At 46.2% G+C, this 288,358-nt stretch overlaps 7 protein-coding genes, 1 long non-coding RNA gene and 1 pseudogene across 13 annotated transcripts; 5 read left to right on the plus strand and 4 right to left on the minus strand.

Annotated features, from left to right (window-relative positions):
- The first annotated feature begins 25,601 nt into the window (after positions 1-25,601).
- Positions 25,602-155,927, plus strand: LOC119458788 (potassium voltage-gated channel protein eag). The gene is made up of 12 exons (XM_037720650.2): positions 25,602-26,317; positions 128,139-128,501; positions 128,939-129,360; positions 130,146-130,265; positions 133,994-134,239; positions 135,030-135,216; positions 137,931-138,151; positions 139,437-139,634; positions 141,332-141,562; positions 151,134-151,379; positions 152,842-153,060; positions 154,049-155,927. The coding sequence occupies exons 1-12, from the start codon at positions 26,239-26,241 to the stop codon at positions 154,994-154,996; spliced, it is 3,480 nt and encodes a 1,159-aa protein (XP_037576578.1). The 5' UTR covers positions 25,602-26,238; the 3' UTR covers positions 154,997-155,927.
- On the plus strand, positions 80,217-80,395 carry LOC119459763 (U2 spliceosomal RNA; annotated as a pseudogene).
- A 17,278-nt stretch (positions 155,928-173,205) lies between the features above and the next one.
- Positions 173,206-175,656, minus strand: LOC119457900 (uncharacterized). 2 transcript variants are annotated; one of them, XR_005193383.2, is made up of 3 exons: positions 173,659-173,771; positions 173,423-173,599; positions 173,206-173,342 (listed from the first exon to the last, which is right to left on the minus strand). It is a non-coding gene; the product is annotated as an uncharacterized LOC119457900 (long non-coding RNA). The 2 variants fall into 2 exon arrangements; XR_007468153.1 differs by lacking the exon at positions 173,206-173,342 and adding an exon at positions 173,883-175,656 and having other exon boundaries at positions 173,482-173,599; positions 173,659-173,808.
- A 101-nt stretch (positions 175,657-175,757) lies between these two features.
- LOC125947092 (uncharacterized) lies at positions 175,758-177,268 on the minus strand. The gene is made up of 4 exons (XM_049671430.1): positions 177,243-177,268; positions 177,016-177,166; positions 176,791-176,904; positions 175,758-176,698 (listed from the first exon to the last, which is right to left on the minus strand). Exons 1-4 carry the CDS (start codon positions 177,266-177,268, stop codon positions 176,477-176,479), a joined length of 513 nt encoding a protein of 170 aa, XP_049527387.1. The 3' UTR covers positions 175,758-176,476.
- Positions 176,933-182,851, minus strand: LOC119457901 (uncharacterized). The gene is made up of 5 exons (XM_049670516.1): positions 182,400-182,851; positions 178,165-178,309; positions 177,769-177,966; positions 177,229-177,406; positions 176,933-177,166 (listed from the first exon to the last, which is right to left on the minus strand). The coding sequence occupies exons 1-4, from the start codon at positions 182,730-182,732 to the stop codon at positions 177,327-177,329; spliced, it is 756 nt and encodes a 251-aa protein (XP_049526473.1). The 5' UTR covers positions 182,733-182,851; the 3' UTR covers positions 176,933-177,166; positions 177,229-177,326.
- A 314-nt stretch (positions 182,852-183,165) lies between these two features.
- LOC119457902 (RNA-binding protein 25) lies at positions 183,166-230,625 on the plus strand. 4 transcript variants are annotated; one of them, XM_037719664.2, is made up of 20 exons: positions 183,166-183,318; positions 183,993-184,110; positions 189,962-190,005; positions 194,385-194,552; positions 195,570-195,662; positions 195,771-195,828; positions 195,926-196,017; positions 196,154-196,472; positions 197,510-197,583; positions 198,030-198,125; positions 199,736-199,769; positions 200,586-200,794; positions 213,070-213,446; positions 214,325-214,436; positions 214,930-215,019; positions 216,959-217,032; positions 218,919-219,436; positions 222,823-223,127; positions 224,728-224,874; positions 227,125-230,625. In XM_037719664.2, the coding sequence occupies exons 2-20, from the start codon at positions 184,020-184,022 to the stop codon at positions 227,215-227,217; spliced, it is 2,994 nt and encodes a 997-aa protein (XP_037575592.1). In that variant the 5' UTR covers positions 183,166-183,318; positions 183,993-184,019; the 3' UTR covers positions 227,218-230,625. The 4 variants fall into 4 exon arrangements, with proteins under 4 accessions (XP_037575592.1, XP_037575595.1, XP_037575593.1 ...); XM_037719667.2 differs by lacking the exon at positions 200,586-200,794 and adding an exon at positions 203,233-203,255; XM_037719665.2 differs by having other exon boundaries at positions 197,513-197,583.
- Positions 230,626-232,906: 2,281 nt separating this feature from the next.
- Positions 232,907-240,586, minus strand: LOC119457904 (39S ribosomal protein L22, mitochondrial). Its single transcript, XM_037719670.2, has 3 exons — positions 240,454-240,586; positions 237,902-238,475; positions 232,907-233,108 (listed from the first exon to the last, which is right to left on the minus strand). The coding sequence occupies exons 2-3, from the start codon at positions 238,426-238,428 to the stop codon at positions 232,973-232,975; spliced, it is 663 nt and encodes a 220-aa protein (XP_037575598.1). The 5' UTR covers positions 238,429-238,475; positions 240,454-240,586; the 3' UTR covers positions 232,907-232,972.
- A 248-nt stretch (positions 240,587-240,834) lies between these two features.
- Positions 240,835-261,024, plus strand: LOC119457903 (breast cancer metastasis-suppressor 1-like protein-A). Of its 2 annotated transcripts, XM_049670517.1 has the most exons (10): positions 240,835-241,288; positions 242,897-242,987; positions 244,911-245,038; positions 246,299-246,378; positions 248,638-248,734; positions 251,053-251,145; positions 253,264-253,328; positions 253,855-254,031; positions 257,908-257,938; positions 260,571-261,024. In XM_049670517.1, the coding sequence occupies exons 1-8, from the start codon at positions 241,159-241,161 to the stop codon at positions 254,020-254,022; spliced, it is 852 nt and encodes a 283-aa protein (XP_049526474.1). In that variant the 5' UTR covers positions 240,835-241,158; the 3' UTR covers positions 254,023-254,031; positions 257,908-257,938; positions 260,571-261,024. The 2 variants fall into 2 exon arrangements, with proteins under 2 accessions (XP_049526474.1, XP_037575597.1); XM_037719669.2 differs by lacking the exon at positions 253,855-254,031 and having other exon boundaries at positions 240,837-241,288.
- Positions 261,025-264,664: 3,640 nt separating this feature from the next.
- On the plus strand, positions 264,665-266,253 carry LOC119457905 (alpha-ketoglutarate-dependent dioxygenase alkB homolog 4). The gene has a single exon (XM_037719671.2). The coding sequence runs from the start codon at positions 264,905-264,907 to the stop codon at positions 265,880-265,882; it is 978 nt and encodes a 325-aa protein (XP_037575599.1). The 5' UTR covers positions 264,665-264,904; the 3' UTR covers positions 265,883-266,253.
- The last annotated feature ends 22,105 nt before the right edge of the window (positions 266,254-288,358 follow it).

Here is a 288,358-nt window from a genome sequence, read left to right on the forward strand (position 1 = left end):
CTGGTCATATCCCGGAGGTAGTGCACAGCCGCGCCAATAAAATTACATCATTTTCAGGTTTGAGCTATGTTATTGTATCGCACTTTTAATATTAAAGTCTGGTAAAAAAATTAAGATAATAGGCTTGCGCTGTCGGTTTTTTGTTTCAGTTTGTGGACTTCCATTCTCAAAATCCTGAGGAATAATTTTGTCAACAATGTAAGACCTGGTCTGAGCAACTTTAGTGATAGAATGGTGTGGCAATATAACCCGTACATAGCGCATGTCATATAGCATGTCATGGCGTATAGCATGCATGTACCTAAATGCATACGGAATCTCACGGCGACACCGACGGCGACGGCAAAAATTTGCTCGGAGTGTCCATATAATTGCTATCGCAATAAAAAAAAACCACATTTTACATGTGTATATGCACAGGCATGTATTCAGGATAGAAACTGTCTTTTTCTGCCCGCCTGGGCTTGAATATCGGGTTCACAACGTGCGAGCCGTTCTGCCATCGCCCTGCCGTCACATGGCGTTGTCATGACAACTTTCATGTCCAGGCTTTCATGAGGCGTCGTTTTCAGTGTCGTGGTAGATATTTAGCTGGGGGATCAGCTGGAATGTTTGGAAGCATCTTGTCGTGATTGTCGTTTCCATTGCGCTGCTGATGTCATCGCTGTCGTTGCCCTCTTCCGCCGCCGTGGTCGCTGCCATCGTGTCGTCATCGTCGTTTTCTGTCGTTCCGCTGACGTCATCGTTGTCGTTCTCATCGTGCCACTGACGTCTTCGTTGTCACTATATTGCTCTTTTGAGAGGCGCTTATGGGGCTTTGTTATGAATCGTGCTCTTCAGCTTTTCTGCTTGCTAATATGTTTTTTTTTTATTTTTTTATTTCGTTTTCATCTGAAGGAGTGACATCCGTGGAAGGGAATCGAACCCACGACTCAACACTCAACAACAGAATGAGGCACCTCGGTTAAATCACAGCACATATTGCACTGCACTGAACTAACCCGAAGGAGTACAGTATAAGTGACGCGATATCTTGATGGGCGATCTGGAAAGGCACGGGCCGATGGGCCGCTTCAATGAACTGCTGGTGCCGATGCCACGTAAGTAAACAAACAAACAAACAAACAAACAAACAAACAAACAAAAAGAAAAGGAAAAAAAAGAAATGAGAAACGAAAAAGCGAAGGAAACGCTAGGCCGAGAAGCGAGGCGAGTGGAAAAAGAGCGCGGCGTTTTCTTCCTTTCGGTGCACCGACGCCCGCATTTATCGATTGCACAAAGAAACAGGAGACGGCGCGTCCCCGACAGAGTGTCGATGACCCGGTGTCGTGGCGTGTGAATCGAGTGCACGGGCTAAATACCGCGAACCGAACACGCGAAACTTTTTTCGTTCGCATAAGTGTGGTTTGCCTTTGGCCTAGTGATGTGTCCAACGTCACGATCGGCCGGAATCCGCTGTTACCAACCGTTCTAGCTAATAACACTTCTTTTTTTCTTTAATACGGACGCTGATGTTTGAAGGGGCACTGTTAAGAGAGAGAAAAAAAAAGATAATTTGACTGTCTCCCTTCAGTCACGAGCCATGATCGTCTGTCGATAAATATACAAAATTTACATAATTTTATGCCAAGGTGCTACAGACTCCATTAAGAGCAAGTCAAGGTGGTAGAATGACTCTTTCTGCATTTTATGATGAGTCACCATAATTATGACGAGTGCACCATTATTGTGCACTCTTTAAGGATACGTTTCTTCATAAAAAAAAAGAATTGAATCACTAGCGCGAATTACTTGCACAGGTTAATTATCGGTTGCAAGCATTACTAGAACGAAAAAAGTTATTTCGCCAATTGCTACCGAAACGTCCCACGTCACACCTCCCGTCGAACACTGTAGTGCCTCCTCTGAAGTGAGCTTCGGAAGCGATAGATTATCCGTAGTATTAAAATGAAGGTACTTGAGGTAAGCAGAACGTTCAATTTACGATGAGCTTAAATTTTGTGGTCTAAATTCCTTGCCACAACTGCACAGATATGGCAAAAATAAGCACGTCCACTAATGTGTACACCGTTTCTGAAGGTGGGTATTAGAACGTTACGCCTCTACAATAACAAAAAAAAAACATTATGACCGTAAGAACAGGCTTGATAAGCCAGAAAACACGCAAGAAACCGACAGGCCGGTGGCGACACCAGCTTGAAGTTCCCGTACTAGCTCGCCATGACGTCACGAACTTTAACGGTATTTGCTAGAGCCTGGTTATTTTTTATCGGTAAAAATTGGCGACATTGCGTTCTAAAGGATTCAAAGAGTGAACCGTGGAACGCTTCGCGAAGTTTTTACTGCGACAGCGCGATAGGGGCCCATATACGAAAAATACACATTTGAAAACCGTGACGTCACAGTGACGTACCGGTGCTGGAGATCCGGCGCGAGGTTCAAGAAATGAAACTACCACCATCGTTATCTCTTCTAATTATGAACGTATATTATAGCGAAATTAACGAAAATGGAGTTTTCAAACATTACTTTGTCATTATAAACGGATTTAGTGTTTGTGTTTATCGTTTAAAGGAAGACTTAATTTAGGTGATTATTAAAAACAGTACCACAGGCGTGAAGACACGCTCCCTTTATGTTTTTTTTTTTTTATATTGACATGACTAAATAAGGAGACGTTCGCACAGAGAGACGGTGTCGACTGCTTCTTTCTGTATGAAAAACAAATTGACATCTGAAATGTAACACATCCCAAAAGTGAAATAAATGAATAGCAAAATCATATAAAGACAACACCACCTCACAGCCACAAAATGTCACAATTAGAGAAAGAAGAACACGTCAAAATGTCACAAACAATATATAATATCCAAAAAGCAAATGAACGAAAGCAAGAAACTGACGACACTACCAGGTCAAAACGAAAATTAACATAGAATGCCCTTTTCACTGGGGGAAAAGAGAAGTGTACATCACTTGGACGCCTTCTTCGGCCACACATCATACGCAGTGCGGACACGATGCCATAATCATTGATGCGTGAAATTATCAATATATACTGGTTGACAACTAAATTAACAGCATTAAAGCATGCCTTGTAGTTTCAATTTTGCAACCGGCCACTACGCAAACCACGCCACTGTCCTTGCCCTGGTTTCTGAAAATGCATGCTCTAAGTATGCGGCGAAATAGTCTTTTGTTTATTTCATCTTACGTTCTCTTGCAATGCAGAGAGATGCCGTCTCGTAATAGACGATGTTACATAGTAGTCACATAATTTTGCAACCAGGTATGCGTTCTAATGTTGTTAAGGTACAACATTAATTTAAAAAAAGGATTCGGTAATTAATTTATATGTTAGCAATTGTCACAGTATATCTTGGAGTCCACAGCCGCGAACGATGAGTTGCAAAGAAAAATTTGTCAATTTTATTAACAATTTTTTTTCCATCTTTCCGGCACTGTGATTGTCTTCTCCGAAACACCCGCTATACTTTATGTTATCGGCTTAGTTGATATGAAATAACTAAGACTTGGCGTGAAGACCACACACAAATAGAGCTTCATTTCTTCAGCCATGACCATGTTTTAAGCCAAAGACAGAGGTTTATTTTTCACCGATAGGATGAGGAGGTCGAGGGTAAAAGCCAAAGCCAGCTTGACCAAGCCTCAACCCGTACCCTTAAATGTACGAAGGCACTAGGGTAAACAAATATCTCACAAATACAATACCACTCCGTCAACGAGAAAATAAAGATACTGTCCGTACTGTAAGAGGGAGAAAGAAAAAGAGATAAAGGAATTTACTTAAAAAAGTTAGCATTCGATTTACAACCCTGCACCGGGAAAGGGGAAAGTAGGAATGGAATAAGAAGCGATGCGACGTGATGGGATAACAGTGTTCACCACGGAATCAAAGGTGATCCCAAAGCCCACTCGTCCTTAAAAAAATGGGCTCTGCTAGCGTTCTATTTTTTCATCTCTTCTCTCCGTCTATTACCATTTATTCCCTTCACTCCGTTCCCTAGCACAGGATAGATAGCCGGTATTTACGCTTGCTAACCTACCAGTCTTTCCCTCTTCTCCAGCTTCTCCTGCGCAGATAGGGATCGGGTCCATGGTCTCAATATATTTTCTTTCGTGCACATGCTGTCGTCCAGTGGGCTCAACGCAGCACGCAAAGACAGCCGCAAAAAAAAAAAAAAAAAAAAAAAAAAACGCGAAGGCATCATAGCTGATCGCGACCCTTCATGTGGCTCACATGTTGTTCCCATGAGAAGAAAACTGATTTCCACTGCGAACCTTTTCATGTTCACTCCAGGAAAACGATGAAGTTCGCCAGTGGCTTCTACGTTGGAGCTGTACAGAACACTCCTTTCGGTTTTAGGCCAGCCCACCTTCAAAACCAGCCGAACCTTCCATATTCCGGCATTCCCATGGTGTCACAGTGCCCTTTAACAGGCGGTGGCGAGAAATTTCTCTATAGGTAATATCACATGATTTGTAAGGAGACGTGCATGAGCTAAGTTCGTCTCACTCTGCGGTGAACGTTCAAATGAAACTAAACAGTTCATTTCCCTCCGAGCTAGTATAGCATTCATGAAGCCTCCTGTCTGAAGCCTCTTTTGCGTCAAATGTGCCTCCGAGCTTTGTGATAACGCAAATTCCTACCTGTGATAGCACGTTGCGCTTAGTGCTTGCATTGGTACATGTGTTTTTGGCTGATACTCTTTTATTTCATATGACTTATTATTTCGTTATATTGTATGTACTAATCGGTCGTTATATTGCATTTTAATTTTATTTTGTATTTTGTATTTCGTATTTTGGTAGTTGGCTGCAGTATGAAATAAATAAATAAACATTTGACAGCAGCGAATGACTTGACACCATGCGAACGTTTTCTAGTTTTCTTCACTGTCAGTGTCTACATTATAGTGCTTGCAGTTACAGTGCGGGGACTTGCACTGTCAGGTGAATATTAAGTGCAGACTTTCAAATTTGACAGTGTCACATATGTATATATATATATATATATATATATATATATATATATATATATATATATATATATATATATTATACATGCCGGTTTTGACTGCAGAAATTGCTTCGTACTCTACTGTCGAAAACTACATGTATCAAGAATTGCGCAACCTGTGAGTTCACCTTTTACACCATTTTTTTAAGCGAATACCCCGCTTTTACTTCTTCGAGTAAGACAAGTTTCTCTCAATTTTTAGGGTGTCGTTTTCTAAACCTCGCACTGTCGCGCACTTTCCACGCGGCACAAGATGATCCCCGCTCGAGAAAGAAACCGCCGGACACACACACCGAAAGAAAAGACCCGACAAACGAGACGCCATATGAGGCTTTGCACGATGCGCGTGAAAGAAACAACAACGCCTACCGCAACAACGACGACCAGACAACGGACGAGAGCTTAGGAGGGCGGCTTTGCAAGCGAAATTCTCTAGCCTCCGCGCCCCGTTCGTCAACTCAGTGTTTGCCGCTGAATACATCGGAGGCGGGAATATGTGTCTTTTGTGTATTGGAGAGTTGGGAGGGAGGGGAGGTAGGTAGGGGGGGGGGGGGGAGACAGAGAAAGACAGGCTCTAGCGCGCTCGAGAAAACGGGTCTTCTCAAGTCGGCATTTGATGCTCCAAATCCTCCGTCGACGCAGCAGTGACGCCTGGCGACGAGGACATGAATCGCTCTGGCGCGTTCCTCGCATTTCTGTGCGCGTCGCTCGTTGGCGCGTGCATACGCGTGAAATACGCTCTTCCATATGGTTCCTCGAATATGTCCGCTAGTCCTTCCATGAGATCTTTTGTGCGCCTTGCGGAGATGAGTTATGAGACGGCCCAGATATGGGATATGCGTCTCTTGTGTATGAGCAGCAGCAGGGTAGGATGCGTTGACGCGTCGCGTCGTGAAGAAACTGCGCGGCCAGCGGTCCCGCGTATATACGTCCCCAACATGACGCGTACAGGGAGCGTCTTCTCATTGGGGCGTGTTATTAGATGCCTATTTTTATTTTCCAGCGTCGAGTGTATCTACGCGCTGGTATTGTGTGCGTCGTCCCAATTTCAATTGCCGTGCTCATTGGAGGCGTGCCTGGTTGACTTGCATGCTCTGTTTAGCGTGTTGTTGTTGCCGTTGTCGTGGTTGTTGTTGATTTTGTTGTTGTTGTTGTTGTCGTCGTCGTCGTCGTCGTCGTCGTCGTCGTCGTCGTCGTCGTCGTTGTTGTTGTTGTTGTTGTTGTTGTTGTTGTTGTTGTTGTTGTTGTTGTTGTTGTTGTTGTTGTTCGGATACAAGTGGGAAAACGCCATTGCCTGCACGCATGCTCGCGAGCACATGAGTTAGGTGCGTACCACCGTGATTCGTTAATTAATCTTGCCATGTGGTGGTCGCTTCCGAGGGCGTTCCGTTCCTCGGCACCCTCTCGTTATACCTATTGTTGGTGTGGGCTTACCCTCCCCCAATTTTTTTTTTCTTTTACAGCGGAGCTGTTAAAGTCGAGCTTGATTCGTGCGCAGCGATGTTCGCAGCATAAATAAGTCGGGAGAGAGAGAGGAAAAGCTCTCGAACCCGTGCTCTCGAGAGGGAAGAAAGTATGGCGAGGGGGGGGGTGGATGTGAGTGCAGAGGAGGACCGGCGGCACAATGTGGCAGGCCGGGGTTGAGCGGGAGAGGAGCCAATGCACAGCCGCGCCGAGCGCACAAACAGAACTGGGCACACGCGGAGCACTGTGTAAGTGTCTTGTTGTACTTTCTCTATTTTTTATCTCTATTTTTTAGACATAGGAAAATGGTGAGGTCAGGTACGTTAGAGCCCGTTATCGGGATATCGCAAAGTAGGTACTCAAGCAACAATAAAAAAGGAACAACAAGATGAAAATGTCACCAAACACTATACACACACGAATACGCCACAAGCCGATGCAGAAAGAGGGCATCCTGAGTGAAAAGTGTCCACACAAAACTTTTCCTGTATACATATATAAGGACCACATGGCCACGGCATTTTCATGTGCACACGTGTACTTAAGTTGCTCTACACTAAACGCCTTCGTGACGACATATCAACAAGCCCAAATCACAACGCCGATCGGCTTCCGAGGGGCGAGGGATTTATGAAATCAGATCCTTGATTCAATGACGGTATTCAAGAATGTAGATTAGTTTGGTTTTTTTTTTCTAAGACGCGCTGATGTCAAAGTAAACGAATGGATTGACGGTTGCATGAGCGGGTGGGTGAAGGGCACTGATAGCGATGTTGGAGGGTGACTGGTTCCATGGTTAACTTTGTAACGCCGTAGATCAGACGCATGTACATTCGCGAGCACCAGCCTGGAGACCACGGTACCAGCGAATGAAATAAAAATTTACCTCTAACACAGCCGTGTAACTTGTAATATTCTCAATGCATCGCATTGGTTGAACGGATGCATGCAACTAAACCTTACCACTTTGATTTCAACCTGCCATGCCTAGGCTGCGAAGAAATATTAAGGCAAAGTGACCTGATATTCATGTCATGAATTCATGTCATGATATTCATGTCATGACCTATCATTTATGTTCCTCATACACTCTTGTCATACTATGCCAATTTTGGTACATACCAACTAAACGAAACGACCATGTGAGCACCAAGACGTAGGCGGTTGTTTCATGAGCTACATAATACGTATGTCATGACATTAATGTCATTACCTATCATTATGTTCTTCATACACTCTTGTCATACTATGCCAATTTTGGTACATAGCAAGGTAGCGAAATGACCATGATAGATAGATAGATAGATAGATAGATAGATAGATAGATAGATAGATAGATAGATAGATAGATAGATAGATAGATAGATAGATAGATAGATAGATAGATAGATACTCTCAAAATGGCAAATGTTCGCCAAGAAATGCTGCGCATTGAAAAATTACTGCGAGCAGCTCACGAAATGTTTTCACCAATAGTGTCCACATCTGTGGACACGTTTTTTTTTTCTCGAGATGTTTTCTATGTCTCCAATTTCTTTTCCCGTGAGCTACTTGAATAGCGGGAAATGAATTTTTAAAGACAGTTACTCATTTCCCTGCCTACATTGCCTTCGGTAGTGAAGAGGATATAAAAGCGGCTGGTCGTCAGAAGAAGGTCGTGGGAGGAGTAGCGTTCGCACGAATGTGATAAATGTGCCCATCGCATCGCATTTCTATAGCGCATCGCATTCACGTAAATGGTGGTAATGTACTAGGAAATGCAAATCACGTTGATGCGACTGGAGAGACGGGGTATAAGTCGGCGTATGACCACGCTGGCGTGTCATTTGTCCACAAACAAACGGATTGTGCATAATGGAACGGAAAATGTAACTTAAGGAATAAGCGGTTCAGCTAACTATCCCCCAATCACGTGTCTTCTACGTATAAAGTACTCCACGATGCACTACACTGGAGCCAGACGCGATGCGATTCCTATCTGACGTCATTTGTGGAGTTGGCCGACTCGGTAATAAGAGGGCACGTGACGTCACTAGCCTCGGCAAGGCAACCTCCTCTGACGTCGCTCCTCCTCTACTTCCGGATGTGTTGACTCCTGGGAAATAGGCCTATATATGCACCATGGTTGAGGGGTCGTGCAATCCGTTGTTTGGTTCGTGGTAGCTTTTAGGGATCCCCTCGTCATGATTGGCCCTCCCCAACTGCTCTCTGCTCTATACCCTCCCAGATATGCTCCACGCACTCTGCGGCTTCAAATTACCGCTTGCCTTGTTACCGCGTGGCGAGGGCCTATTTTCCATGAGCGTTTACGTTATATTTATCATGACTAAGCTTCGAGATTGTCCGGTGACACTCCGTGCTATTCATATAAACGTCGCACAGCCAATCTTGGAAAGCCAACTTTCCCTGAATACATTCCTATCGCTTTTTTTTCCCTCGAAAAGTCTTCGACCCCTTAGACTCCGCGTATATTGGCCAGGAGCGTTTGGTTCCCAGTAGTTTTAGAGCGAAAGCTCTGGTACGCCATGTCTCGCAAGGTCATGCATCGCGTCACAATGACCTTGAGCCGTCGGAGCGCGAGCCGTCGAAGCACAGGTGTGGCAGGTGTGACGTCACTCCACGTGATCCGCTGCGGAGAGGCGTTGCAGCTGCGCACGCTGGGAGCCTCGCCGCTGCGGTACCACGTGACTATAGGCGATGGTTTAACGGCTGCTTCGCTGGCGCTTGGTCGCTCAGTCGCGCCATGAATGGCGCGCCGGCTGGGACGTCTGTGCGTGCGCTTCAGCGCAAGCGACAGGCTGAATCCATTCATCCAGTAGATAGAGCTAGACGGCAGGCTGGGAAATCTCAAGCAAAAGCAAAGTTGGCTGCTAAAGCACCGGAGCAAAGGGAGGCCAGATTAGCACGTTACAGAGAAGCTTACCAAGCGCAGAAGCGTGCACTAATGAAACGCTGTGTGCATAGTCTTTGCAAAACCAAGCCAAACAGACCTTTCGCTCGTGATAACTAGGTTTACAAGAGCGGCTGGGAAACTTCAGCCAATTTTTAATCGATGCGCAGGTTTTTCTACTTGCTCTGCTGCTCTACCTACAGAGCGGGAGCACCAAAACCTACCGCACGCTATGACGTGAGGATCGCGTGTAGGACCGACACTCGTTTTGGCTTTAGTCGTGTTGGGCAATGCAATAGTCCTATAGTCTTTCTTCTTTTCCCCTTCCTCTACGCCCCGTAAGCGTTCGCATTCGTATTATGTACAGTGTTTACACACGCCAGTGTTGCCACTATCGCGAGGACTCCCGCCGTCACGCTCCGTTTCTGCGGTTAAACGGGACGTTTTTCTCGCTGAGCGCTGCGCGATAAGGCAGCCGTTTTACTCGTCGAAGCCTGCGTTTCCGCGCTCGTTCGTCGTTGTATGCGCTCTGCTTACTTTTCGCGTCTTCGCTTCTCTGAATACGCTTTCCTGTTTTTTTTTCTCGCTTTCTCATTTTAAATCACCGTCTTTCCCGCACATTTTTCTTGAGTTTAGTTTCGTTTCCTTACTTCATACACTGTGTGAGAATAAGAGGCTGATAGAAGCAGCAAAGGACAATGAATAGCTTGGCAACTTCTTTTCCATTTCTGCGGCACATTCACGTGAAAAATGGAGGAACGCGGAGACGCCCGGTGATTGTGGTTTCGCGTCGTGGAACTGAAGGGTGTCAAAACATTGAAGCTTGCGCATATTGAGAAACAGCGCTGGTTTATTTTTTCGCTGAAGGACAAACGTGATGGCAGCCGAACAGCATCAATAAACAGAATACCAGAAACGGTCCCAATGGTGGACTTCTTTCGCAGAATATAATAATAATTATGGGGTTTTACGTGCCAATTAAAACAACGATCTGATTATGAGGCACGCCGTAGTGGGTGACGCCGGAATAATTTGGACCACCTGGGGTTCTTTAACGTGCATCTAAATCTAAGTACACGGGTGTTTTTCGCATTTCGCCCGCATCGAAATGCGGTCGCCACGGCCGGGATTCGATCCCGCGACCTCGTGCTTAGCAGTCCAACACCATAGCCACTAAGCAACCACGGCGGCTCTTTCGCAGAATGGCGGGCTCGACATTCGGAATCCCAATAGTGAATGGTTTTCAGATTGGAATTGTGGGCATTTATGGCGGCCGGTGTGCACTCCCTGCTGTGAATATATGAGCGTGGCGATATTTTACCTGACCCCCTCGCAGGCCTTGAGGCCATCCCTTCAATTAGGGCGTCTTTTTTTACTACTCCTGACTTCCCGAAACTGTATAGTGGATTATGAGGGACGCCGTAGTGGGTATGGATTAATGGCAAAGGTATGCTGGTACTCTGGTATGCTGGGGTTACAAGCGCACCACAGTAGTAGGCGGTACTGGTTATAACGCTGTGGTTAGCAAGTACGATTCAAAGGTGAGTAAGTTAAATGATTGTAGTCCAACTTGCAGGCGCAAGTTGGAATACGCTAGCGCAAGACAGGGGTAATTGAAGATCGCAGGGAGAGGCCTTCGTCCTGCAGTGGACATAAAAATATAGGCTGATGATGATGGTGATGATGATGATGATGATGAAGTTAAATGAGCTCCGGGCGCAAGTACGGGACACAGCGCTGCACCAGACCTTTTTCCTTTCCCTGCCTGTTGTATTCGTGCTCATTGCAGTGATGTATTTTGTGCTCGGTGGACATATATGATAAGAGTTGATTTCATCACCATTGACACGTGTGTGTTTGTTTTTTATGCACGAGAAATACACACAGCGAACAATACAGTGCCCGGACATGGTGGCGCCCATAGGGCTTATTCAACTCAGTCAGGTTACACAACTCAACCTGATGGTAAGGGTGTAGGTGCGCGACTTTTGATTCAATTATAGTGCTGATTTATTCGCCGCAGTCTACGGGTCATCGATAGCAGACGTTGCGCCGTCGACCGCTCCGAACACCGGGAGTGATCGTTCGCTACGGTCACGAGGAACGCCCACAATCCGTCAACGGGAATCGCTAAAACGCGGTAGGGCGACGTAGGGTGGCGGGAGGGGAGCGGCAAGATCATGCGCCGAGTCCCGCATTACGCCTGATCGGAACGCTGGAACAACGGTGAAAGCTGAAGCCCTATAGCGTTTCCTTCATTTCGATCCCAGTTTCCCAAATGTTATCCCGAAATTCACATTCTTTATAGCTGTCCCGTTCGCCGCCTCCGTCATCCTTTTGCTCTTTCATACTCCCAATTTTAACCCATACCTTTAACTTGCACTCATATATTCCCCACTACCTCCCTATTTCAAGTTCCTTACGCCCGTAACCTCTTTGAGTTTCGCTTAAATTCCTGCTATTATCCTTACACACCGTATCTGCTTACTTTCGCTCAACTATCCGCAGCACCTTCCACAATTTCCCCGCTTCCCCGGCTTTTTGCTCTTCTTCCCGAAACCGCAGCGGTCACGTTTCCCCCTCTTTTCCCACTTCCCTTTCATCGCCTTCCCTCACAATTCCCCTCTCGGTGCCCCATCTACCTTGCTTAGTCCCCTTCTCTCTCGAGCCTGTACAAGAAACATTACTACCACTCACCGCAACTTCCAATTCCCTTCATTTTTTTTTCTCTTCTTTCCCTCATTCCATAACCTATCCTCACCCGCGGTCTCGCCTCTTTCCCTATTCGCCCGCTACTCGCTGTATCATCCCGCGGGCGCTGGTGGAACCTCACGCAAGTAACCGTCTCCTTCGGCGAGCGAATTGAGAATCGAGCTTGCGAAACATATGCTCCACGTCCCCACCTTTTGCCCATTCGGGAGCACAAACACACCCTACTCAGTCGATCACGTCCATTGCGTTTTTATTTATTTTTTTTCTTCTTTTTTGTGTTGCCGCGCTTCTGGTTTCCACCGAGGCGGGTCCATCGATCCTTCATCATCCCGATCGCGCTGCCGCCGGGCCTGATGCGAATTGACGGCTGAGTGCAGTGCCCAATCCGTTCCGTGGGATGGCAGTCGGCACTCTGACCTCCGCCAGGCCTCGCTTGCTAGGAGGTTCTTTCTGCCTCTCCAGGGGAGTACTACTGTCAGTACGGTGACCGCAATGCTTCCTCGACAGCGAGGGATAAGCGTTTTATGTTCCCGTATGTACAAAAACTGAAACGTATGGTCTCGTATCGAAAGCTGTGCGGACGGGTTTGATTGGCGGTGGAGTCTTAGCCTGCGTCCCAGCAATCGAGGTGGCGCAAAACTTCAGCGATTGGTCAGATGCAGCCGTTTGTTTGTCTGTTTCTTCTTTTCTTACTGTTCTCATTCTAATTCATCTCTTACTTCTTGCTTATTTATCTTTTTTATTAATTCTCTCTTTCTCTCTGCAGTCGATCCTTCCAAGACTCTGAGGAAACCCGGCGTGATTAAAATGCAGCGATGACTTGGGGTGCAGTACGACGACCTCGCGTAGCCAGTGACCTCTCGCGGACGTAATAAGAACGGTTTGATGCGGCATCTTCCATGCAACACGTGCCTTCGGGCTTGACCGTCAACTACGCACTTTTCTGTCTGTGTACTCAGACGTGGGTTGCGCAACCGTGTACATAATAGGTTGGAGTGAAGTGATTTGGAACGAGGTGGCCGCAGCAACTTGAAAGAACTCTGCGATGATGCAAGAGATAGGTAAACAAATTTTTATTGGTAAATAAAGCACTTTGAAATATGGTATTTTTTTAAAACCCAATAAAAGCAAAAAAAAAAAAAAAACGAAGGAGAAGACGAAAGAAAGCGTTACGAATACTGCGTTACAGCTTTCTGCAGCAAGTTCATTGCCATGAATATCTTTCAGACAAAAAGAAAAAGAATAAAAATGCCGCCGTGACGCTCAAGGTAATGACGTTCTACCGTTGAACTCGAGGTCATGGGCCTACGGTGTCTTCAAAGCCTGTGTGTTCCTTAATTTATATCTCTACTAAACATCACAATACTTTAAAGAAAAAAAAGTGGCTGTGACGATGTCACCCCCTGGGCAGCCTTTTTCACACTTTCGAACCACCGTGGCACGATGACGTCCCCACCTCCCTCCCACATTTTTAGTAATAAGAATGAAAAATACAAATTTTAAGTGACTGGGGTACTTTAAAATGCGCGATCATCCAGGAACGTGAGTGTTTCTGTCCCAGTCGTAATGGTGACTGCTGCGGCGGAAAATGGAACTTACGATCACGTGGTCAGCCAGCGCAGTGCTCCATTTTTCACACGCTGATCCCTCACTCTCGAGAAAGCATTGCGGTTCAGCGTACTAACAAAAGTATTCCTCTTGGGGATGGCTATATCTTTACCTTGAGTTCGCCAACCCAAAAACATAAACAGTGAACTTGAGAGAGAGAGAGAGAGAGAGAGAGAGAGAAAGTAGCAAAGCAAAGGCGGGGGTGTCAATCAGGAAACAGTCCGGTTTGCTACCCTGCACGAGGAAAAAAGTGGTTTGATTTAAAGAAATAGGAAGCAAGAAAGCAGAGTAGGGAAACGTAAATCGGCGCGCACAATTCTGAGGCGACATAGCGAACTTGAGAGCGAGAGGAATTTATTCAGAAAATGCAGAGAGGTTGGCCTGAGGTAGTATATAGCTTTCTAGCCAGCTATTCTGCTCAGAGCGAAAGGGGAAGCGGAATAAATGAGGGAGTATGGGGAGTGGTGATGAGGATATGCAGCAGTCGGCCCTCCACGGTACATGTAGAGGTTAATGTGTAGTCCCTAAATTGTTGCCTGCCTATGTGCAGTTGATCGAGCTATATAGAGGCAGTTGTTTAGTCCTCAAAGTACTTTCACATGCCGCACGAAGGACCTCACGAAATAAAAAAAAAGAAAGTGCATAGGCCGTAAAGTCCTACTTGTTGAGTGCTCAGGAATGCCTTTGAGAACCGCTCCCTGAGAAAAAAAAATCAAAATTGAATAGTGGAGATGCGCACAAGTCGTTTAGGACAGCTATGTCTCTTAAGGCGCACAGCAGTCAAAAAAGACACAAAAAAAGGTCGCGTGCCAAAAAAAAAAAAAACGAAAAAGAAAACAAAAGAAGTCGGGGCAAAGACGTCCCGAGAATTTAATTCATCTGTCCTTTTGAAATGAAGACGGCCTTCGTTGTTAGGCATGTCCGCCGGTATTGCGTCATTGTAACACAGTACATTCTCTTTTTTTTTTGTCCTGCTTTCCTTCTTTATTTGCATTGCTTTAGTTTATCCTAATTTCATTCTTTTTTTCATTCTTTCTTTCGTTCATTTATGAAATAATTCATTCTGTTTTTTTTTTTTTTATTGACATGAATACATAAGGAGATGTTGGCATCAACGCTTGGTGCCGTATACTTCTTTTCCGATCGGTGACATGGAAATGCATCACATATTCGATAATATCTAAGAGTAAAAAAAATAACACTTTAAAATGAGGCTTTATAATCTGACTCATTATAAGTGTCAGAAACGCTGCGGACACATTTATTTTTTTCACTCTTACCTTTCATACCTTCTTTCATTCATTCATTCTTTCTATCCTCGATTTATCCCCCTTTCATTTATTATTCTCTCTTTTATGACCTGCTTTCTCTTCTTTTTTTTTTTTTTCGACATAGTGCGAAGATATTAGCCCACTGGTTTTAGAAGCTGAGACTTCCTCCAGTTCGAGAATTTCCGTCCAGGACTGGCTCGCGATAATCGGTCGCCCTTCGCTTCGAGCTATCGATTAAATGGACCTAACCCTGCAATCTGCTATCCCCCTTGGTTAGTCTAAACGGTAGAGAGAGCGCCTCCGGAAAAGCATTGGTCGATCCCCTCAACAGGACGAACATATCTTTAACTGCGACATGTTCTTTCTCAGAAGACAGCGTGAATTTCTTTCTGTGCCTCGTGCTGCTCTCGCGTGGATAACAATTATTCGTTTCATCAATAAATAGACGTTATGCCGCAGTCCTACAAACGACCGCGAATTAGAGTGTCTCAAGCGGAGAGAGAGAGAGAATAAACTTTAATCAAAAGAGCACGCGAGCGCAGGTAGCTCCTCCGCTCTGCAGTGGGCGGTCCCCTCAGTCCAGGAGTCCAGCGGCCTTAGCTGCTCTTCTTGCTCGATTGACCAGCTTGAGCTAGCTGGTCCGTCGAGTCGGAGCTGGACAGCGCTGCCTCCCATTGCCGTGTGGTGGGGTGTGTGTTATGGGTGTGAGCTGCGGTGTGTTTGCGCAAGCCCATACCATGTGGTAAAGCGTTGCACATTGATCGCCGCAGTGTGGACATTTAAGCGGACACACGCATTTCTGTTACGAAATTCTCGCTCACTCAATAACCGTACCCGGTAAAAAAAAAAAAAAAAGAGGTGCATAATTTAATGGTTAGGTCCGCTTCGGACGTCCACATAGTGAATGCACTTTACTGTAACATGATATCTGATATCTGTTTGCTTGCTGGAGAACTTCACTATTTTCCTTTGATTTCCGATTTTCGACACCTATACTACTAAACAATTGAAGGCGTTTCATTCCGCCGTCGCGCCATTTACAATGACCGTGCGAAAAGGATTTCGGCGTTCCCATGCGCACATTAAGATTTAGGGACACCTGAGGTATAGGTTTGCTCTAAATAACTTGTACTCAAGGGCGTGACGTACACACCGTACTCTGTTGTTTACGCCCCCGACGTAGCGTAGCACTCGAGGTTCGGGCCCTCAGGTGCGGAGACTAATGCGAAAGCGGCAGCTATCCAGTCGGCAGGGTGTGTCTGCCTTTCGCGAAAATGTCGATGGTTGGCTCCCCCCATGCACCTACACCGGCGGGGCGTTGGTGGAGCGCAATCTAAAATTACCCATTAACGAGCGAAAACCGATTAATCGATTCGAGCCATTATTTCCAGATTAACCTTTTCCACTGGTAATACCATAACGTGGAACGGAATCGGTAACCACGGGCGTGTAAACGTTATAAAAGAGTGCCGACACACAATTTTTACAGCTGTATAGAAAGTCTAATGGAGGCCTCTCGCACGTAAAAATGATTAGACTTATGTCATATTCGGAGGAGTCCTTTGAGAGCCCTCGGGCCCTGGTACGAAAGTGGTGGAAAAAAGCTTTTAGGTTCCATTGCGAGAACAACCAGGTATGGAAGTGATGATCCTGCCTCCCTACCGTCACTGGATCCAGCTTAGAGCAGTAACGCTTATCAGCGAAGCCCGCTTAGGCTAACGGTGACGCTACGTATGGCGCGCTGTGTGATGCTGCATGTCTCAAAGGGACGTTGACACTGTGCATCACTAGTTGGCGCCTTCGCAATTCACGTGACAGCGCTGACTAAGAGAGTTTTTAAAAGCGGAGCTGTTTAAGCCGGCCGTAATGTGTGCCGCCTGCCACTGCGTTGTCTAGAAACCACCTCGGGGAGCGTCGCGCGCTATGCTCGGGGGAGAGGAAAGAGAAAATGAGAGCGAGAGAGAGATGCGAAACAAATTGTAGCAGCACCAACGAGGCAACGTGCAGAGGTGCTGCCGACGCCATTCCGCGCTTCTCCGTTTCCCCGCATTAGCGCCGAACGCTCGCGGTGGCCGTGACTGCAGCAGGCGCCTCTGACGGCGGCTCGGTCGAGCTCCCGCCAGCTGCGCGCTACTGCGCATGCGCCGTGACGTCATCCCGGCTTGTCGTCTGCTGCGCGCCGGCCGTACACTGTGCATAGCTTTCGCCCCACTTCCCCTACGTGTGCTCGGACTGCAGGTACTTCGTGAGGCGTTCCCCGATGTCACGGATCACGAAGAAATGTTTCAACACTTCGTATAACTTATCATCACTTGGCATTACTTCGTATAACTTAGCATCAATTCGTATAGCCAGGACCAGCTAGGAAACGATCAGCTCCGCTGTGTCTTTAGCCTTGCGCCACTAGTGCAAGCGACCCCGTTTTTTTTTTTTGTATTGGTAATGATTTTCTGCCTATTCCTTCACCGTTCATATTTACTTTCTCTTTGCCCAGTACAGGGTAGAAGACCGCAGATACCTTCTGGATAACCTCGTCGTCTTTACTTTGCTTTTATCTTTCTCTCTCCTAGTTGCTCTTTTACACGAACTTTTCGGAGAAAGAAACCAGATTTAGCATTCATTCCAAGATTTGTTTATGCCCAGGCAAACTGGGCCCGTATTCACAAAAAAACCTATTACGCTAGAATTGTTTGTAAGAGAAAATTCCAGTCAATCCTGAAGCTGGACAGTGTCATACCGTCATCACTGCAGGACTGCCATCCCATTGTCATCATGCAGTCGCTACCATGACGTCAATAGTCGTCAGATTGTCGTCATGCAGTCGTCGTCAAGCCACCCTCGTCATGCAGTCGTCGGCATCCCATTGTCGTCAGGCCGTCATGGTTGTTCAATCGTCGTCATTCTGCCGTAGTCATTCCGGTGACGTCATACAGTATTTGTCGTATAGCCGTCGTACCGCCGCTGTCCTTCTATCGTCGCCATTCCAGTGTCATATGCCGTCGCCATCATTCCTTGGCCATGTGTGGGATCCGCATGTTCGAGCGCCACAACTTTATGTTAAGCTATGGGCGTGCTCCGGTGAAAATGCGGCCAACTTGGCCATGCGCTCTATAGTTACAAATGGTCGTTAACCAAGAACAGGGTATTTCGCGAACACCAAAAAGAACTTCTCTCAAACGGATTTCCACAGCGAGTGGAATATCTGTAACGTTTTGTAAATATATGACCCACCCATAACCTACAAGTAAGCACCGGTTTCATGGTCATGGATACAAAACATCCGGAGCCATGAATAACGGGAGGAGGTGGGTTCAAACCCAGCGGAGATTGCGACGCCGTCTCCCCAACCTGGGGTGCCGTGTGCAGCATGTTCGCATGAGCATGCTGGACAGCTCTCGCTAGGTTCTGACGTCACCGGCCGGTAGGACTGCGGGCCCCTGTTGGGGCTGCGACCAGACACTGGATCAGCTGTCCGGGAGGAAGGTGCAACAACGTCCTACTCGATGCATAGCTGTTCAATGTCTTTTTTTGTTGTTTTTTATTGTTTTTAGCTGCACATGCCTTCCGGTCAGTCCAGTAATGAAAGAAAAAGGACAAATACTTTGATGAAACTTGGTTGAAACATAACTAATGGTGCATAGCTTAACAACAGTAAAAGAACAAAAAAAAAAAAAGAGCAAGGAAACACAACAACTGCCTTCGTCTGCTGCTCTGTTTTCTCCTTGTCCCAAGTCGCGCTGCTGCATTTTGGTTTTATATAGACCAACATTTTGTTGCATTGGGTGGGAGGCCGCAGCGGACGAACTGTTACAAGGCATGCAAGTCAGTGGTACTAATTAAGGCATCTTGTCAGTGAGTGACAGTCATCCTGTCACGGCAATAGCCGACGCAGCGAAAAACTTTCCGTGCTTGGGCGTAAGCTAACATTGGTTCACTGGAATTCAACCGACTTCCCAAGTGGACGCCTTCATACCCTGGACCCTAATTTTGAAGCTCCGTATTCCGTCCGGCCTTCCACGACGTGACTGCACCCTTCTATTCCGTCTATGGCTTGGAGTAGCATTTCCAAATGCGTACTCCTTTCTGATCGGAATGGCTAATAGCCCACTTTGTGACTTATGCGGTTGCAATGAAACGATCACGAACCTGCATTGCGGGTGCACTCGTTTCAACTTGCAAAGAGCAGCCCTCTCAGCCACGCTATAGACCAACTGGACAAGCGCCCACTCATGGAAAACAGCATTCTTGGAAACTGGCGTACGCGAATATCAGCGCGAGCCACAATGAAAGCCCTGACACGTTATTTAAAAGACACCGGACTGTGTGACAATTTGTGACAAGTTGAGACTGTGCATTGTGTGATGTAGAATGTAATTGTGGGACGTTGTAACACTATGTAACGCCTTCGTAGACTCTGTGACAGTGCCCACAGAAACAGTTCTGCATTGTGTGCGTGTGTGTGTGTTTAGTTTTCTTTTCGTATTCTTTTTTTTCTAATCTATCGCAATCTTTTCCCCCTTTCCCAGTATAGGGTAGCTAACCGGAGATAATCTCTGGTTAACCTCCCTGTCTTTCCTTCGCCTTTCTCTATCTCTCTCTCTCTCTCTCTACATACTACATAGTAATTTACAGATACCTGGGCGAAATTCTGAGGTGAATGCCCCATGAAAACGCTGAAAGGAATGAAGATTCTTCATCAAGCTTCTCCTCGGAAATCTGACCCTTCCGAGATGAGCGCTAATTAAGCTCCACGCTGCTTTTGTCCCGTTAATTACTCTGCCGCACTTTAAAAACAAACCGTCTTAAATTGCACGCCTGCTGCTTAACCATATACAAATACGTCCTGACAGCTTACTCTTTCTGCTGGCGCGTAGACACATCCACGAATTTACGCCATCGGCAAGAAAATAAATTAAGCCAGTTCCACTCTTGTGAAATCTGATGAAACAGCGGAGCTTTGCAAGCGTGGGTGTAAAGCGTAGTGGCTATGAAGCTCGCCCGCGGACCGTGAGTACCCGGGTTCAAATCCCGCCTCTCTCTCTCTCTCTCTCTCTATTTCTCTCTATCTGTGTTTCCCTTTCTTCCTTTTTTTCTTTCTTTCTTTCTTTCTTTCTTTCTTTCTTTCTTTCTTTCTTTCTTTCTTTCTGTGTTTCCCTTTCTGTCTCTCTCGCTCTCATTTTCTCTTTCTCTCGCCCATAGCAAGTTGTGTTACAATCGTCGGTACAACGCAATCATATGGTTCCCAAAAATGCATGTTCTGCAAGCGTTGGTATATAGCCTAGTGGTTATGACGCTCGCCTTCGGATGGTGGGTACCCGGGCTGAAATCACACACACAACACACAGAACAGCATCCGTTTCAATAAAGAACAAGCTCAAAACAAGCATCCGAACCATCAATAAAGCATTGCATATACCTAGCTTCCCTCAGCATTTGTAGTGGTGATTTTGCAACAGCTTCGCTTGACATGCAATTTCGCAGGTTGATAACGACCGATAAGGGTTGATAAGGGTCGGATCGATTTCGATAAGGGTGAAAACAACCGATAAGTGTTGATAAGGGTCGAATGTAGTCCGATAAGGTTGATAACGACCAATAAAGCTTGATAAGTGCTAATGCTGGTTGGATCAAGTTTTATAAGATTGATAATGACACCGCGCTGCATGGACACTTGCCCTGTAGCGAACGCCTTCCAAAAGCCCCAGCAACAATGAAGCACTGCTGCGCTTCATAGAGAATGTAGACCGGAGCATCTCGGCATTGAGCAACTATACAATCGCATCAGAAATGTGTTCGTAAGTTACTACACAACACTTCTCTCCGGCGCGTATGCATTGAGCGAGCTTTCAGTGTCGCCGCTGACGTGTTCGCGATAAAACGAGGGAAGATCACCGAAATAAAATTTTCAAAATGGATACTTAGTGAAGATATACCAGGTGGGAAAGGCTGCAGAGGACGCATTGAAAGAGTTAGGCCGGTTCGTTCTACTTACTGTATTTGGGAAGTATTACTAAAAGTAGTAAGGAAAGTAACGTTAAAATAATTAATTAGGTTTTAATAATTGTTCAGTTATTTTCGTGGGCAGTAATTAATAATCGTAATCAATTACATTTCTGGAAGAAGTTATTGTATCTTTTGATGTAACGTGTACAAAGCTGTTCGTGACGCTATTTAATGACTGCGCCAGGTCGGGGTTCCCAAAACTCTTAGTCTTTTTACGCAAAATATACGCAATTACTTGCGTTGGTTACTTTCTATGTAATTTGGCAACGCCCTTGCCACGCCGAAGTGAGCCGACAACCGCAAAGAGTGGCGTTCCCGGCCCTGCATAGTATAAGTAGAGTTGTGGAGGGTCCTACTTTGTACGCAAAATAGAAGTCAATGGTGCCGACGCCTTTCTAAGGCACTCGAACACATGATTCCTTGAAATTCATGACGGCAGCCTCCAGTTCCCGGCCGTGCCTAGCTAGGGCACACCGAGCCAATGATCTTATAAACAGATCGTGTTTTAATGTAACGATGCTGTTTCTTTTTATTTATTTTATTTTTTTCCCGCGTTAGTCGACAGTTGTGTACAACAGCATTGTGTTGATCCTTAGACAACGATGTATTCTGAGTGAATGTTTGTGATTGGTATAAAAAAAACTTCCCTTTTATGCGGTTGTTGTCCAGTTAGCGCTCGGGGTATGGTTGTATGAGTACATACAGTGGTATTTAAAATTTCTTGAATGTAGCCGTTGCTATAAAAAAATAGCCTCGTCTAATCAGATTGCATGCGCGATACGAATGCTGTTGTACATTCCCGAATGTATGCGAGTGCCAGCTACTGCTAATGTACTTTGGTTGACGCGAATACTGTTGTACATTCCCGAATGTATGTGAGTGCCAGCGACTACTAGTGTACTTTGATTGACGCGAATGCTGCGAGTACCAGCGACTACTAATGCACTTTTGATTGACGCGAATGCTGTTGTACATTCCCGAATGTATGCGAGTGCCAGCTACTACAAATGTACTGTGATTGACGCTAATACTGTTGTACATTCCCAAAGGTATGCGAGTGCCAGCGGCTACTAATGTAGTTTGAATGACACGAATACTGTTGTGCATTCCAGAATGTATGCAATTGCCAGTGACTACTAATGTAACTTGAATGACGCGAATACTGTTGTACATTCCTGAATGTATGCGAGTGCCAGCGACTACTAATGTACTTTGATTGACACGAATACTGTTGTGCATTCCAGAATGTATGCAATTGCCAGTGACTACTAATGTAACTTGAATGACGCGAATACTGTTGCACATTCCCGAATGTATGCGAGTGCCAGTGACTACTAATGTACTTTGATTGACGCGAATACTGTTGTACATTCCCGAATGTATGCGATTGCCAGCGACTACTAATGTACTTTGATTGACGCGAAAACTGTTGTACCTTCCCCAATGTATGCGAGTGCCAGCGACTACTAATGCAGTTTTATTGACGCGAATACTGTTATGCATTCCAGAATGTATGCAATTGCCAGTGACTACTAATGTAGTTTGATTGACGCGAAAACTGTTGTACCTTCCCCAATGTATGCGAGTGCCAGCGACTACTAATGCAGTTTTATTGACGCGAATACTGTTGTGCATTCCAGAATGTATGCGATTGCCAGTGACTACTAATGTAGTTTGAATGACGCGAATACTGTTGTACATTCCTGAATGTATGCGAGTGCCAGCGACTACTAATGTACTTTGATTGACGCGAATACTGTTGTACATTCCCGAATGTATGCGAGTGCCAGCGACTACTAATGTACTTTGATTGACGCGAATACTGTTGTACATTCCCGAATGTATGCGAGTGCCAGTGACTACTAATGTACTTTGATTGACGCGAATACTGTTGTACATTCCCGAATGTATGCGATTGCCAGCGACTACTAATGTACTTTGATTGACGCGAAAACTGTTGTACCTTCCCCAATGTATGCGAGTGCCAGCGGCTACTAATGTAGTTTGAATGACACGAATACTGTTGTGCATTCCAGAATGTATGCAATTGCCAGTGACTACTAATGTAGTTTGATTGACGCGAAAACTGTTGTACCTTCCCCAATGTATGCGAGTGCCAGCGGCTACTAATGTAGTTTGAATGACACGAATACTGTTGTGCATTCCAGAATGTATGCAATTGCCAGTGACTACTAATGTAACTTGAATGACGCGAATACTGTTGTACATTCCTGAATGTATGCGAGTGCCAGCGACTACTAATGTACTTTGATTGACGCGAATACTGTTGCACATTCCCGAATGTATGCGAGTGCCAGTGACTACAAATGTACTTTGATTGACGCGAATACTGTTGTACATTCCCGAATGTATGCGATTGCCAGCGACTACTAATGTACTTTGATTGACGCGAAAACTGTTGTACCTTCCCCAATGTATGCGAGTGCCAGCGACTACTAATGCAGTTTTATTGACGCGAATACTGTTATGCATTCCAGAATGTATGCAATTGCCAGTGACTACTAATGTAGTTTGATTGACGCGAAAACTGTTGTACCTTCCCCAATGTATGCGAGTGCCAGCGACTACTAATGCAGTTTTATTGACGCGAATACTGTTATGCATTCCAGAATGTATGCAATTGCCAGTGACTACTAATGTAGTTTGAATGACGCGAATACTGTTGTACATTCCTGAATGTATGCGAGTTCCAGCGACTACTAATGTACTTTGATTGACGCGAATACTGTTGTACATTCCCGAATGTATGCGAGTGGCAGCGACTACTAATGTACTTTGATTGACGCGAATACTGTTGTACATTCCCGAATGTATGCGAGTGCCAGTGACTACTAATGTACTTTGATTGACGGGAATACTGTTGCATATTCCTGAATGTATGCGAGTGCCAGCAACTACTAATGTACTTTGATTGACGCGGATACTGCTGTACATTCCAGAATGTATGCTAGTGCCAACAACTACTAATGTACCTTGATTGACGCGAATACTGTTGTAAATTCCAGAATGTATGCTAGTGCCAACAACTACTGATGTACCTTGATTGACGCGAATAGTGTTGTACATTCCCGAATGTATGTGAGTGCCAGCGACTCCTAATGTACTTTGATTGACCTATAAATAGCCGGCGGACTTCGTCCGTGAGCTCCAATTCGAGAGCCGACCACTTTTCTCAGCACTGTCATTTCGATTTAAATATTGCTTGTCTTTCTTGGCACAAGTTCACCAACAGAAGTGTTATATTCTCGAGTCACACTTTTGACAGCTTTTGATTCGTCACCGTCACCATCACGTGACAGCGTCTCAAATGCAAAATTCATTTTGTTTTAAGTGAAACTCATGGATTACTGTTTGGTGTTGTTATGAAGCTATAGTGCATCGGATGCGCAGCTTCCTGACAGTGATCATATAATGCTGGGTGCGTTGAACTGTTGCTATACAGTTACGGCGCTGTTGTGCTTAGTGATGTCACTCGACCGCGGAGTAATTTTTTTTTCTAAGCGCAGTATTGTTTTGGCCTTGTGGATTGTCCCATCGTTGTTCCTCGCAAAATTCGTATCGACATTTGTCGATATAATTTTTTAACATATATTTCTCTATGACGTTGACACAGAAGGATACTTCTCCATCAGGGAGAGCAACTTCTGCGAACGGCTACCATTCGGATTCGGAAGATGTTCGAGAAATTAGAAAGTAAAATTCGTGACTTTCAAATATAGCAAATCTTTAAATGCGCAAGGAATATCCATAACATGAGCAAGAAAGAATATGGGGTTTACTCCCAAATGTGTAAGAATCAATTCTGACCGTCAAACGTCGTTAACTTTCCCGTTCTTGAACATTTCTGAGCACGGTATTTACGAAGTAGTGAGCTGATTATTTATGCTTAATTTTTCGCTCTCGTACAAGCTCGTTACTATACTGATTAATGTGTTTTTATGACCACCCCATGCCAAAGATTTATAAAGGACACAAACCCTTACTCAAAGTTTTGCGCAGGCTGTCGGTACGCGACCCTAACATTGTGAGACAGCGAAATTAACTTGAAGATGTAGACGAAGGATGAATTTCACTGGACTCATTCTTAAATAATTTCTTTTAAACATTTTTCTGTTTCTTACTTTCCTTTGTTCCTGCAGTTTTCCTTAGTTAATTTTCCGTTTCCATCTTCCATTCCCTCCTCCATTCCCCCTTTCAATTCGGTTCTTTTTCTACTTTCCTTCATTCATGCGAAAAACCCGCTTTGAACCTGGCCGCCCCGGTCCGGTCACCAGGTTCTGAGTACCGGGAACTGCCGTGAGGTAGCGCTGGCGGGCTGTGACATCATCGACGCATCGACGCGCGCGAGGTCCGGACCAGCGTGCCGTCTCCATGGCGACGGGCTCGGCGGCAGCGGAAACCAATCCGCGTCGGGCGCTGGTGCAGCGCTCCGGCGCGGTAGCGGCCGAAAAGAAGAAACAAAAAAAGGAAAGTATCGCAGTCGCATAGCGCAAGAAAAAAAAAAAAAAAAATCACCGCGCATCGAGGGAAAGTGCGAGTGGCAAGAGTGTGGGTGTGCGTGCGGGAGGAGGCACCGGGGTTCGAGCGCGTCGTCGGTGCTGGCATCGGCGGGGTACGCGCGCGCGGTTCCCTCAGTTCCATGTCTGCCGGCGCGAGCCGAGCTCGTCGCCGTAGCAGTACCGCGGAGCAGACTCACGTCGATGCCGGAGGAGTGCTACGCAGCCCAGCGCAGTCTACGACTGCGGCGGCGGCGGCGACATGGGTTGCAGACGGCGACATGGCCGGCGCACCGTTGGTGCACATTCGCTGTCCTCTGCTAGCCTTGGGCAAGACAGACGACGAGTTCGGCCAGACGACGCCCGCACGTTGTCGTTCTCTCTCGCCCGGTGTGTGCATCGGAGGCATCGGCGGCGTTGACAGCCCACGGGAGTAGACATGGTTTCGTACTCTGCGTCGCCGTCGATGAATGCCACGAAAAGCACCACCACGACCGCGGCGGCGGTGCCCTACCGGGACGTGTGGTTTTGGTGTCGTCTGCGGTGATGAACCGTCGTCGTCTGGAAGTCCTCGTCGGAATCGTCTGCTCGAGGATCGTCACGTCTGCGTCGTCGTCGTCGTCGTCGTCGTCGTCTGGTCGCCGCTGCCGCGGCGTCTGCTCTTTCGGGTTGTGATTGTCCTTTGGCTGAACGGCGGCCCTCGGAGGGGCACCGTCTCGTCGGCCCGGCGGCATGCCGGGGGGCCGAAGGGGCCTTGTGGCCCCGCAAAACACCTTCCTCGAGAACATCGTCCGGCGTTACAACTCACTACGTGAGTATATACGAACTCGTCGCATGTCAACTCTATCAACTTCACCTTGATTTATGCGCAACACCGTCGTCTGCAAAGAGCCCTGAAGAACAGAATGCACTCGTGATCTATATGAAAGGATATAGCAACTTCGGTTTTTCAAGCAGCGATTAATTGTGATGCTAGTGATTCGATCCTGGCGAATAAGTATAAATCGAGTGCATTTCCTACTGAATATTTAATACCCTTGAACATTTCAGTTCGGAAGAGCTGTCTAACCGCTATGCTCTGTTGAATGCAAAGTTGGGCGTGTGTCACCTGTCGTATTGTTGACGAGTGTACTTGCGAAAGGTCAACCGGGACTTGCCCTTTCTTTCTTTTTGCTTTAGTTTCAGTTGCAGACAACCTACACCCGGTGCAATGAAATGCTCAGTAACTATAGGACGTAACATATACGACATAGCCGTTTAGTATTCATGGTTTTTATTTAAACCTTGGGCTGTTTTTCAGCGCTTCTCCTTCATCAAATATTTCCCTCTGTTGCGCGCGCTCTTAAAGGTCAACTACGGAGCTTCGGTGAAGTGAACTTAAAGGTCGAGTCTGTACTTTCTCATGGCCGTTCGTGGCAGAATTATAGTCTTGACGTAATGCTTTCGCGCTGGTGGTATTGAGCCGGGATATTTGTACCCTTTGTATATGCAGTGCGAGTAGATGCGAAATTGACCACAGGATCAATATTTCAACGACGATTATTGCAACGGTAGAAGTTATAATGTAAATCACTGGTGCGTTCTAGAATATGATCGTGTTCCCGAAGTTGGCACGCTGTTACTCATTTCTAAGCTTATCTCCAAGACGCTTGTTCAATAACAATTTGCAACGCAATGTAGTTGCTTTTTTTCATAGTGGCCCTCATAAATAGTGAACTCAGACTGCCTGTAGATCAGACTTAGACTTAGAGTAGGCTACCTGGCCGCCTTATAAACTTGTCACTTTGGCCATATATGGTGTACAGACTAACTTTATAGACATCGCATTCACAAGTTTAACTGTTTTGGACTTTGTTCAACACACTTCTAAATTGCTAGCCTTTAAAGGTGTGCAAGCGCGATAGCAAAAAAGAAAAATGGTAGGCAATAATGTCACAAGCCGTCTTTCCATATACATTTTGCAGACGTCGTATCGAAGCGCGTATAGATTTTCTTCAAGAAGTTTAAATGTATCGGACTTTGTTCGACACAATCCCAAATGGCTAGTTTTTAAAAAGTGCGCACGCATGATAGAAAAAAAAAATGTTAGGCAATACGTTCAGAAGTCATCCCTTCATAGACATTTTGTAGACGTTGTATCAAAGCGTCTATTGATTTTCTATAGACACTCTAAACGATATTTGGGAAGGGTCTGACGCGTGCCAAATCCAATCTCCGGTCTTCCGTAAGCGGGGAAGGTGACCCGGTCTCAATTTGTCCGACACATCGGTTTTCTTTTTCTTTTATTTTTTTTTTCGACGTCCACGCCCTCGGAACGCGTTCCTCATTGATTAACGCAAACCATCGGAGATTTGTTGCTTTCGTTTTCGACGCGCTAAGCGACACGCAAACGCTGCTACACCGGCGCCCGCGGTAACATGCTTCGTCTCAATTCACGACACGCGTCGATCGACGCGGGTATAGGCCCGCTTGCGCAGTGAACACCGCTACATTTGCGCTACTGTAGAGGTATAAAAGCGGTATTAGGAAAACCTCTTTGAGCAGTATACGCATCAGCACTGCATCCGAAGGTGGAGGAGATCGTTTACAATCAAAGATAACAATGAGAAGAAAATTGAAACGGGGCACTAGGTAACATTGTGTGTTAGAAATAAAGCAACGCTTCAAATCAATGCTTCGCATTTTGTACAGTTGATTCCGATTTATTACAGCGAAGCTGTCCATAGCTAGGGTTCTATGCATTTTTTGTGTCCGCCAACAGATCGGCGTGTGCAAAAGCTCATATGCCGAATTTGATGCAAAATCGCTTCATTCTTTGCAAGCATACACAATCATCACTTGGGTATGCATTTTGAGTAGATTATTTATTTATTTATTTATTTATTTATTTATTTATTTATTTACTTATTTATTTATTTATTTATTTATTTATTTATTTATTTATTTATTTATTTATTTATTTATTTATTTATTTATTTATTCTGCAGGCGATGCCTGACCCAAGCCGCAGAGCATTAGAAAAGTTGACAGAAAAGCGCAATTAAAAAATGTTGTGCAATCAACAACGCCTCCGAGATATTCATTCAATGCAATTACTACAATACAAATGGATTCTATATACTGACGAATTCTGCATTGCATACACTGAAGCCCCGACATAAAAAAAACAACAAGGAAATGTTAGATTCTTCAAATTTCCTTACGGGCATCACACAGAAATAAGGAACGTGCATGTCATGCAATAACAGCAAGGGAAACAACAAGCGAAGAAGAAGGAAATGCATCTAAAGTGCTGTAAAATTAGGTAATGGTACGTACGACCTGTTTTCGGCGCATGCTGATCAAACTGTGGCGTATAGTTCGAGTAGACGTGGCTTTTCAAGCTGACATGGAACTGACCCGGCTGTCAAACCCTGATTTCAATTGATTTCAATTGATTACATAACCTCCTTAAGCAGAACAATACATCGACAAGCGGTAAAAGCTTCTATGCGAATGCAAGATGACGCTGACTACAATGAAATACATTTTCTCACGATAAGATTGAAAATATCCTATAGGAATTTGCATAATTTATTAGCTTTCCTGCTCGGCGTGGCGCACTCTTCAGGAACTATTAGCATTACTGTTGCATGCAGGACTTAGTGAGATTCTGTAACTGGTTTGTGATTTTCTTTCACATTTTATCGATCATGCCTGGTCATCTATTACGTACCGAATAGCATGCCAAGTCTGTCCCATGCAGGCGCCAATCAAAGCAGTCCGGTATAAATTCATTTTCCCCACACTTCATGCATCTTCAGCACCATTGAAAGCGTAAAGCAGAAGAAACGACTGAGAAAGTTCAATTCTTCAGTGAGCTTTCCCAAGTTTTACAGAATGTGGACTCCGCGCGAAAACTCTAAACAGGAACGACGTTTACGAGAAGGTCAACTATTTCATGTCTAGATATAGTCGGAATGTGCGTATACATACACTTCAAAAATATACCTGATATAAACGTGATATAAATCATTGTGAAAGAAAAAAAAAACGCTATGAATGAAGTGAACTAGCCATCGTGACGATATACTGACGCTGAGAGCAAACACCCTGCCCGTCTACTTTGTAAACTCGTTTTATTAAAACACTTTACCCATATCATGCAAATTTGAAGCGAAGATCCAATCAGAAGTGTTTGATGACGTATGCGGCTCGTTTTGAGTAATGGTATTTTAAGCAGTAGTTTGCTTTTGATAGGATAGATAAACTTAGAATAATAATCAGAGTTCTGTGTTGCCCCCGAAGGGGCATCGCTAATGGTCAAGGCCCTTAGTCCAGGGCTCCGCTGGCTCTTGCCATCTTCTCTGCTCTCTGGATCAGCTTGAGCTGGTCGTCGAGGGCCGAGCTGGACAGCAGTGCCTCCCATTGCTCCCTCGTGGTGTTCGTGTCGTCGTGTTCTATGTTGTCTAGCGTGCACTCCCACGTAATGTGGTATAGGGTTGGTGGGGCCCCACGCCACGGGCAATCGTCCCTGTAGGCCTCGAGTGTATGCGATGTAATACGTGTAGGTCCGTGTAGGCCTGTCTTGAGCCTACACCAGGCAGCGGCATCCTCCCGTCTCTAGTTTTACATGGGTTGGTGCTTTTGAGGCGCTCTCTTGGCGTGTACGATTTTGCACACCGCACCCAAAATGGGCCATCTCTATTGGATAATCTCCCCACTTATCGTTAAACTTGCCTCTCTCTATCTCTCTCTTACAAGCATTCCTTACTAATCCGCGCGTTTTCTTTCATGTTGTCAGTGAGGCATCACATCGCGAAAAACTCGTTGTTTCTTCATTTTTTGTTTATTTCCTGTGCGAAGAAGCCTTGTTTTCGCAGAATATAGTATATATAGAACCCAAAATGGAGAGCACACGCTTTAAATACGGACGAAATCAATTAGGTTTATGCAGTGCTTTTGTGCAGCACCGCCACGTTTAGTATAGCTAGCTAAGCAGGTTAATTCCCGGGCCGACTCGTGATTTGCATATTCAAACAGATAAAAAACAGTAGAAATCAATCTCATTAGACAACCAATGAGCCGGTCCGAATAGAATTCGTAGCATATAAGAGAAGAGGGTGGAAGGAAAACAAATATTATAGTGACCTCGGGGAGCCGATTACGGATTTAAGGCCTGAATCACACTACACAAAGCGCTGAGAGTTATAGGGAGCATCAACGAATTGAAAAACGAAGTCCACAACTCCATAGCGCCACCTCAGAACTAGACATCGGAATTATGCATGCTGCAACCATCAGAAAATACACGGTGAAAATGTGTTGACAGGTAATTAGTTTAACAGGAACCTCGACGCCAACTCCGCTTTGTTACTCCCCAAGATATTATCACGCGTACTTTTGTTTTGCATTTCTACGGCTACTGTTTTTCACACCCGACCGTCACTGTTATCGATTTCGCGCCCGGCACAAAACGCGCCTTCTGTGTCCGAAGATTATCGAATGCTGTCTTGCGCCTTCTATAGCAAGGTATTTCATCCGATCAGATTGCGAGGGCGCCCGACACCAATGCTGCTGTTTCACTCTCGAAGCGCGAGCGGCTATTATAGAACGTAATGCGACACGGGGAGGACGGACTCGGTCCGTGAGATCAGGACCCTTATTCACAAAAAGATCTTACGCTAGAATTGTTCGTAAGAGGGATATCCATCCACTCCTGAGAAGTTACGAACAAAAGGCTTTGTGAATTCGGCCTCTCAGATTTCGGCGACCGACGACTGTGCTCGCCGCCAAAGTTGTACTTTCAGATTTACCCAGATTTCAGTTACCCAGCCCACCTGGGTAACTGTGCAGTCCATAGTACAATGGTTAGAACATCAGGCTGCTGTGCTGAGGGAGCAGGGTTCGAACCCAACCGTCCTGTCAACTTGGGTCCCTGAGTAAGCGCCAATGTGTGTACGTATGTGGCGCTCTTCAACGAAACCTCTTTCACGCCGACATGGATCCCTGTAGATGCGTAACTGGGTGGATACCGCTGTTCATTTAACTTCTTTTAAATTTAGCGCGCTGCTTCATAAATAGCAGGGGCGGTATTCTGTAAGAGTCTACTTAGTGGACTGTCCATTTCGGTTGTCGCTGATTGGCTGCTGTTTGACGTGCATGAAGGAGACTGGCTGGCCACCTTCCTGCACGTCAAGCAGCAGCCAATCAGCGACAGCCGAAATGGACAGTCCACTAAGTAGACTCTTACAGAATACCGCCCCAGGGCTCAGCAAGTGGCCCGTCAATATCAATTAAGTACTCCAGTCCATTAAATATAAGCAGCACACAGCGAGCCAGTGACGAAAATAGTAAACACGGAAGCACGTCCGTTCATTGCCATCGTCACCCCATTCCTCGGGCGGCTTCACTGTTCAAAATATTATTACTCCGTACAGCGATTGCATTTTGTGCGTGTGTGTGCGTGTGCGTGCGACGCTGCTTTGCCTTCCATTTTTTCGCGTTGGTTCGTAATCAAGCGAGACTCGCTCGACCACAACACCCCGAGTGGAAGCCGCGCGGCAGATCGCGTGCTGAACAGCGATGGACCAGCGAGCGGCCGTTACGAGGTCGATTATTCAAATGCGCGGCGGGGAGTTGTTCGCGGAATTGGCATTCTGCGATGCGGCGGCGCGGGCCGTACGTATAATTTCCGGGCTACCGGTTCACTTTGGACGCTGACCGAGGTGTAGACTCCAGGGTCCATCGTTCGTGGGGCTAAAGAAGAAGGAAGTCGCACGGCACCGTTGTAGTACTTCCAATTGTGGCGCCGGTCTTGAAAAGCTTTTATCGAGACGTGTCTTTATAGATAAATAGTGTGGAGGTATAGTATAAAAGTAATAGGGGATAGACAGATGAATGGATAGATAAACTGGTGAGTATCTACGTATAAGGATAGAAAGATAGCCACACTGACAGATAGATAGATAGATAGATAGATAGATAGATAGATAGATAGATAGATAGATAGATAGATAGATAGATAGATAGATAGATAGATAGATAGATAGATAGATAGATAGATAGATAGATAGATAGATAGATAGATAGATAGATAGATAGATAGATAGATAGATAGATAGATAGATAGATAGATAGATAGATAGACACCTCCATGTAGCGTGTTTTTGAGACCGGATAATTATTTTGTTAAACAGATAACTTCGGTAAAGCGAAAACACGAAATATTCATAAAAATAGCAACATATTTATTAAAGAGCAAGAAATATGTAACTTTTGCCTGGGCATGCACTAATTGTAGACAGCGAGCTCGTTGAGCGAGCCTTGTGTTCCCTTCACGGATGCCTCAAATCTTCTTAAGAGGCAAACGGCGTCTGATACTTGAACTGAGTCCCGACGCGTGCCCATACTTTACCCAGCATTTTCACCTCAACGCTTCCCTAAATCCTGCGAGACGCTCACTTTTATTCGTTGCTTCGAGGTTTCCGACAGGTTAGGCTCTATGAATATGTGTCAGAGAATAGAAGTCACGTCGTTTAATCCAGAATTACGTAACAATGGGCTTCGTTAAATCAAGCTGTGACCGTATTGGTTTAAACTGCATTAGCAACTTACATTTGCGAAGTGACAAAATCGGCACTGCAGCCCTGATAGCCAGAAAGGACGCATGAGCGAAAGGCTGCAGTCCAACGATAGAGACAGAGTGCAACTTTTTTAAGTGAATCTTTTAATCCGAAAGCATTATATGTCCCATGAAGTAGAAAAGCCGACGTTGTAGGCGACGAGTGGTACCAAAGATCATTATCAGTGACGCCATCAGCGTCTTCTGTGACGTCAGTAGTATACAGAGCTAAAGTTTAAATAAGTTAGAGTAAGGTGACTTAAGGTGGAGTAATGTGAATTCAGGGGAAGTGATTGAAGGTGGATCAAAGTGGATTAAGGTTGGTACTAATTACAGCAAGGTGAATTAAGGTGGAGTTGTGAAGGACACGTGGCAATGTACGACGTCACGTATTGTGGACGTAACCAATTAATTAGAGAAGTCGTAATGCTTTCGCATTCAAATCACGTAAGCATACTTAAGTGACTGTCAACTGTCAGTATCCGATATCTCTTTGTGCTGTATGATGTTGCACCATTCGATATGCTTTTACTGACAGACCTGCATAGCCTATGGAAAACTCGTATATAAGGTTAAAATGCAGAAAGGATAATTTCTTCTTCTTTCTTCTTTCTGGGGTTGTACGTGCCAAAACCAGTTCTGATCGTGAGGGACGCCGTAGTGGAGGGCTCCGGATTAATTTTGACCACCTGAGGTTCTTTTAACGTGCCCTACAACGCAAGCACACGTGCGTTTTTGCATTTCGCCTCCATCGAAACGCGGCCGCCGCGGCCGGGATTAAAGGATAATTTCACGAGGCCACAGTCACAGGTATACTTCAATCGTGCCATCGCTAAGTGGCTCTTTGAGATGATTGCTTTGTGTTGATGATGATTATGATTTCCCATACTATGGCACATACCCACATTGGGGGGGGGGGGGGGGGGATCGTCCAAGAAGCAACCTGGTACATATAAAATAAATAAAAACAATTTGGCAGAAACCCTTAAGACTGCTTACGTGTGGGCATGCGAAAGCATTATACCGTTTGTAGACCTCGCAACGTAATATAACCGCGCTCACGCCGACCTTTTGACAGCGGTTGTCTGCGGTCATCGAGTGGGATCTATTCATATTTGCTTGTGCGCGCTGACACCATGCTTGTTAATTCAGTTAGTAAGTGAACGTGTCCAAGTTGATACTAGCGATAAAAGTAATATTCTTACTTCCGCATAGCTCTCTACGAATTTGCTATCGCAATTGATGCTTCACCTTTCGGGCGAAACTGCGACTCTTTAATTCTTATATCGTCGTTAAACTAAGCACGACGTAACTACATTCACCAGTAGCTAGGTTTCAACCAAATCTCAGCAAAGTATTTGTCCTTGTTCTTTCATTACGGGACTGGCCGGAAGGCATGTGCAGCTAAAAAGAATAAAAAACAAAAAAAAGACATTGAACAGCTATGCATCGAGTAGGACGTTGTTGCAACTTCCTCCCGGACAGCTAATCCAGTGTCTGGTCGCAGCCCCAACAGGGGCCCGCAGTCCTACCGGCCGGTGACGTCAGAACCTAGCGAGAGCTGTCCAGCATGCTCATGCGAACATGCTACACACGGCACCCCAGGTTGGGGAGACGGCGTCGCAATCTCCGCTAGGTTTCAACCCACCTCCTCCCGTTATTCATGGTGATGCATGTTTTGTATCCATGACCATGAAACCGGTGCTTACTTGTAGGTTATGGGTGGGTCAAATATTTTCAATACGTTACAGATATTCCACTCGCTGTGGAAATCCGTTTAAGAGAAGTTCTTTTTGGTGTTCGCGAAATACGCTGTTCTCGGTTAACGACCATTTGTAACTATAGAGCGCACGGCCAAGTTGGCCACATTTTCACCGGAGGACGCCCATAGCTTCACATAAAGTTGTGGCGCTCGAACATGCGGATCCAACACATGGCGAAGGAATGGCGACGATAGAAGGACAGCGGCGGTATACGACGGCTATACGACAAATACTGTATGACGTCAGCGGAATGATTACGACAGAATGACGACGACTGAACAACCATGACGGCCTGACGACAATCGGATACCGACGACTGCATGATGAGGGTGGCTTGACGACGACTGCATGACGACAATCCCAGCAAACCACGAAGATGACGACAATCCCAGCAAACCACAAATATCCTTTGGACGTACCACAATTCGACGCTTTCGTCAGGAAATACAAGACAAGGCTCATTGAAAGCCAGTGCCGTGAGAATTCACATTTTCCTCCTTACAAGCAGCGTTTTCTTGTGGGTTGGCGACTTTCCGTCGACTTGACGTTAAGTCCCTACGCACCTTTGTGAAGGACATATCCAGTAATCCATCTCCGTGCGTTCTTGTACAACGGCAGCTCTTCATGGTTGAATATGTACGGCGTCTATAAACAAGGGGACGACAAAAAAAAAAAAAAAGACGGCTGTGATTCTCGTTATTCATCCGGAAATTGTTAAATACTGCTACGAAGTTACCACAACGGAGAAAGAGAGAGAGAGAGACAATCTGCCTGTGGAGCAGACGACAGAGAAGACGGGTCTGTCTTGTACTGGGGGGGGCTGTCCACCATCTTGGCTACTGTGTCTCTCAGTGTAAATACAGCGTAAACGGTCCCGCATTGTGTCGTTTTACGTAACATCTTTGTGGCGGAGGTGCGGGGTACGCCAATGTGACCATCAGTTCGTTGGTTCGTCGCGAAGCTCACGCAGCACCGTTGAACGCAGATGTTTAGGCACAACGAGTAGCAGAATGGGCCACAATCCGAAGGAATGCATGCGGAAGAACGAAGGAGAGGCGTAGGATCGTAACAATACGCGCTGTTCGTGCGCCCCAATGCACGGACGCGAGCGTTTTGGCGTTTCACCCACCATCGAAATGCGGCTGCCGCAGCCGGTGCCGAATCCGCGACCTTGAACTCAGCAGTGCAACGCCATTGCTACTCAACTACAGCGGCAGCAGCTGAGGGTGTTAGTTGCGTGCCACGTTGACTTCATTCAATTGATAAAACTAGTTCTTTTTTTGCGTGCGATAGCTGATACCAACTGCGTTTGTTTGTCATGCGTTCTCTTCGTTGTCTTGCAGGCGCACGCGTGGTGCGGTGTATACAGGGTGTTTTATTTTACCGTTAGCAAAATTTTTATTGCGATAGCAATTATATGGACCACTCAAAAGCAGATTCTGCCGTCCGGCGTCGCCGTCGCCGTCGGCGTCGCCGTCGCCGTCGCCGTCGCCGTCGCCGTGAGGTTCCGTATGACGTCATTTGGAGATGAAATCGTCGCCCCGGCGCGCCGAACGCTGTATGTGCGAGTGAAAGGCGCGAGGGGCGCGTATTTCACGGGGAGTGAACGCACGGCGAGAACAAACGCGCGTTCTGCGCCGTGCTCGCTAAGGGGCTGCAGAAGTAGGCGTCTCGTTTCCTCCTTTACAATCACCATAGATGTATAGCAAACGCGCCTTCCTTCCGGACGGCGAGGCTCCAGCAACAGTCACCAACGCCGCACGCATTTTGAGCTAACGCGGGCAAAACGCCGATGGCGTCGACAACAGTTCTGCGTGTTGTTGCTACCAAAGCCGCTCACCTTACTTCGTATGGCATTGCTGTGTTGCTATCGCATTCATTGCTTCGCCCTTAGGGCGAAACTGTGACATTTTTTTAATCACCCGTGGCATGCAGCCCAGTTCTACTCCTTCAGCTAGATTACTCTCAGAGGCAGACAATCTTTGCACGAGAAATGCTAACGGGTACTTAACTAATTAATAAGTTTTAGTTGGTTAACTCGTAAACTAATGTGTACTAAGCCCTTTTCCGGAATGAATCTCTACTTGATAACAAGCCCCTGCGTTGCGCCGCTCACCTTCATCCTTTCCTTCACGGCGGCCTGCTATTTTTACCGCGAGTTTCCTTTAGACCCTGCCGAAACAATCGAACCGCAATTTGCGCGTACTTCGTTCAAGCTAACCCATATAAGCGCGCGACGCACCTGAGCACTCACCTTTCGCGTTGGCGCTTTTCTGCGGCAATCTGGGCAAAAGCCATTCAACGCCGTTGGGATTAGCTCAACAGTCACGGTATACAGCGAAAGAGTGCTAATCCGGTGTCCATTACACGCCCCGCGAACCCGCGCGATCTGGCCAGATTGTCCGACTTTGGCCGAGGCTTCCGTGTTGGCTTTGGGCCGCGTCGCGAAGGCGGTAAATCGATTAGTCAGACAGATCTGCTTTCCGACTTGCACTTGGTTGTATACTCATGCTTATTCCACCTTTTAGTTGTCCTTGCTAAGTGAAATACCGTTGGCTATGGATATGACTATGGTTGGCTGTGGCTATGGCTAAGTGACTACGGCGTTGCGCTGCTGAGAACGAGGACGCGGCTTCGATCCCGGCCGAGTTTCTATGGGCGCGGAATGCAATTGCCCTCGTGTGTGTCCCGCGCGTTAAAGAACACTAGCGCGGTTTTTGCACCCAGAAGTGTGGAAAGAAAGGAACGAAGGGTTAGCGAACGAAGCACGAGCACGCTAGACCCTTCGTTCTTGTCTTTTCGTTTGGCACTTCGATGCTTCGCGATGCAATAATCATAAACTTGGATCAAATCGCTATTTTTAAATGAGCACTATAGGTGCGCATAATTAACCCTGTGTCTGCCACGGCGTGCCTCATAATCAGACCGCGGTTTTGGCACGTAACAACTCCGATTTGACCCACACACACACGAAAAGAAAGAACTTTCGTATCTACGTGGCCCAATGAACATTCGTGAGTTTTGTACTAAAGCGTTCATCAAACGAAGTGTTCATACAAGGTGGCGCCTGAAACATTCTTTCTCTAGTGTTTAGAAAAAGTTTATTTAAACAAAAGACGATACGAACGCTGAGTCACAGTGACGGCACAATTACACTAGGACGATAACACATACAAAGTACGAAGCACTGTATACACGGCACGTATTCGCAGAAATGTCCGAGTCCACACTCACTAACATGTAACCAACTGAAAGTCATATACCCGCCGCGGTGGCTCAGTTAGCTAAGGCGTTGCGCTGCTGAGCACGAGGTCGCGGGATCGAATCCCGGTCGCGGCGGCCGCATTTCGATGGAGCCGAAATACAAAAACGCCCGCGTCCTTGCGTTGTAGTGCACGTTAAAGAACACCAGGTGGTCAAAATTAATCCGGAGCCCTCCACTACGGCGTGCCCTCATAATCAGAACTAAAACCCAAGAAAGACATTCAAAACGATACTTAGAAACGAGCAAAACCTTTGCCTTGGTTAAACATGGATGGTCTCCTTAGACCTTCATAATAGCTCAAGGGAACACAATGATATTGTCATATCTTTTTTCAGTTGGCAGTTGTTCAAATCTGACAGGCAGCAGCGCTACCAACGTTGTTCTATGCCGCCGAATGTCTTTTAACCTATTTTGCTAATATAATGTTCAACAAGCCGCACGACAAGCATTTTTAAAACTCTATTGGAGCGACCTGACACACAGTTTCTCTCAACTCTTAGAAAGAGTGCTCGCGAATTGCGAACACGTATCCCGAAATTGGTTCCCATAACGAGATGTAAGCACGTCCGCTTTCAAATAAAACTTGTGCTCTGGCCAATCCAGAAGTTCCCCATTGAATTACGTCTGAAATGAAGAAAAATTATCACCTCTTCCCACTGCTATAGGAAGGTCTGGATTAAATTCGTACGAATAAAAAAACATGGGAGCAAAGTCCGACGGACAGAGATAGATAGATAGATAGATAGATAGATAGATAGATAGATAGATAGATAGATAGATAGATAGATAGATAGATAGATAGATAGATAGATAGATAGATAGATAGATAGATAGATAGATAGATAGATAGATAGATAGATAGATAGATAGATAGATAGATAGATAGATAGATAGATAGATAGATAGATAGTGACTATCCACGCGTGATATGTCGGGCAGGCCAGCTGCAGTTTCTTTTCTCGAACATTTTATTTCGTCGCCTCCGTGAAGGTATATCAGCGATAAACGGTGTTTTACTCCTTGTGTGCAGTTGGCTGCCGCCAGAGGCGCTGGCTGATAATGTCCACTAGAGAGCCTACATGCAACGCCGTTTTAAAACGGTGTTGCATGTAGGCTCCCTAATGTCCACTTTTTCTGTGTTAGTGTCAGACTATATGGACGACGTTCTTGCTGTGGTTATTTATCGTTTCTTATTCACGACGAGCCGTGAGTATGTATGCGATCGTGACATTTTATTTCCTTCTATTATTGTCGGCATCAGCTTTTATTTGTCGGTTTCTGGTTCCTTTGTTTTTCTCCTCAGCGGGTGTTTATAATTCATAATGCCGAGATAACTGGCTCTTCGTCTTCGGTAGCCCATGTTCCCAGGCTATGGCACATTTTATATAACAAGAAACAAACAGCAATGGTATACATTTTGTAACTTTCAAGAAACGGAAGAGCCGCGTAGGACAAGGCGCTGTGTCAGCATAATGCAGCAGCTTTACTGAAAACCACCGCTGCACACTTCGTCTTCTAGATGTAAGGACGCCACCTTCTTCTTTATTTTATTATTATTATTATTATCATCCTCGTTTTAACTCAGGTCGCGTTTCTAGGACGCGCCGAGGTCCTCTACACTGTTCGTCCCCAGAAACGAATGAGTGAGAGAGAGAGAAAAAAAAACACATAATGCAATAGGGGGACGTCGAGCACTGCCAAATGGCGAAATTTCCATCTTGGGCCGTTGCCAGCTAGTCAAGCGGCTGCATCGCCTTGTGTCTCGACACCCATCGTGGCGTCGTTGCGATGTGCAGGGACCGCGTACTGGTTCCGCTCACCGTTTGTGAAACGCCGTACCCGCCGTCATTCTTTCGTTACCTTCTTCTTTTTTTTTTTTTTCGTCGTCTACGAATTGCCCCAGAAGGACGTCTCGATCCCGTACTCTGTAAAAACGGGTCGACCACTTTCCGCGCCAGACATTTCTACTTTTACAACGATAAGTCTTACAAGAACTTCAGGCAATTTTGTGGCGTTTGTATTATGCATTGATTGATTGACTGATTGATTGATTAATTGGTTGCGTGCTTGTTTGATTGATAATTTAGTTGATTGATTGGCATCGCAGTGCTTAATTGAGAGAGAGAGAGAGAGAGAAAAATACAATCCTGAATGATATACTGGAGATTATAGCTTGGCTGATCGCCTGACGGGCTGCGCTAGGTGCTGGGACACACACACACTGACTGATTCACTCACTCACTCACTCACTCACTCACTCACTCACTCACTCACTCACTCACTCACTCACTCACTCACTCACTCACTCACTCACTCACTCACTCACTCACTCACTCACTCACTCACTCACTCACTCACTCACTCACTCACTCACTCACTCACTCACTCACTGACTCACTCACTCACTCGGGTCTCCGGTATGAGCGCAAGTTATCCCTGACAATGCATCTCGCGCTTCTAATAACTCTTTTGTTGCTATGGCGGAAATGAACCCTCCAGCATCGCAGAATAGAACACCACCTGCATCAGCCAAGATGAGCACATCTGGCCTTTGTTATCCCCGTCAACCCCGGCACGTGCACCAAATGGCGCGTCCCAGTTCATGCTTTTTCCTTCTTTCTTTTTTTTTCCTCTTTAGTTGAGGCCAGCGTGCACTTCGCGCAAGGTCATTTAAGCATGTGCGTTCTACACTTGCGAAGAAGGTCGAAATTCTGTTGTCGGCAGGCTGCTTTTACGGAAGAACAAGCGCACGGCTTTGATACATAATTTAATTTGGCGCACGCGTTATCCGCTGAAACGACTCAGTCGTTATGAAGGGCAACCGCTGTTTAATGTTCTTGGTACAACCATGAGGCACTACTAAACCACGGTGGAATGGATATGAATGGGGAGAAAGCGGAAATGTTCGTTCTCCTGTTTTTGTAACTTTTTTTTCTTCCTTTTTGAAACAAAAGCGACCTCTATATGGCCAGGGAAGTAGCGCTTCATACACTGAATAGACCTCACTATAGACTCCTAATCACGGTAATGCAGCGGCTTTAGTAATGGATACTATGTTTCGGTGTCAGTAGCTCAGCCCCGTTAGCTGACGTTACCACCTCTCTAGTTAATGCATGTTACTACTAAAGGTGCACGTTGGGTCAATGAGTGGGGGGCTCTGCCACAGAATAATAAGGTTCCAGGTTCGATTCCCGCGTTCGGCGGCCGTATTACGATTGAGGCGGAACGCAAGATCACTCGTGTTCTTAGATATAGGTTGGCATGTCGAACAGCCCCAGGAGCTCGACATAAATGCCACTACGGCATTTCGTAGAGATTTGTTCTAGTTAGATAACCGCACAGTTAAGAAAAAAGTGGCAGTTTTGCCCGAAAGGCGACGCATCAATTGCGATAGCAAATTAATAGAGAGCCATACGGAGTAGGGATAGCAGTTTTATCGGCAGCATAAACTTGGACACATTCGCTTACTAACTGAATTAACAAGCATGGTGTCAGCGCGCACAAGCAAACATGAAGTAGATCACACTCGACGACCGCAGCCAACCACTGTCAAAACGCTGGCGTGAGCAGCGCGGCAGCAGCATGCAGCGAGCGAAGGTTCGTGCGGTCTATCGCTTCAACGGAAACTGAGCGGCGAAAGCACAGCACATACAAAGTAAGAGCCGTGTGGAGACTCGCTTTCCAGACAGGGTGCGCGCGAAAGCCCGCACCCGCGCAAAAGTACAAGTAGGCAGTTGCTGGCAGAGTAGAAGCCGCACTCCCTACCTCCCGCGCTGCCTTCCCGCTTTCCTTCTTTGGCGTGGAAGATTGAGTCGCCAGTTCCCCTTGCGCCCGGTCGCAAGATAAGCGTTTGGCGCCGCAGCTAAACGTCACCTCCCCTCCCTCTCTCCCATCCCCCCACGGCCTTTCGCGCGACGAAAGACGTCGCGTTTGCTCTCCGCCGTGCGTTCGCTCTGCGTGAAAGCGCGCGTCCCTCGCGCGGTTTCACTTTCAGCATACGGAGTGGCGGCGACGGCGACGGCGACAACAGAAATCCGCTTGGAGTGTCGATATAATTGCTATCGCAATAAACAGACAGCAAATATGGAGCAGTTAATATGGGGACGAATGCTGCAACGATCACTTTCGGCCACAGTGTTGCCTCGGCGATAGTATCGCCGCCAGGCGCGCGCTGATTGGCTGGCCGAGGAAAATCGGATGACGTATTGCTCAACTAGCCAATCAGCTCATCCGATATTGTACAACCAGCCAATCAGCGTGCGCCTGGTGGCCAAGGGGATAGTATCGCCGTAGTGGACCGTCGCAGAATACGACCCCATGATTGCGTCTATCAGATTTAAATCATTTCTTTCGCCGCGCAAAGCAGCTACGGTTTCATTGTTTTTCCGACAATGTAACGACTTCCGGCGACAGAAGGTGGCCTTCGCAGGTACAGGGAGGACGATAAAGCCTTGGAATGCATTGTGTGTGTGTGTTTTTGTTGCGCGGATCGTACCTTCGTGCAGGTGGAGTAGGACAAGGCCGGAGGTTCAGCGCGATAACAAATGAATTAATTCCGGCATAAAAAAAAATTTCGTGGCGACTAATCGGTAAATGCGAGAGAAATGAGTGAGTCGTTGCATTGTTTCACTAAGGGAGTGACACATTCATTGACTGGTTTGGCATACTGATTATGTGACTGATTGCGTCGATTGATTAGTTGACCTCTTTGAGGTCCTGGATCTATGATTTAACTCTTTCGTTACCACTAAGGATCTGCTAATTTTTGGTGATATTATGTTTCATCATTTTATTTCAAGACGTAGTAGTCGCAACGTATACTGCGATACGTAAAATCATAGCCTGATCACCGGTGCTTCGAACACTCAAGGAACACGAATGAAAGTTATAATTTGCTGCAAGTAAATTACTACTTGCAGCAGTACTGGTACTGCAAGTAAAAAAGAAGTACAAGTAGTGCAAGTAAAAAAGAAAATCTGAAATATACGAAATGTGCACCTTGTTCCTAATTCCAAACTTTCGTGAGTCATATCACGCAAAAAATTATTATGAACATTTATTGGCCCCAATACTAGCCATAGTGACGTCCGTGCTATGCGGGAAAACGGTAGCTTTGCAAATGGGAAAACAGGGAAGTTCTTATTGTACAAGGAGAACTTGTGTTTACTCATTGCAGCAGGCACTTTGTTTTTTACTGCATTCTTTAAACTTATTTACATATATTATGCACATAGAAGTTAAACGCGTAAAAAGCACAGACAAGATAGTCAGCGTTGCGAGTTTCCAGTGATTGAATGGAATGTTGAAGTTTATTTTCGTAACGCTGTAAAGACGATTCTAAAACCTTTCTGTTTTTTTTTTTTGTTTTGTTTTTTTCGTATGCATGCAAATAGTTTTTCGAAAGAATGCTTCACCACTCCAAACTGATTTAGCGCTGCTTTCCTAGTGTTCCTATAACGGCGTTTTATCACCGCAGTTTCGCTATAGAGGAGCGGAGAGGGCGTTGCTTTCTCAGCGGAGAAGCAGTGCGCGGCTAATTACAGCCGAGGGTTTCGGTGTAGCGAAATGACCTTGAAGCTACGGTGCGGCGCTACTCGTGTACCGACCCGCATGGTCATCCGAAACAACCCCAAGAACACGAAGGAGGCTTTCTAATTTTCTTTTTCATTTCCCCCCAACCGTGTAGTAATTTCATTTACGACAACCGCCGCGATTTCGTTCTCGGAGAGAGTCCAGGGCCGCCGAAGGCCCCGGCCTCCCACACCGAGTGTTTTGGCACGCGCATGTGTGTACGGTCTCCTACGTATGTGCCGTAGGCAAGGGTGGGAGAGGAGGTTCTAAAGGCGAGGGAGAGGGCGGGGGGGGAGAGAAGTAGAAAGGGAGCGGCGTCCGCGTTGGCGCGAAGCCCGCGAAGCGTTCGCCTACAGTAGCTGCTGAGTGAGTGATACGGAGGAGTCGCGAGAAAGGGGAAATGAGAGAGAGAGAGAGGGAAGAGTGGAGAGAGAGTTACGGTTGAGCGCGACGCGACCACACCTGCGGCTGGTTGGAAAAGAGAAAGAGTTGGGGGGAAGGGGATAGGGAGGACGGGAGTCCGTAGAGGATCGATGTCCTCAGAGACCGTGACGCGGCCGAAACAGCCAGCGGGTGGCCTTGAAAACCGCCAACCAACACCCTTCCCCTTCCTTCCCTAGCTGTCCGCCGCACCGCTCAGGCGAGCCCAGTGTCAGAGTCGGTTCGTGGTGTGTGTGTTTTTGCCGTGCTTCCACCACCCTTCTTTCCCTGGAATTCCCGTTGTATAGCTTCCTTTTCTGACCCTTATGTGCGGCTCGCTCGATCCCTAGCTACCGCGTATGCACTTCTGTGTTTGCATTTCGCCTTCTTCCTTATTAAATGTTAAAATGGAAGCTTGGCGCGAGATGGCGGTGGCTATCCCAAAATAATAGGTAATAAAGACGGACAAAAACACAAATATGTAATGAAAATGCAAAGCATTGTCAAACGTTCATAACGAACTGGCAAAGAACTCACAGAGCAAGTCTGTGGATTACGGAAAAAAATAAGGAAAAAGAAATGCTATAAAAATGCAAGAACAATACAAGCATGCATAGGTAACGCGAACATTGAGAAAATTAAATATGCACATTAACTGCTGTTCACGATTAATCTATCAAATCTACTATCTACGAGAAAATCCCGTAATGTCTTGAGAGCTAATATTCATTTGAGGGGCACGACCAAGGTCCAAACACTCTTTGCTACAGCCATAACTCGTGTTGTATATTAAACCCACACTATGAACGTTTTCTCCACGTGAAAAAAATAAATATCGGCCTATCCCAGGAGCAATAAGCAGTGGCAGCTATCGTAACATCGTAAAGTTATAGTTGTTTAAATTTCTGTGTTGCTCGAGAGAGAAAAAAGAAAATGGTAAAGTATAGGGACTGTTAACCAGCAAAGGTGATTAGGTTTGCTAGCCTCGAACCAATTTGAGGGGTTTAACGACCAAACGCAAAGCAAGGTCCATGAGAGACGCCGTGGAAGCGGGTAATAGAAAAAACAAATGAAGACTTCAGACCCTCCTTATTTTTTTTCTTGATTTTATTCGGAAGCGCAGTGATGACGCCCCGGTTGAGATGTTCGATCATTCTTGAGTGAGGCATGTTACATCGATTTACCTCTGCCGATAGCCTCTTCCTTCGTAGCAATCCCTGAAGAGTGCTTAGAAAAGAGGTTTTGAAACTACTACACACAGAGTGCAACAAGCAAATATTAAGCGTAGTGAAGAAGAGGGGTGTGTCTTTCACCGACGCTTAAGGGTTTCCTCTGCGCATGCGCCGTGAATCACTTGCGCTGAGTGACGCGTATTGCACGTGAGCTGCAATACATACGTATCATCTAATAGCAAAAACGAAAAAATTCGCATGGCTCATAAACACCGATGGTTCGCAAGTAGGCTCACTGACAGGAACCTGTCTGTATTGAAAATGGTATAACGGAAGCTGACTATCACTCTGCACATATCAGGGCTAGTACAGAACACGTAGCACTTAACTACTCTCGTGAGGGAGAAAAAAAGTGATAATTGAACTTTGTGTATAATAACGATAGATTGTCATAGAGATTATCAAAAAACGACTGACAAGCCATCCATCCATCCATCCATCCATCCATCAATCAATCAGTCAATCAATCAAAACAATATTAGCACTTTATCGAATACGTTATTACGAAGCTATTTGGATCGATAGCTAGCATGCCTATATTGGCTCCAATAAAAAAAAACTGCGTATGCACGTCTGATGCACAGTAAGCAGCAATAACGTATCAAGTGCATACTAATGATTTGGTAAAACAACGTCAACCTAGGTGGTAGCAGCTAGTATATTCAACATGGCATTTCATATAACATCCCTTGCCTTGCAAATGCCACAGCAGTCAAACAAAATAAAAAAGCCCACCATGCTATTTTCTTCATCTAAAGAATATTCATTTTCACACTGGTTTGATATTCCTAGAATATTTTATGTACACGGTGACAGATACCAGCAAACTTAAACGGCACACGTAGTAGAAATAGCCAACACAAAGGCTCTACCATTTATATAAAAAATGCCGGCTGCAGCCTTTCCACGATGAGAGAGAGAGAAACATGCCTTAATGTGATGCTGGAGATGTTAGCCCGGCTATTCGCCTGACATGCTACTCCGGGTGCTGGGTGATGATTATGATTATATATATATATATATATATATATATATATATATATATATATATATATATATATATATATATAGTAAATACCGACGTTAATGCGATTGGCATTGAAGCAACGTATGGACACACCGTATTCCCACAGCAGAGACGCGTTATGTATGAAGCCGTGTATGTAGCGGGATTCTTTTCTCGCGCCTCCCACTGCGTCAATTAGCGGCGCTGTCGCGAAGTCCTCACATGGCGCTTGTGTAAATACACAGTCAGACAAATTTGCCTAAATATACAAGCTGTTTCTACGAAGACTTCAAGTAACATTTAAAAATACCCGTTTTGAAATATAAATACTGCTCCTTCGGTGACATGCGGTCAGTGGTGGCAACCACGGCGTGACGAATGATACGTGGTAATTATTCGCTAATCAACAGAAATTCGTTTACTATCTTTTTAATATTTTCGTTTCAACGCGCTCGTCGTAATGGGAGAAATCGGAGCGAGCTCTCCGTAAGAAGCCGTATCAACTTTCGGATCTGGAAAAAAAAAATGGCATCACCCGCAGGAACTGTAACACGACGAACTTCTGCCATCAGAGCGCGCGCGAAACCGAAACTATGAGGCTGTAGCGAGCGCGAAGCCACGCCCCCTCGAGTCGAAGCTCTGCTTACGTCACCAGGTAGCGTGCAGCAAGCGCGTTGCGGCTCCCTTCATGTGCTACCCATGATGCCCGTGTTGGCTAAATCACCATTCTTGCAGCTCGCGTAGACCGCTAAAGAAGTTGAATTCTAGAGCTTAAAGAGAAAAAAGAAAAGAAACACGCTATGATTATGAGGCACGGCGTAGTTAAGGACTCCGGATTAAGTTCGACCACCTAGATTTATTTAAACCTAAGCTCAGCTAAATCTAAGTACACGAACGTTACTGCATTTTGCCTTTATCGAAACGCGGCCTGGGTCGGACCCGTGACGTCGAGCCCAGCAGCGGAAAGCCATAGCCGCTAAGCTACCGCGCGGGGTGGGTTCGTAGACCATTAGCGTCAGAGCTCGGTGTAGTAATTTCTGTAGATACTCTACGCCCAGCCTCACAAGGTAAGAGTATAAAGACATTCTTTTTTTTTCTTTTACGTTAGTCTTCATAGACCTCCTCATTCACCTCCTTTCCACGCCTTTCCGTTGAAGTCGACCTCGGAGGGCGGAGTGAGTTGGCGAACGGCGACTCGCTCATGCGAAGCGATTCCAACTGCGTGACCTCCGCGGTCGCTTCTTTTGTTTTTACCTCCTCCCGCTGCCATGGGGAAAGGGTTATAAAGGGGAAGAGAGATGGAGTGAAAGGGGAGCAGGGGGCTTCTGTGGCTTACCTCGGGACCTTGCAAGTTACCTCGCCACCCTTTTTAGAGCATTACCTTTTCTTTCTAACTTATCGTTTCACCCGTAACTTGCTCCTTTGTGCGTGTGTGTGTTCTTTTTTCTTATGCAGTCGGTTTGTTGTGGACCTGGCTTCTGTTTTGCGAGACGACTCCACTGGGACGACGCAACGTTTGTGGGGTGGGTGAAAGGGGGAGGGGGAGAGGGACACGACGTTTGTGGCGGTTGTTATAGAAGCGAGCGACTCGCTCGGACGTGATCCTGGCGAAGTTGTTTTTCCATCGCTGAGTCGGCACGCGCATTGTGGCTCTTTTTAACGGCATAGTTTCTTTTTCCTTTTTTTTCCTTTTTCTTTTTTCATCTTCTAGCTTTGGTGGGTCTGAGTGATCGATGGACTCGCGTTAACGTGTATACAGGTTTCGGAGCTTTCAATTAGGGTGCGGTGCGTCGTTGTTGATTCCGAGCTGGGACGTGACCGAGAAGGATGACAGAGCGTACGAACTCGAGATGCACGCAGATAATTCAAAATTTGGGACGACCCTCATAACGCTGGTGCCAGCCGCGAGTTGAAATGATGAAACGCACCGCCTTTGAAGTTTGCGTTTCTTTATGCTGGGTGCGAGGTTCCGGTTTCGATTCCTAGCCACGGTGGCAGTGTTTCGATGCCGGGCAGAGTGCAGCAAAGAAAAAAGAAAGAAAGAAAGAAAGAAATGCCGGGCTCGCGTGACCGTTTTCATTCGCTTTCAGAACTCAAACACTGCGTACAGGGGTTACGAGACCCGGTGACCAGGAAATATCGAATGATTGCTGTCTAGGACGAACGGCAGCAAAGTGTCTTCATCATGCCGACGTCGTCTGCGCGGTCTTCATGTCATCGACACTTTCATCTCTTCCTTGCCATCAAGCGATGAACTGATTTCTTTAGAGTCTGTGCCTCTCTTTACGCTCCGTACCTGAACGAACTAACAAAATGGGCCCGTTTTCCAACACGTCACTGTTGCTCGCAGTAAAATGTTCGTATACAGTACAATGGGCTCACGTGGTCAAAATGGTTTTGGCACCTTCCTTTACCATGGTGTCTGTCATATCCTAATTGAGTTTATTTAGAGCATTGGGCCCCGCCGCGGCGAGCGATTGGTGAAACCGAATGCGCATTGGCCGCGAAGAACCAGAGCTGACGAGTTGTCGATTTCAGTCGAAGACAACCAAAGGATCCTGCGTTCGTGGTTCAGGGTAACGTTGTACATTTCTTTCTATTTTGTACAATATTGCGGACGTTTAGACTAAGGAAGTGACTGACATAACAACGAAAAATACACAATCACAAGCAGAATAATTGCGCTTTGCGACAAAGAAAATACAAAAAAATACAGAGATGGTATAAATCAACAAACGGTTTACCAGTCACCTCATTATATTCATTTATGGGTTGTGGGAGGAAGGAAAACTAGCAAGAGTGTGTTTGATCGAATACTGGTGTCAATGAATGTGAGTGGTGGTGCCACGTGAGTCTACGGTAGTAGGTATAAATAACGGTCCAGTGACTAGTTCTTATTCAAAAGCAAAGAAAGAAATCTGCCCAAATGTTTCTACTTTTATGTTGACGCAAGCCTATATCATTATTTCTCAATATTTCATTGGCTGAGTTCAGGATGAATTATTTCCTAAAAACAAACCTGAATACTTTAAGCTGGACCTTTCAGGAGCATTAAATACTAGATTTCGTGCGAGGGTCCCATACTGTGCACGCATGTTCAAATTTAGCTCTACATTTCTATGCACAAAATCTCTCTCTCATTCACGACTATCATGGTTAAGGGTTAAATTTAGGTAATGATTACAGTCATGATTAATGGTACATCACCCGTTACACTATATATGTGTGTGTGCTCGACTGCTCGTAAGAAGACCGGATAGTTTGACTTTAGAAGCAAAGTTAAAGCTGCGTTTCTTTGGCCACTTTCTTGTTTTACCTTAAGCGCGCCCGATGTATTCCAATTTGCTCAAGCGACTAATGAGCTATCTCAATACTTCTCTCACACGTATTTCCCCTTCAAATAATAGGTTGGGCTTCTCCCGCCATAGAGGCTTGCTGCGGCGAAGCAACCTCTGCAGAAGCAAAGCGGCGGAACTGCTGGATAGGGATTCGGATGGACTGGGGGTTTGTTGCTGGCTTTCCTGGCAGTTTTGAGAGCCCATCGACGTCGTCGCTGATTAATGGGCGAAAGCAAAAAGAAAATCAGTTGTTTAATTGTTGTAAGAAATCAGTTTTTACGTACAGGACATTTTCTCCTTTTTATTGGCGTTTTGCGTGAGTTGGTATCAGAAGCCTCTAATACTAAGTTTCTTTACATTGATGTGCAATTAAGCGGTTGTGCAAGACACCGTATCACGGTCGCTCGTAAAGCTCAATCGCACAGGGTCGAAAGCGGGAAATAAAGTGCTTCTCCCAAAAATGCGGCGAAGTAAGAGAGACGTCAAGATCTTTTGACAGGCTCAACGAAATAAAAATAAATATAACGTCATCGGCAGCATGCGGTTAATACCTTTACGCATAATATTCACGGCACTGAAAGTCCTCTTACCAGAGGGCTTTCATTGAACCACCCTAATAATGGATCGATTGCAAACACGAATGTAGGGAACAAAGAGCATTCCTGCGGAATCTCCTCGGCACACTAAAACTAGGTGTCGAACTGCAGTTACGAAGTAGCACAGCTGTTATTTTCCAATACAAGATGCTCTCAATTCGTAAACTCTTCGCGGAAGTTATAGGCCTCGTGCGCAACCGAAGGTGGCTCGCCGGTGACGTCAAAGGAGAATTTTCGCTTTTGTACAGTCTGCTTCACTCCAGCTATAATAAATGCGTTTTATTTCGTTTGCTCGTCGTCTGACACCGTGCTCGGCGTTCTCCAAATACAACCTGAATTGCTTTTTTTATTTCAAGTGCCAGTTTCGCACATGCCTAGCATTAGGAGGACAACAAATATTCTGTGTTTAATGTATCTTTCATTTAACCAGATGTGGTAGCTCAGTGGTTATAGTGTTGCTTTGCGGTGCTCGAGTTCGCGAGTTCAATCCTGGCCTTTCGCATTCCGATGGGACCGAAGTGCGAAAAACACTCGTACACTTGGATTTGGGGCCACTTTTAACGAACACCTTAAAGAACGCTGTTAGACTGGGAAGGTTTGGAAGTGAGGATCAACGGCGAATATCTCAGCAACCTCCGGTTTGCAGATGACATTGTCCTATTCAGCAACAGTGGGGACGAATTGCAGCGAATGATTGAGGACCTTAACCGAGAAAGTGTAAGAGTGGGGTTGAAGGTTAATATGCAGAAGACAAAGATAATGGTCAATAGCCTGGCAAGGAAACAAGAATTAAGGATCGCCAGTCAGAGGGGTACATTAATCTACGTCAATTACTCACAGGGCACCCTGATCATGAGAAGGAAATTTACAGATGAATAAAATTGGGTTGGAGTTCATATGGCAGGCATTGCCAAATCCTGACTGGGAGCTTACCACTGTCGTTGAAAAGAAAAGTGTACAATCATTGCAGTCTACCGGTGCTAAAATATGGGGCAGAAACTTGTAAATTAGAAAAGAATCTCGAGAACAAGTTAAGGACCACACAAAGAGCGATGGAAGGACAAATGTTAGGCGTAACATTAAGAGACAGAAAGAGAGTGGTATGGATCAGAGAGCAAACGGGGATAGCAGATATTCTAGTTGACATTAACAGGGGGAAAATGGAGCTGTGCAAGCCATGTAGTGTGTAGGATGGATGGCCGGTGGACCATTAGGGTTACGGAATGGATACCAAGAGAAGGGAAGTGCAGTCGAGGACGGCAGAAGACTAGGTGGGGTGACGAAGTTAGGAAATTTGCAGGCGCAAGCTGGAATCAGCTAGCGCAAGGCAGGGGTAATTGGAGATCGCAGGGAGAGGCCTTCCTCCAGCAGTGGACATAAGTATAGGCTGATGATGATTATGATGATGTCTTATGGCTCACGTGCAATACATGTCACTCAGTCAGCGGAAATGATTCACGGCCCATGCGCAGAGTAACCCTTAAGTGTCGATGACAGACGCACAACCCTTCTTCAGTATGCTTAATATTTGCGTGTTACACCCTGTGTGTAGTATTTTGAAAACCCATTTTCTAAGCACTCTTCAGGGATTGAGGTCTTCGTCATCATAAGCAGCTTATTTTTATGTCCACTGTTGAACGAAGAAACGTCACGGTAATCTAATCCTCTGTTTGGATAACGAAGAATGAAGATGGTTTTTTTCTTTAGTCTCATCGTGTGCAGCCTCGAGACGCGACATTCAGTGAGAACGTTGGCGATGCTCCGCATCATGCAAGCGTCCCAAGACGCCTTCAGCGCAATGATAAACCATGCTACTGCTTTCAATGCTTCATCTTCAGGCGAAACTGCCAATTTTCCGCGGGAAAATTGAATTAACTGCAGTGACTCGGCATCAGAGAAAGAGAGAGAGGGAGAAAGGGAAAGTCGGAGAGGTTAACAAGACTTGAGCTCAGTTTCCCACTTAGCACACGGGGAAGGGGATTAAAGCATTAGTAAATAGAAACCGTTAACAAGTTTAGACTAAGGAATTTTTAAAATATTTAAGACCTAATTGGTTTATACCAATAAAGTATACTTTCAAAACTATTCCTTCGTTATTTCGCGGTAATATGTTGTCTCAACAAAAAAAAAGAAAAGACCAAACTTCAATTTCTCGAATTTCGTACCAAAACTCCAGCGCGGGTGACCCAATGCGATGTCATGGTTTTCAAGTTAGTATCTCGTATTTTTTTCGCATTCGTAAATCTTCTCGAAACTTTAAGATCATTATTTGGCTCTCTTTGAATGCAATACAGCCTATCTTTACCGATAAAAAATCGACTAGGTCTGAACAGACGTTAACGAACCATCGCATATCGAAGAGAGCGACACCACAAGAGCCTTTTTTTTTTTTACTTGGAGGATAAATTAAGGGGCGAGGGGCTTTCTAAGGCTTTCTATGTACATACATCCATACATACATGCATGCATGGCATACATACATACATACATACATACATACATACATACATACATACATACATACATACATACATACATACATACATACATACATACATACATACATACATACATACATACATACATACATACATACACACACACACACACACACACACATACATACACACACACATACATACATACATACACACATACATGCACACACACACACACACACACACACATACATACATACATACATACATACATGCACACACACACACACACACACACACACACACACACACACACACATACATACATACATACATACATACATACATACATACATACATACATACATACATACATACATACATACATACATACATACATACATACACATACATACATACATACATACATACATACATACATACATACATACATACATACATACATACATACATACATACATACATACATACATACATACATACATACATACATACATACATACTCTTCTAAACTACCCCCTCCCCTCCACCATGTGACCGGCTTCCCGCCCTTCACACTCATACACTTCTTTCCCCTTTGACCCTCCTAACGCTAACGCATAAAAAACACTGTATGGAAAGAGCACCCTTCTCAGGTTTCCTATTTCGAAGTATCGTTTCGACATCAGGGAAACTGAAATAAATGTTTGGGCGCCGCGTTCGAAGTATGATCGATTTATGTAAGCTCGTTGCGTGTGCTGAAAACGCCAGGTCATCTTTCCATATACGTTGCCTGCCTTTGCGTGTTCTTGGTAACGTAGTGTGATCCGAGTGCACCTTCCGTTCGTCGTATCGATTGGCCCCGATCCGTCTCACTCTGGCAGTGCGCAGTGCGCTTTCGTTTTTGCTTCTTTGTCTTTACGTCTTGCGTTCGTGAACTTTCCGACGCACAAAGTGAAGGAGCGCATATAGTAAAGCTATAGTAATGATGTGCATACTAAAGATGACGCACATCGTTTGCGTATCGATGTCGTCATATGACGTAACGAAGGATCGATGGTTTCAATTTTCTTGTTGCGTGGTGTCCGCTTGCTTTCCTTTTTTTTCTTTCTTTTCCCCCGTATTTAGGCAGGGTTATGGAGGTGATGAAGTTAGGAAATTTGCAGGCGCAAGTTGGAATCAGATACCGTAAGACGGGGTAATTGGAGATCGCTGAGAGAGGCCTTCATCCTGCCGTGAACACAAAGATGATGATGATGATGATGATGATGATGATGATGATGATGATGATGATGATGATGATGATGATGATGATGATGATGATGAGTGGTGGTGGTGGTGGTGGTGGTGGTGGTGGTGGAGGAGGAGGAGGTCGGAAAGTGGTTGGAAAGTTGAGGCTTTTTGGGGTGGTTTAGGGAAACCAAGAGAACGACAATTGAGCCAGGTTCCAGCGGTGATGATTTATTAAAGCTGCGATTGAAAGGAATTGATTTAGGGCTTAGCGTGCTCATTGAGCGAGCGAAAGAAGTAGCCTGCGATAGCCTGCGTACCACTTCACTGTGAAGTGATTTTTTCTTTAAAGTTAATAAGGGTGTAAGTCTGTCTGTCACTCACGCCCGTACACCCTTTTCGGCTGTAATATTTCGACTTATAGACCTTTATACACCCTTATTCACTTTTAAAGGCGTAAATTATTTTACAGTATGGGCTACCGAGGTGGGCTTATTCACAAAGCGTTTTGTTTGTAAGTGTCCTTTGTCATTACCTGGCTGCCTTCGCTGATAACATTTCCAGCCTCAGGATTAGTTGAAATTTGCTCTTACGAACAACGTAAGAGCTTTTTTTAACTAATTAAGAGTGTAAGAGCTTTCTTTTTCTTTTTCTTTTTTTTTTGTGTGTGTGTGTGTGAACACGGGTTATGCATTTTTAGCCCTTTAAGAAAAAGACGGAACTTTGAGAAGAAATAGGGTTTTAACCCGACTTTGGCATACTTCTTCGGGGTGCAAAAATGGGAAATTATCAGGCTTTTTCCCGAAAACAAATGACCCTACCCATAAGTGTGACCAATAAATACAGCTTATGACCTAATATATCTCCGCTGTTGCTTCAGAGCTTTTCCACAGGCTCGTACGTAGCCTGAATTTTCGCAATAAATAATTCCATTCATGTTGTCTCGTGTACTGATCTAGCTACCTCATATTACTTCAATCAGTCAATCAATCAATCAATCAATCAATCATTCAATCAACTTTATTTCCTTTGGATAGGAGGAGTACGGGACAAAAAGCTACTTGCATTCTTTGTGCATTCAAATGCAACATTATACTTACGTATCTCTGAACTCCTCACCCCAATTAACGCCGAGTCACTCGCAACCGCCTTAATGACGTCTGGTTCACGTACCTGACATTAGATCTTGCAAAGGAGGAGCTGTATACATCATTAATTATTGTCATTAGTACTATCTTTTTTGTTCTTTTGTTTTTACGGTAACTCTCACGTGAGACTCGCTACCTCAGAATCATGACAGCTACTATAAATTATCACTAAAATACACGTTATTAACCTTGAGATCTGTCTGGGGTGCTTCTATTGCAACTGCGAGTCGTGTTGATGAATGAATAAAGGCCATCTTGCCCGTGTCATTTGAAACCATGGAAATTCAGACTTTCACGACTGCGTTCCAGTTTTATTTATTAGTTACATTATTATTACGTTCGTTTGCATCAGAGCACCAGAGCAGCCGACAGGTTCACTTTTCAATTCAAAGCGGTTTCATTGCTACATCTCCGGCGACTTCTTTTCTGTATTATTGTTTCAAAGTTACTGAAGTTTATCTATTCCTGCGTTCTTTGAGCCTGTTTCGGTCGCTTGGTTTAAAGCTCGAACAATTCAAATTTTTTTACCACATACTGGCATCACGTTGTCCCATATGCTCAATAAAATTAGCACCAATTTTCTTATTTTTCTCTCTGTTTCTCCAGAAGTGCCAATTAAAAGTATACATTGGTAATTATTTGTTTAATGTCCCAAAGCTATGCGACACTGTTTTATGGTGCATTACACACTTTAGACACACTCATCCGTACGGTAAAGCTTAGCCGTACGGTGACCAGCAGCGGTAGGGTACCCATTAGTAATACGCGGCATGGTGGTGGTATGCGGGGCACCTGTAGCCCGCTGCGCCGTACACGTCATTGGAAGACTACAGCGCTTATGGCGCACTACATCGTTGTGGTAAGCTACGTCTCAGAACTACAAACACTTCTTTGTTCGTTATTGCACGTTAACCGTACGATAACCAGCAAGCGGTACGCTACACATCCGTAATGGGCTGCACATTGGTCTAGGCGATGCTCCCAGCATGCTACACTGTGACACGCGCTACACATCAGTGGCATGCTACAACACTTATGGCACGCTACACGTGAGGCCTGCAGAACATTTATTCGTACGCTACAGCTTAGCCGTATGGTAACCAGGAGCAGTATGCTACGAATCAACAATACGCGGCCCACTGGTCGTAGGCGATGCTCAAATTAGTACGCTGCGGGACACACTGCAGCAGTGATGTGCTACTACATTTGTGGCACGCTACACGGGCGGGCTGCAGAACGACCATTCGTACACTACAGCTTAATCATGCGGTAACCAGCAGACGTAGGCTGCAACTTAGCCGTAAAGTAATAAGCAGAAGTACACTACAACTCAGCCGAACTGTAACCATCAGACGTACGCTATACAGCTTGGCGCACGGTAACCAACCCCACAGGGGGGCCCACACCTCTCTTTACACTCAATAAATGCTTTTTACCCCCACTACCACCACCAACCAGCAGATTTCCGTTACAGTCTAGACGTGCGGTAACCAGCGAACGAATGCTACAGATTAGCTGTACGGTAATCAGCAGACGTACGCTACGGCCTTAGCCGTACGATAACGATCAAGTGTGCGTTACAGCTTAGCGTATGGTAACTAGCAGATGTACGCTGCAGCTTAAACGTATGGTAACTTAACTACCCCTTAACCGTACGCTATAGCGTACGCCTGCTGGTTAACAGCACGGGTGCGTTAAATCTTAACCCTACGGCAACCAGGAGACTTGCACTACAGCTTAGCCCTGTGGATACCAGCAGATGTACGCTACAGCTTAGCCGTATGATGACCAGTCGATGTACGCTACCACTTAGCCGTACGGTATAGCAGCAGACGTAAGCTACAACTTACTCCATGCGGTAACTAGCAGACGTACGCTGCAGCTTAGCCGCGTGGTAACCAGTAGACGTACGCTAGAGCTTAGCCGTACAGCAACCACAGACGTACGCTACGCGTTAGCAATACATGGCATATAGGCCAGTCGTACGACTCCCACAAACAGCTCCAGCTCTCAATAAAAATGTCTGTCTCTCTTTTGACCACGCGATTCTCCAGTAGCGCCACGGTATATTACATCACTGTCGTCTGCTGTACCTTCAAAACTGAAATGTCTCGCAATTTAGACGTTCACGTCTACTCGCACGACCCACACCTCGTAAAATGGCTGCCAGCCTAATCTGACAAAGTTAACAGCGCAAAGGCAACACCGGAACGAAAATATCAATTCATCACCCTATTTATCGTCTTCAACATAAAGGCATACTCGCCACCATCATCCTGCTTCGCTGACACCGTATTTTGCACGAACACATTTATTCAAGTTTATTTTTTTTCTAGCACTGTAACCGATTGGAATGATTCTTTATTGCCTTTCGCCACAATTTGATGTTTTGAAACTTTATTAACTTTGTTTGTATTTGCTTTCTTTACTTTCCACCCACCGTGCTCGGACCTGTACAAGGTTTGCAGTATTGAATAAATAAAAAAAATAAAAAAAAAACGAGACGGGGCAAGCGATTTTCCCGTATCGTTTTCGTCCCCATGTTCCCTTTGCGCTGTTCGTGATCAGTATGGATTACCAACTATCCAACCCACTCAGGCACTACTAAGTTACGTATGCTGAAGCCCTACTCCCGTGCCTCTGATTGGCTCAGCAGCTATACGACTCTTCGTTCGCGTAGCTCATGTATTGATCAGGTGCGATTTCACGAAATTGGCCGCTTTTCGAACCAAAGTGACCATTTGCGACGGTTCGCTTTGCGACCTCTCTGAATTGCCGGTGTGAATACCGCTGCGCATAAATGAGTTCAAAGCAGTGGAAAACGCTGAAGTCCGTTAATCGCCTTTCTTTTTTTTTTCTTTTTTTTTTTTTACAGCGAAGCTGTCTATGGCTAGGACCCGGGATTTTATGGCGTCCGCGCAGAAAAACTCTCCCCTAAAACTCTCCCCTAAAAAGTGAGAGTGAAGGAGCCAACAACAAAAGCAAACGCATATCGCCGCTCGCGTCGGAGCTCGGTTTAACGGCCACCTGTGTCTAAAACGATGCGTCTCCGTGAATGTATGACGTAGTGCGTGACGTAGTGTGCGCCTGATAAGGCGACCAAGGGGAAAGGGTTGGCGCCCCTCGGCGCAACCGCGCGAACGCGCTCGTGCCACTGCTCCCGCGTTCGTCGTCGTCTTCTGCAGCTGGCTCCGTTGCCGCTCATCATTCCAGCGTAAAATTTTTCTCCTCTTCTGTCGTCGTAATGGGGAGGCCGCGTTTACGGGGGTACGAGCCATTGCTTAAGGGGGTATGAGTCATTCATTCTCTTACGTGACGGACAGATTTAATAACAGAGGTGATACGTGAATGCGTGTGCGTACCTATCGTCACGATGACCACCGATCGGGACAATAAATATGTTCGTACCTTTGTTCAAAATGCTGGGATGCCTCTGTGTCGTGCGCTAAACAGCTTAGCTGGTCATCCACCATCACAGAGTGGAATGGCTCGTGAATTTTGTTTTATTTTCGTGCCCCGTCGCTGCATCCGGTCCACCCCGCAGTCTCGTCATCGAATGGGAGACGGCGCGGCCGCGGCTTGTTTGCATTGCTTGCCCGCTCGGAAACGACGTCGGCGGGGCCGCGCCGGCCCGAACGGGACACCCGGAGGCTTCGATCTCTTGTCCCACATTTCGTGTCTCTCCGAATAGACTGCCGCCGATAGATGCCGACCCTTACGACATCGCACGCCTCCCCTTCCCTCCCTCCCTCCCTCCCTGCCCCTCCCCCTCCCCACCCCGCCTACACCGCCGTATGCCCCGCTCTGGTATTATCGGATATTACGCGTACACTGGACAGATCGGTGACGTCTCGCGGTTCGCCTCACCATTGGCAGATAAAAAAAAAACGTGCTCTCATTCCATTTCAACGGAAGATAAATTGAACCGAAATAAATTGAGTCGCGTTTTGAGGGCTATAGACCATCATCCTGTGTTTGGCGCACTATAGTCAAATTGGTTATTTGCTCTATCCTGAAGTCCACTATTCATCATCGTAATTGTACGCGAAGTTTAATGGCATTGGCGTTTCTTCTGATTGATTGATTGATTGATTGATTGATTGATCGGGCTTATGTGTCTAGACATAATGCGAAAGTAAATAATGTCATCTTATCTGCGATGAGCTCTCCGATCCCGATTCATTGATTTGTGGGGATTTAACATTCCACTCTTGGGCTATCAGAGACGCCCTAGTGGAAGGCTCCGGATTAATTTTGAACACCTGGGGTTCTTTATCGGGCACCTGAATCAAAGTACGCGGTCTTTTTCTCTCTTTCTCTCTCTTTCATTTCGCCCCAATCAAAATGCTGTCGTCGAGGCTGGGCATCGAATCCGCGGCCTCGTACTTTAACTGCGCAATACCATATAGCCGCTAGAGCGGCCATGCTGTTAAAATTGCTGTTAACATGCGCGTTGCAATGCCGAATCACGGGTCTGGCAGACTAGGCAGAGATTACTGATTTTAACGCCTTTAGACTTTATACAGAACATCACTGCGACGCCGACGGCGACGGCAGAGAAGCGCCTGGAGCTTACATATAATTGCTATCGCAATAAAAAAGGGAAGAAAAAAAAAGAAGCTTTTGTTCTCTTTCATGCAATTAAACGAAGCGGAAGTAAATACCACTATTGTCTCTGAAATCCTCGTAGTGAACGAAGCGCTGACCAATGTCATTTTCTGTTGAACATCACAAAGCTTTGAATAATCCAAATAGCTTCTCGTGTTGTGCGTTTTGGATAAAATGCACTGAACGGGAAACGCGAAACTTTACAAAATCAGGAAAGCATGCAATACGGTCCTGTGCTCGTATTCACAAAAGCCACTACGCACGCCAGTGCGCTTCGTAAGAGCAATCACCTATCAACCGTAATAGCGAACATATTGTTAGCGAGAGTGGACGGGGTCAATGAAAAGCAGTTACTATAGGAGCATAAATTTTAGCGAACGCCACTCTTGCTTCTCGTTGACAGAAGGAAACAAAAATGTTCAGATGGAACCCACATACTGGAATCCGAGAAACGAAATTTGCGTGAAGCGGTTGAATAAATGTCATGCAAGTAATTGTATCCTGCACAGAGTTCTGCACCATAACAATTAGCTGCCTGCTAGGGAAGACGGCTGCTGCTAATGATGATGATGGCGATGATGGCTTAATGGCATCCCCTTTGAAACGGAGTAGAGACAAATGGTCACCTTGACTGCTTGATTTAATCAGGTATGGTGTACATGTCGGCAAAACCTGGAGACACCCCCCACCACGTGACTCAAGGGACCGCGCATTATACATTCCTCGGTATCCTCCCTCTCTGCTTTGACACTGTATCCAGGGGCTAGAGCCGGACGATCCCGGAGATATTGGAACGGTAAACTGCACTTAACAAGGCGAAGCTTGACCAATCAATCAGATGCGCCAATCCCCAAACCTTAGAAAAGTATAGGCATGTAAAGGTTTGCTGCATTAAAGGGATTGTGCTCTCGATGACGTAGATTTGCCACAATGAGGAAATTTAGGTGTACTTTCTTTTGCCAATGATTAATTCCGCAGAAAGCAAGGTCAGCAGCCAGGGCAGCTGTAAGGGTAGTAAAGCTGGTAGTGCTGTCGTGTGTGTGTGTGTGTGTGTGTGTGCACGTACGTGTGAAAAAGACAGAGAGAGGGAGAGAGTTATTCCGCACGAAATAGGCAGCAGCATCCAGCAGCTACAGTCAGGAAACTCCAGGAGGGGTTCGCGAAAGAAAGCTTCAACTTCCCAAGATGCTTCATTCTCTCTCTCTTCATTCCGAAGAAACATGCTTAGTCTCCTCACTCATATATGAATGCCTCTTTCACACACGCTGTCTCTCATAAACTACACAAGTCGGTATCCGTAATTAGATCCCTCTCCCTAAAGTAATTTCAAAATTTCAGCCGCCTCCTGCAACAGTAAATTAATATTAGTCACGAATTTCTCTATAACCACAAGCTACAGTAGGCGCATTAATTCCTATCGGAGTTAATCAATCACGCTATATTCAACGCGGCATCCGTAATTACTTTTCCTTCTTGACAATTCCAAAATCAGGTCGGCTCCTGCATTACCGATTAAATAAATAAGTGGGGTTATCTCTGCAACGCGTGAGCAAACATCGAGCTCATTAATCGCTATCAAGGTCAATCCGTCATGCCCCCGCCCCCTTCCTCCATAACCCCCCAGCCCTCGCTCCGGAAATAAAACAATCCTCCTCATTACCGGTCGACACCAACCTGTGTTAGCCGCGTAGGAAAACTCGTTAAAACTAGCGCTCCACCCACTCAAACGCAATATTCGAGCTTCAACAACGGCGCCGTTCCGGCCTCGCTCGGCTCGCTATAAACGAGCTACTCTTCCCAGTCCTGCCATTATATTATTTCTTTTCTTTTTTTAATTTGCCAGCAACGGCCTCTGGTGTAAAATGCAGGAAACAAAAGCAACTGTAAGATAACGAACATAATGGTAAATAGCAACGGGAAGCAGAGTTTGAAAGATTGAATAACTACAAAAGCATAGAATAACGTCATAAGCTACGCGATAACGATCTACGAAACATCAGAAGCATGACGGCCCCACGGTTCGGGTACTTTGTTTCAACTGCAACCTCTCGCAGAAAGCTGCCGGCCTTTGCGTGACTACTTACTCTTCTGTTCTAGGTATTATTTAGCGTATTAATTCCTTCGTGTTTTTGCTTGTTTTAGCTGCAAATTAACGGATGACTCATTGTCGTCGTATGCTGGCAACAGCTTCTCGTTTTCCTCTGGTTCATAAATGACGCGTGATAAAAAAAATTCTAAGAAAAGAAGTTTCAGCTTTCGCAGCAGGTAATACTCAAGCAAGACAGAAGAGAAGACAGTGTGGCGACGCAATGGCGGTAATCTCACGAAAGAATGTTGCATCAGAAACAAATTTCGTGGACCCCTCCGTCATAGGCACACGAACACAATTCAAGCTCACGCGCGATTGAGACACTCGTTGTTAGAATACTTAATAAACAAGTGAAAGACAACCATTCGCTGTTGGACTACCTGCAAGAAACAAAAACATTCGTGTATCTACAATTACATATTGTTTTGCCTAAACGCAAGCGTCTGAAAAAAAGAACAGGAAAGGCGTAGCCATCGTCAGCAGGTGGGGACAAAAACCCATCTGCGCAATTTCACCTGAATAAAAACAACTAGTCAAGAAACAGGAACAGCGATAAAGAACAAAAGTGAAGGAACATTATACTCAAATAAATACAAAAAAAGATAAGGTAACGCACACCACGGACAAACAGATACGATTGAACAACAATTACCAGCCAAGAGGAGAGAAGAAAAACAACGCCAATAACACCAACGGGTAAGAAACACAATCGGCGTAAACAAAAACAAGAAACAAAAATCCGAAACCGGAACAAAAGCGCGAGAAAAAAATGAAAAACAGGACCAACGACATCGACCTACGTAAATGACAACACTTTCAGTCGAGGCTATATCTGCGACCTGTTTATCGTTAATAAGCCCCACGACGCTATGCCGCGCATGCTGAAAAGGCCGACCGAGCTCCAAACTGGAAAGCACGGAAGGTTGGTAGTGGTGGTCGGCATATGAGCGTGAAATAAAAAAAAAAATGTCTAAAGAATTAAGTTGCCAAGTGCGGGGTAGCAAGTATAGGAGAGTGAACAGTGTATGGACCGATGCTGTGTGGGCGCGGGGATTCGACCGTAATTACATTTTCGATCGGCGGCTTTTTTTTTTCTACATAGCTCTCGCGGCCTCGCGCGCGCACGCCAAAAGTTACGCGAGTGGCCGGCGAGGTGGCGCGGCGAGCTTTTTTCTTTTAGGGTGCCTCGATGCCCAGCGCCGCCGTCCAGGGTGGAGACAACCCCGCTGGCGCCGCCATATTGTGTCACACGAGCTGAGACTCAGCTACGCTTGCGTTCATAAAGTGTTACTCGCGGCGCGCTTCCAAGTGCTTTGCCTTGATGAGGATTTTTTTATCGGTGTCCCATCTGCATATCTTTATAACCAATAGCCGTTAACTCGTCGAAGGTCGAAGACGTAAATGTATGGCGCCGGGAACATGCCCCAAGTTGCCTAATTCAATCACAATTAATATGCCGTGTGTATGTTTAAAATACGCACTATTTTTTTTTGCGCTTCGATGCTTGGTATATAAGGTTTGCGACCCCCTGTGTGTGGAAGTTTTTCTTTTTCGCTGTTGTATTTTGGTTTACACGTCACGCCTCCTTTACCGTAGCCAGCCACTCGCGCACGGCGGTTAGTTTCCCTTGCGTTGCGCGTGCTCTTCGCGTTCGTTGCAATTATTTGACGATATCTACGCGCAATTTTTGCTTTTTTTGCCCACAAAACTGTGTGCTGACAGGATTAAGCTGGTGTGAAAATAACTGCGATGTGAAAATAAGGTTTAGTTAGTGCTGTAGAGAAAAATGTAACGTAACTTGTCTGGGTCAATCTTGCGTAGTACACACAAGAAATCAAACGATGCACAAAATACATTTACTTATAATGTCTAGTACAATCAATCATGAAAGAGATATGTACATGAAAAATTATATGTACTGTGTGGCGCCTGAAGGTTATGTTGAAAGACGAGATAAAAAAATGAATTCGCAAGGTAGGCTCGACACACAATTCGGGATAGAGAGAGTTTTTTTTTATTTATTCATTACATGGGGGGGGGGGGGGTTCAAGTGAGTACATCAACCTTATTACACACAATATAAATCGAAAACAAGAATGCAAACAAGGAAACGCAACCGCGGGTAATATTAATCAAGATATCCAGCCAGATATCCAGCCAGAATACATACATCAGCTACCATCGAATACGTCGCATCAGCCAAACACATCGATGGCGAGTACAGAACATTTCATAAATAACCATTAGAACACTGATAACTACATTGAAAAATAAACAACACTGCATACATATCACGTACAAAACCGTAAATGAAACTAAGACAGTCAAATACAGATTAGCAATGTTTTTCACTTCGAAAATATAGTCCATGATGATGTAGGGCTGTTGACTTTAACAGACGGCGCCCATCCTGTCGATTTCCCTCGTACTGGTCCTCTTCAAAGTGTTTCTAAGTACAGGTAAAACAACAAAAGTGATTATTGATATGAAAAGTTGTCTTGTAAATACAGAGAACCCATTACAGTGCTTAAAAATAAATTTTAGCAGAAGCAATTAATGCTGTATTACCTCGCTTCACACGTTTTCAAAGAAATGCACAGGCTACAACAGACACCATGCCAGAAAGCGCCGAAACATTTTGGTCCCATGATGCCCCTTAACTCAACTACACCTGGGCATACCGTGCACAGGAATTTAAAGACCGTCACAGTACCCACTACGATCGGGAATGAGAACGAATGACCATCGGCTTACGATCACCACGCTACAAATATGTACAAGTCTAAAAAATCAGCTATGTAACGTGACACCCTGAGGTCCGCAAGATATCTCCTGAGAAATCAGAGAAAATCACAATGTTTCACTTACCACGTACAAAACAGCCGCTCTCCCCAGACGCAGCACTGCGTTCTTTAGTCCCAAATAACCAGTACCGAAAAAAAAAAGAAACAAGACACACACACGATGTGTGCTTCCCGTGAAAAAGGAAAATAGGTGGCTTACGTGACGATTCGTAGCTAATGTAAGACTATTTCGCGGCTAAGCATCTTCGTCAATCCTTAAAATAAGGGTACAGACTGCGCCCATCAAAACGAAAAAAGCCTATGCGACGCGCGCTCGCAAACCATACGCTACTCAGACAGCATCGGTGCAGTGCTTACTTAGTTCGTGAGCGAACGTAGGTACGTGAGCGAGGATCAGAGAATACTTTCTTGTTTAAATGAAAAACACGGTGCGGTAGTCTAAACATTCTTGACACTTACCTCGCAAATGCAGTTATCCTTTGCCTTCCAGTGATCGCGCTTTACTTGGGCTTCCCATCTCTTCCGTCGCTCTGGGTCCCGGGGGAAGCGAAAACAACGCAGTCCTTTACGCGTCGATCCGGCGCACTTGGGAACACAACAGCCCGTCATGTGGACACGATGCACTTGATAGCTTGTCAGTCATGCGGCTGAACACTGTCTAGCAAGTAGAAGCGTCCGCGAAGCATCCGCGCGCACTGTGCCTCGAACTCAGCACCGGCACCAAGCAATTGCAACGGCTCGCTGTGACACAATATGGCGTCGCAGCGAGAAAGCGGCGGCGCGGGGGCGGTCAAAGGTTGGCACCACCCTGAACGGCGGCGCTGGCATCGAGGCACCCTATTTTCTTTCGCACGCTCGGCACGTCTCCGGCTTCGCTCAACGTTTGCTTCGCTCGCCGCTTGCCGAGACCGTTTCGTTTTCTCTATATCTATTTTTTATTTTATTTTTCTCCCTCTCCTAGATGGCGCCCGATTCGCCGACCGAACAATGAAGTATATACGGCTACGCAATTCCTACGCGTCAAAATCGTTTAAAAAGAAGAAGAAAATAAAATACGATAGCGTTGTACAAGAATGGCATTGAGAAAATGATGTTGTGATAAAAAGCACTAGGGCAGTGTAAAAGAAAAGGCTGTGAGGGAAGGGAAGAAGGCTTCTATCCCTGAAACCAAGGTCCTCGCTTTCCCCCCTTTCTTTCTCTCCAATTTGTTATTTTTTATTCAGGTTTTCCGATGCTTTCGCGTTCTTTTCTTTACCGATTCTTGTTATCGCTGACTTTCTGCACGGCTAATTGATCATATGCGCCGATACCGGTATACTCTCGTTAGAGATGGGTGTCGACAAGTTTTTCATCACCAAAGTGAAAAAAAAAAAAGAGAGAGCGAGAGAGAGAACGAAAGCGTAGGTGTTAAAGCGGTAAGTGGGAACGTTCGGACCTGAGGCGTAAAAATAGTGGCGTAAAAGAATAAAAGAAGAAGAAAATTGAGACTTGCACGCGATTGTGACAAATGCGTCATATAATTCCAGGTGCCTACGGGGCCTAAAAATAAGAGATATAGCACTGCCATTGGGCGTTGGATATACTATAGTGTCGATCGTCCAGCCTGTGACGTGAGGGGGCGTGCTGGTCGACAGTACGTGCTTTGAGAATGACTCGGTTTCTATTCTGACGCCACCGAAAAAAGATGTAGTAGTGGGCCAGGTCTGTGGGCTTTCGGGTAGATGTGATCCTATTTTAACATGTCATTTAACTTAAGATAGTAGGTATTTTTTAGTAAAATTAACTTTTTGTGATGAACGAAGGAAACTGAGATCCGTCTGTCACGCAGACAGAAGCAGACGACAGAACGCTGTGACGACCATTCAGCCGACGGCTAAAAATAGGCGGCCTACGTGTATGACGTCAATAGACGTCTCCCAGATCTGCGGGCTTTCGAGAAAGTGTGGGCTTCTTTTTTTTCATCTTTTAAACTTAAAAATTACGCAGTTCTCCGAGTAAAACTAACTTTTTGTCGTGGGCGATATGAAGTGGAAATTTGTCTACCTCGCAGACGGGAGCAGACGACTACATGCGGTGAGGACATATTAAGCAGACGGCAGACGCCTAAATTTCATGGCAGCGTCCACACATGACGTCACCTTGACGTCCGCGATGACTTCTTGAACGTTTCCGGTGACCGACTGCACATATCGAATTACCTTCGACTTGAAGTTTGAAGTTTATTTCATCAATTCAAGCATACATATCTTATCCAGTGGTTCAGTGAGAAGGGTTGGCAAAAAGGCAACTGAATGCCTGACAATGCGTCAATTGCCACCCAGACCACAATAGTGCACAACACTCAGCGTGTCACTTTATGTCATACATAAATGTAATGAAAAACAAAGCACCAAAAATATTGCAGAACACCCAGGCTGGTGCTCTATACATGAATGCAGTGAAAAAAAAAACTAAAAAAAAAGAGGAAAAGAAACTAAGCCGTGGTTTTAGCAAATGAACTAGAACATAATTGATATCAAGAGCGTATCGAAAAGAAATTTTCACGGCTGAATTTTAGGGCACGATACATTTCCGAAAAAAAATTATACAGGATAAGCAAGTCTTACACAGAAGAGAGAGAAAAAATTTAATGTTTGAAGGCTGAGGAGATAATCGTGAACCGTTTTTTTTTTTTTTTTTTTTGAATATTGCTTCTGACCGGCTTTCATTCACTACTCTCATGGCCATCCTGTTAGAGTTTAAAAACCAAGGAATAAGTTGTGTTAGTTTTTGCGTGCCGTAGTTGGTCCGAGTCCTTTCACTGTATTAGGTGGTTATCCTAAGATTATACGTGTAATCTCCCGGTAGTAAGTATCCTTAAATATGTCTATGTTCGACTTAATTTGATCGTAGATGACTGTCGCTAGCTTTTTATAAAATATATTTTCGAATTTTAAGATGCTCTGCTTGGTGCAAATGGAGAAAAACGACTTGGAACGGAAAGTAACTGTGCATTGGAAATGGTGGTCTTAAAAAAGACGGTGGAAGACCATGAGAATTGGAGGACGCTTAAGTATCGCCTTTAACAGTGGAACGTGATAGCATTAAAATATCCCTGGCTGCTGATCAGGCTTTTTTTCTCGCATTTTCAAATTACAATCCGACGCTAGCATGTCTGTAGGTTGTAGTTAAGTCGTACTTTACGATTGTTCTGACAGATTTTTCTTTGAAAAATTCAATTTTTGTTCACTAACCCCTTGAGCCATACGGAGGTCCTGTGTGTGTGTGTGTGTGTGTGGGGGGGGGGGGGGGGGGATGAATTTCTCCGCCACTGATGCCGTGGACGTCGACAATTACGCCGACACTGACGCCGACACCAAGGCCGGATTGTCTGCGACATGGGGCCCGCAATCGCGTTATAATTAGAATTTTTACTTACGGCAGCGCAGTGATCCGCACAGTAGTCGTTGCAAATGTCCACCACTTGCTTGAAGATGTGTCTGGACACGATGCTGCATGTTAAGCACTCCATGTGCGGTTGGTGGAGTTTAATGTGCTGAGTAATGGCTGTCTGCGCCTCCTGCGGTGTACACCGGTCCTCTTGAGTTCACCCCACATACGTCATCAGATGAACTACCGGTCCTGAGCAATCATATCGCACGTGAAGCTGTGCATTATTATGCCATTATTATGATACTTTGTTCATTTTCTCACTGGATAGTTACTGTTAGGACACCCAGTATATTACTACACGCGTTCTCGGACCAGATTTTATATTTATGCTCACCGCAGTCGGCGTAACAGAACGACCAAGAATGTGGCAGCCACCAATAGATGTTTGGCCCACTTTGGCCAGAACTGAGCCTTGCGCCATGAAAATCGATTAATCAGTCAATCACTAATAGATGTTAAAGGGAGAAACGAAGCAGAGCATCCGTATTGATACGCCCCTCTGTAATCGAGATGTGCACCTGAAACGGACGACTCTACGGCGAGTCGTTGCCGACAAGCAAACGACGACTTCGAAGATGTGCCTCATGCATGTTCCCCACGCTCGACTATATAGGTTGGCACGCACGAGAAGATGTTGGCATCTCAACAGCGGCGTTAGCAGCACGCGCTGATTGCCAATATCGTTCGAACTGCTTTTTTATTAAACATGTAGGACTCAGTTGGTCTCGCCTTACCACCAGTGGTGACACAGACGTGCAGACCCACTTGTACGAGTGCGCCGAGGTGGGTAAGCTTTCTAGATTACTTTTGAAAAGTAACAGCGCTAAACGAACAGGGACTTGGGCAAAGAAGGCAAATCCCTTTCTAGATTGCATTCTAGAACAACGCATTCTAGAATAACACATTCTAGAATAAAAGGCCGAGGTGGGCACTTTATTTCTGGATCCAGGCGTAAGCGTCTCGCACTAATCCGACTAAGGTGCATCGTATTCCTCGAACCATTCGGCTAAATTTACGCGTCTTGAATGCAAACATCCTTGTGTGCCGAGCTTTCAGTTCACGCTAAGAAAGATGATCCCGAGCCCCCCCTGTTCCTCCTAGCATGAGTTGCTTTAACGTGTTAAACTCCCTCAATCAATCGTTGATTATACGCGTATCTAAGATATAGGGGCGGATATGAGATAGCAATCAATATGAGATATAGTGGCGGATGCGACTCACCGGTATACAGAGGGGGAAAGGATCCGAGGATCAGGAGGATTTGTCGACGAGGACAGAGATCGAGCGATCCCTCCAACGAGCACTTGATCTACAGTTTCCAAGAAAACTACCGCAGTACCCCGCTTCGTAAAAGTGCGTCTTGAACCTCGGTCCCAAATTGTGCACGAGAACACAAACTTGACAAAAGCGAAATGGTTCTACGTTGGAGATCTGCAGCAAGAAAAAAACAAAGGTTTCTGGCAGAAACTGGTGTATACTTCGAGGTTTCCAGTGCCTACCGCGCTATATGAAGCCCAGCGAGAATACACTTGATGACTCGTCGTGATGGAATTTGCCCCGCATCCAATAATCGCATACGAACATAGGGGAGCCCATATGAAAAATCCGCATGTTTCTATACGTCATAACGGATCCCACGGGCTCTGTGCTTTCGACCGATTCCCACACAGTGTGGGATACGCCGATTCTTACGGAAGTCCCCATATGATTATGTGAACGTATTGGGTTCCCATATATCTCGAGGTCATCCTAATATGGTACATAGGAACATACGAATTTTTACATAGGATCGACATATGTTCCGACAATAGATTATTGGATATGGAGATTATAGGTTTCCTTTTTTTTTTCGAAAGTATGGAATGTCTACGACAGAATGACAACGATGGAACGACCATGACGTCAGGCCAACGCAATGATTACGATGGTGTAATGAAAACGCAGTGACAATGAGACAGCGAGAAGACGGCGGAACGATCGCGACGCAATGATCGTAACAGAACGAAAGCGATGAAGTGACGACTACTGCGTGTTTGTGCCGGAGCTTACGTCCAAGCTTACGTACTTACATCCCGTGCCACCTCCAACCGCCTCTGTTTGTCCTTTATCCGGCACAGTTTTGCAGCAGCCCCGCCAAACCCGGGAGAGTAAGCAAGAAAAGGTCTACTTGAAGAAAAAAAAAACGAAGCATAGGCCTCACAAACCCAATATACAATATAACACATGGGGACAACATATAAAAGCCCATATATGCCAACCTACCATATGACGCATGTGCTACTACGTAGGGCACCGACCTGATTCAACTATAGCAGTGACGTCATTGCCTTTTGCTTAAGCTCCCAGGTAGAGCCCATGTATATAAGCGTAGTGCACACAGTTCACGAAGGCAAAGGTAACAACCATGCTGTAGGAAAACAAAACTGGCCTGATAGCACGCAAATGTATATATCATTATCAGCCTGTATTTATGTCCACTGCAGGACGAAGGCCTCTCCCTGCGATCTCCAATTACCCCTGTCTTGCGCTAGCTGATTCCAACTTGCGCCTGCAAATTTCCTAACTTCATCGCCCCATCTGGTTTTCTGCCGACCACGACTGCGCTTCCCTTCACTTGGTATCCATTCTGTAACCCTAATGGTCCACCGGTTATCCATCCTACGCATTACATGACCTGCCCAGCTCCATTTCTTCCGCTTAATGTCAACTAGAATATCGGCTATCCCCGTTTGTTCTCTGATCCACACCGCTCTCTTCCGTTCTCTTAACGTTAGTGCTAAGATTTTTCGTTCCATCGCTCTTTGTGCGGTCCTTAACTTGAACTCGAGCTTCTTTGTTAACCTCCAAGTTTCTGCCCCATATGTTAGCACAGGTAGAATGCAACGATTGTACACTTTTCTTTTCAACGACAGTGGTAAGCTCCCAGCTTACCATACACATACATACATACATACATACATACATACATACATACATACATAATACATACATACATACTACATACATACATACATACTACATACATACATACATACATACATACATACATACATACATACATACATACATACATACATACATACATACTACATACATACATACATACATACATACATACATACATACATACATACATACATACATACATACATACATACATACATACATACATACATACATACATACATACATACATACATACATACATACATACATACATACATACATACATACATACATACATACATACATACATACATACATACATATGCGGAAATGACTACTGTAGAGTTTTATAAGGAAGACAGGCGCGTGCCGAGCCGAGCCATTATTTTGCGACGCGGGCCACTTACTCTCTTTAATATCTATGTGGAATATCCTATATGACTCGAGTTTGTGCGTTCGATAACAGGCAGTAGATAGCGCGGAGGAAAAAAAAACGAAAGCTGCCAACTAAATGCGCAAGAAATCGTCTGCAACGGGTACTACGAGCAGAAGACATACGAATTCAAGCAAAAAATATTAAACCACGCGAGCAGACGAAAAAGACTCCAATAATCTGCTGCGCAGAGCTACAAGTTGGAGGCGAACGAAGCCAAGTCAAAATAAAGCCACGCAAGCAGACGAAAAGGACTCAAATCGTCTGCTTCGCGCTCATTAGCCACCGTGCAACCACGTCTGCGTGCCGTACTCGCCTGAGGCGGCTCGCTATCCTGGAAACTAGGCTAAGGGGGTGAGCGCTGACTTCCACGCGATCCCCACTAAGGAAGCATTCGTGCACAAAAGGATAGCGACGAAAAGTGTAGGTTCAGCGTAAAACAAAAAAAGACCCCTTCTAAGGAAGCATTCAGGCATGAGGCAGAACAAAAAGACAAGAAAAGAAGACATGAAAAGGAGTTTCGGGTTGCGTCTCGGTTAACACAAACCGGAACTGCCGTATAGACGCCCAGGCACAGTCACCTCCCGTTCCGAGTTCCCTAAACTCCCAACAAGGAAGGGATCGAAATATCCGGGCCACGCTAAAAATAGCCTCCGCTGCGCGCTATATTTAGAAACCAGGCGGCCTCCCCAGCGGCCTCAACACCGGGGTTCGTTGGTGTTGCTCGACTGTGCTCTAGCATCGATCGCAACTGCACTCGCGTGCTGCTTTATAGGGGCGCGCATACACACAAACACACACGAACGCACAGGGCACACACTCAGACACGGAACAGGTCATTCACCCCGGGCCAGGCAGGTAGAAAAAGACGCTGCGATACGACCGACCCGAAGAGCGCTGTTGATGAAATAGACTATGGAGACGTTATCGAGCGAGCGAGTTGTGCACTGCGGTAGTATATATATATATATATATATATATATATATATATATATATATATATATATTTTATTTAGTTATACATACTGCAGCCCAATTGGGCTATCGTAGGAGTGGGAGTGTACATTGGATACAACATCACAACATTCGTCTGCACAACTCATCTTCAACACCTTGAAAATCAGCATTGTTACAAAATCCAACATACAACAAGTAACATAAACACAGCATGAATCAACCTAAGTGATATAAAAATTCCTCTAAAGGTAACGACCTAGTTTCACCTGGCACTAAGTTCCATTTTTCAATCGTACGAGGAAAGAAACTGTACTTAAATAAGTTAGTGCGCGGTTGAAATGGTGCAAGGTTGAGTTTGTGGCTATTCCTTGTAGGTTGCAATTTAGCAGAAGACAGATAGTTGTTCGTTAATGAGTAGCGTGGGGTGTTGATGAGAATATGCAACAATTTAAGACATTCACGATCGCGCCGCTCGGACAGAGGTTGTAGACCTAGTGCAACAAGGTGAGATGAGGGTGAGAAGTTCCAGTCATAACGGCGGTATATGAAACGGATTGCTTTCTTTTGAACTGATTCGAGAGTGTTAATGTCCGATACCTTATAAGGGTGCCAGATGGGGCAGCCATATTCGAGAATGGGTCGGATGAGCGATTTATATGTTAGCAGCTTTGTTTCACGTGGAGCTTTTCGCAATGTGCGATTTAAATAGCCTATTTTCTTAGATGCTTTATTGCATATGTATTCAATATGGCTTGACCACGACATGTTAGGTGTGAAGATGAGGCCAAGGTACTTATATTCGGACACCCGTGCAAGGCAACAGCCATTAAACGAATAATTAAACAAAGAAATAGAGGGGCGCTTACTGAAGGATAAAGTGACTGTTTTTAAAAAGTTTATATATATATATATATATATATATATATATATATATATATATATATATATATATATATATATATATATATATATATATATATATATTGTCGCAACGTCAGAAACAGAGGTCGCACAGCCCTGATCAAGAGGAATAGCAGGAGGTCGCCTTTTTAATACAGCGCGCTGCCGCGACTTCTTCTTCTTCACCGCGCCTTGATAGAAACGCGCGTGCCTGCTCGCATATTCCTCCTCTTCATCAGAGTACAGGCGCGGCATTTGCTTCCCTCCGAAGGAAGCATCGTCCCGATGCGTAACTTAAGCATATGAGGGCGGCGTACAAATGGCACAGAGTAAGACACGCAAAACACAACCACAAAAAAAAAAACAACAGAAAAGAACAAACGAAACTTAGTTCGACAGATACGGCTTCATCCGCACCACATGCACCACTTCGGGTAAGTGCTTGCGGCGACTGGAGTTACTCTCACTGTCAGGAACGACCTCGTAGGTCACGTCGCTCAGGCGTCGAATCACTCTGTATGGCCCAAAGTACCGTCTTAGCAGTTTTTCAGAAAGTCCACGACGGCGTATGGGTATCCAAACCCATACTTTATCGCCGGGAGTGTAGATAACGGACCTGTGTCGAAGATCGTACCGTTTTGCATCTTGGCCTTGCTGATAGCAGATACGTACGCGGGCAAGCTGTCTAGCTTCTTCGGCGCGCTGAGTAAATTCGACAACGTCGGTAGGTATGTCGTCACACTCGTGAGGCAGCATGGCATCCAACGTCGTCGTGGCTTCGCGACCGTGGACCAAGCTGAAGGGCGTCATTCGAGTAGTTTCTTGTCGAGCGGTATTGTATGCGAAAGTTACGTAAGGCAAAATCTGATCCCAGTTCTTGTGTTCCACGTCGACGTACATGCATAGCATGTCTGCGAGGGTCTTATTAAGCCGCTCGGTCAGTCCGTTGGTCTGGGGATGATATGCGGTTGTTTTCCGGTGGTTTGTACCACTTAGTGTGAGAACCGAGTCAAGAAGTTCTGCAGTGAAGGCAGTTCCCCTGTCTGTGATGACTACTTTTGGGGCACCGTGCCGAAGGACGACGTTCTCGATGAAAAAATGAGCCGCTTCGGCTGCTGTGCCCCGCTGCGTAGCTTTAGTCTCCGCGTAGCGCGTCAGGTAATCGGTTGCGACAATGATCCATTTGTTGCCGGCTGTAGAAGTTGAAATGGGCCCAGGAAATCCATTCCAACTTGGGTGAAAGGCTGTCCTGGTACCTCGACTGGATGTAAGAGACCTGCAGGCTTGCCGGGAGGTGCTTTGCGTCTTTGGCAGTCGGCGCATGTTTGTACATGATGTTTCACAGCAGCGGGTAGCTTTGGCCAATAGTACTTGCGTCGGAGTCGGGACAGTGTTCTCGTGTAGCCTAGATGACCTGAGGTGGCTTCATTGTGGCATGCTGTTAGTATTTCTTTGCGAAGTGATATCGGTACGACAAGCAGGTACGTGCTGCCGCTGGCAGAAAAGTTCTTTTTATAGAGAACATCATTTCGCAGACAAAACGACGGCAGTCCCCTGGCATAGAGTCGCGGGACGTCTGTACTTCGGCCTTCCAAGAAATTAATGAGTGGGAGCAGCTCTGGGTCGTGGCGCTGCTCCTGTGAAATGGTGACGGCGTCGACGACTCCCAAAAATGCAGCGTCAACGTCCGCGTCATCGGTACCTGCGGGCTCTACGGGTGACCGCGAAAGGCAGTCGGCGTCGGTGTGCCTTTTCCCTGATTTGTAAATTATGGTCATGTCGAACTCCTGAAGCCTAAGACTCCAGCGCGCCAAACGGCCAGATGGATCTTTCAAGTTAGTCAACCAACAAAGAGAATGATGATCGCTGACAACCTTGAATGAACGGCCGTACAAATATGGGCGAAATTTGGTAACCGCCCACACCACGGCGAGGCATTCCTTCTCGGTAGTCGAGTAGTTTTCCTCCGTACGAGAGAGTGTTCGACTGGCGTAAGCGATTACTTTTTCGAAGCCGTCTTGCCACTGCACCAGTACGGCCCCCAGACCAACATTGCTCGCATCGGTGTGAAGTTCTGTAGGGGCTTCCAGGTCAAAGTGCGCAAGAACTGGAGGCGTTTGCAGGCGCTGGCGTAGTTCGTCAAATGCTATTTGCTCATTTTCACCCCACAGAAAGGGAACATCGTCTCGTGTAAGGCGTGTTAACGGGGCAGCAATACGAGAGAAGTTCGCAATGAACCGCCGGTAATAGGCGCACAGCCCCAGGAAGCGCCTCACTGCCTTCTTGTCGGGTGGTGTGGGGAACTTTGCCACAGCGTCTATTTTTTCTGGGTCCGGTCGTACACCCTCGTGACTGACGACGTGGCCGAGGAAGCACAGTTCACTGAAGCCAAAATGACATTTCTCGGGCTTTAACGTCAGGCCAGCTGAGCGTATGGCTTGAAGAACAGTGAGTAACCGGCTTAGGTGCTCCTCGAATGTAGCCGAGAACACTATGACGTCGTCTAAATAGACCAAGCAAGTTTGCCACTTCAGGCCTGATAGTACGGTGTCCATTAAACGCTGAAAAGTGGCTGGCGCTGAGCACAGACCGAAAGGAAGTACCTTAAATTCGTAAAGACCGTCGGGGGTCACGAAGGCCGTTTTCTCACGATCTCTCTCATCGACCTCTATCTGCCAATACCCGCTTCGTAGGTCCATTGATGAAAAATAACGTGCATGCCGCAGCCTGTCCAGCGAATCGTCAATGCGTGGCAGCGGGTAGACGTCTTTCTTCGTGACTTGGTTTAATTTGCGGTAATCGATGCAGAAGCGCAAGCTGCCGTCTTTCTTTTTGACCAAGACCACGGGTGAAGCCCAGGGACTGTTCGAAGGCTGGATCACGTCATCCTCGAGCATCTTGGTCACTTGCTTTTGAATCTCTTCACGTTCCTTTGGAGCTACACGGTAGGGGTTTTGTCGAATCGGCCTCGTGGTATCATCCGTGATTATACGGTGCTTGGTCAGCGGTGTTTGTTTCACTTTTGACGTAGTCGAAAAGCAATCTTCGAACTGGTGTATCAGCTCCAAGAGGCGCTGTCTCTCAGAAGGCGACAGGGTGGAGCTGACGTCGAAAGACAAATGTGTCGAGGCCGGAACGGTCGTGTCTTGACGTTGTAAAGCCAAACAATCGTTTACTTGAATGACTTCGTCGCAGTAGGCAATTGCGGTGCCCTTTTGAATGTGACGGCGTTCGTCGCTGAAGTTCGTCAGAAGGACTTCCGCTTGCCCATGAGTCATGTCGAGTAGGCCTCTAGCAATCGAAATGCCGTGGGTTAGCAATAGTGCAACAATTTGCTCCGCGATCACATCCCCATGGTAGGGCTTCCGGCACGAGACAGATACAAGGCGGCAGGAGCGCGGTTGAATGGTCACATCGTCGGCGAGTCGCAGACGCTCATGTTGCCCGTCATGAGTGGTGTCGGCATAGGGGCTTGCAGAGAACGTCACCATACGGCCCGGAATGTTTATGACGGCGCCGTGATCTCGCAGAAAATCCATCCCTAAGATGAGGTCTCTGCAGCAGTCGGGGATAATGACGAAAGTGGCAACGAAGCTGGAATCACCGATGTGAATTCGAGCGGTACATGTTCCTGTTGGTGTTATTACCTGGCCACCGGCACTTCTTATGTGTGGCCCGGTCCACGGCGTCTTCACTTTCCGAATGCGGTCGGCCAGCTCCTGCCGCATGATTGAGAAGTCTGCGCCAGTATCAACAAGTGCTGTAACGTGATGTCCATCGATGAGAATGCTAATATCGGCACGGGCAACGTCGTCGGCGGTAGTATTCGTCGTCGTCGTATCGTCCTCTTGGGTAGCGTGGGGGGTATTTTTGGCGTCGCGACACTGGGCAACCTTCCCCCCGGAGGTCGCTGCCGTTAGTTTCCCCGGCGCGGACTAGGGGAACGACCACCCCTGACGACGTCAGCGAAACTCTGGCGGTTTGGGGAAGTGTAACGCACAGGGGATGGGGACTGCAAGCGACGACGCGGTGAAGCTGCTTGGCTGGTCGACAGGTGATCACGATTCGGGGCACAACGGTCGTCAAAGCGCAGAGAAGCGGCGGGCGAAAAACTTGCCACCCCAGCCTCTCGATGGGGACAGAAGCGGGCAATGTGGCCAGGTTCCCCACAATGGAAACAGAGTGGTCGACGGTCGGCCGTGCGCCACAAGTCAGTACGGCGAACAGGAGGTCGTCTCACAGACTCTCGTTGCCACCACGGCACGGGAACGGTCCGAGGCTGAAATGGCGGTACCTCCGGTGAAGGGGGAGGACGTCGGACCACGTCGGCATAGCTCAATGGACGTGCCTCAGGGCATGGAGGTGGTGAGGAGAAGGCTTGCCGCAACTCTTGGCGCACGACTTCGGCAACCGAAACGACTGGAGACTCCGTAGGAGTAATGCCGAGGGCTCGCAGCTCTTCACGTAGAATGACTCTAATCATTTCCCGTAAAGAAGGCTGGTCAACACCCTGAGCTGCGGCGCTTATTGGTGTGTTGTTGGGTAGGCGATCAAAGTGGCGGCAACGTTGCTGAAGTGCCCGCTCAATGATAGTCGCTTCTTTGATGAAGTCGTCGACCGTTGTGGGCGGGTTTCGGACAAGGCCTGCAAACAGCGGTTCCTTAATTCCCCGCATAAGGTGACGCACCTTCTTCGCCTCGGTCATATCGGGATCAGCTCGGCGAAACAGACGGGCCATATCCTCCGCATACATGACGACAGATTCGTTCGGCTGCTGTACGCGAGCCTCAATAAGTTGTTGCGCGTAATCGCGCCGGTCCGAACTTGCGAATGAATCGAGGAGCTGACGCCGAAAATTGCCCCACGTGTGGAAGCTCGCTTCCCTGTTCTCGTACCACGTGCGAGCACTCTTTTCGAGCGCGAAATAAGCATAGGGTGAGTTTCTGTCGCTCGGTCCAGTGATTGACATCAGCGACGCGCTCGTACTGATCGAGCCAGTCCTCGACATCTTCGAAAGCATCACCATGGAAGGTTGCGGGAACGTGAGGCTGTTCAAGAGTCACCTGGGAAATGCTCGGCGCCGTCTGAGAAGAAGGAAGAGTGGCCGATGGTGTTGGAACAGCCATGCTGGTGGGAGGCGCAACGGGAGGGAATTCCGGGCTCAGGCCGAGCAGGCGCCGACTGAATCGATGGACTGGAGTCGTGACGAGAAGTGGAGCTTCCGGACTGGGTGTACGAGTCCTTATAGGGGTTGAACGCATGAGGTTCAAGGCGCCAGCACCTCCACCAGTGTCGCAACGTCAGAAACAGAGGTCGCACAGCCCTGATCAAGAGGAATAGCAGGAGGTCGCCTTTTTTAATACAGCGCGCTGCCGCGACTTCTTCTTCTTCACCGCGCCTTGATAGAAACGCGCGTGCCTGCTCGCATATTCCTCCTCTTCATCAGAGTACAGGCGCGGCAATATATATATATGACTGGATGCCCCCCCCCCCCCCCCCAACCTCCCCCTGCTGAAGAAGTTAAGACAAAGAAAATGGCGGACGGGTCTTGTTCGAGTGTCTTTCGGTCTGTCGGTCACTGGATCCAATAGGGCGTTTGGGTACGCGAGTGGTTTTATGTGAAGAACCCCAACTGGCCTTTTATTCATATTTCTTGCTTTGTTTACTTTTTCCTATCGGAGGTCCCGGCCACTGCTGGAAAAAAGGGGGGAGTGCATGCGGATGCATGCATCTTTTTATTCTGAGTGTACTGTAAATAGATACCCAACAATTTATTCATTGTGACGCACGCAACACATTTGCAAACGGCGCGTGTAAACGTGTCTTACTATGTGCAAGAAAAAAGGGAGAAAAAGAAGACGTAGGCCCCCGTACAATGGCTCTTCGTTTGCAAAGCTTCAGCTACTATTATTTTATTTTTTACTAGCAATGTCTGCGTTAGACATCGGTGGGAGATTGAGGCCTCGCACACTTTTTCGCGTGTGACGAACGGCTCTGATATTTGGAAGGCCGCTGAGCGACCTGCGCCGAGAAAAGGAAAAGTGTTACAACGCCACTGTTTATGAGCGGCCCCCGCGGAACCAATTCCGAGAGCTTTTTTTTTTTTCGTCTATTTTGCGAGATACGAAACTAGGGCCACCCTAATCTCGTCGTATTCGGGGCAGACGATGCAGGTCAGCTGGAATATATAGGGAGCGCGCGGCCATGGTCTGTTTAACCCTTTCGGGGAGAGGTTATATCCCGTGGGGACGGACCTCGAAAGAAGCAGCGCGTTTAGACGAAAAAAAAAAAAAGGGGGGGGGGGGGGAGCGAGAGTTAATGACGTCAATCGTGACGACAGCCACGGCGATGACGGCGACAACCGTACGTGGCCGAAGCGCATTCCGCCGGCCTCTATATATAGTGTTTGGAGATAGTGTCGGTTGTCGGACGGTACATACGAGCGAAATGAACCCTCCTTTCCGGGGCACAAGAAACAAGAAAGGAAAAAAAAAAAAAAGACAGCGTCATTCCACGCTGTGAAGGTAGACGACCAGCGAAGCTGTGTGTGTGGTGATTGACCGTTGCTCCGGTGAAATCTTCCAAGTTTGCGGGATCGGGGCCACATGGACGGTTCGCATTTCTTTTCCCAACGCGGTCCTGGCGGGCAGCACGCTTATACGCTTGGCGTCCGCGGCTTGCTCGTCGTCGGTGGTCTCCTTCCGTCACCGCCGCGCCCATTCCCTTCTCTGTTCGCGCCATCGTTCTTGGTAGGCACGCTGTTCTTCTTGAGACCGTACAACACGCGGCCTACCCATTTCACAGGCAGAGCAGAACTGAGGAGAGGAGCCTAGGTAGAGCATGACGTCAGGAGACAGAAGACACTCAGATTGGTAGGCGCTATAGTTTGAATACGCGGGATGGCGTACACGTGCATGGTGCGAACGTAGACATAGCCGACGCGGGTCAAAGTGTAGTATCTGTTGTTATCAGCTCAATATCTGATACGTACCTGGACCCAATGTATTAAACTTAATTTTTGAAAGTTGGCGAAGTGCTTGAAGCCTGCTTCACCTCCGCCACGGGTCGGCCCGGTATTGCACTATCTTCGGGATTTTTGGTCTACGGACATCGATCCGCTGGAAGCTAGCCATAAACAGCTTCGTTGTAAAAAAAAAAAGAAAGAAACAAATTGGGCTGGCTTAATATAAGGATTCGCTTGGCTCGATTCTGTTCTTCTTATCGTATCCACCGTTCACGGCTATAGCCGATCGCTGACGTTGACGCCGATCGATGACGTTGGCGGGGCGCTTCTAGCGCCACTGATGAAGAGCGAGAAGCTTGAATGCTATTGGAATAGAACCCATGCATTGTCCTGGCTTCCGCGTCGTCCTTGTCTTTATTGTCCGCTTCGCTTAAGCACTGTCGTCTTTGTAAGTGATTTCAGGGGACTCGCAGGCGCGTCCCGTCAATCTGCCAGGCTTGTCAGCCTGTCTCCGCCGCCCTATCCGAAGGCCACTCAGCTTCGTCGCTTTTGGATAGCAGGACAGCACGACAACGCCGGCGCTATATCGGTAACCGCAACGGCGACGGTGCCAATGCGCCTCGAGCGTCCGTACAATCGCTATCGCAACAATTAAGCCGATTCGATCCGACTTTGGTTTGAGAGGACTTCGGGCCGCGGTGCGCATAAATTAGGCTTATACGATGCCGATGAATATTATTATCGTCTTCTCAAAAAATACCTTCTTCTTTGCAATAGACACAGCATTTTTTTTCTTCGTCCGCCATTAAGTACTGCTTCGCCGCCTGCGTCCTCCGAGATGCGTGTGCAGTACGCCACCACTCTCGGAGTCCTGGTGCAGCGCGCAAGGTCTCCAACGTTGGGCGATTTAACGCGTGTTGTATCGCGCCCGTCTCCCAAAGATTTCCCGTTCTCGCAATGGGGATGTGTTCGACCTTACCCGTGGCGCAAAAGCAATCGTGCGGGCACTCGTGGTGCATTCGCGCCGTCGCCGTGCTGTCCTGGTATCGGCGGCGCATGCGTAGCAAGCGCGTATAGAGGCTTAAAAAAGTTTCTAGAAACGCACAGCGCACTTGGCTGCGAAGGACGACTAAAACCAAGACAACGCAGCGTCACGCTTCGCTCAGTCGTCTCTGCCGGAACGCAGGATAGCGTCCTGCCTAGCGCTGCCTGCATGTGCATGCATGCACATGCTCATGCATGCATGTATGTACATGCACCTGCGTTCCTGCCTTGCGGCTGTGTGCGTACCGCACCGTGGCGCATACACTGGTCTACACACAGGTCTATACACTGGTCTATACGCAGCTAGGGGACCTTTGTTGGCACGGCTATACGGCACAGCGCTTGACCTATTCGCGGTTCGTTCGGCTATTCGCGCACAGTCGCAATAATCATCGATTGCTTTTGCACAATTTTTTTGTTTCATTGGCATGGGGTGTGGGTGAAGCTGAGGAGGTAGTCTGACGATGATGACACGATAAAACAGTGACGTCTTGAGTAAGACGACGTAACGCAACGGAACACACACGCACACACACACACGCGCGCGCGCGCACACATGCACACATGCACACAGACACGCACGCGTGCATACACACCACGCACACACACGCACACAGCATTGAAGGCTGTGTGTGTGTCATTGCTCGCGGCAAGGACCAAGAACAAACAGCAAAACGTCACTTGTATAATGACGAAAAAAAGAGAGAAGCAATCACCAACGTTACAAGGACGAAGTTACCTAGAATATAAACGCTTACGAAAAGCACCACTTCATTCCATACTTCGTTCGTTTCTTCATTCGTTTTCATTCATTCACTTGTGCGTCACGAACACTAGGTGCAATGCGAAGCTCTATTACGTGCTGCGAATTCGCTCTCCCTCGCCTCGGGGACATAGAACGACGTGCAACGTGCCGCCCGATACCGACGTCCCTGACCCGCTAACCAAGCCATGTCGCGCGCGCTCTCTCTACAAAATGCGGGTCATCGCTTTAACATCCTCGAGCCGTCGGGAAAAAGCTTTCTTGCTTCTCTTTATTTCCTTTATTATTATCACTATTTGCTAACGCGCAGCAACGAGCTGCCCCAATCCTCGGCAGGTGGCTCTGTACACGCAAAACCCATTCGCACGAGTTACAGACCCGCAGTTACGAAACTGTGTCACGCTTATCACCCCTTCGTTCTTCCAGAAACTATAGACCAGCATTCTTTTTTTTTCTCTCTCTCTTTTTTTCGCGTTTAGTGCATAGCGTCACGGCAGAAGGAAAAGATAAGAGAGAGCATCACGCAACACGACTGAAGCCAAAACGTATCGGCTCAGCACGTTATCGCCCCGTCATTGCTCGCGGTAGGTTTTAGTTCTCCCACTCTGCAAGCAGAGCTACGGCAGCACATTCGAACAAGTACCCAGCGAATAAACACTACCGGGAATCAACCGTTCTCGGTCAACGCGAGGTCCCTCAGAGGTCACGTGGTCGGCCGATACTGCGAGGGAAAAAAAAATCGAAGATAATGGCTTCACGGGAGTTAGCTCGCCAAGGCTGGCTACGTGACGCAATGCATTTTCCTAGTTCACTTCCGTCCTCCATGGCAAGCGTACTTATCTCGACGCCCTGAACGTCAGGTCTTTATCAGCCTAAGTTAGGTTCACGGCAGGACAAACACCTGTCCCAACGATTTCCAATTAACCCTGTCTTGCGCCAGCTGACACAACCTTATGTGTGAGCGAATGATTGATGCCGATGACATTGGAAATGTTGGCAGCTTACAGGTCACCGGCTTCTCCACAATCAGTAGATTGTCCAACGTGCAAAATGATGATAGCGTGAGGTGATACGAAGAATAAACCAACAAAACGGTCCGGCAATAAAGCACATTTCGCAAACATGCCTAAACAACGACAGTCAATGTAGAAAGGAAAAACAACAAACAAATCAATATATCTTATGCCTGCAAATTTGTCAGTTTCTTCTGTTCCAGCTGAAGTGGTAATTCCCGTGAAATCTGTCACCATCCAATTCAAGACGGCTCACATTACATCATCGACGGCTGCAGAACTCGCAGCTATCCGTGCTGCTCTGGAATTTATTGGTCCCAAATCATCGCAGTCATGGTCCATCTTTTGTGACTCGAAGGCAGCTCCCCAGTTCCTGCTGTCCCCTTTCAATCACGGACCTAACGCACAATTAGTCGCAGACATCCAACTACTTCACCATCACGCAACTGACAAGGGGCACAACATCATCTACCAGTGATTACCGGGTCACTGCGGAATTTCGGGAAATAACAGTGTGGATGACGCTGCCCGATCGGCCCACGATGGTGCCCCTATTGTATCAATACCACTGTCGAGAACAGATGCAGCCACAAAACTTCGTTCCCTCGCACGCGAGCTTACGCAGACTCTGTGGAACACCAGTTATTTACGCAACGCACGCCTTCACAGATTGGATCCACGTCTGCAACTCCGTCTTCCACCAGGGTTACCACGAGCGGAAGCAACACTTCTGTGCCGCCTGTGGCTCGGCGTGGCATCCACGAACGCCTATTCCTTCCGCGTTGGAATGGCTTGACAGCCCTGCTTGCCACAACTGTGGCTACGAGGAGACAATCAAGCACCTCCTCTGTGACGGTCCCCGCTACAATGTGGCAAGAAAAGTGCTCGCGACTGCGCTTGAAAAACTGGACAATCGCCCCCTCACAGAAGAAAAAGCTTTAGGACACTGGTCTAGACGGGCTTCGGCACTCAAGGCCTTAAGGGCTCTGCTGAAGTTCTTAAGGGCTTGTGAATTGTGCGACCGGCTTTGAACGTTGTAGCGCGTAGGGTCGCGTTATTGTGCGAATTTTCTTTCAATTTTTTTTATTTGTTTCTTCTATCACCTTTTATTCCCTTTATCCCTTTACCCAGTACAGGGTAGCAAGCCGGTATTTACACTGGCTAACCTCCTTGTCTTTCTTTCCCTTTCTTTTTCTCTCTCTTTCTCTTGTCAGTTTCTTGGAGGGTTAACGGTGGCGCGATTAAAAGACAGGACGAAAGAAGACACACAGGGACACACACGGCGCTGTCTGTCTTTTTTTGTCCTGTTTTTAATCGCGCTACCGTAAACCCTCCAAGATGCGTTACCAACAAGCCACATTGCAACCCTTGTCAGTGTCGTCATACCATCTAGTTCTCTGACGTTCCTGACTGTGTTTTACTACTCTTGGCACTCATTTTGTCGCTCTAACAGATCACCAGTTATATGCCCTACCCATTACGTGTCCTGCCCATTTCGTGAGCTATTAATCTCAACTATAGTATCGGCTACGCCCGTTTGCTCTCTAATCCAGTCAGTCTTCCTGTCTCTTGACGTTCCACCAATCAACTTTTCGTTTCATCGCTCGTAGCGCGGTCCTTCGTCTCAAGCTTCTTTGTTGACATCCGCGTTTGTGTCCCCTATGTTAGTATACCTGAAGAGCGCAGTCCTCTGTTAGTTTTTGGCTACCTGGAGTTCTTCCAGGTGCAACTGCTGAGCTCTGGACGCGAGCACTTTCCCAGCATTCCACCCCCATGGTAATTCAGACGCCACAGCAAGGGAATCGAACCCACAACCAGGTAATCGGGAGCAGAACTCCATAGCCACAGCGCTACCAGGATGAGTAAAGGGGAGTATACGATGACGACTAACTAGCAGAGGAGGAAGGAAGGGATTTATTCGAGGAAAGGTCAACTAACCAACTAACTAACTAACTAACCAACCAACTAACTAACTAACCGACCGACTCACTGACTGAAAGCACCACCTTAGCTACGAGAGGCGCCATCTGTGCGTTTCTTCTCTGCCCGAAACGTACGGCACATTATACTTCCGAGTTTCAGCAGGAAGCGTGGAGATGTTTGCCAGAGGTTGCCAAACTGCCATAGCATCTGAGCCACTCAATTAGGTACCCGGGATTCTAAACCGTGGGTCCGTGACCTGTGACTCGTAGTTCTGTCTTCGTGCCCGTCATCGTCGTTATCGTTGGGATCGTCGACGTCGACATGGAGCCGGCTATCGCGGTTTTGGTTGGCAGTTAATGGTTTATTTTCAGAAGCTCCGATTTTCTTTCTTTCTTTCGTTTAATCTTTGCCTTTTTTTTTCACTGCTACTTCCTGCTTCTTGGACGCTCCCCGTCAGAGGCTCTATGGCATCGATTCGTTTGGGCAACTGGGGGCTAATCGGTCAGTGCTCAGCGGTAGCACGAGTGCGGCTAAAATAGACGAATGGGAAATCGATGTCGCAAAGTGAATGAGGAAGTCTCTTGTCGCCACGCCGGCCACCAACCCAGTGACCTGCCGGTCGTATCCGGCCGGATATAGCATGGCTGCATAATTATGTTTGAGAGTTCGTGGAACAAAATAAAAAGGGAAAGTATGAACGCTATACATTTTTTTTTTTTTTGCCGCGCTGTCATTGTGTGCCTGCTTCGTGCTACGTATCATTCTTGTTTTGCCTCCGACTACGGTATACTTGCGAACACGCAACGTTTTTTTTTTTTTTGAAGAAAATAATGCGCACGTGCTTCATGTTTGTGTGCATGTTGCGAATTTACTAGTGGCTAGCGTGCAATATATATATTTTTTCACGGTCAGACTATACCTGCGAGCCGCGTTTAGTAATACGCATTACTTTATCATGTTGCGTTGGTAGTTTTGCTCACTGCGCTTTGTTTCTTCTTTCTGCGCTTTTCTTTTTTTTTCTGCTGCAGGGGACATGCGTCCGCAATTTACGCGTGAATATACCTGAAGAAAGCAAAGCGCTGCATGAGTGGCGGTCTGTCTGCAGCAGCTACTGTGAATAGCGCCCCCACGCGTCATCCCCGCGCTGCCTCTCGCGATCTCCAGATTAGATAGGCAGTCGCGCCACACTTCGCTCCCTTTGGAACGTTCCGCACGAGACCGATTGTCCGCGCCAGCCAATACAAAGCGACACGAAAACACGTATAGAGCTGCGCTCAAACTTCGCATTAGGGAGTATCGTAATCGTCGGCGAAATTTTTTTGAGCACATCTATGAGTTAAGAGGAGCAGCCGGCGCCGTCTGGCAAGCATCAGCGTATCCTTGAACACAGATTACTTTGAACACAGATTACAACAACAAAAAAAAAAGACAGTGGTTGCTATAACCGAAACATGTCTGCGTCTGACGTCATTTATTTGAATAGAGAAACCACAGAGTGGCTCTGGAGCTAAAGCTTTCTCTCGAAGAAGAAAGGAGAGAAGGGGGGGACGGGGCTTAAGCAGATCCCGTTTCCATTGTCTTCCGCATTTAGAGGAGAGCTTCGCGTTCAGCTTGATTAAAAGTCGTCGCAGTGGGCTCGGTGGAAAAGCATTAATCTTCGAGCTATCGATCGGGGTAATCCGTGTGCGAAACGACGAAACGAAACGTTGGCGTCTCGAAGAAGAAGCGCATAATGCACGGTAGCTTTTTCAATTACCGCGAAAGCCCCGTCAATGCGTATCTCACGGCATTTGCTGGACCGAGCGAAGGACTAAGTATATAAATAAATGTGGAAGACAGAGTACCGGCCGAGAAACATTGTCTGAACGTCGCGCGAACGCTGAAATGGAATACGTCGGACTCGGATTGGACGACGCCGACTTGAATGATTAACGAACGCAGATTTGTTTTCGTAATTTCTTGGAGACAGCGCGAAAAAAAAAAGAAAGTTGGGGGAGGGGGGAGAGACTAAGATAACGCGGGCGCACTAAATATTCATTTAGTGATATTGTTCAGCATTCGGTAACATTCGGTAAGTATTCACGTAAATATTCACCAACAAGCTTAGTCATAGCAACCCTTCCGTGGATTTTGTTGACGGTCTGGTGTTTTAATGTGTTTCAAATCATTGAACTGGATGTTTCTTATGTTAATTTGCGCCGGCTTGCTTATTACTTATTATCTTCTTCGCGCTCACAATTTGCCGCTTAATTGTAGCTGAGCGCTCGCGGTGCTCAAGAACCCCCAAGACGAGCCGTGAAATTTGTTGTTTGAGAAGTCTGGAAAACCTGGAATCCAATATATTTCAAATGAATTGTCAAAACATTCCAACTTCAAATATAAAATCAAAGACCGTATATTTTGCTTTCATTTCAAAACACAAAATATTCTAAATGCTTAAACTTGGAGCATAACCGTATATTTTGCTTTCATTTCAAAACACAAAATATTCTAAATGCTTAAACTTGGAGCATAACCGACAGGAACGAAACGATGTCGATTCGAATGTTTGATCAACGCTGATTTGTTTATTATCTAGGGTTTAAAGGCGTTTGAAATCATTGAACTGTGTTTGCTTATGTTGATATATATTTTGCAAACATAACCTGCTGATTTTCATGTATTCCAATCATGCATTTCACTTTATCAAGCTCAGCTGCCCAACCGGAATCCTGAAAAATCCTCTAGCGGAGTCATGAAATGCGATGTCGGTTGAAGAGTCAAAATCTGCGATCAAATTGAATCGAATATGAATATTCGAAAATATGCAAGCTTCGAATATTGAATCCAATGTCGTATGTATTTTTCTGATTCTAAACATTGAAATAACCTGCAAAGTTGAAACTTCAAGCACAACAGACAGCAATTGAACGAAATCATTTGAATCGTTTATTAAGAAGCACGGATTTCTTAACTGTTCGTTGCATTAAGACATTAGAAGTTATTGAACTAGATGTTTGCTTGTGCTGTCTGCGTGAACTTTTTTTTCTTTCCTATTATCTCTCTCATGTTTTCACGTGGTCGTTTTAATGTGGCTACACACACTGCGTCCTCAACAAACGCCTAGCAGATTCGTGCAAATTTATTGTTAATCGAGTAGTGAAAATCTGGAATCAAATTGGATTATGAATATCCGAAATATATGTGACCTTCAAATGTGCAATCGAGTACCGAATATTTCTTTTTGTTTTCCTATACATAAAATTAACATGTAGAGCTGATGATGAAACGCTATGATGATGATTATGATTAAACATGAAAATTACATACATATGCGAAACTTGTAGGAAAATGAAGGTAACTGAAGAAAAGTTATAAGGACCACGAAAATGAGCTATGACACGGGAAAAAATGATAGTACCATTATCGAAAGATAAAGATGCGTCAGTAACAATTTGAGATCAGGCGCCGGTAAGGGATAGTAGAGTTGAGATCACGAGGAAGGTGCTTGAGTGGGACCGGTCACGCATTGGCGCATACAACAAGCAACCGGTGGTCTATTACGGCAACTGAATTGCTTTCAAGGGAATGGAAACGCAAATGAAGGTGACAGATGGTTAAGTCGAGATGTGAGCTTGGGAAATCGGGAGACTAGGATTAGGCAGACCAGACGAATTCGGCTGGCGCGGGACAGGGAGTCCATATTATGTCGAGGTGAGGTAATAATTCGCTCGTTCATTTTATCATTCACCCTTTCGTTTATTCATTCATTTCTGCATTCATTCGTTCATCTATTCATTATGTTGTTTCGATTGCTCACTCACTCTTTCATTCGTTTGACCATTCGCTTTTCCGTTCGTTCCAGTTATACGTTAGTTTCATCAACTCCTTCATTTGTTCATTCAGTCATTCGTTCGTTCATTCATTCATTCATTCATTCATTCATTCATTCATTCATTCATTCATTCATTCATTCATTCATTCATATTATTATTTCTTCGTTTAATCATTCATCTATTAATTCAATATACCACTCCAGAAGCTTGTTGGTCGCAGACAAAGAAGTTCTATCCCCCCGGTGGTGCACCCGATTAGAAATGCCGACGCCACTGCGGCATAGCAAAATAGCCCCACTAAAGAAAGAAACAAAATTCCCGTTTGCAGTACGCGCAGCTCTTCGGAAGAACAAACAAAGAAGACGCGAGGGAAACGATTTTGGCAGATGCAGAATAGAACTCTCGCGCATACTATATTGTTTCAACAAAAAAAAAACATCTGGTTGTATATCGCGGCAAATTATATTACTTGTTTCTCGCCTAGATGCATGCTTCCTAAACGCGGGCCTTCAAACGTACTCACTGTGGTTACCATCCGGCGTTTTCGTTTCACTCTCTCAATTTTCTTTCTCTCCCAAGTAAAAAAAAAAAAAACTGGTGCACTTCTCTTTTTTCCACATTCCTCGCTTTAATAGACGGTGAAACCCCAAGCAACAGAACATAAGCAATAATAGAAAAAAATGGGACCAGACAACAGCAAGAGCAAACAGCGCCATCTCCATCGCAAACCGCATTCGTCGCTTCTTTCCTGCTCATCCTCTCGGCACTCGCCTTGCGCATGCGCAATATAACAGGGCGCCACAAAACGGAACGGATAGGGAGCTGTACGCATTCCACGTCACCATGGGCCAGACAGCGCTGAAGACCAGCAGCAAAAGAAGACAAAGATGGCGAATTCGAGTTGCAAAAGTAACTTATGGTTGTTTCTTTGTTTCTTTCGATTTTTGTGTGCTTTCTCCTGTGGGGAGCTTTTCAACTCTGTCGTGGGATTATGCGCCATGTTTTGATCGCCTCAACAGCTACTAAGATAAAAATGATATATTTAAATGACGGCTCGAGGCATGTTTTGTGGGCCAACAACAACAACCAGGACAATAACGACGACAACAACCAGCCTAAGTCGTCGCTTAAAGCCCCAGCATGCTATTCGCTGCGGAAGCAAGCGATGAAAAAGAGTGGTTTAACTCAACGCCGCGGCCTCACGGGACTCCGGCAGAAAATCGAAAAGAAAAGGGAAAGGAGGAAGAAGAGAAGGAGAGGTGGTTGCTTGCTTTTGCTCTAGTTACGTGCAGTGCATCTGGAAATTTGGAGTTCGCGTTAGCCAATCACACGACGAGTTGACATAGCTATAGCTGTGAGCGCGAGATTATTGTAGACTGTGTGCGTGTTTTTTTTTCTTTACATTTAGATTGATATTCATGTAAAGTGAACTAACTACAGGGTAGCAGGTTGGCGGTAGAATAATTATGTCACCATCTGATTGTCTAGCTATGCCAAGCGCTAATTTCTTTCGGTAACATGTATCGAACCGAAGCAGGAGGCAGCGACCTCAGTCAGCGACCTTTTGTTCCGGCGTCCTCTTGTTTTAATAGGAATGAATAATGTTTCGATTTCAAATAACTGTCTCACCGATTACAGGCTACTTTCACTAGTAACAAAAAAAGAAAAGAAACAGCTTAATGGTTTTTCTCAAAGTTCCCAATGTCTGTGGACAATTTCTAGAGGGGGGGTACAGAGAAAATCATCATCATCATAATTTCACTTCATTTCTTTTATTTCGAAAACCCAAAGGCATTAGATAAAGGGCGGGAGGGGGGGGGGGGGACGAAGAGGTTGCTTTAAATATCAGACACTTACAGAATAGAAAATTTGACAAAAATATGCGAATACGAATTAGGACAAGAATCCGACACAAAACAAAAAATATTTTTCGACAAATGAAAATTTAAATTCAAGGTGAATAAAGAGCGTAACATAGCAGTTGATGGCGAACATTGGAGGCGAACGATTCACGTAGCGTTACACAGAATAAATAATAATAATAATAAAGCGAAATAAACAAAATACTCGGGAATGTAGCATTAGGCATGCTTTCATCATTTAGGACACAATCACCCTATTCTGCGTTCACTGCAGTACGAACGCTACTGCCATACATCGCTAATCACCCCCGTCATGTGCCATCTGGCCCCATCTATACGCCTGCAAGGTTCCTCGTTTGATCGCACCACCCAATTCTCCACCTTGCTCGACTGCACTTCTTTTCCATTGGTGCACCCATTAGTTATAACCTCTTCACAGTGCATAACCTGCCCTGCTCCATATCTTACGCGTAACTGAACTAGTGCGGCCAACGTGTGCATCTGTTATATTAAACTTCTGAACAACCGTTGTCTAAAGAATGACTATAAGTTATTTATCGACAAAATACCACACATATCAAAGAACCATATATGAAGACAATAGGCAATCAAGCTATGGCAAGCGTGTTAAGAAAGGAACCCTCTTTATCGAACTCTAGGGATAATCATAAACCAGCAGCAAATTCTTGGCCTGTGGTCTTGGGGAGATATAGTGGGGATATATCTATCTATCTATCTATCTATATATATATATATATATATATATATATATAGTGTAGGGAAATGGAAAGAACGTAAATGATAAACGTGGATATAAGAAGCAGCGAATGCTGCACTCACGTCGCTCTATTAGGGAAGCTTCTTCACATTCCAAATCTTATGTCAGAAGCTTTCAGAAGTTTTCGGGAGACCGAGTATTAGGGAAGTAGGATGGTTAAAGCTGGACACAAAGAGGCGATAGAAGGATACGCTTACCCACTCTGATAAGAACGAAGTCAAGCCTAACGACAACCTGTAGACTGCCCTAACCCATAATTCTATAGAAGCAGCGTTCAAACGGCTGCACTGATTTAGGCAGACCAAGTACTATGAAAGTAGGTAAAACTGGACAGAAAGGAGGCAATAGGAAGATAAGCTTATCCTGTCTGATAAGGACAAGATCGAGTCTAACGAAATTAGAACAGACTGCCCTAATTCATAATTCCATAGTAGTAGCGTTCACAACGGCTGCATAGTTTCAGGGCGACCGCTAGGGGAAAATAACTGCAAGCGGTGATAAAACCTGGAACAAAAAAAAATAGAAACCTACACTTTTCCTCTGTAATGAGGATGAGCATGAGCATAGCAGGATTTCGATGTATGTTCTAACTCATATTCTTATATTGGCAGCGCTCACAAAGGCAGCACAGTTTTAAAGTGACCGAGAAAAAGGGAAACACGAACGCTAAATGGGGACAAAAAAAAGTAGAGATCAAAACCGGCGCACGAGGCAGTCAGCAAAGCAGGCCACTCGAGCACCGAAAAGCGGAAAGAATATGATTCGGCTCCAGCGAAGACCAAACATCCACATAGGGAGATAGGGAGCTGAGAGGAATAAGCTTGCCAAGCCGGGAAGAGGACTGCAGAGCCACCGCGAGAGGGAGCCCGGGGACGAAGACGATCCAAAAATAGCCGCAGCCAAAAGGAACGAAACGTTCGCATATTATATTTCTTTTTGTGTGTGTGTGTTTTTCTCCTCGTTTTATATTCTTTCTTCTATCACGCATTCCGGGGGAAAAAGGGAGTGTGGGGAAGCGGGAACACTGTTTCATCTCTGTCTGCATCGTCGGTTCGCTTTCTGGGGAAGATCGTGCGGGTTGACTTTGGGGAAATGAGGATACACTCGGAAAAGCTCTCGAGCGAGAGAAAAATAAATAAATAAGAAAGGAAAACAAACTTAGCGACCGGGGAGGCATGTTACACGTCGTCTGTCTTATTCTGTGCAGCGTTTTAAGAGGTACGCAAGACCCGCAGAGGGTGTCTCGGCGACAATAGCGTTCTGCGGCAGAGTACGAGGTCCTGGGTTCGATTCCCAGTTGCGCAGAATGCAGGAAACGCCAGTTCACCCTGACTTAGGTGCACGTTAAAGAACCACTGGTGGTCTAAGTTAATCCGCGCCCTCCTGCCGCTGTGTTCATGATGACCCCGCTGCGCAGTTCCTGAACGTCAAAGCCAACAATTTTATTTAAAAGCTGCGCGCAGCTGCCGTCAGCTATTCGGAAGCAAAATACTTTATAAATTTGTCTCCGCGCACGAGTCGTTAGGAGTTGGTACAAGTATTTGAAGTTGGTATGTCGTTAGCCATTCTTGATTGGTCGGAGACTTGCTCGAAAGTGTATGGTCAGTAGGTCCGTTGCCATGGTGATCAGCAGTGGTTGGGCGAGCAATGTCTCCGGCGGGAGCCAACGTTTCAACAAGTCCCCTCGTTGAAACGTCGCACTCCAGTTAGACATCTCTTGTTCAACCACTAAGATCCTGCAAGCCTCAGTTTTCCCGTGAACCCCCTCTTCTTGTTCAGAAATAGACGGTCTGCATGTCACGGCGTGCTCCTCATATTCAACACTGCTGTTGAAGTCGACAGTACGTTACGTGCAAACATAAGCAAATGTATTTAAAGTGGTAAAGAGTGTAAAGACGCTTACAGAGAGCGAGAGAGAGAGAGAGATAGAGAGAGAGAGAGAGAGAGAGTGTGTGTGTGTGTGTGTGTGTGTGTGTGTGTGTGTGTGTGTGTGTGTGTGTGTGTGTGTGTGTGTGTGTGTGTGTGTGTGTGTGTGTGTGTGTGTGTGCGTGCGTGCGTGCGTGCGTGCGTGCGTGCGTGCGTGCGTGCGTGCGTGCGTGCGTGCGTGCGTGTGTGTGTGCGTGCGTGCGTGCGTGCGTGCGTGCGTGCGTGCGTGCGTGCGTGCGTGCGTGCGTGCGTGCGTGCGTGCGTGCGTGCGTGCGTGCGTGCGTGCGCCATTCAAAGAGGTCCTTTGAACTTCTGGCATTATACAGATTACATTGCATATCCTGCCAGTAATAGCACCTGACGAAAGCATGGTTGCGCTAACAGGAAAAGAAAGACTTGTAAAGAAAAGTAGGAAACGATAGGTCGGGCGCTGAACTTCAACTGTTTTATTCTTACAGGAGAGCAAGAGGGATTCAATGAATGACCATGCGTGTGTCAGTGTCGTGTAAGGCGATTACAGGGAAGGTTTTAACAGCTGCATCTCCTTTTCAAACAGAAAATACAGACGTATCACTAATACAACTCGTGCCTCTCTCTTTTATATGATAGGCCTCCAAAAGTTCTCTTGCTAACGTATCACCACTCTTGCCAATTATCTTACTGTCACGCAGTAGTGGCTCACATGTGCCGGCCAATAATTGAGAAACGCTTCAATACAGCGTCGGGATTAACCCACTGCTAAACACCGGGGCCGCACGTTTCAGCTTCGCTGGTTAACCCTCTGTACGGAGTGCTTGGGTGGTGTTTTTTGTTGTTGTTTTTTTTTTTCGTTTCGCCTAGCCATACACAGCTTTCGTTGTAAAAAGATGGTCATACGATAACATATGACACTTTCTTTCATTGGATGTAGAGGTTACGAAACGCCCATGAACTATTACCTTTTCTTTAGGCAGTCTACTCAACATGGTTGTGCAAGCAAATATGTACGGGCAAAATTGAATTGACGGGGGAAACACAGAACGAGACGCCTTTTCACGGGGTGTGTTGAAAGGGTAGATACAACGCTGTCTCCGACTGGCCAACGTCAGCTCAAGCTTCGCGAACGCTGCATCGTAATATTGCGAAACTGCCGCAGTATGTCGCGCTGTCGGGAGGTAAGGAGAATAAAGAGGAAGTAGGCCGCGACGCACGACTTAAGAGCACAGCGGAGAAGTGAACGTGGCGGGGGCTAATCGCACGAAGAAACAACGTTTGGGCTGCCGGCGACGAAGTGCTCGCGAAGCAAAAGCAATACGCGGCGAACAGCGGTCCCTATTTCGAGTCAGTTTCCATAACAATATCTCGCTGTTTCTCGGGGCAGTACTTTCGCATGCAGTCTTGCACCACAGGCCTCATTCTTTTTTTCCTCTTTCCCGTTTACACGATTTGGTATGCATGAAGTATCATGTTGGGTGGGTAGGTTGACTTTGTGCTTTCTTTTTCATATTTCCTTCTTTCTTTCTTCCTTTTTCAACCCGCTCATTTTTTTTTCTTCTTTCTTCTTTTTCTTTTTTTTTTTAAGTGTTCAGACATGCAGTCCTTCCTTACTCGGCCCGCGTGGCTTTCACGGTAAGAAAACACATGATCACAAATGCGGAGATTATTAAATGTGATTACAGCGCTAAGGAAGACCAAGATAGGAACAAGATATGTATGAGGCGGATATTCTGTCTTTGGGAGTCTCCTCTCTAGAGACACTGTCATAGGGACGTCTGCGCAGCTGTTGAGAAACTTCCAACTGAATCAGGATGGTTTCCTTGTTGAATTCTTAAATCTTTGCGTAATTTTCTTTCTTCTTTTGATGTAATCAAAACTTATTAGTCGTTCTTTTTAGATCTGACTAGTTATTTTGCTAACTCATCCGATTCCCAGTCGATTCTAACTAACCAACAAATCAACCAAACCAAACCGGCCCAACCCAACTTAACCCGACCGACCAACCTACCAAGACTGACTTTCTCAGTTTATGTGTAACACGCGTCCTGCGCATTTCTTGCTTGTTTCTTGGTCTTCCTTAGCGCTGTCACCACGTTTCGCAATGACAGTAACCCTGCTAGCCCAACTTTCAGCAATAGTAACAAATATAAGGATACTTCCAATAATATTGCCCACTCCTGACGGAACGCCCAGTTAGCTCTGCACCGTCAACTGCAGCTGAGATGTGACATAAAGTCCCGCAAATTATCTTTTTGTGCACCTATAAAAGTCTGCGTAACGTGCCATACGGCAATCTCTTTTCCCGATGAAGATGAGGTCTTTCACTTAAACTAGCTTTCCTACAATATCGGCGTTCCCTTTAGGAGTAGACAATAACGTATAATTTTTCGTTTGCCTTTACGATGACGAGGCATTCGTATGGGCCTCGTCGTCGGCTCTCGACCCGCTAGGACTTGTCCGGACGTGTCATCGCCATGTGGCGCAAGTCGTAACACCGTTCGATACATTTAGGTTCGCCTACTTTCAAACCAGACTCGGCTGGTGAGCGCTGCACCTTTACGTACTCCTTGCGCCTCAAAATATATGAACAGAGAAGAAAAATTGATCAACCACACGTAGTCACTGAAGCGCATGTTTAAGAATTGCGAATTCCACGTGTGCTCTGTCATCGTCATCATCGATGTCATTATCGTCATCAACCTTTTCCATTATTACTGCGAGACAAAGGTCTCTCCCAGCGATATCCAGTTACCCCGACCTTACGTTGGCTGATACCACCCTCCGCCTGCCAAGCTTCTTGCTTCCATCCCCTGGGCACACATTTCGTAACTCAAATAGACCCTCGGTTATCCTGAACCTATCCGCATTACATCTCCTGTCCCACTCCATTTTTTTTTTCATTCTAATGTCTACTAGAATGTCTGCTACTCCCGCTTGTTCTCTAATCCACACCCCTGTCTTCTTGTATCTCAAAGTTATCATTTTTCGTTCCATCCCTCATTATTTAATCAGTGCACATTATTTACGACACGTGTGCATGATAATCGCTAGGGCGAAAAGGAGGGAGCAAGGATAAGAAATGTCGATTTCAGCAAGACCAGTTTCCGGTTTGCTACCCTGTATGACGTGAGGGAGGGGAGTTTAAGTTTAAGGAAAAGAGAATGCTTACTGCTAAACGTTGATAAAGACAGGGACCAAACTGTCAGTTCGCGTCACACGCGGTATTTGACTCACCCCAGAGTCGCTTGATGGCTGTCGTGTGCGTCTATAGGACTTGGTGTTTTAATAAAGTTTTCATGTTCTTGGCGCATAGCTTCACGGCCAGGTATACTCTCAGCGAATGACCATGAACACCATTTTGTAAGATTCTTTCATTATTATTATTATTATTATTATTATTATTATTATTATTATTATTATTATTATTATTATTATTATTATTATTATTATTATTATTATTATTATTATTATTATTATTATCGTCTTGTTTTTCGTCTGAAGGTTTTGGGGTGCGGCGATTAGGGGAGGCGGTGATTAAGGCCGCATCCCAACGGAGAGGCATTTTAGCCAAGAGGTTGCGGCGAGCCGGCGTCGCCCCAAGATGAGCTTTTGATGCCTGCCGGCGTCGCAGAACATTTCGTTCCGTCGGGCGTCGATATCCTCGCCCTTTCAGCTTGTCGTTGCACAAGGAATGCACGTACTTGCAGGGTAAACGCATAGCAGCTTCCTAGAAACCGTCCTCCGCTCGAAATCCCCTTGCCTATGTGCGCCAAGATAACAATAAAATGCTCAGGATGGCTTCGTAGAACTCGGGGGCTCTGTTTCAGCTAACTCACACTACCGAAGAAGGCAACATTCGCCACAGACGAAGAAGACGTAGACAACCTAACCTAACCTATAACCTATCGGTTGGCGGTTGGTAATGGCGCTCGTCCTCTCTCCCCGCGTATGTTTGTCTTTTTGCGGCTTTCAACTGACAGCTATGTTTCCCACAACTTGCCGTACGGAACATTCCTCTACGATAATCGAACGTAGCCTAACCTAGCCTAGCTAGGTTAGGCTACGTTCGATTATTGATTATGAAGTTTTGACAGAGTCTACTCAAGTTTCTAGAAAATGAGTTGGATTGAAATGGCTCGATGTGATTACGTAATTTATTTGTATTTTACTAACATTACCTAGAGCTCGAAACAGGTTCTGCAATGGCCGTTCAGTTACTACGCGGCGTGTGCCGTCACGCCACCGAGTTTAACTGGTAACTTTAATGTCGGGATATAACGTCTTCAAACTACACAGTGCAGACCAAGGAAAAATTGCACCTTTAAGGGTGTTTTTTTTTTGTGTGTGTGTGTCTATAACTCACCCCCTTACACCCATAGAAAAGGTCGTTTAGACAAATTAATGCGCCTATTTTAAAGGGGGATGTTTTGGGAACTGAACCTTTTCCCGAATGTGTGCGTTGCAGAAATGCACATTATGCTTTATTTTTAGAGCGATACCTTTGATTCTATCAGTACCCAAGTCGCTCGGACGTCCGCCGAACTAATCCCAAATTGTTTTTCGAGACGTTTATAATAAATAAGCATATGCTAACATATGGGCCAGAAACTTGGAGGTTAACAAAAAAGTTCGAAAGCAAGTTAAGCAATGTAACAAAAAATGTTAGGCATGACGTTAAGAGACAGGAAGAAAACGGTGTGGATCAAAGAGAAAACGGGGATAGCCGATATTTTTATTGACATTAAGAGAAAAAAAAAACGGAGCTACGCTGGCCATGTAATGCGTAGGGTAGATAACCGGTGGACCATTAGAGATACAGAATGGATGCCAAGAGAAGGGAAGCGCAGTCGAGGACGGCAGAAAACTAGGTTGGGAGATAAAGTAAGGAAATTTGCAGGCGCAAGTTAGAATCGGCTAGCGCAAGACAGGGGTAATCGGAGATCACAGGGAGAGGCCTTCGTCCTGCAGTGGACATAAATATAGGCTGAGGATGATAATAAATAAAAGTAAGAAATGACGCACAGCCTAGATTCGAACTGCGTACCTACAGATTTCCAAAAAAAAAAGAAGTTTCACTTCTCAACCACTCCGCCGACGCAACCAAGGAAGATTATTACATCCCTTTCAGAGTGCAGTAGCACTGCTCTGAAGGGTTGGTGCCGTGCTTTTCAGTGCTTCAGTTTATCTATAAATCAGTGAACCGATCTCAGATAAGCTAGCAGTAAGGTGTGAACGGCAGGAAGGAGATAAGCGAACAAAGCAGTTGCGTCTTTTCACTTTACGACCGCGGCGCTCCACCTCCAAGTGGAGCGCCCACTACGCCCCTTAATGAATGCCGTGATCTTATCGGTAGCAGATTGCCCCTCATGCACATGCGAATGTTTTTTTTTTCAACCGGTAATACATGAAATAGCGCAAGACTTTATGTGCTATATCGCGCCGGCCCCGATGTTATGCCAGATAGCGCATACGTCTGAAGAACTGTGATTGACTGAAACGTTATGATTCGCTGCCGATTGACAGCTGATCTCTAAGACAAGCTGAAACAACGTAAAAGAAGCCAGTGGCAAAGATCGAAAGGCCAGGGAAAGAAATGCTGTCTGTCCACTTCATCACCGGGGACGCCATGTCCATGAAGTAGCAGATTGACTTCCATAGCCTACTGTCACCATATGACGTGCTCAAACAATGACTTGGCGCAAACCGCTGGTAAATAGACACTTGTGGCTTTTTTTTTACTTGCTTGAAATGTTGGAGTGTCTGAGCACCCTTAAATTCTGCATGGTGTATGGTTTTTACACACTTCATGCACCCTGAAATTAACGAAATGGTGCACTAAGGATGTTCCGCTAACGAATACACCCATTCTCCAAATTCTCAGAGAAATTAAGGGTGCAAAAAGGGTGTTCCGACATTCAATCCACCCTCGAGGGTGTTATTTTCCTGGGAGTATAGGTTAGGAGAGACGCCATATTGAGAGGGCCAGGAATCGAACCCGCGTCCTCGTGCTGCCAAGCACAATGCCATAGCCCTGGCCCACCGCCGTGAGTGCAGCTTGATTATTATAACGGTACGGATAGTATGCAATATGCAACACTTTACTGCGACAGCTTTTCAGGAGCTCGAAAGAAGAACATTGTTCTGTTATGCAGCCCTTGTATTCTTTTCGTCACGCCATGTGCAAGCGTCATCGCACCATCATCGTTGTCGTGGCGTCCTCGTATATGCACGCGTTGTCGTTATTATAGGCACTGTTTCGATTAGCCGCCCAAACGCCCCGTCCCGTCACCGTCCAGTCACCGCCCCGACACCGTCGTGACACCGGAGTCTTTCATAAGACAGCCGTTTCTTCGCCAGTTTCTCGTAAAAAAAAAAAAAAGAAAGAAAAAGCACATTACGGTGACGTTCATCGATGCTCTTAACGTCACCTGCGTCCCATTTCTTCCTCGCTTTGAGGAGAAACCAAAGAGGAGACGCTGTCTTGTGACGGACGCTGGTGCCATGACGGGGACGGGACGGGGACGGTGACGACTGTGTGAATCAGGCCTTGCACAGTTCCATACAGTTGGGAAGGTTTGTACCGCATCGCAGCAGCTTCATATAAAGCTGGGGGAGGTTGGTGGAGTACAGGGAGTAACCTATGTGGCGGCAAATAATTCGTAGCTGAAGGAACCACAGAGGCCGTCCGAGTTCGTTTATTGCTGCATGGACCGCTAAACTCTTTCAGAGCATAAACACTTCTATATTTGTCTGGATTATTACCATACCCAGGGTTGGATCTAGTGCATATACACGAGTATACAAGGCAGTCGACGGGGCGACAGCCGTCGCATTAGTTCAGTTATTCAAATTTTAAGTAGTTCAATTCAAGTGGAGCATCGCACACGTAATGAGGGAGGAAAACGTGGCTTCGGCTTCCAGCGGTGGTTTTTGGGGGCCACTCTCATTTCACTTTGTTTAATTACTTCTGCAATTCAATTAAACTAACAGTTAATACATGCTATGCTTTTCTTAACTTTATTGTCTGTTGACTACTTATGCTTGGGACTTGCCCTTCGGTACGCCGTATTCTTCGTGCTCTTTCTATATTTAGTGTTTCTTACGTTCGAACTTCATAGAATCTACCACACGCTTCACGCAACTTATCACAAAATGGTATACGCTTTGCAAGTGTGAAGGTCTGAAAACAACTATTAAGGTGTTTTAATTTGATGCGCCAGTCGGGCGGGGGTTTCGAAATGCCGGTCCTGGCGTCATCGGCGTTATCGTCACGCCAGACATCGAGAAAAAAATGTTCTCACATCGCGTAGCCAAAAGGTTAGGTCAGACACGTGCACATGCTTTGAACAAGGTGAACTTCAAAAAAAGAGCTTACGGACGATACTCCAGGAAATTGCCACGAGCCTTCGCCAGGTAATACGTGTGGGTTGCCCGCGCATGCCTTCAATCCAACTCCGCAACAAGCTTGTCAACGTACACGAGCACTTAGAAGATCAAAGTTTTCCCAGTGGTTGTTTCCAAAATTTGCTACGCGGACTGCAACTTCAGCCACTACAGCTACATCGGTGAAATCGGCAAACTCTCCGAGACAGATAAGAAGAATCATCTGCCTAACGCACTGGCGGAGCATAAGCACAAATGCAGCCATGTCATCGGCTGGGAACGACACTTCAGTGATCGCCAACGAAATAAACGTGACGAAGATGTTACTTATCGGATCCTTGCTGATACAGCTGATTCCCGATGCCATGAACCGGACGAACGACATCTTGCCCCAAGTTTGTACCGGTCATTCGATCCCAGTCATTACGTCACCTACTGCGTACTTGAGATGACGCACGTGCTTTTATCCTTACTGCCGTATAGTGAACTCACTGAAGTTCTTTGTAAGCGCTCCAATAATTCTACGTTTCCCGTGGGATTTTCATGAAAAATAGAAGGAAATTACGTGGAATTCACATAGATCACGTAAGAATTACACGGAAAGCATACGTAGTTATAGCAGTGGTATGCGGAACACTTAAGTGGGGTGCACTAAGATCAAGAAAACCAAATGGATTTCGATGCGTCGATTGACTTTTGACGTGATCAGGGACCAGGAGCGTTCGCGTTTTTTCTGGTATGCTACCTGACCGGACGAGATTTCATCGAACCCTTGAAATTAAATCATAATAATAATTAAACTCGCGTTTACGTGCCAAAACCAAGATATGATTATGAGGCACGCCGTAGTGAGAGACTTCGGATTAATTTCGACCACCTGGGTTTCTTTAGCGTGCAACGAGCGCTTTTAGAGCGAAAGCTCTACTACGCTGTCTCGAAAGGTCATTCATTACGTCGCAATGGCCTTGAGCCACCGGAGCGCCAGCCGCCTGAGTGCGTGTGGCAGTTGTGACGTCACGCCACGTGATCCGATGCGGAGAGGCGTCACAGCTGCGCTCGCTCGGAGACTCGCCGCTGCGGTACCACGTGACTAGGCGAGGGTTTACCGGCTGCTTTGCCGGCGCTTGGTCGCTCAGTCTCGTCATTGTTGGTGCGCCCGATGGGCCGTCTGTGCGTGCGCTTCAGCGCCAAGCGACAGGCTGAATCCAATCCTCCAGTAGATATAGCTAGACGGCAGGCTGCGAAATCTTTCAGGAGCCAACTTTGCAAAGGCAAAGTTGGCTCCTGAAAGACCGGAGGAAAGGAAGGCCAGATTAGCATGTTATAGAGAAGCTTATCAGCACGCAAGCGTGCATTAATGAAACACTGTGGGCATAGTCCTTGCAAAACCAAGCCAAACCAACCTTTCGCTCGTGATAACCAGGTTTAGAAGACTTAAACCTCTGCCAATGTCTTCTTCTTTTTTTTTTTTTTTTTTTGTTTCGCCCGCATCGAAATGCGGCGGCCGCTGCCGGCATTCCATCCCACGCCCTTTAGCTGAGCAGCGCCAACGTCATAGACACTGCCCCACGACGGCGAGTACCGAACTCTCGACAATGTCTATTATGTATGCTCGGTGTGGTAAACTATACAGGGTGTTCAAAATTAAGCTTTACGGAATTGTTAAAAATCTCCTGTGGCAGGTAGCATAATTCTTGTTGTTGAGCTGAGTTATTCGAAGAGGTGGACATTAGTAGCAGGAGAAATCGCAACATATTCAACTAATTAATGAAAGTTCACTAATTAACTTCTTAGTTAATTGCTTTACGACACATATTGCAATTTACGAATTGTAGCCGGTGAGCTTGTCCGGCGTATCCAGTCGGAATGAATTTCCAGAAGGACACCAGTTTGGAGATATGCGCCATCAAACTTGCCGTAAAAATGCACTGTTGTTCCACTTACTTTTGTTACCAAAATGCTGTTTAATACGTTCAAGCAGAAAAGTAACTGGACCGCCCATGTATTTCGTCCCACACTTTGGGAAATAATGTTTCGAAATCGGTGTCATCCTGGAAATTCATTTCAACTGGGTGCGTCTTGCAAACTCACCGGCTACAATTCGTAAATTGCAATATGTGTCGTAAAGTAATTAACTAAGAAGTCCATTAGTCAATTTTTGTTAATTAGTTGAATACGTGTTTCGATTTCTAGTGCTACTAATGTTCGCCTCTACGAATAACCCAGCTCAACGATAAGAATTGTGCTACCTCCCAGAGGCGATTTTAAAAAATTCCGTAAAGCTTAATTTTGAACACCCGGTATAGCGGATGCGTGCTACAATTTTGATTGGACGGGTGATCAGGGACAGATTTTTCCCCAAAATAATTTACCAGTACTACGAACGGATTTACCATTTCTCTTCTCTCTCTCTCTCTCTTTCTCTCTGGCTACTCTTTTTCTTTTTTTAAGAAATCGATCGGTTGACACTCAGCTGGTAGCTTTCACCGCACTACACGCAAAGCTTGCAAGGAAGCGTCATGCACAAAAGCAGTGGGCGAGGGATGGCGGAGCCGCGCGCTGAACGCCTGGGGATTATGCGGCGCAGCGCGCTTTTCCTCGGCTTAATCAGCGCCGTTCAGGCACTGTCGCGGTCCGTTCCTTCCTCTGCAGGGGAGCGAGAGCCTCCCAAACCTGCGCGCCTAATGAGCTGAGCACACAGCTATGCAACTCTCCGTGACTCGCAGAGGGTTTCCGCCCGGGCTATATAATACACGCCCCCGGACTCGGCCACCGCTGTCTCCCGACTCTGCGACGCTCCATTAAAACTGACTGAGAACGGCCTCGAAGCAACCGTTGCCCCTTTCTCTTCTTCTTCTTTTTTTTATTTTCTTTCGGTCATTTCTTTATATTTTTTTTTCGTATTCCTCTCGGTGCTTGAGCGTGGAGTCTGGCGATATTAGGCGCGTCTCTCCGTTTGTGTTTAACGTCTTGCTTAAGTTCTTCCCCGGCTTGATGAAGACCGAGCTCACCGGGAAGAAGAACGATGAACCGCCATGGACTGCGACTTCTGACACAGTTCCAGTGGGGATGCAATAAAAGAGGCAACAAGAGAATTACAACCACGTATAACGTTTCTTCTTTTTCTTCTTTCGTGGGGCTGTTGATTGTTGAAGTCAACAGCTGAATCGCCTTATTCGTACAATTGTTTCTTTCTTTCCTTCTTTCCTTGTTGATTCGAGAGAGAGAGAGAGAGAGAGGGGGGGGGGAATTAGTTAAGGAAATGCCTATGTCAGCCTCACGTTAAATTCCTCAAGCTCAATCCTGCATTTATTCATTCATTCATTCCCTCCGTTCTTTCTGTTTCCATGCGTGTCTTCCTTCGTTCATTCCTTGATTCATCATTTCGTTCGTTCGTTCGTTCGTTCGTTCGTTCGTTCGTTCGTTCGTTCGTTCGTTCGTTCGTTCGTTCTTTCAGAAAAAGGAAAGCTTTACTTCCTAAGGCATTGTCCTCGCCTAATAATCCGAACAAGCTTCCGGCCATCAGTGTGGAACGGCCGGAAGCACAGCGATCACCAAACGTACTATAGTATAGCGTGTAATTACGAGGAAAATATTGAAACACGTACTCAAAGAGTGCAAAAAAACGACAAAAACATCAGAAGCAACGGACGCATTTCAGTGAAACACCGCCGGAAACATGTCACTTCCGCTAAAGAGCAAAACACGTCAGTCGACACGACGAACACGGAGTTTATACATAGCACTCGCGTGGGCCATATAAAGGGAGCGGACCTCCAATCAAGCTGCCTGGGTACGCATTAGAGCGCGAGCACTGCGATAAGCCCTTTTCCTGCTTCTTTTTTTCGGTGATGCACACGCGATAAACAAGATGTGGCTCCGGTCTTGACTTAAGTGACGGTACTCTCATTCAGCAGCGCCCGCCACTTTTGTGGAGCAAATACTCTTACCGTCTTCTCTCGGTTGCCGGAGATTGGGGTAGCGAGATTCGTATACAGTAAACTCCGGTTAAAAGGAAACTCCCATGAGAAGAAGCCCGGGATGTATTAGAATAGTGATACTAAAAGGTAAAGCTAACTCGCCAGTGAAACTTCGAATAAACAGAAAGCGCTTCCCTCCCCTAAAGCTTCCGCTTAATAAGCGAAGTCCACTGCAGTGTCGTTATCTCTTAAAATAAACTACGAACAAGCGGCACACTTTTTCCTACCCTCAGAGTTATGCTTATTAGGCGCTGTTAGTTGTATAGCAGAGTTAGCTCCTAAAGGAACATTCGGATGCACAGAACACTTTTCTAAATCTAGAGCTCCGTCTAATAAGCGTTGTGTATACTGTGGCATACCTTCTAAAAGAAACTTTAGATATAAGAGACATTTTTGCCCTACCCATCGAGTTCCGCATAAGCGCTGTCTACTGTGGCAAAGTGCACGATCCTTCAGACTGCCTGGGAGCCATTTCACCAAGAAAAAAAAAAAGACGAAAGGGAAGCGCATCGATCCCCACTCGCAAAGAGTCACGCCAGTTCTGAGCAGCCGCGTTCGTAATAGCTCGAGATTGTCGGTGATGCGTTCAAATGGGAATCTTAAAGGGAAATGGGAACCCTGAGCACACTTGACTCTGGTGCGATTCAAACCTTCCGAGATCGATGTCATGCGCGGCGCGGGAAAGGAAGGGGCGATGGTAGTCTGATATTGGTTTTGGCTAAAGTGCCGAATCAACAGTGCTCCTGGGTGAGGCGAATTCAATAAAGAAGATGTTTTTTTTTTGCGCTTAAAAAGCGCGACGAACTTGCTGCGCCGACGTCGGCAGCCTCGGTCGATAAGCAAGTATGCCTAGTTTCAAATGCTCCCTTGTCGGTGTTTCGTTTCCCAGCGACAGCTGTCGGGGTGCTTAGGCGAATGTTTCGCGGTGTCTGTCCCGTAGGTATTACTTTCATTTCCCTTTGGCAAGAGTCTTGAAAAAAAAACAATGATGAGATTCTATCGTGAGACTGCGACAGCCGTCATGCCGTCTTCGAAACTGACGTCTCCGCGTCAGCAACGCCGTGCCGTCCGGAGGTCGTTCTCTTCGTCTCGCCATCGTCGTCATTGTCATGACGTCATTGATGTTCGGCCGTCGTAGGCCACCATCGACGCTGTTTGTCATCGTGCCGCCATTGTGTCAATCTTCGCCCTCGCAACGTCGTGTCGTCGTCGAGCCACTGTTGTCGCTACTATAACGTCATTGTTGTCGTGCCATCACCGTAACAGCACTACGCCAATCAACGTCACCCTTGGGTCGTCCTCGTGCCATCTTCGCACTGTCATTGTCACTGTCATGACGTCATTGTAGTCGTGCCGTCGTTGGTCATCATCGTCGTGCAATCGTCTGGCCGATACTGCCATCGTGCCGCCATCGTGCCAGTTTATTGCTACAGTCTTGTCGCCGTCGTTTCGTCACCTTCGCCGTCCTGCCGCCGTCATCGCTGTCATGACGTCATTGCTGTTGTGCCTTCGTCAGACGCCATCCTCATGAATTACGTGTCGCCGCCTTCGTCATCGTGACGTTATCTTTGTCACCCTCGTGTCCTTATCTCGCCGCCGCCGTTGTTGTTGTCCTGCGGCGGTTGGGGATGTCATTTTAGTCATCCTCAGCACATCCGTCGTCATCGTTATCTTCGGCGTCGTGACCTTTGCTGTCGCCTTTTTATATTCTTTTTTTATTTGAACACACGACAGGCCCATCACGGCCCCTGTGAGAGTGGGTACGTGAACCCAAGTTATTCTACAAGGATAACGCAAGAGAGAGAGAGAGAGGGTCATAGATAATAACAATTTTATAAATTTAATGATGAAAACCGAATAAATTGGAGGTGATTTAGAAAGAAATTAACGGTATCACAAAGCACCGCTATTTGACAAGTTATTCCAGTGAAAGATGGCCGACGAAAAAACGAGGTATTGTGGCTGTTAATGGCGGGCTTGTTGTGGTGTCGTTGTTGTCATGGCAGTTATAGCGATCTCTTTAATGTCGCTTAAAGGGAAAGTAAAGCACGTAACTAAACACGTGTAAGGCTGCCAAGATTTTCCTTCCAGGCTATATTTGCATTCATTCTGTGGAAAGCAGTTGATCACTAGTGAAGCGAGTGACAATACGGGAGGACGTCACGATGATGCGTGACCGTCGCATATTTTATTTCTATTTCCACCAGCCTGGGCCGTTTTCCGAGCAGCAAAAAAAGTTAAGGTCACCAAAACATGTTAGACTGAGCTTTCGGTTGCTTTAGAGTGCACCGCAATCGGTGTTTATCGGTAGAAAAGGCGATGATATCGCTTAGACGTCTTCGGGTGTGAGGCGGCACGCCTCACTTCACTCGGTGTGCGTTTTTCGACCAGGAAGGCTGACGGAGCCTCACATCACTCGTCAAACCGTTCGTTCGAAAGAAAACCGGTGACAGTGTCCGTGCTTGCCTCAACTGCCCGCGCTTTCTAGCTCACGTGTAAATGTATTTTTCTTTCTCTCTCTCTTCACTTCCACTACATCTACAACTCTTCAAGAAAGAAAGAAAGAAAGAAAATGTGAAAGTGGAGCCATAGTGGCCCGAGCGACAGTGCTGGGCGCTAGAGCGCTCACTGATTTTTGCGCTGGCCGGCTCCGTGGCTCGAAGGGGGGTCTGGCGTCGTTTTCGCCGTCGTAAAGCGTAGGCGTGGCAGACGACGCAGGGAATTCGGCAACGACCTATAGAGCAGTAAAGACAGTAAAACGGTCGTGCGCGCACCTTCTTTCTACCACCTCATACCCTCCCCTCCCCCCCAACCTACTCCCCCCCCCCCCCCCTTCGACCGTTCTACCGGTCTGCCTGTGCGTTCGCTAGACCAGCGCCCCTGCAAACGATGTGTTCTCACGCATTCACCGATGACCTTTTTTATTACCCTTTCTCTTAGCCGCCTCCTCTTGCATCCTCTACCCTCCCTCTATCAACCTGCACTCGGTCACGAAGGGCAAACGGTTAGCCAAAGAGCAAGCTGTTGTCGTTGTATTATCCGTGTCGTCTTCTTCTTTCATCTCTCTCTCTCTCTCTGAATGCCTCTGTTGGTCACGAAGGTTGCGTGAACGGCACTGTCAAAGACGCGCGTAAGCGAAGGCACGCGATCTCCGTACATATAAATAAATACGAAGCTGCGAGTGCGTGCATCACATTGGAGGACACAGGAGTCGCCGTACAGGTCAATTCGTGAAAAAAAAAAGATTATAATAATAATGTAACTGGGTTGTAACTGTAACTACATTTACGGCCTCCGTTGCAAAACCTCTCTGAATCCCCGCAAGAGATTACGCTCGACATTCTGTTGCATCTCGACGAAATATCTATTGAGGGGCCAAAGAGGAGTTGAGAGAAAGACAAATATTCCGGAATGGCTCTTGCAAGGGGAACGAATGCCACAATTGAACACCATGTACGCACTAACCGGCAAAGTAGAATAAGTAAGGAGAAGCGCGAGGTGGCTCTATTTACTTTTTTTTTTTTTTGCGGAGGCACGCTCGGCGTCAAAAGTCAGTCAAAGAACGCCCGGCAATGCGAACCTACGTCGAATTCCTGAATCTACATTGCTCATTTTCTTTATTTGCTTCATTCCAGGCACTTTTGCGGCAAACAGACGTAAGCTAGGTTTCTATCTCGCCTCGTTCGGGGCCTTTTCAGCGAAGAGAAACCACGTGACGACGATGGGATCGAAGCTCTGTCTTCCAAGCCAGAAGATGCTCAATGTTCTAACCATTCGGCCGTGCACGATCGTACGCCTACTTCCTCTCGTACCGAAGGCCGACTGTTTCTCTTTCAAACGTATGGCGCGCACGTCACGGGACGGCTTCTCGCATCCTTTCTCTCGTGGCAACTAAAGCTTCGATACGCTGTGTTAGACTGCACCGCCATCGGGATCGGCCTACATTTCCCAGGCCTCTCTTCGCTGCAGCTAGCGCTTCGTAGAGGCTGCGCGACGTTTTACCCCCTTCATGATCGATCCACGTCGAAAAGCTTTACTTTAGTGTCAACCTGACTTTGCCGGAGTACAAATGCCATCGTAGTTTTGACATAGACCACATGACATAGGCATAGCTACGTACTACTGTATAATACTAAGTCTCGGGTGACGTCACAATCCACGTTTCTCTGCCTTACGTCCGTCCGGTACCAACGTAGAACTTTTCAATCGCCACGTCGTAAGCTCGATTCGAACTTGCCGTAGTAGAAATCCCGCCGTCACCGTCATGCGACCGTCGTCATCTTGTTGCTGTCGTCACACGCACAGAACTGTTCACCTTACGAAAACCCCTTTGTCCACGTAGTAACGCTTTGCAGAACCCAAAACAATGCTAGATAGCCAGGCGTGCCAGCAAAATGCTTAGCATAACACGGATTCCTAAAGAGCGTGGAATACGCATGTGTTTCTTTGCTTCTCTTGCTTTTTTTTTTTTTGCTTTGAAACGTAATGATCATCGTTACAAAATAACGACCAGTCGGCGCGTACGTCGTAAGTGACATGCAGTGACTAAAACACACTCCTACTACAAAACCCTTAAACACACACTCCAATGACTTTCATCTGCGATTAATGGTTACTAACACGTTAGGTGCACGTAAAGAGGTTACACAACTCACAAACAGCGACGCTTCGAGGCTTCACTGCGGATGATGAGCACGAAGTGCGTAATGAGCCGGATGAAGTTATTCGCCGCAACAACGAGATACAGAAATAGAAGAAAAAGGGGCCGAGCTTCTTATACACTATAAACACGGTATACTCTGTAAAGGCCGACATTTCCCGGTGTTTATAGGGATGCCGCGTGCCCTCTTCACTCAGGCCTACCTCTCCCCCTTTCTGCCATTAAGAATATATCCGTCTTCCCTTCAATATTCCTAATGATAGCATCGACGACGCTAAAGTTTGCAGGGGGCAATAAACTCTTAATTTTCAGCGCCAGGCTATACTAATGTAAGCTATTTATCCTATACTACGCCCCTTAACGTTACGAAGAGGCCGGCGACATATTTCTTGCCAGCATTTACAATGCCACATTCAACAAGTTCATTTTGACCCGAGCCACTTGCAGTGGGACACTTACGGCTGTTTTGCAAGACAGAGAACTGCAAATCTAGTTTGCAACCAAGAGCGAAGTTTTCTGGCAAAGCAAAGGTCACGCTGCAGCCAAATCACGCTGTCGCTCACTGCCCGTTGCGTGTTGGGTGGGTTTACATAGCGAAGCAATCTCGCGGTTGTCGCGTGCTAGATCTACTGCATTCGTTGCGTAAGCACGAGAACTCTTGCGAGCTAAGGGTATTTGACCGGGAGAGATGAGCTTTTCTCCTTGTGTTCTTATCCAGCCACACAAGATAGAATGGTGAGTAACGGTTCGCATTGTCTTGTTGTTGAAACGTCTTTATTCTTCCTTTTATGTCCTAAGAGGACTGCGGTGAATTGGTTTGGAGAGGGTCGGGGGTGAAATGGTAAGGGGGAGAGTGGTGATCGGTGAGGTACATTCGTCTCAGTAGCGGTGTGCGAATATTCGAAAATTTCGAAGCCCGAATGCAATGGTGTCCTATTCGATTCAGTCTTCGATTCGGTCTTCGAATCGAATAGTCACTATTCGCAAATGCGAATGTTTTTACGAGCACTTTTCCAATATTTGAGAATGTCAATTGCGCCCAAATAAACATAAAATTGAAGCAAACGTTCAGTAAATTTTCACCATCGCGGGCGTAGTTATAGACAAGGCGTGAGAAATTGAGCAGCGGAGCTGGCTACGTCACATAGGAAACCATACATTACAGGCTGTACAGTGATCATTCGCACTCTCTGAAGAGCTCGGTGCATGCGAAGAAACTACTTGGTTGTTTTTAATGCTCCATTTTTGCTTTTAATAAGCAACGCTTCATAACGTATTATGTAATGACAGAAACTTGCTTACTTTAAGAATACTATTTTAAAAATACGCATTATTCGAAGACTATTCGGAGAGTATTCGATATTCGATTCGATTCGCTTCAGGCATTTATTTCATTCGCATTCCATTCGGTCTCAAAAATCACTATTAGTCTGCATCGTTGGTCCTGATGCTTTGGAAGGCATACGCCCGATATGAAGATGCCTACTGCCGGTAGCGGGAGTCCCCTATATATAGTTTGTCTCTGTGCCTCGGGATCTTGATAACGTGGCGATATTATTTCGATCCAACTCTATCCGTTTATAAGACGCTGACCGAAGTGCGCCACCCATTTGCCAGTATAAGGTGGTTGGCATAGTCTGCCTCGAGGCCACGAAATGTAACAAAATGAAAAATTTTAATTAATTTCACCCATTCGAAGAATAAGCCTGACGGCCGATACACGAATGGCGACATCCGCCAGAAATGGCTAACGATGCAAGTGAATTTATTCATTCTTTCTGTTTTGCTCGTGATTCGTTCTATCACATTATTTTCTGCTCGATATACTTAAGGCCTACGTTCCAACGGCGCTCGTTTGTGTTTTGGTACAAAATAGTGGCCAACCATGCTTTGTAGGGATGTGCCGTAATTTACAAGAACAGGGAAAACACCAAAGGCTCGTTTTTACTTTATGTTTCGAAACAATATTAAATGATGTATTGCTGGAGGACCAAGACTCGTTGTGAAGATTTCATTCGAAGAAAGCCTTTCTTTGCACAATGAAGACAACGCTTTAATTAACACAAGGCGCGTTTAAGACAAGTCTAGCGACCCACATCCCGGTATAGCCATGGTGGCATGGCTGCGCCCTTAACGAATCTCGCATTAGACGTCAGCGCCAGGTCTCCCTCTAGATAATACTGTAAGAAAGTCTATGAGTTAAGCATGACATCCTAGATCGGCTGACGCGCGCGCCATCGCGCTGGAAATCTCGAAGGTCATGTGTAAAGTTATAGACTTCGGCAAAAAGATGGTGAGTATGATGATGATATATGATACGAGCATCCCTTCGCACCGGGGTGGTCCCTGTCCGGCTGCAATACTAACGCTACATCGTTAAGGGCCCCTTGACGCAGAAAATGTGGTGTCGGTGTCGGCGTCCGTTGGAAAAAAATCGTCCCGAACCGCGCAGGCCCTACGCATGGCGCATAGGCGTTACTGAACTAATTGAATTTTTCAAAGTAAAATCCGTCAGAAAATTAATAAGGTATGACTTAGGCACAACCTACAGGCGTGATAGCGTCGCATTGCAATTTCAATACACGAGAAAACATAATTCTGTTACGCGGAAACTCAAACACAAGCCCCCTTTCCCAGCTGCCGTTTTAGGTCTGTCTGAGAGGGAGCGGCTCGCCCCGCTCGGTTCCTTGCAACACCATCCAGATGGCGCTCGCCTCCGCGCATCTGCGGCAGCGGCGGATCCAGCCGGGCGGGGGATAGAAAATTAAAAGAACAAGAAAGCTCGCCTTCATGCATAGCGTCCGCCGCCAGCGTTTGTAGGTAACCATTTCGGTTACATAAGCAGCAGTTGCTGGGAAGCGTGAGAAGCAGTCAGGGATCTTTGAGTGCTATCGAGTTTCACTCTTAAAGGTGAGGCTTAAGCGTCCTCCAATTATTATTATTATTATTATTATTATTATTATTATTATTATTATTATTATTATTATTATTATTATTATTATTATTATTATTATTGAATGAAATCTTTAACGCTACTTCAATAAGCATGCTGAAAGAACTATTGAAGGAGTCATGGTGAAACTAACTTCCACAACGCTTTGGCATCATAATTTTCACTGCTTCAACTTCTGTTTCACGTAGAATAACCAAATGTTATCTTATTTTTTTTCTGGACATTTTTTTTCTTTGTCTTTCTGTCTCATCAACATCTTTTTATTTACCGTTTGTATTATGTTCATGGCACGGTCCTACAAGCCAATTGAGGCTTAGACCGGCCTGTTTGTGTTGCTCTGTATTTTTTTGGTGAATAAACATTATTATTATTATTATTATTATTATTATTATTATTATTATTATTATTATTATTATTATTATTATTATTATTATTATTATTATTATTATTATTATTATTATTAGACATCGAGTTCTTCCTGGTCACACAAAATGAAGATGGCTTCATTCCTTCGTTATACGAACATCTTCAATGAATGACACCCGACGCCTCGGGCAAGCCTACTGCTCCAACTTCAATGCTACATTGGTACTATTATATTGTAACAGAATATTTTAATGAATTTCTGCACCATTTCCACACGCCAAGCGCGAGTCCGTCGTCTTCTTCTGAAAATGTTTCTGCCATAAAAACGCGTTCTCAGACACCCTGATCTGGCTTCGAACATCCAAGGTCAAGAATATTTCTAATGGTAGTCCCCTCGGCAACAGGGCGGCGACAAATAGTCACTTATATAGCCTCCTCGAGCTAATCAGGTTTTACTACGCCAATTGGCAGTCTAGCATTTGCATCTATCGCAGTCCAGAGTAGCTGTGTTCAGGACGGCCCTCTAGCGGCGAACGAACGCAGCAGGGCGGTTACGGGAGACTTCCTCGGCAGGTTCGGGGAAGGGGTGTGTGCGGGGGGGGGGGGGGGGGGGGGGGGGGACCGGCGCTCGAGAAAATGGCACACGGTCATCGTCTGTTACGCGGAGGGAAAGGGAAATAAAAGGCTGGAGCGTGGGGAACCTAGGGTAGAAAGAGTGAAGGAGGGGAAAAAGCGAGGGAGGAAGTACGGAAAGGAGGGCGACCACGACAGAGCCTTGACCCGGTCTTTCTCGGTGATTTGGGGACGCGACGGCGCGATTGTCGGGCGTGGCTCTTCGGCGACCGTCGTCTGTTACCTTTCCCCCTCTCCCTCTCTCTTCCCTTTTTTCTTTCGTTCGTCTCGCCGCATTTAGCCTTCCCAGTCCCTGCACTGGCTTTTCCTGCGCCGGAAAGAACAAAAGGACGTTAGGAGAGGGAAGTCGGGAAAAGAACGGGGCTAAAAAAGAAGATTACAACGAGCGATGGTATGGAAGGGCTATAAAAAAGGGAACGAGGGATGAACGGGGGGAAAGAATTTAGGGAATACGGGACTGTTGGCTCGCTCCAACCTGATCGCTGGCACGGGAACGCTTTCCCATCGCTATAGCCTTTCAACTTAACGACGGGTTTTCCCCGTCTTCGGCCTCTTGTGTCTTGGGTTCCCTCCCGTCTTTCGCTCTTCGTGTTCGAGCACTTAATAGGGACGCGCGACATGAATTCGTGCGACATTTTCGGCGCGCTATCGTCATCGCGGAATATTACGCCACCGCCGAACGTATTCTTGGGAGATAGTTTAAGAAAGCCGGGGCTTTAAAACGCGTTTAATTTTTTGTTTGTGTCTTAATTTTTCACTTCCCAGAGCCTTGATATTGGCTATGATAGATGGCCGTAGTCGTAGGGTTCCCTACAAAAAAATTGCCACAGGAAAATGTGGCGCTAGCGTTTACGGTAGCAGTTCAGTCATGCGTGAGAATAATAGTTAATACCAGTTGGTGCACAGAACTTGCCTAAACTTCGTCGTTTTTTTTTTTTTTTTGGGGGGGGGGGGGGGGGGGGGCTTTAAACGACTTTGTTAATTTGCAAATGGATATGCGTGTCGATGTATGATGCATTGCACTCAACAGTTTATGAAAACAGTGTACTTTATTTATTTTCAGTTGACTACCATTATGTTGACCTGCGTTCAGGGTTGCCAGGTTGTGTCAAGCTGTTTATTTAGCTTTCTGCCTGATCGACCTCAACACTGTCGCAAATGAAATTCAGTTCAGTTCAGAGGAACAATTTGTTAGTAACTAACACATGAAGCCAAAAGCATAGAAAATATTACCTGTATGTTTAATTGAATTTTTTAATTAACAGAGGGAAGTGAAAGTGGACGAAAAGACAGCTAGTCGGCGCTGGGAGCCGAACCCGAACCCGTCACCGCATTATTTTAAAAGCGTGTGAAGCTCCACCAGCTTAGTTATGGCGTCGACATTATCATTACCATAATCATCATCAACTCATCGCCGCCCACAACTTTAACCTACTGGCATTCTGTAAACATTCAAAAATAAGTATGCATAGATAGGGTAAGAGAGACCGACAGCAAGCAAGGAAAGGCGGATCTTATAAACAGCACGTTCGGTTTTCTACCCTGCGCAGGGGGAAGGAGGTAAAGGGGCGAAAAGAGAGAAAGAAGGAATGAGAGAGAGAGAGAGCTCTAGTAGCGAGCACACTTGAAGATGCGCAGCAAGTCTTTATAAAAAAATGCGATGGCAGAGACCCGTCCACTTGAGGAGCTGCAGTAACGCCCTCGTTGCTTTCTGCGCCAGCTACGCGCACGGTCACGATTCAAGGATCTTCGCTTCTGAAAAACTATTTTCAGTCCAGCCAATTTGATGTTGTCCGGAGAGGAAGGCGCTGGACGTCGTGTATACGGGAAACAAAGACGCAGGAGGGCGTTCAGTGGTCTCTTCGGTAACCCAACGGTCACACATATATGCGTGTCGCCGATCTCAGGCTTAAACTCTCCATTGTGGAGTCGACGTCGTCGCTCGCGTCGATCGGGTCAGGATACACGATGCGATCTGTATCGAACGCGCCGACGTTCAACTTCCGCGCAGTAGCGCGCGGTGTTGCAGCTACAGCGCGCAGTGCGTTGTAACGAGAGAGAGAGAGAGAGAGAGAGAGAGAGAAAGAAAAGAAGGGAGGAAGGAAGGGTTAACCAGACTTTGTCCAGTTTCCTACCCTACAAGTGAGGAGGGGGATGGGGGAGTTAAAGAAAGCGAGAGAGAAGAAAAACCGGCTTGCGTTTACGGTGTGCTTTATCGACCACGATGGACGAGGTTCGTTGAAGCAAAACCAGTTCGGGGTGTACGACCTGTTTCTTTCTTCTTTCTTTTGTACAGTTCAAACAATTTAAAGAAAGAAAAAAAAAAGAAGCACCTTCTAACAGGTAACGCTGTTTCGCCTCTCGGGGTGCACCTGATGCCAGAGGCGGACGTTACTTGCGTGAGAAATCGCAATAATCCAGAGTTCATTAAAACGATCCACTGACAACGTTTTCAATTATTCGCTTTATGACACATCTTCCAAATGCGAAATTGAAGCCGAGCGGTAGTTAAGTCATGGCTGCTTCACAGAAGTACTTGAGCTATCACCAATTTCGAGACATCCCGCCTTAGAATGTGCTACGAAATGCGCATGGCCGTTCCAACTGACAGTTTCCGAAAAGCGCGCACCAAGCACTTCGGTGTCGCCAACGCCAACGCACTCTTAAGCAGATCTTAAGAAAATCTTTAATAGTAAATCAGTCAGGGCGCTCTGAGGCTTCCCAGTATATTTTCTGCGGTTTCAACGTCAACCACGTCAATTTAAAGCAACAACAAGAAATTGTGTAAATCGCACGTTTGCACTACTCCTTTGAAGGAAATCGCATAGTACCGAAATACCTCGCGCGCGTTTACCGAGCCTATTTGTGCGACAAGTGGCCGAGCAGCGGAGGGCTGTGACATTTTCCAAGGTGCGGCAGAGTCGATTTCGAAGAGCGAAGCGCGTGCGTTGTGTTTGCCTGCATTCGCTCTGCGTATTGATCGATTTCTCCGAGTTGTTTTCCTCTCCCGGACAACGCAATTGTTCTTACTTTCGACGAGCGCGAGTGAAAAAAATTAATATGCTAGCCCCGTCATACCCAACACGCAGTTGCACCCTTTCCGGCGACAAGTACTGACACAGACTTCCGCGGTTGATCGTTCACAGCGGAGCGAGCGCCACATATGATTCGATTGAAACATTTCAATGGAGGTTTCGACGCTGTGGACAGTTTTGGAATTGCGTTCGCGAGCAGACGTAAACGCCTTGCGTATGCGCACAGAGAAATAGGCCTATAGCGTTGTCTGCGCGCTGCGCATGCGCAGCAGGCTATTGGGCTCCAGCGCTTTACGTCCGTTATACTGACGCACGTAGTCGATTTAATAAATTGGTTCACCCACCTAAGAAGTAGTGGCCAAGAAGCCCGCGCCGTATTGGCTGATGCTGCAGTCATTGGAGCCGAAATGTGTAGCCACTGCTAACGCATTCTATCTTGAAAGACTTCCGTGTGTGTACGCCGAGTTTAACGCAACCTTTATGTACAGAAACAGCGTGGTGAAGCATGGCGGCCGCCGTGGCTTCAGTGCGAATTGTCGTGGTGGCCGCGCTCTCATTACAGTTGATTGCCAGTTAATGGTTAATTAAGCTTCTTCGTTCCTTCTGAACTCCTCTGAAACGATAGTTATGAGCGCCTATAGCCCATCTATGTTGTGAGATATTTGGGCGACTCTGGCGTCTGCAAGCCTGACGATTTTACGCGTCGGCACATACAGCAACGGCAAGGTGCGTGCTAATGGATTGCCTTGGTATGAACTGGTTTGACATAAGGCATCATATGGCGCCCCATGCACTAGCGTTCTGTTTACGTTTGCGTTCCCGTGCGTTGAACTAAATCTATTCTAGGGACGCAAACCGTAGCGCCCCATAAAGTGTACGTAAGGCGCTGAAACGCCGTTCTAACACTGCCTTTTTATTACCAGCTTTCCCTACGTAACGACATTATCATAATGGCTGCTTACCATTCAATCCGGGTCGATCACGGAAAGAATGTTGCGCATATCCCATATATTGCAAGACTGAATAATCTCTGCTCTCTCTCTCTCTCTCTCTCTCTCTCTCTCTATATATATATATATATATATATATATATATATATATATATATATATATATATACTCGATGGACTGGCCGCATGGCATATGTACAAACAAAATTAGCCGTGGACTATAAACTCACCTACCCGCAGAAATAGTGATAATAACAGACTACTCAGTTTACAAACGCCGTGTTCCGGCTTTTCTTCGCTGCAAACGCTTATCAATTGTCCGTGCGCAGAGCTGTATTGTATATTAAGTGATGAATAGTTGGCGCGTTTTTATGAGCGCAATTTTTCTTTTTTTCGGATACATACCAAGTTCACCGCTTATTCTGAGGCACACATGTCCAGCTCTTGAGCAAAGTCGTTGTTATTGGCTTAAAAGCATGACTTGGAAACGAGTTTAAGCAGTTGCAACAGTATTTAGCTACGTGCGCGTGCAGTGTCAGAATGCAAAACCAGCGGCGCTGTGCGCAGGTCGATTGCTCCAAAGCTGGAACGAGCACTATTTGAAGTTGCTCCTAAATTTCTTGCGAGGAACTAAACTGACAACTCGCCACGTTGAACGAGAAAACAGCGTCTTCTGCTTACTCCGCACGAACTAAAGCCTTTTATGAAAACGATATGTTGCCTCGCGGCCTAACGCGTGTTATCATCTACTACAGAACTTCCGAGCTAGTTATATTTCGCTGTTACCGTGGCTGCGGATCAATGGGAAATAGCGAGGATATCCCTGCTGTTTGAAGCATTAATTTAAAGCTATTAAGCGTATGTCACTGTAATTAAAGCGCCTGCCTAAACGAGCGCAGACTCCGCGATTTGAAATGCCGGCATCATATTTAAGATATATAAAGAGAACGCAATGGTCTACTCACTTGGAAGAAAAAAGTCGTCCCGAGCGAAGTGTTTCGAGCAAACCAGCTTGTAGAATCAGTCACCTTTTTCCAAGTGTTTTCTTATCACTGTCGCCCTTCGAAGCGCGTCGTCTGGTTCTTTCGGGAAACGATGGAATGATGCATTGCTGTCTTTCGGCCGCGATGAAACGCATAATCGTACGCGGAGAAAGTATTTCGGCGTCAGTTTTCTCTTTTTTTTTCTTTTTTATCCGGGCTCGTGCGCACCGGCATCACGACGATTTGATTGAGGACTACAAGCCAGCTTTTCAGCGCGAGCCGTAATATGCGACAACCCGTTTCGCTTCAAGACTGAAAAAGGGATTTGCTGGTTCTCGGCACGACCGCTAGGTGGCGAGTGATAACGCGGACACGCGAACAGGTCTACTTCTTTGGCTAAGCGGGTGGGGTTTGCTAAACTTTTTTTTTTTTTTGAGCGTGGCAAAAGATGCACGGAGGGAAGGAAATACTCAAAGAGCAAACTGATTTAACGATACAAAAGACATAATTCATAGCGCAATCTTGGCAGACGCGCCGCAAACACAATACACAGATGGTGTGACAGAGATAGTTCATCTCTACTATACTTCAAATGTGTCTCAAGCAGGTGCGTCTCTGTAGAATATACGGTAATTGAAGTGTCACTGACACACGCGGCACCTTTCTTTCTGATAAAGTATTCCTCCATGAGTTCACGTACTGTTTCATTGCCACTCCTGTCCTCCGGGAATATCAACAATCGAAAAGAACGGCGCGCATGCGCAGGCATTGCAGTGTACGCTAAGATGCGCACCATCTAACTTATACCGGTGTTACACGTACACTTCTGCTCGCGATCGGGGACGTTCCGGATCGGATTTCTCGATCGCGATCAACAGTGATCGCTGCTACACGGTCCAACGATCCGGATCGAGTTATTATCATCTGCTGATCTTCGGCAACTCTCAGAACTGCAGAATGTCTTGGCTACCAATTGAGATCGCCAAAATATGGTTAAATGTGGACACTATATCAATTTTACATCTTACTATTGCGGATAAAAAGGCTTTGAAACCTTTTTATTGAGCAGCCTTCACGTTTTCTTTTTGGCGTTTTCATAAAACTGCGCTTGAGGGTGCAGACGTCAGCCTGCGATCGCGATCAAGGGGCGTGATCGCGATTCTCGGATCGCGATCAGCCGGATCCGGATCCTGCAAGATCGCGATCGCAAATGACCATCTAGCAACACCCGATCCGGATCAAGCTCAATCCGGATCGGCCCCAATTGCGATCAGAAGTGTACGTGTGACACCGGTATTATTTCGGTTGTTACAATGATCCGTCAGACGGTCATTAACCCGTCGGCCCGTTTGGACGGCATGGTTTTGGCAGCCTGAGAGGCATCTCGTATAGACAACCCCAACAGCATAGCGCAGAAATTGCTTGGTGTGCTTCTCATCCCCCTTGAAAATTATTTTAGTCTATTAACATTCGTCTATACGGTTAATAGATTCTGTATAATTAAATCTACTGGACTTCTATAGACAAATTCAAGACACTGTGTATAGGCTAGTCTGTGGACATACCTGTGGCCTTACACTTTTCATCGAGTATTGTTCGTAGAATGTCTATAGACTGGTCTATGGCCAGTGTAATTACTCATTGTCCTACAATTTTTTATCGACTACCGTCTATTGAATATTCAGAAGAAAATATCTGTAGAAATTCTTATACTCGTTATAGACATCATCTCACTTTTCATTTACTTTTATTCAGACAATCTCTATAGACAAACACAGAATGGTTTATGGACAATCCTTAGACTGTCTAAATCCATTTTTGTAAGGGACAGCACCGAGAGACGGAGGTGTTGCACCGAGCGAGCTTAGGCACCTTCTGAACTGCAGTTCAGGATTTGCGGGCCTAATCGAACTGACCTGCAATAACCAACAATGAAACATCCTAATTTAGAAAGAACCACGAAGAGGTGGTATATTGCTGCGAGCAGTATTTCAGTTTGCGGTTCTCAAACGAAATCGCACCGTTGCACAGGCTACGCTACACATCTTCTCGTGTATACGGATACACATCTACGCTTCTGGCATTATCTTAGCTCGTCGCGTGTTCCCGAGCAGTTTCGCGGCTTTGATTTCTGTCGCAACTGCCGGCCATTCCTAAACAGTCGATACGCCGGAACGGCGTCAGAAGTTTACCAGCGGAAGGTTTCTCTGAACACTTCAGAAGCAAGAAGAATGAAAAATTAAAGCAAGTGGGAGGGGAAGATTGGATGTAATGGCTTTTGAACGGTCGGCGTGAGCTCAAGGCTAATGAATCCCGCGTCGAAAACGATGCCCGGTTCTTATTTTTTTTATTTTTTTTTTTTTTGTTCCATTAGGCAGTCGTATCTATTACATGTTCCTACGGTATGAGCTTTGTCTTTTCGTGGGCAATTACAATAAGCTTTTCTTTCGCTAAATGTTTTCACAAACGTTGGAAAACGTGTTGCGATCTTTACCTTGTTTCTTTTCTCTTTCGCTCTCTCTCTCTTCTCTCTCTCTCTCTCTCTCTCTATTGCTCTCTCTTTCAACTGGGTTAAAGCTAATGCAGCGTCTAAAGTATAACAAGGTATTATTTTTACCAGGGGCGAGAGCTGGGCAGCTCTGTTTGCAGCCTCGCTTTCTACCCCGCTTCACGCAGTCCTCGTTTTCACACGCTTTTCTACTATCTATTTCCCTCGCCTCATAATCATCATCGTCACTTTCCTCCTCTCCCTTTGTTTTCATATTGCTGAGTAGCTAGCTAGGCTAGAGCACAGTAGTTCGGGTCGATTTCTAGGCTTCTTTCTAATAAATCGCCGTCTCACTCCATCTCGAAAAAAAAAAAAAGCGAAAGCAGATGGGTAAAAGCAAGCTCGTTACGAAAGTTTGTTCTTTTTTTTTTGGATGTGTATTTGTAGCTTGCCATGCTATGCGTTTGCTTTTTCAAGCGCTGCCTTGCACAAAGAAAGTAATTAACTGCGCTTGTACGGAGAACACCCAGAGCCGTGTAAATAGGGCTCCGTTATTCTTGTCCTGAATGGAAAACAGCACCTACATTATCATAACGGCTTTCGGACGCGGATTCGTGGCTAGAAGATTGTGCCTGATAACCGAAGCAGTAAGCACAATAACAGAAAGAAAAGAACCGGGCTTTTGAAACGACGAGTCGTTTCGCACGTTCAGTCACGGTTGTGTTATGTATCGTAGTGGGCGCGCACTTCACACTGGTCAAGAGACTACATTATTAGAAACGCTATTGATGACGAAGATGATGATTATGATTGGGGTGGGGGTGCTGGTGGTGGTGGTTTAGATAATTATGGTGGTGAAACAAAGATCCAGGAAAGGTAAAACTGACAAGAAAAGAATAGTGCGTAATTGAGAAGTCAGACCAGATGAAAGGTTGATTGCATTTAAATTGATTTTATTAGCACTTTGTCTTCAGCCTGTCATTCTATCTTTGTCCTACCTCTCTTCTATCTCATTCTATCTCTTGTTTTGAGCCATGTTAGTAAACATAGAGGGAAAGAGAGATAGTAATAAATAAAATATATGCACAGTAGAGAGAAATTGAAGGTAGGGAGGTCGGCCAGAGCTAGTACGTTTTAGTCTGCGACGTTGTAGTACAGAAAAAGTAAAAGTGAGGAAAATAGTGACAAGCGTTATCGTGAAGCTTTCGTGGTTGCCTTTGTACCCTCGTGGACGGTTGATAATTGTTTACCTTTCATGAAACATTCTTCCCCTGGTTGTCAACAGTGGTTTGAAAAAAAAAAAAAAGGAAAAACCTTGCACTCGGCCGCGCAACGCTTGAAACAGCGAAGCTGGGCGATCATAGTCCAGCATTTTCCGGAAGTGCACGCGCACTTTTCATCTTATTACTCATGATGATGATAATTTATTTTTGCGCATCTCGGACTTACGGCCGTCACTGCGCGTTGCATAGCGCAGCTTGCAACACTGACACCGCGTTCCAATACCGACATCGCGTTCCAGGAGACCCGCTCCGTGACTGCGTCTCTCTCTCTCTCTCTCTCGCTCTCATAGCGCGCAAAACCTCTTCACCTCGCAGAGCACGAGCGTACGAACGCGCCAGCTGTGGACGAAGACGACGACGCTAGAACACAATCATGTGGTTCGCATAAATGCATGTTCTGCAAGCGTGGCTGCTAGTGGTTCTTTCCTGGTAGTTTCTTGATATGCACCACAAATTACGGCTGGCTTAAACAGCTTCACTGTTAAAAGGATTTTCAAATGTAACCAACGTTTCGACAAGCGGACAAAGGTCTTGTCTAAGGAGACGAAGCCAACTCCCCTTGTCTCGATCAAACTTTAGTTTGGGAAGTTGGTTCATTATGCTAGTACAGGCGGCGCGGCACGCAAAAAGAAAAAAATAAATACACTGAGAAATAAGAGAAACGGAACAGGTGTGTCTCTCCTTTGTCCTTGTTTTTAAACGTTGACTCCGACGACACTCCTGGTTTTACGCCTGTCGATCCCTTTGAACCTCCATCTTTCCGTCAACTCCTGTCTTGTACGGGTTCCTCCGTCTAATGTATATTTGCGGAACTGAGTTCCTATGGTCGTCATCTGCTTATTTTATATCCACTGCGGGACGGGGGCATCCGCCAGAGATTACTAATAAACCCAGTCGTGCGACAGCTCACTTCCTGTGCAAGTATCATTTCTACAAAGTAAAACCTCGTTATAGCGAAGTGGGATATAGCGAAATAATGAATATAACAAAGTCAGTGAAATTCACCTGGAAATCTCCGTAGAGATTCATAGTGCAGCATATGCAATAATGGATATAACGAAGTAATGGATATAACTAATTCTACTTGTCCCTTCAACATCGTTATAAGGAGGTTTTACTGTCTATGTCGTTGCCATCTAAAGTCAACTGAGGTTCCTTGAAGCTGCGGCGCAGAAGGCAAACAAACACATTTGTTGCCTGCGTTATTATAAAGCTTTAGATCAGAGAAAGAGAGAGAGACACATCAGGTGCGAAAGGTGGGGAGGTTAACCGGAAGATAAACAACCAGTTTGCTACCCTTCATATGAGAAGTGGTAAGGGGAGACAGAAAAATAAAAAATGAAAATCACACCCAGAGAAGAGAGATAGAAAACGAACGTATGCACACGCACACACATAAAGAATAATGCGGGAGTGTCAGAGTAGTTCAACCAAGTCACTTGAACAGAGGAATTTAGGTGGCACCTTCAGCATGCTTTAGATTAGGGAACGCAAATGGCTTGGGTTCCGGTTGCACAGGCAAGTCACTTGGGTATACGACTTTTCGGCCTAGTTGGTACGAGTTTGTCTTAGAGGAAATGACACAAAGCCGGACAACACACAACACCACAAGACAGGACAGGTGCCTCCTGTCATCTGTCCTGGCACGTGTCCGGTCTTCCAGTTTCATGCGTCGTTTCCTTTTGTGCCATTTCCTCCAAGCTACCAGTAAAGCCCGTATAGGGCTTCGTTTCTTGTGTAAGCAAGACGCTTGCATTCCCTTTTCTAAAGCTCTCTATTAGCTTCTGCATCATTTCAATAAGCTAGTCGGAACTAGCGGGTTGTTCCTCCTTGTGTTTCCTGATGTCCTTGTCGTCGAGGCATCCTCTCGTGCTCTCCGGCGTACTGCCGTCGTGTCCATCTCTCCGTACCGCACGGAACAGGAGCCCTATAAGGGCTATACTGCCGTGACGTCACACACGCCAAATTGTCCTATAATCACAGATTCCACTGTGCTGCCGGATACAAAGTAATCGAGGCGACGCGTAGCTTTGCACCATGCTGGCTATGCAACAATACGGTGGCCTTGATGATTGCCAGTGCATAACCACCGTAGCGGTCACTGTAGAATTTCGCCACGCCGTCTAATCCCCCATCTTGTAATCTCCGATTGGCTCAAAAATATCAGCATGCCAGAATTCGGGTTTCCGCAAGCTCGCTCGAATCTGTTTGAGACACGTGGAACGCGCGAAGCGCGACAGGAACCGCCTACTTTCACGCGTTCGCCTTGACGTCATCGCGCGTTCCGTCGACGTCACGGAGCAGAAATTCGTATCTCCACGACGTCTATTGGTTAGTTTTGCAAGCTTTCCCCCTTTATGTTTGTTACTTTTGTTTTTGTTGTTTAAGGTTTCTTTTTCGCTGTTAATTTTTTTTCTTTCTCTCTATTCCTAGGATTCGGAAACTAAACGTGGTTTCTGTACGCGCCGTATAGTCAGCAGCATACCATGACGCACTCACTGTTCCTTACAGCACAATTCCTCGTAGTTACGCGTCGTCTTAATCTTTTTTGCATCGCATGCCAGGAAACGGAAACTGAATATGGGACAGGTGGGGCGGCCAATGTCGAGGCTAAGGAAAGAAGGAAACGGGCCACGCTTGTATTGGTGGTTGGGTAGGAGGAGGAGGAGGAGGTTAGCAGTCGGAGCATCGCAGTGGCTTGCAAACGAGCTCGCTTATCGCAACGCCGTCACCCGCGGGGTCGTTCTTTGACGCTGCGCAACGCATCGTGGGAGGTCGGTAAGGACTCCACAGCGTGCCCCCCCCCCCCCCCCCCCCCGCGCTTCGCCCCATCCCTCCGAAGCACTGCATGCTTGGTGGTCTTCAGGTGTACTGCTAAGAAACACACTATACGCAGTCCTTAGACGAGTAAAAAGAAGCGTATAGCGCACTTTCTTTCTGTCGTAACTTCTTTAATTCTGACTCTGTAGCTTTTTTGTCTCTCTCTCTCTCTCTCTCTCTCTTTCTCTCACCTGTACGAGTCGAGAAGCGGTGAATAAAAAAAAATCAATTGAGAGAAGACACCCACCTGGCGCGCGAACCCCGCCGTTTCCGGACTAAAAGTACTTCCGAAAAAGAGCCATGTGACCCGACACCCCTTTTCCGCCTCTTTCCTCTAAACTCTTTCCTTTATGATATTTTTGCATCATAACTTTTTTTTTCCTTTATCTTCTATGTCCCGACGTATATCGGCCGGCAGAGCACACGGGCCCCCTATTAGACAGAACGCTTGAAGAAACGACAGGAAATGAAAAAAAGAAAGAAAGAAAGCATCTCCGAGAAGAACGCTGAATGGGTCATTTTCCGGAGACCGCACTGGGTGTAGACACGTGTACAACTCGCTCACTCACTCCCGCGATGGTGTCTACGTACCGCATCCTCCGGACTACAGTCCGCGGACTTTCACCGTTTAAAAGTTGAAATTTCGCGTGGCGCGGGCTCAGGCTGCTGACTGATTCATGAATCATATTTCTAAGGTCGTAGGCAAGCTTAAAAAAAGATGGTGCACTGCGAAGTAGTGGTGCGTCAGCTGGACAATATTATGTCAGTCTGTTTTGCACTGTTGAGCGCGGTATCTTTTTTAGAGTAAAAGGTCGAAGTTAGAATCCTCGCTGAGCGCTGCAGTATCACTTTATTCCACAATAAAATTGTGGCGTAGCACTTTGGGGTTCCATCGATGGAGAGTGCCCGCTCTGACGGACATCAGAATGACTGCAATAGTGCATAAAAGCATCCTGAAAAAGCAAGAAAGAAGAAGAAAAAAATAAAAAGAAAACCGGGGCTTGACGGCGCCTGGATCTGTCTACCGTGATAACACATATAGTGAAATCGGCCATGAAATTATGATAAAATGCAATCTAACATATAGGACTCACCACCTATCCTTTCTCTTTTTGTCAATTGGCCGAATGCACTAGTTGCGAACAATTAAAGTATATCAATATTTTTAGGTCAAACCGCTGTATTTTCCGCAGGAATGCCTACGGTACAACAAGTGCGGACTAATCACACATTTGAACCTGCGGTCAAAATTTATTAACTCATTTAAGTTATTCATTGACTTAATTAATTCAATTCTCTCTATTGCAAGGTTTGCCCTTAAGGTAAGGCAAAAAAAAAAGATGTAATTCTTTTTTTAGACGTAATCCCTTTTTTTCATTATTATTATTTTTTTATATGAACGCAGGTTACATACACACTGGGTGCAGAGTATAATCCGGAACATACAGTATATCCCCCTTCTCTTTTTTCCAGACTCCCCGTCATTTAACGCACGTTTGAAGCGCGTAGGTACTGAACAGACGCGGAGGAACGCTGCCGTTGAATTCCAGTGTTTTACATGAATCCGAGCAGTTCGAGTCAGCGCCGGAGTGCAGCTGCTGCTGCTATTTGTTCAACGATGATGAGGCCGCAGAGTTCTACCGTGCCTTTTGAGCGAAGTCATTTTCTGCATTAGCATCTCGCGTGGTTCTTCGCGCTACGATTTGAAATGGTGCGCTTGCGCTACAAGATATACTGCCATGGGTGACCATTATAGCGAAATTAGTGTTTTCAGGCATGATGTGACGCGTAAGCAGGTGACTTTCATCTTAGAGAAAGAGAGAGAGAGAGCGTGTGTGTGTGTGTGTGTGTGTGTGTGTGTGTGTGTGTGTGTGTGTGTGTGTGTGTGTGTGTGTGTGTGTGTGTGTGTTGTGTGTGTGTGTGTGTGTGTGTGTGTGTGTGTGTGTGTGTGTGTGTGTGTGTGTGTGTGTGTGTGTGTGTGTGTGTGTGTGTGTGTGTGTGTGTGTGTGTGTGTGTGTGTGTGTGTGTGTGTGGTGTGTGTGTGAGTGAGTGAGTGAGTGAGTGAGTGAGTGAGTGAGTGAGTGAGTGAGTGAGTGAGTGAGTGAGTGAGTGAGTGAGTGAGTGAGTGAGTGAGTGAGTGAGTGAGTGAGTGAGTGAGTGAGTATGTGTGTGTGTGTGGGGGGGGGGTGGCAAGAAGTATACGTTCCTGTCAGCCTTTGTAAGGCTAACAGTACTGTGTCAATAGATAAACACTACTATGTTTCTCGTCCGCTGCTATTGATGCGTACGCCCCGGGAGCTTATTTCTTTCAGCACTTGAGTGCACTTGTCACTAATATGGGAATCTCAAACTCATCGGCGCTTTTCCTCTTAACGCAATATCTTGGTGTACAATCCATTCTGTATAACCGCGCCCCTTAAAGGAATATCGTATTTACGACCCACTGAGCGGTACCCACAGTATCATGCCAGGAAATAGCTTCTTCTTCTTTGATCAACCGGCCACACATTGGAGTAGCATGCCAGCCTATAGCAACTCCATCTCAGTATGTGCTTGTGCCTACTTAAGGCGGGGGCCTTAAGCCCCCCCCCCCCCCTTAAAGGGGCCTTAAAGGGCACCTCACCAGGTCAGGCCATTTTTAGCTGACAAGCGCAGCGCATACAATGCGCGCTAACGATCGTGTCTGCTAAGCTTTACATCGCTACACGCCACTGAAACAGCTGAAATTTCAAACCGAACGCCGTTTGCCATTCTCGCGGACTCCGCGCTCCAAGCCGTAGGGTTGAAGTATATGTGCAAGTGCGCCTACGTACATGTGTAAGTGCTGTGACGTCACTCATAGTGACACGTGACACTTCGAAAATTATTCGGGGCAACATGTGTTATTTGTGTAATCTGTTGCTTCAGTAGACAAATTAAAGTTCATAGAAATAATAGGACACACAAACGGAATGCCTGCGTGTTCTTCATTTACTTTGCACCGCAGCAGGAGAGATGTACAGTCGCGAGCAAAAGTTTGGAGACCACGGCATCAGCAAAGAATTTAAATATATTCAAGCACAGCTCCGCGGCCTCGAATTGGCTTAATACGTTGTGTTGGTCAAACACGTGCACGTAGGCGTGCGCTCTTGATTTCATCAGGAATGCCCAGGCTACGCAGAAAAAAAAGTGCCATATAGAACTCGTAAGTTTCTGATAACTACGTTCGTATCGAACTATCCTTCATGTTAAGTCTCTCTGTTTTCTCGTTTCGCAGCGGACTGCAGCTTCCTGTTGGCGAACGCGCAGATCGTGGACTACCCGATCGTGTACTGCTCGGAGAGCTTCTGCAAGATCTCCGGCTACAACCGGGCCGAAGTGATGCAGAAGAGCTGCCGCTGCAGCTTCATGTACGGCGAGCTCACCGACCGGCCCACCATCAGCAAGCTGGAGCACTGCCTGGACGCGCACGCACAGGACCAGCTCGAGATACTTCTCTACCGAAAGAACCGCACGCCGCTGTGGCTGCTGCTACACGTGGCGCCCATCAAGAACGAGAAGGACATGGTCGTCCTCTTCCTGCTCACATTCCGAGACATCACGGCGCTCAAGCAGCCCCTAGAGGACGACGTCTCCAAAGGTACGGGAAGGGGCCTTTAGATTCAGATTACATAGGATTTAGATTAGATAAGACAGACAGACAGACAGACAGACAAATTGGTGTTCTATTAATCAAAGTACGCGCTCTGGCCGCAATTAATGAGCGTTTAATCTGCCCTAAGAATGTCTTGTAGAAGTAATAGAACTGGGGCTCGGTGTGCGCTCCTGCTACCGCGGCGCTCTTTTTGCCTTGAAAGTGCCGTCGCTGATCTCTTTACCTCAGCACCTTAGGTGTCTTTGCAAACTTACCCTACATCTCGTCGCTCCTTATTTATGTAAATCTTAATTTTTGCCCTCCCTCATTTTTCTGTCGTCTGCTGGTGTCTTCTACTGCTATCGTCTGCTCCCGTCGTCCACTCTTGTCGTCTGCTCTTCACATTGCGTTCCTGCCGTCTGATCCCGTCGTCCCCGCCGCAGCTGGCCTGAGCAAGTTCGCCCGGCTTGCCCGCTCGGTGACCCGGAGCCGGTCGGTGCTGGTGCAGTTCTCGTCGCACCTTCCGGCGGCGATCAAGGCGGACGCTGGCCCCGGCACGTCGCGCCAGTCGCAGATCGCGCACATGATGAGCCTAAACGCCGAGGTGCTTCCTCAATACCGCCAGGAGGCGCCCAAGACGCCGCCGCACATCCTGCTCCACTACTGCGCCTTCAAGGCCATCTGGGACTGGGTGATCCTGTGCCTGACCTTCTACACGGCCATCATGGTGCCGTACAACGTGGCCTTCAAGAACAAGACGAGCGAGGACGTGTCGTTGCTCGTGCTAGACTCCATCGTGGACGTCATCTTCTTCATCGACATCGTGCTCAACTTCCACACCACGTTCGTCGGACCCGGAGGAGAGGTGAGAGCTTGCGGTGAAGGCTTGTCTGTTCCGACAGGCGATTCGGTGAGTGAGTGAGTGAGTGAGTGAGTGAGTGAGTGAGTGAGTGAGTGAGTGAGTGAGTGAGTGAGTGAGTGAGTGAGTGAGTGAGTGAGTGAGTGAGTGAGTGAGTGAGTGAGTGAGTGAGTGAGTGAGTGAGTGAGTGAGTGAGTGAGTGAGTGAGTGAGTGAGTGAGTGAGTGAGTGAGTGAGTGAGTGAGTGAGTGAGTGAGTGAGTTATATTAGTGTGTGATGATTGATTAGGCGGGTGAATTTCAGAACAGTCAACTTTATTCAAAGCTAAATTCTCATTAATTGGCCTGGTTAGTCACGTGCTAGTACTTCGCGAGCCTACGCGAAGGGGAACAGGAGCCTTATTATTTACTCATACATTCATGCGTTCATTCACTCACTCACTCATTTGTTTAGTATTGTGCCTCAAAGGCCACGATGCGAGACGTTGCATGATGAGTGGACATAAATATGGCAGCCGTAGTTTACATGATCAGGTACCCTTCAGAGGCATACTTGAATTGGTAGGTTCGATCTTTCAACTGCTGCCGCACTAAATGTTAATTACCGAAATTTTGTTAATCATCGTATTAGTCATTATCGCGCAAATTCAGGTATCTTGGTCCGCGTAGTTCAAAAATTATCAATTTGTCCTGAAATTCCCAACTGATACTCTGAGACAGCCTTCATCGAAACACGCGGTATATCCTCGGTACGTGGATTATACTTATTAGTTTCTCTCTCTTCGCGTCGTAGGTGGTGTCCGACCCGAAGATAATCCGCATGAACTACCTCAAGTCATGGTTCACCATCGACCTGTTGTCGTGCCTGCCGTATGACGTTTTCAACGCGTTCGACAACGGCGAGGACCAACAGGTAAGGAGGGGGTGTCGTATTTTCGAAATTTCGGATGCTAATTGTATACATGAGTGTCCGATCGGTGTATTTGGTAACGGATTTCCACATGGCCGAATATACGACGTTACTGCGACTACTGGAGCCTGCCTTCCATAGAAAACGAGATTCGATAAGATTAATTAGCCTTCGATTAGACGGACCGGCACGGGCGGATAGATAGATAGCTAGATAGATAGCTAGTAGATAGTAGATAGATAGATAGTAGCTAGTAGATAGGATAGATAGTAGATAGATAGATAGAAGATAGATAGATAGATAGATAGATAGATAGATAGAATAGATAGAATAGATAGTAGACAGTAGTAGATAGATAGATAGATAGATGATAGATGTAGAGATCGATGATAGATCGATAGATAGATAGATAGATAGATGATGATAGATAGATAGATAGATAGATAGATATATAGATATTATTGCGTTCCGAACGTTCAAATACTTGGTAGTTGATGAAAAATAAATTATCATATCTCTGTACCACAATATCCCCTACATGCCTCTTATGCCGGGGTCCACCAAGACTTCACTGACGTATTTCCGTCACGGAAATACGTCATAGAACATAATACAAAGAAAGAAACCAGAAGAAAAAGTTCCACAAACATGCAAAATTTGGAAATCGAACCCACGACCTCTCGGTCCGCGACAATAGATCGCCGAGCGTTTAACCCATTGCGCCACAAACGCATTTGCAGAGAGCTACACAGACGCGCCTTATATATCTAATACTCCTCCGTGTACCCGCGCTCTTGCTCGGGGCGGTGCCGCCGCCTACGAGCAGAAAAGTTGTCGCAGTTTCACCCGAAAGGCGAAGCATCAATTGCGATAGCAAATTTGTAGAGAGCTATACGGAGTAAGGATAGTAGTTTTATCAGCTGTACAAACTTGGACATGCAGCAGCACCGGCAACACGCAGAACTGTTGTCGACGCCGTCGGCGTTTTGCCTGCGTTCGCACAAAACGCGCGCGGCGTTGGTGACTGTTGCCGGAGCCTCTGGGGGCGGCTCGGAGGTTTTCGACGAGATCAGAACGGGACACTTGTCGAGCAGCGTCGGAAGTCTTTACCACCTTCTCGCCTCACAACGTTTTATATAAATAGGCATTTTGTGCCACAGCTAAACGTCGCCTCCCTTTCCTCCTCCCCCCTCCCCCACGGCGTCTCGCGCGTCGGAAGAAGGCGCGTTTGCTCTACATATATGGTGATTGTAAAGGAGGAAAGAGACGCCTACTTCTGCAGCCCTTAAGGGAGCACGGCTCAGAACGCGCGTTTGTTCTCCGCCGTGCGTTCATTCCCCGTAAAAGCGCGCGCCCCTCGCGCTCTTTCACTCGCACATACAGCGTTCGGCGCGCGGCGCCGATTTCATCTCCATTGACGTCATACGGAACCTCACGGCGACGGCGACGCCGACGGCAGAAATCTGCTTTTGAGTGTCCATATAATTGCTATCGCAATAAAAGAGAAGTACTGCATTATGACACTAACGCGCACCGACAGTGAACGCTTCGGTGGTCTCAGCACTACGACGCCTCGATGCCAGCATTCGAAGGGACGCTGGCATCAAGAAGCACTACCAACGCCACCTAGGTGGCGTTCACCGTACTCAGCACAGCGGAGCGTGGCCTCCGCAATTAGCTCTGAAAATGTTTCTGAAGTTGATCGCGGAGGCTGCAATTACGACGCGCTGTACGCGCTGATTTGACTCGGTGACGATTCAGTTACGTGCTTTGTCTTGCGCGTTGTATTAGTGTGTCAGTTACGTGCTTCGTCTTTCGCGTTGTGCTAGCGTGTGCAGCGTAGTGCAGCTTCCATATGCACGACGGTTGCTCATGGTCATCGACGTTGGTAGTCGTGATGGAGGAGACGTGCCACCAGGCGTCAGCGTGGGTGCATCAACGCCTAAGGGCGCTTTAGCCACAAAACACCAATAGACATTATATATCAATGTGCAATAAACATTACACTACTTCTGTGAAGACACGTTTCACTTTCGTGTTCTATACCGATTCCTATATAAGAGGGATCAACCACATGTTTTTTTCTAGAGAGATACAGGCTCTTTGACGAGAACTAACGAGACTGCTTGGTAGATGGTCTAGTACACTGCTTCCTTGTGTATGTGACAATAACTGCACCGGGAGATAGGAGAGGCACTACTTAACGTCCACAAAACATGCAGCATACGTGATTAAAAGTATCTCGTTTTGAGACCAGTCTCTCGCAGAAAATCACAATTGCCTGTGTAGCACGGGACGCGCAGGCAGCACTTTTAGTCCGTGGTCCCAAGCAAATTTCGTAGCTCAAGGCGCGATTCCTGACGGACATTCAATGTCCGTCAGGACATTGAATCAGGATATGTCCAGGACATGTGCGTTAGGACAATCCTTTGGAATGTGATCAGGCAATGTCAGTCAGGACATTGAATCAGGACATTTCCAGGACAAGGCAGGACTTCTCCGTCAGGACGATCCTTTGGAATGCAATCAGGCTGCAATAACGGATTAAGATGGGCTATGTCCTCTCGCAAATTGTGCGGAGTTCACACAGCGGCAATCCTATCTGCAAAATTTTTATACAAGAGGTATGTTATGGGGGCAATCTGCACACGAATACGGTGCCGGCACGCACGATCACGCTTTTCAAGGCCACACACAACGTGCAGAAATCTCACATTAGATTTCGAGTGCAAATAGGTGTGTAGTGCTGCTCCGGGCTAGTCCAGAAAGCACGCTGCGAGTTGCACATGAGAGAAGACGGTATGGCTGAACCATCACTCACAGTAAAAAAAAAAAGGCTACTCAACAGCAGTCGACATCGAAAAAGACAAGGTCTTCTGGGGCACCATTAGTGTACCTTGTGGTTTACTCTTACACAGAGCCCTTTACCTAACATTTACTTTAGTTTGCTTTACTTTACTTTCGTTTTAGACTGCACTATCTTCGAGATCGGTCCACACTTTTTAGACCGCACTATCTCCCTCCGGGAACCTTTTTTTTTTTTTTTGAGCAATGCCACAATTCCGGCTCTTGTTTTAGGTGTGCACATTTTGAACGAGCGCATCTAGATTTTATTTCGGCCATTTCTTGCGCTAATTATGCACTATACAGCTGCGTACAGACCTAAACGCTAATTATGAGCGTCTTTTTTAGTTCCAAGCTTCATTTCGACGCCTTTTTTCGTTGTCCTGTGTGCACTATAGAAGGCCTGAAATCATGTAATTTGACGAGCCGAAAGTGGGCCAGATACCCAGATCCCACGAACCATCCGATCTATCTAAAGTCGCCAAAGAAGAACCTTGTCTGCAAAACAAGTTACCGGGATTTGTTCCGATGCGTCGCTGTATACGCTGAACCAGCAACACAGCCTGCGCCTTGCCCATCACTCGATTCGGTTCGAATTTAGATTTTATATTAGGTTAGAATTTTATACTTGCAGTTCCGTTATTATAGTATTAGCTGAAAGTACTATTTGCACTTTACTTATCGAGTCGGTCCTCCGTCGGCATGCAACTGCCTGATGTACTCAGGGGAGATGGGATCTTTGTCAAGCCGCGATATATACATTGGCTTTTTCCTTTTGCCCATATCCTCATCTGTGTGATGCTGTACATGGCTGGTACAATAAAATAGATAAGACTAAAAAAACTTCGGCTATTGTAACACGCAAACCTTATATACCATGTACCCAGGGCATCGGCAGCCTATTCAGCGCGCTCAAAGTGGTGCGACTGCTGCGGCTAGGCCGCGTGGTTCGCAAGCTGGACCGCTACCTGGAGTACGGCGCCGCCATGCTGATCCTGCTGCTCTGCTTCTACATGCTGGTGGCCCACTGGCTCGCCTGCATCTGGTACAGCATCGGGCGCAGCGACGCCGAGAACGGCGTCCAGTTCAGCTGGCTCTGGAAGCTCGCCAACGTCACACAGTCGCAGTTCAAGGCGAGTCGCCCGCCAACCAGGGGTGTTCGGGGGAACGGATCTTTAAGCCAACGCGTTGCAGTTGCTCACCCGCGGGGAGTGAAACGAGGTATAGGAACCGTGGCCTCCGTGATCGCGGAGCAGAGGTTGGCGGAGCAACGGTTGCCGGAGCAACGGCTGCCGGAGCAACGGTTGCCGGAGCAACGGTTGCCGGAGCAACGGTTGCCGCAGCAACGGTTGCCGGAGCAACGGCTGCCGGAGCAACGGTTGCCGCAGCAAAGGTTGCGCCTGTGCGATCTCGGAGGTGACGCTTAGAACTGGGTTGAATTGAGCTATAAGTTATACACCTTTTATAGCTGGTACGGACTCTTTTTTTTTCTCTAACATAGCGCAAACTAGAGAACCACAGCAAAGCAACGATGCGCGAAAGGCGATAATCTGAGCTCTGACTAACAACCTATTGTTTATCCAGGGGAAAAAAGCCTTTACGTAAGCACAAGCTCGGGCTTTACGCCTGCGTCACTCCACTTTAGTGCATCTCATCATGCACAAGCGTCATCCGTGCTCCGAAAGTGCAATTTCGCCATCTGATGGTATATAATGGAAGCTTAAGCGTTATGGTTGTTCGGAGCGTGAGGCCAAGTTCGTGCAGTATACGCATGCGCGGTCGTTTGTGGCATATCCCTCTCACCCACGTGGACTTCTATACGTAGGGTTTAGAAAGGCAAACGTCGCAACACCATGGGCCGCTGTGAAGCACGTAGTCCTACAGCTGCTGAGCGTGGTTAACACTTAAATCGCCGTTACGCAGGTCCGCTACGTCAACGATTCACATCACGGCCTGAAAGCGGAGCTTGTTGGCGGGCCCCCTAGAGGGACCATGTACGTGACGTCACTATACTACACCATGACGTGTATGACGAGCGTCGGCTTCGGCAATGTGGCCGCCGAGACCGACAACGAGAAGGTCTTCACCATATGCATGATGATTATTGGAGGTGAGCACGGGGCTACCAGTTTTCTTGCCACGTCATGGTTACGTCACGCCATCCCCTGCTCACCTGCGTCTACTTTGTCTTGCTCCGTCAATTTTTGTTTTTATTATTAGTCGTGACCCCACAGTGATTTTTTTTTCTTTCTCTTCCTACAGCCGTACTACGTTCGTTGTCGTTTCTCCACTTTGTCATGTGTCGTCTTGTTCTTTCTTCCCTCTTTAAAATTAGGTTAAATTATGGGGTATTACGTGCCCGAAACCACGATCTGATTATGAGGGACGCCTTAGTGGGGGACTGCGCATTAATTTCGATCTCCTGAGGTCCCTTAACGTGCACCCAATGCACGGCACACGGACGTTTATGCACTTCGCTCCCCACCGAAATGCTGCCGCCGTGGCCGGTATTCGAACCCGCGACCTCGTGCTAAGCAGCGCAACGTCAAAGCGACTTCGCCACCACGACGGGTATTCCCTCTCTATGTTAAATTTCTCTTTCCATCCCCTCCTTCCTAAAGAGTTCCTAAAGGCAGGCGTTGAGCGTTTTCCTGTGCCACTTTCCAGCCTGCTCCTTCCCGTCTTTTCGTCTCTGCCAATTAAATGTATCCTTTCAAACCTCATAATATTAATTAATGATAAGGTCATTTCCTGTGCCGTGTTGTCTTGTTCTTACTTGTCCTGTGCTGTCATGTCCCGTCACGTCCTTTGTTGTTCTGTCCTGTCCGGTTACGTGCTGCAGGTCTACTGGGGCGCGGTCGTCATCGAAGGTTTACGGAACGCAGGGTCCGCGAAAAATAATGTATTATTTTACGCCTCGGCAACCACTCTGTTGTTTCAGACTACGTAGTGTTACGCGACCGACATAAGTATTATTATACCCCGTTTTCCTGGCTACAAGATTTAAAAAAAACTGGGCTGGAATTCGGCTTTCTCGCGGCAACCCGCATCCCACAAACTTCCGACGCCAACTGCGCCCGTGCTTACCCAGTGGGTTTGTCTAGCCCAGGCTTCCCAGGTGAGTATACGAACGTAAGTGAAACATGTATGTGTAGGACACGGCGATGCAGGCACACTGTGCTCGCTGTATCTACGACGGGAACGTGGTCATCGAAGTGTCGCCGAGCACATCGATTTAAATATTTGGCCTAGCCGATTAGGACTTTATTCATCATCAAGAACTTCTCTGAAATCGTTTCGCTTTTGCGGTGTGTGTGTGGTGCTTGCGGCACATTTCTGTGGATTTATAACCGTCTTGTAGTTACTAACCTTGCGCAGAGCTGCAGCTGCAGACTTTCCTCTTTCTGATTTTTTTTTTTTTTTTTTCTCTCTTTGCGTCCGTTAGGCATTGTAGTATGAACCTTATCGACATGGTATATGAAAACGAAGACGAGGAAAACGTACACACAACACAACCTTCCTGTTTTCAGTGTTATTTCGCGTTTTCCATCCACTTATGTGACCTATAGTGTTCTTTGGCTGTGTAAATGAATGTTTGTCCATGTCGCCTTTTTATTATTTTTTTTTTCGTTTGCTTGTGCTTATTTGGTGCGCTTGTGCTTGTATTTTGTTTCAGGAAACGGTAATTTTGCGAACGGACGAGCTTTATGCTGGGTGTGATGATTTCGCACGGATTTTTTTTTTTCAATGCTTTCCTTTATGCCTCTTCTGTTAGCTTCATCATTTCTGTTGTATCATTTTCTTTGCATTAAAACTGATGTACCTACTCCTGCCTTGGCTGCCAAAAGGATGATGAATGAATGAATGAATGAATGAATGAATGAATGAATGAATGAATGAATGAATGAATATGAATGAATGAATGATCTATGGTGGTTTGTTGCAAAGAATTCGGCTACCGTTACCTTCCCCATCCACTTTGCTTCAGGACATGCCCAACTTGCAGCGAATATTTCCGTAGGATTGAATTGAGTGAGGCAGGTTGTCGTCGAATAGAAGACACGAGATACGGTAACATGAATGTTGAAAAAAATGCAATAAGCGTGTTCGTTATCTTCTCCAACCTTGATCTGTCGATGTCGATCTATCTTTTCTTTCTTTCGTAACAAGCTTATGTTACAGGAAAAAATAAACTGGCCTAGGCACTCATAACTGAACATCATTACGTTTGTTAAGCCCAGATAACGTTAACCCAAAATGTCGTTGAAATGCAACAACCTGCCGTCATTTCCGTTGCCGACAAACAATCTAGACAATTTCAAGAAAAATATAGTCTACAGATTATCTTATCATTGAATATCGGTATTATTGTTTGTTTTGCGTCGTGTTCGTGGTAGCTGTAATTGGGAGTTTAAGTTTCACATTCACAAGTGCACATTTGTATTTACTAAACGACTGCATTTTCTTTTTTCTTTATTTTCTTGTTCTTTTTTTATGTGTGCGACACATGAATTCAACTGTAGTGCCGTGCCGGTTGAAGCCCCCTGTTTTTTTTTGTTTTTTTTTTTTATGCGTAGTATATTTTTTATTATTATTAACGCAGCTCTTACAATTTTCAGCCGTGTAGTCCAACCTCTTTTTTATCTCTACAAGTTCAGTCACCTCATTCTGGTATATGATAAAAAAAAACTCTCTATATTGGCCTCAGGGCCAACAGGGTAATTGAAGTAATTACCTAAATAAATATAGAAAGAAGGACAAACTGTTGACGTCAATTCGATTCTTTCTTCGTGCAAAGCTTTGGGGATTGTCACTGGGTTACAGCGCTGCTGTACGCGACCATCTTCGGCCACGTGACGACCATCATCCAGCAGATGACGTCAGCGACGGCGCGCTACCACGAGATGCTCAACAACGTGCGCGAGTTCATGAAGCTGCACGAGGTGCCGCGAGCTCTGAGCGAGCGCGTCATGGACTACGTGGTCTCCACCTGGGCCATGAGCAAGGGAATCGACACCAAGAAGGTGCTCAGCTACTGCCCGAAGGTACGCGACAGTGTTTTCACTGAGCGTCATCATGACAGTCAGTGACGTTCCCGTCATCCAGTGTAAGCTATGTTTCACAAGCTAATGCCATAATTGCCGAGGCTGTGCTACACTGATAACGCACATGGGAACACAACACGGAAACACAAAACGTAGTACGCGGACATTGCGCTCTAGCGACTGTATTATTGGCGAAGTCAATGCTGTAAAACCTCGCTATAACAAAGTTCAAGGGGCAGTCGAACTTACTCCGTTATACACGTTACTTCAACAGCTGACTTGGGCTGGTTGGTGAAACATTCTTTCGTCAAGGAAAAAGCTTTCTTAGGGCGCAATTAACACGGAAGGAAAGAAGGCTTCAGGCAGAGCTCTGTTCTGTCGCGTTCTTTGCTTCCGTATGAATTGTGCGCTAAGTAAGTCTTCTCCTAATGACTTCGTTATAACCTTTTCTTTATAGCGCGGTTTGACTGCATGCAACGTTGATGGGATGGATGGGAGGGTCATTATGTAAGTCTATGTAAAAAGAAAAAAAAAACATGCGAGGTTGTTTCACTACCGAATACACGCGGAACGAAACCGTAAACAGTCGAAACAGATTATAAAGCATCGCAAAACGGTTTGGGGACGTCGACAGTACCGTAAGACACCGCCAAGGATCATATAAAGCAGCGAAAGCCACCGCGGGTCGGCCCGGTATTCCACTGACTCCATATGCATCTGCGGGTGGCGGTGTTGCGTTGTCGGGTTCAGGGGGCGTTAGGTGTCTGCACTGCGCTTTGATATCACCAGTGTAGATGACTAGGGGGAGGCACCGGAAGAGAATAAACGCGGGGCGCTTTGCGGCCCCAATTTAATTATCTGCTTCTGCGCATGATGGAGTCTGCTGCCCCTCATGCTCCCTCTCCCTCTATTCACTTTCCACTCCCTCTCCTCTGACAATGCTCTGTCGTGCTCCTTCAAGGGTTGCAGAATTAAGCGTCATTTCCCCCTATAGATCAATAGAGAGCTTTAGAAGTGGGGACCCAAGCGGCTTGGGGACCCAATAATATTGCGGGCCGCAAGTGCGCATGCGCAAAACCCGAGTTAGTCTTACGTTCTTGTGTTCGCGTTGACCCAAGACCCGAAAATTCGAAAACTAGCGTGGGTCGCCGAGCCGTCTTGGGTCTTAAAACCGCACACTTAATCCGTGGTACTAACACAGTGATTACGTGCAGACATGGCGACGTTGCGAATCGAACGCGTGCTGTGGCTGCGTCACTGTGACGTCATCGATGTCGTCGCGCAGGACATGACGGCGGACATCTGCGTGCACCTGAACCGCAAGGTCTTCAACGAACACCCGGCCTTCCGGTTAGCGAGCGACGGTTGCCTACGCGCGCTCGCCATGTACTTCAGCATGGACCACTCGGCGCCTGGCGACCTGCTCTACCACACCGGAGAGAGCATCGACACTCTCTCGTTCGTGGTCGCCGGTTCGCTAGAGGTTCGTGCGACGCTGCTCGTCGCGTCTTGTACTACATCCTCCCACTGGCACTCGACGCTTGTTTGTGTAACGAGTATAATTGATTGGTTGATTGGTTGATTTATTGATTGATTGATTGATTGATCGGGAGACTGGTTTATCAACTAACCGATTGACAGATTGCTTGGTTGATTGATTGCTTGATTGGCAGTCTGAATGATTCATCAGCTAATTGATTGACTCATTCATTATACGAATAAATGATTGACTGGCTGATTGACCGATTAACTGATTCATTGATCAACTGGCTGACTGTCTGATTGGTTGACTCGATTGAGATGAAAATTGTTGACCGCTTTGATTGATCAACAAATTGACTAACAAATTCAATAGTCGATTATACGATGAATTGATCAACTGATTGGCTTGCTCATCGGTTGACTTAGTGCTTAATAAATTAACTGATGAACTGATTGACTGATTGATTGCTGAGGTTTAACGTCCGGAAGCAGAACAAGGACTACGACAGACGTCGTAATCGAGGCCTGTGGAATAATTTTGACCACCTGGGGTTCTTTAGCGCGCACAAAACAAGCGCTTTTTGCATTCCGCCCTCATCGAAATGCGGCAGCCAGCTGCGGCCGGAAATTGACCCTGTGACCTTGTGCTCGGCAGCCCAACCCAACGCCACTTGTCCAGTATACACCCACTATGGGCTCGTTAAGCTCGTAAGAAAGTTGACGCGCTTGACACTTCAAGCCGCTACAATGGCTGTTTGAGAATCGTTTGCTGAGAGAATGAGGGTAATCGCAAGGACTACCGGTTTACTACCCCAAACACAGGAACTAGCCCATACTACTACCCCATACACAGGAAAGGAGTAGGCTTGCAAACCATCCCGACTTGTGGGCAAAAGCCCCGAGTCCCGACTTGACCCAGTCAGAAGAGCCAGATGTCCCGACTTATGCGTTTTTTTTATCAGTTGAATAGCAATCAATAAACCAGATTTCTTTTTTATAATGTCTGGCAGCTAGCTTGATTCCATCGTATTTTCTTTTGTCTTCAGTTGCGGGGTCATAAACATGAAGACGGTTTCGTTTTTATCGTGGTTTTACTTCTGCTAGAGGCCCTAACCGTTCACAGTTCCTCTACCTGTACTGCTATGTGTGTTATCCAAACAAATACTGCACCCTTCTTGATGGAAGTCGCGATAAGGAGGAGGAAAGAGAAAAGCAGAAGGCAGGGACGGTCGCGATAAGGAGGTGCTAAAAAATATTGTGCACCACAAGCTGACGGCTCCTGTCACTGACCGGGTCAGTCCCTCGTTTCCGATAAGCAACATTATCTTTAGCAAACACAAACGAGTCAGCTGGTATGTTATTTCTTTTTTCAAATACGTCGTCGTGTCAGCGCAAAGGCACAAGGCACACGAAAAGTAGACATAACCCCATCTTTCTCATTGATCGTCAACTGCAAGCGAAATAAAATGTACCTACGATGTAATTCTGGCAGCTGTAAATATAACACCTTTCAGCTGCTGTTATAGCTCACGTGTCACGCTTTCAGCGCATGTTCCACGTATTCGGGTACTCGCATCACGAGCGAGGTTGTATATGAGGAACCACGAGACTTAAAAGTTTGACAAGCGCTGCTCCAGAAACTCTGTTCTACCCGCAAGTCTGCGCTGACTGTACAACACGGCGGCCTCCGTCGCGCAGGTGATCCAAGACGACGAGGTGGTGGCCATCTTGGGCCGGGGTGACGTGTTCGGCGACGCCTTCTGGAAGGAGCCCACCATTGGCCAGTCGTGCGCCAACGTGCGCGCGCTCACCTACTGCGACCTGCACTCCATCAAGCGAGACAAGCTGCTCGAGGTGCTCAACTTCTACCACGCGTTCGCAAACTCCTTCGCGCGAAACCTCCTGCTCACATACAACCTCAGGCACAGGGTGAGTACTCCGGCAGCTCCACATTCATTCATTCATTCATTCATTCATTCATTCATTCATTCATTCATTCATTCATTCATTCATTCATTCATTCATTCATTCATTCGTTCGTTCGTTTATTTAAACTGAAGACGTGTGCTGGTCCGGGCTGGTTGGTACATTAGGACGGGAACAAACAACGCTAGGACGGGACAACGTGAGTACTGTACGACAGGAAAGACGCTGACACTGACTAAGTGAGTACGACTGACTTCAGCGTCTTGTCCGCCGTACTCATCTCATCCCGTCCTAGCGCTGCTTGGTCCCGTCCTAATTCATTTGTTTGTACGTTCATTCAGAATGCCTCAAGTTCGGAATGATCGCTTTTATCGTGTTATCGCTCGACGCAAGACGCACCTACTGTATCCAGAATGTTTTCAAATGTCGTCAACAACTCTACAGCGAAGGAGTCTTGTCTGATCAGATTGCGCGCACGACGCTGATAATGTCGTGCATTCTAGAATGTATGCACGAGCACCAGAGAGTACTTTCCGGAATGTACGTTGATACACGTATAAACAGTCGGCACACTTGACGCGTCAGTTCAGTGAATACGACGAAACGCGACCTCGCTCGCCGCTATGGTCGTGATTTCAGTGTTGCTCGTCTTCCTGGGCACAGCTTCGCGCTATAATGAGTTACATTCATGCTTAACTCGCAATTTCCGCAGTGGCAGCGCTTCGTCATTCCGTGTCACAACAACGCAACAACATTATAGCTGCACTGTTCCATCCTAGGCTAACGTATATGCGCACTTACCAGTGTTCACATATATGGGATGTAACGTCAGGCGACGACTCGGCTTCGTAGACTCAGCGTAGACAAAGCTCTCGACGGACATCGCTCGCTCGGGATAAGCGCATATGAGAAGGGCGCGAACGATATACTATTACGAAGGCTTTGCGAGGCGGATGTTAGGACAACCTTTATTTGGCCCGAGGGGTAGGAGGAAAGAAGAGAAGGCAGAGTTGTCAACCAGTAATGTATCTGGTTGGCTATCCTACGCTGGAAGATGGGGAAAAGGCGAGTAGAATCACTAAAGCGAGAGAGCTGAAGGGGGGGGGGGGGGGGGGGGGGATGGTGCCTAGGTGTTTCCGCGCATGCGCATGGAGGGCACCACTAAGTCAAAGACATTCACAAAGGCCAGTCGCCCTCAAGAAGCACAAAAGTGCCTTCACATGCATTGTGGGCCGACGAGAGACTCGGTGAAGACCCAGCGCAGCCCACGATGATGACGTTGACACACAGGCGATGTAAAGGAAAGACAAACATATGATGATGATGTTTATGAAAGGACAAACTGGCATCCATACGATTGTAGCCACGAAGCTGCAAATGAAACCCAGTATGGGTTTCCAATAAAGAAAGCTTCGCAGTTGAGGAAAAATTGGTCCTGTTCCGAATATTTCCATAACTGCGAAGCTTTCGACCTGAGAAACCCGTATGGGTTTCCTTTGTAGCTTCGTGTTGCATTCGGGCGGATGACATTTCTTTCTTTCATGAACCTTTCTCCACCTTGCGGGATTTTTCAGAACTGATATGCCATGATGGTGATGGCGATCATGATGATAAATGAAGGAAGGAAAAAAGAATGCAGCAACTCCACTGGAGTTGTCTAAGTATGCGTAAGCATACACCCAAGTTTAACTTGGCCCACACCCAAGTTTCAGTTGGCCCACCCTCAAATTTCAGGTGGCCCACCAGTACTATAAGCTTCACCATGCATTTTCTATGCAGCCTTATGTATCCCTATGCGCCTTCTCTCTGATCAAGGTTTTTTTTTTTTTTAATTATTCCTTATAGCTTATAAAACCACCAACCATCTACATTTACACTACTATAACGATTAAATGTCTTAACTTCGCTGATTACGCATTTTTTGTGCAGATACAAGGCATTAACTCTTTTTCGCGTGAGGGAGCTGGGGTATTCGCCAATGAATGCTTACGCATTAAAACCCTTTCTGCAGAGTTCCTGCCCTAACCTACGTCCCTTAATCAAGTATTACTCTAGTAGAAAAGATTCTTGGGCCATGGCCTATGCATTCTTGCATGCAAAAGGCCACAAAAGCCCTTCTGCAGTTCGTGAAGAGTGCTGGATTGTACGAACGCTTGTGACAGCGGAGATTCTTCTTTGACTGTCTCTGCGAATGACTGACTCCAATTTTTTTAATTTTCCCCTTTGCTCTCCTTATCTATTCTTCCCCTTTCCCCCTCCCCAAGTGTAGGGTAGCCAACCGGGCACGTCCTTGGTTAACCTCCCTACCTTTCCCTCTTCGTTTATCTCTCTCTCTCTCTCTAGTACAAAACGTCATAGAATGAGAAAAAAAATGAAAGGCATCCGTTTTGTTCTTGTCCTAGACACTTCAAGGACCAAAATTTTGGGAAGCATTTTACCCGAAGGGTAAAATTAAATTTTAATCTAAAGTAAAGAGCTTCACGTCACCACCACCCAGGCCCTATTGGAGAACGCTTATTTCTAGCGGCTCCCGTTGTAGGCGCTCCTGTAAAGCGTGCACTGCCACACTAGGAGGCATTGAGTGGTGAAAGCTCCCTAACAAGCCAGCGGGCAGCACATGATGGACAACTTTTCGTAACTATATGTATCAGTGAGCAGTACGTAAGCACAAGGTTAATTTTAAATCCTGTTACCAAGATATTACGTATGCGTATTCCTACATACACTTGTACGGGGTGTCTACCGGAACGGTCCGCGTAATTGCGGCGGCACAAGACCCACTTCATTGACTGCTGATGTCGTTACTTTGGCATTCATCATCTTATGGGTGGGCATCTGTGAACCGACGTGGGTGATGTGGAGACGTTACGATCGTCCCAATGTATCTGAACCTTTATCTAGGTTTAGCCAATTGAATAAGCCATTAAGGAGCTCACGCTGACGATCGGCAGAGCAGACATTTAGAAAACGTATTGGATTCAATTGAAGTCGACTCAAATCACTTTTATTTTTCCAGAAAAAAAATCTCAAGTGTGTGGTAGACTTATAACCAGCAGGTAGATCGAACAAAGCATCTTAGTTATGCAACGTTCCCAGATTAATGTTGCTCAAGGATCCAGTTCTCAAGTATCAGATCAGTTCTGATCTGAGCAGCGGAAAGACGCAGAGCGAAATCGCTTAAGTTCCAACGGATAATGCGTATTTCAATTCATTTCATTTGATTCAGGAAACCAGTACATAGTTTCCTAGGGGACGAGTGTAGAGGCAGAAAAGGCGTCAAGCACTGACCAGAGCGAAATTAAATTTGAACAATGTTCCGAAAACATACAGTGTGACTGGTATGCGTTCGACGCTCCGGGAAAAAATATAACAGCTAAACAATTAATTCAACTCAGCAGGAATTCGCGTACGCAAGCGGGGACCGTTTTCGTGAAGCGAACACTGAAAGCGAAATGCAGGAAAGGGTCACTCTGTTAATACGATCGAACAACCTTTCATCAGTTTGCTGTTGGGCCAGTTGGTACGCGATTTCGCAATTTAAAACAACGCCAGGAAACGGGACAATAAAGTGAGACACACACAAACCTTTGTGTGTATTCATCTCAAGAAGCGCGCATTAATGCTTGTCAGCGTAAATTGAATTGTTATTCGCGAATAATACCGGCAATAGCCATTCCGCCCCCCCCCCCCCCCCAACTTGATCATTACTAGTGCAGCAATATCAAACCTTTCTTGCGGAAAAACCGGCTATCCGGTTATTCGATTCACCGTTCATTCGAAATGGAAAACCGGATAACCGGAGTAATCGGTTATTCAGTTGGTTATTTTGTTCGTAGTATCCCGATATTCGTATATTCGGATGGCCGGATATTTGTTCGTCTGTACTTGTGCCGAAATTACCTCTCTTTCTATCTTGTATTTTTATGTTTGTAGTTATTTTTGCAACCGCTCGTGCGAACCCGATATTTGATCTGGTTAACCTCCTTACCTTTCCTTTTTTTTAAACACACCATATTCGGGTCCGAATATTCGAATATCTGGCTAACCGGTTATTTCAACCGGATATCCTGAATATCCGTTTCTTGAAATACGGTTAACCTGTTTTCGAGACGGGATTCACTTCCCTCCGGTTAAACCGGATAGCCGGTTTGACGAATATTTGCAAGCACTAACTCTTTATTAAAAAACATACAAGCCGCCGCCGGCCGTCATTTAACAGCGCGATCGCGCACGCGCGCTCGTTCGCGCGTCACGCGAAGGAAAAATCCCGCCCGGAGGGCCACGGACGCCGCCGATGACGTCGCACGACAACGAGATTGTCCTCGACATCTCGCGGCACACGAACGGGTGTCTCGGTCGCTTCATAATTGCGGCCCACGCCTGCATCGCGTTTCCATTTATAGCACCACACGCGCGTGCCAGCGGCTCCTTTTTTCCCCCTTTTTTAGCAACCACCCCGACGCCGTCTGACCTGACCCCAAAAAAGGGATATCTAGGGAGATTGGGAGGGAGAGAGAGTGTGAAGCTTCGGAATCGCCGCGAGAATTAGCGGATAGTGGCTTCTACGTTCTTTTTCGAGCCACTCAACTGTGCACTTTCTGTCGTTTCATTTCACTTTACCTCCGTTATATACGCAAACGTTAGAGAGGTGGGGGAAAAAAAGAGGAAGCTTGGAGAACCGCTATCCCTCTAAACAACGGCATAAGCGGGACAGGGCTTATACGTGCGTACAAACGCGACGGGGAAAAGGCCCTTGACCCGTAGCGACACCCCTGGCCCGGATCACTGGGGGATGACCGCGCGTACGTCCCCTTCTTTGTTTTTTGCATCTCCGTCCCGATTCGGGAGACGGGTGGGAAAGCGAAACAGGGCCAGGGTCGAGGGGCGTCCTTGTCGGGAATCCCTTCGGCCGACCTCTTCGAACTCCCGCCCTCCCTCCCACCCGAACGACCGTCGTCGGGTGGCGGCTCGTAAGGCAGGCATTCCCGATGCATACGCTCCGCAGCTTATGGCACGGGCGTCGGCACGCGAAGGGATTCTCTTCCCCATTTATATCTTACTCTCCGTTCCTTCTCCTTTTTCTTGCTTGTTCTTTTTATCATTCATTTTCTTTCGCATTCTTGTATCTTTCTTTCTACATCCCTCTCATTTCTCTGGCATTCTTTTCCCTCTTCTCTTTCGTTGGTTCGTTTTTCCCCTTTTCGTTGTACTATTGTACTTCTGCACTCTCTCCCCTTTATGTCCTCTTTTCGTTGTCTATTTCTTTATCATCCTCCTTCTCCCTTATATCTGATTTTTTAACTCGGTCTCTCTGCACTTCTTAGCACCTCCTTCTTTATCTTACTCTGCCTCTCTCGCTCTCTGTTCGTTTCTTCTATCGTCCCCATTCATTTCCCTCCTTCTCCCCTATGACTTCTCCCCTATGTCTTCTACCCAGTTGTCTTTATCCTATTGCAACGTCATCTTTTATTTCTTTTCTGCCTCGCGTCTGCCTACTTCTATCTCATCTCTTCTCTCCCTCCTCCTTTCCATTCGTGTCTCCATGTGTTTCTATAGCTTCCTTCTTTCAGCCTCTCTCGCTGTGTGTATGCTCTCCCCTAATCCCCTTTCCGTCTTTGTTTCTTCTCCCCTATATCATTCTCTCTAGTGTTTCTATGCACCCATGTACCTTTCTCTTTCTTTCTCTCCCTCCTTCAATCTCTCCCCATTTCTTTCTCCTTCCCTTTCTCCCGTTTGTCTTTATTCTTATCGCCTCCTCAATCTCCCTGTCCTTCTGTTCCTTAATTTGTATCCGCATTTGTGTTTCTTTTCCTCGCTTTCTCCACTCCTACACTTATCCTCCTCTGTAAAAACGAGAAAGAGAGAGAGGGGGAGGGGGAGGGAGGGGAGGGGGAGAGAGAGAGTCTCCATTATGCATCGTTGTCCGCCGGGCGCGGTCCTTTTTACACCGCCACCTCTTTCCCTTTCGATCATCGTTGGCGTTTACACGAACTTTCTTTATACCTTCATTTTGCTTTCTTTCGTTAGCAGCCTCCTGTCGCTGTGGAGTGTTTATTATTTCGCCCGAAAAGCGGCGCATTCTTTCTCAACGCGCTTGGAAACATTAAATCGCAACAGTAAAAAACAAGGTGGAGGAGGCAGCAAGAAACGAGGCCGGCGATGCGCCCGCCTTGGCCCCAAAACAAGGGGAATCTTCAAGATTACGGCTACTTATTTGCTATTATTGTTGCTTTTGTTGTTCAGAGTGTTGGTGGCCATACGGGTAGGAGTGGTCCACGACCGCTGAGCCGTCGGTGGCGTTGAAGGTCGGACGGCGCTGTTTTACTATGTATTCGCGCCTGCCACAGCCCTGCTATAGAGGGCTTTAGTACGTAAATATAAATAATTAGGCAGTGCCTTAATAATTAGGAAATAAGTAGGCCGTGACGTGCCGTTAGCGCTCTTCGTGTTTTCCCCTCGCGGGTTCTCTTTTTATGGTATATTTACGTGGAAGATTGGATGCCGCGTGATGAAGACAACAGCGTGTCGTGTTTAGAAGTTAGGTGCCATAGTTAAAAGGTAACGTCAACGAAAGCGACGGCGACGGCGAAAACAACAACAATGGACGCGTGAGATGCCAGGCTAAAACATGAGATAACTGATACGGCGGTGATGTTTTATCGTTTCACCTCGTCGGTCATGCATATCCTTGCCCACGTGTTCTTCTTTTTCTTTTTTTTTAAATTTTGAGTATATGTTGGGGATAGGTGGGATTTGAGGGCAGATCTATTACAGCACTTTACAAAGAATTACCAGCAGGTTCGCGCTAAAACTTGACCGCCATTTAAGACGGCATGGAAACGAAAAAAAAAATCGTCAAGTTTCAGATGCGAAATGCAGACGGGCTGGTAATTGGGTGTGGATGCGTAATTGACCTAGTCTGCGTGATAGGACGCGGATAGAAATGACCGTAACGGACCGGACATCCATGCGCTTGTCTTGCCGGGTCTCTCATTATTTGTCCTTGGGCGGTCGCGCCCCAGAATCGGTCGCGACTTCAGAAGCAAGTTAGACATGCGGAAAGCTCAGCCCGTGTTTGCAAAGCTGTCCCTATCGAAAGAGTGGTTCGAAAGAAGAGGCGCTGGTTAGTGTCGCAATACCAAGAGATAGATAGATAGATAGATAGATAGATAGATAGATAGATAGATAGATAGATAGATAGATAGATAGATAGATAGATAGATAGATAGATAGATAGATAGATAGATAGATAGATAGATAGATAGATAGATAGATAGATAGATAGATAGATAGATAGATAGATAGATAGATAGATAGATAGATAGATAGATAGATAGATAGATAGATAGATAGATAGATAGATAGATAGATAGATAGATAGATAGATAGATAGATAGATAGATAGATAGATAGATAGATAGATAGATAGATAGATAGATAGATAGATAGATAGATAGATAGATAGATAGATAGATAGATAGATAGATAGATAGATAGATAGATAGATAGATAGATAGATAGATAGATAGATAGATAGATAGATAGATAGATAGATAGATAGATAGATAGATAGATAGAAAAGGATTGCCGACGAGGAAGGAGCCACCTGCTGCTACAGCTTTCCTTCCATCGGTATATACGCGTACCTTGCAGCGGTAGACTGGCCGTCCCCGCAGCCCGGCATTTATCGATTGACACGCCCGCTGTTCTGCCGCATCCACGCCGCCGATCACGTGCTGCCTTTGTATTCTCTTTCTTTTTTTGTGTGTGTGTGTTTCTTTTGTCAACGGAAAGAGCATTTTACGACCGCCAATAGCTGTTAATGGCGCTTACCACGCGTCAAAGTTATCCGTCACTTGTCGCCTCACACAACACCGCCTAGATAGCACAGGGCCAGTTAACTCCGATCCATGACGTCATGCTGCCAGGCTTGAAATTTCAATCGCCAAGCCTGGCGTGACGAAAGCGATGACGTCGAAAAAGCTGCTGCTTACTCGGGATCATCCCCATTAGATTATATGGCCGTCGGGCCAAGTACCATGACGTCATCGATCGGAGTGAACAGGCCTTCTGCTGTCTAGGTGGCGTTGCCTCACATCACTCGCGTCTTGATTTGTCTAGTAAACAAAACAAAACAAAAAAAAAACAGGCTGCGGCGAAGGCACATGACGTCCTGTTCGTGCAAAAGTGTGTTATGAATACGCGCCAACTTTATATGTATCTTACCGAATTTTGTAAAACGCTTCACTTTATGCGATGGGATTCATTCGCTATACCCATTTTTTTTTCGGAAGTTTCTCTATATCAGCTGATTTAGCACTCCTAAGCTCCCCGCTTTATGCGACGAATGTTCCTATATGCTGTGCCGGCTTCGCTCTGCACAGTGTACCTATGCGTGCTCGACATCGACCACGCCCTCGTACCAAACAGTTGTGGAACTTGCTCACACAGATTAGCTTTTAAATTGCTTTGAACAAATCAAATTAAAATCAGCTGGTTTAACATCCCAAAGCAGTGTACTGTCCATGAGGGACGCCGTGGGGTATAGGGGGGATGGGCTATCTAAACGGCACTCTAAACGACTCTCGTTTATCTCAACCACAGGATAATGATGATGTTTATTGGCATTCCCTTTTAAACGGGGCGAATACAAACAGTGACCTAAGCCGCTTGATTTAATCAGGTTTTACTACATACATAGTCATCTGACATTTTGCCTCGATCTCATCTCGATCGTAACTTTTGTATTGAAAATCTCTATATTGTACGGTTGTACCGTCATCTACGCTTGCAATGACTCCGGTTACATCAATCTGTTCCCTGCTCCTTTTTTTTTTTTTTTCCTCCGATACTCTGGGATGGATATTCGCTAGAGCGCCACCTGTACTCCGCGTTCCGCTCCGCGCACGCTAGGAGCCGGTAGTGTGCCGCAGTGGGTAAGAGCCTCTGCAGTGGGCAGAGCCGCCGTTCGTCGTGCGTTCCGCGGGCCCGAAAACCAATCTGCCTAGTGGGCCACAACAGTTATGAGACGTCGCGCAGCAGCTCCGATTAATCACCCCCCCCCCCCTTTTTTTTTTATGCGCAAGCAATAAATGTCCCGTGAGGCAGAAAAGCCGGCGTTTTCCTCAACGAGTGCTACCAAAAATCATCATCAGCGTATATTAAGGTGGATTAAGGTTGGTACAAATTAGAGCAAGGTGGTATAATGGATTAAGGTGCATTAAGGTTGGTACAAATTAAAGCGAGGTAGATTAAGGTAGACTAAAGTGGGTTCAAGTGGATTAAGGGGGATTAGGGTTGGTACAAATTAGAGTAAGGTGGAATAAGGTAGAGTGACGAAGGACATGTGACAACTTATGACGTCACGTGTCATGGGCGTGACCTATTAATTAGAGAAGTCATAATGCCTTCGCATTAAAATCACCTCAGGATACTTAAGCGACTCTTTTTTTCTGCGCTACTTACATTCTTCATTCTCCGCTTCGTTCTGTGCCTCGTTCGCTTCTCTCATTCTCAAATCTCTCTCTTCTTTCTCTCTCTCTCTCTCTCTCTCTGTTCTGTCCCCTCCGTGTAGCTCATCTTCCGCAAGGTGTCTGACGTCAAGCGCGAGAAGGAACTCGCCGAGAGGCGAAAGCACGAGCCCCTCCAGGAGCTCTCCCAGGACCACCTGGTGCGCAAAATCTTCTCGAAGTTCCGCAAGAACGGCTCGGCCAGCTCGGCTGCCACCACGCCGGCGGGCGGGAGCGCGACCGACCACGGCCGCTCTCCCGCCTCCCCGCTCGCCATCCTGCCGTCGCCTGACATCGAGAAGGGCGCCCTGGTGCGTTCCTCCCTATCTCCCACCACGGCCTCTGAGATCGCGCGGCTGATCTCGGAGGCCACTTGCTTACTACCTATCTTTTTTTCTCTGCTTGTCTCTCGAGAAGGAAACCCGTACTCATTGAGTTTAGTACTTGTTTTGGGCGCAAGTTGGTACGGGTTCATTTTGGAAGAAGTATGTGGCCAATAACCAATAACAACAGCGCACTGAAAACATAGACGAAGCAAGGCGCAGACGCAGCGCAAGCGTTCGTGTAATCACTCAATCTCAAGATGGCATCGGCAACCGTCTTTTGTTTTTGCATTCTTTCGAGTCTACCAAGACTCGGGTCACGGTAAGTCGGGTCCATGTAGTATTCTAAACGTGTAATCAACCATAGCCTTTCCTGCAAAAATCACTAGAGGGAATTCCGATACTGCGGTTGTTCAGCTATACCATGGGAAAAACGGGTAGTACAGTACACGGATTTGTCTAAACTTCCTGCGTCTGGCTTCAGCCGCTCTTTTTCACATTAGGCGTGTAAAAGTGCAAAAAGTCTGTGTTAAGTGAGGAAAGGCGGTCACGAGGAAGAGGTATTTATGTATGTATATATATATATATATATATATATATATATATATATATATATATATATATATATATATATATATATATTATTTTTCCGTAATTTATCATTTCATTCATTCAATTAGGGAGGAGAGGTAATTTCCCTATGTTGGCCTTGGTGTCTATGTTGGCTTCCTATGATATATATATATATATATATATATATATATATATATATATACTGCAACTGACGCTGGTCTGCTCCGGACCACTGTTAGTTGCACCTCGCTTCTCGGAGAGGCAGGTCGTGGATCCGGGACCTCGAAGAGGTGCGAAGCGATGCTCATGCATTTCTCTCGCATTCACCGCTAAATCACCGCGCAATTATTTTACTGGGTGTTTTTTTTTCTACACTTGTAATTTATATTTCTTTAAACGCATGCAAGCAGCAAGTTTTCGCGCACATGCCCGATCACTGCGAACCCTTGCTGCATTTATGGCACAATATTTTGTTGATAATGATGTATTTGCAATGCCGCAAAGTCAATTGAACCCAAAAGGCCGAAATATAGACGATTCTTCGCACTATTTTTGATTTCCATGCTTACTGAATCTCCAAGTACTTGCAGCTCCCGCAGACGCCATGTAGTGTCAAAGCTTATTTTAGTAATTTTCTTTTTCTGTTTCTTTTTCTTTTTCTGCAGAAAAGTATACGTAATCCACTAAAGTATTTATCCGAACACTAATTCTCCCTGGCGTCCCTCCGAATCTAGGGTGCGGGTACAGCAGAAACGATACACCTGACCCTCGCTAGCGTCCCTCCGAGAACGACAGCAATTAGCCAAGCAGTGGCCTCCGAGATTCTGCGCGGAGATCTTGGAGGCCATTGTTTAAACATCCGCCGTCTCCTGCCCAGGTTCGTCCGGCCACCCAGGTACCCGCCATCGTGGCGAGCAGCCACGACGGCTCGGGGCCTCAGCCCCCGTCGGCGCCCAAGGTGGTGCACATCTCTGAGGCTCCGCCTACGTCTACGCACGCGCCCAAGCTGTCCCGATGGGCGGCGCTGCGATCGGACTCCGTCTCCACCGGCGACAACAAGGAGAACCAGCCGGCGGAAAACGCACAGCCGCACCAGGTACTACGAGCACAGTTTTAGACAGTCATGGCTGTTGAATACTATGATAGGCAGGATATCGGCAGTACTGATTAGAGAGTAAATAATGGCACTTGAACGTTCTTAGTTAGTTAGATTGAGTTTATTGGCGCAAAACGACTTAAGGCTATGTGCCAGACACAGGTTGATAAAATTTCGTTCGTAAATGCAGCATACACTGCAGTGATTAAGGCTTAATTAAAAGAGTATGTTTCGCCTAAAAAAACTGATCACGTCAGTCAAAGGTATCATTGAAAAAGCTGCCAAGTCAGACGTCTGACATTTAATCTCATCTATAGGATACAAACCCGCATGTCGAACAGGGTTCAAGCTGTTTCTATTTCGTTCCAGTCCAGTCGTGGAAAGAAATAGAGATATAAACGGTTCTTGTACCGGTTCACAAGGTAAAACCCGCTCGCGAACCGGTTCATTGAGGTTCACTTCATCCTTTTTTTTTTCTTTATTAAGAGAAAAATGCTTTTGAAGATCCGCTAGAACGAGGAGGTGAAATTTTGAAAAGTTGTAGCTGTCGTGTTTTTATATATATATGCGTTGTCTTCTTTGGGTTGCGATCATTTAGATTTGCTTCGTTTGTACTTTATCGTTTGTCTATACTACACGTAACCGCCGGGGCAGCTCAGTGGCTATGACGCTGCACTGTCGAGCTCCAGGTCCCAGGTTCGATATTGACCGCGGCGGCTGCATCCCGATGGGGTCGGAATGCCAAAACGCTCGTGTGCAGTCGTTTGGCTGCATGTTAGAGAGCCCCAGGTGATCAAATTAATCAGGAGTCCCCCACCACGGCGCGCCTCACAAATGGCATCGTGGGTTTGGCGCTTAAGACCCCCTGAATAATTTTCTTCACACTGTCGACCGTAAACAATAAGCATTGCGCAACTCATCTATCCAGTGACGTGCCGACGCATTCGATGCCGTTGCACACTGACATCGCCCAATGTTGCCCTTATAGGTCATCGTCAAGCCGACCGTGCCGGCGGCCGCTCCCGTCGCGCCATCCATCAAAGAACAGCCCGCCGCCGCGGCTGCCAGTGCCGTGCTCGTACCTCCAGCGAGGCCCACCGTCGTGTCGACAGGGCCGGCTCAGAACGGCGGCGGCGGCGCCCCACATCGAGGCCTGTCCAAGTGGGCCAAGAGCATGAGCTCCAAGCACGAGACCATCGAGGAGACGGCTGAGCCGGAGACGTCTAGCCCGGGCAAAGGCAGCGAAAGCGAAGAGGCACCACCGCCTCCGCGCCAACAGCAGCAACCGCACCCCCACCAGCAGCAACAGGTACAACACCAGCACTACCAGCAACAGCCTCCCCAGAGGCCCCCGCCGCTGCCGCCGCTAGAGGCGCCACCATCTCAACCCTCGGAAAGCTTCCTGTCCCCGCGCGCGGGAGGGGGCCGCGACTACCAGCAGCTCCTGGCCAACCTGATGGACATGCGCGTCGACCTCAAGATGGAGATCCAGAGGCTGCACACCAAGGTGTCCAGGATCGACGATCACCTCGTGGAACTGCTCAAGAGCGCCGGAAGTGGCGGGGGAAGCAGCGGGCCTTCCTCGCCTCCCAGGTGCGACCCGCCCGAGGCCCCCGGGGTCGACGTGGCCGAGGCGACGTCGTCCTCCTCCAGGCGCGCCGCCGGCGGCGGCAAGACTTCGAGGCAGGACGCCTCGGACGGCAAGAGCCGCAGCCACTCGCTCAAGCGCAAGTCCAGCCACAAATCGAAGGCGTCCGAAGGTGGCGCCAGGGACTCTAATAAGATGGCGGCGACGGCGGCGGCGGCCACCACGGACTCTTCGGCGGCCGTGCGTGCCATGCTCGAGAGTGAGATCGCCGAGCAGGACACCGAGTGCGGTTCGCTTCCGGGAAAGGACTCGTCGGCGACGTCGTCGCAGCACGACAGGCAGCAATAACGACGCTGTGCGCGCCATCTGTGTGTGCGTGTGGGACTACTGTGAGCCGCCGATGGTGGCGCAAGCGCAACACTTTTTCGTTTCCTTCGTTTTTGGAAACCCGCAGTAGCGCGCCGTTTAGTGAGGGCAGTAGTTGCGGTCTTCGTCAGAGGGCGTTGCTACGCGCGGTCCGAGAACGAGGGAGATGACAAGCGGCGTCGGGCCTTTGTCCTCGGTGCTCCAGCCTCTTGCGTCTCCTGAGATAAACGTATCTCACCCGTAGGGACGCAGTTACAACTCTGTATCAGCCCAGGCGAGTCCTGGCGGCTCGCTTGAAACTGGAATCGCTACAGCATACTGCCTCTTACCGCTCTTCCACTCTTCCGGTGGCTTGCGCAGCTCAATCGTTCTCGCATCGCGTAGGCGGCTCGCAGGGACGTCACTGTGGCCGCCATGTTACTGAACCGCGAGTATGCAAACGTGACTCGTTTGGAATGAAGTTTTGACGAGTCGGGAATTAGCGATTGTGTAAGAACATCGTGGCTCACAAAGGCACAACGCGAGCGAAAGGCGCACGCCACACCAGTGTTGTATTTCCGATTTCCAATCGCCAATCGATAAAGTCCGCTTTACGGGTGCTTGCTGCACTCGAACCGCTTATCGTATCTCTTGAACTTGATACACTTATCCTGCATTGGCGAATGAGTACAAGTCGTTAGTCACTTTGCTGCGCATCGCCATCTGCCGCGTCTTTGCTATCTTTCCTTTGCTTCAGTGGTAGCAGTCAAAAGTGTGCAACACCCCGGCATCGATGGATGTTCTAAAACACCACAACATTGAATCTGGTCGGCGTGATTAATAGTGCCGCAGCATTGAACATCTAACATCCTTCTAATCTGTCCTTATACCTAATCTCATCTTCATATTTTCCCTGTACATAGTAGTACTAAGCTAAAGGAGGCTAGTAGAGATTCGTGCCCGTCTCTTCTTTCATTGAATGAAGTTTTTCTCTCGCGTTCGCAAGTACTTGAGAACCTCTCTTCTTTATCACTAAAAAGTACAGCGAGCGGTTTTTCTTTCATATTTCCTGACAGTGCTGCGTGTGTGTGTGTGTGCCTTTCGTCCGTACTGTGTCAAAGTGGACACTATTATTCGCGCATGCGTGAAAGAAAGCACGCCGGCGTGCGTACTCTGCTTATTTAAGAAGAGCGTGGCAAAGAGCTATCCACGGTGAACCAATATGGTGCTTGTGACGTCACCTACAGGCCATCTGCTGAAAGGGCGGACGACAGCGACAGAAGGACAAAAAACGCTTTTACCAGATGGGGGCTCAACAGGCGGGGAACAGAAAAGGCTTTACAAGCTTCAATGTCTGAGGTTATTGCATTCCTATGCAACGTGCTGAACACAAGGAACGTCCGATTTTGCTTTAAGAAAAAGCCCAGGCACCGCACGTATGGTTGATCGACTTTCGTGGCGGGACGACATTGGCTTTGATCCGCCTTCTTCGAGATGAAGCTTGTCTGCTGAGAAGCTTTAAAAAAATGCGATCTGTGTTGAAACGCACATTTCGTTTTGTATGTCTTCACACTGAGGAAAATGGAAGGTCCAGAGTGTCAGAGAACAAAAAGCTTACAAAAACAGGTTGACCTCGAAGGCGTTACCCGATTGCAAGGCTATACGCTCACCTTTACAGTCTGAAGCGATTTGAGAGGTGATCGTTTCGCAGCTTACTGCAGGAGCTCTGTTCTCTAAACTGGTGACTTTTTTTGTTGTTTGTTTGTTTGTTTTGCTGGACTACGTGCGGGTACAAATATACTCTGCATGGCCAAAATAACAATGAACCAGTTGTTTTAATTCTCATCTTTGTGGGGTGGTGCTTGGGCTCGGTTGAGTTAAAGTGACATCGCCTGCAGTGATCGACCAATGATGCAACCTAAAGCTAAAATTGAAGATCGTCTAACGTTTAGAGACACGGCGTCCCAGAATGCCAATTCATCCTTTATCCCCGGGTCATCTGGCTCGTTCATTCCGAATTAAGGGCGCCGAAGCGTGTTCACTGAGTTTTACTGGTTTTTTTTTTTTTTTTTTTTTTTTTTTTTTTTTTTTTTTTTTTTTTTACTTAGCCAGTGGCTGCAATCATTCCGTTTGTGCGATCACCAACGCTTCGCTTCATTCTGTCCACGGGCAGCGAACTCACTCTAAGACGAGTTTCTTACTACCGCCTCATTTGTCTTGTTGCGAAACGACATCCGCCCTTCTGCGCTGTCCTTCCTTTCGTGATGCCTAGCAACGCCCTCTGTGTTCTTTAAGGGACACTAAACACAAGCACATAATCAGACCGTTGTTTCAAGAATGTCCACGACGGTGGCGCTCTAGCAGCGCACATAGTCTTAGAAATCGAGAGAACGATGCAAACGTGTAGGAGAGGATTGGCACCGCCACTGCGAAACTACGGTCATGGCTTCCGTGGCGTATAAACCCCTGTTTATAATTAGTACGTTGTAGTCAACCGCTGACAGTAAAATAATTTGAGAACTTTTGAGTTCCAGCGGGAAATAAAACGCAGTGTTGGCATTATTTATGTGCTAATTTTACAAAGAGACACTGTGATAGTTCTTCAGACCGCTCTTTCGGAGATGTTTGAGGTAGTGTGGCGCCCTCTATGCGCGACAATTTTACTCAAACCAGGTAATTGCGCATGGCAGAGCGTGGACTCCGAGATTCCCGGCACAGCCTAGCATGTTACGTAGATGACTCCCTCTTAGTCGCGGGTGATTTGAATTGCGGAAGAATCGCGCTGTTCCCCTGTCTTTCTGTGACAAAGTTCTTCCGTACTATAAAGGTCATCTCTCCGGGGCATGAAACGAACTTCGCGAGCTTCAGTAAGAGTGTCAACCGTCTGGATTGATTTTGTGTTTCTCTTTAGTGTCCCTTAAAGTTTGTTTTCTTAGCCATGCAGCGCGGTCACGTGACTGTTGAGACACAACGTGAAGCCTTTCGTGCTCCTTATTACGTGCCTCTCTGCCCCTTTACGGTGGTGATAGTGCTGGTGCTGTCTCGCCGACCAATCACGAACCTTGTGATCCATCGACTTCGCCTCGGAAGCCCCTCCCGAGTGATATATAGGACTCACGCAAGACTCTCTATAGGAAAGAAAAAAAAACATGAATATGCAGAAAAAAAAAAGTAAGTTTCTCAAATCCTACTTTCAAGTGCAGAACGTTCAAAGAGCCACAGTGAATTGTTTCTTTTTACTGGTCTATTTTTTCAATTCTCGTGACCTTATCTTTCGACCACGCGTTCACATTCCCTTTTTTTTTTCTCTATTTTTTTGTGTCGAAATATAGCCACTTATAGTCACACCTCTTATTAGAGGCGGCTTTACTGATGCACTTGACACCGTTATCGAACACGTGTACTTATTATGCAACTACGCCGTAACAAACTCAGTGATGTTCTGTTCATTTCAAACATCGCCTACGAGACCACTGCGTTCGGAATTCAGAAACCGTATGTTTTGCTCTTCGGTGAGCAACAACCCATCATTTTTTTTTTCATTTTTATCGGGTATTCTTAATAAGTTATCTCAATGCTTACTTGTCTTGTTTCTTTGTGTTTAGTCGTGAAATGGTGACAGACTTATTCATCGTTATAAAAAAGAAAAAACTAAACCTTAACTGTAGTGTTGCGCACGTGGAACGTCCAACTGCAGTTGTATTTTGTTAGGTTGCTATGTATAATCTGCGCGAAATAGTTAACTTAACCGGTTAACCAGTTGGAAATGAATTCCCACACTTTCCTTCCTTCTTTTCCTTCCTTCTTCTTTTTGTTTTCTTCCTGTCTTGCTCGCACTCTCGGGATCCTTTAGATTCCCGGGAGTGTTGAGGTCTCGGCAATATACCTTCGAAGGACAACGTGCACTTCAACCACAGATCTCGCAATAGTATACCGCTTAAATAGTTACGGCACCAGACGAAGTATCATGTTGTCCCATTTAGACAGCGAATCCTTCGCATAACGAAGCTGCTGCATACATTCTCATCGTTATTTCTTCGTCGAGTGTGGTTTAGTTTGACCAGGACGAAAGCTCGGGCTAATCGGTTCGCCGTTGGGAACGGTTAAGTAGCGCGAAAGACCCGTACGCAAACTACTACGTAAGAGAAAACACAACTGCCTGCGTATTTATCGCGCATTCCTTTTCCTCCATGTCTTCCGCGTTGCTTAACCGTTCCTGAAGTGCTCCGTTTGCCTGCACGAAAGTTGTACATTGTTGCTGATGCTTGCTGCTACTTTGATTGCTTTTCTATTGGTTGTCGCGGGTTGGCCTTGTGAGATCCGTTCTTTGTGATCTCCTTTAATAGTAGGCAGCTGAAGGGTTAACGTTACCGAAATGTGACGATTGTACAAATGTTGAAACGAAAAATAGGAAGAGCCATGCGTTTCGTAATCGTCAGAACGAGTATTGCCTCCTTAATGGGGACAGATGCGCGGGTATAATGTGCAAGAATTTGTCTCGGCACAAGCTGTAAATTTTACTCTAATGTCTTCTGTTAATCGTCATTAAGTTGTTCGGTCATCTGTCTTTCTTGAGATGGAGGCCTCGAGCATGGCGCGCTTGAGGTCTGCATCAGTGTGGACCAACGTTCGGCTTCGGTCGAAATGCGATCAGTGGATGCAGCTTTGAATTTTCGTTGGAAGTTTTTTTTTTTTTTCTTTCGAGAGATTCTGCCGAAGTCTGAGCACTTCCCGAGGTGATGAAAGGGGTGACGAACTGCTCGGGACAATGACGTCAGGGACCACGTGTAAGCGCTTCGATGCGGGTTAATCGGGATGGCAGCTCTTCTTATTACGGTACTCCGGCTATGCATTGACTGTCAGCTCTCAGCAGTAACGGGCAACTAGTTATGTTCTGCAAGCTGGTTTGGGCTGTATCGCAAGAAAACTACACCACAAATGCTAGACCGTAAAGCAGTCATAGTTGTATAAGCACACCGGTTATTCTGCCCCATGAGCCACCGAGCCTCGTCGGCACCGAGATAACTCCCTAAGAAAAGGCTTTGCAACATTATGTTGATTTTATGTTGACTTCATATTGCTTTTATATTGATCATGTGTTGATTTTATGTTGACTTCATATTGATTTTATATCGGCTTCCACAAACTTCCTTCTGGCAGTGAGTGAGTGAAATAACTTTATTTCGGTCGAGAGAAGACGCAGGGGAGACCCCACGCCACCCGCCTAATCCCACGTAGGGACCGCCAAGCCGAGCTTGACGGCCCGATCGCGGGCACTCTGGACGGCCAGGGTTTGGTCATTGAGTTCGGGGCTGCCCAAGAGCGCAGCCCACCTATCCTCGCTGAAGGCGGAGCCGATGGCTCAGTAGATATTCAGACTAAGTTTTCTTAAAAGTGCTTTGCATGGAGAGTACAGTCGCGATAGCAAGGTTGCTCCAGTATGAAATCAACTAAATCACGTTCTGTTGCGTTCTTGTTGATTTTCAGTTGAGTTTACCAAGTGCTCATTTTGACATTCTATTTTCCTGCTAATGTACATATTTAGCGAGAGGCTGCAACGCGCGCGCAGTCCTCACGATACTTTTCGTTGCTTTGCTTGCTTACATGTAAAGTAGATTTCAAATATTTCTTTTTAATTTGATATTGATTTCTATTGATTCCTGCAAACTTCTGGCAATCTATAAATGATCACTGGATATTTTCGGAAACGTAGCGCTGTGCCGTGGCTGCATGCAGTGTCGGCTGTCCCAAAATGGCTCCCACACCAAAAACATTCTATTGATTTAATTATCACTTTCTGGCTACTCTTACAGGCAGTGCGTGACGGAACGTACGGTTTCGGCTGTACCAATGTGGCTCCCATTAAAAAAAATATTTCTAAAACTTTACTGATTATGTGCTGGCCTTCTGACTTCATCAGACTTTTTTTCGACAATCAAAATATTATTGGCGCGAATGAGCGATGCTGCGCATGCGTAAAGCATTCGCCAAGTCGGCTGCGATAGAGACGCGGCTTATGGTTCTTTATGTAGCCCGCTTGTTCTCGTCTCACTGTGTTCACTCGCGCGATTCAAGATCACGTCCCGTTTTTGTTTTTTCTCTCTTCTTACGAGAAAGCTTCACGTGGTCCATTCTGCTGTTTTTCGCACGGAGCAGCAAGGCGCAGCACTCAGTTATGCATGAGCAGATCTTCGCGTGTTTCACTGCTCGCCGAGTCGTTTCTCGACGGCAGCGTCACGCGATAGATCTTGTTTCTCGGGCGCACACATTCCAGGCCCCGACGTCGTACAAAGCGTGAGCATCGACCGGGGGGCGCTTTGGTCGGTCTTCCCCAAATGTTGATTGCACAGCGCCTGTTCCGTCACTTTCATTGTTACCACCCCCCCCCTCCCCCTTTGCGTGTGATCGCGATCAATTCCGTTCCAGTTTGTCCGTTTTGCGATCCTATTAAAGATTGAGTTTGCGTTGAGCAGACGCTCAAATGCATCTAACGCTTGTGGAAATAGATGCTTTTCTACCGTAGTACGGGTAAATCTAGTGTCCGCTTTCAACAATGCAAGGTTCAAGAATGGTTCATTATGTATTCCAAGCAGATAGGGGTTGCGGCATTTTTTTTTTTCTGGGCCTCAACGTTACTTTTTTCCTTGGGTGTGCTTCCGCTCTTGCCAACCGCAACGAGGACCAATAGTCGTGAATACCTACGACAGGTGCTGTCAGAATGGAAGGACGTCATCCTGAGCGCATTATTTCGAGGCCCCTTCTAACACACTAAACTTTCGAGTTTGTACCAGAGGTGTATGTCTCCTCCAAATGTCGACAGGGAGAAATATTACTATAACCTTATTTCCCGCTGTAAAGTACTTCATTCAATAATTAGTTCTCGAGTGCGTTTATGAACTGATAAAGAGCGTTGTTTTTTCTTTTGTTTTGTTTTGCGAAGTAGGAACACTATGGGCTATTAGGGGTTAAAAAAAAACGATTCGGGTACTTATGTGTGAGCATATCCAACTGTTTTGAACCAAGAACGTTTGTCTGAAGAGCTGTCAGAACGCTTTACGCGTCTCGCGATGAACTGTGGAATAATTTACACCCTTAAAACTTAATATGGGTTTAAATCGGTCTTAACTCACAGCCTTACACCCAAAAAGGGTGTAAGAGGTTGAATTATCAGTTCATTTACATCCGTATTCAAAAAGGGTGTGAGTTATCGATCGATTTACACGCTTATTCAAAAAAGGGTGTAAATGTGTGAGGTATAGGCATATTCACACCCTTATTCACCTTTAAGGGTGTAAATTCCTTTACAATGTGATCGCACCAGCCAAAGCGACAAGGGAGGGTATACGTGATATGGGAGGACGCGGCGCAGTCGCATTCATGCTTCCTTCCTAATTTTCGCCTGCGATACCTTTCTGCGCACATGCAACGTAGGATCAGCCATACACTTTTTGAATCAGCCCAAACCTTTACCTCACCTCTGCGCCCCCGTAAAGCTTCAACCACGCCCAAGGTGAAAATTTCGCAAATGGTTCTTTGACCGCGGTATTGCCAGTAACTAATATTTCTCAGTGGTGAATGAAATGTTGCGCGCGCTTCTCAAATGTTACGCGCGCTTGGTATAAGGTGCTTGTACCTACGCATATTCGTCGATTCAACGAAGCCGGTAGAACTCGATAATTGTTGGATTAAATTAAGATCTTTTTTTTTTCAATTTCAGTTTAAGTCGTGTAAATACAAAGTTTTGTGAATACAGCGTAATCTATCCAGAATCTATATATATAAAGAGGTCTCGAAGTGGTACACTGCAAAGGGACCTGTTGGGAACAAATGCATAAACCTGGGACGTGCAATAAAGGGAAAGGAAATAACAAGAGATAGATAGTAAAGGAATTAAGAATTGGGGAAACACCAGTATAAATGCTATAAAGCTCGAACAAAAAGAGAGTGTAGTACCACGGACAGTATCAGGCCAGATTTAAGGAAAGATAAAACACATGGGCAGATAATTAGCTTACTCTTCTTATAATGTTCGAGTACAGGAGCAAGATTGTCTTTCCCGAAACACTTAAAATACTCATGCAAATAAGAATATATTTATTCAAGAGCAGAGTAAGAATGATGCAATTTTAGCCCTCTTGCGCACTTGTGAGCCCTTTCAGTTCATCTTGTATTCATTCGTGTTAACGGCAAACATTCTGAACAGTTCAATGGTATCCTTCGAATGAACCGAAACCCGGCATAGCCATATTTTCCGCATATTATGTGTATATTTCTCCCGCAACACTTAGTTAAATCTGGCAATACGTTCAGTTTACTTCGCTGCCTCGAGATTCTCAACGCATTAGGCGCTATGAATGCGTGTTGGAAAATCGAGAGCACCACTTCGTTAAAATGAAAACTTCTTAAAATCTTGTTGCGCTGAATTGAGGCATGACTGTAGTTGAATCTTTACTAGCTTGCCGCCGGTTTCGACTGGCGTAATCGTTTGTGCGCTTAAATATACCCCTGAATTCAACTCATAATTATTTAACTTTCGGTTGATTGATTGATTGATTGATTGATTGATTGATTGATTGATTGATTGATTGATTGATTGATTGTCTGGGCCTCTTTGGCGTGCACCTGAATCTAAGCACACGAGACTTTCTTGCGTTTTGATGATATCAATATAGGATCACTTTTCGAACCTCGTTTTCAACTGTTCGTTGGCCTGCACAGGAATTGCACCTCCCAGGAAAACATCAAATTGGACTATAGTTGGTGCTGCTTCGTAATTACAGGCAGCGTGAACCACGATGACAGACTAAAAAGAATTGAAACACGACGAGCGCTAAACTTCAAAGTGCACGTGCTGTAAGAATTCTTTCTGAGTCGGCCCTCGTGGTTCCCGCTAACCGTACTCATGAGCCACCTAGAAATCAGAACTATACGCAGCCATCTGAACTCCTAACTGTTCGGCACGCATATTGTGCCGGGATATTCCCTTCGTCAGCGGTTTCCGGCACCAAATCAGCGCAATTTCGACCCGTTAATTGGCCAACGGACTATAATGTGAAACGAGACCGCCATCATGGAAACTCGGCCGTGACATTTTCACCTGGGGCGCAGTGGCAGTCGCTTGTTTCTTCGATGCAACACCGTAGGGAACCAAAGAGATGCAAAGACGAACGTCACTTGTGCCGTGTAGTCTACACCGTTAGATGTATTGTATAGTCCCACGGCGCCCCTTTCCTGAACCGTAGTAAAGCATACAAGCTGCCTCCTGCATTGGAGTGGCAGTCGCGAAAAAGAAAAAGGGAGGCTTCGGTCTGAAGCTTAGACGTAGAGATCTCGTGCGGAGTGCATTCCGCTTGTTGACCGCGCCGCTTCTTCCGTATTCTGAGAATGTATGCACGCATTTGAACATGAGACTTGCTATATTACGCGATGTATACCATAAGTCGAACAACATTGATTCTCGAATCGTACTTGACGCGAGCACGTGATTATCACCTCAGTTCCCTAAACGAATGGGAAACGGTAATATGACAGTACGAGATGGAAACTCCGAATCAAGGTGAACTCTTAGTCTATGCAGTTCTGGAACTTTCGCCTCATTTATTCGTTCCGACGCAAATATTGAAGACGGATTGTCAGATGGGAGGACGAAGGACCGCGGGCTTCACGTTTTAAAAAAAATTTCGCGCTAAGATTGCGGTGACGTCATTACGGCGTCATAGATTCCGGGCGATCCGATTCGTTGAAACACGCGACGTTTGAAGTCCCAAAGCAACACTTGGGGCTATGAGAGACACCGCTTATGCGGAGGGCGCCGGATTAATTATGGCCACCTGGCGTTATTGTAACGTACAACATAATCTCAAGAATATTTTGTGGTATTTCTCTGCATTCCGATAGAGCCGGACAGATGTGGCCGCTGTCTATGACGTCACAGAAAGCTGGTGCGCAAAAATCAAGGTGGAGTGGCCAACTGCCCTTCACTTTTACGTCGTTTTCGGGTAGTTTCGGTATTCCCTGCACCATGTGCTGGCTTAAACCAGTACGCTCTCACATTTGAACTCGTCGCGTTTTCTCAGAACACAGAAGGTTGCGGACGCTTGTACATAGACCTTATTACTTAAAGTGCACTTACGAACCAGTTTAAGCGCGGTGGAATATATAGTATACATGCCCTTTGAGAAATGAACTGTCGCGAAAGTGTTTAGCGATGCTGCTCTTTTTTTCCTTGTCAGTTATTTCGCCTGTTTCTTGGAACCGTGCTATAAGAGTCTGTCATCTAGTTCATGACCCAGACCACACAATCATGCAGCCTATCAGCTCGTCCCCCGTCATGAAAAAAAAAAAACCTTTCTGCGCCGAGTCATGTTGTGTTTTGTATGCTCTATTGAACACGTTTTATCAACATGGGAAATAAAAAAGGTTTTACGAACAACACTGCTTCAGCAATAGATTCTTCTTCACTTTTTTCACGGGATTAAGGCGGCTGACTGCAACTCAAGGTAAGAGCGCGCAATTGCAGTTTAGCCTAGATTTAATCCCACGGCACATCAGCCGACATACAAAGGCGCGACCTCGCTTCCAACTCTAATGCCAAACCCTATGTCACTCCCACAGCCTTCATCGTAGCCCAATTTTTCTGCGATGAAGAAAGACCATGCAGGTCATCGTCCTCTTGGGAACCGCCCAACATCTACACGCGCTTCTATTACTTAAAGCCACTTATTCTTCTTATTTTCTAGTAAAGACGTTACAAATCCAAATCACACAGCACAGTATACGGGAGTGCAATGTTCCGCTCAACATCGCAGCCAATCGCAATGCCTGCCCTTGACACCCCACAGCATATATTAAAGTTCCACTCAACGCATCGCCCCCAACTCCACAGCAAACAACGCCACCCTCACAACGTTCGCCTACACTGCATGCAACTCGGAATGGATCCTCGATGAAGTGTACGGTGAAGTGCTTATCGGCAACAGGGATCGAAGCCTTCCCGGGCACGTTGACGACGAGCTTCCTGTCTCCGGCTTGGCTACAGCCCCTCTCGTCCTCAGGTGTCGTGGCGGCTTCACGTTGTCTGCGGGCTTCTTTCATCTATTTCAGTCACCTTTGATGTGGTTCACTCTATTTGGTAGCACAGCGGCAGCACACGTGACGCTTCAGCGCGACGTCACTTCCTCTCTTCTACCTCCCCGGGTGTGAGAAAGCGCTTAGGTGGCATTTCCCATAGTGGGTCTTGTACTACAAGGAGGTTTTAAAACGTCCTGCGTCTTACACAGGTAAGTCAGCGAGGTGAGTATGGCGCGCCTACCTGACGAACGCGGCTGGCGCGATATCCGGCGAACGCAGCTTGATCTGTGGTGACGTCATACCACGCACATGCACCGATATGGCGTGAATGCTATAGACCGTTGATGGGCTCGAGCTGATGCGGCTGAGAGCTGGGTAACACCCCTTCCCCCCACCCCTTTTTTTTATGCGAAGCATTTCTTGGTGAACATTTGCTACTTAGACAGTATCTATCTATCTATCTATCTATCTATCTATCTATCTATCTATCTATCTACCTATCTACCTATCTATCTATCTATCTATCTATCTATCTATCTATCTATCTATCTAGCCGTCTACGTCTTTGTGCTCTCATGGTCGTTTCGTTAACTTGGCATGTACCAAAATTGGCATACTATGAGAAGAGCATATGACGAACATAAATGATATGTCATGATATAAATCTCATGACATACGTGTCATGTACGTCATGAAACAGCCACCTAAGTCTTGGTGCTCGCGTGGTCGTTGCGTTAACTTGGTAGGTATGAAAATTGGCATAGTATGACAGGAGTGTATGACGAACACAAGTGATAGGTCATGACATAAATGTCATTACATGCGTGTCATGTAGGTCATGACAATGACCCAGCGAAAACGATTAACACTCTAAAACCACTGAAATGGGTTCGGGCGTGGATACTAAGTGAAGGAAGCACTAAAGGATGGTTGTAGAAGTCATAGTCATGAGCATGACTCAGCAAAAATAAGAATGACTTAGCGAAAAAAATATTCATACTCAAAAACCAGTGGAATGGGTTCGGACGTGGGCACTAAGTGAAGGAAACACTAAAGGATTATGATAGAAGTCATAATCATGAGCATGACTCAGCAAAAATGAAAATGACTCAGCGAAAAAAGATTCATACTCAAAAAACACTGAAATGGGTTCGGACGTGGGCACTAAGTGAAGGAAACACTAAAGGATTGTGATAGAAGTCATAGTCATGACCATGACTCAGCAAAAATGAGAATGACTCAGCAAAGATTAACACTGAAAAACCAATAGAATGGGTTCGGATGTGGTACTAAGTGAAGGAAAAGGCTAAAGGTTGAGAGTCGAAGTCATAGTCATGAGCATCACTAAGGCTTTCGCCTTAAGATTTCTTCGATGTGGGTAAAGAGACTCCTGAGGACTCATGACATGAATGTCATTGCATGCTTGTCATGAAGGTGATGAAAAAGCCGCCTACGTCTCGGTGCTCTCATGGTCCCTTCCTTGACATGGTAGGCTCCCCGCAAACTGCTTCGCATAACATCGATTCCCACAGGGCGTGGGATCTGCCAACATTTTTTTTTTTCGGTGTTTGATCATCCATCCAAAATGGGTGATATAGCTAAATAAAGCTACTCTTTAAAATTTTATTGATTCACAGACGATTAAGATCCAGCAACAGTTTAATGCAATCCCATATGGGGTACACAGGGCAATTGCACTGAAGTTTCATAAGAATTGCAAAACAATGGTTCGTTTGCGTGCTCCAGCCGTAACCAAAGCCGCTACCACACCTTTATTTTCTCTCTCTCTTTTAATCCAGCGGCCATACCGTAACGTTATAATAGTCATCATCATCAGCCTATTCATGTCCACTGCAGGACGAAGGCCTCTCCCTGTGATAGATACCCCTGTCTTGCGCTAGATAATTCCAACTTTTGCCTCCAATAATTATATAGTGTTTACAACAATTTATGAAGTCACAGAGGATTAGGGCGAACATGTTTGGGAGAAATGTACTCTAACAAAAGATGATACGAATACTTTGAAACACAACTCCACCAGGACGAGAGCTGTTCACACGACAAGATCGGCCATAGTTCGGCAAACTGCATGTGCGACAGGAGCGAGTTGGCACCTTAGACGGCCTCCGTATTCGCTCTAGGATCGGCTGCACTTCCGACTAATTATTCTTTTAACACTGACAGCAACGTCAAAAAGTAGATAAATTTACAGCGAGTTTCATTTGGAGCACATACCTTCTAATGCCCGCATAATGCTTAAAATATATATGCATATAAACTGAAACCAATGGTCTACTCAGCGGGAAGAAAGATGTCGTCCCGAGTGAAATATTTCGAGCAAACCAGCATTTAGTGTCAGTAAAAAGTTTTGTCCAATGCGCAAGTTTCTTACACATCTCACTTTCCATGTGCGTCGTCTGCTTCGGGAAACAAGGAAATGATACATGGCTCTTTCAACCGTGACGCTGCGCCATGCTCCCTATTTGGGCTACAGAAATAAGCGTCATTTCCCGCAATAAACCACCACTATAGTACTTTCCACCGCTATGACACCCATATGGTTAGAGTAGGCGCTCGAAGCGCCGCATGAAAAGAGTCATTGGTTCTGGTTAGATAGTTCTGGTTTCATTTTTGTGGTTTCATAGTTGTGGGGTACGGTAGTGCACCCACTTTCACAAATTCACTACCTCACCTTTTCCCCACTTTGCTCAAAGACAGAGGTAGCACCACGTTTGAGAGTCTGGACTGTGGAAACGCAAGAATGTATGTTAACCTCAGAGCCAAGCGGCGTTTTTTTTTTTTTTTCGCTCGCTAGGTGGCATCACATTAATATGAACGCTGTACTGAAAAAGTAGCCGCTTTTGCTTTCGTTTCAGTAGAAAAGCAAGAAAATCAGTACATTCAAGCACTTTATCACTGAATCAGCAGAAAATGTTAAAAATTTGTAGATTGCACCAAGCACCAACAGAGTCTGCACCAAGCACATCTTGGCCCTCATCACAGGAGCCCTCATATATCTACACCAACAGGAAGGGGCCGGAGCCGAACTCGCAAGGCTTTTACACCACGAACAAAAAAGCGGATCCAGAAGAATTTGGATGAGATACCAAGTCTATGTAGGACTGTATCAAGACTGAAAAGAGCCTCAGCCATGACTCCACCAGCACGGATATTGGCATAGTCATCCAGGTACTTTAACAAAAGAAATTCTTTGTGTTCAGATACGCCTGCACCTCTGAACAAGCACGGATGACGCTGGCCAAAAGAGTTCCATCAGTTTGCCCTTCCTTAATCAGCTTCCTGGCCTAATCAAATTCAATTTGTGCCAAGTATAAGTTTTTTTTATCAATGCAAGCTTTTTCATTCCCCATTCCTGATAGATATCATTCTTCTTCTTTCTTACCCAAACATAAAGGTGAACCGATTCTTTGCTCATACTTAATGCCTGTCATTGTCTATTAGCATAACATCTTCGTAGCAGTGTTCTCTACTGTAAGTTGCCATGTTAAATTCCTCTCCTGAAAAAGCAGATGCGGCATCGGCATGTGTCTTGCATTAACCTTTTCACCGTGTGCTACTGTAGCATTTCACTTTTCTTAATGTTATTGGCCTTCACTGCTTACCGAGCATAGTGGCCTTCTTGAATGCAAGCTTTCTCATTCCCATACTTAATTCCTGGTCTCATTCAGAATTGCTCTTCTTGCTCAATAGCCTGGGTTTTTGCACAAGCTACACTGAAGTGGTTGATTGCAGAATATGGTTGCAGAAACCTGGTCGTGGTCGCTGTGTTACATATCTCGGAATTTTGGTGGCCTGGTAAGTTGCATTGGGAAACAGTCTCCCGAGGTAAACACCTGCTCCTGCAGTCCACACAGCGACATAGACTCCCAATTTACACGCACCATGATTGGTGCTCCCCATTCTGTCCTTTCCTGCTGCAGCTGTGTGCAAACTTTGCTTGTGGCCTTTGTTGGCCGCGATTTGGAGTCAACAGAGAGCAGCATACATACTTACATGGTCCGAAGTGTATGAAGTTGATAGCAACATGGGTGGAAAGGCCTACAAAAGTGGCTGCCGAAGGTGATGCCCAAGAAACCGACTTGTCCATATTGAGACAAAGTGGGGCACCAAGTGTGAGCCACATATTAGCGACCCCCGAAAGAATAGAAACGTGCAGGCTGGAAAGGAGTTAACGCTAAAATGCTGGGTAGTCGATGTCACTGTGTTGGCTGCTGCAGCAGATGCCTGCATCAGCCGAATGCTTCGCAATACAAGTTGCTTATCTTCAACGATGACTGTCGGTGCAAACAGGTGGGATATGCTGCCCAATCGGTTTGGATTTCTTGTTGTCGCTTGTTACTAGACCACCATGTGCAACGAAAGGCAAGCACTGTGCCTGTAGTTGGGCTGCTGAATGCGCCTAAGCGACCCGTGTACGTTATTCCTCACTGTTAGCATGTGGATCTTCGCCAATGTATAGTGTATTGTCTGAACCTTATGCGGCGATTGAATGCAGAATCTCATTTTGCTAGTTATCTCACTTGTTTATGGTCGCTGTGTTACGTTTCTTGGATGTGGCGGCCTGGTCATTCGCATTGGGAAGCAGTCTCTTGAGGTAAGCACCTGCTCCTGCAGTCCGCGCAGCGACATAGACTCCCAATTTACACGCACCGTGATTGGTGCTCCCGTTCCGTCCTTTCCTGCTACAGCCGTGGGCAAATTGTGCTTGTGGGCTTCCCAAGCCACGATTTGGCATACGTGCTTACATGGTCGGAAGTGTATGAAGTTGATAGCCACCTGGGTGGAAAGGCCTGCAAAAGTGGCTGCCGAAGGTGATGCCCACGAAACGGACTTGTGCATATTGAGAGAAAGTGGGGCACCGAGTGTCAGTGACACATAAGCGGCCCCGATAGACAAAAATAAACATACAGGTTGGAAAGGAGGTAATGCTAAAACGCACGGTAGTCCATGTTGCTGTGTTGGGTGCGGCAGTAGATGCCTGCTTCACCTGATCGCTTCAGTAAGCAAGTTGCTAATCTTCAACGGTGACTGTCGATGCAAACAGGTGGGACACTATCTGCTTGCGCTGCTGGTTGTCACCCGTTACCGGACCGCCATGTGTGATGACGAAAATGAGCAGTCTACGAGCTCACATTTGTTTCAGTGTATCTCAACATGCAAGTTTTATTGCTGCTCTTGTACAAGAAGGTGCACTGTTTGTCTTCTAATAAAGTCGCACGTCCTGTTCACTCACTTGTGGCTTGTTTGTATGGGCGTCATTAGAGGCTCTTTGGTCTCCTGGCAATTATAACGCACCAGCTCAGCGGCAGCCAAGGCACCGAGGCATGCCGCAAAGCCAGCAGGGCGGGACCAGCGTACGCGACCGGTAAAAACTGTCCATATTGGGTTTCGCAATAAAAAGAAAATAGATTTCCGCTTCCTGTTTGAGCAGCGCCATCTGTCGGGTCCCCCACTGAGTTCCATGCGCTGCCGCTTCTTATTTTCGGACCACTGTGGAAGGTACAGTTTCCCTTCTCTAAAGTTGATTCTTTATTCTATGGCGCACCGCCGCCACCATCGCGAGCATGGATTCTAGTTCTGGTGCCTCTACCAGAGATGAGTGCATGTCTGAATATGAGGACCATTCCAACTTGGCAAGAAATATAACTGCTTACGGTTAGGAGCCTTCTGCGTCAAGCGATGAAGAGCAGGTGGCCGTGGATGTGCCGATCAGGCAGCCCGGGCCAGCAACATGGTAAGCTTTTTCTCTAACAAACTTAACGTGCAGCGGCAGCAGCTCGTAAAGTGATGTTACGTAGGATGTGAAATGCCTAGTTTCGTGAGCTACGTTGAGGCAGAGACAGCTATTACGGCTGAATCGTAGGTAGCATCGTAGCTTGTCGGTTTGCGTTTACCTACGCAGTCTGCTTTCGACCGCTGCACAGTTCTTTCTTGCGCGACAAGGCACGGCATGTGTGTAATTTTGCAGCCATTTCATAGCCCTGTGTTTATGGCTACTGTCACATCCACGCCATTAGAAGCCATTTACTGGCTGAATTCGTGATTTGCAACTTTGTGGAATAAAGTATTATTATTATTATATGAGCGGGCGCGCTAGCAACCCGTCGACCAGATCACGTAGCTACATCGAATACGTGGCCATAGAGAAAGGAAAGACTGGCTGTGGCATTTACTAGGGAAATGCTGCACGAACAATTCATGAAATCCGACGCAGGATCATGCAGAGACCTATGAAAATCCTTCATTTTTTTGCGTCAAGTTGAAAAGCAACCGGTGAAACAACAATGTAGATAAATGCGCTGCACATTTTAGACCACTACACATGCATGCTATTGTGTGGCGTTCATTCACTGGTTGTTTTTTATATTTTATTATATATTTATCAATTAAAAGAGCGCTGATGTGCTTTCATTCGATATCAGACGCAGCAAAAGTGTGCAGATGACAATTTTGTTTTGTGACAAACACATGCATTCGCAGGGTGAACAATTCCTGTCACAACCCGAGAATATCTGTTCTTGCACAGCCAATGAAAGGGTAATTTCTCTTCTTTCAACAGGTGCGCCCGTGGTCACCGCTGCGGCGACATGCCGACAGAAAGAGCGAGGGTCTGTTGCACAGAGCAACAAAAGGTGGTGAACACAGCTGAGAGTTATGAATGCATTACTAAGCACCCGCTCCTTGAACTGTATTGCCTCAACAGGCATATACTCGACCTGGAGTATCTCAAGCTGAAGCATTACAGCCCATACCACCTTGGACAATGCACCTTGAATAAGTACAATAAGAAATCAGCACTTTTTATCCAGCACTAGGCCAAAAAAATCCTGAAGCCCAGTTTCGCTGCATATGTTGCGTTATTAGTGCATGGCATGAACAAGACAAAGGGAAGTGGATCGAGAGCTTGTTTTATTTGTTAGACACAACCAAATGAACAGTGCATGGCATGTAATAGAGAGACACGCAGTGCATTACTGAATCCATTTTATTGTTTTTTGTATTAATTATATATACATATTTTTTGCAGCCAATACCGATACACTGCCTATCGACAGTTTGTTTGGCGAGTGTACAGGTGACTTGGTCAAGGTAACCGGGTCGTTCTACCAAGCTGTGCTGTCCATAGGATCAGGATAGAGTTTCCTACACCAGGAGGGCATTACACTGGCTACCTGGACGCGTGATGGCAGTTCCTCCTCAATAAACACCCAGAGTTTCCTGCCAAATTGACATGTCTTGTTCAGTGAACTATTGCTGTCTGCAACAAGAGACAGGGAAATACGAAGTTGCACATCAAGCTTCAATTCAAGATGCAACATGAAAGGAAAGTAGCCTTACGTTAGTCAAATATTAAAGCGCCTTGTATATGCTGCCACAAGAGCTTCATTGTCAGCACGTTCGAAGTTGCTTGAAAGTGGAGGAGGCACTTTCATACTTGTATGCTCCAATGCCTTCCTGTAGGAGCTCGCATTCCGTCACAGGTCCACAGCACACTTAGCAAGTCGTTCACACAGCCTGCAACAACAAAGCGTAGTAAACGGTAATGTGTGTGCAAAAACATGCAAACTAAGTACCGTATGTGCAAGATTCTTTCACTGGTGCGACAACGGCAGCCTTTCTCGCCTTCGGTTATTTCACCAGCCACCTATTTGTCCCACACACCGTCAGTGGTTGCTTCCTGCCTTGCACAATTTTCGTTATAGGGGAGTGCAGCAAGGCGTGTTCTGAAAGGAAACAGAACCATATCCGTTGACATCATAACGGGCCACCTAAACAGCTTAGGCGCAAAACGTTTTACCTTGCTACCATGCTGGAATACCCAAAATGATTATTTTTCAGAACAAACTGAGTGATGGTGCTATGAAAGCATTCAACAGCAAATGCTTGCGCGCTCGTGGATAGTCGAGGAATGTCTGAGCAAAACCTTGTTTAGGATGATGGCTGTCAGTTTTCGGTGCGCTGGCGATGCTAAAGGAGCGCATTGGAAATAATGCAAGAATACTGAAAAGAAAAAAACATTTGAACACCCACATACTTTCTTCCAGCCACTTCTTAGCCAATGGCTCATGCTCGCACCTTCGATAAAGGATCTCATTATGTACGTGATTGTTGACGACATGACGGACAGGGGAGCGCCACTTTGCTAGAATTAGCTCAGGTTGCACCCGGCTTGAGAGAGCGCACCAATACAGGTGACTGACGACAGCAGGTATCCATGGAGCCAGCTCCTGAAATTTAAGCTCCGCTGCTGCTGTCAGCTTCTTTTTGAGCCCACTGTACAAAATTTCGATAATTCTCGACAATTCTCGACAAAATGTCGCTAATTCTCGACAAGTACCAGTTTAAAGCACTGGTATTTCTGCTTATAAAAAAAATAATAAAGCAGAACCCACTCATGGCGACGTGCCAGCAATCAAAGTTGCGCTCTATGCAGGTCTCCTTTGATGTAAATGTCTTTATCTGAGTGACGGTCAGTCACCAGAGTTGAAATCGCGAGGCCATTAGCTACACAATTTGCAGTGTCCTCTTGAGGCCTTCTAACTCCATATAAGGTTGCTGCCCTTGGTTTCATTTGACTGCAACATCATCATCATCATCAGCCTATATTTATGTCCACTGCAGAATGAAGGCCTCTCCCTGTGATCTCCAATTACCCCTGTCTTGCGCTAGCAGATTCCAGCTTGCACCTGCAAATTTCCTAACTGCATCACCCCACCTAGTTTTCTGCCGTCCTCGACTGCACTTCCCTTCTCGTAGTATCCATTCTGTAGCTCTAATGGTCCATTCGTTATCCATCCTACGCATTACATGGCCTGCCCAGCTCCATTTTTTCCGTTTAATGTAAACTAGAATATCAGTTATCCCAGTTTGCTCGCTGATCCACACCACTCTCTTCCTGTCTCTTAACGTTAGGCCTAACATTTTTCGTTCCATCGCTTTGTGCTGTCCTTCGCTTGTTCTCGAGCTTCTTTGTTAACCTCCAAGTTTCTGCCCCATAAGTTAGTACCGGTAGAATGCAATGATTGTACACTTTTCCTTTCGACGACAGTGGTAAGCTTCCAGTCAGAATTTGGCAACGCCTGCCGTATGCACTCCAACCTAATTTTATTCTTCTGTCAATTTCTTTCTCATGATCAGGGTCCCCTGTGAGTAATTGACCTAGATAAACGTATTCCTTTACAGACTCTGGAGGACGACTGGCGATCCTGAATTCTTGTTCTCTTGCCAGGCTCCTTAACATTATCTTTGTCTTCTGCATGTTAATCTTCAACCCCACTCTTACACTTTCTCGTTAAAGGTCCTCAATCATTAGCTGTAATTGTCTTATTATTGTGTCTCCTTGCCTGACCCCTTTCTTGATAGGCATCTTTCTACTTTTCTTGTGGAGAACCAAGGTTGCTGTGCAATCTTTGTAGATATCTGCTAAGATTTTCACGTATGCCTCCTGTAGTTCTCGATTTTGCAGTGCCCCTATGACTGCTGGTATCTCTACTGAATCAAATGCTTTTTCATAGTCCATGAAAGCCATAAAGAGAGGTTGATTGTACTCTGCAGATTTCTCTACTCATTGATGACATGGATATGATCCATTGTAATATATCCCTTCCTGAAGCTAGCATATTCTATTGGTTGGCTGAAGTGTTGCCCCGATTCTACTCGAAATTATCTTGGTGAATATTTTATAGATGCCTTGCACCGACGTCATCGAAGCTGCCATGCTGGTGCACCGGCACGGTGATAAGCTGGGTGCATGATGTCACATGAAAGCTATCAGTAAGATTGCTTGCACTGACCTTAGTCGTAGCCGCCATGCTGGTGCACCAGCACGGTGATAAGCTGGGTCTGCGACGTCACGTGAAAGCTATCAATACTGAAAGCAAGCTAATGGGTCTAAAATTCTTGCAATTCTATAACGTCTCCCTTCTTATGGATGAGTATAGTGTTGGTGTTCTTCTAGCTTTCTGGTACACTTGAAGTCGTGAGGCATTGTGTATTAAGGGCCGCAAGCTTTTCAAGCATGATGTATCCTCCATCTTTGATTAAATCGACTGTTATTGCATCTTCTCCGGCAGCTTTTCCCCTGGTCATGTCTTTCAAGGGCCTTCTAACTTCATCACTAGTTATAGGAGGAGCCTCTGCATCCTGTTCATCACTACTTCAAATGAAAATAGCTTGGCTGCCCTGGGCACTGTACAGGTCAGTATAGAATTCTTCCGCTGCTTTTACTGTCATCAAAATTGCTGATATCACCCTGCTCATCTTTCAGTGCATACATTCAACATAACCAACATTAAACCAAGCACACGTGTATGTAGTCATGAACAATGCAACTTTTAATTGGCCTATTGTTTCTCGAAGATTGTGCACAACCCACTAGCCCACCATTACCTCCTAAGCAAGCTTGCAGATATTACTATACGCATGCTCTTTCATGCAAAAATAATGAACACCTGGAGTTTCGATGTGCAAGACCTTGTTCAGCTCTATGTCCAGAAAAGAGCATGTGTCATACTTGGCGGAAAGTCCAGGGGAATCTGCCCTACCATCTCCAGCAGCCGGGAGTGGACGGCCAATGGCTTCATCAAAAAGGACATTTTGTTGTTGTGTCCAGACCTTGAAGTGGTAAACGTGTATTGCTCATGAATTTGTATGCACACACTGTAAGGTCGGTTACATGGCCTAACCAGCTTGATGAGCCCACGTACCTTGGCGACTGCAGGAATGAGGAATGCATCTTGGACTCTGAAGTGTGTTTTGTCACTGCTGCAGGCGACACCCACACCTCCTGAGTGCCCTAAAAAACATCGAAGCTTCGCATCCTAAAAAAAAAAAACTGCTGCTGAAAAAAGCAAGCTACCAGCTGCCTACCAATTAATTATTGGGTGTGTTGCCCATTTAGAAACATGCTGGTTTATGCACAAGCGTGTCACCTGCAATAATGTTCCTTTCATATTTTTATCAATTGCTCTACACGGACGTGAACACAGAGGGCAGACCGAGAGCAGTTCATCCAGACTAGATTCGAAAACAATGAACTTCCTCTCTTCATAAAGAGGCACGGCTGTGTGATCAGTGCTGTGTCTGAAAAAGAAAAGACATCTATATGAGCAATGCACAATATTACAGGATGGTCTAATACATACTCAGCCAAACTGACATCGGAGAGGACAAATGAAGGATCATTTCGATTCCTGTTTTCATTGTCAGCAATTTCCGCTTCAGATGCATCTGCCAAATCTGGCTAGCGTGTCGAAGACCGCGGTGGCATAAAGCAGTTAGTTGAAATACTACGGGACTTCCCTTGGATGTTGACCTGTGTTCCTAGAAAATAGCATAAGGCCAAAATATAATTTAGCAGTAACAGTAGAACTGCTCGGATATGTCATTTTCAAAAACAAAAGGCCAGGAACAACACGGGCACAGAAAAGAAGAGACGCGGAAGAGCGCTTGTATGTGTTCGGGTTGTTTCTAGTGCTGTGGAAAACGACATACCTGCACCATCTGGCTCAATGCTTCACCCTGCTCAGATATTGCAGAGTAAAGAACTTTAGGTGCTTTGATCAGTAATGCCAATGCAAAGATTTTATGCTGGTTGTTGTTACATATATATGCTATGCATAGCAAGGCTAGTTACAAAAGAGCAGTAACAAAACGATGCAGATTGGTTTCTCTGATACACCTACCCCAGTCTCTGCAGATTAATGATGTCTGAACGGCTGCATCAGCCTGAAGTGCTTTTGGTGTAATTTGTCTTTCATTGGCAGCATGAGGTTCTGGTGGAAATTGCTGGTGTAGTGCTTCAGGGCATTTTTCTTGATGTGCCTCATGCTCACTGTTTTGCCTGCTATTTGTAGGTGCTTCTGCACTGTGTTCGCAGGAAACTGAAAGAGAGGGAAACAGTTGACAGAAGAATTTAATGAACACACATCAAAGCATAAAATTTTATCAACATTAGCTGAAGATTTTGACATGCATTTTTTTTCTTGTACACCCACAAAAAGAAAATCGCATTTTTTTATATAAAAGGCTGCATTGACAAATCTGAAATAAGTTGGTTATTGGTGAATTATGAAATGTACCTGCTTGAGTGACTTCTTCAAATGGATCCTGCTCAATTGGAGGGGTATGTATTTCACAAGCATCGCACTGCGTACCTTGAATGTGAACAGCTTCTTTGTGGCAGGCTTCTCCTGTGGTTGATCGTTCCAATATTTGATCAATGATCTGCAATAATGGAATATGAGAGGTAACATAAAAACTGGCATAAACGTATATAGAATGTACAGGGACGAAATTTAATTTTTATTCAACTGCGAAGCTTTCCTTTGTAGCCATAAGGCTTCGGTGGATGCTAATAGATAATTACTCCCTTACTTGCAAAACATACACATCTGAAAACGCATGAAGAATGGATTATTGCCCCACTGTGGTCAACTAAACAAATGCGGAGAAAGTACACATCGAAATGTACTCTAAAAAACTGACTCTCCACCAACAACGTAACGAGCTGTACGTGAGGTTCGAGTGTTTGAATGTATGTTCTCCCGACAACCGTGCTGATTTGCACGGGTGAACTTACGCGAAAGAGCTCACCACTCTTTATGGCGAAGTTGGCAATGACTAGAACTACGTAACCACCACCACCACTACGCAGTCGTGTAACACACTGAAAAGCTACATGTGACGCAGTGTCATTGGCACACAGAAAAAACCCAATTTTGAAGTACGCTCTCAGGCGCGGAAAGAAAATAACAAATTCCTCATAGACAATGACTTTCTGGTACACTAAACCTTTCATACAGAACGCTTCGCAAATGCGTGATCGCCGTTTTCGCAAACCGTAGCGTGAACATTTCACTCTGCACCAGACACTTGTGCAAGAATGATTTGTCGTTTCCCCTGTACTATCGTGAGCAATATGAGCTGGAACTTGTGGCCAATAGCCTCGAACCCTACGTCAGGCTATTCGCAGTGGCCGCTGCAGGAAACAAAGTGAAAAGGGCGCAGCAGTTCTGCCAAGTGCTGGCACTCCCACCTCTCTAGTATTCGTAAAAACGTCAACTGATAGCATGTCAGCGGCCGCAAGCGTGATACGAGTTCACATCAACGCGCATAGGCACATATTACAATGACCCATCAGGCTATGCAGCTACTTAGGGATCGGCTGTGACGTAGTCTGCCGTGATCTGTGGTGGGGTCAGCTGAACTTTGATACGCATTTTTTATTACTTTTTTCGTGCAAAATGTCTATAAAGTAGACGACGGCTGCCCTGCGTGTGGTCTATCTGTTTCAGTGCCTAATGATGTCGCGAGTGCCTTTGCATAAGCGGGAAGAAGTTGTTGAACTGCCGAAAAAAGGTTTCTCGCAGCGCAGCATTGCTACCTTGACAGGCTGTCGGTTGAACACTGTCAACAGGATAGTCCAAGCATAACGAAATGATGGACGCATTTAAAATGCGCCGCACAAAAGACAAGCCCACGCCACGTCGATAGACGAACATTTACAAATTGTTGCTGTAATCAGTGAGAAGCCATTTCAAAGTGCGAAGGATGTGCGCCGTACTCTCAACCTGGCACATGTAAATGATAGCACGGTACGGCGAAGACTAAGGGAAGCAGTGCTCCGAAGCCGCATCGCCGCTCACATGTGCCAACAAGACTGCTCGTCTCAAGTTCGATCTCGATCACCGCAGTTGGAGGGTCGAGGATTGGAAATACGTAATCTTTTCCGACGAATCAACTTTCTGTAGCCGCTGGGACCAGCAGCAAAGAGTGTGGCGCATGCAGAATATACGCTTCTGTGCGTAGAACATCAAGGAGGTGGCCGCAAGTGGACGCATGTCAGTAAACGTGTGGGCGGCCATTTTGCATGACGGCCTAGGCCCCCTTGTAAGAATCTCTGGGAGATTCCACAAGTGCAGCATGTTATTCACATTGCTGGAGCACATGATATTATACGTATTGAACGGTTCACACCCTGATGGGTACTACTTATTCCACCAGGACTTGTCTCCCGTGCATAAAGCAAAGTAGGTAGCGCGTCTGTTAGATGGACGAGATGTAATGTGCCTCGAGTGGTGCGGACATGAACATGATAGAACATGTTTGGGCACGCATGAAGACAAGCCTTTGTAGGCTCTCCTTGAGAGAGAGTAGATTTTAATGAAGAGAAGGGAGGAGAGGTCGGCCTGGAGAGCGTGTCTCTAGCCTGCTACTCCTCACTGGGGTAAGGGGAAGTGGGAGATACAGAGAAGGCTCTCCTTGAACTTGGCGACAGCTTATGAACTGTGGGAAACCATATGAGGAGAGTGGCAACATATTCAAGCTGACACAGCCTCCATCGAGGCTCTCTACAGGTCATTGCCAGCAAGAATGGAAGTCGTCATTCAAGCTGGCGGAGCCATGACCTGTTATTAGCCAAATAAACACGCAAAAAGGCTCAAGCTGAGGCTGGTACGTAAATTGTGTATTTATGTTTATTCAAATTTTGTTACATTTGGCGAGCACCCAATAAAGCTTTTCAACCAACTGTGCTTCGTGCCACTTCTCTCCGTCCCCGAGACCAGCACACGGCAAATTAGGCATTAAAATCTGCGTGCCTTAACCGCCTTACCATCGCTAGCGGCTGGTGATACGCAATCAGCTGCCGTTTGGCAGCAATGCTACCGAGGCGGGAGTGGCAACAGGCTTTCCTCCCCGGCTGCAGCAGCGCCAACCACATCGTGCTATGGGGCTCTTGCGTTGCCCAGGGGGCGCTGCAAAAATGGTGCTAAAAAGCGCCCTCAATCCGAAACTGGGTAGTACCAAGCTCGGTCGTCTGCTTCGGGAAGCACGTTTACAATATGGACCCGCCACTTTCGGTTGTGTTGTACCACGGCTTGCAGCGAATATCGGGCGCCGAAGATTTTTCCATGGTTGGCATGCTGCGTAATGGCAAGAAATCATGCAACGCCGAATACGTGTACGCCGTTCAAGAAATAAGCGGCGAAGTTTTCGCGCGGTGTCAATCGCAAGTCAAGCGAGTCACGCACGTGCGAAGTTGAACTTCAGGTAAGGTTTGCACGCTGCTAGATTCAGGCGCACAAACGCGAGGAAATGCTTTCTATAAATGAATTCACATCAGCGATAAGCAGACATGTGTACGGAACTGCTCGAGCGCACGACGGTACGCGCCGCGACGGCAGCGGTCTTTCAGCATGCCGCGGTGTACGAACTGCTCGAGTGCACGATTGTACGCGCCGCGACGGCAGCGGTCTTTCAACATGGCGCGAAATGGCGGGTCTCCTGCAATCTTTGTTGACTGCATGCCGCTATACAAGTAGTTATGCCTGCGCTGTAGTGTAGCAATTGATAAATGACTGATGCAATGCATATAAGCTCGCAGTAACGTACGTACGAATCGCGCTGCAGCGCGCGCTCGTGCACTGTTCGCTTGATGTAGCTTTTAATGACAGCGCTCGAACATCGATGTGCTGTAATCAATACTACCTTGCTGTGCTGCCTCAACGTGCTGGCTTGTGGTCAAGGATGAGCACATTCAACTCTCTAACCTGTGCTGCTCGTAGTGGGGTTGTGAATTATCACCGAATCAGCCCGACCATTTGTGGTCATTTGCACACACCTGGTCACTTCACCACTTCGCACTGGTCGAATTGTTAATTTTCGCTGTGGCCGGGTCTCGAATCGAGAATCACCAGCCATGCCTGCTGCTATTTCGGTCCTCCATTTCGCTTACCCAGCGCGCCCGACGCTCCACTTCATGAGGCCTTGAAGGAAAACGGTAGAATCTGATGTTGGGATTCAGGCCTTCTTGTTCATGGCAGCCCACGACGCAGCAGTAACGACGGTGACGCTTTTTCGAGGCTGAGCTAGGTCTGTCCGGATCGGCGTCGCCGATGTCTTCACGGAGAGTCCAGCTCGCAGCCTGGTCGCCATGGTCTGTGAGAAGTGACGAGCCTTTTCGCACTCGAAACAGGGTAGAAAAAAGTGCGAATCGACGCAAAATGCGGGCTAGAAACGTGCTTCGCCACAGCCAGGGCTCAATACTATCCAAGCTGGTACTACCCAGATGACGTTTTTCGCCGCCACCAGGCGCCGCTACTATACCTCAAACTCCAGCGCAAGACGCCCATATGATTTTGGAGCTCTTTGACACGCGTTCGCGTGTTCCAGCTCATATTGCTTTTTCAAGAGCGCACGCAGGCGAGGCAGCTGCGGGGTACTTTAGCAATGCGTGAATGACTGAATAGTAGTTTATGCCGTCGGCGTCAGCAACTGCACAAGAAGGCTGCAAGTGAACGAGAACAGTACCAACCTCTTTTCGCCTCCTCTTTTCAAACGCGCCGCTGATCCTCTCTGCCTTGCGTTTTGGTGAGAAGACCGAGGGCACAGCGTCAGGCTTTAGGCGTTGCCTTTTGAGCGGCATGCCGAGGCTTTTCAGCACAGCCGGGCTGGTCACGTAATCATCGTCGACGAAGTGGTCCGCGCAAACGAAGTCATTTGTTAGAGGTCTCCAGGCTGGGCGTGATGGCTGACAGGCACGTATCCAAAGTTTACGCATCTTCTCGTCTTTGGGAAACGTGTGCGATGGCGTGTCACGACCGACAATGCTGTTATAACAGCCTCGGGCGCAGCAATGCCTGGGCATTTCCTTCCGCCGCGACAAACGCGTGGAGCGCCGACGGGGATGAACAAGCGCTGCAAGGGATCGCCGCCACTGGAAAGACCATGGGAAAGACTGCGATAGAGTGTACTAGAAGCTTCTAGTACACTCTAACTGCGACGACTGTAGCCGACCATGGCCGCGCACGCGCGCGTGGGTGTTATGACGTCAAATTTCAGCTTCCGCCGGCGCTGCTTGGAGGCAAGGCGCAACAGAAAATCGAAAAAAAAAATACGTTTCTCGTAATCTTAAAGGCTATGTAATCGTTAGCGTATAATAATTTTAAAACATTTCTTGGGAGATGTAGCTTACTTTTATTTTAGCATAATTTTAAGAAAAAATTTAGTAACATTAGGCACGCAAAGGTGGCGCTTGCCGTTATCCTAACTCAATGCAATAAGACTATTTCTCCAGCATTTCTCTACCGACGTAATGCGTGAGGACAACATTCGTCCATTACATACAACTATTCGTGTGTTGTGCGCTTCTCTAATTAACGTCGTCGTTTAATTCGTGTATTTTATACGCGATAATTTCTTTATAAGCCGGCAGACACCAAACTGTAGCCACGGTAAGATATGACGTTACCTGGAGGGCAAAGCCGCGCCGGATTCTGTGTAGTTAGCGAAGTTCCGCCGCCAGCTTGCCTGCCCTAGATAAGGCTTAGCTCGCATGTTTCGTGTGCTTAGGCCGTTTTTTCTGTTATGAACCAACCGCCCCAGCGTTTTGGTCCGGTAGGATAATTTTTACGCACGTTTCTCGATTCGCCGAGCGTCTGGTTCGGCGCGCACGACGCCTGCTTCTTTCAAAGCAACCATCGCAAGTGATTACGTTGCGTTGTGGACGAGCCTTGGAATTGCGGTGTGACGTCTGCCGCACTTGTTTTCTTTGCGCCTGCCTCGCGTACCCGAATCGATGTTGGCCGGCATTTCCAGCAGCACCGAGTTTTCTATTTTGTCTCTGCAGTTTGCGGCGGAGCTCAAGTCTGTGAAAGGTTGAACCTACCGTAAGCGTTGTTCCAACAGTTTGCACAGTTTGCTTTTTTTTTTTTTTTAATTTCGCGAGAATTCTCACCTTGTGTCTCCGCTGGAATCGCCTCGATTGACCCAGCTAGGCGCGTTTATAAGCACTCGCATTTGAGATGTTTGGCTGTGCGTCGTTTTCACGTAACCGATCATGAACGCGCCTTTTACATGGCGTAGCGGCTTACCATACCAACTTATGTGATCTGTTTTTATTTTGCAGGAGTACCGACTAGTACTTCGGGAAGACATGGCTTTCCCACCCCATAGACCGCCTCTAGGCATGCCCGGAATGCCGGGCATGCCGCCCATGTTACCGCCATACACCATGCCACACATGGGTAAGAACCGTGACGTTGCATGTAGAGCGCACGTAATCGTTTGCGAAACCATTCCGTCCTGTGTTCCCCGTTCTCTTCGAACTCCTCGAGGCAGAGCTCCAAGATAAACAAACCGTACCTTGGACTAGGAAAGTGATGTTGCCCAGCTGGTTGTCACGATTCCTCCTCGTCTGGTCGTAGAAATGACATGTACGATACATAGAGCAATGTCGTGAAGGTTGCTACGAGGAGTAAAATTTTCTATGCATTGCTCAAAGTATTTGCAAGCTGTGGTTTTGGTGTGTTCAGGAGCATTATTGCGAGTTGCCTGATTGTAGAAAGGTATATCTTGAAGTGGTGCAGCAAACACATTGCAGAGATATTACGGGAGGTTGCTTGTTGCGATGTTTATTTTAACGAGGTGGGGAGACTCTGAAGTAAATCCGAGCAGAAACGCAGTGATTTGATTGCGTCACATTGTGCAGTTGGGTTTAGCTGTGAATATGCCTCCTGAAAAGTGAAAAACTGGGGTCACTGACCACGTCAAGAATTAGCCGACGTTATGGAACCCCTTGCAGGTTCCGTGTTCACAGGGCATTACAATGAAGTAACCCTTATACAGGTTTGGAAATGGGATTTCTTCGCAATTAACTGTAGATGAGGAATGGTCACTTGCCTAAACTGTTCACCTGTTGTAACGTGCTATCTGACCACATGTACTGTCGTCAAACTCTTGACCGTGCTTCCCAAAGTTGCGCACGTTGAATTGGCATGTCTTGGCTTGTTTGAGTTGCTGTCTGCCTTCTTTGCAAGCTCGACATCTTAACGAAAGTTGATTTCTGCCTGGTTAATTAATCAAGCAGTGATGAAACTTCCAAAGTATAGTTTGTGTCTTGCTGTCAGCTCTGTAAAAAAACTCTACTTAAGATGCTTTTGTGTCACATCGTGGCATAGCCAATTGATCATTAGACCTTTGCTACCATTATTAATGGTGCTCGGTGCATTCCAGGCATTAATGTTAACGAAACTTAACTGGTTCATCTTACTCTAGTTCAGTCAAAGGTCGGTGTCCTTGTTCCCACTTTTGATTGCTTTGCCGGCAAGATTTTGTGTGCGAATAATTTTTTTCATGATTTGTTTCAAATAGAGGTGAGTGCTTGGGAACATTTTACAGCGAAATAAAGGAGGTACAGAACATGAACTAAAAAAAATATATAAAATGTAGATCTTTCAGTTTTATAAAAGCGGTCAAAACTTCGCATGTTCAGTATATTCAGTAATGGGCAGGTGTTTGTTCTACTTGGGAATTGATAAACACATGGTATTACAAGATAAAAATTCCTGGGTAAGAAATTTGCGCAAACTTTTCTCTTGTACCGGTGTCACACGACCACATATGATCGTGATGACGCCCGAAATTCTTGACTGCGATTGGCTCCCTCGCGCAGCTTGCGCAAGAGAGCCAATAATGACCGAGAAATACGATCTGTATCGGGGGATTGATCGCGATCAAAAGTACGCTGTGTGACACCCCTATTAAGTTATTACCTTTCACGTTTAATAGCATTGAGCATGTAATTAGAGGCCAAGTCAAAAGTTGTCACTTTAATTCTATGGTGAAAGCTGAATGAAACAGAAGGCAGCACAGTGAGACGCTTCACTGCTTGACCAAGAACCACTGACGCACCGTGGTTAGTAGACGCATCACGCTTTGTGTGTTGCCCATATTGCAAGATCTTTTTCTCACCAGGATTTCCCATTTCCAAACTTGTAAGTAAGCCTATGTAGGTCGCAGGTGAGAAAAGTTAAAGCTAAAAAAGTAGTCGAGGTGTGACTTGACTACTGGTTCAATCGCGCATCATGCCTGTCGGTGAGTACATCGGACAAACCTTAACTGACATCTTGGCGATTCAGAATTGGAGATACATTTTACTGTGGCATTGAATACCGACTTGCATAATTTCCCAAGGGCATCCTCTCCTATAGTGAAACATGACCTTGCAAATGCCATATTCACTGGTGATCTCTCACTGACGTTTGCTACCAGTTAATCATGCTGCTTCATATTTTGTATCTGTTTTTACATGTTCATGCACAATATCTATTACTTCTGCAATTTTGTGTTACTGTTAGGGTGCCCGATGCCAGCCTTTTGCTAGCATTAACTTGTAAACTTGAGGTTTACAAAATTTCTCTTAACTGCTCGTGGGTTTACCGATTAGCCGGCATTCACGCACCTGCCAAACATGAGAGCGATTGGTGTTACGAGGTGAAAGCAACTGCAATAACCAATCGCAAACACCACTTGCATAAGACTGGTTGTGTTAGTAGTGTACCTGGTTCTTAAATAGCAATGAGATTGTATTACTAACATGGGTTGTGTAGTGGATAAGCAGGTTGTAAATAAAGCCTCACATTCATGTTAAAGCTTTTTTGAAGTGTAGCTACAAAGATGGTAGGGTTAGAACATTAAAGCTGTAATGGCAATTAAAAAATCTACGTGAATGTCAACCAATTAGCCTTAGACACCATATTGTTGAAGCCTTGTTCTTTCAAGGTAGCGAAATTGCATTTGGGGTACTATGAAAAAAAAAATGCTTGCAGTTTGTCGTTACAGGGAATCTTGGGGGTCTATCTTTAATTTTCTGGAATGATCAATTTTGACAGTTTTCACTTTAGCTGGCGGTTTAGGGCATTCAGTGGTACTGATGTTTTTATTGCCACATCTTTCCGAAGCTTCTATGCCTGAGCTGTCTAAATGGTGTAGAGTTGCACACCTGTTCAGATTTCAACCTGCACAGCTGTTTTTTTTTGTGGATCTTGCCAATCCCCTGATGAACCTTGTCATCGGTTTGATGTTGTCGGACTTCCATGGCTCCCAATGGGGGGGAAAATGAATAAAAACATCGAATGACTGTTGCAGTAACATCTGCCTAGCAAACGAGTGTGACCCTGATTACACAGAAGTGCTAACCAAAGTTGCACTGTTTCATCGTCGGTCGTTGTGCGCTAAAGACAGCATCCCCAGAAGTGGTCGTTTCATAGTGCGACCGTCCTATCTGATGCTATGGGTACGTAGCAGGCAATGCAGCAGATGCTAGAGCAACTTCTCGCTCTGCCCGAGTTTGTGACCGAAGAACAGAACGTCGCTCGTGAGAGCGAGAAATTGGAATGCATTGCACAATTCAGTGTAACAGTAAGCTTACACATTATCATCTCAACGTATGAAGAAATCGTTGCACAGAAGGCAGTGCAGGTCTGTGTCTAATCAACCATTACGATCCGATTGCACCATTTGCAGCAAGCACTAATCTGCATTTGTGTCCAAGTTGGGGCTTCACATGCTAGGAGAAAAAGGTGTACGGTGAGGCCTACTGTTGAAGGGAACACTCTTGTGTTGCTCTCACTTTTCTAGCACTGTGGCTGCAAGTGTTAGATGAAGCTAAGGTCGATGCACTGCACAGGGGTGTAGAAAGGTGCCAGTGCCACCAAGTGCAAGGCATCTACTGCAGAATAGACGCCTTCTTTAAACTACCATGTTCCCTTTGCCAGTGCGCTACTGTACAGACAGTATGCAATTTCACGTAAGATTGACTACATGCATTCTAGTAACATGTGAAAAACCTTACTCTGTAGATGGTGTGGATAAAAATATAGGGCCTGTATAATATAACAGTTCTGATTCTTTTTTCCTTCCGTGATACATCAGCGGTCCGAGCACAGCTGCATCCACGTTATCAGCAGGATTGGCCATTCGTGAGTGGCGGGTGATAACCAAATAGGATTGAACGAAAGGAATCCTTACATTATACTCGCCCAATGCACGGCAAATTGTGCAGTGACAAAATTTGTATGACTACCGCACAGCTTGTATAGCTTCCGCCTTGTTGCCTGCTAAGTACGAAGTGAAGTCTAGCGCTGTTGCAAACAGAGCTGTGTGTTGTTTTGCCATCCCTGATGCCATTGTGTGTGCCTTTGCACTGCTGCTACGGCAGACGACATTATGAATAATAACTTTGGTTAGTAGCCACCAGCAACATATGCATGCTGTTTTCTTCTCTCATCACTTTGCTGTGTCTTGCACCTTGTGGAGTCTGCTTTCTTTTTTGTCAGTGTTGCTTTCGTGTCGAATCCTTCAGCTTTTATGTAATCTTAGTAGCATGGTCACCTGACAGCTGCTGCTCTCTTTATTATATATATATATATATATATATATATATTTTTTTTTTTTTTTGCATGTGGACGTGTTTGTCAGCTGATTGTGTAGGTTTGGTTTGAGTGCCATGTCATTGGGGGGCACTTGGTACTTGCTTCGTCATCTGATTAGTATTGCTGTCTTGAGCTCGTTAGTTGTTCCTCTCCTCAGGCTTCTGCCCTCGGCCTAGGTATATATATTCAGTTACTTTCAATGCAAAGTGTGAATTCTTTTTTAAAATAAAGGAATGTTCTATTAAGGCTACCGCCTAGATGGCCCAGTTGCTATCGTGGCCTCCTGCCGAGCAGGGTTTGATATCCGGCTTTTGAGGCCTTATTCTGATGGGGGCAGTTGCAAAAAAAGAAGAAAAAGCGTTCGTGTAGCACTTACATCTATGTGCGTGTAAAGAACCCCAGGTGACAAATTATTATGGAACCATCCACTACAGTATCATAAAGCCCATGTCTTGCTGCGGCACGTTAAATCCCATAATTTATGTTTAAATCTTCAGAATAAAGCAGCACTAAAGTCGATTGTAAAGTCATTCTATTGAAAGTTGAGTGAAAGATGATGTGGTTATGTTTGAAACACCATATACTAAGAATCTGTATTCGCAAGGAAAAAGTTGTTTACAATAACACTAACCAAGCACTTTCAGCGACCAGCATAGAGGAACACATCCTAGAACCTTCTAGAATCATCATCCCAAAGTTTGCACTTGCATTGGGTTTATTTTTTAAGATCTCATTATCATAGTACTTGGCTCAGCTTACAATGTATTCACTATTGCCCTATGTGGCTTATACTGAGCCAACAAGGTTTCTCTGCTCTTACTTGCTGCATTGTGGCTTTGTTTTGATCGGTTTCTGTGCATGTTTCGTTCTGTTAAGGCGCATGGCTTTTTGGTTTTGAAAATTTAGTTAGTGAAACATATCTGCCCATTACCGCATGCAATTTCTTTTTGAACTGTATAGATTTGCTCCACGCTTTCAACATACTTTGCCTCTCCAGACTGGTGTGAACGGTGCTTAAGTCACGCACTTGCCATTTCTAGATAAAGGGATCTGAGTCTCTTACGATGTGGTGTGGATACGTAAGTGGAAAGCAGTCTGTTTTGTTACGTCTGTCTGTCTTACATGGTCACCCTGTCCCTATAAAGCTTGATGGCACCTTGCTTACGAAGCTGCGCATGTTTTTATTCTTTCCATACTAAGTGGCAAGTTGAGCAACGATTGTGTTTGCAATATTGTTTAGGTTTGTCCTCTGTTGTGGAATGTATTTGTGATGTAACTTTGGGTAAGTTTATTTCTTGTAACAGAAGTAAGCCTTGTACCAAAAGTAACTCTTGTAGCAGAAGTACAGCAGAAGTGGCCAGAAACACTCGACTGTTTAAGCTAATCAAACTAGATAAGAAAAGCATGTTATATGACGTGCACTTTGGCCTTGTCAAGTCTCTGCATAGAGGAAGGTTTGTGTAACTTAATGGTTCGGTGTGTTAAGTATAACTGTCCTTTTCAAGCATGCTTTTTTTTTATCGTCCTCATCTGTAAAACAGTTCGCTACACACTACTTGTTCTGCATGCTCTCTGCTTTGGCTCTTGTAGCTGCAGTCACATTGTGCAGCCTTCTCACTGTTGATTGCTCTTTTAATTACAATTTTCTTTTTTTTTCTTCCAGTCCCTGGAGGCATGATACCAATGGCCATGGGTGTGATGCCGCCGGTGAGTGCTTGCATCTTCGTCAGAACTTTGCTTTAAAGCATTTGTTTCTACAGAAGAAATGCAGCACTTTAGGCAGAGAATTGATCTTTTCATGGGTTTACCAGTATAGTAGTGCACTTTGTAATTTTAGCCACTTTTTGATTGTCAGATTTTTCACCCAGATAAAGGGGAGAGTTGTCAGTTTTTGTGGTGCACATGAGTGTAGCTTCTGCAACAACTCGCAAAGGAAAGATACCACTGGAATTCTTTCAACCTCATTGCTGAACAACTTCCCCGTGCACCGTGGCGTTGCACTTCAGCAACGAAGGCGAGGGTTACCTGTCTTGGTAAACCATTGCATGTGGAGGGTGTGGGTTCAGCTCCCAGTGCTGGCAAGTTAGTCTTTTCTTCAACTTGTTTGCCTTGGCTTTTATTTTGAATGAAAAGCCTGACCACATTTAACCTTCATATTTAATTCTGCATTTCAACTGAAGCCCTCCTGTGCTTGGTCTTCATTGTGTGCCGGCTTACCGTGGTTGTTCGTCAAATCCGATACTAATGAACCGAAAATTTAGCTCTGTATCGCGCGTGCGAAACATATTCACACGCAGTAAATGCCGTAAACCGACATAGATCACAAGAGCTTGATATGCAGTCAAGCCTCGATATAACGAAGTTGTACTTGCAGCAAACTTCGTTAATTTGGGTTTTTAATGTTTCAGCAGTAGAAACAACTTCACACATTCCCAGAGCATTCCTAGTGGATAGCATCTTGTCAGTAAGCACTTGCAAATAAATCGCAAGAAGGTCGGGCTATTATAGCGTGGTTATGAGTGGCAGCGCGTGCAGTGCAGATTGTGCCAAGAGTAGTTGCATCGACATGGCTCATGGCATCGTAGATTTGCTTGTGTTGCGTCGCACGGTGCCATAAATCTTTACTAAGCTGACCGCGCTTAGTGCCTGTGGCCGGCGGCCATAAATTAATAACAAGTGTAAAAAAAAAAAAAGATACAAATATTCGTCCTGAGCAAAAAGAAAAAGGCAGAGTTTCGCTATTTATGGCATTAGCAAAGAGACTACAGTAAAACCTCGTTAATTTGAATTTCACGGGACCGAAAGAAATGTCCAAATTATCCGCATGTTGAATTATCGAGGGTATCCAGAAATTAATAAGCAAATGCTTACTACGTCAGCGTGCTTTTATTTAGTGAATTAGTGAGCAACTCCTGTTGCTATTTTGCACGCAAGCATAGTGGAAGCTGAAATTCTCGTCATATTGGAGTCGCAGTGGCGATCAAGGCCATCGACTTCCTTTGCAGCGCAGCTGCGGCACGCGCCTTCATTTGTGACATGCTTTGAACTATCGCGTACACGTCCTGATCATGTTTTCGCCAGTGAGCTGGTGAAAACATAATCGCGATGTAGCTGGTGCTTTTCATCCTCGACAGCTTTGCACCGAGTCAAAACGAAACAAGTGTTTGTCGCAACTGCTGCGGCGGAGAAAACCGCCGCCGCTATCGACGTGATTGTGAACAGCGACTTTGCTGTGCTGAAGGAACACCGCCGACGCACGCACCGAGTCAGAACGGAACTACCGTACACTTCAACAACTGCGGACGAAACCACGGTCGCTATCTATGCGATCATCGATGGAGACTACGCAGTTTTTTAGGCACGCGTACCGAGTAAAAACAAAACTACTGTTTGCCGCAATCGCTGCGGAGAAAAACGCGGTGTTATGCGTGGCGGCAAACGCAAGAATAAAGCCTCTAAATACACAAATAGGCACGAAGGAGTTCCGGCATTGCTGTCATTCACGTACGATTTCCGCTGATGACTATGGCGATGCGGACTCCGCCGCTTCGTTTCGGTTGGACGCTAGTGCTGTTCTTGCTCTTTTGCGACGCACATTTGCGGCTCGCCGAGCTCCGAAAGTTGTCCGAATTATCCGATGTGCGGCCACATACGTCCGAATTAACGAGTTTCATTGCATTGAATAATGCATATGCCGGCCGGGACCAGAGGATGAGTCTGACTTATCCGATTTTCTGGATTAACGAGGGTCGTTAACAAGGTCTTATTGTACTACACAAAGTACGGTTCGTAGTTCGGTGGGATACGCGCTCGTGCAAACATAACAGATCTCGCTCGATAACCACGAACTCGCTGTCAGAATGCGAGTGAACGCTTCGCACCGTGTCTCAGAAACTTGAGATAATGCGACCGCCAATACTAGATGCGCCGCATCAAGTCATCAGCTGTCTCGGCTCTGCCTTTGCACTTGCTGCGGAGAGATTACCTCCAAGATACGGCGTGTGGCCAGTGAGTAGCTTGTGTTTGGATGCGCATGAAGGAGAGGGCAGGTAGGCATGTGCTTCTGTTAATGATGTCACTGTCAGACAAATCTTAACAAGTTTTGACGTCTTTGTTGACATCGCAAAACACAGAAAACAGCAATCTGTTGCCACCACCTTGTTGCTCCAAAACTTCTGCGAGCAGTACGTTGCAGTTGCTCTCATCAGTGGTCTGTTCGTCCGCATCGACTTCACTGGGGTTGATTTCCTGGGCGGATACAACAAACTGTGCATGTACAAAACAGTTCTTCGCAGTTAACTTCAACCCATTACTGAGTAAATTGAACACTGCGTGCGAACACTGCAACAATGCTTGAGGTTGGACGATGTATTGTTCAACACTTTTTATCTCACTGTCCAAATACCGCAAACAATAGTCAGTGGCAGGCTTTTCTCCCACACCAACAGGCACTTCTTTTATCCACGTTAGATGGCATTGGTAATCTCTGCTGTTTTTTGTATGCTCAACACGCTATGCTTTACTTGCCTGCTCGACATAGTGCAGTTCTGTCACAATCACGCCGCATCTGCAGGTTGCTGTCGCGAAGTTCATCGCATGAGCAACGTGGCCGGTGAACAAAACTGCGCACTTTCACGGCTCTCATCGATGCTCTCTCCAGTAGCAGTGCAGGAGCTCATGAGAACAATCTGACTGTTACACGCCGGGCGAGATTCCAAAGCTGACTTATCTGCTTCTGAAAATAACCCCACGAAAGCAAGGACAATTAATAAGGGCGTGCCAGCGAACACTGGTTGTGGTCCCAAGACGAGTCACAGCCCAGAGTTGTCAAAACACAACAAAATATATTCTTTAAATAAGGCAGTGACAGTACACACTTTGTCTAGGCACAACACAATGCATTTGGATGGGTGCTAACAAAATCTTTGAAAATAATTAACAACAAGCAATAAGAGTTCAACACGTACAGTACAGAATGAATAGTAGAACACAAAGTGTCCACTCGTATTCACCTGTGCTGGCCTTGAGCCGGGTGTTCTCAGCGTAACTCGAGGCACATCTCGAAGAAGGAACTTCTTCCGGAAATCCAGACGCTCGAGGAACTCGTCGACTAGCTTGCCGGGGATTCCCCTTCTTCCGCAGAGGGTTGGTCTTCACGTCACATCTTCTCACCGGTGCAGTCTGATCCCCCTTCTGGTTCCCGCACGGCGTTTTTGTTGCCTTCGCCGGCACTCCTCAAACCTTCCGGCAGAGTCGTGATCCCGTAGCATGAACGAAGCCTGGAAATCTTTTAGACATTTCTCACGTTTTTTCGACCGCGGCCATCAAAGCGTCGTCGAGGAGGGTGGTGACTCATCCGTAGGCGCAAGCCGGGTCGTCATCCCCTATCTCTCTCTGACCTCTCTCTTGATGCCGTAACCTTCGCTTATCTTCTCGAAGCTTCTAGTCTCCGTTGATTGCGTCGGCTGTCTGTGGCATATGCGCTCTCTCCCTCTGTCGAAGCTGCCGCAGGGCCATCTTGTTTCCTTGCCAGCTTGAGTGGTGCGCGGCGCGTGCTTAGATTATGCGCTTTTTTGTGACACTGACCAGCAACAGTATCTTGGAGGGTGCTCCACCATGGCCTCGAAAATTACTAGTCCTATACTCGTGAAACGCATAACTCGCATTTGGCACTCTGTGCAGAATCTGTTGAGCACAGGAGTGCAAGACGTGACTGAGGAGTATGGTGGGTATGCGACAAGTGAATAGATCAACTGGCAGGTACATGACGTACCGCTATTAAGCAGGTAATAAACACATTAAATATAAAGGGCAACCGAGTCGGGGATTCGTGTCAACTACATTTCGTACGTATATACTGTATGTATGTATGTATGTATGTATATGAAACCATTTTTAGCCCACAAACCAGTTATTTATAACTGAATTTGACTGTACACTAAGAATTGTCTCGATCCTTTTGATAATCCTCACCCATTTCACCAACTCACAGCAAGTTCTTACGTGGGCATTGGTTAACCACGTGCAGATGGCATTCGACGCATGCAGTGAACTCGCCAATGTTGTGTTGGTGTCATTTCTTTCAGATGATGGCGCATGTGGCCGTGACAGTGCCTCCGTCGATTCCAATCCTGGCGCAGCCGCCGCAGCAGCCTTCGCCGCAACCGCGCTCGCAAGGCAAGCGTGGCCACGGTTCAGGCTCTGGCTCGGCAGTTATCGAGAAGAAGCCGCTCGTGCGCAGGAACCAGCAGTCGGTGAGTACCCGTGGTTCGGCTTTGTGTTTTTTTACTATGCGCTGTAGTTGCTGTTGATGAGGACATTACAGGGACACATTGATAAGTCAGCGTGTCGTTGTGCAGTCCCGTACCGTGCCGGCAATAAAGCAGCAGTGAAGCAAAGCATTGCTCTGTGTCATTGCACCATCGACTGACCTACTAGATTATTCTGACATTGCGTGGCTGTCATTTTACTCTGAAGACCATAGACAATGCACTGGTGCTCGTTCCCACATCTCCACGCAGCTGCAAGTTCGTGTAGACTAAGCTCCGTTTCAAAACTAGGAGCGCCTGATTTCACCATTAGAGAAGACAGCACTCGCAGTAGAAACAAAAATTGCTTGGAATAGTTCCATGTGTTGCAGTTTTTTCGGTTTTGGTATGAAAAATGTCCGTTTTCTTATATCTTTTCGGGATACATGCACTCATACTTCAATTGTGAAATTTAGCACAAAGGCTGCTTTATTTCTACACCATCTTGAAACTAGGCCTTTTTTGCACGGTCCGAAATGTTGCTGCAGTAACTCTTAAGAGCCAATTTGGGGAACACTTGTGTTAGCGCGCCTTCAATTGATCTGTCAAAAAAATAATTTGATTTTTTAAACGTGCCACAGAGGGTGGCGTGATGGAGATAGCATCTTAATCTTGCAGCTACAAAACTTTTTTTGGCTATATATGGTTGCCTTTTTCATCTTCGATATCATCTTAACTTTCCGTTACACATGTCACATTGCTGTCTTATTTGTTTAAAACCAGTACATATGTGCATGCATGCTCTGCTGTCTGTTCCTATATATATGTATATGTGTGTACTGCTTCGTAGAATAAAAACAATTGTTGGAAGTTAGCACTGTGTCCACGTCGTACCTCTGTCTCTCGTCCCTTGTCGTGCGCTAAAAAGTAAAAGCCAATCATTCAATTAGTCTGTATCTCTTGGTTCCTGCTCTGTGAACAAATGTGCAAAAACTCTCTCTTATCTCGCATGTCCTCACCCAGCACGAAAATGCATCAAAGGGGCCACCTGTCACCGTCTTTGTGGGCAACATCACGGAGAGAGCGTCTGACAACCTCATCCGACTCATTCTTCAGGTTGGTAGACTCGGCTCGCTCAAAAGCTTTGCGACCCTTTTTGTTTTCCCGTCGTGGGCACTTTTAGAATTTCTGTCGTAACGTCTTTGTTGTTTCGCCTTTGCACAGCGGTGTGGCACTGTGGTCAGCTGGAAGAGAGTCCAAGGTGCAAATGGCTGGCTCCAAGGTATGTAAAGGACTGCCGACACTGGTCATTTACTGGCGACTGTGCAGTGTGCAAGACTGCGTTGTATGGATTGACTTTCTGTGTTGGATTCTCGCAGGCTTTGGCTTCTGCGAGTATGGAGATCCGGAGTCTGCCATGAGGGCCATACGCATCCTACATGAGTGGGAAATTGGAGATAAAAAGCTTGTGGTAAGCCCTGGGCCCTGTGTGTCTTTTTTAGAAAGGTTGCTTATTTTGTGTGTGCAGGTGTTCTGCTGTAAAAGAGCACACTGTTTGTGTGCACTTTTGATTCGGAGCACCGCATTGTTCTCGCTTCTTCTTGCAGGTGAAAGTGGATGCCAAGACCAAGGAGAAGCTAGACGAATACAAGGCGAGCAAGCGAACCACCACTGGGCAGCAGCAACAGCCTCAGCAGCAACAGCAGCCCGGCGGCACAGCAGACGGTGCTCCGGCTCCAGAGGGCGCCAATTCCGAAGCCAAGCCGCAGCCGACGGATGAGATAGACGAGGCCACCTGGCGCCAGGACAGGGACACGCGGGAGTCCATCCTACACCTGCTGCGCTCGCACGCCAGCGAGCTGACTCGGGGCACTGACCGCGAGCGAGAGAGAGAAGGCGACAGGGGTGGTGGCGGCGGCAACAACGGTGAGTGGAACCCTTTTGTTTTCGGTAGTTCAAGGCGAGTTCGTGCACTGTCTCTGCGTTAGCTGTAACCCCTGGACACTTTTACGATGTTGTTGACTGGTTGATCTGGAGCGTGTTACTTTTTTTGCTTTATGCTCCGCAGCGGCGAATCCGTTTTCTACTTGTCGATCTGTGGTGGGTTTGTGCTTCCCACTGGTTGTTTCAGAGTAACTCATTCCGTGCTGTATGGCTCTCACTGGCTCCGCTGCCGAGGTGCAGATTAGAGAGGAAACAGATAAAGCAATGTTTGTCACTTCCGTCTTCGTGTAAAATTGGTACGCAACATTATGCCTGCTGTAGGACGGTGACTTTGGCTGTCATGGAAACGTGCAGAGTGGAAGTTCGGCATCGTTTTCGGAACCGGCTTGTGCGACGTGTGCTCTGGGGCTTCTTGTATGATCCCCCATGGAGCATTTTTTGCTCTGCACCGGCAGATTCAGATTGATGAAATTGGAGTGCTTTCTCCAGGATTTCGGCAGGCGCTCTAGGTCAACAGTTGAAAACACCATTACTGTGCGGTGTTGAAACTGCATGCGACCGTACAAACTGCGGCTGAGTGGCTCCAGTGTAGTAGCTTCGGTCATGCTTCTCAAAGCTGATGTGCAGTCATTGTCAAATGTATGCAGGCCATGTTTGCCTGCAGGTGCCAGGCTGACTACAGGCAGTTTTAACAGAAATCCTGTGTTGTGCCACTAGTTCCGACACCTTAGGGAGTGAAAAGTATTCTCTCACCATCCAGAGGCCTGTAGTGCCAGGAGCGCCATGGTAACCACACCACACAGCTCAACAGCAATGAACGTGTGCAGTAGCCTGTATTCGTTCGATAAAGGCCATACGTGCTGTACTGATATAAAAGGGAATGCCCGATTTGCATTCTGCCGCTCTTGCTTTTTCTGACTCGTGCGTTGATGAGGCAGACTCAGCGTGAGAACAATGGTACGAACCTCCAAGATAAGTCACAGGAGTGGTTGTTTAGTCTTTGGTGACGTTTCTTCCAGCAGCCACAAGATCTCCACGTAACACCCGGCGAACCAGCCCCGAGCCCGAGAGGGAGTACAGGTCGAGCAAGAACGTGAGTGTCTCTTCTTTGGTTGTTTTAGTGTCAGGGAAAAAGAAATGCCGCGTGAATCAGAAACGTAGGTTGACCCCTTGGTTTGCGATAAGTAAAACTTGAATTAAAAATTCCGCAATGCAGTTTGGAGCAAAATCAACCGCCTTTGCAATGAATCTAATATGCTTTTATCAGGAGAACTTGCGGTGTATGAAACATAATTATAAAGACCATTGCTGTAGGCGTCATTCTGCAGTTTAAATAGGTCGAAGGTGATGAAAGTTTTAGGGCTCCTGCTCCTGGACGTTCCTCCCTACCCCAGATGCAATGGCATTTCGGCCAGAAAAAGCTTCTTGCAAGGTCACTTTTCTTCGTTGACGCAAATCGTGGCACATTTTTCGGTGGCAGCAAAATGGGGCATGTTGTGCACCCGTCGCTCAAGCTCTCCACTTTGTTTGCTTCTTCAGCACCGTCTGATGCAAGAACTGGATGAGATGGACATTGAAGAAGACAAGCGGAACTTAATCACGAGGGAAATCGACAAATTCCGGGACACGTACAAGGTAAGGGACAATATGCACATCTCCTTTACTCGGTGTACCTTCTGTCTCATGACGCAGTCATCCTCCTTCCTTATGTATAATGTCGTGTACATCAGGCCTCCCCCATCCCTTTTTTATAATTTTTTTGCCTTCCGCCGTGTATATATATTTTTTTCCCACGCTTGTCTCACTGAAATCATCTCCCGGTCTCTCTAACTTGGACACATGTCCTTTACGAACTTGTATCAGAAGCCTGTGCCTCTCTTTAATCCTCATCTCTGTACCATCTCGAGAGCTGACACTCCCATTGTGTATCTCGTTAATAGGCATTACAGTGCGTATTGGGTAATTGCGTGCAGTTGCTTCGAAAGCGGGCATTTCAGTTTAATCTCTCGCCTCAAAACGCAACTTCTCGAAAGCTTCCCACTTTGTTTTGTTATCAGAGTTTGAACGCAGTTACCACACACATTGGCAGCTTTTTTTCTTTTTTTTTTTTGCAGAAGCGTGGTGCAGAACAAAAGTAGAGAAGGCATTTTGTTTGTGCGTGGCAGCCCTCTTCCTCTATTTTTTCTTGTGTGCATGTAGGTGAAGTATATTTCATCGCTGACACAAGCGTACCCTATTGAAGAAAGCTAACACGCTCTAGCTTGCTTTTTTCCCAGGTCAACGCAAAGTTTACTATTCTGAAGTTAAAGGCATTTTATGTGTGGGGTCTAACATTTATATGCGGGGTATAGCTAGATTAGTGGTCTTGAAAATGGGGGTATCTGACAAGAGGGGGGTTTGAGGGTTTGGTGAGGGGCGGGGTTATTATCATTTGAAGTGGTGTAGCGAGGCATGGGGAGAGAGAGAATGTGTGTTCGTTCGCGTCTTGGCCTAAGTGGCGCCTTGTTGCGATTCCCCCAATCACCAGGCCAACTGCCACAACAGCGTGCTACTTCTCGTTTGACTGTGTCAGGCCTAGAATTGTAGCTAGGATGATGACCCCTGGTGAGTATTGCTACCCCGTCTTTGCATATATATATATATATATATATACACACGTACACCCCCGCGGGCGTGCGGCGCTGTCTTCCTATTTCTCTGTCTGTCTTGTCTCTCGCACTCCCGTTGCGGGTGTGGTGGTCTGTCCACTCTCGTGTCGAGAGTGAGACCGTGCAACTTCGCGCCGGTTGGCGGCGGTGGACGGCGGCACTCGTTCCTTCTTCTTCGACGGCCGGATTGTGAGTGCTGCCTGTTTCTCCTCCCCGCGGCGACGCTGTTGTCGTTTCTTGCGCTGTGCGAAGCGAGCTCTGCCCTCCCCGACTGCGTTTTAGGCTGCTGGCGACGACAAGAAGCAACGAAAAGGCGAGCGACTTCTCCCCTTCCCCCCCCCCCCCCCCCCCCCCCCACTTGACAGACGTAATCTTGCCTTTCTGCTACATTTTGTTGTTTAACACTTTGAGTGGCATGGATAGCTCTATTTTTTTTTTTTTTTTTTTAGTCCTATTTTTTGATGCCGCCTTTGGGTTTTAGGAGGGAGAGTGGGGAGGGTTAAGAAGCGCTAGTCTCAGTTCTTTAGACATGCGTTTCTCTTTTCCGTGCACCCTTTTCCAAACTGTAACGATGCCTGCATGTCGGAACATCTGCAGCCCTCGGACCTCGGTCTGACCGTGAACTCATGGGGTAAGTTCGTACGCCTGCTGTGTGTGTTTGTGGTGGTACTGTGTGTGGGAGCCGTGTTGTCATTGTGCGTCTTGCTGTGACTGTTATCACGGAGTGGGTTTTAGGCTTGCTGTGTTGTCCTTGCTGGTGCCACTAGTGCTTGCTGCTGCTGAGGGGTGTGAGCGGGTTCGTATCGGGCTGTTATTGTTGCCTGCTGGCAGGCACCTTGCTGGAATTGAGATTACATGGCGGGTGCATTATGTGCATAGGGCTCGTATGCAGCTGTTCGTCCTGTATGCTCTATTGAGGTTTCGGGTGGGAATGCTTGGAACTGCTTTAGGATGATTGCACGTGGGCCTGTGCCAGCCTCGGCAGTGCTGCTAGGACCTGCACAAGTTATTGTGTGAGTACTTCTAGAGCAGTTCCTGGTGATCCCATCCACTCACTGGAAATTTTGAGCTATAGTGTGCCACGCTAGCTTCATCTATTCCCACCGTGCAGAGGCATTCACAAACATTCAGTAAAGGGAGCTTGACAGCCAGCTGTATTTGCATGTCTTGCATTATTTCACCCGCACATCACAAGTTCTAGTTCTCTGCAGTCGCTGTAAAAATTGATTTGAAGGCTTAGGACGTAGCTTGTGGGAAGTGAAAGGCTGTTTTCACACTTGAGTAACCGCTGCAGCGAGAGAATTATACAGTAGACTTAACGGGAGCATGAAATGACTTAAGGTCGTTTTATTCCATTTCCTCACACCCTGCATGGCACTTCTAATGGTGAAGTGGCGCTATTGCATCCCCGGCCTTGCCTCTTACACATGGCGCCCCTCCTCGACAGGGAGCTTTGTTCAGCGCCTGCGGCGCAAGGCGGCGGCCAGGCAGGGTGGCTCGGCAGCCCCCGTCGAAGGGTTGAGCGTGAAAATAGCCTCGTACCAGAGTGCCTCGGGCTCGCACGTGACCCATTTTCCAGTCATTTCCTCGCTTGCCCTTGGTGACTACTCGGACAGCTCACACAACTCATACTCTCTGGCATCATCTGACATGGAGGTGAAAGTTTTGTTCTTGTTGGTGGGACTTCCCTCGGGTCTCCTTGCAATGGGTGTCTTGGTCTACCTTTCCACCTATCCTTGGCTACCTTTCTGAGGTGAAGGCTGTGTGGCAAGGTTTGAAAACCTTGGGATGGAATGCACGTGCTGCCTTCTACCCATTTTCGTTGCCTTTCTCGGGTGGAGGCTGTTTGCAGGTTTCTCGACTTCCAAGGAAAGCTTGCTCGCTTCTGGTCGAGTGTGAACTCACATGGTGGTTTTGGTCTGCGACTGTTACTTTGACGCCGCACTCATGCACCTTGCACAGAGGACGTCCACTCAGAAATGCTATAGGAACGAGGGGGTTTTCACTAGCAAGTTTGTCCAATGTAAAATTCTTGGTGCTTTTTTTTTTTTTTCTGTTGTCACCCTGTTGTCCTAAGCAATGTGTAGCATGATGTTATGGGTTTTGTGCAAGACCATTTCTTCAGAACAAGCTTAGTTTTCTCTGTTTAAGTCCTTATTATACATTCGTAAACGGAGAGACGACTAGCTTCACTGTAATAGCAAAGTGTCTGGTAGCGCACCACTTCAGTATTTTATTTGGGGGCTGTGATGTTATAAATGAAGCATCAAGACAATAAGCTTTATCGCAGAATGATTATCTCACTTTTTATTCTGTAGCAGGCATAGCTATTGTGTTGTAGTCCGTTGCGAATCCGGCAGATAGTCCTAACATGTCATTGCAAATTTAATGTGACACCTGAATACGGAGCAGTGCACCTGTGTGAACAAAAATGCACCTGAATGGAATGTGCTTTTTGCACCTGGACAACTACCACTGCAATGTGCACGCAACATAGTTTTAATCAATCAGTATTCCATCATTCTAGGCACTCGATATTCTACTGTACATATAGTTCCAGGTCCAGAATTACTTCTGACGTGTCCTTTGCTTTTTGTTAGTTTCAGGAAGCACTTGTTTGTCACAGATATGCTAGAGCACCTGGTCATCTGTGTACATTGCACGCACCTTTGCACTTGCACTTTCATTGATGTACTTGGCACAGTGGTAATCTGGTTTGTGTGACTGGTTCAAATTCCTGGCTAGTGGCTGCATGTGCATGCAAAAACTACCATTGCATTTTGTTATTCAGAAGATGTTCATGCTTCTAGAGTAGTTTGAAGGATGAACAGGGCAGCAGCATCTGTATTGCACCTTGCTAAAGAAGGGACACATGCCACATGTGAATTCAAGCGTTCATGAATTTCACTGGCTGAACAAAACTATATTCAAATGTTGGTGCGGGTTCTATCAGGGGTTCCGTCAGGCTTATACCGGTGCCAGCCCTTGGCAGTATTGCTGTATAGGGTCTTGTATCAGTCTGACTGGTACCAGCACATGCTAGTACTGCAGTGGAAGGTCATGTATCAGTCGCTGACTGGTACTTGTCCATGCTGGTACTGGTAGGCAGGAATATTCAATTGGTTGGAAGTGCTATCACAGAGGCTCGTATCAGCTTAGACTGTGGTGCCAGCCCTTGCTGGTACTATGTAGGAGCATTAATCTCTCGCTGGTACCAATCCATGATAGTACCGCTATGGAGGGTCTTGTATGTCTCTGGCTGGTACTGGCCCATGCTGTTACTGTTATGTAGGCACCGCATACATTGAAGTAGTTGAGGTGCTATCACAGGGGCTCGTATCAGTCTCAACTGGTACCAGGATGTGCTGGTACTAAGTGCACATGCGCTTGTACGCTTGTGCCAGACCCAAGACTTGCCAGGCCCCTGAAAAAGCAGTTTTTTGAGCATTTACTAATAGTGGTCATGTTCTGCCAGTGGATTTCGTTGTTAGTGTGCTAGAAATTTTGGTGCTGTTCTGTCTATGCTTCGACACTTCCTTAACATGTCTGAAAAACATGTCCAGTTCCTTGTGCGTTTAATGGGATGAGCTGATTATAACACTGGTACTAACACTGAGAGCCTTTCGAGAAATTCGCTGCAGTGGGCTTGTTTTCGGCACACAGTGAAGGCAGTGCACGTCGTTGCATTGTGGTCGTAAGGGGGAGTGGGGCCATGCGTAATGAATTCTACATTATCGGAGCTGGCTAACATACAGATCATTAACAGCTTTGCTGTGCAGCTTATCATTTTCGACATGTGAAGTTTATGACTAGGAGACTAAATTCAACCGATGCATTTGAAGCATTTAAACAGCAGTGTAAAGATCTATATTATTATTTCAATTCGAGTTTGCTGATTTAGGCTAAAAAGAAATAGTATTTGCATGTTTCGATAACTTTTGTGGCTTGTAACACTCTGGCTATAGTTGATGTGCAGGGAATAGGCAACTTTTTTTTTTTTTTTTCCTGCTGGTGTAAGCCCATCAAGACTTAATGTTACCCAACCTGGGTTTAATTCAAGTTTGTTCCTTTCTTTTTCTTTCCCTTACTTTTAGTGGAAAATCTCTCCGATACTGTAGTGAGTGCCTTTCGTTTTTCATTTTAAAAGACACTTATTTAATACTGCACCAAGCCAGGGCCATTGCATGAAAATTCTCTTTAACTTCCTGTTCCTTAGGCCTAGCATTCAGCAGATTGCCTACTATTGCTGCATACATATTGGGCTAGATGCTTCTACTTGGAGATGGGCACATCGTGAATATTAACATATTTTAACTGCATTTGCATGCCTTGCACCTACATTTTACGAGCGAAAGATGTCACGTAAGCATGGTCTTTTGGAACTTCTTGCAGCCCTGCTTGCTCTCAGTAGCACTGAATTAAATCCCAAAAGTAGATTTTGGTTTTGGATTAACGAGCAGCATTATTTTGTGGTATTGAATTTATAGCTGCAGTTATGTATTGCTGACAAAATATTTTAGAAGTTTGGGATGGCTTTCTAGAGTTTGACCATATTGAGCAATCTTTCCCATGGCAGCAGTCGGAACAGGGCTTGCCGCCACCCTCCCCTCCCCATTTTTTTATTTGTCACCTATTAAAATGTTTAAAAAAATCTTTACGAAGTCTTATGTTTGTGCCTGTCAAAATATGGCTCGTAGTTCTGGCACCTACTACATAAAAATGAATTGTTTATTAATAAACTGCAAAGCATCTCCTAATGGCGTTCTAATAAGGCTTGACACTGTATGCTTGCTCATACATTAATTTGAATATATTATTTTGGCCTACTGCATAACCACTGACAAAATAGCTATGGCCAATTGGAGAGGATCTAAGCAAGACACTAATATGTGTGGCGCTGCCTGGCATATGCAGTGATTGTTTTGTTAGGCCTAAAGGTGTCAAAATCGTCACGGTAAAAATTAACTGTCGAGAGTCGCTGCTGAAACTTTTTGTTGAGTCATTCACACGAGCTGCACAAAGCCTGCAGGGCTTAGTAGGAAACGCGACGTCTCTGCGCAGACTTGTTTTTGCTGTAGTGGTGATTTGTTAGGCCTAATGTTGTCGCAATGGACAAGATAAAGAAAAGCTGCTACAAGTCATTCCCAGCACTGTCCTGTTGTTGGATCATTTACACAAGCTGCAGAAAGGCCTTAGCATCAAGTCCGAAAGATGGCATGTGTAAACAGAATTAGAGCATTCTTGTAGCCATGATTTATTTAGTTCGGCCTAGTGGTGTTGGTACAGAAAAGCTATAGACTGTTAAATCAATGCAAATACTACCCCTTTTGTGGCTCAATTGAACAGTCTGTGCAAAGCCTGCAGGGTCAACTTCAAAATATGGCATGTGCGCACAAAAGCTTAACATTTTCACTGCAGCAGTGATGCAGTATGTTAGGGCTAATAGTCTCAGAACATACTAGGTAAGAAACTGCGAAAAACCATTGCCGATACAGTTTTGTTTGCATCATGTATGTAAGCTGCCAAAAGACAGCAGTGCCAAGTCCAAATAATTGCATGTGCACTCTAGTCTGAAAGTTGCCCGTTGCATTTTGTGGACGCCATTTTTTTTTACAGGCTAGTATTTTATAGCATATGCAGTCTAATTTCCTTTTTTTGCATGTCGCATACTTGCGCTTTTTTATTCAGTTTAGTACTGCTGCAGTCTACCACTCTGTCGTGATTGTCATCACTGTTCGCTTGGCACTGTGGCAGAAATGCCGTCGCCTGTTGATGCCAACGCGTCCAGTACTAGTTGCACAAAATCTCTCAAAGGCAACTTAGCGAGGTTACTTCCCACAGTTTCTCATCAACCTTAAAACTATTTGCATTTGCCACTTGTCTGCTAGTCCTAAAATACCGTGGCGAAGGTTATGTTTTGTGGTCCACAATAGAAAATAGAGCAGCCGACATAGATACTTGCCCACTGGGCTGAGAATGCACAAATCGCTATTGTTTGCGTGTTCTGCCGTCAGCAGAAAGACTTCCGTGAGACGAGGAAACAGCTGTCTAGCATCTGTTTGTTGAGCGTGCACAGTAGTAGCATTGCTGTTTCGGTTGATGGTGAGAACTGCTGTCTACTTGCCTAATGATGATCCTTTCACTGGCTGCTTCGTGGGATGTGGAGACGTCAGAATATACTGCGATGATGGCGACGGTTTCTGCATTTGCCAGATAAGCCAGGCTGACATGTACGCTGTATGTTTTGTTTGAAGCTTAGGTCATCGTATGCCATCTCATTTAGGATCGGTAAACTGGCAAGAAAAGTGCACATTATTTAATTGTGGTTATGCGAGATATTATACAAGGTAATGCGGGTTTGGTTCTGCCCGGCATGAGCTGTAGACCTGTGCTTTAGCAAGCAGCAAAAGTGCTTGCGCCATTTCTCTCTCTCTTTTTTTTTTTTTCTCGCCCGCATTTTGTCTGCTCTGTAGAAAACGTCGTGTTCCACTCCACTCTCTAGAGCTTGTGAGAACCTTGGGGTGTGGGTCTGCTATAGCGATTTCAGAACAGCATAGTGCTAACAACGCTACACAAGAAGGTCACATGGATGCACCGACACATGTTTAAGTACCCTTTTCGCATCTTTTATCTTCTTTCGGCTACGCTTGACTTCCAAGAGGGTGCACCAACAAGACTGCATCGCAGCCCTAGTTGCTACAGTAGCCTTGTTTTGAAGCCTATGGGCGAGCTTTGATCACAAATGGCCTGTATGGTCCTGAGGGCGCCGTAATCTGCTTTATTGTGTGTGCGTGTGAGCACGTGTCTGCATGCGTGAAGCCAACATCTCCCCGGATGGTGCTACCAGCAATAGCAGGTCAGTGCCCGTTTCCATTCTCGCATGCTTCGGCTTTCCCCACCCCCTTTTTCTGACCTTGCGGACGCATGCCCTTTCGGTTGACCTCTAACGCTGCTCCTAGGCCCCCGGCAGCAACTCGGAGCAGGTGAGCCGTCTTATTTTCTTGTTCGCTCTCTGCTCGGCCACGCGGCGTGCGTCAAATCCAGTGCAGACGTGTAGGGGCCACGCCGGTTGCTGAGATGGGTAAGTCACTCTCCCCACGTAAGAGGAAGACGCAAGCAGCTCTCGCAAAACGTTGTGCGGCAACACAGAACCAAGCGGCTGCTGTTCTTCTTCCTTCCATGTTTTTGTTCATTGGTGAGTGAGAAGAATGCTTGTTTGCCTCGCGACTCGTACCGCCACTGCCAGCGCATCCGTCTGTGGTCTCGGAACATCCGTGCCAAGTGAATTTTTTTTTTTTATGTGCGTGCACAGTCGGGCCTACTTATATCGAACTTGGGGTAATTCGGATTATCTTCTGTAGATCAAACCATGGGCTTCTAAAGATTGCATTTTAGTGCCTTTAAAGGAGCAATTACGCACATTTTTAAGGTAGAAACTCGGCCACACATTTAGCACATGTAAGACAATCACACTTACTTAGCATCGAGGCTGGGAAACACTTCTAGGATATCTTAAGCTGAAGCTAAACTGTGCCAAACTTGGCATCAACGACATGACGTCATCGACAGAGCGAAATTAACTCACGCTTAGCAATAAGGCACGATATGGTGCTGTTGCTCGTAAAAAAAAAATAAAACGAGTGCTGTTTGTGTTTCATCTGGCTACCTTCACATGTGGCTGCCATAGTGATCGCAAGAACTAAGCGAGTCAGCACATAGTGATCTCACAATTTTCCAAGCCCCGAAACAAAAACTGTTTCTAGAAGCAAGTATTATAGTTAATTTATTGGGGCACTCTTGCATTTCCAGTGCTTTTTTCTGAGGTTTGGATGGTTCTAGGCTATCCTTTAATGGAAAAAAAAAGACAAGTAAAAAATTTGCGTCAGTACTTCTCTAATGCCCTTGGGCCTTGTTTGTTGAGCAGTGGTCAGCGGTGATCATGGGTTGTCCAGGTGGGTCCTATATACGTGTACATACCTGGTCAGTATTCATGCAGTGATTAGCTTTGGGACCCAGTCACTGACCCCTGCTGTACAGTTTTCGTTTTAAAGACTCTGTCTTGTGGTACTTTTTTCAGCCGATAAGCACTGGAAAAAAACCACTGGTGCGTACATGTGGTTTGCTTAACTTGTCGCAAATTCAAGCGGCTTAACACTTAACGAATTCAGAGTTCTTCGTTCAGCAAGGTTGTCGGAGGAAATTTATACGAAATATGAGTCTTTATTACATCTTGCGTAACACAGCTGTTGTATATTGTGTTAGGAATATATTGCGAGGTTCTGCAATCTCTTCCGAGTTCGATATATCTGGGCTCGGCTGTATGCTATGCACTGAAGGAAGTGGGCCTTGTGGAGGGCTTCCAAGATGTAAAAGGGCATGTGTCTCACATGCTTGTTGGCGCTTCGCGACTCCATTTGTGTTTTAGTTTAGCAATTGGTCCAGAGAATTGCGAACACTGTTCCGAATCATTTACGAAGCCAAACAAGTTTTTATCATTTTGAGTGATGTTGGCAGGTTTGCTGGTTGCGTAGTTCTAAGCTGTGTCAAAACAAAGCCTTTGCAGTAGCATTCGCTGAGGCACCATCATGGCAATACCATACAGTGCTGCTCACGCATTGACTATTTCATGCGCTGTCGCAAGCTAATAGAAGTGCAAAACACCTCTTGTAAGTAATGAACATAAAGTGCAAAATTGCACCACTAACATATCTGTGCATGCTAAGCATGCCGCCATCACATGAAGCCGCAAAAAAATAAAAGGCGAATGGCTGTTCCAGTTAACTTTAACTGGGCAGCATTTAATTTGTGCGCAGTACAGTCTGCCAAAAGTTTTTGAAGCCAGTGTGCAAAGGATAAGGTCTGAAAACTTGTTACAAGGACTCCTTTAACATTCCTGGCGCTCCAAAGCTTGGCACAGTGAGAAATCGGAATAAAAAGTGCGGTCGCTCTGTGAATTTCTGAGGCTTTCGGAACAGCAGGAGTTCTTGAGGAGGCACCCCATGACTTGGCGACAGGTTTTGGTCTTGCGTGCACTGGATTTAAAAAAAAACTTTAGGACAGATTGCATGTGGTTGGTTGCTCCCCCTGGTGCTTATGGCGGCAGCTGGTTCGAGATTGGTAGGGCTGTGCTCAGGTGGTTTGGGATAAGATATGGATTAGCATGCAAGCCTTACATTTATTATAGTGTCACTCTTTGCAACGGCTTGGCCCGCTGCGAACCTTGCCTTGAAGACCACTTTTGAGGCCATGTTTGTTTGCAGGTCAGACATGCTTAGTGTTTGATGTAAGCTGGCTTCCATGCTTTACAGTCTAGTGGGCCATTAAACTATTATTTCTAAGACAAGCACATTTATGTGGCAAGTTATATTGCAATTTGTTTTTCTTCTTTGTCATGACTTTGATTTGTTTTTCAACTTGGAAGTTGAGGATTCAGCGCAGCTGTAGCGCCATTTCACTGCATGTTACACGGTGTCACTTTTTTTTTTTTTTCTTAACTGCATATGCACCACTCATAATTAGGTCCTCGCTTTGTGATTGTCTTGTAGTGAACATGCACACGACGGTCACATCGCAGATTATGACCAGGTTTTTTTATAGTTGCTCTCATATTGTATTTATCATTTTTCTTCTTGAACTCTTGGAACAGTGACCAGGGAGCATGTTTCATTTTACTTTATGCGTTTTCGATTTGAGTAAGTGACCTTTTTATAGTATTTCTTTTATGGCTTTTCTGTGGATTGGAAAACATTCAACAGTGACATTTAAACCCGGCTGCTAATACAGGTGAATGTATAGTGTAAACTGTATTTGCACCTGGAACAGAACGTTGCAGAAACAAAACTGCCTTTGTTTAAACAGCGCAACAGAAGACAAAAAAAAAAAAGAATGTGCAACTGAGCTGTCAGGGATGTTACAAGAAGAAAATCTGGTTTATTATTATTCAGAATTTAAACAAGAAAGAAAATTCTGTACGTTTGGCTCACCCAACTTAGTCAAGTCGGGGCAGTTCCACTTCAGCTTGCCATTTGCTTGTTGCATTAAAAAAATTTTTATATTCCAAGGAAGAACATAGCAATACAGCAAGCACAGTACTTCTCAGAATGCAAAAACCTGGATTTGCCCTTTAATGCCAACCTTAAGGTGCGGATATAGTATGGCATTTTCGGTGTGCCAGGCGGGGGACGGCAAAGTTGGATACGTCACTCCAGCGATGCCAGGGTTGCTGAAAATTTGCTCCTGTATAGTTTGGTGCGTTGAGCAGGGCCCACAACGCAAGCACACAAGTACGCGGCCAGCGGTAACTTTATGTTCGGGGGACGTGCAAGCTCGACACCGAAGTGTAGGCCAGCAGAAAGCCCAACTGTAGGTCGGCACGTTGCCAGCCAGCCAAGCTAACACGCAATGCACTCTGGTCTAGCGGCTCTAGTGTTAAATAAAACATGTTGCATTCCGGCACCAAGAAGCTCCGAACGCCGCCGGTCACACAGATTGCATCGGATGCCAGACTGGCGTGTCCAGTTTTAGCCAGTGTAGCGAAACTGCGCCGCTCGTGGTTGCGCCAGACTATATCCACGCCTTTAGTTATGCTCGTTTAATGTGTGGTTTTATATCTCTCAGCAACATTTTACATTATTAATGGGCTGTAACTGCCCGACATATGGAATACAACATGTGATGACTTTTTTTTTTTTTTTCACCTAATGCAAACACAGGTCAAAAGCTTTTTGAGTAGATCCAAACTTGCCCGTTGCTTTGTGTTATACCTTATTGAAAAATTTTTTCGTCATGCCTTGCAGCATCCTGAAGTCATTCTCTCTTTTTTATTCGAACTGTTCCCCGTCATGTGCTTCTATAAGACCTTGCCTTTGTTTATGGAGACTTGCTGTTGCATATTTGATTTTTTTTCAACATCTTTGATAAGTTTGTGAATTGCCGTGTGCAAGTCTCTGTTCACAGCAGGAGAAGGGATACACTTTTGTGGCCTCTGCCATCGGTCATGTAAGATTTCCTTCATTCGCACAATATTTGCTTACGTTAAGAAAAGGGAACAGCAACTTTGATGTGTAAAAGATGTGTATGTACTTGTGCATTTACTTTGTCATTTTTTAAATTGTTTGCGAGTTTGAGTCTTGTTTGTGGAACGCATGCTTTTAGGCGGGACACAGCCACGAGTCCGGTATCTTATCCGCTAACTGAGTGTTCGATGCTGTGCCTCTTGGCGTCATGTGAAAAAAAAAAGGTAACGAGAAAGAAAAAAAAACGAAACCAGCCACCTTCTTTCCTGCTTGTGGTGTCTTCACGTGTGCCGTAGGGGGGTCACTCAGGCGAGTTCGTTTAAATCTGTTGTCATTGCTGCTACTGCCTGCCTGCAGCTGTAGTTGTGTGGTTAACTTTGCCATAGTTTTCATTGTGTGTAAGCTTAGCTCACTTGCCACATTTTGTAGTAGCCAACGTGTGTGTCGCCAAGGTTGTTATGGGCACAGTTAGTTGCACGGGCACATTAACCGTGGTCAAGTTGAATCTTTTGCTACAGCCTACCACGGTAACACGGAAACCTTTAACTGCATTATTAGCGTTAATCACGTTAACTTGTGGGGACTGAAAGGGTCTGAAAAATGCTTTTGATAAGAGGAAGCAAGTCATTCCTGCACCCCAGTTGACCTTGCCATCAGGTGGCACTAACATGGCAACACTCGCTCCACCTTTCTCATCGTAGCTGCGTGACCGCGACACTGCCTCCCACCGCCGCACACGTATCAGGTGGGGAAGCCGAACATCTGGAGGCACGATATGTTGTGCGGGGAAGCTGAACGTCAGTAGTGATAGCTCTGCAGAGGAGACAAATATCGAGCGTCTCCACACAGTGGCACTGCATGCGTAGCTAAGGCTAAGTCGTTCTTGTAACGAATCGTGACCCCTCTAAGCTGTAGCTGAGCTTCAGCCTAACTGCAGTTAATGTGCCTTTGTAAATAGGTTATGCCTTAGCCCTAGCTTAGTCTGGCGCATGCATGCTTAAAAAAGCTCTGCCAGGGATTATTGTGCTTAGTTTTTTGCTTAGCTCCATCTTTAAAGCTGCTCGGATGTGCAATGTGCTCAAAGGTAGTGGTAATCACGTAACGGTTTAGTTTAAGCTTTGTCAAGGCCCACTGCAGTTAACTCTTCACCAACATGGCATCATTTTATATGCTCAAGTTGCATACATATCTACCAAGAATGTGTTCTGTGCAGTGACATTACTTTGCATTACAGTGAGTTGAGGGCCAATGCAGCATAACTTCCCCATTTTACAGCATTTCGTCTACAGTGATATATTCGAAAAATTATCTTCGCTAGACTAGTTAGAATAGAATATAATCACTGTTGCTTTCCATCTGCAGCATTTGTCGAAATTTCCAGCAAAAGAAGCGGTGTACCATACGTGTGTCACGTATGGTACAAGAATATTGTAGTGTAGCAGTTGATAAGCAACGTTAATTAAATCTGCACATCTTGGCAGACTGCTGCAGCTGTGCTTGTTTCCAGATGATACAGATTTCACTCGGTTTCAGTCAAATGTCATAACAGCTTAACTTGAAACATGCAGCTGCTGTCCCAAGTTTGTGGGTTATTGCAGCTAGTCTTCTCTTTTGAGAAACTTGAAATACAGCTAGGAATTAAGTGTGTATTTATGCACACCAGCCCTGATTTGATTCGGAACTGAACTTGAAACTAGTGATTACCTTTTAAGCTTTTAGGCAGAAAAAAAATCACTATGAAAAGTTGGAACTTGACCTCCAAGAATCGATTACGATCGATTAATTATGATTTGCAGTCATAATTCTTCTTGTAAAGAAGCCATAGTTTATAGAGTGGTTTATAAAGTGCACTTTGCTGGTGAAGAAAGAATTAGCAGTTGTGTTCTGTCAAGGAATGTCAAAGCCTAACCTTGGCAGTTAATGTAATTCCCCACTTTCAACATAGGAGGCCATACAGATTTTTTTAGGGTGTTTTATTAAAATTTTTAATATAGAAAATTGGTGTTTTGACTACGCAGTTCGAGGGCAGGAGCTCTGTGTATGGATAATGCCGTGAGGAAAGTATAGCACTGTTGTGCTTAACTACATATATCCTGTTATGTGCAGCGAACTAATTGCACCAGGACACCAGTACTTGACCGCAGTGTTATGAGCCGCTTTGCATCAGAACACCAGTACTTGGTCGCGGTGTTATGAGCTGCTTTGTGGCATAGTTTTGTTCTCGGCGGTAGCAACCGTGCTTCGCAGTAGTTGAGTTTGCATGCACTGTCAGTCTGGAAGCATGCGCAGTTACAACAGTCTATTGCATAAATGTAATATTCGTAGTGTCAGCGCATCTGCCGAAACACTAGCACCTAGATCAAAAGGTCAGTTAGCAATTCTTTGAGTTGTGTTTGGGTGGGCTGGTTTGGTGGGTTGGTTGGAATGTAGCCCAAGGTTTTAAAACAGCAGCATAGTGACAGGACGTGGCAAATCAGATGCGCACCGCTCGGCGACTAGCAGCTACTCCTCAGCAAATGGGTTATGCAGATATCCACATTGCGAAACAATTTTTGTTGCAACAGGCACCTGTTCTCTTTCAGTTATGTCTTTGTTCAAAAGTGTGCACTTATGCAACTTGCAAAAACAAACCAACTATCCCAGTGACACATTCTCCTAAAGTAGAGAAACTTTTGTGAATGGTGAACTGCCATCACGTGGTTTTCATTGTGATTTTGGAGTTTGCTACCATCCAAGCAAGGAATAAGAAATGAATTGATTGGTTGCTAGTAGTCACTCGGCGCGCATCTGGTTTCCCGTATCCTGCTTTAGCACTGTTTTGGCCGTAATAATCCCGTTTTAGAGCGAAAGAAGAAAACGAAACTATGCACGAAGCTTGAAGTCCGTCTCGGCCGTCTTGTTTTTCGTTGTTTCCAGAAACAGCAGGAGGAAGACCGCGATCGGGAGCGGGAGCGGCGCCGAGAGCGCAAGGAACGGCGGGAGCGAGAACGCAGCCCGGATCGGTCGCGCAGCAACCGCAGCGACCGCGACAAGGACCGATCGCGCGACTTGGCCAAGGATGACCGGGCCGACGAGAGGTCCAGCCGGGACCGGGATCGAGACAGGGATCGAGAGTCGTCTCGCGAGCCCAAGGCATCATCCGACTCGGTGCAGCCGGCTTCTTCGTCGACGACGCAGCCGCCACCCTCCCGGTCGGACAGGGCGCCTTCCAAGTCCCGCTCCGAGTCTCCCGAGCGCGACTGGGTGCGAGAGCGAGAACGGGAGAGGGAACGGGAACTTCGGGAGGTGATGAGGTGCGTCAGCATTTTCTGCAGTCCTCTCTCTGGTCTCTCGGGTGTGTTACGCACATCTCTGGCCTTAACCCTTGAAGGGCTTTTTAAACTTTTTAAAAAAATTTTGAAAAAAAAAAGTGTACCAAAATGGCTGTTTGGCCAGTGGGCCCCCACGTGATGTGCTTCCATAACGCGGTTAAAATGCACAAATATGATTGCAAATATTATTGAAAATGTAATTTAGTAATAAAAAACGGGTGATCATAGTGTCTACCGCCACACCAGCTCTGTCTTGAAAGAAAAGAAAACACTCATTCTCTGTACACGAGAAAGTGTTAGAAAAGTGGCTAGAGATTCATGAGGAGGTGGACTCATCATTGGCCAAGAAGTGACGATTGTTCATGAAGCACTGAGATCCCATGACGGGTTAAAGAACACGAAAGAGAAAATAAGTTCTGCTGTATTAGTAAATTACACTCTGCAATTCTAAAAAAAAAAAGCTATTACTACCATGAGAGTAGGCTTGATTAGGCCTAGGTTTTTTTATTTAGATTGTGTTCTGGAAAGAAGCAGAGGCTGAACTTGGGTAGTTTAGATAACTCATACTGTGCCACAGCAGCCTAAGTATGATAACATACTTTGAAAACCGGAACATCACATTGATGTACCAGTGCTTGGATTGTGGCGTGAAATTTTGTTAAATGGTAAGTTTCGCCTTCATTTCTTTTCTTTCTAGTGTAACAAGTATCTTACTGTGAATGTATTGAAGATGGAGTTTTCAAAGTACTATGCTTTATCAGTTTGATGTAGTGTTTTCCTTTAGTGTTCCTTGGCACTGAAGCCTAATTCCTTAAAACCACATATGGGCTTATGACACGGTTCTTCTGTTCTCGGCGCAGGCCCCGAGATTCAGAACGTGACTGGGAGCGCGAGAGGGAAGAGGAAGAGGAGGCGTATGAGCGCAAGAAGCTGGAGAGGAAGCTGCGCGAAAAAGAAGCTGCCTACCAGGAGGTGAGCTCGGCACACTGAAACACTTCCCTGCCCTCCCCAATCCATAATTACGTCATTACAGATAAGCTCGAGCTTTGCTTCTTGGAACTTCGGGTGGGCCATATTCTTGTACAGCAGCTTTCGGGGACACCTTTTACTTCTTGCGAGTGACTAACACTGATTGAATCGGCGTGTCCAAGTAAGGGGCACTCTTGGCACAATGCCAGGAGCGCTGTGGCCCGTCGGCACCGATGGGTACAGTGCTATTCATGCAAAATATTGTGCAAGTGGAAGTATCTCTGGTAACGGTTGTCAAAGATTACCGCCCCAGTACAATAATGTGCTGCCTATTCAAAGCAGAGCATGCAAAAAGAACGCACTGCTGGTTTAGAGCCAGCATCCGCATCATGAGTGTCAAGGTTTTCAGAACTGAGGGCGACAAGGTATCTAAACGCAGTGAAACCTATCGTGATAGAAATGTTGCCTTTTTCTTCCCATCCTTTTCACTCTGCAGAGGTTGCGCAATTGGGAAGCCAGGGAGCGACGAAAGGCCAAAGAGTATGAGAAGGAGCGGTTAAAGGAGGAAGAGAGGCAGGCTGAAGAGGTGAGTAAAAACTCTGCTTCATACATACCAGGCCGTGCTGTGGAGACCTCTCTTTCTCTCTCTGCTTGCATTCGCGACCAAAGAATAGAGTGCATCATTCGTTACAGAGTTAGGTACACAGTCAAACCTCGATATAACAAAGTTGTACTTGCAGTGGAAAAACTTCGTTATATTGCGAATTTCGTTAATTCGAGGTTTTGTTAATTCAATAGAGCTAAGATTGGTGAATTAAAGTAGTTCGGTACATCGCAAATTTCGTTATATCGAGGTTTTACTGTACATTATAACTTCATAAGCCTTGCATTGATGTGCAAAATATACGGCGTAAATATTATATGGAAGGCACCCTACTGAAACGTTCTGTATGCTTTCTGTGTAATTATACAGAATTTATTTGGATTCGTACACATTCTGCATCCTTTCCATATGAATAGTACGGAAAATATAGAATTACAGTGCATACATATAGAATGCAGTGCATACGGAACGTTCCAGTAGGGCATACATGGCAGATCGAGCATGCTACAGTCAACGTCCGATTTCCCGGACGCCCGAAATTCCGGACATGCCTGATTTCCCGGACTCATCTGTGGCACCATCAAGTTCCCCATAGAGTCAATGTATTAAAAAGTCCGAAATTCCGGACGCTTATAGCCTTCGCCATCCGATTTCCCGGACTTTTTACTGTTAACCGCCGACCGAAAGTCACCACCGACGCCGCCATTTTGGCTGTTTTCATATCCTCGAACCCACCATACTCGCATCGCAGGTGTGGCCAGCAGCACCGCCGCACCGCGCCGCGGCTGCCGTAACCTCGAAACCGCACGTGTCAATCCGTTGCCAGCCGTAGCTTAGCCAAGCCAAACCTCACTGTGTTCGTTCGCGTGTTGTTTTGTCAGCTCTGCCAGCTCTGCGGTCGTGTCTGCGGTTGATCGTTTGCTGCTGCGCGCTATCTTCAGTGATCACGTTTCCCGACCTTCAGCATCCATCGAATTCCTAGCTGTTTCGTGCTGCGCTTTTCGTCGAGCGGATTCGCCGTTTACAGCGATGGCACCGACTGCTCCTTCGTCTTCGTCCGCGCCTTCGAACGAACTGCCAACCGCGAACTGCCCACCGTGGACGAACTGACAAAATGACGAACTGCCATCCGCGGACGTTGCCTTCGACGATCTGCGCGCTGCCAGCGTGTCGATTCCAGCCGGGATAACCTTTGAGGGCTTCGCCGACGCTGACAAAGACCTCGAGCTATGTGCGGAGTTGACCGATGACGAAATCATTCGTCAAGTTACGGAGGATTCCGACGACTCCGACACCGAGAACGAAGAGCCAGCTCCTACACAGCCAACGAGCTCGGAGTTGACGCGAGCACTGATGACACTGTCATCGGTGTACAGCGGCAACATGACGTTGACTGAAATTGAGGCAGACATGATCGCGGGCAAGCGGACCGTGCAAAAGAAAATAAGCGACTTCTTTGCGCCCAAGTGCTGACCTATGAGGTAGCGCCGGCCACGTCGTATCTTTTTTTTTTTTTTTTTTAACGGCTCTTTTCAGAGCCACCTAAACGATGCATTGGCTGAATAGCAATGAGAATCTTGTACTCTGGCCGTGACCCTCTCCGTCAGCGAAAAATACCTTCCAAAAAGGTGCGTTTTCAAGTGCATTCGTTTTTACGGACTGCCCGATTTTCCGGACGTTTTCGCGGTCCCTTGAGGTCCGGGAAATCGGACGTCGACTGTACTACGCAGCCCGGTGCCATGGTGCACCGCTTGCACTTGCAACCAAAAACGTAGTGCCAATGGGCGCCACAAACATGCGCAAATAACACATGATAAATGATGCACATGTAATGGCCTCAAATGTAAATCCTGCATTCCGTTTCACATTCGTGGGCCGTTTACTATTTGAGGCACTGAAAACTTGTGTGCATTCTCTGCAGGCGAAGGAAGCACGCAGGCTGAAAGAGTTCCTGGAAGACTATGAAGATGAGAGAGACGATGTCAAGTATTACAAGTGAGTGGGTGTATTCTTTTTTGCTATGACATCACTTAAATGGACACAAGAGTATTTGAGGAAGCAGTGTACAAATACTTAAAAGGGTAGACTTCGAATTGAATGCCGCAATATTTAAGTTTAGTGCTTGCAAATTTTGTGTGAGAGACCACGGTGCAGCACTTGCTGAGGAGTCTACTCGCATCACGCAACAAAAATATTGGGTAGCTAGGAATTGAGATGTATACCGCAGTGGCGCACCGCTGGGGGGGGGGGGGGGTTCGGGGGTTGTAACCCCCCCCCCTGAGGCCGACCTAACCCCCACTTTTGTTTAACCCCTTTTCTTTCCTTGCGCATTTAAGTACTGCAACTAAGATGTAAGACGCGCAATCGTCTGCACACTCGCAAAAAACGCATTTTTTGACAATTTTTCGTGATGAAATTGAAATTAGTGCTGTTTAGATGGTATTGGCAAACTGTCAACCCCCCCCCTGGCAGAGATCCTGGGTGCGCTACTGGTATACCGTATCTATCGAATATAAGGCGAGGCTTTTTCCCAAAATCTTTAGCCTCAAAGTCTCCTCCCTTCTTATACGCGAATTTTTCCTTTAGGTGGGGCTTCACGGCAAGGCAAATTTCGCTGTATGGTGTGGCTTTACAGCAGCGCACCGAAATGCTTTGAAGCCACACTATAAGGCGATATTTGCGCTGACGTGAAGCAACACCTAAAGGCAAAAATTCACGCATAACCAGCACTCCACGTGTTGGAGCTCCCTTGCCCCATATTTCATGGTCGCCATTTTGCGTATTGGCTGTGTAATTCAGTATTTCGGGCAATAGTCTGAATAATCTGTCGGCTACTCTTATATCGCCTTATATTAGTGTCCATACTTAAGGTTTTTTTTCTTGGGTCCTCCAACTGGCGCCCTTGTCTTATAACCGTCACTGCCTTATAATCGAATACGGTAGTATGGTCTACTAAGGGAACACCAAATTAGTGTGCCAGCACTGACAACTCAGCATGCAAAGGTCCAGAATATAGAGTAAAGTCTCTTTACAAGAGACACAATTATAAGAGACATTTGAAAATGGTTTGGTTGGTCTTCCTATTTTAACATTTTAACATTTTATTTTATTTTAACATTTTAACATCGCATTCAAGAGACACTCGGTTACTAAGGACAACTTTTTTAGGTCCCTAGAGTAAATCCTTCACTATTTAGGAGACAACCCAGACACGCTCGCACAACGCGGCGACGTCGCACCAACCGGTATCGCTGCAATTTTCATTCCCTTGGCTCTATTCTGTTCCGTTCCGCAGCCGGATGTCATTCCTGCATAGCTGCGACTACAGATTTCACCGAACTTCCTGTCGTTATGCTTTTATAATTGCTGTCGCGCTCCCACACCAACTCTGCGATACAGTACCATCGAGTAGGATTTCCGTCACAGCATCCACGGCGCTAGTCAAAGCTTTGTATGTCGGTAGTCAGACTCCAGAGACATCGCCATGTTTCCATGAGACAGCTCTGTTCACATCAAAGATGTGTTTAAACACCCTTTGATGCTGATGCATAATAAAGCCATCTAGTCCACCACCTCAGTGTCTTTAGATATTTTGGTTACAGAAGACCTGTTTCCCGTGTCTCTTGTAACGAGGTTTTACTGTATTCTTTATTGATAAAATGTCTGCCAAATAGAATCAAGTGCCTTTTTCCCTATGAAGCTGAAGAAATGTTACGTTGTCCTCAATACCAACGAGGTTTTCTGTCTAATAGTGGGCCATACTATGTTTAAAGGTATAAAAGACTCTTCCTGGCAACGTGTTGATAATGTGCCAATGATATGCTTGTTTGTGTGTAAAGTTGTTGCACACAGCAATTGTCTTCGGTGAATGTGACTCGCAGGGGAGCCGCCCTGCAGCGCCGCATGAAGGACCGCGAGAAGGAGATCGAGCTGGACAATCGCGACCGACAGCGAGAACGTGAGGAGCTCGATGATCTCCGGCGGAAGCTGGCGGACGAGGGCCACCCCGATCCGGAGGCCGAAGCCAAGCGCATCCACCACGAAGAAGAGGCCCGCCTGCTCAAGCCACAGCCACACCTGCTAACCGTGGTGCGGCCAGAACCCGAGCCTGAGCCCGAGCCAAGGGGACGAGAAGTGTCTTCGCCCCCCGCGCGGCGGCCTTCGCAGCACAGTCGGGCGCCCATGTCGCCCAAGGCCGAGCCGCGATCGCCACCTCCGCGCCGGGAGAACTCATCCGCGCGTCACGCGCGGTCGCCTTCACCGCAGTCTGCACCCTCCACGGGGCCAGCAGTGACCGCGGAAGAAGACGGGAGCGGCCAGAACAGTCTCTCAGGTTTTTCAGACGTGGCAACGCCACAGGAGGAGGGACGGAGCATGGGATTTGGCGTGCTGAAGTTGGGTGAGTATCTCGCTGTCTACAGTGAAACTTGTTGCTACTGAACACCACATTAACAAGCTTTTCAAAAATCTCCTGCTGACTGTTCTCACCGCTGTCGTGATTACTTTATGGGAATTCCCCTGTGCTTTCCTTGGCTTCATATGGTTGACTAACAAAACTCAAGCCCGTTGGTTCCCTACCTTCTCGTTCATGATGTAAAGAAAAGCCTTTTGTTGTAGAACAGACTTTGCAGAAATTTTCATTTCACGTCCGATTTTTCGGGACTTCCTAGGGCCGCGAGAACGTCCGGAAAAATTAATACTTTCTTTTTCTGCCCCCCAAGAGCTCAAAACGCCACAGGCACGTCCGAAGTAGCTCTAAAGGCCTGCCAGTACACTTATTAGAGGTATCGGTGCTTGTACTGTGATAGGAGACGGCAGGTACTCATGTGTATAATTAAATACACACCGTGTCCCGTGACAATTGCCCATTCCCACTCATGGTATGCTTCACCGCAATACTTTGCGTATGTTTCAGCACATAACACTGCTGTATTGTGGCGAAGCTGACTTTCGGGAACCGGCATTATGCAACACGTTGTTCTTTCCGAGCTTCGAAGCCAGTGGCATTAATTACCTAAGCGGAGTCGGCGCCATTGCTAACAGCGGTGAAATCTTTCAGGGAAAAACACAGAACCAAACAGCAAGAAGCTAGGTAGCGAACTCCAAAGTAGTGTTGCCGCAGTGGTGGCTACGGCTGCTAACGTATCTGCGTGTGAGAGCACCGGTTCGAGGCGGTGAGATAATCAAAATGGCGGCGGTGGTCGTTTCGATTAATGTCATTTGTTTCGGACATGTCATGACAAAAAGTTCGGAAAATTGGATGGCGAGAGTTTCTGTGTTCGAAATTGCAGATGACATTGACCTGGCGGTGCTGCGAAGGCGTGTCTTAAAAATCGTTCATTGACTGTTTTCTATAGACCGTTTTTTCGTGGGCGCCGCCATTGCGTAGCCAGTGGCGCCATCTATGGGCGATTGGCATGCTGGCTTGGGCGAACGCCCGTGTTGTATGCTGTGGTATACGCTCGGCGGCAGTTTCTGGTTGATTTTTTCGCACTCGCACGGTCTATTTAGCATTAAATGGCGTCTTCTACGTGGGGAATGGTCCTGTGAGGCGTAGTGGAGGAATTTAAGTCTGATGTAATCAAGCGGCTGGAGTAACTGCTGGTGTTAGGGCGGACGGAGCACTCAGCGCGAGCTGTGCGCGTTTGTTTGAGCCTACAATCAGCCTCAGTTATAACAGTTGGGTATTCCTGAAAATTCGTTTCACGAATGTTACCTTACTGCAGCATTCTCAGCACTGTAATTCTAAGCTCTGGTTTAGCTGCAACGAGTAGTTACGAAACATTTGACGATCCTAATAGCGTGGGTACCGTTCTTCTGGAGAATAAGTCGTGATGTTTACTTGACAAGCGTTCAAGTTGTTATGTGTAGATACACTGGGCGACTGCCTTGTTTGCTGGGCAAGGTTTCCGCCTACAAATGAAATAGTTTGGTTAATAATAACCGCATACCGTACAGTGTGAATTGCACTTTTCTAGTGGTCGAACGACTAGCTGCAGACTGTGCGAGCACCCGAGGCACTATTAAATGCTGTGTTATAGATCTGATTGTTCTATATAACGACCATGCGGAGTCTTATTGCGTCGTTATCCCGTGTTCTGTTTTACTTTGCCTCAAAAAGAGGACATCTGAACTGTTTTTTTTTTTTTTTTTTTTTTCGGTCTCCTAAGTTCAGTCATTTACAACCCATTCACCCACGTTACGGAAATTGTGTACTTACAAATAGCTGTTGGATTCTCTTTATGCGATCCCCTTTGTATATTGTGCCTTACAGTGCAAAAAAGGCAATGCCGATCTAAGCACGAAGCAATTGTGTGTATCATGTTGGCTTGCCAACCGCAGTGCTCGCTGTGTTCGGCCTCTTGCAGGAGGCTAACGTAGACAGTGATTTGAAGTCTACTAGACTTCAAATGCGTGAGAACGATTCCGCTGGCTGATGCAAATGTTCTACAACAACTCTTCGTCGAGTGAAAACCGATACACCCAACATAGATCACAACACATACACACACCGCGGCTGATGATGCGCGTCGAATTTTTGCACATGCAAGAGAAATTTCCAGATACTGTAGCTACTGCTGCACCTAAAGGCTACACAGTGGTTATTCGACGACCTCGTAAAAACTGACATCCCGTAAATTGCACTCGGAACTAGCTAAAACACCTCCGAATCGTTCCGCAGCACGCGACCGGCAACACATTCAAGCCGCGCCGCGCCGGCTCGCCCAAGCCAGAGAGGAGGAAAGGCTCGTCGCGCGCCCTTACTTCCTCGCCCGATGAAAAGGTCTATACCGTTTGAAAATTGCTCTATTCGAACACCCCTACTGATAATTCGTTTATCTGTGTTGTAGCACCGAGCTTCAACTCTGGTACCGTATTTACTCGATTGTAACGCGAGGGGTGACTTTTCATTGTGTCCATCAAGAAAAAATAAAATAGCTAAAGTAACGCGAGACCACCGGATGCATGAAAAAGTCGCAGTTTCGCCCGAAAGGCGAAGCATCAATTGCGATAGCAAATTAGAAGAGAGCTATACAAAGTAAGGAGAGTAGTTTTATCGGCTGCATAAGCACATTCGCTTACTAACTGAATTAACAAGCATGGTTTCAGCGCGTTCAAGCAAACATGAATAGATCAGACTCGATGACCGCTGACAACCACTGTCAAAACGCTGGCGTGAGCAAGCGCAGCGACAGCAGCAAGTGAAGGTTCGTGCGTTCTATCGCTTCAACGGAAACTGAGCGGCGAAAGCACAGCGCATGCAAAGGTAAAAGCCGTGTGGAGATCGCTTTCAAGATACGGTATGATAGCCTGCAGCCGCGCAAAGTACAAGTACGCAGAGTAGAAGCCACACCCGCTCTCTCCCCCCCTGCTGCCTTCCCGCTTTCCTCCTTTCGCGTGGGTGATTCAGTCGCCAGCTCCCCTTGTGCCCGATCATGAGATATGCAGTTTGGTGCCGCAGCTAAACATTACCTCCCCTCCCTCCCATTTCCCCATGGCCTTTTGCGCAATGGAGGCGTCGCGTTTGCTCTCCGTCGTGCGTTCGCTCTCCGTGAAAGCGCACGTCCCTCGCGCGCTTTCACTCGCACATTTCACTTGTTGATTAGAATTGGGTGCATCAGTGCACTTTTTAGACAACTTGAATTTAGGGTATTCTATTGTAACGCGGGGATCGACTTCAGGTAGCGAAAATCCGGAAAAACATACGTTACAATCGAGTGAATACGGTACATGCATTCCTCATGGTGGCTGAACCTAAAAGGTGCGACATTTCTCTCTCGACAGGTGGAAGCCCCAGTCAGGCAAGTGGGCGCAAGAGCCCCCCGTCGAGCAGCAAGCGCAAGAAGCTGTCTGTGGCCGCCTCACAAGTGTTTGGCAACGCGGAGGAAGAGGAGTCTGCGGAGACCCGCAAGAAGCGCAAGTTGGTGCCCCTGGAGGATGAAGAGGCCCGGCAACAGCAGCAGCAGCAACAGGTGCAACACATGAACACTGAGGAGAAGCGCAAGCACATCAAGAGCTTGATCGACCGCATACCCACGTCGAAGGAGGAGCTCTTCAACTTTAACTTCGACCGAAGCCTCGTGGACAATGTGAGTTGCGAATGTTTCGTGCTGTTTGCTTTGTCTGTTTTGACAGCTATTCGTTGAAGTTTGCACTAAAGCCTTCAAAGCGAAGCTAAGTAGCCAAGACATGACAATAGTCACCTCGAGGACAGCTCGAGTAGAGCCAATAGTCACATTGAGGACACCACTGCTTTTTGTTTGTTTAATGTGCAAAAGCTGCAGACAAACAACCTTTCATGCAAACCAAGGAATGAAAAATGTTGGATCCAACTTGCAAATAGTGGGTTTCTTTTGAAGTTATATACGATAGTAAACAGTATGCTTTAAATTTGTATTTTATAACATAGTGTAATGCAAATGAAATCATGGAGATGTTTCCTGCACTGGTTACGGCATGCTTTGATTCTGTGGAATTGCATTCATAGGCAAGAAAAGTTGTTCTTAAGTAGAGTGGTTGATTGAGAGTAACAATCCCAGAGCCAGACTTTAGGGTGGATTCACCCTTGGTGCTTCCATGATGCAATTTCTTAGATCGCTTTGGCTAGATAGCATAATACAGTCGAATCTCATTAATTCGAACTGACGCTGTGGTTCTGTCAAAGTTATGTGTATTTCAATGGGCGAAAACACTCGGTAATTCGAACGCGAAAGCATTTGCTACGGTTAATTCGAACATACCGTGGACCGACAATGCTGTCGGCAGCACGCCAAATAACGCAGCGGCGCTACCAACCGGCATTGCTCCGACACCGCCATAGAGCAAAAGCTTAGGAGAGAACACTTGATGCAGTGGCGAAGCCCAGTCTGCCAACGAAACTGCCCACGCCGGCAAATGCTCGCTTCCCGATAGCAGCAGAAAGCGAAACTTCAGGGAGCGGTCTAATCTGCGCTAGGCTGGCTGTACCGGCAGCGCCGGCATGGCGGCGGGCACGCACGGAGACACTCAAAGGGGAGGGAGCTGTGAGGGAGTTGAGAGAGAGGGCGAGGGGAGCCACCGAAGCGGCGGAGTTGCCGAGGCCAAAGTCTGCTTCCCTGCCGCCCTCCTCCCTCATCTTCGAAGGTCTCCGCGCGCGCGCGCCCGTTGCCATGGCGGCATTGTCCCCTCGCAGAAGTTTCGTTTTCTGCCATTATCTGGAACCGAGTGGCCGGCGTGGGTGGTTGTGCTCGCTATGTGCTTGCGCACTGCGATATTTCAGGACTCGCACTGTTCGTGCATCGTGCTGTGGTGCTCGAATACTTCAAAAATACGTCCTTCCTTTAATTCGAACAAATTTTCGGGCCCCTTCGAGTTCGAATTATCGAGATTCAACTGTAGTAGGCCTTGAGCTGTATTACTCAAAGTGCACATTACTCGCATGAGAAATCTAAATTGTTAGCACAATTTCGATTTCTCATGCAATTAATGTCCACCTCTTTCAGTGATCCTGCTCAACGACTAGTATTATGCTATCGGCCGTAGGCAATGTTTAAAATTATGTATGGTTTTTAAAAAAAAAGCGCCCAGTATATGACGCATACGCGCACAGGAAGTCTCGTGATAACGTATTATGTAGCAAAACTGCGTAGTGTTGTGGTGTGCATGGAAAGGTGAAGTAACCGGGTATGCGCACTCGCTCTTCGTCGTCAGGCGCTGATGGACAAGCGCATCCGGCCCTGGATCAACAAGAAGATTGTGGAGTACATTGGCGAGGAGGAACCCACACTGGTGGACTTCATCTGCTCCAAGGTGCTGGCCGGCAGCGCGGCACAGAGCATACTCAATGACGTGTCCATGGTGAGTCTGCTTTGAAGACTCCTCGTTTGTTGGCAACATGGCGATTGTCGTTGCAGTGTCTTCTCCATCTGTCCTGCTTGATTTTTGTGCCGGTAGCATGTTTTAGAAGTCTGTCAGCCGACTAGCGTGAAATACCGCAGAAGCGCCGAATATTAACATTTGCAAAACTTCAGAATTCTGAAAAATTATATTTTAGGCGCCCTCCCCCTCCTAAGCGCCAGCATCAGCCTAAATATTCACCTCACTGCAGTCCCTACGAGACCGCTGGGGGAGATGATGGGGATATATAGGCTTCGTCGCGGTGGAAAGGGAAAGACCGATGGGGGTGAAGATAATGCAGAGTGACAATGAACAGTCCTTAAAAGAACCCAGTGGTTGCAGAGCTTTTGTGAGACACATCTTGATAATGCATGCACGCAGCTGCTGTTCCCACACTTGTGCAATCCGCTATCAGCACGATGCACTCCTACATTATCACCAGGATGATCGAAGTTGTCGAGTGGCATCCCATGTCGGGAAAGAATGTGCCATCAGAAACGGCTCCCAACAGAGGAAGCGCTTTGAATTGCTGGAAACCTGAAGCTTGGCAAATTCAAGGCCTCAGGCATGTATATCGACTAGTGGAAGAAGCTCTTTGGAGTGACAATGCTGTCCACTAGCGACAGTCGGGAGGCCCTTGCTGACTGCAAGGAAGCTGTTGCCTTTTGCTCAAGAAGTGAAACTTTGAGGACGCGCTTCGGCTACATGGCCTACAACATCTGTAACATGGACCAGACTATGGTTAAAATGGGCAGTCCAGCGACTCGTACCAACAATATCGTAGGGGAAAGCAGCATATCGATCACCAACATCCTGCAGGCTGCGGACGTCTACTGGAATAAGTCGTTCAAGGACTCCCTCCACATGTCATGGACTGAGTTCATGAGGAAGCCCTTTGTGCCAAGACAAGCCTTCGTGCCAAGACATGCTGAACTTTGTGTCGACGGCTTGGGCTGCTGCGTCTGAAGAGATGGTTAGGCAATCCTTCAAGGGTTGTGGGATCAGTGTCGTGTTAGACAGCAGCGAGGACGGGCACTTGCATAACCAACTTGCAGGCACTGGAGAGCCCGTGGTCTGTTCAAGTCGCGCGAGTGTCGGCGACGAATGCATTGACCTATTCCGCACAGGCCACTGATTAGGGGCTGGATAGCGCATCGAGCACCATCAGCTGAAGCCACCGGAAGTAAGCTCCTTTGTCCCTGAAGTTGGCAATTTGATACTTTCTAGCGACAACTTCGCCTGCATGGCAGCTCGGCATCTTTTCTTTTTCTTCCCCTAAGATACCTGCTCATTGTGGCGTAGACTAACCCAAGAAGGCGGGAGATGTCTTTTGGATAGACATCAAAAATTGATCATTACCGTGCCAACAGTGTCGCTAACGTGAGCGTCGCGCGCTGGAAACACTAGCGATAAAGAAAACGCGTTATGAAAGAAAAAATATATATCGCATAGGGGTTCAGATTATCATAATAGCCCTTAACAGACATAAAGTGACAACACCACCCCCTATAACGCGGTAAACCACGAGGAAAAAGTTGTTACGGCCGCAATATTATCCGACCAAGCGCACTAGTAAGAGAAGCATGCGCCATACTTCTGGGACAAGCTGCTGCACGATGCCGCATTTCCGATGGCTTCACCTGCAGCCGGCTCGGCGAGCAGCGAAGTGGCATCTAGCAAAACATAGTACAGGTCAGTGGGAATGACTCGGAAGTGTCATTCGCTGTGTTCAGTGATGATGAGTAGGTGTACACTGTATCCCATCATTTACCATTTGACAATAAACATGCTTTCTTCGATTCCGCAGCCACCGTAGCCTTGCTTCGAAGTTTTTCGTTGGCCGCCTTGGTTTTTACTGCTTCGACCGGACAAGCGCCCATATCTAGATTAAGCCAATCTTCAATGAAGGTGTGGTGGGTGCTTCCGTGGTATTTTACAGTAGTCCGTCAAACAGCATTACTGTATTTACTCGTGCAAGACCACACCTTTTTTTTTTTTTTTTTTTTCTCTCTCTCTCTCTTGGGCAGGATGCGGCTCTTAAAGTATTGTAGTTAGACTTTTTCTAGTGCATCGAACTACCGTTTTTCATTCCTATGTGCCAGTCCTTCCATCAGCCTAAGTTAATATGTGTTGTTTATGTTGTGTTGGCTTTGAACTGTTAAATAGTATCAGGAAGAGTGGATTCATTGCCGTCTTCGCTTTCGTTTTCAGGTGCTGGACGAAGAAGCCGAAGTGTTTGTTGTGAAGATGTGGCGGCTTCTCATCTACGAAATCGAAGCCAAGAAAGTGGGATTAGTGAAGTGATGAGACTCGTACGCTTTTCAACACTTAGGGACCTTTTTTTCCTCTTTGTATACACGAGCGGCTGTTCAGTGGACATTCTTTTGTGACGACCTTCTCCGTGGGTTTGTTGCAAAAACTTGTCACCAACCACTGCCGCCGCCATCTTACCTGTAAATACTGTCAATTCTTCTTCCACCGCATTTTTTATGTAGAGTATTATTCTTGTCTCTTTCACACACATCTCTTCATTGTACAATGCACTGCTGCGATTAAGCTCTAGGACAGGAAGATGCTGGCGCAATTCCGAGAGGTCCGAAGGGAGCGTACTGGGGAAACCTCCGCTGGACAGCTAGTTCACCCGTGCTTTCCCATTGACAGAGTTCAGGGCAAGTTGTCAAGAACGGAGTTCTGCAAAATTTGGGAGCAGAACGCTTCCATTGTACCTATACGCTTTTTGTAAATGGCCTGCATTCTGATAGCATTAGTGCCATCTGCTATTTTTTTTTTTTTTTTTCCTGCTATAACTTTTTTTTTTCCAAAGTGTCGGAGTGAAATGCCTTTTTGTCTATACTATTTTTTAAGTGAGCAGGCTAAGTCATTGTGGATTGTATAAGTGTCATTAAAAAAACTAGGGACAGCGGCATGGTTCTGTTCCCTCGCACAATACAAGCTGTCTCATTGCCTGTGCAATTATATCTGTGTTTTGACCAGGAAATTTAGGCTGGTTCATGCATTTCCAAGGGCCGAGACGTTGCTAGGACACGGCACGAAAAACACTCGGGAACCTGCATGTTGTACCGTAACATGGAAACATGCAGGACACTGTGCACATGTTTGTTGCAATACGATCAGCGTTCATAAACATGGCAAAAAAAGCCGCTATATGTAACAAGTTATTAGTCACCTTAAAAGGGGGATGTGGGTGGCTAACACTCAATTTTCGCCAAACATACGCATTTTCAAATTTTGTTTGTTTTTTTAATTTCTGAGCATATAAAGAAGCTCCTCGCCAAGTTTGGTTATGTGTGCAATAGAAAAGAAAATGAGCTTCATTCCCCCCCCTCGGCAATTGCATGTGTTTTTGCCTGTTTTGATATCTTTGAATCGATTTTTCTTTGTTGCACTATTCGGCCATTTTGCACTTTTAAGAGGAATATAGTTTCGAAACTGCAAAGGTGAAATCTTTTTGTATCTAGGCTGAAAATTTATGAGGAACAAAACTGTGGATGCCTTGAATTTCTAGATTGCTTCTGTTGAGAAATATAGATTTATGGATCACAATAACAAACAAACAAAAGCTTAGTTTTTCAAGTGATGCGGTTTCTACAGAAGTTATGAAATTGCAAGCAGCTGCCCCTATCCTGTAATATGAGGGCGTCGACAAAATAACTATTCCGAGAAAGCTTATATAAAGCGATCATTTTTAAAATGATAGTTTTCCTGAGGTGACATATTCATTTTCTCAATGGGATATGCAAAACTTTTTTTTCTATTTGTGCTAGGGTAATCAAATTTACTACACGTTCTCTAACAACAAAACAGAGCATTCTGCCGATTTTTTTTTTTTTTTTAATTGGCGTGTCGGTTCAAAAGTTGACCTGTCAGCCACACATCCCCCCTAATGACAACTCTGCCTTTTTAAAGTCTCGGTTACTTTTTTTTTTTTGTTTAGTATCCTTTTAGTGATATAATTACCCAGTAAATTGTCCAGGTAAAATTCCTAAATCGACGTAAGGGATTTTTAAGGAATTTCAATGCCTCGCGCCCATTTTGTCCCAAGGTGGGACAAGATGGAACTCCCATAGACCCTTTTCACGACTGTAAAGCTAGCTTTCCTGCAAGGCAGCTTGTCCAACTAATGGCAGCATCGTCATTTTTGCAGACACATGCAAGAGCATTTGGCTTGTGTTGGGGCATAGAAAATGTAGATGTGGCTCTCGTGATGAAACCATGCGCAAGAGAATAGCCTCAGCACGTTCATCTAGCACTTTGTCTGCATTTGAACAATGACGGATGCTGCTTTTAGTTGGGCAGATGTGCAATACAGAGAAAGAAGCGTGTTAACCTGGGTACATTAAAGCTGCTTTTCTAGGCAAAGCGCAATCTAGAGATCCGATACTGTTTTCTTAGAAAACGGGGAATTGTTTCCCTTTTCACATTGTGACTGTTGAATTGCCGACACAGGAGAATTTAAAAACAGTTTGAGAAATTGTAAAGCAATTTCAAGGAAATTGTCACCATTACTTGGCGACTTTTTGCTAAAATTTGAATGTCTTGGGCTCTGACCTGGCAACTTTGTTCAGAAAAGTTACCTACATTGCTGCAATTCAACACGCAGGACACGCATCCTTTTTATGTTTTTGTTCTGGTGCTGTGACCAAACACGGTATCTAGCCTCGGTGTTCTGTGTGTATTGTCATGCTATCTGATGTGCAAGACACGTTTCTTGTACATTCATTGCACTGTGACCCAACACGCCCCCCCCCCCCGTCCCGCTTGTTTAACGTGCTACAGCCGAACATGTTCTTTGTGCAACAACCGGACATCTAGAACAATGATGTGTCCTGTGTGTCTATTATGCAATGACCCAACATTCAGGACACTTATGTGGCTCTCATGATGAAACAATGCTTTGAACAGTGATGTTTCTTCATGCAAACATGCTGGACACATGTCCCGTGTGTGTGTGTAATCTTCTGTCTTAATATTGCTAGTTAAATGTCTTGGCCCTTGCAATTGCCCTTGCAGCCAACATTGCAGACTTTCCCATGTGATGCTTCATTGGTGGACTAAAAGGAAAGGCCTTTGACAGCACAGAATGTGAAGTCATTAGCAAAACAGATGGTAGTTAACTATGATGACCATGCGATGCGGTATCCAACTTCTCACCTTACACTAACGCACAATTTTATAGCAGCTTGCTCATAGGCATGGTCGATGCACTGCTGCTAATTAATGGGACAGCTGGAGCAAAATACATGTTCTGTAATCATGTAATGCTCATTGGCGTCTGTCAGGTACTTGTGTAAGCATTTTTCTACAGTTTCGAGGAGTATTTGTAGCAGCTTTAAAATTTTGCATGTGCAGCAAGAAATGCTAATGCCACATATTGTCCAGCTACAGTGGTGGCCTGCCTTTGCTCCGATTCAAAAGACCCCAGTTCCAGAGGAAATCCTATTCGGAGACTGTGCTTGCACGGACAGATAGAGAAAAACTTTCGTCATTATGCGTGACCTCAAAGAATGTTGGTGCGGCAAGGGAGCCCTGCTATGCACTGACGAAGTCCGAGGCCGTACATATTCTACCACTTTTGCGATTCGGAAGGGGCCATTGGGTGTGCCCGCTATCGTTCCAGCAGATTTGTGCGACTGGTTGGAATCGGCGAGATTGTGTACGAAGATCTAATAAAAGCGGCAAGCCGCATTTTTTGTTCGTTGTATGCATCGTAATTTGCTTTGTCGCTCGCCAACTGTGAATTGTCTGAACGACGTACTCTGCACCAATGTAAAAGGGAACACTTGATCTCCATTCAAGCGGCGATTCCTGCAGAAGTGCAAGCTGGAACCTTGCTCACTGATAAATCAAAACTTGGCAAGTCGCATCCAGTATGAAAATGTCTTTGTTATATCCAATATTCGTTGTAAGCGTGTTCTTTACAGACTGATGCAAGCGAGAAAAGTTTTTCATTTCGTTATATCCATGTTTATTATGTCGAGGTTCAAGAGCATTTGCAAGTTTCTGTGCTGAAGCATTCTCCTCGTGCAACTTTCTGTATTATAGCACTAAACAAGTAATATTGCAGGCTTTGCTGAAATGTGGTGTTTCTTCTCGCACTGGCGCACCATGTAAAGGGCCATTTGTTCTTAAGTGAAACACCTCTCTGGTAAGGAGTCCGGTGTAACGTCTCTCTTCTACCAGGTTATTCAATAATAACAAAGAAATTTCGCAGTTCAAGAATATGGCACATTGGAACCCATGCAAAGCGAAGCTTTTGTGAAGCAGTTAAATGGTAGGCAAATGAAATCGAGCACAATTGTGTTTACTTTTATTTGCGTGCAACATGTGACCTCATGCAATGTTTTTGCACTGCAGAGGTCGGAACATTAGTGTCCTTCAATGTTTCTGTTTGTGCGCTATACTGTTCACAAGCAACGCTGAAATGCTAACGGCAGTTCATGCGGATACACAATGTGTAACGTCGGTGCAGAAATATCGCAAGGGCAAAACACAATATTCAACATCTGCTGAGAGAAGAGTGGCAAGGAGAAAGAAATACATGTAAGAATTCCATACCTCCTGTGTCGGATGCCCAGTGGGTGAAAGATGAGGTAGCCCAAGTATAAAAGCAAGTCATTCAGTTAAGAGGTCTGTGCTTTAGGGATGCCCATAAGCTTATATATGTAATTGTTCTAGGTGATTTATTTGATTGCACAGAACTTGTGCACTCACTGGCACTACTATGTTGGTCAAAATTCCATGCTGTGTAAACTGGCGCGTCTGGTTAGATAGCAACCAACCTAGCAGCCACGCAAAAGGTTTAGGAAGTACTTAAAGAACTTGCATAAATTTGATACCTCGAAATTCTGATTAAGTACTATAAACTTTATGTAAAGCTCGCAGTAGCATTATGCTGGAGGGAGTTTTCAGTTGCAGATAGGTCCTTTCTTTTTTTTTTGGTGGAAGCTTTAGCTCGGGCCCAACTCCAATGTTGCCTGTTCAAATACATGTAAAATGCAGAAATGCTTTTCTGAGACAACCAGTGGGCCGGTTTTATGACATTTGTTGCGCTCGAGAGAGTTAAATTCCAGTGACTGTCAGAAGCGGAATTTCAATTTAGGGCCCGAATTTTCCTTAAGGAATGTTCAAAGTTTGTAGGTTTGAAAATTCGTAACTCTGCAGCAAGAACAGATATTGCAGTTCTCTAAATTGCATCTGTTGGAGCATCTAATGCGGACAGATTTGATGTCACTTTATATCTTGCGTGACTTTGTTACATTCTACTCGCATATTAGTGGTCTATTTGAGCCATGTATAATACATCAGTTGGCCGCTTTAGATCTACTATTAGGTGCAATTTACAGAATGGTATAATTTTTCATTGCAGAGTTACAAAGTTAGTAACTTGACTGTTTCATTTCCTGCAAAAGTTGCAATATTTTTCTATTTAAAAAAAATTGACCTAAATAAAAAATTTGCAACCAATAGTCACTAGATTTTAACTTTTACTTTTAAATGCAATAAACCTCATAAAATTTGGTGCAGTGGTTGCCGAGAAAAACTATGTATCCTTTACAATTTAATCAGGAGCCCCCAAGCAAAAGCTTCCTCTTAAGTGCAAGGGTACTTCACTGTGCTTTTGAAGTGTGGCAGTTTCAGCCAGGTATTAGTGGGGCCCTGCAATACTTGTTTCAACTTGTGCAAAAAAGCTTTAGTCAACAGTGTCGTGAACGTGTATGGTTGCCCACAAAAGTTTAGGGGACAAGAGTTCCACGACAAATGAATTTCTGCTCATTCGAGGCATGTCGCTTGTAACTTAGTTTGAAGCTGACTTCGAGGCGATGTGGCCAGGCTTTGCAAGAACTCGGCTTTATCGCACATCCCCGTATCCCATAAAAATTTGTGGGCAACTGCACATGCGGCTGGGGACCCATTTCCTTCTATTTTTGCAAAACACTCATTGGGTATACGGTGTCAACATTAATGACGCACCACTGTACACAATGGATTGATGAAGATGCCATTTTAATTCTATTATACAATGTTTCTTAGCAATTGATCAACGTCCATACTTGACTCTCCTATCCCTCAGTTCTTGAATGAACTCTTCCAACTTCTGTGACGGCGTCAACGGTGGGTCGTAGTAATGCTCCGGGGGTGGCCCTTCGACGAGTCGAACAAAATAGTGGCAGTACCTGCAGCGAAGATACGGCGTTGCAGCATGTTAACAATGAGGCAAGCTTAAGCAAGAAATGCACAGACCCTCACTAATTAGAACAAGCCCCACATGTAGTGCAGTTCAGCATGTGACTACCAGATGGCACTCTCTAAAATGAAGGATGAGATGCTAAATCAGATAGAAAGGACAAAAGTATACATACCTTTACATGAACGAGAAAATGCAATTTACAACACAATGGCTTTTTGAGCCTAGAGCGAGCTGCCCCAAGGACAGCAACATCCATTATCATCAGCCTATATTTTATGTCCACTGCAGGACGAAGGCCTCTCCCTGCAATCTCCAATTACAAGGACAGCAACATACAGGAGCAAAGTTTTTCGCAACAAGGGTTAATGTGTTGCAGGAAAAATCTGGAGGTTACTCAGCGCATTGGAATAAAATGCAAAGGCATCCATCCATCCAGCTAGAAGCAGAAGAAATGACCACCTTCCTGAAGCAATGGGTTTAAAGTTAATGGCAGCATAACTGGTCAGCGGTGGAGACATCACCAAAACTATTGATCGAGGCACAAATATGTTACGAGATGACGTATGGGCAGAATGCTAGGTTTGAGTACTAGACGTGTTAAAACGCAAGCTAAGTGACTTTGTCGCCACTCTGATTCATGGGGATGCCATTAGCAACATTCATCATCACCCAAAGTGAACGTTTGTTTTCCAAAGTAAAAATTTCTCTTGTCAATCTCCTTGCTTCTAGAAACAATCTTGCCAAATCTTGACACACTTCCTTGCAGGCATGAGCCATGCTGCTTGCACGAAAGGAAATAACGAGCTGAAAAGCCCCTTCCATCCTTAATTAATTCCGCTTATTGAAAAAAAGTGGCAAATCAGTTCCGCATAATCCCGCAAGGTGGAGAAAGTATCATGAAAGTAAAAAAAAAAAATGTAGTTGCAACACATATCTTCCTTCCAATGTTTCTACAGTCGAACCCAGATATAACAAATTATCATGTATAACAAACATCTGTAAAAACCCCTTGAAAGCTTTTGTAAAAAGTTGTATTTTATATATTGAATTATTCATAATATCGAACTATTTCGTGATCCCCTTTGAGTTTGATATATCCGGGTGCGGACTGTGCACCTGAATAAAATATCTCTTGAATCTTCAATGTGCATTCAACGTGCATATGGCAAGATCACAAATGTGGACTATATGCCTGAACTCTCTAATGGAGCACCGCATCAGGGAATATCGACCACTTCATGGTTAATGTACTTCAGGAAGAAGAAAATGGTTATTTGTGGCAATGGTTTGTCTGCATCGCAATTCTGTGTACAACCAGTGGTTATGCAGTCTACCTGACAACTCCTTTCTCAAAGGCATTTCATACACCTTAATTTTGCAGCAAAGGTCCAAGTGGAGGCATCCAATATGTATAGTACATAAGAGCATAAAATGTGAACAAGCTGAATACAACCAAGAGTGCATCTTTGAGTTTCCAGGTTTGCTTCCCTTTGTAACCGGTGCCTAATTCATGCTGCAAAACATACATTTGGGAATACATCACACTTAGAAATCGGCATGCACATCACGCTCCCATTTAATTACAAATTCCAGGTGCTGTTATGCTTTTTTTAATTATTTTTCTTGTTTACATTTCAAGTAGTTCTTATGTGACACATTTTAAGCATTGTATTGCTATCAGTGCTTTTGCGGCACTATTTCTACATGTACAGTAATGGAACACCTAAGGAACATTCAAACCAGCATAACCTGAACATCTCATCAATTACAAACAGTATATCAGTTTAGACAGGGAGAGTATTAGTCTTCAAAAACTATATATATATATATATATATATATATATATATATATATAGCAGTAGGAGCTGGATTAGAGAAAGAGAAAAGGAAGGCCAAACTTGTATTGCTCGAGTTTCATGGCAAATTCCTGAGGCAAGCTGGTGCAGAACTTCAAGGTGGCGGCTGCCACCTGTTCGTTTTCTCTCATTTATGAAGCTTCTCTCGCAGTACAAGAGTGACTTTTCTTTATTACTGTTGAATGGTAATGTACTAATAGAGCTAAACTTGTTTTTTACTTCACTGTCCCTTTAACATCCCTGGGCAGTTTGTTACCTTCACTTTTTACTCTGCATTGCCATGTTATCTAGGGGCACTTGAAATGTATTACAGATTCGCATCCCATCGTCAGTGACGATGAAGTGGTATGTCTCAGCTTCTCGAAAAGCAGTCACAGCAATGTGAGTAAATGTTTGATACAGACGTTTCCAACGAGAGCTTCCTGGGCATCACCGTGGTGCCCTCTGAACTACTGTGAACACGCATGAGCCTCCCTAAAACGTACTACAGCATGTGCCCTTCAAACTCGACGCAACAGTTCAGAATAGAGGTACTCTCTCCTCCTAAAGGAAAGGTCTACAGTCGAACCCAGTGTGTGCAAACAGCACGAGACATTTCGTGCACGTCGAAATGCAAGCGGCGTGAGCTCGGTCTGGGCTCGCGTCGCCACGCTCACCCGCACAGACCAATAGGAGCAGACAGCTTTCCGAGCGCTCTGTATGTGAACTTGGTAAGCGGGATCGTCAGTGCACCCTGCGGCGACCGCGATAAACTGCACAACGCATGGCCTCCAAAACTGAAACTTATCCTCAAAGTTCCCATAATACCTCTGGCGTCACAGGCAGCGCTGACTTTTCTAAAGTTGTCCATTACCCCCGTCTTGTGCCAGCTGACCCCCACCATATGCGTGCAAATTTTCTAATTTCAATGCACCACCTTAATTCTCCGTCATCTTCAACTGCACTTTCCTTCTCTTGGTACCCATTCTGTAATGTAGACTACCAGTTATCTGCCCTATGCATCACACGGCCTGCCCCAACTTCACTTGTTTATTTACATATTCATAACACCTTGAAGGTCTCGAGAAACGGGACATTACACGAGGAGTGGTCACACACAAAAATATGGTGGGTCAGGTTAGGTGGCATGACTTGAAAGATGGTGTTCTTTCTTACTCTCAATATCAACTACAATATTGGCTACCCCCTTTTGCTAGCTAATCTACACCACTGTCGTCCTGCCCCTTAGCATTACGCCCGTCACTTTTCATTCATTATATGCGAATGTTTGTTTCCAGTGGAGAAAAGAAGAAAGCAAAGAATTCATTTTCACCAAGATGCGTGGTCAAAAAGAAAAAATGATGTAGATTCAATGTAAATGTTGGAATCTTGTGTAAAGCGAAGTTTTCATGAAGCAGTCAAGAAATATAAAGCTATTCATCTTACGCACGTCGTTTTGCAGCACAGTGAATACGTGCCTACCCGAAAACGCGGAAGGATGCGGAGACACCCCACCACGCAACCATTGATTACACATTGTCGTCTTTAAACCGTCTTTGGCCCAGTTTTCATTACACCCATTTGGGGATCAGTCGACTTTACTATTTCACTATCTCCAGGATTGGCTCACTTCAGTTGGTGAGAAAGAGGCCAAGCAAACCCCCCAGACCATGGCGAAAAAGATAAAGCTTTGCTTCAATAAAAGAGTTAGGCACTTGAAGGCGTATATTTGTTGCAGTGAGACGTTTAGTTACCGTTTGTTGTTTCATTGCATAATTCCGCAATGGACAGAGCCAGTTACCGGAACAGCTGTGGAGGTAGTAGAGATGGTTGTATATACAAGCCAATTTGTAATATGAGTGCTGTCCTGCATTTTACGTAGCTATTTCGCAAGACAGCAGAGGCAGCGGCAGTAACGGTGAGAAATGTTCGGGAGGGTTTGGAGAGAATGCTTTTTTAAAAGCAGCTCCAGGCCATTAATACGTACTAGCCACCTGACTCTGACAGCAGCGCATGTAAGTGACTAGAGAGAATCTCGCTCCAATACGCTTCTGGTAGGCTTCCGAGCGTGCTCGCATGCATGCATGAAAAAAAAAAAATTGCACGACAGAAAAATCGAGGAAAAATAACTCCTCCAGACAGTGAGCTCTTGCCATACAAGCAGCTTCATGAATGTGCATTGACAGTGGACGTTCCGAGTTTGCTATATCCAATGTCAAGTTTGTTATGGGGGAGTTTTTTTACATGTGGATCTGTCAGCAAGTTCCGCAGGTTCAATGTTTGGATTCATTATATTTGGGTCCCGACAGTATATACTGCTGCCTGCATCTAGATTGATCTTGTACTAGAATCTTTTCTTTTTTTATCGCACACCTGCCAACCTGTGAACATTGAAATTCATAAAAAAAATCACATGGACACGACACCAGAGGGTGGGAATTTGCACACGTCTTTTTTCTTTCAAAGTCTGTCCCGAGCGCATACGTCTTATTGAACACATACGCACTTTATAAATGATGATTTACCTTGATGCAACACACAGGCAGCAAGCCTGGAACAGCAGAAACTCGCAGGCAATGCATTGCTTTTAGACCACAGCGAGTTTCTCGGCAAGTATGCCGTTGCCGATGGTGCCTCCTATGGGGACTTGTGTGAATAAGCTTGCTCAAGAAAAAGTTCCCCTCTGGTGTCCTTTTTTCATTAGAAGACTGCCAAGGGTATAGTCACAGACCAACAAGTTAAACTCTTGTGACACACATATTTTGTTGTAAAACTTGATGCAACATTCATAGAATGAGCCTAAATTCATAAACCTTACAGAAAATTTGGGAGAACTGGCAGTTATTTTATCGACACTGGTTTAACATTGAGAGTAAAATGATAGCTGATGTCCACAAGGGTGGAGAGTGAGTCTTAGGAGGATGCGAAGCCTGAAAATGCGAACCTGTAATGAATGGTACCAAGCTTGGCCCGCGCATGCCTCCGAATGCCCTTGATGGTGACCGCCTTGTTGCAGAATGACTCGGCGACCCACAGGTTGGACCTGTACTCAACGTTGTGGTCCCGGACGGCCATGTCCTGGGCCTCCTTGAGCACCTCGATGACAATCTTGGCGCCCTTCTTGTGGACAAAGGTGAGTTGCTTGATCGCCTCGTCGACGCTCATGCCGCGGATCATCTGCGCGATGGGCAGCATCTTCTTGGGCGAGTAACGGATCTGGTTGCGGTAGTGAACCACCCAGGCCTCGTTGCGTGGCTGGCCGGGTTCCTGGGGCGGCTCGATTTCGTCATTCTTCTTGGGCCACCTTCGTGGTGCCGGCATGAACCAGTCGTCGCGAAGCTTGCACAGGGACGCTGCGACGCTGAAGTTGTTCCTGAGAAGCACCTGTCCCGCTGCCGGCAATCCACTCGTCGGCCCCAGAACAGGAGCGGCAAGCACTCTGTGCAACGCCTGTCGACACAGCGCCAACATTGCCGCCTTCGAAGTGCCGGGGAGGAAACGACTGGCCCGAGTCGGACCTGCGTTGAAAAGACAACATTAAAGGGCCACTGAAGGGGAATAATTGTAATGCACACATTGTCTAGCTTTTTTTTCCAGTGACTGTGTTTCACTGAGTTATCACTGTTATCAAATTATCACTCACCATAAAACGTGCCTACAGTGTCTCAAGTTTCTTTAATGTTGTCAACGATTTTATAGCGATGAGTCCTGTCAAATCAGACTGCGTGCAGTGCGAACAGTATTGTACATTCGTGAATACACAAAAGCATCAGCAATCCCTATGGAATGAACAGTAACACATGCATAAATGGCGCAGCAGACTTGATCCAGTCGGATCATATTTCAATGGCCGTGCTCACCACTATCGTCGTGGTTTGGGCATTGCTTGTCTCTTTCTGGGCACAAGTTTGCCCAATAAAGGGTCACGTTCTTAACCCATGGTTTTGGCAGTGTTCTTGCTTCACCGCCACAGAAACGTGACAATATGCGGTTAGGCTATTTTAGTAAATTGCGCTTTTGCGATAGCAAGACGGCAAGGGCCGGCTTGTTAAGCCACATAACTCAAAAACACCATGATATAGATTTTCAACAGCGGCTACCCACATCTGGTTAATTGTTTATCGATAAAGGAGGACTGCATTGCATTATAAACAAACAAAAAAACTCAACCTAGCAAGTTTCAAATGTATTTCTTTGCCGAAGTGGCACAGGTATGTGAAAATATTTCAAAATTTGTGACATCACTGTGAAGCACTAGTGCCTAGGTTCCAGCACGATATTGAAGAAAGAGAGGCTAGCCCTTCGTTTTCTACAGTGATGACGAACCCCATTTTCTGTTTTTAATGCGAAGCATTCTTTCGCTCATCCCAGGCACTTTGGGGTTGGTAGGTAGTTTCTCATCTCACCTCATTTCGGGCCTCCTCATACCTATGTCTGATGGCACGACCGAACCTTTGACTGCCAGCACAGCAACACAATGCTTTAACCGTTTCGCCACGATCGCACGGATGTTTGTCTTGTCCAACGGCCAACTAGCTCTTTGTGAGATGACTGGTGTGTGCGTCACGTCACATAGCATGAGTGAGACAACGTGCACCAGTTTCCATCTTTCATGGTATAGTAACGAGACAGTTTTGTAAGGTTTCTTCAGCATAGTAACAACAAAACTGTCGTCATGCGGTAGAACTGCCTCTGCCATCACACTCATTTGCATGCTTTACACAAACAGCTGGAAGACGGCGCGCTTCCGTCCCGCCTTACTTTCTTGCCCGCGCGAGGTCAAGTCACCATCCTCGGCTCAACCTCGCACGCTTTCACTCGCACCTATAGCTTACGGCGCGCGGCCACGGTGTTTTCGCACTTGGACTTCATACGGAACATCACGGCGACGCCGGCGGAAATGCGCCTGGAGTGTTCGTATAATTGCGATCGCAATGAAAAAAAAAAAAGAAGAAGAAAGGGGGGGGGGGGGGGGGCTGTGTAAAATTTATCCAGCTATGAGCACGTTTCAGCGCGCTTATAATGTCTGCTTTTCGTTTTATTAGCATCGCACTTTACGCGCACTTAACAAATTAATGCATAGTGGTAGCAAGGATTTCACTTCAACGGCGTGAGCATAAATCAACCAACTTTGACTTTTATTACCCAATTTGCTTGATAAGGACCTCGTCTCGAGAGCGAACAAAACCGAAAATACGCGGTTGAATAAACCTTATTAGAAAACTGAACCCGACTTGTACATTTCGGCGCGCTAAACCTGTTATTGTGTCGAGATCGCCGCCGCGCGCCCAAATAAAAAAACAGCAAAATACTCCCTATTAGCGCCGTGCAGCAGCCATACGCGCTAAGGTGTGACAGATCACGCCAAAGTACCAAAACCACCCTCCTTTGGTCAATGTGACCGACTACGTGCGGCTTCCACGCCAGTGTTTCGATTTGTGCAATCAAGCCCGGGCACTGGCTCGACAGACTTTGAAACAATCGTGGTTTACTCACTGTTTACGCCTCCTACTACCTCCTTGCTCTTGCAAACGTCAAAAGCGACCCCACTGAAAGCTTCTTCGCTCACGATTCCATCCCCATGATCACGCTCACGATTCTGCAACTGCGGGCAGCCATATTTGCTCAGCTGGTTTGGTTTCATACTGACAGTTAGTCGCCGCAGTTTAGTAGCAGTTCACAAGCTAACCGCAAATAAAATTGCGCTAAACTTAAATAATGTATTGCAGTACTTGCAATGACTGTGGCATTTCGCATTGTTATATCACCCTACTATTAGTTATTGTTGTAGAATGTAGCAAAAAATTTCACGCGATGCTGACGACGCTGACGACTTCAGCGCCCCAAACGGAAAAGGCGGCGTCAGTGTAGCACTTCCGGTTGGAGCTTTCGCGTTTATTTCGGCGTCTCGCTCGCCTTGTGTGCGTGCCTGTGTATGTTTTCTTCTTCCTCATCGGCCAACGTGCACCGCGTGAACCTGTCCTTCGCGTTCGTTCTGTTCACTTCATCGTCGCTTCCAAGCAACCTGAACAACACGGACGAATTCTGGCTGTTTCGTTACGGGATCGGCGATAGCCCCGGCGTCCGCGTCGGTGGCGTTGCCTGTGGCTGGCGTGGTTGTTTGTGCTTGGTTGTGCTTGGTTGTCCTCCGAACGCTGACCTGCTAGCGGTGGTGCCTCGTTGAGGCCCAAGTTTATCGACATGCCGAGCGTCAAAGAGTGCAACAATGACAGCGAGGGCGAAGAGATGGACCAAGAGACACCGGAAAGTGATAAATCGAGCAACGATGACTCGGACTCGTCGTCCGGATCCGAAGAGGATGACAGCTCCGGTGAGTTCCCGCGCGCCGCCTCCACCGTCAGCTGGCCGTTTGAAAAGGGCGGCAATGTCGTGGAGAGCCATTGAACACAAAACGCCTTTTATTGCGAGACCATGCCGTCTGTCTGGCATTTAGTTCAGCGGACAGCTCGTTCTTCAGCCTAGTGTAGCGAGATTTGCTCCGTTTGGTTGAGCGATGAAAGCGTCTACGATTCGGTCACGAGAAGCAGCGGTAGTTTTAGCGTTTGGCTGGCTTTTTGCAGATTTAAGAGAGTTGATTGCTTAAGAGATCACGGCGGCGGACGTGGTTTGATTGCACGCTTATGAAGAACTTTTATAAAGCTGGCTGCAGCACGCCGCGAGCCGTCGTTTCATCCCCGTGGAAGGAGCCGAGTTGGCCCCAAGAAGTCGGGTGTATAATAAAAAGCACCTTTTGGTTAAAGACGTTATTCTTGATTAGCCAGCGTAACCATCTTATATCACGGGACATTTTCGATTACGATCGGGATCGAACTTCTCGATCGTGATTGGCTCCTTTGCGCAAGGCCTTGCGCAAAGGAGCCAATCGCCATCGAAAAATTCGATCACGATGGGACTCGATCGCTTGTCACGTGTGACACCGGATATTATAACCTTGTAACACGGGAAACATTCCAACGTGCTCGAGTCGATGCAGATTGATAGGGGCTGCTGTACTCGGCCGCGCTGCGCACCTCCATTACACCCGGGTAATTCAATGTAGATCTAATCCGAACTAATATGGGCACTGCCTGCATGACAGGGATACATCACACCTCGATGCTTAGGCGCTGTTCGAATCGTCAGACGTAGCGCGAAGAGTTCATGTGAAGCAGAGTGCGTTACGATTCCACCTGTCCAGTGAACAAACACCCATGTGATTTGTTTTTTAAGGCCACATTTACTGGAATTAGCGTAAAACAGTGCTGTGTACTTTATGTGGAGGAGAACAAGAAGCAAAACAAACTTACACGAGTAAGTGCTTACTGGTAAAACTGCAATTGGTAGCCAGTTGGTTACAGATTGTTTCAGACAAACGCACTTTTGCACAACACCAATACAGGAATGAATTGAGTCTGGGACACGCACCACATGGAGCACTCTGCACCGTGCGTTTCCCATTCTGAAGATTGTTCCTGTATTGGTCAGCGCATATCAGCACGTTTACCCAAAACTTTCTCGCATAAGTTCCATCTAGCCATGACACAAAGCTTAATCATAATGCAGTAACCATAGTGCTATCAAGACATACACAAGGAAGGTGACACGATGAACACCGCAAGAGTATTGTTTGTCTTGTCACCTTTCTCCTGCCCTTGATAATGCTCTTGTTATTGCTTTAAGTATGAATGAACTAGCTCAAGAACAAGTTCCAGTAACCCTCAATCGATTACCAAGATGTCATATGTAGTGCTGGGAGTACTAACTATAGGAAATGAAGTTCAATTTCATATAGCTATGCAGTGCTACTTCACATAAATTCCGACTCACCACAACACAAGCCCTAATCGGTTACCAGGACTTCGTATTCAGTTCTGTCCATAATGTCCCAATGTCTCGGCCGAATTGTGCACTCACAGCATGTTCCTAAAAATTCATGCAGAGATGGACGAAGAAGATTGCGAGAGGAGGCGATCGGAGTGCATCGACGACATGGCTGACCTCGAGCGACAGTTCATGCACCTCAAGGAACAGTAAGTGAACTTAAGTGTTCCCAGTTTGTTTCGAGTCGGTTTTCATTGGAACGAAGCTGAGTACCGAAGAGCATCGACAGCTTGTGACGCATGTAGCTACCAATGAGCAGCAGTGGTTCAGCCAAGGAACTTGTCTTACGAGCACCGACTTTCCGGAGTAGGTAGCTGAATTTAGAACAACTGCTAACAAAAACGTATCCTTTCGTCGAAACAGCTCCTACCAGACGCATTCCTTATTTGATCACTGTTGATTGCTTCAAGTTGCGATCTTCCTCTGAATCTTCATCGTTTGGATGTGACCAGAAAAGTGAGCTTCACTGTGAACGAAGGATTTACAGGGAATGTTCTCTTTGCTTGCAGATAAGGCCATTTGATCTGTTAGTCATCTGAAAAGTATTGTAGTTACTATGACATAAACATAAGTGCCTTCCTTCCACGTTCCTGCCTCACAGGTCAGTCCCTGTAACCATAAATGTCGACTTGCCATAACTAACTCCCAAGTCCAAATATTTATTGTGAAGCAGCATCAACTAGAACCTAATGACAAAGTATGGGGCTCTGTGCTACTAGAACTAAAGAAAGCACAAAATTACAATATCCTAACGAAAAGGTAATTCTTTCTAATACTGTCCTCACTTGTGTTTTTGCTTTGTAACTGGTAGATTGCAGTATAAGGCTTTATGCCTGTTTCGCGATTCTTTAAAAATCAATACACACCAAGTAACTCGGAGAAAAATAAACGTGTGTACAAGCCAATAATTGTGCACACAATTGCAATTTCCGTTAGCAGTTCTTGTAATTAAATTGTAGGCTCTACATCTAATAAAATTGAGTTAGCATTCATCATGCCAAGCTTGGACAGAGCATGTGTACAAACAGGGAACAGGCAACATGGTCAACATTTCTCTAATATAGCTGGCTGGCTGCCTGCAGTCAACAAGGACGTCAGGGCTGGGTCAGTGCATTCTTGGAGGTCGTTATCTCCGTGCCAGCACCTGAAAGTGTAGCGTAATGCTGACAGTTTGTTGCTTCTTAATGAAGTCATTTGCTATGTGCCCGTGACATGTCGACAGTGTTATTTGTCTGTTATGTCAGGAAATAAGTTCTTCCTTGCCCTTTCGTTTATGACCTACTGTTTTTATTCGGGCACTGTGCAGCATCTAGCTTATTTCGTTTGTTGAATATGAAATCTTGGGCTTTTATGCTGAGGAAAACTACATAATTCTGAGGATAGCTCTTCAGGTAAGATTATACAGCATACTTCATAACTGAAGTTTATGTTTGGGAAGGCTGCCTGCATAAATGTACAAGAAAAGAAATGTAATGGTAAACAAGCTGCACCAAAACTAGGCAATTTTCATCATTAGTCCCTATTTGAACTGAAAACTTATGTTCGTGTTTATGTACATTCATCACAGCTTAATTGTTTACAAGACAAGGCAAATAATTGTTTTCCCTCTGATGTGAGAATTCGTGAGCCTTTACAGTGAAGCTGTTTAAGGGAGTTTCACAGCGATGGGTTTATAGACAGTGTTCACAGCTATCAATGCAGTGAAAAGTTGTGTGCTAACTCAGATGGTGGCGTAAACCCAGCAAAAAGCAGCACAATCATGAATGTGTAGTGCTTTTATTTCGTTTTGTTTTTATTACATTTTTAAAGAGGAATAGCTTGAGACAAAAAAAAAACATTTTTTTTATGCTTAGTTGAACAAACAGCAACAAGACATTGTGATCAGTGCTGCTACTGCCGTCCACACCCATGTCTTTATGCCATTTTATAAACTGCAATAACTACTGTCTGGTTTGCTGGTCATGGCACCGTGTGTTGTCGTACAGTGCAGGCAATTAACAAGAAGCTATTTAAGCAGGCCACCATGTGTACTATCTCCGCATTCCCAAATGAGCATGTGAATTTCTGCACAGGCTTTACCTCGAGCGAGCTAACCAAATCGAAGCGAAACTTGAAGAGGTAAAACTGGGCCGCGCACCTGAATACCTGCAGCCGCTTGAAGACCTCCAGGACAACATGAGGATACGGATAGAGGTCGCAGGTGTGTCCTTTGTGCCTTTTGCTTCTCTGATGGTAGTGCTTGCTTTTCGGTTACAGTAGAAGCCTCTGGCGCCACTTGGAAAAGCCAGTCTTTTGTGTGCCGTTGTTACATGCTACCTTCGTTGCTTCAGGTGTTGTGAGAGCGTTAAATCTCGTTATGGAAATGGTGTTGTACTAGTATTTGGTTGGTGTGGTTGGTGCTGATGAACAGACAAACTAGTGTGGACTGCTGCTACTGTGCACATGCTAGTTGGTTTGTCATGGTCATGTGGTAACAGCTTTTTACATGTGGATGTCTGTCTAATGCATAATGCCAGTCACTTCGTCGCGACACACTCGAAAGAAGTGTTGTAGTTATGATGCATTCATTACCAGTTGTATGTTCCTTCTAAGAGTTGTCATAGTATGCAAAGACGAACGGACGGTTGTCCTTATTTCTAATTCTAAAAAAAAAATCGGCATGGGCTTCAGTGATTTCTCTGACTCTGTACTCATTCACTGCAACAGCAGCTACGGCAAAACTGAGCACTAGCAGCAGCAAAATTTGTTCTAAAGCGTGTAATGTTTTTTTTTTTTTTCTTTCCCATCTTCTGGCTTGCTTTTTCTTAAACATTCACTAATATTGCTGCTTATTGTTGTGGCTATGTCTGGTACTTATTCTCCTTGAAATGGTTTTTGTCACTTTCGTTCTCAAAATTGTAGCACTCTAACCTCCTTGCATTAACACCTTTCTGGCATTGTAGGTACTTCTATAGATTAATAAATTAGATGCATGCTAGCGTGTTTTACATGTGCATTTGCATATGTGCATATATAGCTGGGGTAGCAGACCGAGCCTCTCACTAAGCTAACCTCTCCAGTTATGATGGAACTATTTTGCACACATGCATGTTGTGACACAAGGGAGAGAAGGGCCTGCCATTTTGTGACACACTCGTTTATGTATATGCACTTTCCACGCAATAATTCTTAGAATGTGCAAATTTTGCTGCAGTGGATAGGTTGCACGGTGCGAATAACATGGCAGTTAAGTGTCCAGAAGCCGCTATGGTATGAGGCTGGTGGTCTGAGATGACGCACCATCAGTCTTTTTGGGCTAACTGCTCAGCTCAGAGGAGCAAAAATTCAAAATATGATTGATTGATTTACTTATTTATTTAGTATTTTTGTACACCACTCTGCGTGGAATGCTGCTTCTTGTGTAAGGCTGTCCCTCCTCAAACCGAGAGAACCTACAGTATTGAATATCTTGCTCCAACAGGTATTCTGCGAGAAATGAAGCTGAAAAACATCAAGCGGAAGTATGACGCTGAAGAAATTGCTGCATTCCAAAACTTTGAGGTGAGGCTTCATTTTATTTTTCATTGCAGATGCCATCGCTTTTTGCGCAAAAAGGGCCTGCCGATTTAATTAGCCCAGTTTCCACTTCTACTGAATGCAATATTCGTACACTTTGTGCAATAGCTTTTTTGGAAGTTGCCTATTTTTAGCAATTTTTGTCACAATCTTCTTGGCCATAAGTGAAAATTCTGCTTCCTGCAGTCGGTAGAATTCAGCTTCCTCAAATGCAACAGATGTCAATTTAATCAGACCAGCGATTGTCTAAATTAGAGCATTTTTAGTTAGTACCCACATCTGTATTCTTTTTTGGACTGTTCCCTGATGTATGCAAAATGGACCTTTCACCATACTTTCTTTGTGTATCAATACACTAGCATACCTGCCAGCTATCCCGAATTTTTTCATAAAGTTTACGAATTCAGGCGCATTCTGCAATAAAATGAATTTCGCATCAAGTATTACAAAAAATAAATTGTGCTTGTGCAAAAAGCTTTAAAGGTGGCAAGATGGAGTGGCAGTGGATCGCAATGCGCTCAGATCTCTTTTTAACGAGATGGGGTACTACCAAAATAATGGATGTAACAAATCCCATAGAGATCCATGCATTTAAAACCTTGTTTTAAGTAAAATTCTTCTGTGAATGGATATAACGTACTACATTCATTTCCGAAGCCAAAAAATGTAGACCGTTGCATGCTAATCGTATCACTTTCCGCCCAGTTTAACACGTCAAATACGTCGTCTAGCAACACTGGTCTTTCTCATCGTGCACAGCACCTGAACAGTGGCTCACCATCACACTTCTCTAACTACAGCACGTGGCTGGCAAATCCAGGAGCACTCTCAGAGATCACAATCTCGGAAAGAAACTGCGCCAGCCTGCGCAACCCTCCCTCTGTGCTGTGGGCTTGCCACACCGCAGTCAGGGAGAGAAGTGCGATGGTTCTGCTTGCACACGGCTACGCGCGGTAGTGTGAAAGACCAGTGCCTCCACTTCTCCCACTGCGGCTGTGCTGCACAGGCTGGCGCAGCTATGCGAGGCCTCAGAGATTGCACCAATGCGACCCTGGGGGCCACGAGGTGACCAAGACTAGCCAGTGCGCTCACATGGCGGGGCCGCATGAGAGCGATAGATCGCTGTGTAGACAACTCACCATGTTGTGTGCCAGACGGCTGCTCAAAGTCGACGGATTTCGTTCGCATTGATGCGTGCTAGCTGTTCTCTACGACCGCATCACCATATTGTCAGTTTTACAACAATATGAACACAAACCAAGTGGAAAGTAAAAGACAGTCACATTGGAACAGAAGGAAGCTTTCTTGAAGGTTGTCACGTCAGGTGCTAAAACGTCATGTGCTGCACACGCCGGAGATTCTTTTGTTGTTTTTATTTAAATTTCATCGCATACGTGGCTGCACGGTGGTTCAGCAGGCATTTGAACAGCCTTCTTCTTTGCATGTTGAAGTGGTGCACACCATTAGGCATATACTACAGTAAAGGGCAATAATGAATATAACGAGGTTCAAGTCCATAATGCATACAAAAAAATAAGATTGTCATGGTCTCCATATGGCAGAGGGTTACTTGCTTTGAACACATTTATTCAGGCACATTCCTGAAGCAGCAACAGCAGAGTCGCTGAAAAGTCACTGTGATCGAAAAAATACACTGTGCTGCTTCTAAAGGTAGATCACCGTTAATAAATTGCATACTAAATATCCCACAAAAGGTGGGCTCAAGGCAAATTAGAAAGAAAAGTCTGATCTGGAGCCAAGCGATTGGGAGGGACCATTCGAATGTAGCCAGAGGGCCCCTTTTCAACCATCCGAATAAGATGGACCTTCTAGAGCAGTCGAAAACGGCCATCTGAAAACGCCGTAAAAATGTGCTGCCCTCATAAGTAAATGCTGCAAGGTGCAATTATCAGTTATTGAAATCCTTCTCTGAAGGTGAGGCAGCAAACACACAGAACAAACCAGGGCACGCAGTGGTCCCTTCCCACCATCTGACCGAGCCAATGTCATCGTGTATCGGGAGGGACCTGACGCATGGCTGCAGAAGGTTAAGCGACTTCTGTTCACCATGCCTTTCGAAGTTAGACCTGATCATGTCTTGTGGCACCCGTGTCTTCGTGTTCCTCCGTATCTGCCTTCTTCTGCCATGCTGCGACTGCTTCGCTTTGTTTTATATTTATTTGGAGTCTTGCTAGTGAGTTTGCTTTTTGGGAAATGCAACCAAAACTTGCCCTAACATTGCAGAGTGAACGAAATTTACTGCGAGACTCCATCCGGTGTGAACTCGAGGAGAAGATCAGACGACTTGAGGAAGACCGCAACAGCATCGACATCACGTCAGGTATGTGTGGCATTTTAAATAAAGCCAGCGCTCACTCACTCGTGCAAATTATTTGAGACTGCAGATTACTGTTTGAATTATTGTACAGCTATTGCATGACTATCTTAGAAGTTATAAGGCATAGAAGGGCATATTTTAACACGAAAGTGTTTTATGCCGGGGTCCACCAAGACTTCACTGACGTATTTCCGTCACGGAAATACGTCATAGAACATAATACAAAGAAAGAAACCAGAAGAAAAAGTTCCACAAACATGCAAAATTTGGAAATCGAACCCACGACCTCTCGGTCCGCGACGATAGATCGCCGAGCGTTTAACCCATTGCGCCACAAACGCATTAGCAGAGAGCTACACAGACGCGCCTTATATATCTAACCAATGCCTCCTAAAAAAAAACTATGCCTGGGACGTGAGCCGGAGACGCGGCGCCCTACCCTTTCCGTTTTCCTCCTCTCCACATAGTACAACCCCTAGAGCCTCTCGCGGCGAACGCTTGCAACACACCTGCGGCGGCGGAGCGTCGCCGTGCCATGGTAACTCGAGCAGACGACGCACGCCCGCCTTTGCCTACCGTGACCTTTGCTTCACCAGACGACATTCATTCTACATATTGTCGCGTTGAAGTGACGGTTGGCAAAGAGAGGAGGTGACTTGGGATAACAGTAGCTTTTATTTGGACGAACTTGTGCCCATAAGCGAGCTTCTGGCGAAACTATTCGGCAGCGGCGAACACAGCATGCACGGTTGACCGTCTGCAGAAAGAATGCCAGCGTTCTTCAAACGCATCTCCAACGCGCTAGCGACGCGGCGCTGTACACGAGTTAATGACGAGATAAATTTTGAGCGTAGCTCTCTTCGCCACGCGTTTTTTTTTACCACGATTTTACCAATCTTGACAAAGTTTTAACTCTTCTTCGAAAATCTGCCAAGTGACTGTAATGCTCAAAACTTCAAAACTTATTTCACAGCATTGTCGATAAACGGCCGAAAAAAGCTTATAAAAAAGCTAGGACTTGGACTCGGCCGGCATCTTCTGCCGGACGGCCCAGAGCTGATCTTCCTTCGAAGAAAAATTTTGTCACGCAGCAGGCGCGTGCTCTACGCCGCACCTCAAATGCACGCCACGAGTGCGCAAGCAACCGCCTACACAACGCGTAGTTACAGTGATTCTGGCCACTGTAGCGTACTTTCTGTACCGTAGTCAGCTGCGCCGACACAGCGTTGCCGACAGCGTCACTCCGGCAGTACAGTCGCTGGCGCCAACACGCGGCGCTCGCTCGCAACGCACGGCAGCGTACCTCCAATGGCAAAGCAAGCGACGTCCCAGGCATTGTTTTTTTAGGAGGCATTGATCTAACACTCCTCCGTGTACCCGCGCTCTTGCTCGGGGCGGTGCCGCCGCCTACGAGCAGAAAAGAGAAGTACTGCATTATGACACTAACGCGCACCGACAGTGAACGCTTCGGTGGTCTCAGCACTACGACGCCTCGATGCCAGCATTCCAAGGGACGCTGGCATCAAGAAGCACTACCAACGCCACCTAGGTGGCGTTCACCGTACTCAGCACAGCGGAGCGTGGCCTCCGCAATTAGCTCTGAAAATGTTTCTGAAGTTGATCGCGGAGGCTGCAATTACGACGCGCTGTACGCGCTGATTTGACTCGGTGACGATTCAGTTACGTGCTTTGTCTTGCGCGTTGTATTAGTGTGTCAGTTACGTGCTTCGTCTTTCGCGTTGTGCTAGCGTGTGCAGCGTAGTGCAGCTTCCATATGCAGTTATAAGGCATAAAAGGGCATATTTTTATGCCTTTCACAGAATCTCAAATAGAATTGCATACACGCACACACACAAAGAGCACATGAAAGAACAAATTGCAAAACATTACTTTCGTTATTCAGCAGTTGTGACATGTCCTGGTTAACTGATTTTGTGAACATGTGAGAATTGAGAAAAAAAAAATGTCTTTTCAGATCTTATTCATGCAGTACTCTATAATGTTTTGAATTTTTTAACAGAAAAAGTGCTGCTGTTGAGCACAATTGTTATATATATTCCTACTCTTTGCTTTGTTGAGTGAGAACTTTCACTTAACTGAAGAACCAGCTAACATGAAATTGTTTTAAAGATGCATTCAAAACATGGCAAGCCAGCCAAAATCTTGATTTTACCGAATTGATCAGAGCTACAAAGTGCCAAAGTTTGAATGGTGCATTGACTCTTAACTATTGGCTGTTAACCATGAACAGTGTCTGGTTTCGTTATCTCATGTGCCTGGTCTTGCATCATTAAAGCTGGAGAATGATTTTGATCTTGCAGATCTGTGGAGCGAGCAGGTCACCCATAAGAAGAGCCGGCGCAAGGCGGACTCGATGACGACAGACAGGCGAAAGAAACCCGTCACCGTCTCTGATATCCTTTGCACTTTGTATAGTTTAGCCTATTGGAGAGCGCAATCTTTCTTTCTTGCTTCTGTGGCTAACACTCAAGTGCGTTCAAATTGTTTAGCTCAAAATTACTTTTGTTGCTGAATTCAGGTGTACTAGAATCAAGCAGCAATGCAACCCCTGTGTTTGCAAATGGGAAGCAAGGCTAGAAGTGTAGTCACCCAGCTTAACTGAACCTAATGTTGCGTAAGTAAGTGTGCCAGGTGTACACGACTTTCAGCTAGACTAGTGGCTGGTTCAAGCTTCGCCTAGAGGTGGCATTTTGCAGTGCGCACTAAATAGAAACACTAAGTCAGTTTAAACTGACAAAGCTATCTTAAAAAACTGTATTTTCGTTAATTTGTGGTTATAGGTTGATTATTGGCAGATCTAAAACAGTGATCTAAAGAAAATGTGTTGCTTGGCAGTTTCTGCTGTTCCAAGTTTGATCCTGCCTTTGGGCTGCGTCTAAAGGTTAATCATAATTACCGAAGTGCGTATGTGTCGCGCAAAAAATGCGCGCTCAGGACTAGCATTAAAAAAAAGGCATGCTATTGACCACCCTCTCTTCTTTTTTGCCGTTGTGTCCACGAATTTTAACACATGTTGAGGTTCTTAGGTTGACAAGTATGAAGGTGTTGAGCAGCGTCAGCTGTGCAATGCCACTGCAAATTACTAGCACGAAATTGTGTGTGTGTGTCAGTGACAGTGTCACTGACAACGTTAGCTGTCCCTTGCCCAAATGTAAGCTGATTCGCGAGTTTTCATATTGCCGTTATGAAAAACAAAACAAAAAAGAAAATCATTGGTTTAGGTATGATAAGGCTAGTGCAGTAGCGTGTGATGTGTAGCAGGCAATCAGATGCAGAAATGAGGCTAGAAAAATTAAAAGGTACGAGGTGTGAATACAGTAGAACCCCGCTGTTACGTTTTTCACGGGACCGTAAAAAAAAAACGTAAGAGCCGGGAAACGCAAGAGCCAGGAAACAGGAAAAATTGAGAAATGGGAGTAGTGTTGAACTGCACACAATATTATTTTAATTCTTACGTGCGACAAAAAGTAGTTTCGCCCGACAGCCGAAGTATCGATTGCGGTGAGCTATACAAAGTAAGAATAGTAGTTTTATCGTCTGTATAAACTTGTAAACATTCGGTTATTAACTAATTAACAAACATAGTGTCAGCGCCCACAGGCAAACATGAACACATCACACTCGATGAGCGCGGACACGCGCAGTTAAGCGCCGCTGCAGAAGCGAGCAAAGTGAACTTCGTGCTGCTGTCTATCGCTTCAACCCTAACTGAGCGCCGAGAACACGCAGCACACACAAAGCCACGAGCCGCCGACGCACCTACACTGCGTAGAATCTACCCCCACGCAGATCGCTTTCAAGATAGGGCCCGCGGGACCGCGCGCGCGCCGCCGCGCAGTATGATGCCAGAGCACAACGCTGCCCGCTACCCCCCCCCCCCCCCCCTCCCCCTCTTGCTGGTGCCTCGAGCGCAACGGAAGGAGGCGCGCTTCCTCTCTGCTTTTCTTTCGCGCGCGAGACGCGGTCGTCGGCTCCCCTCGCACGCTTTCACTCGCACATTCAGCATACGGCCGCGCGGCTTCCCTCGCACGCTTTCACTCGCACATACAGATACAGCATACGGCGCGCGGCGACGTATGTGCGAGTGAAAGCGTGCGAGGGGAGCCGACGACTGCGTCTCGCGCGCGAAAGAAAGCATACGGCGCGCGGCGACGGCGTTATCGCCCTTGGACTTTATACGGAACATCTATGAGCCAAAACCAATTTTAGGGCCGCAACGCGTCATAGACATCATCTTTAGATAGCAAAAGCGGATATCAAAGGCCATAATTTTGCTGGCGGAAACCGAAAATACGTAATAAATGTCGCCCCCAGCACTTTGGGCGGCCAATGCCATCGTCAAGCAACCAAGCCAAGTAGAAATAAAGGTACGAGGTGTGAATACTTGGTAAGCGGGAGGGGTAATTAGAGAGCTGTGCAAGATGCCCTGTGTACTGAAGTGGGCATGGTTTGGTTGCGTGATGACGGCGCACACTTGCGTTTGTGTACTTTCCTTGACCTTCTTCATGCACGACCCTACATTGTGTACATGTTGCGAGAAAACGAGATCCTGGAAGACTGGACGGCCATAAGGAAAGTGAGTGTACCTTCCAATACTGCCTCTGTGTTGCCTCTCTCTCTCTCTCTCTCTTTTTTTTTTTTTAATGTGCAGCACAGCTGGCATACTATTTAAAAGCCAACTTCAGCTAACTTTATCAGTGCGTCAAAAAAAAATTGTTTTACCGATGGTGTAGCTACAGAGAATGCTCAGTGCAACATTTCTTGTGCTAAATGCAAATGGAGGCATCAGAGATGCCTCACGAAAAAAGTCTATGTTCTGTGTAGAAAAGAGAAAAAAAGCACTGAGATTACATTATGAAACATGGCTACAACGGTATAGGAGACTGACATCAACAAGAAATGTGCAGACGGGTCCTCAATGTCTGTTTGTGTCTTAGTGCTGTGACATGGTCCATAATGTCTGTAATAATGCTGGCTCTCCCGTAATCAAGAGTAGGTGTAAGCATGAAATGGCAACCGGCAAAGCAGATTGATGCCGCGACGCAAGCCTGATAGCTTACTGAGCCGAAATGAACCTGTTTTGAACTGAACCTCGTTGCAAGTCTTGTCTCGGGCAAACGACCATCTGCGGCGCGCTGGACGCTGCCGGCCTGGTCACGCAGCGGGGCGCCATCTCTCGAAGGAGGCGGCGCAAAACCCGTGCCGCGGAACTCACGGACCGCTGGCGTTCAAAAGAGCACAGGCAACCCTGTCTCAGCTCCAAAAGATGACAATCAAGTGTATGGTGCCCTCTATCTGCGTTTTGAACATTACTATTAGAAATGACAAATAAAACTTCAGCGTGCTAGAAGTTGCAGCTTGAGTGATATTGTGAACACACATTAGGTCAAATTTGGAAGCCTTTTTTTTTTTTTTTTTGTAACTTGTTGGGGCAGTAACTAGCATATGTAATGCGGTCCTGTACAAGGGGTTGGGGGCCAGAGACCGCATTTTTCTAACTTTTGACTGGTTGCCCGGGTGATCTCGTTTCGTTCTCGCAACGATGCCCAGATGTTCTCGTTTGAGTGTGGGGATAACATCTCTGGCTTTTGGCTCAATGTCACTTGAAGCTCGCCGACAACAAGAGCTAAAAGCATTTTATGCTTAAAACTTGCCCAGCTTTCAGTAGCAGTAGGCACCATTACAGCACACTGGAAGTGACACAGAATCCAAAGCCAGCCTGATTTGAACCTATGCGCCTACTTGTTACTTCACATACATGTCATATGCTAGGTGCTCCTACACTTTGAAGATGTTTTATTCGTATATTTCAAATCCAAAAATACCATTGAGGCAGCCGTGTGCGATTCTGGGATTGATGTCGTGCCTTCCTTGTCTTATAGCTGCACCTCATAGAGTTTCATACAATAATTACTAGAGACAACACTGGCGCTGCGATCAATATCTGTTTGTGGCTTCTGATGTTGTTGTTGCATTATTATGCTCCTTCTTTCTAAATTTCCAAGTAATGTTAGATTTCTAAATAGAGCAAGGTAATAAGCCTTTGTGCACACGCATAATTATTGCTGATTGTCGCAATTGTAAGGCAATATTTTGTTCAGAATGGTCAATTTGCAAAGCCACAAGGTCGTTCGAAGCCAGGACGAAGTTTAGGCAAATCCACGTTGTCGGGATCTGGGGGGGGATGCCAACGGCCCTCTGCCTCGACACACCGAGTCCCGCGGTTGGCGCATGCCTGCGCGTCAACTGCGGTCCGGTACAAGCTCGAGGAAACAATAGACGACAACCACGTGTACACTCGGAAAGCGTTTATTACGACTGCAACTAACACTCCGAGCAGGCCAGCTAGCTATAGTTGACATCGCTGAGGGTTCCCTCGAAGAGAATAATACACTAGGTAAAGAAGGGCTTTCCGACTTACCAACTGGGGAACACGGGCCGCCCGGCGATTGCCGCTGCAAGAACGTGGTTGACTAACCACGTGCGGGAATACGGAAGCGGCGGCGGAGACTTCCGCCATCGCCGCTTGCTGGGGACCAAAGAGAGCCGGGCGATGTCAGCGGGATCTCACGTGACCCACCCGGTGGTGCTGATAGTGCTTGCGATTCCCGTGTGCCGCCCGCGGAAGGAAACTTTACCCTCTCCCAACTCTCCTTGGCACGCATGCGCCTGACGCGACGTTCGCTGCGCGTGCGGCGGTCATGGGACCCGAGGATTCCCACATCCCTCCACCCTTAAATTTTGCCCTACGGCGGAGAAATCGCCGGGACCACGGCATTGACAAATTATCCGGGCAGATACGATGGTAAACTCCGGCAGGAAATGGCAGAATCCACGTTGATAGACAGCACAGTCCTGTGTGGCGGCCGCCCAGATATGGCAGCTGTCACAGTGGTTGACGATGACGGGGGCTGAAGATGGCTTGCCCTCAAGATGCACGCCGCAATGTCCACCCGGGAACAGCGGGTCAGGACTTTCTCGAAGTGGCGCGTGCGCCGGCACGATGAAGCTCGCACCGACGCATCCTCGTGGGAGTGTATGATGGTGGGCCTCCCTCATTGTGGCTGCCATGTGCTGCTGTATCGGACCGTGAACAGGGAGGGGTCTCCGCTCCAATTTGAGGCCGAGACAGCAGGCAGGGACGTGGACGATGGCAGCACTAGCAAGTCCAGGCGGCTTCACTCATTCTGCAAAGTCGCTCAAATGCACTCCACAAACACTTAGAATTAAGGCAGTACAGGCCGCCGCAGCGTCGGCCATCTGACACGATGCTGAAGTCTACCGCATAGCTTTATGCGGCAACGAAAAAAAAAAAGAAAACAACAATCCAGTTCGTTTGAATGAAGTTATACGCTTCAACCGAATTTTTCCGGTCCGATCCAGCATTAAAGTGGGCGATGCTCGTATGAACAAAGCGCTCTATGGTCCCCCGAGATTTCCATTATTCCGCCCGCAAAAATATTGAGTTCATCTGAACAAAATAAGCTTTCTGTTTCGAACGAGGTTTCTCCGCTTGGGCGAGTATAGTAAAACTAGCGAATCCGGTTGCACCCGCTAAATGTCACGGCATGGTCGTCTTCAAACATGCGACCGGCAGCTCCGCAGAGCCTTAGGCCTAATCGCGTCCATGACGGATACCAATGCCACAAAAGATCCATAAAGGGTTCCAATGAGCCGCCGTGAGGAGATGCAGGCCTAGCTAAGTGGGCCCCGCTCGCTGCTCAACACGCAGCTTTCGAGCCGACTCCTGGGACTGCGCCCCGCTGACGTCCTAGCCAGCGTTTCCGGTGCCCGCTCCTAGGGCCAAAGATACAGAAAGGATGCTATTTACATATGTACGGGGAAAATCGACCACCGCGTCGGCTGCTGCACTCACTCGCTTCGGGCGTACTCTTAGGAAAAAACTCGCTGCAAATCTCAGCATCTACACGAGTTCGGCGACACTGGCGCAGCGTTAATTCGCACTCAAGAAAGCACACGCCCAATCTAGCTAGCAATCACGCCTTTGGATGAGGCCTAATGCTGGTCCGGACAAAGCCTTCAGGTTTCCTAGCATCCGAACCGATCGTCGTCCTGTTTTCCAAGAGCTTGCCCCACGTTGGGAACGCCAAAATGTCGGGATCTGGGGAGGATGCCAACGGCCCTCTGCCTCGACACACCGAGTCCCGCGGTTGGCGCATGCCTGCGCGTCAACTGCGGTCCGGTACAAGCTCGAGGAAACAATAGACGACGACCACGTGTACACTCGGAAAGCATTTATTACGACTGCAACTAACACTTCGAGCAGGCCAGCTAGCTATAGTTGACATCGCTGAGGGTTCCCTCGAAGAGAATAATACACTAGGTAAAGAAGGGCTTCCGACTTACCAACTGGGGAACACGGGCCGCCGCGGCGATTGCCGCGGCTGTGGTTGACTGTGGCCGTGGTTGACTAACCACGTGCGGGAATACGGGAGCGGCGGCGGAGACTTCCGCCATCGCCGCTTGCTGGGGACCAAAGAGAGCCGGGCGATGTCAGCGGGATCTCACGTGACCCACTCGGTGGCACTGATAGTGCTTGCGATTCTCGTGCGCCGCCCGCGGAAGGAAAGTTTCCCCTTTCCCAACTCTCTTTGGCGCACATGCGCTTGACGCGACGTTCCTTGCACGTGCGGCGGTCATGGGACCCGAGGATTCCCACAATGTGTACTACTACCCTTCATTCTCATGCTGGCTTGGATGCCAGGCTTGCAACTGCCACAGACACCAGCGCCACTAGTGTTCCCTCTAGTAATTTGGGATAGGAAACTCGAAACTGCACTGCACACTGCTATTGATGCTTGTTTTCTTCTTCAGGGCGATCTGAACACGGGTAATTAAAAATAAACTTGGTTTTTAGCCTCGGGACTTTGCCACACTTTAGCAACATGTAATAATGTACTCATTGCATGTACTCATTGCAGTTGGCCTTTGCCGAGACATTAAAATTAGTTGATTTATGCAAATTTGTGTCGTAGTTAAATGTTTCTCGGTGAAAAGGGGAGTCGAGGAAGCGCAAGGCTCGACGTCTTGAAGCTGAGAATTTCTCAGGGCGGGAATTGCGTTTTGCTACCAACTTTTGATGCCACTGTCTGTATTTTCTCATTTGTTCGTTGGTTTTTCTCCCTCCCATGTAGGCATTGAAGACTGCACGGCAGAAGAATGACTGTAAGTGTCTCTCATTGCATATGTATTCCTTCGCATCTCCTTGAATGCCACTTCATCCTATGCGTGTGCAATACAGTTCAGTGTTAAAGCAGCACCGACATGACAATTTTAAACGTAATTTTTCAATTTCATAAGTGGAGGTCTGAACACTTCAAACCCTCGGAAAAAAAAAAAAAACATCGTGGGGAGTAACAGAGCACCCTATACAATTGGCTTTATCCCCTTTTCCCACTGTGTAAACAACTGTGCATGCCAAGCTCTAGTACATCAATGAAAATAATTATATTTAAAATATCTTGCAAACATTATGAGACACTTCTAATTGGAGCTGTGCAGCAAGCACGAATAAAACGTGTACAGTGTATTAGGAAATTGAGTTTAGAATAGACCTCTCTGTGTTTGCTTCGGTATGTCGTGCATATAGCGTGTTCACTTCTTTTGTGTTTTTAACAATGCTTTGCACCCAGCATATATTTCAGGTGTCTGGATGGGCTTATTTGTCGTGAAGCGACACCTGAAGTCGAAATTTGCATATAACCCACACCTCGATTTTACCGTTAAATTTCAGACAGTTTTGGAGCTTGTTATACGCTCAAAAATAGGTAAATTTTAAAATGCAATCGACAGCTTCGGTTTTGGTAGATGCTGGTAGAGCTGTGGTGCCGGGTGCTTTGGTTCCTGTGTTTAAAATAGTATAACATTTTTTTTTTTTAGCTTTCTTGAAAAGTTCTCACTGTATATTTGGCACCATACTTTTCGTCTGAGCATACACAATTGGCTGAAATTCCTGGCAGCACTAAAGAAATAAAATAGACTCCAGATGTTGTGAATAACTCAATGTCTTTCTTTTTTTTCCCTCATTTGAGTTATGTTAGAACAAGATTGCTGCCAGCTCTCTTGTGCAACACAAAGCTGAGATCTTGTGGAACCTATTTTCAGCATGAAAGCAGGTGCCACTGGCTCATCAGTTTCACACCGCACAAAAGACTGCAGTGTTACTTTTTAAATATGCACCGTGGGGTTTTTCTTTAGTGGGTAGTCACATGGAGTACCTTTTGGTCGGCATTGTAGCACAGTCGTCGCACAATACTTGTGTATCAACACTTGATGACGTCGCACTGAAAATGTGTTTATCTATATTTCAGAATGATATGGTAAGTATCTTGTGGCTCGTGCCCCGTACCTCTCACATATTCAAGACCTGATGACTGAAGTGCATCTGTCCTGTTCTTATACCTCTTGTCCTGCCACCTGTGCTGTCTCCAAGTTCATGTTCCTGATTATCACGTTTGGTTAATTTTACGTGTCACGTATACACGTGATCAAAAGTGTATGAACCAAGGGTTCCTTGAAAAAAATATATATTTGTTTCTTACACGCATATATGAGAATTTATGAGTGCATTGGCGTGTTTGTGTAGTGAAGTTTGGGCCGCAGTTGTCAATATTAGGCTGAGTGGCTAAGCTTTGCATCCCCCCTCCCCTAGAGTCAGATTTGATGACGGCCGTACCATGGCTGAAACGTTAGTAAAGGCACTTTTTCATATGTGTGCCGATTCTTTTCTTCTGTTACACTAAAACCAGATCCAGAGCAGCGTAAGTTATATATATATGTATGTGTGTGTGTGTGTGTGTGTGTGTGTGTGTGTGTGTGTGTGTGTGTGTGTGTGTGTGTGTGTGTGTGTGTGTGTGTGTGTGTGTGTGTGTGTGTGTGTGTATATATACAAGCATCCATGAAAGTCTTTAGGATACTATATCACCTTAAAGACTATATCATATTTTCTTGTCAAAATTTCAAACCACCCCTCCCATCTTTGGACTAATGGATGGACGTCAACTCTTTCTACCAAGTGGTCTTGGTTGAAGATACGCAGCTTGCTCATTCTTTTTGTCTCCACTAGTGCACTGGAAGCTGCACAGGGGAGAAGCCAAGGGGGTAAAGCCCCACCCAAATTTGCATCCAGTGTCTCAGCAGCGAAAGCGCTCGTCGCGGCACCCCTTGACGGCCACAGTAGACTGGCAGTGCAAAGATGAAATTATTTTTCGGTCTTTCTGGCCTGTACAAGTTTGTTTCATTAACCTAACTCAAGATGAGCAATTACATATTACTGAGAACGTTCTCGTGATCATGAAATGAGCCAGTAGCTATTGGTGGGTCCAGCTGCTTGCAATGGCACTGCACGACGACATTGCGGGAAGCGAAAGCAAGCGATATTGCGCTGTTTTCAACACGAGATTGTAAGTTTCTTGCTGCATGTAGTAAAATAATATTTGACTCGTATATTCACGGGAGCCTCTTGTACAAATCGGCAAGGTTTTCTTACTGTGTTCAATGCGTGTTTCAGGGCTCCTTTAATGTTACGTGGAAATACATGAAGCATACCTACGTATTTATTTTCTTTGATGCAGTATTTTTTTGGTCATGAACGTTAGCAGTGAGAGAGTCTCTAAGTCTTCATAGCATTGCTTACTGTGTATGAAGTGGAATGTAATTGCAATAGACGATACTACATATAACAGTCGACTGATATTAAGAATACGACCGCAGCTTTCTCTGTTATGTTTGGGTACCACTTTGGTCATGGTACTGTTTCGACATGCTCTGATTTTAGGCCCTCATTTGCTTCTTGCAGTACTTGTGTGATCAGCGACTGCCTTCGAACGTGCATTAAAAACCATGCCACAGAACTTCCGAGTTGTACATAGAAGCTGGGGACGCGACAGCCACAGTCATCGGAACCATCAGTGCTCAAGGACGCATCGCGGTGCAGAATGTGCATTTCCTAGCCTGCGTTGTGCTCCCTGCCTGCCTTTATTATTTTTTTTTTCTTATGAACTGTGTAGCTTTTACAATAGTTTTTTTAGCACAGTTATTATTTAAAAGTGTCTTAAACAACACTGCTTGCCAGTGTCATCCCGAGTGTCGAAGCAATCTTCGAGCCATTTTGTGGAATGTTACTGCGCAGCTTGATGTAAGGCCATTTATTTCTTTTTTTTTTCCAAGAATTTGGTGTGCTGAGCAAGCTCATTGTGCTGCTTCCACATCATGTTGACCTGTAAATAAACATTGTTTTCAACGACGCAGAAGTGTGCCTTTCTTGGTTCATGCTACAACAAAAAATAATTTTCAAGTCTTGTATAGAACATCTGTCACCTTTTACAGGTGTAATGTCAAAATTAAGCATTTTGCAGAATTCTGGAGTACGGCTACACTGCAATACTCTCGACCAAGAACACGTTTTACCATCGAGCACAATGTGCTTAGACAGGAAAGTGAGAGTGCAGGGGTGTAGCATGGGTTCTTGTATATGCATTTGTCTTGTCCGAGTACTATTCCGAAGTTGACCCCTTTCATGCCTATCAAAAGGACAGTATAGTTAGGGTCCTTTGTTTTCAAGTTTTTCATGGTTTTAAATACAGGGGGTACAAATCTAGGAGAAATAGAGAGCCCAAAGTTTAGGCATTGCCTGACAACTTTTGCAAATGATTAACACGTGCAGTGGTTTCTATTTTGCTCACAAACGTTCTTAAACTAGCGAAATCACTCACGGGAACATATAATCACAAAGAGAGCAGCTAGCAAGTCATGTGGCATGCTTATTTATACAAATTCTCATTAGGCAGGTATTATCTATACTTTCATAAAAACAACAAATAGAGACTCGTTTGGCGAACCCTTCTTTATTTGGTTCTCCGGATTTTATTTAACAAAGGAAAGCTATAGTAGTGCTCATGGGTATGCCTCTCAAGTAGGCGAGATGCTTTTCCTTATCTTACAAGTGCTTGTTGACTTGCATTATCATGTTCATTTTGAGCATTTCTTTGTCCATCCTAGACCTGTCTGGCTTTTCATCCTTGTCTTTTGTCCTGTTGTACTGTTTCGTGCCACACACTTGCAATAACATTAGTGGAATACACACTTGGCCAATGTGCCACCCTTCTTTGAATGTGACGTAGCTGAGTAAACATGCTCTCGATGTCGCACCTACTCTTTGCACTGCAGAGCAACGTCAATGCTGCATTGGGTTCTTAGCACATTATCGCCATTATTAATAATGTGGTGTGACTGGCCATTGTCAAAATTCATGTAAACGTGGCTACTAAAAAAAGGTAACAAGCTTTTGTCTGTTCACTCGAGGCTGGCAGGTGCTGCACACGTACGAGGTCTGTTGGAAAAGCATCCGACCTTTTTTTGCGAACACCTGATGGATATGAAACAAGCGCGCTTGCATCAGCCGACCTTAAACATTTGTGCGCATGCGCGAATTTTTTCCCGCCTGCCGATAGCGTCAGTCGCTGGGACGCAGCTTGCTTGCTTGCTTGATCCTCATCCGTGGCGCTTCACCACTACGGGGGATTGGCCAAGAAGTCGGCGGTTAAAGGCTAAACGGAAGGGGGAGATGGAAAAAAAAAACGAAAAAGTAAATCAGGGTGAAGTATAGTGTTTATGATAATTTGGAAAGAGATTTACAGGGCAGAGACAGAATTAAAATCATTGTAATTTTATAAAAACAGCACAAAAATTTTGTGGTATTAGAATAATTTCGAAACAACAATTAGCGATTTAATGAGTTATCCAATTATTTATTTCGAGAATTAACTGGGTAGTCTTTTTGTGTCACAGATATAGTCACAGAGGGCCACGCAGATGTTCCTGTGGCTAAAGCCCATTGAAGAAGCCTCGAAGGAGAGGATATTTTCAGAAATTCGAGAAATTGCGGAAGAGGTGGGCGTTAGCACTTTTTTTGCACATGCCATTATGACCGCAGATTTGGCCATGAAGAGAGTTGCGGTGAAATTCGTGCCGAAGCTGCTCACGGCGGAGCAAAAGCAACTTCGTGTTGAAGTCTCACAGGACATGCTGGATTCCACATACAGTGACCCCGACTTCATCAACACCAATGTCACTGGTGACGAGTCTTGTGTTTACGGGTACGACCCGGAAACCAAGTTCCAGTCGTCACAGTGGAAGCATTCCACGTCGCCAAGACCAAAAAAGGCCCTCCAAGTGCGCAGCAACGTCAAAGTGATGTTGACTGCTTTCTTTGACTCCCGCGGTGTGGTACACCACAAGTACGCACCACAGGGTCAAACAATCACCAAAGAGTACTACAGGGATGTCCTCCGTCGCCTACGTGATGCTGTGTGGCGCAAGAGACCGGAGTTGTGGTCAACAGGAAATTGGCGCATCCATCACGACAATGCTCCTGCACAGTCCTCGCACTTGATTCATACTTTTTTGGCGAAAAACTAGACTCCTGTAGTTAAACAGGCTCCTTACTTTCCTGATATGGCCCCCTGCGACTTCTGGCTGTTTCCCAAAATCAAGAGGCCATTGAAAGGAGCGCGATTTCAGACAAGAGAGGACATTATGGCTGCAACGACAGCTGAGTTAAACTCTATTCCGAAAGAGGCCTTCTCGGAATGCTTCCAACAAAGGTAGCACCGCTGGGAGAAGTGTGCGGAGTCCCAAGGAGACTACTTTGAGGGTGATTAGGTTTCCAACGCTCCAGTTATACCAGTTTGTTTTGTTTTTTTCTTCGGCCAAAGATTGGATACTTTTCTAACAGACCTCGTATATATTGTATGTGGCGGTTTTCACTAGTGTTTAGTGAAAAGGAAGCCTATATATATCATATATATATATATATATATATATATATATATATACACACCCTTTTATTTTGATATGTCTCTACCATTTGCTCACATTAAGGAGGGCAGCGTTCATTGGTATTGTAACGCACGCAATGGTTATTATCCTTTACAAAAGAGGGAACTTGCGGGAAAAATTGGGTTTAATCTGATTTTGATAAATGTTCAAGATAGCAAAGTTCAGAAATCAACGGGTTTTACCCAAAAATGAATAAACCAAAGTGTAGTGTGCTAACATATTGTAGTACACTGTTAAAGGATCGCGCTCACCGATCAGAAAAGGCGGCAAGTTTTCAGAAGTCAAGCCTTTGAAAGGCATAATTTAGTTATCCAGGCCAAATTGTTTGTGGGTTAGAGTTTTGTTGAAAGACCAAATTGCAAGGACAGCCGGCTTTAGAGGGATGCTAGAAGGAAACGCTGAATCAAAAGTATTCTTTCAGAACTTTATTTCCTTTTTTGTTAATTTTGCGGTAAAGGCATGACTATGCCAGCAAAGAAAATGAAGGCTAAACTTCCATTTTTGAATTTTGCGCTGAAACCACAGCGCCGTTACGTCAGTATGGTGGGATGTATTTCAAAGCATTTTTCTCGTATTTGGCCGTTGTGGTGCAGTAAATGTTTTCAAAGCTTGTCAAGTTCAGTCTGTGGCAGCTTTAGTAATGGAGTCTCTCTTTACTGATAAAAAGTTATGACATCACGGCTAGCTGGTCTTTCGTTCTTGCTTCTTTTCTCCATGGCTTACCATTCCTCCTCCACGGTAAGATTCCAGCTTTTTTTTTTCGGTATTGTAGAAAGCTAATTTAGAAGTACAGATCTATAGTTTTCATTTTTAGTTTATAATTCTTAGATGGATCGTTTCTATATTCAAGCCTATTCCACATGTAAAGCGCACATGCTTGGGCGAACTTCTCTGCCTTGGCTATTAATAAATTCTGCTACTTCTATTCCATGCACATTGCACAAAAAGCCGTATCCTTCTATGCATATATTGCTATTCCCTAAAGTGCGCTGTAAGAAAAAAGAAGTAAACTGGAAGGAAGGTCAAGCAGAATTTGCGCGCAGTGTGCGCTGAACCACGGCCCAAGCTTCGACCTACAGAAACAACTGTTGTAACGCGCGCTTCAACGACAAGTGCGTCCTTGTCGCCTCGGCAACGTCACCGGAAACTCGCACCGCCGCCTAACGTGGTTGGTTGTCCGGAAATGGCAAAGAATAAAAGCAATCAATATGGCGGCGCCCAGGGCCTTGCTTTGTTGAACCGTATGGCGTGACCGCCGACTCTACCGGAGTAGCCTTTTTTCGCGCCTCGACGATGGAACCCAAGTGTTCCTGCAAGGGCGTGAGGACGTGTCTCGCTTGCGAGCAAGTCAAAGAGCCCAGCAAGCACGCCATATCCAAACGAAAGGTGCGCCATCCGTTCACCTTTTGCACCGACTGCAGACTGTGTTGGCCGGGTTGGATAGACGACAACGGCGAGTCGACGGAAAGTACTCAGAACAGCCGCGACAGATACTCGCCTCCACTCAAAGTACCGGGCATCGAGGTCTACGAAGAGTTCCTGACGCGCGACGAAGAGGCGAGCCTCGTCGACGGCATCGACGCCCACGAATGGGTCGGGTCTCAGTCGGGTCGCCTCAAGCAAGACTTCGGGCCTCGCGTCAACTTCAAGAAGAAACGCGTCAGGACCGGCGAGTTCGGGGGCCTACCGGCCTACTACACGAGCGTCGAGCAGAAGATGAGTCGCTGCCCCGTCGTGTCCGACTTCGAGGCCGTCGAGCTGTGCAACCTCGACTACAGCCCCAAGCGCGGCTCGTGCATCGACCCGCACTACGACGACTGGTGGCTCTGGGGTCACCGGCTCGTCACCTTTAACCTCTTGTCCGACACGGTGCTGACCCTGTCCCGACCCGAGCAGCATTGGATGCTCACCGACGAAGACCTGATCGACGAACCGTCGGCGCCTGCCGCCGATTATGGCCCGCAGCGCCCGACGACGAGCGTCGCGCACGACAGGAGCGTCTGCAAGTCGTGGAGCGAGGACTTCAAGGACTCCGTGTCGGTGCGGACTCCGCCTCGCCTGTGTGCCGTGCAGGTCGCGCTGCCGCGGCGTTCGATGCTGGTGTTGTACGGCGACGCCCGGTACAAGTGGCACCACTCGATACTCAGGGACGACGTCACGAGTCGCAGGGTCGCCATGACGGTGCGAGAGCTGTCGGAGGAATTCCTCGAAGGCGGTGCCTCTTGCGATTTCGGCGCTGAGCTGCTGGAAATCGCCAAGTTGCGTGTGTGAAGGTGTGCGTTTTGCCACGCAATGCCGTGTTTGTTAGTTCGTTGTTTGCTGTGTTTAGAAGGTTCCGAGTAAGGTGGCGTCCCTATGTAGTTTGGGCTGCTCGTTTTAGCATTCGCGTGGGGCAAGGCGTGTCTCCATGTGTGTTAGACCATGCAAATGCATCTAGTCCGATGCATTGTTAGGGCCCATTCACACTTGCTACTAGGCGAGGTCGCGCGACCAATTGCGACTGGCGACCAGAAAACTACTCAAGACGAACGATGTTCACACTTACAAATGCGACCGACGAGTCGCTAAACCGAAATGTATCACGATATGCCGTTTACGTCTGCTTGAAATGTCATCGCCGCGTAAAATAAGCGTCTGCGTATACGAACGTCCTGTTCCTTCACATCTGATTGGTTAAGCTGTTCTGCGACTGTGGTCGCGCGACTGAAAAATCGAGCAGTGAGCGACTGGCCCGAAACGGTCGCATTTCGAGAAAAGCGACCATTTGCGACTACTTGCGACTGGTCGCTTTGCGACCAACTTGGTCGCGCGACCTCGCCTAGTCGCAAGTGTGAATGGGCCCTTAGGGCCCATTCACACTTGCGACTTGGCGACGTCGCGCAACCAAGTTATCGCAACGCGACCAGTCGCAAGTAGTCGCAAATGGCGACCGTTTCGGGCCAGTCGCTCACTGCTCGATTTTTCAGTCGCGCGACCGCAGTCGCAGAACAGCTGAACCAATCAGATGCGAAGGAACAGGACGTCCGTATACGCTGACGCTTATTTTACGCTGCGATGACATTGCAAGCAGACGTGAACGGCATATCGCGAGACATTCCGGTTTAGCGACTCGTCGGTCGCATTTGTAAGTGTGAACATCGTTCGTCTTGAGTAGCTTTCTGGTCGCCAGTCGCAATCGGTCGCGCGACCTCGCCTAGTCGCAAGTGTGAATGGGCCCTAAAGCGTTTTAACCTGAAGTATTCTGTTTGCTTATTATTTTTTTTCTTGGCCAAGCCGGATCTCAATGTTTGGGTGTGTTTCTTTGATATTTACAGCCTGGATTAGACTATTAAAGTGAATGCCAGGAGCTGCGGAACAGTTATGGTGGAGAAATGTAACATGTTCCTGCTTGTTACTGGGGCTAGTTGATCCATACTTTTCATGGTGTAATGGGACGAGAAGAAATATAAAGTGAGAACAGCAAAGAGTGCCACTCGCCACTGTTGTGAGGGTGTTGAGTGGTCCTCTTTCCTGTCCCGTTCATAAATATTATTGTTTCACATCCTATTGCACCGTAACAGGTTACGAGGGAATTTCAGTGTGGTGACACATTGTTTCAGTGACAAATACCTCTTAAACCCCTGTCACAGGGGCACTCGAAAGTCTTTTGAGCAAAAAGACTTCTCCCGAAAAAGAGTTCCGCCCACAGACACACGACAGGGGGTGATCTCTTTTTCAGAAGCGGTCTTTTCTGGAAGCGGAGTTCGTCGATCTCCTTTACGGGAAAAAGGAGTAGCCTCGAAATCAGTGGGTGCCAGCAATTATTATGTATTGAAGAAAATAAGCAAATGCGTATTTTTCTGTCGCCTTGGCTCATCAGAAAAAATAATTTCGTCTCGCAGAAGGTGCAGTAAACCCAGTAACGCCATAAAAAGAAGCCCAATGTTGCCAGACAAGCATGTGCACTTCACTGGTTCTGCAAACGCTCTTTAAGCTACTAGAATAAATCTTTGCATTAATGTTTCTGAATCTGGCGTTATATTTATTTGAAAAACTTGTAATACAATAAGTTTTCACTTTATATTTCGAGATACATCAGTGTATTTTGGCCGATTTTGTTTCAAACGCTAGCGCCACGCTTTCGGTAGTGTGTCCAGAAGGAAACACTAAAATGAGATTGTCGGTGCCGTGTGTCTGCTGCGCAACACCTCTTCATTAAAAAGTCTTTCAACTTGGTAAAAAGACCACTTGCGTAAAAGAGTTCTTGCGTACTCGTGTGACAGAGGTGTAAGTTACCAGGTGTATGTAGTGGTAGCATACATGGCAACATTATTGCAAAATTTTTAAATTGCAGGTTTTGAAAGGACCTGTACAAGCAGGTTCTTCAAGACATGCAGCTTAGCGACATATATAGAAGCACACATTGATAACATTATATGATGCAATTTGAGCTCAACAAATGCTTCTGCAGTGCCTTGGCTATTTTGAACCAGTAGAGATTAGTCTTATTTATTGCGTATGAACACGGCCATACATACAAGAGATGGTGTTGCATAGTAGAAATGGCCCTTGGCACCATAAAACTCCCATATATTGTAATATAAGTGAGTGCAAATGAGGCCAAGGAGGATGAAGTGATTCTGAGTTGGAAGCCATATCAAGCCTTAAGCTCAGACCCCATGAGAGCAATTTTGTGCACAACAGCAATTGCTTTGAGCGACGAAATGGGCCGTTGTGCAAATGGATTGCACATTCTTGTTGCTTGTCGCCCGGAAGTGCTATGAGCGACTATCCAGTAGCATGAAGCCGAAACAGGATGTACATCAGTAACATACTATCAGTTGGCGCGCGGAACTAGCAAACAACCGAATTTTGATACGTGCAAGAATATAAGGCCTTCAGAAACATTTTGCGCTGCTCTGTACAGAAAAACAAATCAACTTAAATTATTAGAGCATGCGACATGCCAGTTTCAGTGTGTATTTGCTGCCCTCGTACCGGCAACGCCGGGGAGGTGGGGTTCAAAGTCGTTGCTCGCATAGGGTTCGACTTGTAGGTGACGGGCAGACGGGACAGCCATCACCATGGCATTGCTTGTCACCATCGCACGCAAGATTGCTTGCATGGGGTTTATAATTTAAGGACTTGCAACATTTGTTGGCCTTCTAGAGTTGAAACATTTATATATCGAGCCTATTAAATTAACAGTCTGGTAAATGTCTGCTATCTGAAAGCTTTGCATTCAATGCATTTGATGACAAACGCGGCAGCTTGTGCAAGCCAATACTAAACACTTTCTTAAAAAATAAGCACCAACTGTACAAGGATGCTTAAAACGGACAATAACATGCACAAATTGCACAGTCTGTGTTCAGAATTGTAAGCCATAAAACACACGATAACTCAAAGCTTTGCTCTGTTGTTTCACAGTTGCATGGTCATCATCATCAGCTGCAGTGATCATGTGATTATCCCGGTCATGCTCAAACTTTTGAAGATTTGACACACATTACAAACATGTTGTGGGTGCTTAGATGCTGAGATATAGGTTATGTTATTAGCTGGGTGTGTTTGATTTCTGATGGTGCATATTTTGTCACCATAAACTTGGGGGGTAATCTGTAATGCACTGCTTATTTTTTTCCCCTTTTAGAGCCATATTCCGGTGGCTTAATTCAGATGGCAGTGTATAGATCTCTTGCATAATGCTGACAACCCTGTGTGCACACTGGGTTCCTGGCACCATGGTGAAAGGCAGGCGTGCGGGCGAGCGCAGGATGCACATAGGAAGTTTCTGAGCCACACGCGCTCTGCTACAGGCCATGTGAATGGTTTTTCACACTAATGGCAACAGATAAGTGCAACTAAACGGAATGTGTACGGCGTAGACATGGCTAATTATCCGTTTTTCACACTCACGAGCTACAGTGCTGTCTGAGCTACGCAGTTACTCGCCTAAAGCCATGCAGGTGACAGCAGTCGCATTTCTTGAGCCAAGGATGTTGAGCTAGTCAGCCGTGGCTCCAACAAGCAGACCTAATCGTGTGGTTGAATACTCTATAGCACTTTCAAGACCAATTTAGGAGTGCTAGGTGGTGGTGCTAGATCGCTGCACCAGTAGATAAGATATCGCAGCATGCCATGCTTTTTTCGTGTAATTTGCTTTGATGGAATCAAGAATGACATAAGATTACACAAGAGTTGTAACTCCTGCAGCTGAGGCTCCTTTCCGTCGCCGCTTTCGCATTGTAGTAGTCAACAAGGCGTTGTTGACAAGTGCAGGAAGATGCCAAGATATATTCTACCTGTCATGTTGCAAGTAACCAAGCTTGCGTTTGCAGAAGCATGTTATGCAGCGAACATTGTATGTCGGTACACTGCAGTAAACTCATTGGGACGTGTAGCACTGCCCACGCAGCCCACAAACATTGTATGTGCGTCCTGCCTGCCCACACATCTACGCTTCACAATGGTGACAGGAACCCAATGTGAGCATTATGCAAGAGGTCTGTAGTATAGTCATTTTTTTTCTGAGAGCACCAGAAGTTCCCTGAAACGTTTGGCTTTTCTTATTATTCATTTATTGTTATGACTTATGTTAGTACAGTGATGTTTTGTGATTCTGACAGCAATGTTAGTTTACTATGATAAACTGGTAGTAAATACATGTCCATGGCAGGCCATGACAGTAATGATAGTCTCGTGCTACTGAGCACATAGCGACAAGCTTGGTTTTTCTACTTGGCAATAACATGTTAACCCTTTTGCCAATACTAAAGTATTATTGCGCAATAAAAAGACAGGGACGGGAGAGAAGAACACGCACACCAAGTTCCATCCGTGTCTTTTTGTTGCGTAATAATTACTTTAGTAATGGATTACCCTCTTGCCACCCATGTTATTTAAATAAAATTTTAAAAAATTCCAGAGCATTGATTTGCTATGGCTCAGTTTAATGAGCACATAAAAAAATGGTGGAAATTAATTCAGAATAATCTGAATTCAGAATTCAGAAGAATTCAAATATCCAAAATTTTTTTTCTTGGTGTTAAACACAAGATGGCTTTTATGCACTGCGTGAATGTGCAAGAAGTTGTCAGGCATTTGAACTCAAAATTTTTCAGCCAACAAATGTCATCTCCTGTATCAACATTCATGCAGATGTTACTGACTTCACAACTCGTCTCCTTCTTCTTTTTTTTTTTTTGCAACGTAATACATCTTCTTCATCAGGTGATTCTTAGTTGTAATAGAGCAACTTCACTCCCTTGCTGTCACCATCCAGTTTGCAGTGAAATTATTTTTCGTGTAAATTTGAACATGGACGTCATCTGAATGTCATTACATGAACCATTTCATGGTGACGATGCTTCTGTTTTTCTTGCCGGCGTTTCAAGTTGCTTTTGTTAGTTGGGCTTTTGTTTGCTGCTGTGCCTGCCATCTGTAACTGAAGAAGTGAGCTAAGCATGTGGACATGCTCAGCTTGCCATTGACACAGAAAATTGAATGAGTGAATGCAGCATTTATTAACACAGCACTGACTCTCTGGCCTAAGTGAGAAGAAGTGGGTATGGAAGCAAGGGAGAGAGGAGGGTCACCGTGGGAGTAGGGGGCCAATCTTGAGGACATGCAGTTCCTCTAACGGAGCTGGGTGACGCCTGTTTCGTGGGCATGCCATACACTGGGGCCGACCACGAATGTATGCACGGGGCACGCTCACAGCACAGTAAATTAAAACTGTTCGTACTCCAAAGGAGGCATTCCCAAAAGTTCAGTGCTCAATATGCTCGAACGAACGTGGTGGCATTTATTCTTGGGCAGTGTGCAATGATTGCGTTTCACCGCTAATAACTTGGTATGGGGCAGAAAGTTGGAGGATAACAAAGAAGCTTCAGAAGAAGCAAAGGAGTGTGCTACGAGTGATGGCACGAAAAACGACAGGCATAGCATTAATAGGCACAAAGCATAAACAGTACGAACGAATTAGAGACCAGGAGGGTGTAACTAATATATACCATTTGACATTAAGAGGAACAAATGGAGTTGGGCAGGCCATATAACGTGTAGAGCAGATAACCATATGTCTAAAAGAGTGACAAAATGAGTGCGAAAGGAAGCGAAGTGCAGTTGAGGACAGCAGAGAACTAGTTGAGGTGATGGAATTAGGAAATTTTCGAGGCCTAGGCTTATGGTGAGTGTAAAATACATACTAGGTCGGACTGTTTGAAACCAATAAGCGTGAAACTCACTGAAGCTTTTGACTTAAGTACACGCAGTGTAGTGCAATTGGTAGAGTCTTTACTGTACAGCTCTTGCTCAATCTACGTTTGCATGTCTGTGAATGCAGCGCCTTGGCACTAGAACCTCTTGCAGTCCTGAAAGGAAAAAATTGTCATCCACCTGAATGCAGCACGAAGCTACAAAGGACTCTACTCTTACAGTCCCTTACCTGTACATCCTGCAGCCCAATAAAAAGGGCTATTGCAGAAGCCGGTTAATGCAGCAGTGAATAAAAACGCAAGGGATGGTACAAGTAACGCAACTGTGATGATGTTAATATAACAGTGTAAACGCTGAAAATAACCAACAAAACATTGAATACATTAATCATATAAAGCCACTGTAGAGAAGTAAACTAATCAGTACAAATTTTTTGGCAAAAAGAACTGATACAGAGTCACTTGGAGGAACCTTTCATTTTTTTTTTTTTTTTTTTTTTGCAGGAAGCAAATTTCTATTGAGGCCGTCAAATTCTTCACAAAAATTGAAGGACGAAGAGAATTGAAACGCGAAATTTACGACTAATATCGCAGTCCTGTAAGTTACACCTATTGAGGCATGTAAAGTGGGCAAAACTGATGTAATACACACCGCTGTGCAATATGCAGTGTTGTACGGAACAGCGTTCCTGGAACTAGTTCGATCCTTCTGGGAGGAACGCCACTGTTCCTTTAGCGTCGGTGGAACTGTAACGGTAACTCGTTAGTTTTACGAAGGAACGCCAGAGGGAACGGCGTTCCTTCTGTAAACGTTGCACGCACTGAACAGACGCACATACGTATGCAGCACATCATGCAGAGCGGATGGGTGACCGCGTCAGGCTCAAAGAACTAACGCTTGCCTGTCACATGACTATGGTGCATTTTCTTTCGTGAGTTCTCCATTATATATCTTTTTTTTTTTTTACGACTAGGCTTCAAGATTGTCACGTGACGCTCCCTCCTGTAGTTTCTTTCTTCCATGCCGGCTTATCGGACACTCACATCGAGATGTAACTCTTGTTGAGTTCAAACAAGGGTCTTTACTAAATTGCGAATATCTATTCAGAACATTTCTTTTTCCACGCATACTGCAATATTGAATCAGCATTCATTAAACGCCTATGTATTGTTCCTTTCGATGTGGTTTCTTGTGCAAGAAATTTAATTATACTGGTGCGTGTAACTTTCTATTTGCAGATCTGAAGCGCAGTATCCTGACTGCGCAGTTGAAGACTGAAGTGGAAAGTGCCATATGTGTTGCACTTGTACTAGGCGAGCACCAAAGTTGCAGTTAGACATGTCTGGAGTATGTCCGGTGCTGCCTGAAAAAAATTTGTCTAGGAGTGTTTCTTTGGATTCTTTTTATCTCCAGAAAATCTGCCACCGGCAGTGTTCAATTTCGTATAATATATGTAGTTCAATGTGATTTTTAAATTGTTCACTTTATTTTGCCGCTGGATTATCCGACACTATATATTGATTTTAAAAAATCAAATGTAACGACACATTCCAATGTTAGAAGTGTAACTGGAACGCATTACTTTTGCATTAAAGTAACTGGTAACAGGAACTCGTTCCAAGATTGGGAAGGAACGTGTATAACACTGGCAATATGCCATTAATTTGTGAGTAATACTTTCAGGAAACCCTCGTAAGTATTGCAACAATTTCACATTGCCTATAAACTTGTTTATCAATTTGTCCATTTCAGATGCCCAAGAAGGGTGCGGAAGCTCGATTTGTGTTTTCAGGTGCAGTGTTACGTATATCTGTAAACTTTGTGCATCAGATTTTTTGGATGGTGCCGATTTTTAGATTATCTTTTGAAACCTCGAGGGCCCTAAATATATATCAGTGTACCTTACACAGTCAACGTCCGAAAAATCGGGCAGTACGAAAAAAAAAAAAAAAAAAAACGAACACATCGAGAACTCAAATCGCCACAGCAACGCCCGAAATATGTCTGAAGGTCTGTCAGTACACTTATTAGGCGTCTCGGTGCTCGAGCCGTGACAGCCAACGGCGGGTGCGCGCCTGTATACAATTAAGAAACACCTACTAATGTCCTCTTTACAGTGGCTCGTTCACACTTTGGATATGCTTCACCGCAATACGCTGCGTATGCTTGACCGCGTAACACCGCTTTATTGCGGCGAAGCTCACTTTTGGGAACCCGCATTACGTAACGCTTCTTAGACCCTTGCAGTGCTTGAAAGCCGTCGGGCGAGGATGACGAAGGCGGAGTCGGCGCCATTGCTGACAGCAGCGAAACCTTTTAATGAAAAACACGGCACTGAAGAGCAGAAAGCTTGGTAGCGAACGTTGAACCAGCTTAAAGTCTAACGTTGCACGGTGCACGACACCACAAAACGACCACGCACCAAACACCATGTGTATGCATGGTAGCCACCATAACCATGTGGCCAAACGCAAACAGTGGCTACGGTCGTCACGGCTCGCTACGGCTGCAAGCAGATCGGCGTGCAAGAGTGCAGGTGCAAGGCTGCGAGATAATCCAAATGATGGCGGTGGTGTCAAGCAGGTGTCAATTGGTGTCATTCCGGAAATTCACGCCTGACAAGCTCACCGGCTACAATTCGTAAATTGCAATATGTGTCGTAAAGTAATTAGCTGATAAATTAGTTATTTTTCTTAATTAGTTGAATATGTGTTTCGGTTTCCCGTGCTACTAATGCCCGCCTCATCGAATAACCCAGCTGAATGGTAAGAATTATGCTACCTGCCACAGGCGATTTCAAAAAATTCCGTAAAACTTAAAAATGAACACCCTGTAGATTGTGATGTCAGCGCAGGCGTGTGAGCAGTGAGAGCGTCTGCTGTCGATCTCGTTATCCTGCAGGGAATAAAGAAAAAAAAAAAAAAAAAGAGGGAATTAAGCTCCATGATATGATTCTTAGAAATGCGGACACATGACAGTGAACGGGGTTCTGACTTCTACCCTTTCAAGAATTGTTTGAAATGCACAGTTTCCCGTTTCATATTGTTTCAGGGTGCAGGGGACAAATCAATTCTGTGGAAATCCGCAAGGTGGAGCAAGTTTCGTGAGGCCAACGGTTGGTTGCGAGCATTATGCGAGTAACTACGATACGCCCATTTACAGTATACATTCGGCAACAAAAGTTTACGGCACATGGAAGCTGTGAGAAAAACAAAACTGCATTGCCGCAAAGCCTCGGCGCACATATATAGCCTCGACTTCAAAGTTTCAGTATGTGGCATCCTTTGCGACGTACGCAGTAATCCATGAAATTATATATGTGTACAGTCGTGGTACTCACAACGTGGTACCGCTACTCACAACGAGGCAACAAAATTCTTCTACATGTCCAGAAGGGTCTTTCCACCCCCTCACCCCAAATTGAATAGGGCGCAAGCTGTTTCGCTTAGACTTTTACAGACCGGCACATACCCGTGTCTGGCCGTTCTGCACGAAGTTTACCCTGACGTATATCGCGACGACGCCTGCCCGTCCTGCGGGCAGACCTCCACTCTAGCACACATGCTCTGGGAGTGCGGGTCGAGATACCCCAAGTTCAGCAAGGATGAGTGGGACTCGCTTTTGCGTAGCCCCGCTTTAGACAAGCAAATCCTGGTCGTCCGGCGTGCCCGCGACCGGGCCGGTGGGCTAGACCTGCCGGTCCCGACGTGGGACTAACCGGGTGCGCGACGAGTTCGCGTCCTCGCCAGACCACTAATAAAAGTTATTTCACTCACTCACTCACTGTACAGTCGTGACTCAACAGACAAGGAATTCACACTTCTCGCCTAATTATAAACTGCACTCCGTAAACTTTTGGGACCTACTGTACATATATGGTTTGTATAGACGTATTGTCTTTAGTATAGATCTATTGTCTTTAGCATTTGACGACATGCGCGATTCGTCGAGCTTGGCGCAGACCATAGAGTTTCCTACAATAATTATTGTATGAAACTTTATGGCGGACGCCACTCAAGCTATAGGCGCAGACCGGGTAGGAAAAAGAGAGTTCATTGAACCCGACACGAGGAGTGGGGGAGCCAGTCGAAGACAAATAACGTTACGCGCGGTGAGGCTTTTACGCCGACGGCCAGGAAAACCTGCTGACCTGGCGATGGGCCACTCGCAACTAGAGCCGCGACAGCGTTCCGTTATTTTTGCTTCGCGTCTAGGTCGAATACAAAGAGGGGTGCGCGATAACGAAGCTGCACGATAATCGGCGGCGGCCCGCCGTGCCTGTTTGCGTCATCGGCCACTTCCGCAGAAGTATCGCTACGCTCTGAATGCAATATCCCAGACAGCGCAACGGCATCCTCAGTAAGTCTCCGGGATGTCGGCGTCAGGACATTGGCACATCCTATGAGGATGTCCTGCACTAATCCTAAAAGGCTCCTGATCAAGTTCATTTGTCCGTCCCAAGTAGATACTGAGAACATACCAGGTACATAATTGGAGGTCTATTTTAGGATGACGTCAGGACGGGTCCCAAGGCACTACTGCATTGCACTGTAATTCGAGGACAATTCATTATTTACAAATTGGGTTAATATATGTACGAAGCAGCTTGGATATGAGAACCCATATTGTATGACTCCGTTTTGATGTTTGTGCACTTTCATGTGCTCTCAAATCTCCGAAATTGGGCGTCGTTGTTTCTTGGCTCCATTAAAAAAGCAGTTCGATATTAAAACTAACTACCTTAGGTGCAGTACCACCTATGCACTCACAATATACAATATACAACATAGCCTTCGAGATCTGCTTTTGCTACTTCTAGAAAACCGTTAGTGGAAGGTGCGATTTGAACACCACGACCAAAAATAATAACGTAATAATAATAATAATAATAATAATCAATCAATCAATCATGTTTATTTAACGTGCCCAGGAACAACCCTAAGGTCTGAGTGCTGGCGCACGCATACATTACAAACCAAAAAAAAAAGACACTCAGGGAAAAATCATTAAACAATAAATAATAATAAATGAATAATAATAAGAATAATAATAATAATACTAATAATCGTAATAATAGTAATAATAATAATTTTAAAACAAGATAGACTACAAACAAACTTTCTTTTTTGCCGCATGCCATTTGTATTTAGTTTCTGGTTATACTGAATTTCGTTCGGGCAAGCATGAAGCTCCTAAAATAAACACACCTGGAAGCAACGTCCAGAGAATATCCTGCTCAGGATGTTGCTCGGATATATGTCAAGTTACATTGGGTTCACGATAAGTCCAGCAGTAGATGTAGTGTTTAAAATTCATCGTGTGCATGGTGCTGTGGACGTCCTCAGTACGTCTCATAAAAAGCTAGGACGTTCGGATCTTTCCGGGACAACCACGGGATGTCTTGCGTTGTCTGGGATATTTCGATGACCGTCTTTTACAGCAAAGCTGTTTATGTCTAGGGTTCCGTGGACTTTTAATGTGCGTTAGCAAAACTGTGGGCTGGTGGTCCTGGTGGTGTGCATACATGGTCCAAGTGCAATGACGGCACATACCCCTGTGGACTCCAGGTGGTGAGCTCCGGGACCGATAACGCGCCCTTGAACTACCGTTGTCACACCTGGGACCCTATGGACCCTATGCCGCTCATCATGTCAGCGTTCCCATACTGCCCCCTCCCTCTGCCAAGGCACTGACGGCGCGGGCCGATTACCAATAGGTGCGGCGATTTCAGTGGGTTCTGTCGAGCTCTAGGATGCTAGATCGACGAACCTTCGACAAAGATGGCACAACAAAAAGGGGAAAAAACAAAGAACAAGTGTTGCACGTTTGTGAAACGTAAAGGCGAAAGCCTGATTGCACACTTGGCACACATTTGCCACAATTGTTCATAAAAGTGTCTTAATCGTGACAAAGAGCAGTGTGCCAAGAGTGCGATCAGGCTTTCTCCTTAACGTTTTTCAAAAGTGTAAAGTGGAACATCCGCTTAATTTTTTTTAAGCTTGAGTCTGCCTAATGACGTTACTGCTGTTGGAAAAACGAGCAAGCCTTTACATGCGTGTACCCTAGCTCTGAAAAACATCAGTACATTTCCTGGTGCATACAGAGATATTAGTCACAATATTTCTCCACATTTTTTTGCAATGCAAGAGAACTTGCAGATGGCGCAAGGAAGTTTATAGGGAGCACATGTCCTTTAGCCCAATGGCTTTGTTTTCCAGTAAGAAATCCTACAGGAGGCGGACAATAGAGTTGGCTATACACAAGTTACTATACCGGCTGTTCAAAATTAAGCTTTACGGAAGTTTTAAAAATCGCCGGTGGGAGGTAGCATAATTCTTATCGTTGAGCACATATCGAAATCGAAGCACATATTCAACTAATTACCAAAAAATGACTAATGAACTTCTTAGTTATGACGTCATCCCGGCGTGTCGTCTGCTGCGCGCCTCCCGTACACTGTGCATAGCTTTCGGCCCACTTCCCCTACGTGTGCTCGGACTGCAAGTGCTTCGCGAGGCGTTCCCCGATGCCACGGACCACGAGGAAATGCTTATACACTTCGTGTAAGTTAGCATCACTTGGCATTACTTCGTATAACTTAGCATCACTTCGTATAGCCAGGACCAGCCAGGACCAGCTAGGAACCGATCAGCTCCGCTGTATCTTTACCCTTGCGCCAATAGTTCAAGCTACCCCGAATTTTTTTAAAGCAAAGCTTTATAGACTCACAAGTTTCGGCGGTGGTGGTGGCGGTTTCACGCTGAAAAGTGGTCCGATCTTGGTGATAGTGCAGAAAGGATCCAAGCTCATTGGCACATACCAGGGACGAAAAATAAAGAGAAAGAGAGAGAGAGAAAGAAAGAGAAAGAAAGACTGAGAGAAAGAGAGAGAAAGAAATATAGAAAATCACTACGAAGGTCGGAGAAAGAAAGAAAGATAAAGAAATAAATATGTGACGCAAGGTAGTTGTTTATAATCTAGTGAAGTTTTGTTAATTAGTCGATAACGCGTTTCGATTTCGTGTGCGAGTAATGTCCGCCGCTTCGAGTAATCCAGCTCAAAAAGCACAGTTTCGCTACCTGCCATAGGCTATGTTTAAAAATTCTGCATGGTCTAAAAAAAAAGAATACACCTCGTATATCTTGTGACAGGATTTCCATGAGCTGTGGGAGCTCGGCGTTTTGACGTCAGCGTGCACCCGCGATCGAAGCCGATAGCAGTTGCAAGAAATGCACTGCAAAGTTCGGGAATGAGCTTCGCTTTAATAAAGCACACATTAAAGAATGGCGCAAGTAACGTATCAAGCCACAGGTATGAAGATTAGACAGATTCATGTGCTAACCATGATTCTCGTGGTAGCAGATTGATCCCTGCGTTAGAGCTATCTCTATACATGTATACAGGGTGTTTCAGCGAACACTTTCAAAAATTCTTCAAGGTTGCCTGTGGCAAATAGCACAATTCTAATTGGTGAGCTGGTCTACTCGAAGAGGCGGACATTACTTGCACAAAAAAAATTGAAATGCATACTCGAATAATTAACAAAAATTCGCTAATTAAGTTTTTAACTAATTACCTGATGACACATATTGCAATTTACAAATTGTAGCCGTGGAGTTCGCAAGGCGGATCCACTTGGAACGAATTCTCGGGATGACACCAGTTTCAAGATAATTCCCGAACCTTTCGGAGAAATGCATTGGCGTTCCAGTTAGTACGTTTTATTGCGATAGCAATTATATGGACACTCCAAAGCAGATTTCTGCCGTCGGCGTCGCCGTCGCCGTCGCCGTGAGGTTCCGTATGACGTCAATGGAGATGAAATCGTCGCCGCGCGCCGCCGAACGCTGTATGTGCGAGTGAAAGGGCGCGAGGGACGCGCGCTTTCACGGGGAGTGAACGCACGGCGGAGAACAAACGCGCGTTCTGTGCCGTGCTCCCTTAAGGGCTGCAGAAGTAGGCGTCTCTTTCCTCCTTTACAATCACCATACATGTAGAGCAAACGCGCCTTCTTCTGACGCACGAAAGGCCGTGGGGGGGGGGGGGGGGGGAGGGGGGAGGGAAGGGAGGGGACGTTTAGCTGCGGCACCAACAAGTACCTATTTATATCAGAGGCTCCGGCAACAGTCACCAACGCCGCACGCATTTTGTGCGAATGTGGGCAAAACGCCGACGGCGTCGACAACAGTTCTGCGTGTTGCCGGTGCTGCTGCATGTCCAAGTTTATACAGCTGATAAAGCTACTATCATTACTCCGTATAGCTCTCTACAAATTTGCTATCGCAATTGATGCTTCGCCTTTCAGGTGAAACTGCGACAATTTTTTTCAAAAAAATGTCGCTTTAAGCATTGAAGCACAAAATTAACTGGAACGCCAATGCATTTCTCCGCAAAGTTCGGGAATTATTATCTCGAAACTGGTGTAATCCTGAGAATTAATTACAAGTGAATCCGCCTTGCGTACTCCACGGCTACAATTTGTTAATTGCAATATGGGCCATCAGGTAATTAGTTAAAACTTAATTAGTCAATTTTTGTTGATTAGTCAATTATGCATATCAATTTTTTGTGCAAACCGTGTCCGCCTCGTCGAGTAGACCAGCTCATTAATTAGAATTGGGCTATCTGCCACAGGCAACCATAAACAAATTTTGAAAGTGTTCACTGAAACACCCTGTATAGTAACTGGTGTACGGGCAACTCTATCGTCCGCCTCCTGTAGGATTTCTGCTGAAAATCAACGCCAATGGGCTAAAGGACATATGCCCCCTATAGAATTCCTTGCGCCATCTGCAAGTTCTTTTGCTTTGTAAAAAATGCGGCAATATATTTTGACTAATAAATCTGTATTCACCAGTGAATGTGCTGATGTTCTTCAAAGCTAGGGTCTATGCATTGAAGGGATTGCACGTTGTTTCAACAGCAGTAACTTCATTAGGGAGACTCAAGCTTAAAACAAATTAAGGAAGTGTTACATGTTTGTGAAACAAACTGATTGCACTGTTGGCACACTTTGCGTCACGATTAAGATACGTTTAGGAAGAATTGTGGCAACGTGTGCCAAATTATCAATCAGGCTTTCGCCTTCACGTTTTGCAAACGTGTAACAACACTTGCTTAATTTTTTGTTCTTTTCTTGTGCCATCTTTCGGCGAAGGTTCGTCCATCGGAGCGCACGATAGAACTCGCCGAAATCGCCGCACCTACTGGTAGTCGGCCAGTGCCGTCAGCCCCTTCAGTATGCAGTATGGGAACAGTGGCATGATGAGCGGCATTGGAGCCAGCTGTGGTAGAAGACGACGACGAACGCGCGAGCAGTGGCACGAGCGCGTCTCTGTGACGTGTGCAATCACGCACGCACGAGGCACACCTTTAGTAAGCCAGAACCGTGGAGCAGCCGTGGCTTCAGGGAAGCGTGCTCGTCTCGCATCTCGGAGGCCCGTGTTCGCTTTCATTTACTTTGTTTACAGAAACCTCCCTGAGAAACGTGACGTCAATTCGAGCATTTGATGACGTGTTTTTACTCATTGCGTCGTCGACCGTTTTTCGTCACGGCGCAGTTTCGCCAAGGGCACCGCCAACATTGACACCTATAAGGCTTTCGCCTGAAAAGAGATCGTGAACCCACGCATTCTGCTTGGGAGGCGGAGAGAGTACCACTACACCAAAGACGAACTTTCTTTCTCTTTATTGCATGGAAATAATGTCAAAGATGTGGAACACACACCATTTACAATAGGCGTAGACACACAAACGGAAAAAAATAAGCACACAGTGTACATATAATGAGATTAATATTGCCTTACACTAACAATTCAGGTTATTGTTCATTTTAACGCTGTAAAAACGCACATTTAAAATTCTTTCATTTCACCCAGTCGGTCCATTAGACATGAAATGTCTTCGTCGAATTGGCGGTTCTTGTAAACAGAGCGCAACTTAGTCACGTTCTCAATAAAGTATGCACGCACAGGTCGCGCATCAATAGGGCCCCCAACCTCAAGTCAGCGAGGCGATGCTCAAGTTTACCGACAGACGCCAGCGCCACTCCTTCCTCTAGCGCAGAGTGGCGACACCATGTATCAGGTCGCCAGCACCGTGAGGCGCTCGCGATGCCGGCGAACTTTGAAAAACTGATCCTAGCGTCGCCGTTGTTTCACGGCGGTTCAGCGGTCGGGTAGCCAAGGTGCCCGATACTATTGCATGGTGAATACCGCAACAGTGGCAAAAACACCCGGGGCCTGCAGCCGCGTGCCAAGTTCTACAGTTTTTCAGGTAAGTGGTATGAAAAGGAGCGCAGGCAGGCATGCATAATAGCCGTCCGCAGAGTCATGGAAGTCGGAATCCGAAAGTTTGCCATTTTACTCAACGCTTACTATTATTCTCGGCAGCGTTGTTGCCTTGCCTTGTAGCTCAGTCATGAATGTTTGCTCGTGACGACGAGAATATTGCTGCAGCTCTACTTCGATATTCTTTAAGTGGCGCATTTAAGCGTAGGCATATTTGCGCGCGAGACATACATAGTGCTTTCTCGTATTTGTTTGACAGTGCGCTTAATTGATTGGCAATATTTATGTAGTAGCAAGCTGCAAGCAGTTGAGCAATTAGCACAGGCGTATGATTAGGTAACCTCTTTCTAAACATACACCGGCGATTACGATACTCCCTAATGCGAAATTTGAGCGCAGCTGCATACGTGTTTTCTGTATAGAAGCTGTATACAATCTGTCCCTTGCGGCACCTTGAAAACGGAGCGAAGTGTGGCGTGACTGCCTCGCTAATCGGGAAAGCGCGAGAGGCAGCGCGTGGGTGACGCGTGGGCCCGACTCACAGCAGCCGTCGCAGACCTCCGCTCATGCAGCGCTTTGTTTCCATATGTGGTATCGTTGGACGCGCTCGCCGCATGTAATCGGTGAACAGACGACGGCGCGCTACTCTGGCGCCATCTCGTAGCGGTCGTCGCCGCAAAGCCCGTCTTGCGCTGCAACTACGCGTTTCTTCTCACGCTTTCGCCATACCTTCCTTCTACGCTTTCAGCCTAATGGTTCCGCTGCACCTTCCTTCTCCGCTTTTCACCTCGTGCTCTCTTCACTATCGCCGTCTTTAATTTTCCGATGCGCTCCGCGTTCGCTTTCATCCTTCGCTGTGCTCGTTCGCTCGGTTACGCCGACGCCGACGCTCGCCGCAAGAACGGGCGCCTAAGAGCTGCGCTATAAATGAATGCGGACCGTATTGCGTGGCATCTTGACTCCGCGAGTTGTGTGGCGAAAGGTGGGAAGCGGCGTTTTGAATCAATTAGGCTCTCGGTCGTTCTCTAATTTTGGCGCTGAGCCGTGCTCCCTCAAGGGCTGCAGAAGGTAGCGGTAACCTTTCCTTTTCCAAACGAACCACTTAGTAGTAGTTCTCTAATACTGGTGCAACATGGGCATTTTCAATCGCGATCAAGCCCGATAAGAATCAAATTTTTTCGGTCGTGATCAAGAATGGTAGCTGTTGCACGGTCCAACAATCCTGATCGAGTTGGTTGAGCTCAGTTAGCCTACGACAGCTTACGATCTCGATCTACTGGATCCCGATCGTGCAAAATGCTGGTTGACAGTGCCCATGTAAGCACCCGATCCGGATTGGACTCGACAGTGCTCCAAAGTGTCTGAGTGACAGGGGTGTAAGTTTATCGTGGGTTTCGACACCTCAGGGACGTCGAAGTCGCCGCGTCGCTGACGCGAGTTTCTTCACGCTTTCCTTTAGTTTTAACAGCGGAGTTGTAGGTCGAGGCTACGCCGTTCGTCCGTCCGCCGGTGTCACGCAAGTCACGTGACCAGCAGAAGAGGAGAGGTGCGCTGGAGGGAGGAGGCGACCAATGAGAGGCAGCGCTGCAGGGTGAGGCGATGGCTTTAAGAGAAGGTTTTCTGTCCGGCGCGCCCTTTCGGATAACTAGCATCTGCGTCCCGTGTTCGCGCAAACGCGCGCGGTGTCCGTGACCGCAGCCGATGCCTCTGGCGGCGGCTCGGCAGATTTCGACCAGAGAACTGGACACCCGTCGAGTAGCGTCGGAAGTCGCTGCCTCTTCTCGCCTCCCAACGTTTCAATATAACTTCCTGTTGTAGATCCGCGTTTACTTGTGTTTACGCAATTGCATCACGTGCAACACAAGCACATGTAACACTCGGTGTAACTAACACAGCTTCGCTGTTCGACCATCTTCACGGAGTGGAAGGGAGGTATAATTTTTTAGGAATCATCTGCCTCTTTCTTCGTCTTCGTTTTTAACATGCTTTGATATTGCATCCCATCACGCCACTCGCTGCAGCCGCTTAAAGCTGCCGCTCCTGCCGGCGCTCAGGGGGGAGGGGAGGGGGGGGGGCAGAGGAGGATATGAGCCACAGTGTCTCCTTTACTAATGGACCCCATTTAAATGCGAGAGCCCCCTCGACTGACTGCACGACACGGATAAGAATTTCGCATGCAAGAATGTTGAATAAATTTGCATGCTCTGTCAACAACAGCAGTGCATGGTGCACGCTTTTCTAGCCCTCTCTTTTTTGCACTATACCTGCCCGGAAGTATGTAAAATTTCACGGATGCATGTCGGCCCTTCGTGTTTTCTACGCTTTTGCGGCACTGAACGGCAGGATCGTGCGGACATACGCACGGGAGACACGACCTCGCCGCCCGTATTCGTGTACACAACACGCCTACGCAACCGCGCTGCCTGGCGACGTTTTCATTTGCTCCCACGAGCGACGCTTCTCAGCAGCGTCCGTAGCGCCGCCTGTAGTCCAGGTTGGGAAGTCTACACGCAGCGATGTCACAAGCACCAGGCGATGTATGATCGCAGAAAGAACAGCGCTTCAAGGCGGGACGCAAGGCAAGAACCACACGCTGCGCTATTGTACGTGCGTGGGGTTCTTCCCTTTTGGGTCCGTCTTAAAGCGCTGTTCTTTCTGTGATAATGAACCAACTCGCCGTCAGTCAATCCTTGCGATGTATGATGCTTGACGAGGGAAGAATGGCGATGACACGTGTATGCAAAGCACGGTACTTATCGACAACCATTTAGGGATTCTGTACCTTTTTTTGTGTCACAGTGGGACATATATCCATTCTGGAGAATTGGCCAAGAACGGGGACTTGTCGAATTGCTAATAAAGAAAAAGTAAACCAAAGAATCCATGAAATGTAATTAACCATTATATTGACAAACTGATGTGCTTTAGAGATAAACGTGGTCCGAATTAAGTCATCTAAAGGTTCCCCGTTTTATGTAGGAACCCTAGCTGGACACGACCATTCTGGATGATTTGCCAAAAACGAGCATACGCACATACTTAGCTTCTGAATCAAGGAAAATCAAGTAAATTCAAGAATTCAATAAATATAATTCCCAGATCGCTGTGTTTTGGAGGTGCGTGTGAGCCGACATTGCATGTTCAGGTTTTATTTAGTAAGGTATATTATGATAATGAGTATAATTATCTGCAGATATCGGTCACCATGCGAGGGTTGTGAGAGCCATTTCGCTGGCAGTTTCATACAACCTTCGCATATATATTCACAAATATATCCGCCGAGATAGTGATCGTTCGTTTATGGTGGTAGCTTTAGAGAACTCTCGGTTTTGTTTATGTATCTTGTCACTTGACTGTCGCGAATTGCGGGCCTCCGTTGATTTTGTATGCTGTGTTAAGCCTACTCAACTCGTCCCGCCGACCCAACAGCACACATCGCCCAGCTGCAGTTGACTGTGATACAGTGTCGAAGAAGAGTTCAAATCCAGGTAAATGCAGCTAAAGGGGAATGCTGTTTATCCAGAGTTATACAGTTTAGTCTAAGTAACTGTTTTTGTTTAACCATTTTACCCTTAAGCGTCACATTTTCGCACAGTCGCCATATAGCAGGTGAGTGTGCAGAACAAACGCAGAGGCTATAGTCAGCGACAACCTAAGAATTACAAACAAGTTTCACCGCAAAGAACACAGTGCACCTGCTTTTCACCTCTGCAAGAGAGACAAACCAGCTGGAGTCCACTCACGATTATATACAAAATAAATACAACCAATTCGGTTTGTTCATTTCCCTCACGTCAAGCGTCACTGCGTGTTTATCACGAATAAAATTTGCCCTAGACATTCATGTCTCATCCTGAAGCCAGTGACACAAAGATAGATCTATACGAGAGGGGAAAAAATCTGTTTTAAACACGTAGTAAGTGGTTCGTTGGGAAAGGGAAAAGATAGCGCCAACCTTTCCCTTTCCCAACGAACCACTTACTACGTGTTTAAAACATATTTTTTCCCCTCTCGTATAGATCTTTGTGTCACTGGCTTCAGGATGAGACACGAATGTCTAGGGCAAATTTTATTCGTGATCCTGATATCACTCCTCAGCCAAAGCTAATATTTTAGCTCAAAACAACTATCTTTTATTTTCCAATTAGCCCAGCGTTTACATAAAAAATAGCAAAGTCATTAAACTCTTAGTATGGCGCCTCATCGGCCACAGTTTTCCCAGTATACAAAGGGAAGCCGAACTCCGTGCTGGACGAGCCTTTCCAAGTCAGTGAAATCCGCCGCGCCCTACATGACCTCAATGGTAGGTCGGCACCCGGCCCTGATCACATTAACAACAAGGCTCTCAGAAACCTAGAGGACGAATCAGTCGAGTTTCTCACAAATGAGATAAATCGCATTTGGGAGGAGGGAATTGTACCGGAACAATGGAAAGTGGCGAAGGTCATACTCATCCCAAAGCCCGGTAAACCGCCGAGCTTGGACAACCTCCGCCCCATCTCACTGACATCATGTGTAGGGAAGGTGGCCGAACACGCCATTCATAACAGAATTGCCGAGTATATCGAGACCAACGACCTTTTCCCTCACAACATGATAGGTTTCAGGCCAGGCCTCTCCACCCAGGACGCCATGAAGCTTATCAAGGTCCAAATCCTGGAACGCTGCACTCGGGACACGAGAGCCATTCTTGGTTTGGACCTGGAGAAGGCCTTTGATAACATCCGTCACGAGTTCCTTCTCGACGCCATCTCCAAACTCGACCTGGGCTCTTCCTTCCATGCCTTCGTCAAGTCTTTCTTGAGCAAACGATGCGCCATCCTCAAGGCTGGAGATTTGGAATCAGAGAAAATGGAGCTGAGTGGAAGAGGCACCCCCCAGGGGTCAGTCATCTCACCGCTCCTCTTCAACATCGCAATGGTCGACCTCTCGAGATACTTAGGCAAGATCCAGGGCATCGGTCACACGATCTACGCGGACGACATCACTGTCTGGTGCGCGGGAGGCAGTGACGGACAAGTCGAAGCCGCTCTCCAGGAAGCTGTCGACACTACAGAGCGCTTTCTAACAGACACGGGACTCCGGTGCTCCCCAAAGAAATCGGAACTCCTTCTCTACAGCCCCACTAGAAAGGGCCGCAAGCCACAGAACTGGAAACCCCCCACCGAAATTGACATGAATCTCTACATCAAGTGCGGAGATCCGATTCCCAAAGTCGCGTCCATTAGAATCTTGGGAATGACACTCGAAGGGGCGGGCACAAATAGCATCACCATTCACAAACTAGCAAAGAAGACGGATAGCGTCATCGGTCTAATCAAGCGGGTAGCTAACAGAAGGAGAGGCCTGAGTGAAGAGAATCTGATAAGGCTAGTCCACGCTTTCTTGTTATGCCATTTCACGTACGTAGCGGCCATGCACGTCTGGAAGAGGGCCGAGCGAGACAAACTAAATGCCATGATAAGGAGGGGGATCAAGAGCGCGCTCGGACTACCAAACTACACACGCACCGACCGACTTCTGCAGTTGGGTATTCATAATACACTAGAAGAAATTGCAGAAGCACAAGAAAGGGCACAGATTCTCAGACTCTCCGGCACCACGGCGGGCAGACGACTCCTAACAGAGATGGGCGTCCCCCCGGCTAAAGTCAAAGACTCCTACCAGGGCCTTCCGAAAGAGCAGAAAGACCACATCATCATATCCCCCGCCCCACGCAATATGCATCCCCAGCGCAACGTGGAAAGAAGGAAGGCCAGGGCCGTGGCGCTCCTACGCCGGGCGACAGAACTCCCTGGCGGCAGCTGCTTCGTTGACGCGGCCCAATATGGCAACAGCAAAAATTTCGCAGTAGTGTCCATCAACCACAAGGGTTCGACCATTAACGCAAGCTTCGGTACGAGGCACGTCGTCATGTGCGGCCGAGCAAGTGGCCATTGCCTTGGCCCTCCTGGACGAGAAACATGCCAACATCTTCAGCGACTCCAGGGCAGCCATCCGCGCCTTCAGCGTTGGCGCCGTGTGTAAAGAAGCCTGTCGCATCCTCGACGGTAAAAGCATTGCCACCCACACTCTCACGTGGTTCCCCGCTCACATGGGATCCATCATGGGAGGCCCCACAAACCTCAACGAGCTGGCCCACTCCAAGGCGCGAGGTCTCGCTTTCCGCGACCGTGGAGAACTCCCCGGCCAGCCAGGAGTGGTGGAGAACAAAGATCAACCGACAACATACAATGAAATTACGCAGTACTTTTATCTC

The sequence above is a fragment of the Dermacentor silvarum genome, chromosome 7 (genome assembly GCF_013339745.2).
Source record: "Dermacentor silvarum isolate Dsil-2018 chromosome 7, BIME_Dsil_1.4, whole genome shotgun sequence".
Classification (NCBI taxonomy): Eukaryota; Metazoa; Arthropoda; class Arachnida; order Ixodida; family Ixodidae; genus Dermacentor; species Dermacentor silvarum.

Coding starts and splice junctions, on each gene's coding strand:
- LOC119458788 (XM_037720650.2), top strand. CDS start 26,239: ATGCCGGGGGGCCGAAGGGGCCTTGTGGCCCCGCAAAACACCTTCCTC. Junction 129,361..130,145: donor TCGTCGGACCCGGAGGAGAG/GTGAGAGCTTGC, acceptor TTCGCGTCGTAG/GTGGTGTCCGACCCGAAGAT. Junction 130,266..133,993: donor ACAACGGCGAGGACCAACAG/GTAAGGAGGGGG, acceptor CCATGTACCCAG/GGCATCGGCAGCCTATTCAG.
- LOC125947092 (XM_049671430.1), bottom strand. CDS start 177,268: ATGATCCTTCATTTGTCCTCTCCGAT. Junction 176,905..177,015: donor TGAAAGGAACATTATTGCAG/GTGACACGCTTG, acceptor TTTTTTTTTTAG/GATGCGAAGCTTCGATGTTT. Junction 176,699..176,790: donor TCATTCCTGCAGTCGCCAAG/GTACGTGGGCTC, acceptor TACCACTTCAAG/GTCTGGACACAACAACAAAA.
- LOC119457901 (XM_049670516.1), bottom strand. CDS start 182,732: ATGCCCAGGCATTGCTGCGCCCGAGGCTGTTATAACAGCATTGTCGGT. Junction 178,310..182,399: donor AAAAGAGGAGGCGAAAAGAG/GTTGGTACTGTT, acceptor CCATTATTGCAG/ATCATTGATCAAATATTGGA. Junction 177,407..177,768: donor ATTAATCTGCAGAGACTGGG/GTAGGTGTATCA, acceptor GCTATTTTCTAG/GAACACAGGTCAACATCCAA.
- LOC119457902 (XM_037719664.2), top strand. CDS start 184,020: ATGGCTTTCCCACCCCATAGACCGCCTCTAGGCATGCCCGGAATGCCG. Junction 197,584..198,029: donor AGTACAGGTCGAGCAAGAAC/GTGAGTGTCTCT, acceptor TTGCTTCTTCAG/CACCGTCTGATGCAAGAACT. Junction 200,795..213,069: donor TGGCATCATCTGACATGGAG/GTGAAAGTTTTG, acceptor CGTTGTTTCCAG/AAACAGCAGGAGGAAGACCG.
- LOC119457904 (XM_037719670.2), bottom strand. CDS start 238,428: ATGTTGGCGCTGTGTCGACAGGCGTTGCACAGAGTGCTTGCCGCTCCT. Junction 233,109..237,901: donor CTTGGTACCATTCATTACAG/GTTCGCATTTTC, acceptor TCTTCGCTGCAG/GTACTGCCACTATTTTGTTC.
- LOC119457903 (XM_049670517.1), top strand. CDS start 241,159: ATGCCGAGCGTCAAAGAGTGCAACAATGACAGCGAGGGCGAAGAGATG. Junction 248,735..251,052: donor CAGCATCGACATCACGTCAG/GTATGTGTGGCA, acceptor TTGATCTTGCAG/ATCTGTGGAGCGAGCAGGTC. Junction 251,146..253,263: donor GAAACCCGTCACCGTCTCTG/ATATCCTTTGCA, acceptor TTCTTCATGCAC/GACCCTACATTGTGTACATG.
- LOC119457905 (XM_037719671.2), top strand. CDS start 264,905: ATGGAACCCAAGTGTTCCTGCAAGGGCGTGAGGACGTGTCTCGCTTGC.